The sequence below is a fragment of the Anthonomus grandis genome, chromosome 17 (genome assembly GCF_022605725.1).
Source record: "Anthonomus grandis grandis chromosome 17, icAntGran1.3, whole genome shotgun sequence".
In the NCBI taxonomy this organism is placed as follows: domain Eukaryota; kingdom Metazoa; phylum Arthropoda; class Insecta; order Coleoptera; family Curculionidae; genus Anthonomus; species Anthonomus grandis.
The window spans coordinates 9,406,186-9,694,543 of NC_065562.1; the positions used below are offsets into that span (position 1 = coordinate 9,406,186).

Genomic DNA, 288,358 nt, shown 5'->3' on the forward strand with positions numbered 1-288,358 from the left:
TTATGGAAGTATTCCAAAGGTTACTTTTATTAATTGAATTTTCCAAAAATCCAGGGTTTACGTAACATTAAAACAAAATAAATAAGCTTACCTGGTATTCTAGGTTCCATATAATCCCCATAGAAGCTAACAACTGAGCATGGCATGTTGGGTAATGCTTGATCCGAAATCAGCATAGTCCCTTTGTATACTTTCAGTCTACTTTTAGTCTCCTTGTCCAGTTTTAAATCGGTAATTACCAAATGAAAATCGCCAGATCCAGATACGTCTGTTAGGATGGCGTTTCTTGGCAAGGTAAATAGGTCGGCTCCTCGGTCTGTATGAGCTTCTAGCCATCTTGAAGCAGTTAATTCGCTAAAAAATAATATTAGCTTGTAACTTAACAAAATGTATAGAAAAATTAAACTTACGTTCTACTCATATTATGGTTGAATAATAAAAACTTAAACAGCTGTAGTGAGTTTGTATTTAACGTTGTATGCCGCGTAGCAACGCAGTTTTTTGATCGATGTTACGGCATAGCTTAACCGGTCAACAATAATATATTATACAGTGCTTTTCTTTAATGTCCCCCCCCTCTTTATTTTTTGAACGGATCAATTAAAAAAAATTGAAACTTAAGGTAATGCAGTTGATGAATGAATACTATAATATATATTAAAATAAAATTGACAGATGAAATCTTCAAGATAGCTGCTAGGCGCCATCTTGGAAAAAAAAATTAAATGAAAAGGGTAGTTTTGTGGCACATCATTTTGAAGCTCCTGACGAGTACCTTATAATTCTACAATATAAATTCAATATCTTTACCTATTACAAAATGGTGGTACATATGTATTAGTTTTTGTATTATGAAGTAGAAATGGCAATAGTGAACGAACAGTTTAGGCTACTCTGCAATCACCCTTGATCATTCAATAAGTTCCATGGTACCACTTAAATCGCCCTTAATCTGCCATAACCATTTCGTCTTGGTGTTAAATGTACGGGTGTTTAAATTTTGATGTTGATAGATCTTGAATTAGTGTTCTCAGTTATGATGTTCTTATAAGTGTTGGAGCTTAAAATTTCATAATTTCAAATGTAATCAATTTTTTCTTAAGAGATAATCATAAATTAAGTAAAAGAAATTATAGAAATAGAAAGATAGAAGTGAGAGAAAAAGAGAAGTGAACTCTGCCTAGTGAAATCCTGGAAATAAAAAATATCATGATGTGGTGAAAAAAATATTACTAGGAGTCATTCTCTTACCAGGTGTTCGGCTTCTTAAAGCTTAATAATACCACATAATCTCAGTGGATGAAAATAGAATTGAGCGCAACTAATACAGCTAATATCTGACTTTTCCAAAGGCAATGACTTCCTGACATAATGCCTTTTCACTTTAAGAAATGCAGCTTCTATTTCGGGTCATTTCTGGTACGCTCATCTCGCGGACATTTAAAAGTTAAAACACCATATGACTTTATAAAATATTTTTACAAGAAAGTTAATTAATAATGAGTTGCTTATAAAATTTTTCACTAGATTTTGGTTAATGTATTTATTTGATAACATACACAGCACATGACTCACGTGGAATATAATGACTCTCAAGCTGTAATCTCTGCTGGAGTCAAACGCAGATTTAATATAATTTTTCTACAAAGAAAACATAATAAGAGCGACATTTACAACTTTCGATGCTCATGTCACAAAAAAGTATTTTTATATTCACAGCAAAGGTACTAATTATTACCAATCATGCATAAATAAATGACTTTCTTTTTTGCACCTGCTTAATAAATCAAGAGGCATACAACCATCAAAGGTACCAACAGATATGACTCATAATGGTAAACGAACTCTTTTCTAAGAATAATGAATTGATCAGTTCCAGTGCGGTAGATAATAACGAAGCAAGAAAATAAATGTTCAACCTAACAAAACCTTATGAATGAACTGTAAGGAAGGAGATACAAAAACGGATTAATCGTAAAAAGCCTGAGCTATGTAGTACCTGATTCACTATCATGGTTATTTTTCAGAGTATCCGGTCCACGTGCTCGTTCGATTTCTTCGGGTTGGCGTCTTTAATGATGGCTCTTTTTTACCTGACCGATAGTATGGGCAACATTTAGTATTTTAGATTTTTTCTGTATTTCAAGGGAGCAGGAATGTATATGATTCGTAATATTGCTGACATATTATTTTTATGCTGTAAGATCATTTAATAAATTTCTAATAGAAACAGTTCTTGAATTTGCCACAGTATTTTCTGGGCCAATAACATCCATAAAATTAGTATTTGCATTCTTCTTCGAATATCTATATATTATCACAATTAGTTATTAATTACTGCAAACAGTTCTCTTCTACAATGCGTTTTTGTATTTAACTGGGATATTGTACTTCTTCATAAGCTAACATATTTTGGTTCTTCAAAAGATTTAGTTGCTTTAGTAAATCTTATTTACGAGGTCGTAAACAATTTGTGAAATATGAAGGCTTTAAATCTCATAAATATGAAGTACGCTCAATAGTTCCGCAAGGATCTAACTTAGTTCGCTTTAATTTTTATGTATTAATGATCTTGCCCTGCAGTAAACTCTTATACTCATGTATGGAGTGCCATTTTCTAGAAAACTACTCCTGAATAACTTTAATTAAAGAGCAAATAATGCTGTGTTAACTGACGTGGAAGAACAATTGATCTGGGGATTGCTTATGATGCCAAATTAAGTTGTGCTAAGCATGTAGTGAAAATTGTTTCTGAATCTGCTTTTATTTTAGCTTTTATTTATCGACAACTTGAAAATGTTAATATTTTAAATCTACTTTTTAATACGCTCAAAATTAGAGTATGGGATTCCCGTTTGGTGCCTAATCGATAACGATCGATCAGGTAATCGATGACACCTAATTGTTTATGAAGTATCTCTGGTTTAGAGAAGGTGTTTTTCCGACATGAGGTTTGGATAATCAATTACACTTAAACAAATTTAATATTATACTCTTCACTTTCTGATGCCAAGAATAAACTCTAGGCATTTTAGGTTATTTTACGCAAATTTGGCTAGGACTAATATTTTATTTAAATTCTCTATTGATATAATGTGTCAGAATTATAATAATAATAATTTATATGAACAGTGAAATATTTTTGTTGACAGTATAGAATGTATAAAATTAGATAAGTCTTGGAGGGTTTTTCTGGTATATAGTCTGTTTTTAAAACATAGAGTGTTATATATCTTATTTTATCTTTATATGCAATTGGCTTTTTTTATATCATAATTTACAACTGTATGTACAATCTTCGACTTGCATCACTAAATTCTCATCTAACCCTCTGATCTAAGCAGCAAATACTTTATAAAACAGTCGTGAAAGTTATATAAAACAATAAATCTTTACACTGTATCCTTTTTCATATTGAGAATTTTTCCTCATAACAGATGAATCTTTCATAAAAAAATAGATAGTCTTTTCAATATTATTTTTCCTGTCACCAAGATTAAAGCAAAGAAACAAATAAATAAATCGCCATATGATTACCACAGGCCTGCAAACATCGTGCAAAAACTTACGTTACCTACATAGAGTTAGAGCATTTACAGGTAGACTAAAGTTTCACAACTACTTTAGTAAATCTCTATATCCCATCTGATCAGACAGTGTAAGGAGATCCACCATTTAAAAGGCAGAAAAAGCTCCATTAATATCTCTAAAGAATGTTAGAGACAATTCGTTATTATAATATAACTCTTATTGTAAGATCGCAAAAACTCTTAAAACTACATTAGATCCACTTGAATATGCCATCATTTTAAATTCCTTATTTGTTACACCAGCCGGCCCCGGCAGCGCGGTGGGTATATACCTGCCTAGCAGTCGTGTGGCCCTGGGTTCGAGTCCCAGACTTGGCATGGTCGTTTGTGATGTCCGATTTAGTTTAAGTACTAAAGAATTATATAGAGGTTTTTCGTGACTAAATGTGCTCAGCACAAGGTTAATAAATTAAACAAAAAAATATATATATATTTGTTACACCAACTGATAAAGTTGAATTTAAAAAAGCAATAGTTTCTATTAAAACAAGAACAATTCAGTTGAAAACTGGCGTTTCTTCAGAACATTTTCTAAAGCTGCTTTTGGTTTCTTTGGCTACATTGGTGCCTGCAATTAACAATTCACTATTTTTCTTCTTATGTATTCAGGCTGTTTGGGTAATGGATCTAACTATATGCCAAACTCTCTTTTCTCATTATGGAAATATTTGAAAAACTAGGAAAGGCATGCATGCTGTGCTTTCAAGGCTAATAGATTCTAAGCAATTCAAGGCAATTTGATTTCTAAAAGAAGCTCCTTTTTATTTAGCCCCATCTAAGTTCAAAGTGATTTTAACATTTTTGCCAATTACGAAATCAGTTTGTGGCATAATAGGGACCTTACCGTACTACGTCAGTCACTATTGGAAAATCTCATTTGTGAAAAAATCTAGCAGTGCCCTGTTGACAGTAAATCCAGATAGAAGCAAAAAAAAATCTTGCATTTAGATATGACCTGGAAGATATGTCTATAGGTCCACCTATATATTTCATAATATATTTCAACATAGTAACAAATTTCTTGAAATCATAATAAACGATCAACTAAAGTTTATATCACATGATAACATTCTTTCCAATAAGCTGTTAGGGTTTATGTCCAACAATTCGGTTCCATCTAACTTTAGGCCGATCTATATTCTCTGACCCTTATCGAAAATATTTGATGAACTAGTAAAAGCATGTGGCTTTATGAAAGCTAATAGGTTTTAAGCCAAACTCAATTTGGTTTCCAAGAGAAGCTAAGCGCAACGTATGCTATAATTGTTTGATGAGTTGTATATTCATATTAGTTGTAACAACTATTCTACAGGCTTATATACTGGAGATGTGTGTAGCGGCGTGTAACGTCTGGTCATGCGTAAATCGCATTAAATCTGCAGTGTCCTGACAGTAGAGGTCTCCAGATGCTGGTCGCCTTGTCTCGCCTATATACGATTCTCCACATTCATAGGATATTTAGTATATGCAGCACATGTATGAAACTTGTATGGTGAAAATCGAAATCGTATGTCGGCCATCTTGCTTGTACAATACAAATTGCGGCCATCTCCTCATTTCCTTTCGACAATTAAAAAATTGATTAAAATTTTCATGTAAGTATCCTTAATGTAAGAATGGCTCAGATACATAATACTAGTAATTAACATAGTAATAAATGATTTTTCAATTTCCTTCAGTCCCCATTACAAGAAAAACACGAAGAGAAATATGCAATGTAAATTTTATTAAGACTGACCTATACAATTTGTTCTAATCAGTTCTCTCTACCAAATTTTAATAATGCTGATACTGCTGGCTTTACACTATAATAGATATTTATTTAAAAATTAGTTTTGTCATTATTTTTCACACGAATCATTCAGAGAATTTATTTACAAGGTTTGCACTGCCTATTTTTCATTTTATTTCTTGCCATTATATCATACTACTTCCTATGTTCAGTGAGACAAGACATAGGGACTAACAGAGCTGAGCACCCAAAATGGATCAGTGTGAATGATTTTGTTTTAATTTTCTGTAGGCATTTGTCTTTGAATTAAGTTCTTTTTTTCAATATGTTGTTAGTATTATCGGAGACCAACAAATATTTACTATATATGTGATATATGCCATACTATAAGTTGTTTTCATTTTTAAAGAGTTTATTTAATATTGCAGATAGTTATATTGTTTTTTTAGATAATACTCTGTTATAGAATTTTTAATTAGTTTTTAGAATGTTTAATTTTTCTTTAAGAAACAGAAAGAAATATATATTAAACTAAGATAATTCATTCAGCAGTGAAATTTAGATTTTTTTTTACAAAGAAGAATATTATAAATTTTTAAAAAATATTTAATTTAGGTGTAGTTATATTTTATGTATGTATTTTTTTGCTCTTTATGTCTGACATGTTTTGTTTTTAAATAATTTTTAGTAAGATATGAGTAGATTATGTATTGTTTTAACTTGTGTAGTTTTAGTACATGGATGTTAGTACTTATGTCATTAGTCTTAAATATTATCCAAAAAGATTATCTTAATTGTCTGCTAGGTGAACTATATACTTTATAAAATGTTCTTTTTTTTTTGGGTCACAATGTTGAAAACTAGAATCTGCACTGTAGAAATTTGAATTTGTCTGAAAATTGAAATTGTCTGCCTTTTATTTGCATGTATAGTTTTGTACTACAGTTATAAATATTTTGTCCTCTATATGTCTATATTATTATCCTAATTGTAATGTCACAGATGTAAATAGCTGCGTGCGGAGCTATTTACATCTGTGGTAATAAGGTCTTTACATGTATGATAAGAAAATAACACAAAAATCTTCACAATATTTTGTAATCTGTTTGGGTTGACATAGTTTAATGCTAACAAAATACTTTTAAACAGTTTTAGATTAATTCTAATTTCTATAATATCTGGTATAATGAATTATTGTATATTATGTATATATATTTTATTTTTTATTTTATACTCTTAAGTAATTATTTTGCAGGAAAATTAAATAATAAATGTATTAAATAAAAACATTGTTTTACTTCCATTTTGAAATTGACAAACTGTCAAGTTAGTTACAATAATTTCCGTTGCCAAGCGAGAGGACGTTAGCAGATTTGTCAGAAGAATTTCGATTAGTATGTATTCAACCACCACTTCTATATATATTTGTGTTCTGTAATACGCAGCACTTGATGCCCAGTAGGCATTCTGGCTTTGTCTTCGATACTAAATATCGTATACTTGTCTTCGAAGTGAAGGCAGTCTTGATGTTAAATTTTCTGGTAATTCTCCTGATTTCTTCCGAAGTTCCCTTGATGTACGAAATTGTTGTAAATCCTATCAGATTTTTCAGTTGCTGTGGCTATTTCCTAGTTAACTGCGCTGTTTTTCTAATAGTTGTTTTTATTAGTTTGCTAATGTATTGTTTTGAGGAACCCAAGAAGTGTTTATTCTTTTTATAAGTCAATTGACTAACCCTACTCGGTTTAGTCACACTGGAGATAACTCGAGTTTATTAGATCTAATTATAACAAGTAAAACATTCATCCCTGAAAGTTGTGAGGTGGTACCATTTCAGAAAGTGTATCTGATCACTGTTTAACTTTTGCATGCTTTAATTTGATTTCAAACAAGCCATTTCAAAAATTTGTTTCTTTTAGAAATTATAACGATATTACAGTGGGTGACTTTGAGAGGGACACTCGAGCACTAAATTGGGATATTATTTATTATATAACTAATATTAATAATAAATTAAACATTTTTAATTCGTTTATCATGTTTTTACTTTCTAATCTCTTTCTACAAAGTCTGGAAGGGATTTTTGGAAATCTGCTGAAAAGTTAAATCTGACCAAAGCTAAAAATACCAATGACATTTTTCAGCTATTTCCAGATCCATCTGCAATAAATAATTGTTTTGTAAATTCTAATTCAAGTACATATACTACCTCAGATGAAAAGGTTAATTTTTATAAACAAAATAGGCATCAATCATTTACCGAGGAGTTAAGGTTTGGTCTGATAGACGAAGAAGCATTAATCCAAATTTTAAATTCTATTAGCACTAATGCCACAGGCGAAGACGAGATATCAATAAGAGATATTAAATTATGCTTTCCTTATTGTAAATATGCTTTAATAAATATTGTTAATACTTGTATTCTAGAAAATAGTTATGCGGACTTATGGAAAAAATCTATTATTTTACCATTACCAAAAGTTTCAAATCCAGGAGACTTTAAAGATCTTCGACCCTTAAGTATTTTGCCGGCTATATCAAAAATTTTGGAAAAGCACATTTATCAACAGATTGTTTCATTTGTCGAATCTAAAAAAATAATTTCGCCTAGCCAATCTGGATTTAGAAAAAATTTTAGCACTAGTACCTGCCTAATTAACTTGGTGAATGATGTAAGGCTTGATCAGGATCGGAAAGAAATCACGTGCCTCTGCCTATTAGACTTCAGTAAGGCCTTTGACACACTGTGTCACCGTGTAATTGTGTTGTTGGCTAAGCTTCACCATTTTGGTTTTTCTCAGGAAGCTGTAAAATTCTTTGAATCTTATCTAGTCGGGCGTGTTCAGAGTACACTTCTTTATAATGGGCCCAACAAAATTAAATCTGATTACATACCGGTGACAACGGGCGTCCCACAGGGGTCGATATTAGAGCCATTATTGTTTTCATTATACGTTGCAGATATGAACAAAGAGGTTATAAATTCCAAAATACAACAGTTTGCTGATGATTCCCAACTATACATTTCATTTAATCAAGATCTATTGCAGCATTTTCAGAAAAATCTTAATGATGACCTAAAAAAAATTCGAAGTTTTGCAAATAATCGTAATCTTAGGCTAAATGCTGCAAAATTATGTGTAATATTGTTGAGAGAGAACAAAGCCAGAATAGCAAATATTAATCATCATTTAAATATTATGATAGATAATGAAAGGTTGCCTGTTGTCACAGAAGTCAAGAATTTAGGTGTTTACCTTGACACAAGATTAACTTTCGAAACGCATATAAAAAAGAAACTTTGCATTGCCTATTTAAGATTGAAGAAAATATATCAAGTAAACAGATTTTTACCCTTAACAACAAAATACTATTTATGTAACTCTCTTGTTTTATCTTTGTTGGATTATGGTGACATCATTTATCACAGCTCTTTGACTAACAGAATTTCTAAATCTATTCAGAAGTTGCAAAATGCGTGTTTGCGATTTTCATATAATATTTTGTATAGAGATCATATTACTCCACACTTAAATAAACACTCAATATTATCTATGGCTAATCGACGTATGCTACATTTAACCAATTTTATTTATAGAGTTTTAAAATCCAAGCAACCGCCATATTTATATCAACTTTTCATATCTAGAGATCACTATCACCAAACTCGCTATACTGGCAATTTTCTTGTACCGCAACACCGTTCTGCAAATTTCAAAAAATCCTTTGCTTTTGTTGCACCTCAAATATGGAACAATATTCCAGTTGAAAAAAAAACTTTAGCAATATCTACATTTTCAAAACATATTAAAAATAAACTTTTGCAAGAGCAACGTACAATTTAATGAAAATGTGAGAAAATGTTGAAATTATCTGACTATTTGTGGCTAGATCTGTGCGTTCTCTGTCAGTCCAATTTATAAATAATAATGAATTATTAGTGCTATTCTCCTAGTGACCTATGGGGGGTTCTTGTGCTTGACCGGATACCAAAATTATTGTCATAAACTGAAAATTATTAACTATTATTGTTAAGTATAAATAGTGATTTTTTTTTCTTTAGGTTTTAGTTTTTTATAGGTTTTGGTTTTTGGGGCGCTCTACACATTTCTGAAAATAAGTTCCAGACTTCAACCGAGATTATTGTTATATTTCAAAATGAAGTGTAATTTATTTTGGGATAAATAAAAAGTTTTTGACTTTGAATTTGAATTTGAATTTTAATTGAATGTGGATTCAAATAAAACTCAGGTTTTAGGCTTTCATATTGTCGCTGCCTATATTATGGGTTATTATGGGCTATATCATGGGTTCCTATACTCAAATGGATTCTACTGTTGCACTGAACAACGCCTAGAAGTTTGATCCCATAGTTCTAAAACACCCTGTATATGAAGCAATTGTATGTCCATATAAATGAAGATGACTTATCTTTCTCTATCTCCTAAAAGGTAGCAGCAGTCATGATATTCTGATACCACAACTACATTTTTATGACATCAAAGCAGTTTCCTTATTTTGGATTGAATTATTCCTAAATAATCGTCTCCAAAGGATTTAGTATGGATCGAAGGCCTCTAGATTCTATGGTGTAAATTGGTGTGTGAGTCAGGACTCAGTTTTACTTTAAACTACATAAATGGTACCCGCAATATCCGAATTAAAGGTGATTTTACCATTTTCCCTAATGACACAATCAGTTTGTAATATAATATAGGCACCACTGCCTTACCTGGGTCTTAGCAGAAAAAAAAGTTGGTTGCAATTAAATCCTGATGAAAGCAAAACTCTTGCATTTAAATGTGACTTGGAGCTCCATATGTTCCTTTCTATGCAGATCAACCTAGCAGCTAATTTCTTGCTCTGATAATAGAAGATCAATTAATCAGTTTATACCTTATACCACATTTGCCAACGAGCTCTTATTAGGATATTGTACTGTTAGGGTATGTGTCCAAGAACTCCGTTCCGTAACTGTCAAAACTATATAATTATAATTTGATGGAGTCTTAATTTCCTTATAGAATAATATTGACAAGAGCTAACGATTGACAATAACAACTAAGAGTCAATAACTATTTGAATTTAATAGAATTTCAGGCATTAATAATAAAAATATTTCGGGAGAAAAAGAATATTTAAAAGCGTGGTCAAGATCAAAAGTGGTAAAACTATTCAATGAATCAAATAATTTAGGATTTTTTTTCACTGAGTATTTTTTTCTTTAATAGTTTCTCAGTATTTCATAACCTGGGTCAGGACTTGGTAAAACAACCGCATAACATTTATGTGTTAATGACCTACAAGTGGTCATAATTAAGACAAACAGCTTGATTTAAGTACGTAATTGTCGTAACTACTACTTATTAGACTCATGGTAATTTTATTGCTTAGTTAAAAAGTTATATATTCCGAGTGAATATGAAAGAAAGAGCAAAATTATTATTAAAACACATTAAAGGCTAAATAGATTTTTCTTTATTATTTTTACATATAAATTTTTAATTATTTTACATAACAATTTAATATTTCTACATATGCTGAGACCATTTATTTATACACTATAGATAAGTTTGACATGTATTCCTCATAAAAATAAATTTATTTCGGGATCATTGACATCATAGTTGCTATTTTAGACGTGTTCATAAATATGAAGTGTTCTCTATAAGGATGATATACTTATTAATTTATTCGAGTTACTGTTAAAGATGTATGTGGAATAGAATAAGAAACAAAAAGAATTAGGTAATAAACAGAGAAGAACAGGAGGAACGGGATCAGAAACAAGACTTGTTAGTTGTCTTGTTCAAGATGAAGTTGTCTTAAAGAAAGAAAATCAAGAGCGAAACTGAATTTATTATAATAAATAAAAGTTACTGTTGAATTACTTCTTAATATTTATAATGTATTTTTTTATGTTCACGTTGTAACGGTTGATTTTTGCTTAAACTATTTTATATATTAATCTAATTCTTTAAAAACAAAGTTTCTTAACTATTTAATCAAACAATTAAAAATTATCGAACTGTATATTACTATTTAATTCACAGCCATCCTGTATAAATAATATTCGTTTGAAAAGAATCCTTGTCTGGCATTCTTTGTACGCGTTATTCGTTTTTTTTTGGGTACATTTTTTATTGGGTTTTTCGCTCACGGTAAACCGCCGAGCATCGGGCATTTTCTGCCAAGATCCACTTCTGTGCAACTAGTACAGACTAAAATCGCTGTTTTGTGGCAATTTAATGCTTTAGTAATTTTTGCGTTCCTTTGTGGATTAATAGCTACAAAATTAGCAAATTAAATGAATTATATCTCTGTAGGAGTTCTTTTGAAATTCATAAGCAGACTTTGCTCAGGATAAATGGTTTTGGTCTTATAGTAGCATAGAAAATCTTTTGGTAAGTTTCTGAGAAGACTTTATTCCAGCTTAATTGGTTTTTTTGGGTGACTATAATAGGTTTAAATTTCTTTTTAGCTTAAATAAATCAATTTATATTGAAGGACTCGAAAGCTAGAACAATTTTATTAATTCTGTTGCTTTCCCACTGCTGAATTCTGATGTGTAAAAAAAAGGTATATAAAAGCCACAAAATTCCACCATAGGGTGAAAAGAAAGACACAAAGCAGTTCTATTCTTCCTCGTTGGTCTCCGGTTTCAAGATTGGATGAAAGTTAGTTTGGTATGATGAAGTTCCAGATATGTCCAGTTGTTTGATGGTGTCCTCGATTCCTTGAATCTGTTGTGGTGTCCTAGGCTCCCAGATAAGTCGTTTTTTTGTATATTTGGTGCAGCCTGAATGCTGAAAACAAAAGATTAATATATATATTTTTTTTGTAATTTAAATTAAGGCTAAATAGAAAACTTACCTATTTTTACTTACCGTGTCTAAAGTGTAATTTTTGCAAGTATTTATTTTATTCAAAAGTATTGCTTAAAATATTACTTATCGACACAAAAGGTGTGATAACACAGTTTTTTAATTTTTTTATATCGGCAGAAGTATAAACCAAATTGTGATCACAATAAGGTGGGTTTGTCTTCGTTGTATTTTCTTTATAAGTTTTATTAAGTGATACCATGGTATAATAGCTCGTTTTTTTTTGTAGTGTTGATGTTTTCATAACCTTACGGTTCTTCCCCCAATTAAAGTTATATAATTATAACAACCTAAATTTGAATTAAATTTACCGGTCATTTGAACATAAATTTTAATGCTTTTATTTGACCCTAATTTCCAGAGGCAGAGCTTTTACAAGACTTATAATTTGTAGATACTTGGCTCTTTATTTTATGCAGTAGTTTTTAGTCAGTATTGTGTGGCCCTTTACTTAAATTCTATAGGGGTGTTTTAAGGGTAATTTGGTCACTGGCGCCCCTGAGCTTTATTTTATTTACTTCCTTTGTTTTAAAGAACTTGCACGACCACTTTCCGCGAGATAGGCTAGCCCGGCACTCTTTTCTTGTCCATCCTTTTATATTGCATTTTATGTTGACCTATGGTAAAAAAAAAATATGGGTGGCAACGTATCAGTAAAGTATATAGATTCAAGTTAGACTGTGGTATCAGTATGGAATGTTAAGTTTTGATATGTTTGTATATTTAGGGAATTTTTGTGCGTAAAAAATTTGACTCGACAAGATAAATAGGGAATAAATAAAAATATAAATAAATCCTAAAGAAAATCCGTATATTATGGGTCACTCTGTATATTTGGACTTTAGGACTTTTTGGATATTGAGTTTAAGAATAACGTTGGCTATAATTTAATTTATGCTATTATTACTTTCATTAATAGAACATTTTCTTGATGCTACGTATACAGGATGCAGAACGTTAGACAATGGATATGGACGTTTTTGGTATACAAAATCTACGTATTATCAGAGAAAAACAAACCACCAGGTGGTTTGTTTTTCTCTGGTATTATATACGTCAGTTTGAAGCATTATAATTACATACCCACAGATATATTAAATGCGTAATTTACACCTATATTTGTGTCCATTCTACGTCTCATGTAGGTACCCTACTCTTCTTCTTTTATTGATCTGTTTTTTTTTTCAATATACAAAATGTTTTAAAAAAATATTAAAATGTTAAATGTTATTATACGTATAGTGATTGTGAAAAAATTGTGTATGTTTTACTTTACGTAAATACATACATAATAATTCTATGTGCCGTAACTAAAAAAATAACATTATTTGTTGTTTAATAGAGCCGTCTAAAGTTTTTTTAAACAAGATTGAAATCGTAAATTATTTCTTGATTTTTAACTATTTTACAGAAAATAATTTCTAAGGCTTATGAAAATTATTTTTTGATATAAAACGTTTTAGACAAACAACGAAACGAATTGATATTTCGTTTCGACTCTTAGGAGGTTATCCTTAGGAGCTGTAAATCAGATCATATGAATTAGTTGTCAGCGTAAATTGAGAAGAGAAACAAAATGTAAATAAATAAATATAAAACACATTGTTGTTTAAATTTGCTTGCAGAAAGTATAATATCCCTATTTGCAATTACATTGCATATTCCTTAAATATATTTGGTTATTTTTTTCTTTTCTTATTTAATGCAGACAATTAATTTATATGATCTGATTTATATCTCCTGGGGATGACCTTATATAGGTCGAGACGTCAACTAAATTTAAGCACGTTTCTCTAGGAATGTTTTATTGAATATTAAATTATGAATTCATTCATCAGTGCAATTACATAATAAAATGGTCCTAGAAAAAAACCGTTTTATTTTTTTGGCTGCTTTTTAAATTAGAGTAGTCATAATAGGTGAGTAAAAACTAAAAAACTGAAGACATAAAATAAAATAATACAAGAACAGTCAAATAACTAAAGTTAAAAACAAATAAGTAAAATTTTAAATTAATATAATGAAGTATCAAATTAAAAATAGGTAAAACAGTTTTTAACTTAAATGCAGGATTGATGAATTCAAGTTGTTTAAAACTGAGAACTGAAAGTTATTGGATAACTAGCTCAAGCCGAAATTATTTCGTATAATATTAACTGGAAGATAAAATCTAAATATCAAAATATATTACATATAAGTTATAAATTACAATACAATAATACCTCAAAACTTCATATTTATAACTATAACTAATAAGTACAATAAACAATATTTTGCCCAATGATTAAAGCTAAATAAATACCTATATACCTACTAATTTTTTGTTTTGAGGAGAGTGATCAAGCCTAAATTGATAATCAATTTCACTCTCTGTTTACTAAATGACGCGAATGGCAAGATGGACAAAGTTGGCCAGACGACAGAGGAGCCAACAGAGAAACGAAAAAGTGAACATTAAATAATGTAATATTAAAAAGAACAAACATATAAAACATGTTGAGATTCAAATAAAAAAAATACAAATGTTGTTTGGTTTTGCAGAATGAATAATTTTATTGGTGTTTTAGTCTTGGAATCACCTTTCATAACCAGCTTTTTAATAGAAAATGGTAGCATATTATATACTTTAGGCAGAAAACATGTAACAAATCTACAGCAAAATGAATTACTATCTTGGGTGTGCAAAGATTTTCTTTTAAATTCATTCTTGTGGAGTAACTATGTGAAACGAGGAAAAAACTCTTATTTATTTTAGGAAAACACAAAAAACAAGATAATATATACAAATTTCTAATGTTAAGGACATTTAACTCTTCATACAATAATAATGTAGAGTATCTACGAGGTTTCTTCGATAAAATTTTTAAAATACTATTTTGACAAGTGGATAGATCTTTCAGATTTGCATCATATAAGCCTCCCCAAACAACAATACCAAAGTTTGGCGTAAATAAAATATTCATTATTTCTAGACATTTTCGCTAACTATTTGCTTACACATTTACCGATTTCATTTTTTTGGTACCGTTGAATAGAAAATTTTACGCTCCTTACTATGATGTATCACACGATGGGGGTTCCTATTTGACATATTAGAGTGAGGTTAGCTGGAGGTGAGGAGGTGATTGACAGAACTTCAGTAAATGCATAATTAAACGTCCCCCTGTATATCTAATTTGACGTGTTTTTTTTTATTAAGAAAGTTATTAAGGGTGGATCGTTTTGAAACGAAAGCACTGTATATACCACATCACCGAAATCGAACAAAGATAAAACAAGGCATTCACAAAGTAAATATTTTTGTTTTGTGGTCAAGTTCCGCTTAAATTTAAAAAGGGTTTTCAGGCGTAAATAGACTGCTTAATTTTGTTTTTTACATGGGGTTCAAAAGAGCGACAATTGTCAAATATGATACCCAGATTTTTTGCCTCTGGGACAATTGGAACTGGAGTGTTATTTATATGAATATTTATCCGATTTTCAAAATTTCGCCTTAAATTATTATTCAAACACATCAAAAGAATTTTAGATTTTTCAGCATTTAATTTGTGATTTTTTGCTTAGTTTTCTAGATTCATTAAATCAAACTGGAACTTCTGCTGAAATGAATTATTATTCATATCTTCAATAGAAACAGGAATATACAGTTGTGAGTCGTTAGCAGACTGCTGTAATGTGGAATGTTTTATAGCTTTATACAACTAAGCATGTTGACGTGCTAAAATTCTTTCTAAATCCTGACTGGCAATCGGGAATTAAATTATAAGCTTCAACAAAATTAGAAATCTGGCTATAAATATGTTTTTCAAACACTTTGGACACTGCAGGCAATATACTGATTGGTCTTAAATCCTTGTATTCTTTAGGTACTACAATTTTTGCAATAGATTTGATTATTGCTTTTTTCCATAAATTTGGATATTTTTGCTTAAGTATGCACTCATTAATTATATGTAATAACGGATTTAAGCAAAATCGAAAACAATGTTTAATGTCCTTAATTGAGATATTATCAATTCGCACTGCATTAGATTTTATTGAAATTATTTTAGTTAAATAAAAAAGGACAAAACGGTTTTTCCTTGATTTTTTTAGTTTTAGTAGGTTTAAAATATGATAAGATACTCAATAAAGATGTCCACATTTAAAGTTAAATGAATGTAGATCCTGTATATTAGAGAAAAAGGCAACAACATTGCAACGCCACTCATCGCATTGTTGATTCCACCGACACAAGTAATCTTTACCAGTCACGTCGTCTAGAAATATTTACATTAATATTTATTATTAATAGATTGTGCTTAAAGTTATAAACAATATTACCGTTTATAAACGCTTTATGCGTTTTTTTAACGTACTTCATTAGAGTAAAGGTACTTATCTTACAAAAAGCATTTTTATGGAAGTTAAATATTTTATAATTATTATAGATTTCTTAATAAGTTTTTATTATTCTACGTTTATGACGACGGTGGTTCCTTGATATGATGTTATGACAATATCGGTATTTATTTGTGAAAAGATCGGCTTAATTCGCCCTTTTCCCATGATGCGGCACAAACGGCACAAGTTTTTACTATTGTGACAGTTCACAAAAACACTGAAAGGTTGAGTCACCTTTTTTCTCTTTCAACCAAAAACTAAAAAAAGACAAAACTTCACAAATGCCGAATTTAAACACAAAAGCCATTTGTTAAGATGACATTTCGCAACACATCAGCTTTTGTCTGCGGTGTTGCCACTTCAAATTTTTTAGAAGCGGTTTTAGGAATAAGAATGTTAATAATTTTTTTTGCTTTGAAGATGTTATTTTTGCGTTTAAAATAACATATGTCTATTCTACTTTTTATTTTTAATCCAAAACCTAATACCAATAAGTTAAATTAACATTATTATATGTGTTGATATAGGGGAGACCGAGGATACAATGGACACCAGGATAGAATGGACATGTTTAAAACTCCCGCTTAATATGTATTTGAAGCGCCCTCATATGGTAAATTAATGCAATAACTACCGAACAATCGTTTGGCATTCGCAAGGTAGCTAGCATTGAGTGTGGTTATTTTTATCGATATTTTCCTGTTTCAGCCAGTCTGTTTGTAACTTTTACGGTAAGTAATGTAACCATTTATTATTTTCTGTGCAACACTTTTTAATATCTAATTATTTTAGTGGTGATGTGCATTATAGAATATGGTTATAAGAAACAAATAATTGAAATTGCTTGTTTAGTTTTCTAGGAAAAAGAATAATTTTACTATAGGGTCAATGGGGGATACAATGGACGGATGTCCATAGTATCCCCTATTGTCTATTGTATCCCCAGAATGTTTTTATTTTTTTATTTATTTTTTTATTTCAGATGGTGAGAGAGTATAAAAAGAAAACCGACAGGGATTTCCCTGAAGGAGATCTAAGAAGAGCTGTAGAGGATGTCTTAAATAATATTGGTAGCTTGCGAAAAGTTTCGGAGAGGTATAATGTTACTAAGTCTCGTTTAGCTATTTATGTGAAAAGGGCTAGAGAACAGGGGATAGAAAATATATCTTTAAAACCAAATTTTAAACATCGTTTTATCATAAATTTTTTCTCCAGAAATGGAACAAGCATTAGCTGAATATTTACTCAAATGTTCATCTATGTTCTATGGATTAACTCCAAAAAAAACAAGACAACTAGCATTTCAGTTTGCGTCTCGAAATAAGCTTTTAATCCCGGATTCTTGGGCAACACAAGCAATGGCTGGCGAGGAGTGGTTTGCCGGTTTTTTGAGGAGAAATCCACAACTCTCAATTCGAAAACCGGAAGCAACATCCCTTGCTCGTATGACGGCGTTTAACAAAACAGTTGTTGGGGAATTCTTTGGCAAGCTCAAAACTGTTTGCAGCCGGCATAACTATGAGGCAAGCCAAATTTTTAATTTAGACGAAACAGGGGTTACTACAGTACCGCCTATTGAAAAAGTTGTAGGAAAAAAGGGAGAAAAGCAAATAGGGCAAGTAACATCTAGAGAACGCGGTGAACTAGTAACCCAAGTTGGAATAATTTGTGCAAATGGAAATGCATTACCACCAGTATGGATTTTTCCCAGAATACGTTTTGACGAGCACCGCATGATGTCTGGAGCTATGCAAGGATCTATGGGTCTTGTGAATAAATCTGGCTGGATGACAACAGATAATTTTATTAAAGTTCTTCAGTTTTTCCAACGAAATATCAGATGTAGTATCCCCTAGAAAAAGAAGAATTATTGGCAAGAAAGAAGCCTCCTCCAAAAAGGGTTAAGGAGATTAAGAGAAAAGTTCTAGTAGAAAGTGACTCTAGTGATGAAGAGATAAATGAAGAACTAACAAAAGATTCCTCCTCAGAGTGGGAGGAAGAAGAAGAGACAGTTCAGGATACCCACGATGTAGAAAAAGGCGGTTTCATTGTTGTCAAAGTTCCGGGAAAAACACCATTTTCTGGAAGAAATTATGTTGCTCGGGTAGGACGAAAACTTTTCGGACTTCAGGTTCGGTTTTTTAAAAGAATGATTCCATCAAATTGCTTCAAAATTACAGAATAAGAATCTTCTTTTGTAACATTCGGAGTAGTAATAGCTGTGCTTCCAGAAGGTATTGAAGACAGGCGTCCTCGTTTCAAAGACTCGATTTATTTCAACGCAGATTTGACAGAACTTAGTTTAACTTAAATAAAAGTTGAAAATTTGTTGCTTCCTAAATAAATATTTACTCTAAGACTTTTTGTCTTTATTAGTAAATGAATGTCCAAAATATCCCTATATCATGTCCATTATTACCCCAGAGCAGGGGACATTGGACAAATGACCAAAAATTTTTGATCCCGGTTTAAAAATATTTTTCAATTTATTTGGATAATGCTATGTAGTAATATATTATGACAAAAGTTTGTTTATTACATTAATAAAACCTTATGGATAGAGATTTCTTCGAAAAAAGCTAGAACTTTGTTATTTCTTATGGACGCCATATTAGATTTATACGTCATTAACTAGCACGTAAAAAGACCTTTTCAACCATGTATGAAAAACCTTTGCAACCCTATCTCGATATGCCGAAAAACATAAATTTATTAAAAAAAAATATATACTTAGTTCACTGTGAAAACAAAGGCTGATAATCAATTATTTTGTTTTTTTTTTAATTCAAACAAGAAAGATTTCATTAATATGAAAATTAAATTGAAAAAAAAATGAAACAACAATTATTTCTAACTTACAACGATAAATGACAATAAACAAGTAACAATCAACAATTAACCAAAATAAAATTAGTTAATAAAGTGTTCAAAAAGACCTCCATTTTTGTTAATACACAATGTACACCTCTTAATCATAGCCAAATAAGCATTTTTGACTATTTGACGTGGCATTTCTTGACTTGCTTGTCGAACGGCTGCTTCAAGTTCTTCCACTGTAGTATGATTCATGTAATACAATTTTTTTTAGATATCCCCATGCACAGAAATTAAGCGGCAGATGAGCGTGCAGGCCACGCAATAGGACCTCGATTTCCTATCCAATCATTTCCATATTATTCATTTAGGTAATTAGAAATAATTACAGAATTGTGTGCAGGGGCGCCATTTTGTTGGAGCCACATTTTGGCTCTGTCATGAAGAGGCAATTCTTCTAAACTGGGATCTACCTTATTTTCAATAATTTCTAAGTATATTGGTCCTGTTAGGTTGTAATTAAAAATATTAAATAAAACTTGTTCATTTGAAATACTTATCGAAACATTAAATCCCCATCTTGTTTGATGGTGAACTTTGAGGTTTTTAAATGGATTTTCTTCGGCCAAATAAATATTATTATGTCTATTAAAGACACCACAATTTGTAAGCTTGCTTTCATCTAACCACAACACTTTTAAAGGAAATCTAGGAGATTCCTGGCATTTTCTGAGGAACCAGTTGAAAAATACTGTTGAAATAATTAATGTGCTCATGATATCGGTGGTATTTAAATTTTTTGAGAACTCTTTGGGTGGTAGCTTTAGATTCTTACACATTAGCTTCGATTTGCCCAAGCTATGTGTGCGGATTTCCAGGACACTTTGTGGTACTAAATTTTCTAAATTTTCATCGCTAGTTCTTTTTCTGTTGGGATTGTTAAATGAACCATTTCAATAAATTATCTCGCAATCTACTGAAAGTCACTAAACCTAGTTGTCATTTTTCTAAAAAGCGCTCATTGTATGTGCTTATTCTCTGTTTGTAAATCTCTCCATCTTAAACTTATTATTGAGTAAAGAGAGTTTATCACAACAACGAAATTGTTTACGTATTTTAAAACACTTGATTAACAAAAATTTTAATAAAATAAACCAAAAAATAATTATTCAAAATGTCAAACTTATTACAATGATCAATAACTTTAAAAATATCACAATTGTTTTAAAAGTTTAAAAATGTTGACAGAGCGACGGCATTGGCATTGGCCATGACAATAATCCCAACATTTGATTTCACAGCCATCAACTAAGTGAAAAAATGTTTTTTTGTTGTTATACATGGTTGAAAAGGTCTTTTTACGTGCTATTTAATGACATATAAGTACAGTATGGCGTCTATAAGAAATTAAAAGTTGACTATGGTTGCGAAAAACTTAAAATGTCTAGAAAAATATCGTTAACGTATGTCGATTGGTCATAGTAGATCACCCAAAACTACCAAATTTTATTAAAATCAGATTCAAAATGGCGACGATATTTCAGGTTTTCTAAAAATGATATTGCAGGTTTTCTTTTTTGTAGATATCGTAGATCTTAATATCGCATCTGATTGGGCTTGCAACAGCACAACCTTTTCCCTATTTAACAGAAACTATATCTCTTACCGTTTACGAAATCCCCATGTATATCATGGGACACCCTATATAGCTGAAAATTTCCTCTTAAGAAGATGCGTGTAAACTTGACAATAGAGAATCGATGAATACGTTTGTAAACAAAACACCCCCTTGCTCCCGTGCACATGTTGAACTCAAACAAAGTTGTTGTTTACTAGTTCTAGCCTTTCAATGTTCTAAGTAATTAACTCAAATTACTGACATTCTCGTTGGCTGTAACTCTCCAATCAAACTAATTAAAGAGAAGACTAATTGCCAGCAGGGCCCTTTTGCCTCCACTTTTACAAATTAATATTCGAAAAACGCCCAGTCTACATAACGCGACCCAAAGCGGCATCAATCTCCGAAAGGAATGCACGTCTCGTCTGCCAAGTGCCGAAGAAAAACGAGCGCTCCGCGGTTCTCCCGACCGCCGAGGTACTATTTTCAGTACCATGCGCGTAAAAGTACGAAACTAACACACCACACTGCCACCTCGCCTTTGTAGACTTAGTTTGGCAATAATAATTTTCGGGTTTTTGGGTGTAAATAACGCGTGTTTACCGATTAAGTTGATAAGTACCGTGCAGTACCGCTTGTCGACACGATGTTTTGATAACCGAATTTGGTTGTCGATTAGTGCGTGCGGTGTAATGGTAGTGTTTTTTCTTAATTAATAATAATGTGACAATGACTTTGGTTAAGTGCATGGACCTTTCGTAGTAAAAGGATTATTATCTATGTTGACACGTTTAAAAGGTTTGTCTAATAATGAATACATTATATTTATTTATTTAATATATTTTGCAAGAATGATCTGATGGTTAGTAAATGTAGTCTGTTTCAAACTAATTTTATTTTTATTTTTTTGTAGAGAAACAGTACCCCTGATCCCTACTAACTTTATTATCAGTATATAACGAAAAATATAAATACATATTTAAAATATTTCAACAAGAAAAAAAATCTATTTAAAGGGTGCCTAAATTTAAGAAAATTTGTATGCGCCTGATATCTATAATAAGTCCACATTATAAATAAATAATTAGTATGTACATATACTTCTTTTTCAAATTTTATAATTAAAATATACCTACAACTATTAATATTTGCATAGCTGCTAAGAAAAAATAAACCAAAATATATTTATAATATCGAGAAAATCACCTACCATATTCTACAAAAAATAGAAAAACAAAAGTTTCAATTTACAAACATTGCACACTACCTACACCCATAGTATCAAGAAGTTGTTAGTAATAATAAAAGATATATTATATATTATATATTTATTTTTATATATATAATTTTTTACCAAAAAACTTTCGTTTGTAGAGATTTTCAACCATCTAAAATCGGTTTAGATATTTATTATTAATTACATTAAAAAGTTTCATTCGAATCCTTTGGGTGTTTTGGAAGTGATAGTCGTTTTTTCGAATTTTGTCGAATTTTGGGAGTTAGAGCCTTTTTCATTTCTTTAACATTTGATTTTTTAAATAATTTTCACAAGAAAACCTTAGTTTGTAGACGTGTGAGATTATCGCAAGTCGATTTAGGTATTAATTGTTAATATCTGGATAAAAAATTATTGAAATCCCTTGGGAATTTCAAGAGATACGAGCATTTATAGTCTAAGAGCTGGCTACGTTGGTCGTTGGGTCACTCGGTAAACGTGAAATTTTATTATATACAGGCTCGGTTGTTACTGACATAGCAAGGGGCAGACCGTCAGAACTCGCCCTGGACGGAATAAGTGAGAGTAGGTGGTTTTTTTTATGAAAATTTTTTGATTAGGTATAAAGCTGATAATTTGCACTAGTATAGGAGACGATATTAGAAAATAGGAAACAAATTGTCAGAAGTCTACGCGGAAGATAAACGGTCGTCAGAAATCGGTAATATTGCAAAAATGTTCGCAACAATTTTGTCACTATACTCTATTTCAGAGGTGTGTAGAGCAATAAAACCTCATTAGGTATGCAAAAGTGGTACCTGGTGATCCACCAATATTTTATGCCACTACCTTAGTTGGGTATTAGTTTCAATGTGAAATTCTTTCTTTTCGTTGATTGCAGGTAGTGCCACCCGGTTTTGGGTCAATTTATGAGTTTTGCCCATTGTTACCCACTGATAAACATTGAAAACGGTTCGCCAAAGGCGTGCAACTGGGACTTGTTTTTTACCTTATAATTAATGTACTTGAATGCTATTTTATTTTAGAAAGTTACTTTTGTTTAAATGGAATAATATATTTTTTTCACAAATTTATTGAACATAATATGTAGAGTAAAACAGTTGAAAATGTCACTTTTGGATCTGGCACTTTTTGAACAGTGTATAACAATTTTAAATTATAATAGATTGTAGTCTTCTTCGTCATCTGACGAACTGTCATCACCTCTTGACATTATAATTAAAGGACCGACTGTCTGATCGATAAGGTTGTCAAGATCCCACATTTTGTCCTCTTGCTTAATTACATGCTGGACTGCTTTTCGCCAATTCTCTGGTGTCGCTTCCGTAATGGCTTGATCAAACAGTAGCTTAACATCTTTCATTTTAAAAGTCGTGTTTTGTCTTGCTACAAATCCTTTTACCTGCGCCCATATCAGTTCTATAGGATTTAGTTCGCAATGATATGGCGGTAAGCGCAGTACAGTTATATTATATTTTTCGGCTATATCTTCCACGGCGTATTTCATGAAACGAGTTTTGTGTAAGTTTGCTATTGCCAGCAGTTCTTTTTTTATCAAATTTGCTTCAAACGCAATACCTTTTGCAGTCAGCCAATCGATAATTTCTTGCTTTCTCCAACTTGAAGTTGGCGTCTTCTCTATTCGCCGTGAATGATAGCTTGCGTTATCCATAACCACCACCGAATTAGCCGGAAGAAATTTTATCATTTCACCAAAATAGTCCTCGAAAACGTCTGAGTTCATGTCTTCATGGTAATCTCCTGTGCGAGTCGACTCAAAGGTTAGCACACCTTCTTTTAAAAATCCCTCTTCGCTTCCAATATGTGTGATTATAAGTCTTTTTCCTTTTCCCGAAGGTACTTTAATACCCGTAGACAGGCCTTCTATGAAAGCTTGGCGAGCACTGGTTATATTTTTGTCTTGCCACATTTTTTGGACTATATAGCCTTCGTTAATCCACGTCTCATCAAGATAAAAAACTTTCTTTTGCTCCCTGCAGTACTGCTTGATACTTCTCAAGTATTGTCGTCTCCAACAAACAATTTCGTCGCTCTCCAGTAAAAGTGCTTTGCGGTTATGCTTTTCCCAGGCAAAATCCATATTTTTTAAAGTTTTCCATAAAAGTTTTCTACTTATCAACGGAATACTGTCATCTCGGCCAAGTTCCATTAAAATTTTGTCTAGGGTGGGTATTTCCTTTTTAAAATAAAAAGAGTGAACTTTTCTTCGAATTATACATTCAGCATTTTCATCAAGGACTTTTGTAGGTCGTCCTGGCTTTTGCTTGGGAGATTCCACTTGACCTGCTACTTTTCTTTCCCGCAACAATTTGAAAATGGTGGACTTTCCAATTCCACTCATTCGAGAACATTTTTCAACAATTTCTTGCACAGTAAAACTAGGGTAATCGTGTTTTATGCAATCATGTACATTTAAAATAATAACTTTTTCACTCAGCGATAGTGGAGAATTTTTAGTACATCTTTTCGTTGGACTGAATACCTCCATTTTTTAGATATTGGGATAATAATATTGTGATTACACTACAGCGTAGCAGTGACTACTAACGTTTAAAATATGATTTAAAAGTATTTATAGTCTGTATATATTACCTGACCCCATTTTTGCATGTTACAAAGCGTTAAAAGATAGGTACCTATACAAAAGGATTAAAAGTATTTATTTAGTATTTAATCTCTTTCAAAATAAAGGCATTTAATCCGTGAAAATTAAATTCATAAATATTATAAGTACCTGCGCCTATGAACTACCACGAAATGTAGCCAAACAGAACGGAATTCCCCAGTTTATTGCTCTATACACTTCTGAAATAGAGTATAGGTACACTTCTGACATTTCGCATACTTATTTTATAATTCAAATTGAAATTACCTGCAAGTCGTCAGAAGTCCAGGTGGAAGAATAACGGAGATATTATTAATAATATGAGGGTCGGCGCTCCACTCCCATCTTCATAATATCTCGTATTTTAATTTTTTTGACATCAGGTTCACTTCTGACAATTTGAGAACATATTACACAAAATTACCTTCCGACTGTTCACTATCAGTGAGAATATCTTTGACTGATGGTGGCAATTGTTGTCCTTCAAACTAATTTAACTCATAATTGGATCCATCCAAAGTCCATCCGCAAATTCCGGCTTCCAATTCATATGGATCAAACAAAGTCGCGTTCGTCCATATGTTGGAGATAAAATATCCCATCTCCGATATGAAAAAATTCATATGGGAGTTGATTAACTTTCTCGCATGATTTAATACCGTACATGTTACACACAAACGATTCAATGACGGAAAAAGTGTTCTCTTTATTGGCGCCTGTATTTCCTATATTAGCGAATGCATTTTGATAGTCTATTGATTTAGAGAACGTTTTATAAGGACGTTGTTTACCTTTTCTGTAGAATGCGGGATTATAACCGCATCCTGTCAAAGCGTGAAATCCCGGTAGTGCTCTGCACAAGTCTGATCCAAAGGATTCATGTAGTGCATTAATATCAATAATGTAACGTTTATCGGAAATACCTCATTCGATCCATACTTTAGATTTAATTTTATGAAAGTTACCTAATAAAATTACGAGAATATCTGGGTCGGAACACAATGTAATTGATTTAAGGAGTATATTTGAGGTTTATTTAAAATTACTCTTAAGATATAATTCTGAGCTACTTTTAACTCATTTAGGTGGGAGTCATACATTCCACCTCACACAATAATGTCATATGTCAGAAGAGGATCCACTAGTGCCTTATAAATCATATGAATTAATTTAAAGTTTAAAATGCTGCGTAAAATATAGAACTTATGAATGAGGAATCTTATTTTTTTATTGAGATAAAGCACATGCTGATCCCACTTCAGATGCCTGTCGATAACACTGTATGTATTTAATTTTCAAAATTTTGTTTGTGAAAAGTATGACCTACATATATGTATTTAATTTTTGCAGTTAATATACCACTTTAAGAATAATTATTGTTTAGGTATATTATTATATCTTTAGTTGTGTTTTTCTTGTCCAATACAATTGATTTATTGTCATTTATTTAGCTAAAGCATCAGAGCTCTCAGAAAAATGTAAGTACCGATAATCGGTGACTGTCATCTGCCTTTATTAAGACTTATTATGTCTATTCATATCGTATTACTATTCATATTATGTATATCGTATTATTATCTGATACACTGTTTTTACTATTTATTTATAAACTGTATATATTCTGATTTAATTAATTACCAATATAGATTTTTTTTTCTTTTTTAGAAATAGAGATACTTTTGAAAGCAAACTCTAAGAAAAATAAAACATATAATAACAAAAAAATGTGACTAAACATTCTTTATTTTTAATTTTTTGCTCTTCAATATTTATTGCTTTTTACCTGTAGCTGAACTAAAGCTAATTAAGCAACTAATCAATTAACAGTTTAAATATCTGAAAAATATTTATTTCAATAATTTATAAGTTAATCCACAAGAGTTTGTTTATATATTTATATAAAATATATAGTTTTTATCGGTTTACAAGATCAATCTTTATTTAAAGTTGTATTTATAAAATATTTGTTTTATTATTCTTTTCAATCTAATGACATTTTAAAAGTGAGAAAAAAATTATAAAAAATGCCATAATATTTGTTACACAGTAGTTTGTTTCTCAATTCTTTTATGTACAAATAAATGTTCTCAATTGACAGTGAGTAATATTTAAATCTTTTTTTGCTCTGCATGGTATTTTTTCGGTTTAGTTGATATAATTTTAATATTTAGTAACCAGTCTCGATTTTACCAATTTTAACTTAATTTCTACCCTTGACTTGTATCATGTAGTGTTGTTCTCTGCTTCTTTTTTCATTCTCTTTATCAGTGAATACACAAGTGGATCTGATGATGCCTAGTATGGGTGAAACACGTGTAATCCTCTGACTTTAATTTAATAAATTTGACAACTGTGACTGAGTGTTTATTTCATTACTATTTAATGTAAGCCGGTCTCTTTGAGAAAAGATGGACTATTTCTTGGAATGGTATTTTTTATATTTATTACAAAAGAATCTTGACCTGAATTTATCTTTAAAAAAAGAATAAGAAATTAAGTCTTCTGAAAATAGTTTTTTTAATAGTTCAGTCATTAAAGCCAAGTCTCAATATATCTAGTAAAAAAAACGTATTTCATTCACTAGCTCTCCTAGATCTCGTCTTTAATTAGGCCTGTTAAGTAGTTAAATTGGATTGGTTAATTTAAATTTCTAGTAACAACTTTTTCTGAATATACTTGTTAGTAAGAGTGGAAAATTCTGCTTGCAATTTAAGGCGATCTTTAATTAAAGCAACCAAGATTGAAATTTTTGAATCATAAGCATAATTTTTGACTAACTAAGCCTATGATACTTGTTTAATTCGTATATAAAAAGATGAGGTTCTAACACTGAATCTTAGAAGCACCCACAAAGTTGCAAATATTTTTTGAGAAAACCGTTAACTTCAACAAACTGATTGCGTAAATTAAATATTCTAAACGATTAATAAGACGATTAAAAAAACCAAAGTATTTTAGGACCTGTACTAAAATTCTATGATATAGCTTATCAAAGGCTTTGGTATAAATAAAATCATATTCTAAAATAATATCCTAAGTGGTTCCAACAAGGTTTGTCTTGGTTAAACTTGCTTTCATCGAGCAATGTTGGTAGATCTTTCGAAAGCATTTGATACTATGGTTTTCAAGATACAGATATCATAATGCTTTTCTTATAGAATCATTCAAACAGATGTAATTGATTGTATAATAATAAACATTTATGTCGAGTTTTATCTCTGATGTTTTATAAGCTTTCATATAAGTAAATTTACTATTCCTTTGAAGCTAATGTCCATTTACAGGCTATGCTTTCAATTCCCCTTTTCTTTTAGAACACTAAAGATAGTTTTAGATAGGATCAACAACCGGGAAATAGTTTACAATGTAACCTTTTTTTATATTTATCCATTAATTTTATCACAAAGTTACTTATCTAAAACAGTCATACTATAATAAGTAAAAAACAATTTTAAGCTACCATATTTTTTTTAGTGGTCAACCAGTAGTAATCATCTACTTTTTTACATTTCCTTTTCCTATAAGTATTAGGAGTAACGACGTTATTATAAAAGCCTGATATTAGTTCAAAAGCATGAAATACTACGCAAAAAAAAATGAGAGAGGTGAATGACTATCTGCGGCTTCAGGTACAGTTAAACAAACGTTTTCGATATAAAAATAACATCAATAATGATATTTGCAATAAAAAGTTTCATTAGCCAAGGCAGACCCGTTAACCTTCAATAGTCGTTCCTTTGTACGCATATTAAACAGGGACCTATGACAAATTTTGTGGCTTAACAAGAAATGAAAAAAATCCCAGGAACATTACCCAATCGTCGTATATTCGTCTTGCAAAATTGTAGGCATTTTATGTGTCGATGGTTTTCATGAATGCAAAACAACGATATAATTCGCTTACCTTCGTTTTGAAATTTATTTTATGAAGTAAATGCCTGACTATGAAAAGTAGGACATTCGAGTACTGATAATTTGTTTAACCACTTATAGTTAATATTCACAAGCACAAGTGTTCATTTTTTATTATTTATACGTGGAGTAGGTCAAAAAAGTTTTCAGGCACTTGCTTTATTTTAATTTATATATTTACTTTAAAGAAAATACAATAATTTTCTTTACTGAACAAGCAATCCTCAGGTAATTCCCTAATTTATATAGAAAAGGTAAAAGTACTGAATTAACTGCTAATAAATTCTTCCTAACAGTCACTTCCAAATCCCTCATCAATCATTGGCATCGTAGATATCTAAGTATATAAAATATAATCTCACTGAAAGGAATAAACTAAACTCTGTTTAAAAATTCATTAAAGGTGTAAAATAAATGACCACTCAACAGACTCCTAAATGCTCTGCCTTATGTTTTATAGTAACGCATATTTTGGGTTCCCTTATTACGTGCCCGCAGTACTCCTTTGAATTCTTTATTCGGATATTTTTATTATACAACGATAGCACCATCCGTTGACAGGCATCAAGTTTATCCATTTCGGGCTTTTTTCCAAGCCTCAGCTCTATAAAGTAGAGTCAAAAATATGTCGCACCTTAACATTCGTATTCTTAGTTTTAAATTGATATTCTTGCTACATAGAAATTTTTGTCTCTATTCGGGATCTTATTTCAATTGACTGATCCAACGTTTCCATTATCCAGCTACCCAGATATTTATTTATATTTTCTTATTTTTTCTATAGGTATATTGTATAAGGTTACCTTGGATATTTTCTCGTTTGGTTATAACTAGAAACTTTGTTTTTTTAAGATTTGGAATAACATGCATCATTTAATCTTTGTAAAAGTGTTGTAGAAGATCTTTAAGACTATCTGCGATTACAATAGTATCAGCAGCGAATCGCATATTCTTTAAAACTAGACCGTTAATGGTAACGCCTTCTTGTCTGTTACTTAACGCCTCACGGAAACCCGCTGTACAAATTAAACAATAATAGTGACAGCACACATCCCTGACGCACTCCCCACCAAATCTTTACTACTTCCGAGAATCTATAATCTACTCTAATTTCTGCTGTTTGTTTTCAGTAAAATTTGGTAATAATTCGGAGTAACAACCTCCTCAATACTCAATACTCAAATATTTATTTCCATAGACTCAAACAAATAAGTATCGGATAATGTCAAAAAACAAAACTATAAGACCTAAACATACAATTTTTCAAAGGCCTTATTAAACGAAAAAACAATAAAAAATCTACAATTAACTAAAGACTAAGAATATAAGAAAACTACAGCTTTTAACAAACAAATAAATACGAATTATGGGAGTAAGGATGAGACGCTGCAATTTAAATATTCTGTTACCGTATAAAAGGAATTTTTAATCAAAATTTTTTTCAATGAAGCTTTGAAATTATTAACCTTCTCAATGTTTTTATTTCAATGGGAAAATTATTGTATAATTTAATTGATAAAACTACTAGGAGGTTTGCCACTTTGGTTAATCTATGTTTGGGTAAATCCAAATTTAAGTTAACCCTGAGTTCATAGTGGGTTCCTCTAGATAAATAATAGTCAGACAGGTTACGCTTTATGTGCATGACCGAGTTGAAAATAAATAGCAGGGCATAATTTTCAAGTCTCGAAAGAGTGTTCTACAAGCAAATATATAAGGCTTAAATAAAAATAGTTTTAATTATTTTCTTCTGGGCCGTAAGAACTTCGCGACTTCTAGAATAGTTACCCCAACACATTATGCCATATGACAAACATGACTGGACATAACCATAGTAATAAAGAAGTATTAGGCCAATATCGATTTTATTACGTCAGACTTAACAACTTAAGACTTAGTCAATATTAACTGCTAGATCACATAGGCATAAATTGATCATTTCTTTAAAACCATATCTTTATGATCAAGTAAGATGTTCATCGATTAATATTCCTAAGTACTTGACAACCTTATTTTGTTCTATGGTTTTGTTATGCATTTTAACAAGTAAGCTTTTATTCAAATCAGTAAGACTAAAAAATATCATTTCATTTTTTGACTCATTAAGCACTAGGCCGTTCCTGCTACTGATACTTATCATTCGGTCAACTACCGTGGTTGAACCTCTAGATAGTTCTTCTAAGTCACCACTCGACGTTGATATAACAACATCATCTGCAAACGCAGCTTTATAGTTGCCAGGTAATTCGTCCAAAATGCTATCCAAAAATATAAGAAATAACAGCGGCCCCAAAATGCTACCCTGTGGGGCACCACTAACAACTGGTAGGGACTCAGACAGAACTGAAACATTTCCATTCTTTAATATCGTTTTTTGATCTACCGGTCAGATAGGATTTAATCCATTTATGGGCAAAACCACGCATACCACAGTCAATAAATTTATCCAACATTAGGTTGTTATTTATTATATTAAACGCCATTTTTAAATAAAAAAATAGGCCTACACATTTATTGTTTAATTCCAAATAAGACAAAACATATGAGTATAGGGACAAAATTGCATCTTGTGTAGAGCGAACCAAAACTCCTAAAACCAAACTGGTATTTACTAAAAAAAATTTCTTTGAGTAGAAAAGACTTCAACCCTTTAGAGGCACATTTTTCAATCCCTAAAAAAAACGGATAAAGACTATAACGGTAGAGAAGGAGGAGATGAAGTATGTACATCGGAACGGCAGATCTGGCGCGGAAATAGCAACCTTGCTTTTAAGGCTAATATAGAAGCAAATGATGTAGGGCAGCAGCTACTATCAATACCAATGTAAAGCGTAAAGAGGATAATTCTAGACCGGTTTATCATTGGAAATCCATAAGTGTGACTGTAGCAGTTTGAACAACACCTCATTAAATAATTTCCTTGTTAAATCATTATGGTTAAGAAAACTCAACAAACAAGGCCCTCAGTTCCCGGCAGACCTTAGATAGCCAGAGGGTGCTAAGAATCTCCGGGCTAACCATGACAATTTCAACATGGAATATTAAAGGCCTTCAAACACCTGGCAAACTAGAATATATCAAAGCCGAGGTGAACTGACACGAAATAAACATATTAGGTATTAGCGATGTTCAACGATGTGGTGCTAAAAAGATTCCAAGTAAAAACGGAATTCTGTTCTGTTCTGGTAGTAACGACACATCGCATTGTGATGGAGTCTTTTGGATACACCTTCCAGTATATCCATAACTAATTCCTTAATTTGATTCAAGTATATGCTCCAACAGTCGAGAAAGCCGAAGACAAAATAGAAACCTTTTATAGTGATATAGAGGTAGCATTAAAACACACAAAAAAACATAAGGAAGTCAAAAAGTGTGCTGGCTGTTTTGGTTTGGGGGGCAAGAAACAAAAGAGGTGATAGGCTAGTAGAGTTTTGCCAAAACAAAAAGCTAATAATAACAAACACTTTTTTCAAACTATCAAAACGTAGGTTATGGACTTGGAAATCTCCAGCAGATACAGACGACAATATAGTCAACCTGATTGACTATATTTTAATAAATGAACGATATAGAAACTCTATAAAAACCTATCCAGGAGCTAACATCAACTCTGACCATAAACCTGTAGTATCCAATATAAAAGTAACACTAAAGAAACTTAAACGATCATCTTTAAAAAATTAAGCTATCTTGCAAAAGGTTCAACGCGATGTAAATATAAACCTTAAAAGTCTCTCAAGTTGTCAAGATGCTTCTCAAATAAATAAAACATGTAATAAAAATAAACAGAAAATCGTTACGGTGGGTTGGGACAATTTAAAGGTTGAACGCAAATAAAACAAACTCGAATGACGGACGAAATAATAAATCTCATGGATAAGAGGCGTGAAAACAACAATAGTGCTGTCAAATATAAAGAAATTAATCAAATAATCAAGAAAAAGATCAAAAGAAGATTGGCTACACAGGGATTGTAAGGAAATTGAAGAATATGAGAGAAAATTTGATAGTTTTAATTTACAAAAAGAGACTACACATCATAAAAATTCTATAGTAATAAAAGATAGAGGCGGTAATCTGATCTTGGACTTAAAACAACACCTGGTTCTATGGTCAGAATATGAAAAAGAACTTTTTAATAAATAAATAATGATCGAAGTAATGTTGGCCATGAAATAATAGGTTGCTGTGAGTGAAATTATACATTTTTTTAGGGATGATTTATCAGTATTTACCCTTATTGTATAAGTCGTTTGAATAACCCGACGTATTTCATAAATATAGAATTAATTTCTTTTGATAAAAGAACAAACTAGTTTTGATACGTTCAACAATGACACCGTAAAAATATACTGTTGCTGTTGCTGATATTGCGTTACTAACATTATTCCGGTTTCATAATTATAGAAATTTGAATATGCTTACAGTCCAAACATCTAAATCAAACCACTCTTTAGTCTACATAAACCTACGTCTACTTCTACTATTAGAGCATTCCCTACAGACAGGTCTAGGTCCTTTCAAATTGGAGTTAAAAGGTACTTTTTTTAATTTTTGCAGGGTTCATAAATTATTATTTCAACGATTATGATTTTATGAAATACATTAGGATCTCAATCATGCCATGTAATTATTGTTCAATCATTAGCAAACCACATGACTTTACCCCTAATTTGTAGGTGTTCCGTATCGTTAATATAAAGAATCTTAATTGGGGTTTTGAACTACGCATGTGAGACGTTTATCCTGTTTCAATTGACGTTGGTGATTATGTAATATTGATTTTCGAAGCAATTATAAACTACACTATTAAGATCATTATCCTGTTGAACAACAATTTTAATTATTTTTGCTTAGGGCAATTATCTTTACTAGAGTAAAATTAATAAAAAATCTACTACTGATGACAATCTACGAGGTACAACTTAATTACTTCATTGTGCATGTTTGATCTATTAAAAGCCATTTAATTTATATTTCCTACAAAATTTCATCTAGCATGAAGGAAAAGACGAGCATCATATCAACTTTAGCTTCCACGATCTTACTGCGCTTGCGGTCATACAATTTCAGACTAAAAAATTTTCATCTGCATTTACTATAACACAAAGATTTTGAGAATACATACATGCTCTTAATTTGCTCCATATAAGACTAGTATCACCGGCCAGGTATTCACTACTATATATTTAAAGAATAAATTAAGTTTTTTTGTAAAAATTCTTCACTTTTGGACCCGAGAATTTTCAGTAAGCTAAAACAGAATAAAATAAAAATGTATATAAAAGTTTTTATAACAGACACACCTTATGCCTTTCACTGTACTATCGGCAACGCCTTGAGTGACAAATTGTATGCGATCTTGATGATTATTGGCATCATTTACTATATTAGAACTACTTGCAGGTCAAATAGCCATTTACCAAATTCTTCAAAACCATTTATCTTTAAGACTGTTGCTGGACTTACTTATTTCAGAATGAAAAGTTGTTTTACGATCACTTTTTTTCTAATATTTTTTTTAAATAAAGATTCCGATCTTGCTATAAATTCTCAGCAGAATTTAGTTCTGGTGGCTAAGGTAAAGGTTTAAATATAAATAAAAGCCGGCAAATTCAAGTTCGTGAACCTTACAGGAAACGTGGTTTCGCCTGCGAATGCCAAATATTAGTCGAATGCCTTTGCAGTCTACCCCTATCCTGATAATCAAGACTCCAGCCACAAACCACATCACAGTAATTAGACTGTGAAAGAACCAACGAATCACATAAAAGCTGTTTAATATCCACACTTAAAATAGTGCCTGTGCAAATACATGAATTTAAAAGCAAGATATGCTTTTTTAAGAATATAAAGTTAATATAAGGTTTCTGTTTATCATTATCCTGTTGAAACTGCGTTACCTTTAATTTTTAATATTTCATGGCTCAAAGGCAATTGTGTTCAGTATCTTTAATAAACTCGTAATTTTCCAGTCTTATTGCATTCATACAACTATATACTAAAAAATTTCCACTTTATGATTCCTCGAAAGAAAGGTTTAGTGAATTCATATATTGTACTAAAGGTGGTGAGTGTAAACAGAGCTCTCTGTCCATTATGACAAAATAGAGCTCGTATCTCTTCCTTACTTTCAGAAGAAGGAAGCTTGTGAAGCTCAGACCTCTAGTGATGTACTAGAAATTCCTGCAACGTCTGCAAAGCAAGACATCAGGGACTTTGTTTTGGATTGGGGGTTTATCTCAACAGCAAGGTCAGGTGCTGAGTGCTATAAAGTTCTCTCCTGTGGCAACTTCGAAGGAGAGTGGGCAGGAACTGACATACTACACCGCTGTAATTAGACCTAGAGTAACATATGGATCGCTGGTCTGGTGGACGGCGCGCGACGGTTAAAAAATTGCATAAAGAGCAGTAGTAGTAACGGTGAAAAGACAGTATCCGGCGAATAGACCTAAAAGTCCCATCCCTCCAAAAAATAATGAGAAACTAGCTAAGCTGCAGAGGCTGCCTGTTTCGGGTTAATAGGTATAATGAGCCGCGATTAATGTTTTTCTAGGACTGCCGGAGCTTCCACTGTAGATTGAGAAAAGAGATGAAAATCTGAGAGGATGAAAGACAGCGTGGTATAATATAATTAGCTAAAAAAGCAGGACATACATCCATCGCTAAAATAGTGGATTAAGAACTGCCCATTTTTTCATTTTAGAATGAAAAGTCAAACAACGCAGTATGACTAGGTGGCATTTATAATATTGACCTCCAAGTACTTGCAAATATGGTACACAGACGGTTGCAGAAAAGCTCACACGAGGCTATCAAGAGCCGAAACTCTGAAGCGATACCGATCGAAGAAAGGTTGAGAAGTTACACAACAGACTTTCAGGACGAAATGTTTGCCATTATAGAGTAGTTTCAAGATGCCTTAGAGATCAACCAAGCAAACAGAACCAGTTTCAAGCTGATGCAGGAGTGCAACAATGGTCTGAACAAGTTCGATAAAAGGAAGTCAGTTCGATTAAATTGGATTCTGGCATATAGTCGAGTGGAGGAAAACGAGCAAGCGGACCAGTTCGCGAGGCAAGGAACTTCTCTTCCCCCGATCAGTGCGGAACCTGACATCTGCACGTACATCTCTTAGATGGGGCTCCCATCCTGCTGTTCCCTAGCTGTAGTACAGTGTAAGAAACCGCTTATCATTTTATAGGACAATGGAAATATCAGTTCATAGGGCTGCGGAGTGGAACTATGGGATCTTCACATCTATCACCAAAGGAAATTAATAACCTGGACTAAGAATCCTTGCTTTCTTTTCTTAGGAAGGCAGGTTGCCTGGGTAGGGGACAGTGACGACGAGTGTTACCAGAATTTGCGGAAAAAGATTTTTAGGCTTATCTGCTGCTCTTTGGGCCGCCCAAGAAATTACTGCCCCGTCACATTAAATTGGTATGTGATATAAAAGGGTTGAATTTAGTTTTCTAAAAAAAATCACCAAATCAATTATAATTTAATAGACTGGAATAAGAACTGTAAAATTCTTATTTTTTTTCTTAAACTATTTTTTTTTTGTTCTAAATGTTTTACTTTTGTCGAAAGAACTTAAAGGGGGTATGACTCCTTGCCCAGTTTTAAGTATAAAGCACAAATTTTTTAATATAAAAAGGACCTTTTATTCAGATTTCCAGGAATCTTCTACAAATGAGGACACCTTGGGTTCTGTTGAGGCCTGCAAATATTACAACTATAAAAAATAAATTTAACATTAAATATAGTTAAATTAAAAGAAAAAAGAAAATATATTAAGCAATAATAGATACACACTGAGAAAAGGATATGGTAAAGGAAGGAGAGGGCCAGGGATGTGGTATATTTATATAATTTTGGTAAAAAAATCTCTTTTTTTTCTCATAAAATCTCTTAATTTTATTATCGAGGGGGAACAATTTTTATGCAGAAATCACTTCGCCTCTTTCAACCCCCTACCCCCCAGAACCTCCCTCTCAAAAATCTTAAATGGCAATAGGGGTTGAGTGATACCTCGTTTGAAAGAACTTTTTATTCTCTACATTTTGGCACCTTATTTTTTAAATTTGAGTGCTGCTTTGCCAAGTTAGGGTTATTTAAACATTGTTAAACTACTTATTATTAAACATTATTCCTGTAAGTGTTTTAAATACGTTGAAGCTATGATTTCTATTGGAACGTATTTGACCATAAAGCGAACCGGTGCATTTCTCACTGAAAGTGTTTATCAATACGACAAATTCTTTTGGTCATGAAAGATAAACATTTAATTTTTTTTCTTTTTTGTTTATTTTCGTTTGCAATGGAATTCGTCTCAATACAGTTCGATGATATGATCCGAAATTTAAAATAGTATTTAGTGAACTTTCCTACCAGTCAATGTCACTAGGTATTTAAATCAGTTAAAATTTATTTCGATAATTTGTGTGTTATTGTTAGTTACTATGGTATACACGCTTAGGCAAAGAATTGAAATGATTTTTATTTATGGCGAGCAAGGAAGATGCGCAAGAAGAACGGCAGAAGTTTTTAATAATAGAAATCCTAATTGTAATATAAGTCACATATACATTTTGGACGTAGTAGCTAAATTTAATGAAACGGGTTCAGGTGGAAACAAAAAAAGGGCAAGTCGGCGTGTTTTAAACGAAGATGCTCAAGTAGAGATTTTGGGAACATTCGTTGCAGAAACCACCAATTCTCTCCGTACAGTAGCACGTCTAACTGGAATGTCACATGAAACTGTACGACGAGCATTACAGTTACATAAATATCATCCGTACAAGATGCAAATTTTACAGGAACTTCATGAGGACGATTTTGATAGGAGAATAGAGTTTTGCGAAATTATGTCTAACTTAATAAACACTCGTGCAATTGTGGTAAGCAACATTTGCTTCAGTGATGAATGTACCTTTTTCCTAAACGGCCATGTCAATAGACAGAATTGTCGATACTGGAGTGAGGACAATCCCCACATTTTCAGAGAGGGTGCTACACAGCGGCAACAAAAAATTAATGTTTGGGCCGGTATTCTTGGAAATGCTGTTATAGGACCGTTGTTTATTGAACAAAACTTAACTGGAGAGCTCTACTTACACCTACTTGAAGATGTAATTGATCCTTTGATAACAACTAAACTGGAAAATCAAGTTGGTAACATTTTGCAAGAAAACGAACTACACTTTCAGCAAGATGGAGCTACGCCGCATTATTTTCGGCCAGTGCGGGAGTGGTTGAATAACAGATTCCCTAACCAATGGATTGGTAGAAGGGGACCGATAGAATGGCCTGCTAGGTCACCAGACTTAACGCCCTTAGATTTTTTTTTATGGGGGCACATAAAATCGGTTGTTTACAAAACTCAGCCTGATGATATCGAAGATTTAAAAAGAAGAATTACAGAGGCAAGTAGGGCTATTCCAGAAGAGGTATTTCAGAATGTTCGGGAAGAATTTGAGAATAGACTTTATTTTTGTTTGGAGAATAATGGAGAACACTTTGAACACCTCTTAAAGTAGATGTGTTAATAAAATAAATTTTAGGCGTGCTTTTGTAAAGACCATAATTGTAACGGCTATGCAAATGTTTAGTAAAAATAATATTAACCTAAATAACATGTTTTAATGTAATATTAACCTAAATAACATGTTTCAATGCAAATCATAGCTTTAACGTAATTAAAACACTTACAGGAATAATGTTTAATAATAAGCTTAGAACATTGAAAGGCCTTTCAATGTTCTAAGATAATAAGTAATTTAACAATGTTTAAATAACCCTAACTTGGCAACGCAGCACTCAAATTTAAAAAATAAGGTGCCAAAATGTAGAGAATAAAAAGTTCTTTCAAATGAGGTATCACTCAACCCCTATTGCCATTTAAGATTTTTAAGAGGGAGGTTCTGGGGGGTAGGGGGTTGAAAGAGGCGAAGTAATTTCTGCATAAAAATTGTTCCCCCTCGATAATAAAATCGACGTGTCCTAGCGATTTTATAAAAACCTAACCCGTTTCGAGATAATAGGGGTGGGAAGTTTTCAAATTGACACCCTGTATATATATATATATATGATATATGATATGATATAGATGTGCTATGGAGTACGAAAACGACCTTTTAAAATATTTTTTGTTGTGGAATTGTTAATAAATTTGTACGCCTAATGTTAATGTTAGTGTAAGCTAACTTTTTTTAACAAATAAGGAGGAGACTGAGATTTAAGGATTTTGTAAAAAAAAACAAAGAGTAATATGTTCATATCTCTATATTCCAAATACAAGGCTCAAATATGAATTCTAAAATTGATATTCTATCTAAATTCGGATAAATATACTGACCGGCCTCAATTCCATTAGATTCTTTAAATGAAAAATAAAATTGAGTGTGATCCACATAACAATGGCGTTTGCGGTGTAAAATTTTTTTTGCCAGTAGCGAGGTGTAAATAGTAATAAATAGTGGCCCTAAAATGGTACCCTGGGGCATTTTAGAGCTAATAGTAAAGGCTTGAGAAAAAATCCATTTACCGATATTCTTTGTTTACGATTTGATAAAAAAGATGTAACCAATCACAGCGCAGAATCATCAAATCCCATAATACAGTAGAACTGTCACAAAGCTAATAAAATGTTATGTTTAACCATGTCAAATGCCTTTGTGAAATCCAAAAGGCTATTTATATAAGGTTATTTATCTTAAAACGCACATAGTAAGGAATGATATATAGGAAAACAATTTAGTTTCCGCCTGAGATCCACTGTATTGGCAATTGAATATCTTACAAGGATTGGACGAAAGCTTGGAGTATTCAACCTATTTGGACCTCACAAAGACTTTTGATTGTATATCTTTTGATATTCTTCTAAGGAAGCTATCCCATTACAACTTCGTTTAAGATAGTACAAGCTTCGTTTTCTTCCATTGTAAGAGAGTTCAGCATGATTTGTGTAATAGCAACTTCCTTATCCAATCTTACAAGCATAAGGTTCTGTCTTATGACTCTTGCTGTTTATTATCTTAGTAAGTGACTTACTTTATTAATCTAGTGTCTCTAATAGACATAAATTATTTTTATTTGCAACTTTATATGTTGTGAAGACAATTAAGAGTCGCTGTGCTGAGGTACAGGACTTAACCTTCATAATATACAAAGAAGATGAAAATTCGGGTCACTTGTCCAGAAATAATTGTTAGACTGGGTGGCCTAACTGCTATCAAGTTAAATACCATATTAATTCATCTATTTTAGAACCCTAGCTTTTCACAAGAAAACTCTTATTTTTCATTGAAAGTGCACAAAAGCCTCCTGCCACTTATTGTAGGAAAATCTTCCTCAATCTTTCCAATTTAAATTTCTACATTAACTCGTTGTCTAGTTCTAGATTCTTCTTCAGTAGCCAAATATGGATCTATTATATTTTTGAGTTTCTGCAAAATAAAGGTATTATTTTAAAAACTTTCTGATCTAGATGTTAGGTGAATTATCTAATCTGTAATGTTCTGTATTGATTTTTAATATATTGTACATAAATTGCTTCTATTTTTTTATGTTCATATAATTTTCTATTGCTATGTCCAGTGATAGTATTCCTAGCCTCTATTCTAATTTCTTATCCCTTGCCGCTGATAACACACTGCTTTCTTTCAAGAGATTTATACATGTTTAGATATCACATATTGCAACAAATCCATTTTTGCTATTTAATTATCTTTTGTGTTAATTATCACATATAGATATCACATATTGCAACAAATCCATTTTTGCTATTTAATTATCTTTTGTGTTAATTATCGCTAAACTAATAAACAATTCAGTTAAGCAACCAGGAAATACAAAAATTATGTAAGTAACATCACCAATTAAAAGGAAAGTATTACATACCATAATATTTTTACAGCCGATGTGAAATAGAGTATTTATTTCTATAATTATTACAACGAGTACTTATCATTGATTTTATTCGAAACAAATTAGTATGTGATTTTTACGGCTATAAACGACGTTGCTTACCATATTTACCGGATATCCTTTCCTTTGGGGACATATCATTCGCATTTTATAATATAATACTCTTATGAGGCTTGAATCGATTATGTAATATTAATGTTACTAAATCACTGTATTTAAATATTCCATACGTGGATAAGTTCCCCCCAATTCAAGGTTCTCAATAACCCTGAATGGTTAAAACCATTGTCACCGTACTAGCCTACTGACTGCGCCAAATTTTACATATAGATTAACACAACTTGTTGTCAAAATATGTATTATCTTCACTAAGTTAACAGGAATAATGGAACTTACTTTTTTCAATACTAAGTATCTGTGGGAATGTAGTCATATAACTCCTGTTTTCTCAAGACAATTTGAGCGAAGAGCTTTTAGTTTTGTATAAAAAAGTTTAAGTTCTAATTTTTTTGTTACAGTAATAATTAACAAAAATTAAAATAAGCGTAAATAATCTTAAAATGATATTATTTTTCTATTACCGCAACATATTTCCCATGCTTTGCCAACGCATCTTGTATCCTATTAATGGATGCAGGCAAAAATGATTTACGACCTCATGCAAAAAATGCTGGCTTTTCGAGGAGAACAAAAGAGTGATCCGACTTTGCTATAAGTACTTGCATCAGCTCTATTAAATTAACATCCTCATTAAAGAATTTTCAGTTGTCACATCAAGTAAAATTGACGATTCATTTAACCCTCTAGATGACCTGTATTATTATGATTCAACCATATATTGTGATCAAAATTTAATATTCTTATATAGTAGTACGATATATATATTACTAGTTGTTAGATCGGGAACTCACTAGTGGTTACTTATTTAGTGGTTAACTTATCATTATGATTTGGCAAATAAATGACTTTATATCATTTGGAATTTCAAGATTACAGCAATCACGTGACTTAAAATAAACTTGGAAACGCATCAGCTGATATATCACTAACATTATTTTATGATTCATTCATATAATATCTTTTTGAATTTAGGAATTAAATTTAGTCCATAACAAATCCGGTAGAATGACAAGTACAAACCGATTCAGCTTAATTTTAAACTCGTTTTTGTACTTAAAGAAGACACGCGGTAAAGTTAAATCAAAGAATGTATGTTAATCAATTCCAATCTCCTTGGTAATGCCAACAAATTTAAATTAAGACCTGCATAAACATTCAAGCAATTAAGCATGCATTACCAGTTCTTAGTGAAAAATTAGAATAGCAATTTCTACCGCTTACCAACTATTTTTTTATGTTAAAATATAACTGTTTCAGGACATTTTACAAAGCAACTTGCAGTCTAATTTTCAGTCACATACGGTTTACGGTCTTGACAGTTCACAAGTGTTTTATATTGTTTTTTTTATTCTCTTTTGCCTTCTTTCGTTTATTTTGTGATTTTAAGATGATTAAGTACTACTACGGGGAACACTTCGGGATGCATCGCAAACCTCGACAATTTTACTATTTTGGAGAAAAGGTGATTTTTTTTTATTAATTTGATTTTATATATTTGAACAATGGGGGTGTCGATAACAGTTGAGGTATCTGAAGAGTTAATTGCTTTTACACTATTGATTGCTGTGTTATCTGTGATTTTATTTTTGGTAAGTTGACGGTATAATTAAAATACAATTTCAAAGAGATTTTTGTCTAAGCTTATCGCCAGATGTTAAGTTTCTTACGCATTTTAATGTGCCATCATCAGTTCAAAGACCCTAAATAAATGCACTTAGGCTTTTAACCCATTTAACTAATGCACTTCTAAAGAATATTATGTAAAGGTTCCAAAACTTATTACCGTAATGTCGTGAGTCTCATATTTAATGAGTCACTTATGATATTTGATATGGTCAAAACTGATAAGTTTGTTTTTCTTAAATAATCATTATGTACGTTATAAGTAATATTTGATAAACATTGACTGACTCGCCTTCTTATAAAATGTATTATTATGACTTTGATAAAATTGCTGTGTGCTTAAGATCAATAAACTCAAAAATAACTGGACAGAGACCTCATTTTTCGCCATCATCATGGTTAATTTGCATTCAGTCAATGGAACAACAATCGATCTCATTTTAAGCATATTTATTGAACATACTTTGTTGTTTATGTGCTAATTGGTAAAAGTTATGGATGAAAAGGTTTCAGTGTTAAATAAAAATAATATTTATATATGCTATGTATTTTAAATGTCTTTGTTCAATTATAACAAGTTTGTATATCTGATTTATTTACTAATATTATTATAGCCATAAATTTTAGAGGAGAAAATCCACTGATTCGAATCTTGAATAGGAAAATGTTTATATTCAAATGCAATAAAAAACAAAAACATTTAAACTTAATACTGCAGAAAAAGATAAACATTGCACAGTTTGTAAATCGGTGAGTTTAAATAAGTAAAGGGTGTTTTTTTAGAGGCGGAGATTTTTCATTTGGCAACACGGTTTTTTATGACAGCCGACCTGACAGTTCTGGGTTATTTTTAGATTAGTTTGGTTTGGCAATTCATCATGAACAGACTCACGCCGGAGCAACGTTTCCAAATTGTTCAAATTTATTTTGAAAGACATGGTTCTATTCGAGAAACACATCGGGCATTACGTGAGTTTTATGGTGCTCATAATCGTCCTTCAGAGAGATTAATTCGAGAAACTGTTGATCGTTTTCGCAATACTTTTACTCTAGTCAACAATATACGCATCCCGTAAGACGCTGCGCACGCAACAAGCTGCTGTGCAGCATAGTGTTGATAATGATCCAAATGTGTCAATTCGTCGTCGTTCTCAACAAGTCAACTTATGTCCATCCACTTTATGGAAAATTTTGAGCAAAGATCTCGGATTGCGAGTATATAAAATTCAACTTGTCCAGGAGTTGAAACCCCAGGATAATCTTTTGGGCCGTACATTAGCTGAATAGGCAGAAGGAAAGATTGCTGTTGATCCACGATTTCATATGAAAATTTTGTTCAGTGATGAAGCACACTTTTGGTTAAATGGCTATGTAAACAAGCAGAATTGCCGAATTTGGGGGGATGAGAATCCACGAGCTATTGGCAAAAAACCGTTACATTCAGAAAAACTAACCGTTTGGTGCGCTTTATGGGCCGGTGGAATCATTGGTCCTTATGTCTTCAGAAATGTTGATGGTCAGAACGTTACAGTAAACGGTGAGCGATACAGAAACATGATAACCAACTTTTTTGTGCCTCAATTGGAAGCCGTTGCAGGCGTTGCAGAAATGTGGTTTCAGCAGGACGGTGTCACGTGCCATACAGCTCGCCAAACAATTAATTTACTGCAAGAGACATTCGAGCAACGAATAATTTCAAGAAATGGACTTGTAAACTGGCCAGTTCGTTCGTGCGACTTGACGCCATTAGATTATTTTCTTTGGGGCTATGTTAAGTCGCATGTCTATGCTGATAAACCCGAAACACTTGAGCACTTGGAAGCCAACATACAACGCGTGATTGCCGAAATACAGCCTGCAGTACTGGAAAGAGTGTGTGAAAATTGGACCTCTAGATTACGCCATGTACGCGGCAGCCGTGGGGGTCACATGCCCGAAATCATTTTTAAATATTAATTAAAAAAAAAATTCTTTAACATTTTTAAACAAGCAAATTTGTTCATATCAATAAAATATTTTGTTTTTAATTTCAATTTAAAGTTCTCCGCCTCTAAAAAAACACCCTTTATTAGTTCTAGGGTGACTTAAATAAAACATCTTTCTTTATCTGCTATTTCTAACATTTACAGAGAACGGCAGCATTGAAAGAATTTCAGGGGAGTCATTTTTGTTGGTTAAAATATTAAAGAGATTTATAAGACCAGTTCTAATTACCAAATTATACAAGCATATTTCAACTTTAGTAATACCAGACTGTCGAACAACTTCAGACAACACTCCAAATTAAAATCCTAGTAGATCTATAATGAATCCCATTGTTTTGTGTGCCTCATTGACCATATCGCCAATTTGGTCCGTAAAAGCCAGATTGCAGTCAACCACAATATCCAAATCCCTTTCATTTGGAAATAAAAAAAATCCATACAATAAATATTGTAACAATATTCTACAATATCACGATTCAGCATTATAGATATAGTGGAATATTTTTTGTTATTGAAGAAGAATGCATTTTTACTACAACATTATTAAAGATTTTCTGCAGACATGACCAGTTCTCCACAGACCCAATCCTCATGTAAATCAGCAAAAAGCAAAGCTTCAGAATTACCCCTTGTAGTGCACAGGTTATTAGTGGTAATCAAAAATAATAAAGGTCCCAAATTGGAGTGCTGGGAGACTCCACATGTACTATTGTAGATATCAGATTTGGCACCCTTGAGTTCAACAAATTGTTGCCTATTTGACAAATATGATTGCAATAAATAAATTAAGTTAATAGTGATGTTGTTTTCATCAAGAGATTTTATAATACTGCTGTGCTTTCCTTTATCAAATGCCTTCTGCATATTAGTATAAACAACATCTACTTGTTTCTTTTCATTTAGGGCATTGTCAACAAACTGACAAAACCTTATAAAATTGGTCAATGTAGACATCAATGTAGACTGTAGGTAAAAATCCATGTTGATGCTCAGATATGTTAAACTTGACTTCATCATAAAGTCTATTAAATAAGGCCAATTTAAAAATTGAAAATCGTAACTAGACGATAATTTGTTGCACCTTTTTTTAAATATTTGTATTAATTTGCTTCAACGTCAAACTTTTGGATATATTGAAGATTATAGACTAAGATTAAAAATATGAATAGGAGGTTTTACCAATGTTATTGCGGCTTTTAATAAACATAGCCAGATCAGATCATAGCATTTTAATAACATCTAAGATTTCCTTCTTATCAAATAATTTATTGCAAAAGTAATATTTAAATGGAGACTACTTACTTAATGGACAAATCAGAAACGAACACACAACTAAGATACTACGCAAATATGTTTGAAATATTTTCAGTTCCAGATACAGAGTTATTATTGGAAAAAATTTTAAACAGGTATATCTAAATTATCCTTCTGGTTACAAATATAGGACTAGAATACTTACAGGATCTGTATTTATCCTAAATTCTACATTACGTGGATACACCAATGCCCATATAAACATAATATACTAATGCAACTAATGCCAATTTTATATTAATTTAAACATTTTGCATAAGATTAACAAACCCAAAAAACACCAAAAACTTATATTTGTTAAAGAAGACTTAAGATATGATTTTTTTTCGTTAAACAACATAATAACTTAAACTGGAAATCCCTCCCCAATTTGGGTGGAAATAGGAATACATTGCACAAAAATATCATTAACAATATCATAAAATTTCGCCACAGATTCTTTGACATCACATCAATTATACACATAATCCTAGATAGTATTTTTAAATACTATGTACATTTGCTCAAAATCAGGTTTTTTAAAATTGAATTTAGCATTTTTTACCTGTTTGCACACTTCTATTTCATAATAATTAAGGCCACAGTATAAAGAACAAGTTCTAGTTTATGTTCGGTGTTAAGGCTGACCACAACTGACAGCACGGTATGATATAACATATCAACAGGCAACAATGGAGCATTATAAATTTCTACTCTAGAGCCTTGTAAATGGGGGCTTATTATAACCAAAGAAATAAAAAAACATTATGTACAGTGTGAATTTAGTTAAAATTTGTATAAGCTCAAAAACAAATAATTCACTAAAAAATTATTAAACTAAATATAGGCGTACCGTACAATATGGAGTATTGCGATACAAGACAATTTGATTAACTATGCACTCAAACGCAATAACAGTAATTAAAATATAGGATACTCTGGTACCTAGTGCAGACACTTATTGTTGAAATGATTATGGGAATATTCTCGAAACTTTTATCGCCACTACATCTTAATTTCTAGTTCAGGGCTGCATTCTACGGTTTCTGCATTGTATTTTGCTTGGATATGGTTGTATTTGTGATAATTAGTCTATATTGATCTGCTCAATATTTTGTAAGAATTTAAATTTTTCATAATTAGGTAAAATGCTGAAATCCAGTATATTGGCAAGAACTATACACAAATAAGGTTGCTAGAGAGCAGAACAATAATAAAGAACACTACATCTTAAGCAATAGCAGTAATATTGGGATATGAAATGGTAAAAAACGTTATCTGTTAAATAATGTTGCTATCATTTAGACTCAATACTCAAATATTTATTTCTATAGACTCATATAAATAAGTATTGGATAATGTCAAAAAATAAAACTATAAGACCTAAATATACAACTTTTAAAAGGTCTTAAAAAAACCAATAAAAAATCTACAATTAACTAAAAACTAAGAATATAAGAAAACAGTACAATATTACAGCTTTTAACAAACAAACAAATACCAATTATAGAAGTCGATATGAGACGCTGCAATTTAAATACTCTGTTACCGTATAAAAGGAATTTTTAATTATAATCCTTTTTAATAAAGCTTTAAATGGGCTATTTGCCACTTTGGTTAATTTATGTTTGGGTAAGTCCAAATTTAACCCTGAGTTTATAGTGGGTACCGCTAAACAAAGAATAGTCAGATAGGTTACGCTTTATATGCATAACCGAGTTGAAAATAAATAGTCTGGAAAGAGAATTCTACAAGAAAATGTATAAGGTTTAAATAAAATAGTTCTAATTATTTTTTCATGGGCTGTAAAAACTTCACCACTTCTAGAATAGTTACCCCAATACATTATGCCATATGACAAACATGACTGGACATAACCATAATAATAAATAAATATCAGGCCAACATTGATTTTTTTACGCAACTACCAGATCACATAGGCATAAATTGATTTCTTTAAACCCATATCTACATGATAGGACCAACTAAGATGTCCATCGATTAATATTCCCAAGAACTTTACAACTAGTTTTGTTCTGCATTTTAACAAGGAAGCTTTTATTCAAATCGGTGAGACTAAAAAAGATCATTTTAGTTTTTGACTCATTAAGCTCATAATTTATGCTCTTTAGGTATTAGGAACAATGGCGCATTATTTGAAAGAAAAAACAGCGTAAGCTCTACATAAGCCAGATCATTTTGCAAAAAGTAAAAATAAAACGTACTTTTCTTGTATCAAAATATATAATACGATTCCTAACAACATTAAATCTGCTGAAATCTGAGGGCAAATTAGAAGCTTGTTTAACTTGAAATGTTTTAACTGTGACCATTCTAGTTTTAAAATTTGATTAATTGCTGATCGTATCCAGTAAAGGTAATAATCTTTATTTTCCTGCACTGATGCCAGTACTGCAAAATCAAGAACTAGTAGTGTTAAGTTTATCTGGTAGCTCTTAGTAATGAATCTTTAGCCGTATAGTTTATATATGCCATCAGTGATGTGCTGACAGTTTTCGATGCTTGTCATCCATATCTCAATCTGTCGATCTGAACTGAAAATTGACGATATACATATAGTAGTTTCTTTTTGCCATAAAACCTTAAATCATTATTATTAATCCCTAGGTTCCTGGGATTAGCTTTCTACTAGTTAATCAATGGTTCGACGCATTTCTCTTAAGATGATCTTGGCTGATCTCCTTGTTATACGTTTTATGTAGTAGTTGCCCAAATCTTCACTATAGTTTCTTTTGCTAGAAAGAATGATGTCTTTGAAATTTTGCATTTAGTCATATGCTTCAAATATCATCTTCACATATTGCTCGGAAGAATTAGGATGTTTGCGAGCGAACTCTCTAACTCGATAGAAAGAAAATTTCTTTCTATTATAGAAAAAAAGTCTAAACCCTACTCTCTATCTCAACTGGCTTCGATGAGGTAGAGTTCGGGTTGCCGTCGGCAACCTTCGGAATAGAAATATAGAAAGAGGTTGTATGGTCTTGCTATTACTTTAATCTCTTTTTAGTACATTGAAAAAAAGATGTATTTATCTTTGTTGTGGAGATGTTTTTGTAGCGGATTTGAAAATCAACGAATTCTCATATTCTCATATTAGACCATTAAGCCCCATTGTGCAAGGACCAACATTTTTAAGAGGTGATAAAGGGAATAGGGTCGGCTTGAAAGTGATTCTGAATGAAATTTACTAATTAAATAAAGAATAGTATTTTATTAGAAAATGTTAAACCATAAAAGTCCACAAAAAAATAATTTACTTAAATCACTTGGTTACAACAAATAATTAGGGTTTTATTGCGGTCAAAACATGAACGGTATATCTTTGAGTGAATTATAATTTGTTAACTACTTTTTTCAGGTTTAAAACGATCATTAAGTTTATAAGGTCAATAGTTTATCCACGCTTATTTACGCCCCGAAATTGGGAAATTCCCAGTGACTCCACAGAAGGGAATAAAATGGGTTTTATTACTTTCACAAATTTTGGAAATACTATATATATAATCCTTTTATCCTTAATTCAATCGTTTGTTCTTTCTCTTCCATTTCTAAGGCAAAATCTAAGAAATTAATAATAATATGGTCTATATTTTAAGACAAATATTAAAATATAAATTTAGTAGTGAATATATTTTAATTAAAAAGAAAAGAAAATATAGTAGGCTATTATAAATACACACTGCGAAAGAGATAAGATAAAATTAGGAGGATCCATCATAAAATTCGCAGTCTTATTGATACCTAAAATTACTTCAAAAATCTATAAGAAAACTTTTCCCTTATTGGCATCCCTTATGGATATAGGATGAAAACAGAAACAATAACAAAGCATACTTATAACTTAAAAGATCGATAATGTCGAATGACATTTCAGTAATTGACATGTGGGCTGTGAAAAATCCCATTAGCTATAAAAATGGGCTAATGTTTGTAGATTGGGTAGTATAAGAATGTCTAAAGCCGAACGATGGCGAGTGAAATAGAGAAAAGTTTTCTATATTTTTTCTTGTCTATTTCTATGTTTATCGAGTTAGAGAGTACCGCTGCTGGCTTTTTTAAAAAGTTACATAGTTGGACATCTATATCTGGCTTCTTTCTTTCTGCTGTCTTAGTAATGTTCTCCTCTCGGTCGCACTAAGAAGGTGGTGTTTATTTGCCTTCTTTGAGAGAGTCCAATAACATTTTCATTACATGTTTTTAATATAGTAGTAAGCATTGAAAATTCCTCGAACTTTAGCAGCTTTTCTAGTCTTAAATATATAAGATATCCAAAGACTAAGCTCTACTAAAATTGCTAAGATCCTCTTCTCCTGTTAAATTGCGAGAAACCGTCTTTTGCATCCACCTTACATATTACTTTTATGCCAGGGTTTCTTACTCCATCTTCAAGGACCTTTCTGGCTATTATTCTTAAGATTTTCATGTCTGCTATCTGCTTGTCTGCTACCTGCTTAAAGTGACTTACCTCTGACTATCAATCTCTATAGTTTATCTTCTCTTGCTAGGAAGAGTGATAGCTCTGAACCTCTTGCTGCGTCAATTTCGTTGTGTGCAGTTATTAACTTCACACATAGATCATTAGAATTCGGATGTCTCAGCTTTTCTAAATCTACTGGTACCGGTATATCTGCTCACTTCCTCTAGGTCGTGCCACTGAAAGATTAGCGTTTATTTGTCTTAGCACTATTAAATAATACCGAAAGTATATATGAGACTCGCACATTTTTAAGTAATGCTTTAAGTTTTTTCTGTAAAGTTCGAATTTTAAGAACGTCCAGTATTTATTTTATAAACTCGTTAGTTCTTTCATTCTTTATTATTCATTGTCTGATTCTTTGTGCCTGTTTTATTTCATTTCTATTTCCATTGTGTAGCCATGATCTAGCCTTTGTGTAATTCAAAGTCACTCCCTTTTATTTAATTATTGCAGTAACAATAAGACACAGAACATTCCTTGACTATATTCCGCATTCAATTTGTTCTAGTTGATTTAGCATGGGTTGCAATAGTTATTTGTCATACATGTATAATAAGTGGTTAATTCTTGCTACTTCATTGTTTATAAGATTCACTAATTCATTCGGCAGTGGGTTCATATCAAGGCAGAACCAGAACGGCAGAGTCATTGCTGCATATGGATCCTGTAAATTTTGATTTTCTTAATGAGTCATTCATGAGGAACAGAGTCAAATAATTTTTGTAGTCTACATAGACAGCATGGAGGTTGTTTTTATTACTATACGCCTTGTTACATACTTGCTGTTTTACTGCATTAGTAATTTATAGTAGTCAGGCATGTAATTGGCTTAGATCAGGGGTACTGTCATGGTCATTTAGCAGAAAGAACTTAAGAAAAGCACTTTTTGTGGATACAGACTAATTCAATAGAACAGTTGATTGATAATGCAATTGCCACAGTGGTTTTATCCAGTAATTTGGCACATGGCTTTCGGCCACCAGCAACACAAGGATGTAGTGACATCAGACTTTTCCATTTTGTTTCTTTCTTTTCTTCTTACACCTTTTTTACCCATCCGGTCTCCAATAAATTGAGCACCTTTAAGACTCGTTATACAGCGTGTCTTAAAGGTGCGGGGGATGAAAAAAGTTACATTTGAAAATAATTTTGACTTACACAGGGTTGTTCACAAAAGGCGTGGCAGTAGAAATTTATGTTTTTTTAAATGGAAGATTTTATATATTATTTGGTTTTTGAGATTCTTCGTTTAATTCTAAGAAATTTGATGTCATGCATGGTATACTTAGTCAAGTAGTTTTTGAATTAGAGACAGTTGAATTTTTTTTTCAACTTTAAGAGGATACAGAGCCATAACTACTTGTCATAGGATAAAATGATTTTTACATTCCTGTCTTAACTTTTTAAGATGTATTTAATCAAGGAAAAAATACTACTGTCACTTGTCTCTTTTTCCTTAAAATATCAAACAAATTTGATGGTTAACGTATATAAAAATGTATGCCATGAGATAGATCTTAAAAAGTTAAAATAGGAATGTGAAAATCAATTTATCCTATAACGAATAGTTATGGATCTATAGCTCCTTGAAGTTGGAAAAAATCGATTTTTAACTGTCTCTAATTCAAAAACTACTTGATTAAAGTATAGCATGTAATACATCAAATTGCTTAAATTTTCGCCTTTAAAATATTTAGACTTAACTTCTTACAAGCTTTTATCAATGATAGATCATGCTATTAAGTAGTTCATGCCTATCTGCGCAGTTCCACAGAATTGTCACACCATTAGCAAACAATGCAGCGAGATGCGAATACTAGCAAAATCGTAATAATAACACCAACAATAATAACCATTTGTGATAGTAACCTCTGAAACCATAGACTTTCGGTCTTTCGCAACAGTAGTCTGTGATCAATACAAATAAATGATTTTATTAAATCACAGAACACTGCCTCTGACATCATTCATTCTTTGTGAATGTCACTGCAAAAATCAGAAATTGCATCAGTCTTTTAATAGTTTCTGCCAGAGTTGGCAATAAAAGCAGTGGTCAGTATATGCAGAGCTATCTCCACGTTTATATAAAGAAAAGATATTTGCAACCTGTAAACTGTTTTGGAGAAATTTCAGTTTCAAAAGATTTAATAATAGATTCAGTAAAAGCTCTTAGAGCCTCCATCGCATGTGGGATTTACCTTGTTACCTATTTTGTACCTCAAATGTTGGTGACATGGGATGCTTTTCATCTGCGACCATATATATTCGAGAACACTATAATAAAAGATGTTAAGTTCATTAGTCTCTTTTCTCTATTTATTCTTATAGGTTTTCTTAGCATCTCTGAAAATATTATGAAGTCATGATCTGCAAGAACCAATCATAGTCCCTAACAGTAAAAAGCTTTCGTACCCAATCTTCTACTTCTCTCTCTCTCTTTTTGATTTATTAAAAAGGAGCACCTCACTGCTTCAGGTACTGAATTAACACTATTAATAACTTCACATTTAGCTTATTTACTACTGTAATTTGAAATAACATAATTTAATAGATTCGTAGAGTGGGATGTTGGACATGTGGGAGAGCTTATGCAATTTCAAACCATAAATTAGTCCAAAAGCGTTTATATTTAAGAGTCTATCGTATCAAGTGCATTACGATTAAAGTCTCCAAACCTACTAGGTAAAAAATTGAGGCTTAGATGGCCTAGGCGCAATACCTCGGATCAACATTTTAACAACTTTTCAGGAGAGACAAAAATCTTTATTTTTTTCTTATTGCAAGACACTCCTATGCAATTTTTATTTACCTAGCTAAAATCATATTTGTTAGACAACTTTATTTACAAAAATATTTTACATTAGTTTTTTTTAGCTACGCGGTTTGATACGTGATATTGCTTATTGAATCACATGTTGATAAGTGCTATTTACCCAAAAATACAATAACAGTAAAATGCAACAGATTTTGTAAATATCGAACTTAATCGGAAAAGTCAATTTTATATCCTATGGTGCTATCAGGATAATAATGTAGTTCTCTTAGATTATTGACAGTGGGATCATTGGTACACAGCCCTAGTCTTATGCTTCTGTACCGCATGAGATTTTTATTAGCGCAGTTTTTAAATATTTCATGTGTCAACATTTCTGCAATTAAGTGTCTGCAATAAACTGGGGTCGACTTTTTTCTTGCTTCGGCTTTTGGTAATGTAATCATATGGTAATGAAATTTCTTGATTTTTTAGTTTTCTCTCTATCAGGCTATGGACAGCATCGCACTCCATTTGGGTGTGCCCGGATTCCAGATATTCATACCACATTTCGATTCTGGTAGCCACACCCATCACTACAAAATATCACTGGCAAATCGTCTTGACAATACTTTTCCAAATGATTAATAATAATTGTAGTAAATATGGAAGAATATAAATCCCCCTCAACTTCACTCAACTGTTTTCGTTCTTCTTCAGACATTGAGCCCCAAAATCTAGTTTTGTATTTTAAACACTTCGACGATGTACACCTAGCGCTGCTCTTTGATTGTTATGAAAAATTTGACTTTTGTTATTTCTAGTATACCCTACGAATTCTTCTTCAGCCATCCCCTTCATTTTGGTTTTTTTCTTTTGACCATTCGTCCTGATTAGATTTTCATATATGGCAGTATCGCTTTCATCGTTATGTCGTTCATTCAAACCTGGCTCTTGTTCTTCTGTGTCTGAACTAAGGTTTTCTTTATTAAAAATACACCCAGAATTGCGCGGGACATCTTCTTCATAAGGAACAAAATCTGCATCATCTCCTTTATTTGTGCGATTGTAATTTTTAGGTAATTCCTCATTTATTATAGTTTTTTCTTTTCCATCAGGCTTTTCAAAAATGATTTCTATGTTGTTTTATTTAGAATAAGACTAAACATTCTCTAAAACCTGTAGCTTCTGATAACTCAGTTCACCAATATTTTCCGGCAAAATATCATCAATATTTTCTTTATTTTCGAAGAGAAAAACTGCTTTGCAGTGCCTGTTGAAGTATGTCATTATCTCTAATTGTATTTGTTTCTTATGTAATGCATTCTGTTAATAAATCTGATGAAGATTCTTGATTATTAAAATTGTCTGTATCATTTTTGAGAGGTTGTGTGTTTTCGCGTGCTAACAGAACCAAACGTTTACCCCTGGATGTCATGGTGGAAAACTAAAAAAAAAAATTCTATTAGAAGTTTTTTAACCCTAAGGGTCCTTGGTCTTGGTCCGACTAGGTCAGATCAGCTATATTATCGCATAAATAATGTAAAATTACTTTAAATAATTTACAATTGCCATTTGAAATACAACGTAACAAAAATTTATATAAAATTGTAATGCCCTGTAGTAAAAAAAGCAACTACGAGCTATTTCCACTAGGTTACCGACTCGCGTTGATACCTGTTATTGCGGACACCGATTTCCCGCGTTTATTTTGCAAGTAGTGCGTTAAGCTTTTGATAGATAGCGCACAATGTTCCACCTAATATCAGGAACATAATAACTCGATTTAGCCAAAATTGATGATACGAGGTACGGAGCTTTCAAATACCATTGCACAGTTCATCTGCAGCTCCACTACAATTTTACATAAAGGAAATGGGTTAAAAATATATTTCTATTTATATTCTTTCCTTTGTTTAGTTTCTGTTTTTTTTTAAATTTTAATTAAATTGGTACTTTAAATTTGAATTTATGTATAGTGCGGGCAGCCAAACGAGTTGTTCTGCATATAGCTCTTCTGACGAACCAGTTGTGCTCCACTAAAGGTTGTCAGAGGCCAATAGCCTTGGAAAGATAATGCGGCTCTCTAGCCTGAGATATTTTATGATACTGGGCAAACTGTGAGTATTGCCTTGATATTTACATCAAACGCAGCTGATCACTGGGCACTCCCAATGATGTGATCTACAGTTTCTTACTCCTTCCATCACTAATGGCAGGTTATTGCAATACCTTGAATGTGGAGGCAACATCTTAAGTTCCAGTATCCAGTTCCAAGATACATAACTTTAATCTCATTCCAAGTGTTTCCCTCCATAAGAATGCTATTACGCGGGTTTTTAGTCACGCGACAGCTTATTTAGCTATATATTGATCGGAGTTTGCTTCCTTGTTATCAACATTTCTTGATTAATTACCTTCACTAGTTTGTCTAAGACTTTTATGCACTTCTGGACAAGCTAGCAGCTGTCCGTATTTTAAAAAAACGAACATTCAAGCTTGAAACACAGTAGCGTGCTCCTCAGTGAGTAGACCTTATTCATATACCAATAAGGCATCCAACCGCAGAAGCATACAGAGACTCTGTCGTTCGTTCTGGAACTATCAGGACTATTGGAGCCCTGCCATCCTTTGTAAAAAGATATTTAAATCATATTGCCAGCAGTTAAGATATATTTCATCATATAAGATGTCCATTAAAAAATGTGGTCTGTAATATATGTTCGTATTTTTAAAAATTTGTTAGTTTGTACCTACAACTTTGCTACAGAACGTTTTGCTCTACCTCATCTGGTTTAAGCGCTAGCTACATATGTCTTAAGGATGCACCCTATAGGTACATATATAATGCATATTCTATTTCAATTTTTTCAACAGCGAAAACTGATTTAAAATCCACACTGTTATTTGCTCATTTCGGTCTACGTGAGTTCAGTCGTATAGTCGTAGATAATTTGCAACAATAACAATAAACTGATAAAATTCTGATAAGTACTTGGATTTAGTTACTGCTTGTCATATGGGTCACGAAGCCCTTATAGTCAACTGTCATTGGTGCCATATACTATACTATATACTATATAGTCACTCCCCATCTGTAGAAGAGAACATTCCTATCGAAAGCTGGCCAAATGAAATTGTGTGTCCAAAATATAAAATTCTGGGTCTTAGTGATTCAGTTTTTGTTCTTCTAACCGATCTTCAGGTTGAGCTAGTTTTTCAGTCGGACTTTGCTCCACCAGTTGGTTGCTCACCTTACGCTCACCAATGCTCCCATTTAGTGTTTGTTAGTTGTTGCTATGTTCCAATAAGGTGATTTCTGGGATAACTGTATACTGACACGCAGCGCGGTCATTTACCTCTAGATCTAAATAGTTTGCACAGAATTCGTAGCATGAAGTTCAGAAATCATTTTAAGAGTGCCAAATTTCCAAATAAATAATATAGATGCGTAATAATTTATTGACAGATGTTTCCACTTTTGGCGCTACCATGAACGTCCTGTTTGAGTATTGATGTTTCTGGACATTCCATCCGTGGCTTCATTCTTATTGAGCTCTGCATGAACAATAGCAAGAGCCAAATATGCAATAAAACCTTGTGAGAATAAACCCCTGTGAATGATAGAACAAAATTATGGTCAATATTTAGAAACAAGGTCAACCTGTCTAAATTACGAAAGTCTTGATAATAAACTAAATAGCTTTTTAACATTTACCAACAAAATTGCGCACCTGCTATTAAAGAAGAAAAACCGGATATCAGGTGGCTTAATTTGGTGAAACGAAATATTAACTGATAAGCTCCAGATGGAATAACAACAAACTCGAGTATGTATATGGTTTTATTGTGTCACGGGTTCCGAATGTTAATAGCAATTTGTTTATAATTTTTTCAATTATTTATTAACGTATTGTTGTCCGCAAGGCCATGTGTTTTCTATATACGTGAGCAGTGTGGTAAACTAAAATACCACGTTCGGTTTTACCATTGTCTTTCGATTCATTGTTTTGTTCTTTATCGTGATTTGTATTTATAATCATATTTATTATTATGCTGTTTAATGGTACCACTTAAAAGAGAAAAACTAAATTTCCTTCATGCTTTTTACCGTCAACATTCAAATAATTGCAATAAAGAACTTAACTTACAATATAAGTTTATCGAAGCAAGGTTTGTATCAAAGGAAGAGAAATCTCGCAATGTCAGTTACCTAAGATCAACAATAAAATCAGTCAGTATTGTAAGTAATTATACAGTAAGATCAAAAGGTTTAAAAGATAAGATCAAAGGATCAATAAGGTTTATGGACTCACTTTTTGATTCCTTTCAATATGGTTTTTTAATCAAGAGAAGCAGCTGTTCTCTATTCAGTTCAAATAGTCAGAACAAAGTTTTCCACCAGGTTTTTCTGGAATCACATTTTGTAACCTCAGAAAGGCATTTGATTCTATTTGATGTATATTATAATACTTGATCACTTAAGTCTAGGACTCATTCATATATAGAAAATAGGTGTATGTTATGATGATTTCTTATCAGACTGATATGGTTTACATTATTGTACCACAGAATTCTGAAGTGGCCTCTGCATTGTCCATAGTTGTCAACTCGTGTTCCTAAAGCACTAGCAAGGCTGTATCATCAACATGCTGATGATACTGCTTTAGTTATAGCAATTATCTGTATATTGACATAAATAAAGTATAGTCAACAGAATTACCACGGTTTTATATCAATTAAGCAACAGTTATCCTCCATTTAGTTTAAACATTTATAATAGACTTTAGGGACAGCGACCTTGTTTGGGCCATATTTTGCACCATCAGCAAGGCATTTGATTACGTATCTCATAACATCCTTTGGACGAAATATGGAGAATATGATATTGATGACTTAAGCCTCCCATTCAGTCATATCTTGAACATAGATGCGTATGTTTCGATGATTTCTTATCACTGATACCGTTTACATTGGTGTACCAGAGATCTTCCTACTAGTATTACTGGCATTATCAAGCACAGAAGTATTACCCATATACAGAATATGAGCATATAAATTACTCAGCTGTAAATAATGTCTAACTTGTCTCTTTTACCAATCACCTTATATGCTTTTTTTAAGAATTATATAAGAAGGATTATTGTTGAACTTTTAAAGAAGAAGCCATGTTGTTTATATGATATTTGATTTCTTAGCTTGGAAATAGATTATTCTAGACCTTACCTGAAAGTTGGATATTATAGAGGTGAGTATAGAGATAGTCTCCAGGTTGAGTTGAATTTTCCCTGTCGACTGGAAAAATTTTAGCAATTCTTCAAGGCTTCACAAAAGGTCACTAGTACCATTGCGATTTTTATAATTTAAATTTTTTTCAGATGTTCTTTTACTTTCACTAATTTTGAATTATTCATCAAAAGCTTGTTTTAAGTTAGTATGGGTCATAAATATTAGTTTAAAGTAGGATAGTTAACATTTGTATACATTAAAACTTGTCGGCACCATCGAGAAACAAAACGGCACACCCATAAATGTTAATGTCTTCTATGTAAATACTGAAGACCAAAGACATTAAAACCAAACAGTCAATTGGGAATCGTAGTTCGTGGCAACATAAACACCTGGTAATTTTGTTATTGTTATTAGTATTATTATTTGAATTTGAATTTAGGCAATTTTTTCCTGTTTCAATATTGAAGCTAAATGGCTAATAGGAATCTACAACAATTTAAAAAAAGTAGCTAATAAAAAAGGTTTTAATATTGAAAAGTCGCTAAACAGAGTCAAAAATCAAAAGTCAAGAAACACATCCAACAACCAATTTGAAGTATTAGAAATGGTCTCCTCGAACCTCTTGATGAAAGAACATCCTCTTGGAGAATTCCTCTCTATCATTCCTAAGAGTTTCAGAAGTTATTCTTTAATGCAACCACGTTAATGATACGTTGTCCAAGTTAACTAGTAACTTAATACGTGACGCAGCTCTCTAAAAAGGGTTATTAATTCCGGTGAGCGAGCTGGCCATTCCGTCAGACCTGTTACTTCCAAATGTTATTTAACGTTTTGGAATAATATGGCGGAGCAATATCATCATCAATAACAAGAGTAACGTCCTCAGGTGTATCTCAGTATTAACGATAGCAATGCAGTCGATCCAATGTTCTGCTGAGGCTTTTGCAATGTTGTACAGAGGCTTTTGTTTGTGTTTATTAAAGAATATTTGGTACGAGCCGAACGTTAGAACCGCCGTTTTTAGGTTTCAAAAGGCTTTAAAAAAACATCACTCAGTCCAATGTTTTTATTTAAAAATATATTAAGAATCCACTATCCTTATCCAAGGACAATTGTTCTTTGGCAACATATCATAATATATTTTCGTTCGATAATTATGATATTTAAATGTGGGTACCACGTCCCTCTAGGAAGATAATGTATCTTCGCATCGGTAGTAGAAGGTTTCTTAGAGATGAGTCCTATCCACATTATTGTATGGTAGATGTTGATGATCTTCTAGAAGAGTGAGTAAAAGTGAAGCTATACAGAGAGTTGCCTATCTTGGGTAATGACCAGCATGCAAATTTTAATGAAATATTCTTGCATAATATTCTGAACCGCCCAGCGCTTGGCGTTATCTCTAAAAGGACTTAAGAATCGGATATGCCTACTTGTAATGAGAACTGGTATATGAGCTGGATATCAAATCATACCAGAATGATCTTTTTTTTAAAATGAGAAATGATACTATAGTTTAAATAAATAATAGTATAGCGTTTTTCCCGTCCATTAGGTCTGAATTAAAACAATCAAAAATAGTCAACTAATTTTTTAACACAGTCACATTACGAAACATGATCACTTACTACTACTCGCAATATTTACTTTCACCGTATTTATTTATAACGATTTATATTTTTATTTCTCGCGCCAATATTCCCAACTTTACTTCAGTAAACTACTACCATAGGCGATGCGGTTCTTTATATACTCGGCAGAACGCTATTCCAGAAGATTCTCGCCAACCTTCGAGGCGTCGTGCAGTGTGCCACTTGTATCATTCCAGAACTCGGTGTTTACAATATCGTTACAATAGATATGAAGGAATCGTTTATGATCACTCTCGATGGGAAAATCAGATATATAAGATATGACTATCTTATCTAAGTTAAGTTTTAGTAAAAGATCTATTCTACGAGGTCTGGCTATTAAATAACGAGACTGGTTACGAAAAAGGGTTTTATTATAAAAATTATTATACATTCGAATGCTCCGTTTCAATATACTCACCTCCCCTCGCCACACATCTTTCCATACGTTTTTTCCATCGAAGCAGTGCTGGAAGTCTTCTTTGGTAAGGGCCTTTAGGAGCTCTGCCGTTTTTTGCTTTACTGCTTCCGCCGACTCAAATCGGGTCCCTTTCAAAGCAGATTTTATCTTCGGAAACACAAAATAGTCACACGGGGCCAAATCTGGCGAATACGGCGCGTGTTCGAGCACTGGAGTGCGCTTACCGGCCAAATACTGCTTCACAGATAGCGCGTTATGGGCAGGTGCGTTGTCCTGGTTCTCGGGCCGTTTCTTACGAACTCGTTCTCGCAGTATTGCTAAAACTGACAAATAGTAAGTCTGGTTGACAGTCTGAACCTCTGGAACTTACTGAGTCATCACGATACCGTTAATGTCGAAAAAAACGATTAACATTGCCTTGAATTTTGATTTGGATATCCTTGCTTTTTTTATTCTGGGCGATTTAGGCGTCTTGAGTCAGGTTTTTTGGCACCAACTTCGCACAGACTTTTGTCATGTGTAATTCCCTGTGAAAAATTTTTCTAACCGTTTCTTTATCGGCGTTTACAGCATCGGCAATCAACCGGGTGCTCAATCGACGATCTGCACGCACAATTTGGTTGGTTTTGGTCACTGTTTCTGGAGTTGAAACAGTGACAGGGCGACCTGAGCGCTGGTCTTCAGTGCTCTCTCGGCCCTCACTAAAGCGCTTACACCACTCAAAAACACGCGCATGAGAGAGATAATTATCCCCATAGGCCTCTTGCAACAAATTATAGCACTCAGTCGGAGTTTTTTTCAATTTAACGAAAAATTTAAGATTGATGCGTTGCTCTTGTTTTTCGTTGAGAAAAAACACGTTCGTTTCAAACCGCTACTGCACGAATACTATAATAGTGACGAAAACGTGTTTTGGTACGTGCATAGACAAGATATCTAGATACCGAACGCGCTACTTGTTTTTTTTTCCCACCCGTCTAGGGCGCCCTCTAGGCACGCAGTCTCGTTATTTAATAGCCAGACCTCGTATCAATGAACATATTTAGATATAGTGTCAGCTATATCATAGTAATGTTCACACACGTGTCGGGGTATAACAAGTAAAAGGCAAATAAAACGCCGACCTTAATAAATATAGATCTTAAGAATAATTCAGCGACTTCGAATCTCTATGAATGAATTACGCCTGTTTACAAAAAGGGGCAAACAACATATGCTCTAATTATCAATTTATTTTAGTCACTGTCGTATTTAGTAGATTACATTAGATGGAAAACTGCTCCAACAAATAGTCTACATCAATAATGGTTCGTTCGAAATCAAAGGACAAGGACGATTTAGAGCAGGATGTTTTGACAACATCTTACCAATTACCGCTGAAGCATACGAGAAGGTACCAGAAGCCATTAAGCAACTCTACTCAGGAGTGGACAATCTTTATCGGAACTACTCAATGGCCCTACGACAGGAATGTTATCTGTCACTAACGCTCTTTAAATTCTACCTTAATCAGGTCCTCGTCAGATGACGTAGAAAATGTTGCAAAATGGGAATCTTTCTGTCAAACGACTATACACAATATTTTGTAGATAATAAAGTTTTAGTAGCTCGTACAAAAGATATGGCTAGAAAGAAGATAAAAATAGAAATGAGGATTACAAGAAGCAAAACCAAATATAAGTACTTTAGAGAGGAACCAAAGGGAGAACTTTTTGTTGATAATAACAGGACTATAGAAGGCTGTAAAGAGCTAATATTAAAAGGTAAAAAAGCAATCGGAGCTCTTAATCTTATCTTGTAGTCTGAAAATATTACATCTAGCATTAAATTACTGATTGATAGTATTATAGTGGAATGTATTATATTATATGGATGCAAAATGTGGCAAATTTTAGCAGCAAAAGCACAAACTCTTTGTTACTAAAATAGATTTTTGGCAAAGATCAGCTACTTGCACAACTAGTGTATGTTAGAAATACCAGAATTTGTGATATTTATTGAAACGATGAAGTAAAGATTAAAATGATCCAGAGAGATGGAAAATGGGAACCGAAGGGCTTTTAAAGACGATATATACGAACCTGCTTTTGGTATTCCCACAACTTCAATAGGGGACTACTTAAACATAAACATAGACAAACAATGTCATATCAACTTGTACTTATTATTATAACTAGCTTTCGTGCTCTCGTTTCTAGTACGTATAAAGGTTTTAGAAGGAAATGAGATGATAAAGAATATGTTAAGTGAAAAAAATATTACGCGACATTCCAGTCAAATATGCCACAGCATGAGAGTTGAGATCTCCATCGACGTTAGGTATTCATGAGTGAAATTCTAAAATTAGTAATTGTAGGCAAAATACCAGGAAGCTACTATATGAAATTCAATGTCCTGCACAGTATTATTAAAAGGGTGGGCAGACGGCTTCTTTTATCATCTTTAAGTGTAATATGTTTAAATTGAAGAACTGAAAACTTGCAACACAGGAGGAGGTTAAGTTCACCATTAAGGAGTTAGGCTATCTATTCTTCAGAAATTAACTAATTTCTTCAGGTCTTTCAACATTATCAATTTCTATTCAGTAAATCCCTAAACATGGAAATATTATCTTAATATGGAAAATCTGGTATGGTTTTATTCGTAAGTCTCCATTTCCATCTTTTTAGATTCATATTAACATAAGGGTAGTAGAGCTAAGGCAAAGTTATTTCAAAAATACATATCATAAGTATCGTTAAAGAATTTAAGCTAATAAAAAACTGCAAAGTTGGATTCATATATAGTTTTATATCAGTGATTTATTTCCTTATTATCCTAACTTCAGATAGCTGCTATTTGTTATATTATGCTATTTATTATTAGCTATCTGTTTAGTAGCTTTATACCATTTAATTTACACGATATTGAATATCCTACGATTAGCTGTAACCTTCCATACGTATAAATTAAAAAAAAATTAAAACTAAAAACAATCTTTACTAGAGCTTTTAAAATATGGGAAATAAAATAAAACATAGTAATTCATACTTTTTCTTAAAAACGATTACGATATCTTATTTCAAAGAAAGTTAACTTTAGAATTGGAGAGAATGGTGTCTCTGATTGCTGGTATAAGGATCCGGTAGACGATCTTACACTTTCCTCGTAATATCTGGATTACTAAGATTACAATCATATTAAGATCACTAACTTTTATATACAAAATACTATTGATATCTTTTAAAGCTCTTCTGGTATGCATCTTTCTTTCTATTCAATTTCTTTGAACTATTCTATCGTTCTCTTTAAGCTCTTACATCTTCAATTGAGATCTTAGGATGACAGGCTTTTACCTTTCCAAGACTGACTCTACATTTCAAACTTTTGTAATGTTTTTAATATCATTTCGATTCTTGCTTTTTCTTCTCCTCTCTATATAAGCTATTCTCGCTTCAGTCCAAACAAATTTTAATTCAAATATTCATATAAATCATCTCGTAATCAGTTATTACCTATGAAAGAATCCAATACAGATATGAAAGAAATACTAGATCCGGCATCTAGCATTCTAAAGTTCCCACAATGTTTTGTTGCAAATCTACATTCAAATACCGATAACTCATAAGCCTCATTATTGACTAGCATATTTACATCTTTAAATAACATCCATTCTTACTTAGACCTGCAATTAAATGCAACTGAATATTCATAAATTTAAGACTGAACGTGCAGGCATGTGGCTTTTCTCTCAGCTGCAACGGATATAGAGCGCACATTATACAAAAATACATATGTGAACAACGTGCCTTTTGTGTATATTACGCAGGTTGTTAAGTGAGGTCAACGTGACCATAACAGACTTAAATTTCGCACGTGAAGTAACATACAGTAAATTTCAAAGAGAAAAAATGTCAATTCCAGTACCGGAGCTGTCGCGATAGTACTTTCCAATTTTCTCCGGTAGTTTTTAATTGAAATCTATATCACTGGGCGCGGTGGACAATTATTATCGTATTTGATTTTATCACATATCTTTCGGAATGTGTTTTAAAATTATGATTTATTCATGCACTTTCTTTAAAGCGGTTGTTTACAGCCGTGTGTATGTTTTATTGCATATTTGTCTCAAAGTATTAATTAAAATAATCACGTTTTTCGCACACAATAATGTTAACCTGAGGTACCTTAATTAAAAGTCACGCCAAGAATGTGGTTTCTCGGCTGCGACCTTTAGCAGCAGAAAACAATTTAACATGCAATGCAAATTACCGTACCTAACAGTACTTCTTCCATGTTCTCGCACACAAATTGGTTGTTTTGGAAAAATAATAAACAATTTCGCTTCTGTCCTTCTTTTCTCGTGTTATCACAATCTGTGTGTTGTTGTTTAATTGCCATTTGGTCTTTGTGGCTTGGGCTTTGATTTGATAAGTTTCCACGTTCGTGATTTTTAAAGCGTTTGATTTTTTTTTTATTTTATTAAATTTAAGGCATTTTTCCAATACAGCATCATAATTCCAAATAAATCAAATAATTTTATTAAAATATTAATGTAAGAAAAGGTGTTTATTAACTTGGTTCACGAGTCTACATTCAGCTAAAAATGAAGATGGAAGTGGTAGCTATAGTTTTCTTGCACATTTGATTGAATTTGGGTATTTCATTTCTATTTCCTCACAAAGCCATGTCATCGCTCCTTTTATATTCAATAAAGTTTTAACTGACTCATCATTTTGCAATTCTGCGAGTTCTTTTTATGCGAGTTACTGCATATTTGATATATCAGACAAATTCCCCCACATTAGCTGCATCATCCATGTTGGTAAATCAACTTGCTTTAAATCAGAAAATGTTTTCTTTTAAGTCAGCCAATAGAATATTTAGATGTTTGACATATACAGCGGTATCAGTTATTTCATATAATATGTCTCTGACGTAACTTAATATAGGTAATGAAACCAAATATCTTCGCTTTTGCATCGATAAGATTTAAGATTAACTTGTTCCTTTGAAGTTACTTATTTAATATATTTAGTTTTTCTAAGATATCGGCTAAATAACTCGCAAATGCTTACCATCGAATATTAAAAGATACTTCATCTTAGCTTTGTCTCATATAGTCTCTATTTTATTCTTCACAAAATAGCTTGAGATGTTCACATTTAGCACCAGTTATAATAACATTAACAAACTTTATAACTGAATGTAATATTAGAACAGGTGAAATGTTTTTAGCGACCAAGTTTTCCCTATGAATAATACAATACATAAGAATAATTTTTGAATTCGCATCTTTCATTAATTTTAATTACCATTTTTTCTTGCCCATTATATTAAGAGCACCATCAGTAGCACAAGATAATAAAAACTCATAGTACGATTCATGGATACCAGGATAATAAAACATAGGGAAACAATTAAATCAGATATAAAAGGAGACCATAGCATCAATTGATATTATGGTCCGATTTGATCCCTAAATCTGGCTCACTGATAACATAAATCTTTCTTTTCAAAAAGGCTTATGTCATCATAGAAGCTTCAAGGGGTCAAAATGTCACTTGGCTTTAAATTTTAAAAAATATAAAATGAATGTCTGAAGGTAGTTTCTTTTATTATTTTGATTCGTTTTCTTTAAATTATGTTATAGCAAAGACTATCACATGTTTTAGTCGACTATAAAACTGTGTAGCTCTACCCAAATTCATTATACTATTAATATGATCACATTCTAATCTGCAAACATTGAAATTCTTATTCTATTACAGATATAGATTTAGTCAGTTGTACGCTGTAATTATTGATTATCGGAAAATTCAAAATAAAACAAAACCACGTATTCAGCCTAAAAAGGAATATACCTGGCCAATAAGAATCTATCTGGCGCTTTCGGCTATAGCCCATTATAGTACTAGCGGTACGCCAAAAGATACTGCATTTTTTGATACCAAGGTGCCACTTGGCACAGATGTTCCTTAGAACCACTTAGACGATTTGGCCCGAAGAACACTCGAGATTTTCCGTGTGGGTAGATTTTAGGGGAGTGGGGGTAATAAGGTTCGGTAGTAGATTGTATCGGATTATCGGAAATATTCAATAAATTTACCCTTTATTTGAGCAATCCCCCATACATTTTTGGCATGCAGGGGAACATGGCAGTCCCTGTCGCCGGCAGCTGCACCGAAGTGTCACGCAGCCTGCCACATCTATCTAAAGCACGAACTGCCTTCCAAACCTGTGGCAACTTGGACCACAAAACCTTCCAATGATTGACCTCAAGTTCAAAAGTCCATCCCCATCCTTCAGGACTTGTGCAATTTTCCTTTACAAGATTTGCACAGCCCAAGATGTTACCAGCGACATACGCTGCTCTCTTTATGTGCTCCTCCAATGCAGCGCGTGTTGGAGGAATTGAAGCTAGATGTTTACCGTCTGAAGCAAACATTGCTTTCTCACCTCATTTATACCTGGACGTGAATCCGGAAAAATAAATGTTTAATTTACTGTGTACTATTTTCCCAGTACATTCAAAGATAAAGTAGTCTTACCTCATTTGATTCCGATGTGCATACGCTATACAATTTTATGGTAAAAAAGTCCGCATATACGATCGGACTAATTTCGGTTTGTGGGTTGGAAATCTCCTTAAAGGCATTAGTGAAAGATTCGTCCCATGCTGCCCATGCAGAACGCTTGCCCTTGCCATAAAAAAAGGACGTGAAATCACTACCCGAAAAAGCGTGGAAACCTCGCAGTGCCGCAGATTTGTCGTCTCCAAGAGTCTGCGAAATTTGGTAAACACTAATATAGCGTTGCTTAGATCCTACTCCATATTGCAGCCACAGATGCTTTAAACCTTTCTGACTGAGCTTAGGAAAGAAAGATACTAGAAGTACAAGAACATCTGTATCAGAATTTCGAACAATTATATTATGTAGTCCCGCATTCTCGATGGCGTTCTGCAATAATAAGTGGGTAATACCCTTTTTTTCTTACCTCTTTAGCTTATATTTTATTGTGAAACTTTTTTGATAATGGAATGAACTCACTTGCAAATGTAGTGTGTGTTGCAAGTGTGTCACTTGCAACACTATTCTTCCGTCAGCCTCTTCCATATTCAAGCAAGAAACTCCGTTGAGAGTTGTCAAGTCGGAATGTGATGCCACAATTGTGGAGTCAACATTCGTCACAAGCTGAATGTCTTTAAATTTAATGAGACGCCTCAAAAATCGAAATAGATCTTCCTTATTAGTATCGTTACGTAAATAGTCTGTCCAGTCAGAAGGCAGTTTATCTATGAAGAGATAAAAAATTTGAACCCTATTTTTTAGAAAACCTTAAGGCCGGATTTTTTTATGTGAAGTTTGTTTATTTACCCTTTTCGGGAAGATTTACACAGCGCACTCCAATACCACGAGCAGAACGGGTGGCATGTTTTAGGCTATTCTGTAGGTACAAGTCCTATGCAATATCCACGCGTCTCACACCATGATTGGCAATAAATGAAGATTGAATGTAGGCCTCAATCTCAATAAGAGGAATCGCGCAGGGGTCACGAAGCACTGTCAATGTTTTTAAAGGGTATCACAATATTATTGTTTAATACTTTTTCGGCCGTTTCGCGGGAAATTTTACCAGGGTTTGACTTCACGTGATAAAATTTAGCATTTTGCATTGGTTATAATGCATGAGTTATCTAGCTGAAAATCGCTTATGGTACATAGCGTCCATTTTCGATAACCGTAGGTTATTTTCAATACCATAAATGAATTTCCTGACCCCAAAAACATAAGTCTAGACACCTTACACGACCCGGTTTACTTTAAAGATAAAATTCAATGAAAAGTCGGACATTTTTTAAAAATGGCGGCTTTTGATAGACTGCCAGCATCTGTATGGCATTTTTGTTACTACCATTAAATTCCTTCGGTTCAAATAATATGAAATTGACACCCAGATCTCGCCTCTAGGGTAAATTAAATTTTTTGATTTTTTTTTTAATTTCAACCCCCCACCCCTTCTAAAATCTACCCACATGGAAAATTTCGAGTGTTCTTCGGTCCAAATCTTTTAAATGGTTCAAAAGAACACCTGTACCAAGTGGCACCTTGGTATTATAAAATGCAGTATTTTGCAAGAATTGCCGTTATACCGCTAGCACTATTATCAGGGCTATGACTTTCTCAAAAGGGCGACTATAATCAAACAGAAATGAAGAAAAACTACAGACAATGGTTACACAAATGCTCTCGTTTAAAACGAGATGAAATACAGTAAAGCTCATCTACAACAAGTGTACCAAGGCCATTAGGAGCGAAAAACCATGAAGATCTCCAACAATTTGAGGCCGAAATTGCTAGATAAGTAAATCTGGCTTGACCTACTGCTCTTACGGTTTTTCGACAACAAATCTGTATCAATTATTTCATTGACGGAGTTCGATATTCAGATACTAACTAGATACTCACTTCGAAACTTCACTAGTACCAAATTTACTTACTATTTAAGTCAGTGAATGGGAATGCCCGAGTTGTTAAGTTATCTCAGAATATGACCATACTAGCTAATTCAGAGGTGGTGGTTAATACCACAACTGGACGAAAAGTTGGAGAAACTGTTTTGATTGAACCCATGGAAAACTGTAAAGTATATGGTCAAGGAATTCTTCCAGCAAAAAATTATCTGAATTTACTGTTTTGGTTCGAATAGTAAATTTGAAATGATATGCAGCAACACCTGAAATTAATGATTCGTCATTCAAGCAGAGCTTTTCTTGTATAATATGTAAATATATAATATATATATGTTTACATAAGCTTTTTGCAGAATCCCATAATAATTTAAACATAAAGCTGAGCAATACATTGAGACGTCTATTTAAAATAAATTAAAATGTATTTTTCTTGCGCGATAATGACCTGGGATGTACTGATTTGACAGCATTTAACATTGAAGATAATGATCCAATTAAAGCAGCATCCCGAAGAACTCCGATAGCCAAACAAGGTAAAGTTTTCTCAATGCTCCAAGAAATGAGGACAGAAGGAGTTAAAAAACACTCCCAAAGTTCTTGGACATCTCCAGTTGTACAATTAAAGAAAAAGAACGGATCTCTCCTAACTGACCCCCAAAAAATAGCAGACTCCTTAGCTCAATTTTTATAATTCATATACTAGCACATCCCAACTGAAGATAACTGAAATCAACTACTCACATTGTGATACTATTAACATCACATCTTTCATAGAAAATGAAGTACTAAATGCTTTAAAATCAGTTAAGCCCAAAGCTATAGTTGGTCCCGATAAAATACCTGCATTTCTAATATTTGACTGTGTGTATGCTTTTTATAAACCACTAACAATATTGATTAATCTTGCCCTCAAAACTGTAGAATTTCCTCTGCTCTGGAAAAAATCTAAAATTATTCCTGTTCATAAAAAAAATTATAAAAATCTTATCGATAACTATTGGCCAGTTACACTTATTAACAACATCTCAAAAGTTTTTGAGCGGGTCCTTCATTCAGCTTTATACTTTCCTTTTTCTTATTACTATCACGGAATTTATATCAGAATCTATAAATGATAATTCTCAAGTTGATGTAGTCTATACAGATTTCTCGAAAGCTTTCGACCGTCTTGACCATTCCATTCTTATATCAAATCTTTTTAACCAATTTGGGTTTTCAGCTCGTTTAATTTCTCTTATCTCTTCTTATCTCACTAAACGTCCTCAACATGTTGAATGCTTTGGACACAGCTCAACTGAAATAGTCGCTCCTTCAGGCGTACCACAAGGCCCCATATTGGGACCTCTACTTTTCAACTTATTTATTAGTACCATTTCTAAGGACCTAGAAGTAAACAGTTTTAACAGTTAACAAGTTAGTTTAAATTAGATATATATTAAAACTTCCATCCCAAATTCAAATTTTGTATTTATCAGCAATAAAATAATATATATATAAATCAACATGATATTACGGTGATTATTTTTCTATCTCTCAACTTATTACTTCCAAAACAGCACTATTACTTTACTTTATTATTATTAAAAAATAATTGTAATAACCTTTTACAGAATAATATTTTTGGTATAGGTATAAGTTGCTAAGTTCCATATGCGCCTAGGTAAAAACACCAGTATGATAGATAATCAATTATTATTCTTTCTATCATATTCACACAATATTTCTACTGCTAAAATTAAATGCTTATAAAGGCTCCGTACTGGGACCTCTACTTTTTAACTCATTTATTAATACCATTTCTAAGGACCTAGAAGTAAACAGCAGTGTACTGTGATGATAAGAAATTATCATGTAGAATTCTATTATTAATGTAGAATTTCATTAAACTCCAAGCAGCCACTAACTCAGTGAATGAATGGTGCAATAATAATAACTTGCCTCTAAATGACTCTAAATGCTGTGTGGTCTCCTACTCCTTAAAAAAGAACTGTATTACTTACCAATACAAAATTGATAATGTAATATTACCAAGATTAATTCCCTTCAAAGACTTTGGAGTCATTTTTAATAGCTTGCTTTCATTTAGTTTTCATATCGAAGATATCATAAAAGGACGTTATAAAATGCTGAGTTTTGTTATCGGGAACTCTCCATTCTTTGAGAATATCTCTAGCATTAAACTCCTGTACTTTACCTACTACAGTTGTGGCCAAAAAAATAAGAGTGCATATCAAATTTCAAATAAAACTGAATTAGCTTCGCTACATGTTTTTTCTTCCGGCATTTAATCTGTTTACTTAATAAAATTGATAAATAAACCAAGAAATCCCTTATCTTTTAAAATCAAGTTTTCTTCATTATTGTTTGAAAATCTTGTGGACAAGAAGCACTGGAGGAAAGTGGACTAAGGAATGTGGACAAATAAGAGTATTTCTTTCTTGTAACTATTTGGTCTCTGTTTATTCAGATAAAATATTTGTTTGTGATATTTTTCATAAATACAAGTCAGTTTCAACACTATCGTTGGTTAATATGGGTCGCACAAAGCATTGTAGCCCCGAAGAAAGGCGTCTAATTTTGCAATTGAGGAGTCAAAACAAATCCTATGCATTTATTGCAAATGTGCTTAAAAGATCACCTTGTGAAATCTCCTTATTTTGTTTTTTTAAGACTCAGAGAGTTTTAAATTTTAGTTTTAAAAAAATAAAACGGAAAATTTTCTGAAAATCGAGGCCGTCCAAGAAAAACCACACGGAAGACTGATAAGCTTATTGTACGCGATGTCATGAAACAACCTTTTTCCACATCTAGCTCTACAGGGTGTTTCAGAACTATGAGATCAAACTTCTGGGGGTTGTTCAGTGCAACAGTAGAATCCATTTGAGTATAGGAACCCATATCCGGAAATGTGTCACTACGCCACTGCGGCCCTAAGACGCGTTTAAATTTAGAAAAAAATATTATTTACCTAAATAGAATCTGATGCATTTTTTTTTTGTATATGATATAATCACAACAATTGTTCAAAATGTCTTACTCCAACCTCAATACACCGATTTAAACGCCGCACATGATTTCGGCGGACTACACTAAAAATTTGATCCTCGTTTTAAATGATTTCAAATGCTGCTGTTATTCGTCCAATTAAGTCTAGCTCTGATTCTACTGGAGTTTCGTAGACTAAAGACTTTACATGTCCCCACAAGAAAAAATCGAGCGACGTTAAATCGGGTGACCTAGGACGCCAAGAAACTGCTCCACCTCTGGCAATCCAACGGTGCCCAAACCGCTGAGCCAAATACTCGCGTACTTGTACAGCAAAGTGAGCCGGCGCTCCATCATGCTGAAACCACATTTGCTGTCTAACGTTTAGTGGAACATTTTCAAGGAGTTCTGGGAGAGCTTCCTCCAAGAAACGCAGATAAATAGGCCCTGTTAACCGTTCCGGTAGAAGGTATGGCTTAGTTAAATAATCATCAACAATGCCTGCCCATACGTTGACAGTCCAACGATTCTGATGTTTTCTTGGAAAAATTGCATAAGGATTTTCTTCGTCCCAAACATGGCTATTCCTACTATTAAAAATACCGTCTCTTGTGAAAGAGGCTTCATCGGTCCACAAAACATATCGTAAAAAATTTGGTTGTGCAATGATGTGATCCAGAAGCCATCGACAAAATTGAACTCTAGGATGATAATCGGCTGCAGTCATACCTTGAACTTTCTGGAAGTGGTAAGGATGAAGTTGTTGCTCGTGTAGTACCCGCCAGACAGAAGCGTTACTCGTATTCATATTCTTAGCGACGTCACGTGTGCTATTTGATGGTTCGTCGGCAACTTGCTGAAGCACCTCTTCTTCAAATTCGACCGTTCTTACGGTTCGAGCAACACCAGTATCTGCATCTTGGTCTTAAACATTCCTATCTCAGCGAGCCGCCGATGAACCGCAATAAACTTTTTGATTCCAGGATGCTGTCGTTCGGAATAACGTTTATGATACAACCGCGATGCTGCTCGTGCATTGCAGTTTGTTGCTCCGTATGCCAAATGCATATCCGCCAATTCTTGATTAGTAAAGTTTTCCATTAGCAATAAATGTTTAAAAATTGTAAGCTATAAAATGTTTAAACATGACATTGAGAATTGACATTGACGTTGATTTTAAACAATTGTTGTTATGGTATCATGTACAAAAGGTAAAAATAAATGCAGCAGATCCTATTTAGGTAATTAATGTTTTTCATAAATTTTAACGCGTCTTAGGGCCATAGTGGCGTAGTGACGCTTTTTTGGACATGGGTTCCTATACTCAAATGGATTCTTCTGTTGCACTGAACAACCCCCAGAAGTTTGATCCCATAGTTCTGAAACACCCTGTATAAAACGAAACTTAAGCCTAAATATTAGCACTAGGACGATAAGAAGACATTTGCAAGACCAAAAATTATATGGTCGAGTGGCCAGAAAAGTTCAATTTCTAAGAAAAATTAATATAAAACAAAGACTTTTCAAAGGAATTTATTAAGAATAATTTTAATGGACATTTTCAAAGAAATTGGTGCAACATTCTTTTTAGTGATGAGATGAAGATCAACTTATTCAGATCAGATAGAAGATGATTCGTTAGGAGAAAGAATGAAGTATATAATCCTAGAAACACAATAGGCACAGTTAATTACGGAGGTGAAAATATCAAACTGTGAGGCTGTTTTTCCATATTTTGGATTAAGGAGACCATGACAAAAGAAATTTATTTGGATATCTTGGATAGAGTCATGCTAGCATATGCCGAAGAAAACATGCCTATAAGGTGGGTGTATCAATAAGATAACGACCCTAAACATACGGCACGGATTGTTAAACCATGGTTTAAACAAAATAGGGTTTCGGTTCTGGAATGGCTATCACAATCGCTTGACCTTAACCCTATTGAAACCCTTTGGAAGGAGCTGAACCGAGTAATTTGTAAAAAAACAACAAATAAGCAAGATTTATGGAAGTTCAGGAAGCTTGGTATTCTATCCCAGTTGAAACATGCCAAAAGTTGATCGATTCGATGTCACGAAGATGTGCAGCCGTCCTCAAAAATAAATATTATTCTACTGACTCGCTTATCTAATGCTGTCGTTTGTTTACCGGTACATTGTAATTTTAATTTTTTATGGCCATTTTCAAAAAATACTCTTATTTTTTGTCCATCATAAAACGTGTAAAAAATAAATTATTTATTTGTAATTACAAATTAAACTGGCAAAGAATAACGTGTATTTATTTTTTTATCACTGATGGCATATGTTATGTACAAATATGAAATCTTTATTGTTTTTTTCTCTATGTGGCACAATATATTATTAGGAATATTCAAATAAATCTAGGCACTCTTATTTTTTTGGCCTCCACTGTATGTTCGTTCAATTTTGGAATATTCTTCTCAAGTCTGGTCGCCATATTATCAGAACCATATTCAAGAGCTTGAACATATACATTTCTAAAATTCCTTTGGTTTAAATGCGAAAGAACGTACCCGGAAATCGGCTTCTCACATAATCGTTTGCTTGAAAGATTTCAGGTAAAATCCTTACAGGAAAGAAGGGATTCGGCAGATTCGACAGTTCTTACATAAATTAATTAATGGCGTAATTGACTCGCCAGAGATCTTGCAACTTTTAAATTTACACACTCCTTGGCTATCAGCTCGCAGTTCTCAAACTTTTTATCTTTCAATACCTCGAACCAACATTACAAAATTTTCGCCTATACGTAAAGCTTGCAATACATACAACTCTATACAGAATCAATGCGATATATTTAACTGTAGCCTAGCTGAAATTTAAAAAATTCGCTTAATTTAGATAATCTTGTTTTCAAGATGATTTCATGTGTATATACATCGTTTCCACTCTATTATTGGAGTTTCTCTGTTGAGGGATGTAAATAAATAAACAAATAGATATTGGCCTATTGTTTATTGAAAAAAAGCGATGTTACAGTTTATTTTCTTTAGATACATAAAGAATAAGAAAATAAAATAAATCCACAATGTTAGCGAAAGCATAGCTCGATTATAGAACTTTAAGAGGCAATTTCTAAGTTATTCTGGTGCTAAAGTTAATAAAATAAACAGTTATCATTTCAGTATTAATTCTATTTTTGATATCAATAATTTTTTCAACCCTTATGATGAAACTTAAATTATTATTCATAATATTAATTTTTTTAATTGTTTTGATTTCACTAACGTCAGAAATCATATTCTGGCCAATAAGATCCTAGCTCATTCTCCAATATCCCTATTAAAACCATTTCTGGCGCGAAAATCTTGGACCTCTAGGAGTCTTGAAGAACAAGTCTTTGAAGAAGGTTGAGTGCTTGGTATTTTCGCCGGTTTTACTCCAATGAAAAGTTGAAAACTCACCTTTTTGGGTATTTTAGTTTGTGGATACGAAATACCATAGTGCGGGATTATAAGTGGTGAAGTTATATCCCAACTTTCTCAAGGTTCTTTGTTTTGCAGTTTTGTGTTCCCGAGAAAAGGTCAATTCCATTGTCCAAGTCCTAATATTTTAATTTGGCATCTTGGTTTATGATACTCTACGTATTACACATGTAATTTTATATAGGTATACTCAAGCATACAGTTAAAGTTTAACCATCAATACTTATATCTACTTACTGTGTTGGCGATTCCTCAATCTGGGCATTCTTCCACTTTCAGGCTTTTTTTTTTGTTGGTATGGTTTTCATCCACTACTATAAGAAGTAGAAATCTCCACTCATTTACTCCAATAACGTCCACAACATCTACATTGACATCTTCTGTCAAACCGATGTACCCCAGGTCCTTCATCTCAATCATGTAGCCCTCTTGAAGTCAGGTTTGATCAATATTTGTAATGTATAGTGAACCATGCAGTCAGTAAACCACCTAACCAGTAAACCAAAGTCCTATCAACATTTATTAGCCTTACTGTAGTATATTATACTAAATACTAACCTCAAAATTATATTTTTATCACTCTCATTATTAGATTTTCACTACTGTTGTTTTGAATAATTTCATAATAACTAGGTGTATATCAGTTATTTTATTGAAATAGACCATATAGATCTCCTTGTAAGCTGGATAAATAGGCCTATTTCGAAAGTATACTCACGCGAACTTTTAGCCCCAAATAACAGAATATGAGACTTTACCAGAGACAACCAAAGAGACGCGCAACTGTGCGCTAATAAAATATCCGATTATTTTCCATCTTTGTCTCTCTTCGTGAAAGGTGAACGTAGATAGCGCAGATAGCGTTTGCCGCCATAATTCAAACATCGGCTATTAAGCATTTAATGATTTTTTTTAATTAAAATCAGCCGTTATGTCTCAGAAGTCAGAACATCATAATTATGTTCTGAGACAGAACGGCTGATTTTAATTAAAATAATGCAATTTGATAACATATAAATTGGGGAACTAAATAAATTAAATATAATTCTGAAACGTTTTGTATTGTATTCTTAGTATATGGTATAACTATAATATGTGCATGCATTTTCTTAATTATTTTTATAATTTATAATTTAAGACGGTAACAGTAACATGCATATACATAAATGCAATTAAAATATAGAAAGATTTTAATTATCACAGTACTATAATAATATTCCAAAAAATATATCTTTTAGTGTAACACTTAAAATTTAAAAAAATTAATGTTTTGCTGAACATGCTAATATTGTTAGCGAAACAGGTATCCAGAATAAATGAAATTGATTTGATAAAGTGGTAAAACTGTTTTTCTACTAATTAGTAAAGAATAGACAAGTCTGTTCTATTCTATAATAATGAATATACTGTTAAATTTGTATGTGTATGAAATACATATACACATGTTTCATTATTTATCATGCAGTATTTTTTTAATCAATATAAATTAATTAAAAGAATAAAACAGAAAGATTACAGCTAAATTTAAAATAGCAGCAAATAGTCAGCACAGATAGTCCGAACAAATGCTATTCTTGTAATTATTTTAAGTTATATTATAAAAATTAAATTCATTTGAAAATTTATTTATGATTTTTTTTGCAAATCTCCTAATTTTTCGTTTTGAACCTCCATGGAATACCTATTTTAACTACAGCCTAAACAATTACGTTAATAAACATATTTCTGTTCCTAACACAAGTCAAAGCACTAAAATCTGTATCCTACAAAAAACTACAACTACTAACTACTGTAACCAAGTTCACCTAAATCCGGTAGGTAATAAAATACGTAAAATTTAAGCACTCGTCCAAAATCTCAACTAATGATGTAAAACAAAACAAAATTAATCAGCAACAACAACTATGCAGCCATATTAAAATTCACGTATTCATACTTCATGTTGGGCAAGGGTTGCACTGTTGCCGTACTTAATTATAATTTTAGAAATACTAGAGAATTGGATACAAGCTATCCTGTATTTTTGCATTCATTTAGACAGAGATGGAAGAATGTTTCCTCTTGACTGCTCTGATAATTAAATACATTTAGCATTGCGAAAGATTAGTATTCTGGCGCCACCTTAGCTCACCTTTTATAAGGGAAGAAAGAGACAACGAAATACAATACATACAGATTAAAGAGAGCAACAACAATAAAATATATATTTCTATCTAGTTGCACGTCTTTTTGGTTGTCTTCTTGATTTTACCATTGATCTACAGACACTATGTTTAGGAAGAGCAACATAACTTGTTTTTAGAGTAATAAGTTTGATTATTAACTTTTCTTTTAATATAGATTCACTTGAATGTATCTCAGAAGTAAAGCTTTTCTTTTATGTTAATTTTGATTTTTGACAGATAACCTAACTTTCTAAGTTAGACAAGAGACTTTTGGTGTAAGCCCATGAGTTTTAAGGTGCTCTCACACTAAAGCTGTAATTTAATAGCCAAAGTAAAGGGTTAATATTTATTTTATTGTTAATTTATCTCTTTCAGGTACAGTATTAATTACACCATTTGTACATAATATTAAAGGTCAATATAATTATTTGTATTTATAAATCTCCCCGTCTGTTCTTCCTTGTGAGATTTTCTTTCAGGTTTATAGGTATAGGGCTTTTGGTAATTTCTTGTTTTCTTGGTCATCGGGATTTTCTTATCCATCTGGGATAAAGCAGGTGGCGCTTATATTTTATTAAACTCTTGTTGAATTCACGTACCTAGTCCTAGTGCTAGTCGGCTTCTCTTTGAGAAGATCCCCTAAGCTGTCACCTCTATATGAAATTCTTCCTCCTCTCTTCCTCCTTCCATTGGTTCCCTTCTACCCATTTTCTAACCCTCACTCCCCATACTTTTACCCTCCTTTTTCCCTTTTTTCTTCCTGTTATTACCCATCCGTCCTTGAAATTTCGTTTAGTCTATCCAAGCAAATACTTATAAATAATTTATTATTAACCAATTATTTTTTTTATATATATAACAGCGACGAAAATATTATTTTAACTTGGAGCGAAAATATCACGTCTACTCGCTACAGTACATGAGTGCGGAATGAGATAGTTCATATGGTCAAGGACCAGACTAAAATTTGGAAGAGAAGCAAGGTAGTTAATTTAATATAATATTTAAAATGTTTAATTCCGTCCGAAGGAACCCAAGGTATCATAACGTGCTAATAAAAGAGCAAAGTGAAAGAGAAAGGAAGAGACTGTACGTAGCGGACCATATCGATCTAATTGACCAAAGCATGCCAATAGAACAAAAAAATATCAAATTTTAGTAATTTTAACCGCGCATAGAAAAAATAATTGCTGAGTGAAATGAATGCTTCGCCCTATCATACGTATATTCTACCAAATTATTTAATAAGCTCTGATAACATCGAAATTAATTCATGATGAAACTCTAAGATGATTTCCTTTTATGACAGATTTCTCTGATTTGATAACATGGATAACATTTAGTTTCTATAATTGGAATCCAAGGATTCCTTCATATCTTTAAATGATCACAATACACAATACTTCTACTACAACTACACCTATTATAGCTAAAATAGAAAAAAATTCTACTGGTGTAAACCCTCTCATATTTAATTGCCCCCATTGATAAGATAATAACCTAATAAAGTAATTTATTTTTTTCAGATAAGGATGGAGACCAAATTATCTACAAACTGGCATCAGCGTCCCCTGGCGCTCAGTCCCAGCCCGATAATATTCGACATACCGACTTATCAGAAAGTTGATATTTACCCTAGTGATTCGAACGAGTCATTTTTACACTCACAAAAGCTGAGGGCGAGCATATTTGAGTCCAAAAAAGCTTTTTTAAGCCACTCACTCAACGATGATAAAGAAGAAGATGCGCAGATGGAAGAGAAGTCCCTTATAGGGAGCCATTTGGAAAACAGACGCCCGCCATGTAAAAAGATTAGTTTTAAAATAAAAAAACAATCGTCTCTTTATAAAAGGAATTTGACAGTGCCTAGAGTGAGTAACGTGCCAAAAAATACTGTTGCTGAACTAACAAAGAAGTTCAACGAAATGGTGGAGAGCAGGAACGTGTATGAGGAGCAACTGATACAAATGCGGTTGCAAAGGGGTGATAGTGTGTGTAGTGATAAGAAAGTGAAAGTGTCCAGAAAACCCAGTGTTAAAACGAAACCCACGTCCGAAAGTAAGACTTTAGTGATAATAAAAACCACCAGGAAAAATAGTGTTAAGAGACAAAATAGTCAAAAAGACTCACCAAACAGACCGACAACGTTAAATTTAACAAATATTCCCAAAGCCATCATCGAAACGTCCCCTAATGGAACCTCTGTCAAAGCTGCCATAGAGATTTTCGAAAAAAAAACCACAGTTGCTCAAGTGAAAAGTCCTAATAAACCAACCATTCCAGAAAAATCTGCTGCAGTACTTAACTTATCAAGAAAAACTGCCACACTACCTACATCCTACAAGCATATTTCTAGGAGTCCCGAAAAAAAGACTGTTATAACAAAACCGGCAGCAGTAGAATTCAGTGAGGAGGACGTGCCAGTGATCAACATCCCAGCAGTACTGCCACAAAGACGTTGTGATTCTATGTACGAAACCCTAAACTTAAAAAAAGTACAACCAGATAGTAAATCAAAATCTGTAGATAACATTACTAGTGAAGTTAAGCAAATATCAGCGGTCCCAAATGTGTCGTTTCTCTGGAGAGATAAGTCTCCTTCATCGTCTTCCAGTAGATCCTCAATAAATACTTTAGAAAAACCGAAATTGCCTCCTGATTTGCCTCCAAAACCTAATACCAGAGCCAGACCAGTTAAGAAAAAAATGCCTCTACCAGAAGAGGTAGACTACGAGGAAATAAGCCAAGTAAGAGAAGAAACACTTAAAAGTCTAGAGGAAATAACACCTATCGAAGAAAAAGCCCTAAATGAATATGACCACTTAATTAGAGAAGAAAAAGTTTACGAAGAGCTGAGCACTATGGTAACTAAAATTGACGATGGGTATGAACCGATTGAAAGTGGGGAAGTTATTTATGAAACCCTCCCGGTTCCGCCCAGTATTCCTTTGAGGAGATCAAGGCAAGAGCCGCTGCCTCCCAGGCCTCCATCTTCGGTTAGGATCGAGGAAGGGATTTACAACTGCTATGAGTCAATCTATTCCAAGAAAGACGGACTATACGAAAGTATTTATGGTAAGTGATAAGATATTTTATCTGTTATTGTTAGTGAAATAATATTTAATTTGATATGCAAGGGTTTTCATTTGATAACACGGAAATTATATTCTTGAAGTACGTAATTACGGTATTTGAAAAAAAAGGGTTTACCGGATTTATATGTCATTAGGATTTCATTAGTTTTAATTTAGATTTATAATTGTTTACGATAAGTAGCAGCGCAAACGATACGAATCGATTATTGGTTGTAATTATTAGTTATTGGTTCGGAAATTAACATTTGCTAAATACGATAACAATAACATTACCATTTGCATTTTGTTATGTATACAGTGCATCCCAAAAGTTATGTCTAAATTCATTTAAAATTCAGGGGTGTGAAAAAAAACGCTTGGATCCGTCGATTTTTATTTGAAGTTGCGCATTTTTGTACGTGATATTTGTATATACAGGGTTACTCAAAAATAAATTACGACCATCAACTTAATTTTTTGATTAATGAAAGCACATTTTTTTATTTCATTTTTGAATTTTGCGTGGAATTTTACGTATGTTTCATGCATCATGTCCTATACCTAAAGTCAACAGTTGTCGAAAAAAAGATGACCAAACATTATTATTGAAGTTCACCTTATCTCTGAGAATTTTTATACAGAGCAAAATTCCATTCATTCGTGTATTTTTATTGTTAGCTGGTAACCTTGTATTTTCATAGAAACTGTATGACAGTTGTACGCCAAACAGATATTGTCAAGTGTGAAGTGTACGAGCAAAGTTGCGGTTTTCACAATGGTAAAGTTAACGGAACGAGAAAAATAGAAATTCTGTGCATGGTTGGGTTTGGTGATAGAACACGTACTCAAAGAGAATCTGCTCAATTATTCAATGAAATCCATCCTGATCGTCCTCCGATATTCCAAAAGGTGGTGAGTAGAATAGAGGCTAAATTTAGAGAATTCGGTCATTTTAGAGATCTGCCAAAATCTGGTCGTCCTGCTCGAGATGAAAATGAACAACTTGACGTTTTGCTTTCTTTGGAAGAAAATCCATGCCACTCCTCTGGGGCAAAATTACACTGGCGAAATCTATAGTTCACCGAATAGTTAGAAAGCACAAATATCAGCCCTACAAAGTTATTCCTGTGCAAGAGTTATTTGATGATGATTTTGATAGGCGAAATGAGTTTTGTGAACGCTTACAAAACATGTGCAATCGAAATAATAATTTAGTAACAAATATTATTTTTTCCGATGAAGCCACGTTCTGTTTGAATGGTAGTGTGAACAGACAAAATTGTCGATATTGGGCAACAGAAAATCCGCATTGGATGATGGAGGTAAACCCCCCATTAACCCAGTACCCTCAAAAACTAAATGTGTGGTGTGGAATAGTGCGCGGAAGAGTAATAGGTGCCTTTTTCTTTGAACAGAATTTAACGGGACAAGTGTGTCTCGATTTTCTCTAATTTAAATTAGTTCCAGCATTACTAGCTTTATTTCCAAATCCATTGTATCCAGACTATCCTGACGAAGAACTAATTTTCCAGCAAGATGGCGCTCCTTCGCACTATGCTGCCACTGTGCGTACAATTTTGGATGAAACCTTTCCCAATTGGTGGATAGGAAGCAGAGGACCCATGGAATGGCCTGCTAGGTCGCCTGACCTAACACCAATAGACTTTTTTTTATGAGGATACCTCAAGTCAAAGGTATTTGTTAATAGGCCAAATAATCTAGACGACTTGAAAGAGAGAATTCGCAGAGAAGTGCGCGTCATAACTCCGGAAATGATTGAAAATGTGCAACGAGACTTTATTGATCGCCTTGGATATTGTCAAGCCGTGAATGGCAATTATTTTGAACATTTAACTTAATTTTTGTTCTTTTTTTATTTGTTACATTAATCGTCTTTTTTTCGATAACTGTTGACTTTAGGTATAGGACATGATGCATGAAATATACGTAGAGTTCCACGCGAAATTCAAAGATGAAATAAAAAAAGGTGCTTTCATTTGAAAAAATTAAGTTGATGGTCGTAATTTATTTTTCAGCAACCCTGTATACACAAACTTCACGTACAAAAATGCGCAACTTGAAATAAAAATCGACGGGTCCAAGCGTTTTTTTTTTTCGAACACACCCCTGAATTTTAAATGAATTTAGACATAACTTTTGGGATGCACTGTATACATATATGCTTCATGATTCCTATTCAATTGCATATGAATTTTTTCTTATTCATTTTCAAATTCAAATCCAAAACGGTTTTTTGCCAATATCAAAAATGGCAAAACAAATGTACATCCGATATAAATGAAATTAGCAAAAAAATAAAAGTACCTCTGCAAAGGGCATTTTTAAGTGATATATACTTTATAAAAAAAGGAATAAAAAAGCAAACAAAATAAACAAAAGGCAAAAAAAACCTGACGTAATTTCTTTCAATTCATTTTGATTTAGGAGAGCTTGAATTAAAAAGAAAACAATTTATTTACATTTATTACGACGACTGAATCAAGGAAGCGCAGGAGAGGAACCACACCCAGTATATATAAATATACAGGGTGATTGACGAGCAATAGTACGTTAGCCGTATATATAAAACAAAAGGTAGCATTTTTCTGAAAATTTGGTAACCATGGAAACAAACAATGCTCTATCGGTCTAAAATATTTTCAACACTGCTTTGATTTTTTAAACGGAACACCCTATATATTTTTAAATATTTAGATTCTCTAGTTTATTGTGATTCTTCTTTAATTATACTTTCCTATACCTATCTCTAGCGATTTTTGAGAAAAAAAAATTGCGTGTTTTTTTATTAAAAACCAAAGGATAACTAATTGTATATTTTTTAGCTATTTAAGTTCCTAAAAAGCTCAAAATTTAAACATCACTTCAATAGAACATAGGCGCTTACTTAAATTATCTTAGGAATACGTGAAAAAATTTTCAAAAGTTTATTTCAACTGGTTTTGGAAATAAAGGCATTTCTAAAAAAAAAATCGATTTTTACGCTGGGTCCACTTAAATTATTCTAGGAATATGTGAAAATTTGCTGTCGATGGTATTCTGGGCATTCTCCTATACAGCCATATCGCAAATGCTTTCAGATTTTTCCTGGTGGCTTCGACAAGTGTCCAGGATTCTACGGCATACAACAGACATAGCATCGTAAGCCTTACTTTTGTTTCAAGAAATGTGTTGTGATTTTTGAAGATCGCACTCATTTTGTGAAATACCGTCCTTGCTTTTCCTATACGACATTTCTTGTGGACTGTCCCATTGTTCATTTATGATGGTTGTAAGGTAGCAATATTGTTTAATATGTTCAATTCCGGTTTCGTCAATATATACGTGATTTCCATTTATATTTCTTTTGCTGATGATCACTTGTATCCTTTTTTTTACATTGATATTAAGACCATATTATTGACGGTACCGCGTGATATGGTCTATTAACCTTTGCAATACTTCCAAGCTATATGCTATCATCATGGTATCGTGGGTGTATCGGATATTATTCAGTCTGACTTCGTTCAAAAAGATACCTTCTTATATTCCGTTAAGGAATTTGTTGACATTTTTTTCGAATTTAAAGTTGAATATCAAAGACGAGAGGATGTATACATCACAGTTGAGGTCTTTGCATCTCTGCATTAAGACTTAAACTTCAAAAAGTGCCTCTCTGGTTCCAACTGTAATAAAATTACAAAAACCAAATTAGTTTTTAAATATCTGTTATTCGTTTTTATTGTTAATTCTTCTGTAGATGATTTTAAGAAACAATTTTAGCATATCCGACTCATCCGACTTGGTCCGGTAATCCTGGTACTTCTTTGCTCCAGGTTTTTTGCGCAACGCTATAAATTCTGATTGCAGCCATTTTATGGCGATATTTCCAGTTATAGATTCTGTTGAAGATGTCGATAATTCAAAGTGTTCCTTCATCATCCAACAGTTTCAGAAATTTAGCCTCTATGTTATCTGGTCCATTGCTTTTTTTTGTTTTTCATTTGTTTTATTGCTCTTTCTACCTCGTGGATTATATTATCTATTAATATTATCTAGTTCACAGCATATTCCCTGTGGGGTCTCTCAAGGATCGCTTGTAAATCCACTATTATACGCGGTATACGCTATATAAAACAATAATAAACTAATAAAAACATGTAACGTTAAGTACAACGCAGATAATACGCAACAATATTACTCGTTTTTAAAAATCAAGCTCCTGACTCGCTTCATTTAGATTAGCTTCACTGAATTTAGAAAACTTCTGATATTTCCCTAAAGTATTCTCTTTATCTAAATCCATGCAAGTGTTTTTTGGTAATATTTAATTATAAAAATTATATGCAATAAATAAAAAATCAAGTTAATGTTTGGGTGCGTGACGTGTCGTCATAAATAAAGGAAAACGTAAAAAATCTTGGTCTTATCTTTGACAGTCAAAATGCGATTTGACTAGCACGTATCACATGGTATCCAGAAAGCTTATCTTAGATTTAAATTATTATATAACAATTGATACATTCTATCGCATGCATTAAATAAAATTATGTAATTGTCTCATTCTTTCTGTATTTAAAAGTTCTTTACAAAGAGTGCAAAACTCCTATTTGTCTACGAAATTTGTAAATACGAAAGAATTTCTTATAAAATTGTTGTAATATGTACTATGAATCTTTTTATAATAGATTATTATTTGCGGTACAGTACGGCTCTTAATTGTCCTCCCCCTCTTATCTTTTGAATGCGTTTATATAAAAATTTGAAATTTGGCACACATCATTATCAACCTAAATACTACTTTTTGGTCTTTTTAAAAAACTTCAAAATGGCGGCCGGATGCCCAGAAATGTTAAAGAATATTTGACTAATACTTAACGTAATCGGTGAATTGGTCGTCAAGGTCCTACCCAGTGGCCAGCCAGGTCACCCGAACTTACACCTCTGGACTTTTTTTTAAGGGGCTACTTTAAACAAAAAGTCTACGTCACCCAGCCAGAATCTATCTTCGATCTACGTCAAAGAATGATGCATGCCGCAATATTGATGTTGCCGTTTCCAAAATGTTCGTGAAGAGTTCTCCAATAGTTTATTTTACTGCCTTGAAGTTAATGGTGCACATTTTCAACATCTTTTGTAGTGAAATAGTAACATTTCTGTGTTATCTACCTAAAGTTTAATTATTTTGACTGAAAATAGAAATGCAAAAAATAAGATTTTGAAAGGCTGCCATTTTGCTACGCTTATTTTTTAAAATGGCGTCCCGCCGCCATTTTGAAGTTTTGCAAAATGAGCTAGGAACCAAACAGTAGTATTTAGGTTGCTAATGATGTGCGCCAAATTTCAAATTTATATATAAACGCATTTAAAAGATAAGAGGGGGGGACCAATTAAGAGCCGCACCGTGTATACACCTATAGGTATATATTTACAATAAAATTATTTGTGCAATTTGCATGTACCCACCTAATAATATAAATAATAAATTTAAGCGATTGATAACACCTCGTATACATCGAACATCATTGATCATCATGTATGGGCGATATTTTTTTTTATAATATTTAAAGGCTTTACAGCTCTATTCTCGGTTGTTTCAAAATTTTAGTCATGAATCTCTAAACATAAAATCTGACAGAAAGGTACAATAGACCCTAAGCCTTGGTATTTATTCATTTCTATAAAGCATTCGACACGATCAAAATAATATCAATAATAGCCGCACTGCAGCAGTTTAGAACAGATATACAAGGCTTATGTAATACATATACAGTAACACCACCTATAAAACTTCACGATTCAACATGCAAAATTAAAGTGGGTTCTCGAATACGCAATGATGCTTGGTGAGAAAAGAGGCATTAATATCGATGGTGAAAGATTAATGCACCTTAGATTCACAGATGATATCCTTCTTGTCACACATAATAATTTCGGAGATTTAAAACACATGCTAGAAATAGAACAGGTCTCATCAAAAGTCGGTCTTCGAATAAATGCAAGTAAACCCCAAATAATAACTAATCTAGTACTTGCACAGACTATCAGAGTTGACGACTCTGAGATAAAAGAGACGCAAATGTACAAATACCTTGGGCACGAAATATAAATTCGAGAGAACAATCAAACGCACATGTTACAGCTTAGAATAGGTTTCGGTTGGGTGGATTTTGGAAAGCAAGATATTCAAGGATTAAATACGCATATGTCTGAACAGAAAAGTGTGCAATAATGCATGTTACGGGTAATAAAATATGGAACAGAAACTCTGACATTAATAAAAAATGCAGCAGAGAAGCTGAGAATAGGCCAAAGAGCCAAGCTTGCATCACTTAAAGAACTCTGCAATATGAAAGAGCTGTAAATGAAAGAACAATAATACCATCAGAAAATGAACTAAAATCAAAGAAAGAAAGAAAATGTGCTATATTACGTAAGAATAATCTTGTGTATAAGCATCCTACAAGCTAAAAAAACAAAACAAAAATACAATTTCAAAAATTGACAAAACAATGAACAAAATTAAACACAAGAAGACAAAACTTTTTGAACATACTTGAATTAACGATAACTAAATAAAACAATCAATTACTAAATAAAAGTAAACTTGTTGACAAAACTAGAGAAGAAAAAAGGAAAAAAAAACTTTCCAACATGTCCAAGGTTAAAACCTATCATTAAAAAAGTCATCCAGGTTTTAATATGCCTTAGCCAATAAAAGCGACTTTCATTCTCTTTTCAATTTCTTAACATCCGATATATGTCTAACACATAGAGGAACATGATTGTAAATTTTTTTACTTATGTAAATTCATGAGTTTTTGGTAAGGGAAGACGTAGGAATAGGTAGGGGAACATCATTTACACGACGAGTCAAATGGCCAGTGTCAGAGGGTAGTTTGGGAATTTTGTGAATAAGAGCAGCTGTTTCTAAAATAAAGAGTGAAAAAAGAGTTAGGATTTTTTCAGAAATGAAGAGAGGTTTGCAAGAATCTCTTAACTTAGCAGAACACAGGTATCTAACTGCTTTTTTTTGAATAACAAGACAATGTTAAGTAGCCCCTTATTGGTTAAATCCCAAAAAGGCAAGCCATACCGAATATGAGATTCAATAAGTGAAAAGTACACTGAACGTTCAACCACTCCTCCCGGCTCTTGTTTTGCCATTCTTACTGCAAAACATCCAGAAGATAATTTCCCAGCTAAATGTAAAATATGATCTTCAAGCCGAAGGCGACCATCAATGGTAATTCCTAGGAACTTGCAGCACTCTTTATTCTGCAAGAGGGAATTTTCGTCAAACATCAGACCCTGAACATCGCACTTAAACCCCATAATAGACGTCTTTCTTACATTAAACACGAGCCTGTTGGAAGCACACCACCCTGATAAAATCTGAAGGTCTTCAAGGATACAAGTCTTAATATAATCAGAATTTTTATGGCTCCATAGTATGGTGGTATCATCAGCAAACTGAACCACCTTGCCCTGCAGTTTCAATGAACTCAAGTCATCCACATACAGTAAAAATAACAGTGGTCCCAACACTGAACCCTGGGGAACGCCGCATTTTAGGGATCTAGAAGCAGACAATTGTAACCTTCTGAGTACGATTTGATAGATAGGACTCAAGCCATCGCAACTCTACGCCTCTAAAACCATATTTATCGAGCTTAGATAACAGTATTCCATGATCCACACAGTCAAATGCTTTGGATAGATCACAAAACACTGGCGCCGATGACTCTCCAGAATTCAAGGACACATAGACGTTCTTCAAAAAGCTAAAAACAGCATCATGAGTCCCTTAACCGGCTTGAAATCCAAACTGATTTGCAGACAAAATGCCATTATGATGTAAAAAGGACAAATACTGCTTTTTGCAAGTTTTTCAACTATCTTAGAGAGAGTAGACAAAATAGAAATGGGACGGAAATTACAAGGCTGATCCAAATCTCCACCCTTATGAAAAGGGATAACCACTGCCTCTTTTAAACATGAAGGAAAAATGCCATTATGTAAAGAATTGTTTATGGCAGAAACTAAAGCATTTAAGGCTGAATCAGGCAAAAAGAGTAACAACCTCGAAGATATCCCATCAGCTCCAGATGATTTATGGTTTTTTAGGCGTTTGATTTCATTTTTTACTTTGGTAAGTTCGACAGGATGAAAGAAAAATGAATGCTCAACCGACACTTGTTGAAGATAGTGTAAGGGATCAATGTTACTACGAATGCCCTTGAGCAAGATATTAGGTATATCACAATAATAGTCGTTTAAAATGTCAGGTCTTAACTCCGGTTCAGATACTTTTCTATGGCAATGTCTAAAATCACTAATAATCGACCAACACTCTCTTTGCCTATTTGATGACATATTTAAGCGATTCCTATAATAATTAGATTTTGCTGCTTTAATTGTCTTTCTGTACAGACTACGGTATTTCTGATGATATACCAGGATATTTTCATTTGTGGTATATTTGCACAACTTAGTCAAAAAACGGAGGTTTTTAGCAGAAATTCTAAGGCCTCTTGTAACCCATGGTTTTCGTTTCTTAGTTTTAAGCCTCATTTTAGGAAAGCACTGATTGATTTTATCACACAGAACTTAGAAAAATAAAGTAAGTGGGTCAGAAGCCGTTTCAAGTGCATTCCAATTTACCGAAGCTGTAGCAGCAGAAAAAGCATTGGAATTTCTCCTGCTGAAAATTCTTCCCATATAATGATATGAAGATGATACAGTATTATATGGCATTTTAGCAAGAACAGCTTCATGGTCGGAAATACCAGATGGGAGTATTGTGCATAAAACGTCATCAAGACGTAGTTAATCACATAAGTAAAAAGAAATGGAGATGGACAGGTTATATAGCGAGAATATCAAATGACCGTTGGACTAAAAGAACATTAGAATAGATAAGAAGAAGACAACAAATTGTAATAGATGATGTAAAGAGAATTGCTGCAAATTTGATAATTACGGTCCAAAACCGAAAGACATTTAGAGGAAATCTATGTCCAGTAGTGGACAGTGACGGATATAAGATGATGAGATGATTACATAATCTTAAATTACGTTACAATTTTTGTTCAAAATTCCGAATTATTATTTTGAAATTTTATCTCATCATCTCTCAACATGTTTTTTCATAATTTCATCTAACATTTTTCAGATTTATCACTTTAAAGTAAAAAAAAAATTATTAGGTATTTTAAATTTCAAAATATTGTATCGAACGTTTAAAATATTGTCTTACCATTTTATTATTTTGTACTAATGCTTTAAAATTGTCAATTTTTAGATTTGGATACCTCAATATTTTTAAATTTAATATCACTATATCAAAATTTTGAGACAAAGTTTAAGTCCCTATTTTCTTAAAAGGTTCTTCCTAAATTTTGATTTACTATTTTTAAATTTTATCTCTTTAAATGAAATTTCGTTTAATACCTTAAAATGTTAAATTATTATTTCGAAATTTCTAAATCAATAATTTAAATTTCATCTTGTCATCTCAAAACTTTGAAGTTTTAAGTAAAAATTTTCAAATAATAATTCGAAATTTTGGCGTAAAATTTTAGATAATAAAATGAAATTCTAATTTTAATTTTTAAATCATTTTGAAATAATAGTTTGGTATAATAACACTCAAAATTTACCTCGCAAAAATTCAAGCTATTTTTTTTTAATTTTAAGAAAAAGTTTATCGAAAATTTTGACATAGAAAAACAATAAAAATTTTCAATTCATACTTTGAAATTTTAAAATCTCAAAAAAAAAACTTGTAGTGGCTAAATTTACATGCTTATAAAACAATAACAATATAAAAATATAGTGGAATTAAATCCAGTGATCTAAGCGGCCACTCGTTATTATTTCTCAACTCACTTACCAGAAAATATTTTTAAATCCTTTAAATTAAGATGATTACCGTGTATATTAGTACGGCAAAGTTTAAAATCTATGTACCAATGGATGTAACTAATACAAATATACCTAGAATATTACTGGTTACTGTAACTCCTTTCTAATACAAATTAAGAACGTTCTATAAATGTAAAATTTTTTGTGGTTAAATTTGACTTAAACACATATTCAACACATATAACAACCGATGAAAGTTTATCTTAGGTCCGTCATAAAATAAATCATGCTTTTAATGGCTATAAATAAAAGTTAAGAAATTTATAGCATAAAAAGAGAATAACAAATCTTTACTGCTATAATAATTATACTTAATCTGTATCTGCCGTTAGAACCCAACGTGATTGGCAATCAACCTATAATTTATACAAGATTTATATTTAGATGCGTGTAATGTTAAAATGCTATTAGAAAATTCAACAACAAAAACATTTTGCCTCTGAAAATTTTAGTTCTGAAGAAGGTTTTTATAATAAGTCTGGTTATATTAAGCATTTTTCCAATGTTGCAAAGATAAAATAAAGATAATCTCACCGGCATTTTTCTATTTTTTTTCTATTACAGGTCTTCAACTAAGTATTATGCAAGCTATTAGCTATATTTTGTTTTAAATGTAGAGAGATAAAAAGTTAATAATGCACATCTAGAAATATAATTTTGTAGATGAGAATGGTTCTAAAATAATTCTAACGATGCTTATTCTATTAAGTTTAGCTGCAAATGAGATCAGAAAAAAATAAAAATGATGATGATAAAAATGATTATGGGAAAAATTATTTTCTACACTATATAAAATAATTTTCACATATGTATTTGGGAAAACTCTGTATAATAAAAGAATATATACATATACTATATACCAAGTTTACGATAATTGTTTTAAGTAGTGTATTATATATCAGAAATGAACAGAAATAAAGAAATGTCCAATAATCGAAATTATCATTAGGAAAATATTTATTATGTTATATATTTACGGTATACCAACTGGGTTCTTTTTTTTAATTAATTATATAATGTTTATTAATTGATCAAACAAGAATTAGGCTTAATTAAAAATTACTCACGAAAGTTTACCGTACTTTTTTGTAACAGGGAATTCTGATGATTATCAGAAACATTGTTGATAGTGATAAGTTACATAAAATATGCATATATCGAGGATAATCGTATAATAAAATAGATGTATCGCATAATCCCAGAAATTTCATAAATTCCAAAAAGAAATTCGACATACCAACTGTTGTTAAATTTAGATGTAAGACAGGTCACAGGTATTTTGTGAAAATTAGCTTAGAGGTTTTCACATTTTTCTGTTAAGCCAGAAACATGCAGTGAAAGAAATTTCATTTAATTTTTCTTGAACACAAAGTATCATACGAAAAATATTCAAGAGATCTACAAATTGTATTTTTGGTGTCAAAAACAAAAATAAAGATTTCGAAAATTCAGTGAAGTAAACTTTTTTTTGTTAAATGATCTCCTCTGGGACCCTGTTACATAATTTAATTCAATTTGTTCTAAATAAACTTCTTTTTAATTAAACTTTTGTTGAGCCAATATAAAATTAATTAAATATTCGTTTATATTTAAAACAAAATTACATAAAATGAAAACAGCTACAAATAATAAAAATTGTATTACAAGGTTTGCAATTAACTGGCAGTGGCGAGTATAAAGTCTACAGGTTTGTAAAAATCACGAAAAGGTTAAAAAAAAGTTGTAATTTTATTTTTTTGTCTATTTTTTTATTTATTTTTCTTAATAAATTGGAGTTAAATGCTTTTATAAAAAAATTAGTATAAACGTATTTGCTTCAAATAAAAAAATGGAATACTCTTTATTCCATTTTTTTATTATAGATGGTATCTGCGAAAGGTTAAAAAATCTCGAAACCAAATATAGACCAATACAGATAGATATAGACCAATATAGATATAGATAGATATAGACAAATATAGACCAATACAGATAGATGATGGAAGGGTATATTGCATTTTCTAAAAGGTTTAAATAAATTTTGCTAGTCAATCTTTTTTCTTTTTTGATGATCTATTATAAAAAATGTAAGAATTTTAAAATGATGTAGGTACCACACTAAAAGTATTCATTTAAAATCCCAAAGTTTGGCGTAAATAAAATAATCATTATTTCTAGACATTTTCGCTAACTATTTGCTTACACATTTACCGATTTCATTTTTTGTACCGTTTTGGTACCGTTGAATAGAGAATTTTACGCTGCTTACTATGATGTATCACACGATGGGGGTTCCCATTTGACATATTAAAGTGAGGTTAGCTGGAGGTGAGGAGGTGATTGACAGAACTTCAATAAACGCATAATTAAACGTCCCCCTGTATATCTAATTTGACGTGTTATTACATCTAATTTTTTTTTTTTTTTTAAGAAAGTTATTAAGGGTGGATCGTTTTGAAATTAAAGCACTGTATAATCTTCCTGCATTCAAATCAATACATCTTGCCAATCCGTGCATTAAATTCATATCAGAATATTCAACAAACATATACTCCATGATGTTTATATTTGACGTGACATTTTATTATGACAAACATTAGAAACCATAGCAACACTACTCAGATATTATTCAAAGCAAGTTGGTTATTAAGTTATAGAAATGTTTTATCATGATACACATAATGCATTATACATTTTAAAAACAAATATCTCGAAAAGTATTAACTTAAGACACTGGATAGAAGTGCACCTTTATAGTTATGGAAATACGAAAAAATTAGATTTGTCGTGTCAGGTGTTGCATACAGGGTAGCACAAAAAAGTCACGATAAGTTATTTACCGAAAAAGTGGCGCCATCTAGAAGTTTGGCCATAAAAAATAACGGACCCTTGTTTCTCATACTAGAAAACCTTCCTATACCGAGTTTTATGCCAAAATTTGAAATACTTCTTAAAAAATAAAGAAAAAAAGGAATTAAAGTTGTAACTTTGACACCCTGTATCTCGCAAACTATCAACATTTGAACTAAGGTATATTGGTATATTTGAGTCAATTATTTGACATATTTTGGTCTGTAGTATCTCCAGTTTCGAAATTTGGCAACCTTTTACAGATACTTGCATATATTTTATTCTTATTCGGACACATTAATTATTATTGTCACTTGCGCGTTTTTTGCAATACATATTTTCAGTACAGGTTACTTCAAGTAGAAATTATGACATAAATATTATTTTTTTAAATGGAATACCCTGTATATCATGGCATTTTGCAGTTCTACTATATATTCTGAACACTTCTTGTATAGCATACCATGTGCCTAAAGTCAGCGGTTCATCAAATTTGAAGTAATAAACTAATCAAACATACGACATTAAAAAATAAAAATCTATATAATATTTATTGCAACTGACGTTCAATTTGTTGTCAATTTACTTCAATGCATTTTTGAAGTTGATAAATAATTTCCAATTGCAGATTTTCAAGAACTTGCAGATCGATTAGTCTAATTTCTTATCGAATTCTTTACCTTAAATCATCCAACATTATTTGGTCTATAAACTTTGGACTTCAAATAGCTCCATAAGAAAAAATCTAGTGGGGTTATACCCGGTGACCTTGGTGGCCACTCAATCGGTCCTCTTCGTCCAATCCATCTGTTAGGAAAAGTTGCATCAAGATTCGGAAATAATAAGGTCAATTTACTTTCAGAAAAAACAAAAAAAATTAATGTTGGCAACATAGTTTCTGCTTGACACACCCTGTAACCAAAATTTTGAAAGTATGAAGCCATTAGCATCAAGGATCTATCAGAGAAGCACGATTTCTCCACTTTTCGCACCAAAATTCCATCAGTAGAGATTACAAGCTGTTGTTAATTCAAAATTGCATGTGACACGTGTTGAGAAGAAAGGCAGAGGTCTTCTCAAACAGGTGTGATAATATTGATTTACGAAAAATTCTTTCAAAAATCTCAGACTGATTTTCTCTATCACTTTGGAAACTACGTTTAACATGCTTATCGGTGTACTAAGACCAAGCTCAGTTATATTGTATACTAATAAATCGATAATCAATTAGTTTATTTCTCCTATCATGTTTAAAAATAGGGGTAACGATGGATTTTTTAGACTATCTGGAAAACATCTTAACCTGAAAGAGAGATTTAATAGAAACTTCAGAGAAACAATCAAACTTAAAGTACAGAATAAAATATCTTTGCCCTGCCTTTAGAGAATGTAAGTATTTTATTCCTTTTAAACTTATCAATCAAATATGCTTTGGAAAAAAAATGTGTAGACAAAGCTATACATAAAAAGCAAAACACACAAATATAGAAACCAAAATACAAGTACTAAATAAATATATACAAAACTGGGTACAAAAGACATAAATGTACCTGGTCAAATTTCTTATACTATCGGTAAAAAGTAAGAAAATAGGAAAGTAAATAAACATAGTAACAAGAAAGTAAAATAAAAAAAGTTAAGAAAGTTAAGAAACAGTCAAAAACATTAATACAATGTTTAAAAAGTCATAAGAAAAATTTATAAAAATTTAGCAATATAAAATATTGCTATTCTACATCGTAAAAAATTTAATAATTAGCCAGTGCGGCATAATACTCAAAAATTAATATGAAAAAAAAATCATCTACTGCATATAAAGCTCTCTTCAGTAAATATCATTTCAAAGCATTGCGAAATCGAGGAAAAGATATCAATGATTTAATTTTCAAAGGCAGATGATTGAGCATTTTTTTAGCTCCGTAAAGAATAGAGCTTTTTATTAATTCTGACCTTGGGATTGGCACATAAAGATCATGCTCTGCGTTTCGAAGTGGATAATTGCAAGATGGTCTATTAGGAATTTCTGAGATATGCTTGCGAACCAAGCAAATAGATTCAAGAATGAATAAAGATGAAAGAGTTAATATTTTAAATCTTTTAAACATTTCTTGGCAGTGAGCCAGACTATCAAGTCTTAGTAAATAGCGAACCGCTTTTATTTGTAGTTTAAAAATGCGCTCAAACTGAGCCACACACCAGTGTGACTCAGTTTGAGCGTTATGTTAAAAATGCGCTCAAACTGAGTCACACACAGCATGTGCCCCAGAATGGAAGGGCGTAACGAAGATGGGAATCAAAAAGGGCATAATACACTGTCTTGATGACGAAAGATTTAATTCCCTGGAAACTGCTCTTATGGCAAAACAAGCTGAACTTAATTTTTTAGATAAAACATCGATATGTAATTCCCTCTCCAAAGAGCTGTCAACAATAAGTCCCAAAAATTTTACAGCTTCAACAACGTCCAAGCTGGTATTGCTAAGTACAAAGGGTTGGATAGTACCTTTATAAGATAAGACTTTAGTTTTTGAGATGTTTAAGCAAAGAAGATTCGAATCGCACCACGATTTAATGTTGATAAGGTCTTTAGCAATAGTTGCATGAAGTGCCGCAACATCCGGATTGCTCCATGTAAAGCTAGTATCATCGGCAAAGAGACAGATTTTGCCGCTAATGTTAAGATAGGCCATATCATTATAAACAACAGAAACAGAATTGGGCCCAGAACTGAACCTTGAGGTACCCCACATTCTATTGGTCTGCTAGAAGACATGGTCGTATGAACCTTTACAAGCTGACGTCTGTAGCTAAGATAGAACTTAAACCATTCGAGAGGCGTTCCTCTGAACCCATAGTGCTGTAATTTGTTGATCAAGATAGTATGGTTTACACAATCAAAAGCCTTGGAGAAATCACAGAAAACAGTTGTTGTTGAATGATGATTGTTTATACTGCAGTAAACACTGTTAAAAAGGGAGAACATAGCACTATTAGTGCATTTATTACTCAAGAAGCCAAATGGATGGGGAGTTAGTATTTTATATTTAAACAGGAATGATAATAGCCTCTTTTTAACCAATCTTTCTTGATCTTCGAAAACGTTGGAAGGAGAGTGATTGAACGATAATTTGAAGCTTGCTCTTTATCTCCTCCTTTATGCAAGGGAATAATTATTGCAGTCTTAAGGCAGTTAGGAAAGACCCCATTTTGAAATGATTTGTTAATTAGATTTCTCAGATGGTTTAAGGTGTTATCAGGCAGATTTGAGAACATTTTTAAGATAGACTAAGACCATCTGTACCAGATGATAATTTGTTTCTTATTTCATATATTGTACTTTGAAGCTCTGTTATTAGTACAGGGGTAAAAAAGAAACTATGTGAGTTTTCATTAGAGAAATATGAAAGTGGATCATGGGAAGGTGTTATAGTAGTCCTTAGGTTTTTAGCCACGTTTACAAAGTAATCGTTAAGATTCTCAGGTGAAGAGGGGATAGTACTAGTCGAAGACAATGGCCCCTTATGGGTCAGACTAATAGTGAATCAAGGGGGATGACACCTAATAGGCTTAAAGTCCCTTATCCTAAATTTAGACACAGAAGCATCCAAACAACCATACATGCATAAATAGAAGGCATCCAAACCCTTATTAAATTCATCATATGTTTATTAACACTAGACCAGTCACACGCTTTTAACATATTATGAAGTGATAGAAAATGACTTTTTGCAAAATTTTATTTATATTCATTTCAAAATGTTTTACCTCTATGTTCTTTAAGCCTTGGAAAATAAATGCTGGATGGTATATGTCCTCATTTAAGAAGGGATTATTTGACTTTAATATTTTGGTATTAAGATTTGAAACAACCAGATCTGAAGTCTTGCCCATAAAAGTATTAATTGAATTTAGTGGCTTCAGATCAAATAAATTTAAAATTGCTATATCTTTATCACATGTAAGCAAATATTACTCGTAACATTCTGGAAACGCATATTAAACATTACTTTAAATGCTCTAAAATCCAGTAACAAAATTGAATGTTAATTAAATATGATAAATTAATTGCAATTCCTGGAAGATATAAGAAATTATTGCAAAATCCGGAAAACGTAAAAAACTATTTCTAACTTCTGGAAGACATAAAAAAATCTACTACCAAAGATTTATTTAATAGAAGAAGTACAAACCACCCACTGATAATTTTCCGTTTTTTTTAACTTCTCTCATCTTGTCTGTCCTACTGGCTGGTAACCCCTTCTATTTTAAACTATTCAAAGCAGAATCACCTCTTGAAGTTTGGCCCTGTTTAACCTAACACCCTGTTTACTGTTATGCTGGAAATACATATGTGATCCTTTTTGTAGGTTCTCAGCTAACGGCCAGCAGTAACGGTTCTAACAGAGACAGCATTATATCCTCAGAACTAAAAAGTAACAGCCTCTATGGACAAGCAGTGCCAAATTGGCATGACTACGACAACGCTGAGAATGTCTATTACAGACCACCCAGTGATCTAAGCGACAGGACGTCAGCTACTGACCGCAGTGATGACTGGGAAGATGTTATGACTGATATTGAAGTTACTAACACATTTATTTTGTAAGTATTTCTACAAGCTTGGACAGTATCTTGATATGTTGGTGAATGGTGAATGAGTTTATTATAATGGTTGAGTTCGGGTGAAGGTGCTGGAATATTGTCTTAATAATTGAATCTAAATAAATGATTGTTTTAGGGTTCGAGAAAAGGCAAAAAGCAAAAAATCAGGGTGGTCGCAGCATTTTAGGGACAGGGCGGCCAAATCGCTGGAAGAAGCTAACGAGGATACTGGTGAGTGTATTTTTTGCAATAACTGATTTTCTTTCTTCTCTTTTTCTCCTTAATGCCCATGTATTTTTTCGCGAGTTGATTTTAGTTTTTGGAGACTATTTAATATATTATTGCTACATATGAAAATATAAATAAAACTAAATAAAATATAATTACATTACTTTTAGATGCTAGATATAGCTAAAAGATGAAACATCTTTCAAGCTGCAAATATGTTATTCTGACATTTAAAAAATATTTGAAAAAATATACTAATGCGGGGTCTAAAATGTAAAATAAATAAAAAAGTATTGTTTATGTAATCATATATTTTTACGGTCTGTTTTTAAAAGTGGTAGTAATTGATCAGTAGTAAAATCTAGTTTTTTAAATTCCGTTGACTTTATTTTAACTTTAGCATGACTTTTCGGCTAGAAAGTATGTCCAATATCAACTGTAAGACTAACAAAATGTATGTTGAGCATTAACAAGGGAATATAGAATGTAGGAAGCTCAGCTCATTTTGTTGAAGCTTTAATGTTTTAAGGGAAAATCACTTAACGTCAGGGAAAAACTCAAACAGGATGCAACACTTGCAGAACGCACTGAACTTCTACTGGAGGGAATGATGAACCTTTTGGAGGCTTATCTTTGTAACTCCTACTAGTTTAATTCAAAGATAGGTTTTACGCATAGGACAAAAGACTTCTACTAGGCTCGTCGTCATCTGCAGTAGCAGGAAATATATACACGAAGTATGGTTCGAGGAGAATGCTAGAGAAAATCTTGGATATATCAATAATAATTTTTTTTGGACAAAAGCAATACAGACCTAGCACACATTTTGAAGCACAATATTAACATTGAGTAAAGCATTAAGTTCACGATGGAGTTTGAAACTTCTCAAATGTTGTTGTAAAAAAAATAATAGACACCTAAGGAGATCAATCTGTCGTAAACTAACACACACAAGATAATACATACATTACAACTCTAATCAGCCTGGTTTAACAAAGGTGGGAATCATTTAAAATCTGTATATGAGGACAGCCACAATATGCAAAAACAATTTTGACCTCAACAGGGAAATTGAAAACATCACAAAAGATTTACAACAGAATAAGTATCCCAGCAAACTAATAAAGATAAGATATGAAGCTCGCAACTGTAGGGGAACTTCGAAGAAAATTTTCCAGAGAATTGCCAGATCAAGACTGTCTTCACTTGGAAGGCGACCATACGAGGTTTAGTATCAAATACTAAGCCAGAATGCCTACTGGACACCAGGAACTGCGTAAACCAAATCCCCTGCGAATATGAAGAGTCATATGTATAAAGGCTAGACAAAGCGAACCATACTGGAAGTCAGGAGAAAAAAACATTAACAGTGGACCCGAACAGCAGAGGTTTTCAGATCAGGATCATTGAACAAACAGAATTTTGTTGAAGACATTCATCTTCAATAAAAGATTTTGTTAAAAGTATTGATTTGGGGGGACAACATTAGAAGAAAAGCAACTTTCTAAAAGCAATTTACATCACATAAACCCAAGGAATCTTCAGCCAAGCCAGTGTTGACATTTTTAACATCTGGAGACCTTCACTGTCAGGACTGCAAGACCTAATGCGCTTCATACACGACCAGGCTTCACCCACCTCGATTATATTATATGCCTACAAAATAGGTTCTGTTGTCAGCAAGTTCTGTTGTTAACCCAATATAATAGATAATATTTGACATTTTTCTTTTAAGAATAAGTTATTTTTTTTGAAAACACTTAAAAATAAAACAACTACATTTACGTATTTCTATTTTTCTTTAGGCTTTCTCAAAACATCTAAATTACATTTTATAATGTTCTAATTAAAAATTGCATCTTGGCATTTTATTTTATTAATATTTTACTTAAATAGATCCTTAAAAGAGCCTTGAAAATTCTTTTGCAATATTATTAAACTAATTACTATTACAGTTCGTTTAGCAAAAATTATTCAAATTTAAAAAAAACATAATTTTAAATTGTGGTTTTATTTAACCCTAGCCGTCCCAAAATAATAATATTTTTTTGGATCCCAGAACCGGGTCAAAATTGACCCTTTTTTTTTGTATAATTTTTATTTGAATCATAATAAAAGATGTACGAAAAATAATAACAAACTAAATATTTACTTTTATGTGTTTAAAAAAATCACATTAGTCCTTATTCTCCATCCTTGTCTTTTAAACCATAGGAGCATACTACTGTTTTACAAATTTTAATTTCTGAGTGTGTGGGACAAACAAATTTTTGACACTTGTCACATTTTGTGGAATATTTGTTATCATTTCCCCGGCACTGAAAACATCTACTTCTTTTTGCGCCCGCGTGGGGATTGGACTGCTCCTTTTTTATTGGAACTCCCGTAGTTTCAATAGCTTGACATGTAGCTGCGGAAAACCCTCTATCATCCTCATGAATTTTTTCTGCTCGCCGAACAATATTATCATGGGTCAACATGTTACCTAGTTCTTCTAAAAAAAGTTTCCTTCTTCTTTTTAAGTTACCATTAGAACTTTTTCAGTCTGGGTTTTTTGTAATCCAAATGACAAAGGCATTATATGAAGCGACATCAAGCCAATTAAAAAATAAACGTAGAGGCCATCTTTTGGAAGAGTACTCACGTACAATTTTATCCAAGCAATCGACGCCACTTTTTGTCTCATTATAGAATGTTATTATATCTAGATCTAGAAGGTTTAAATTTCAAATCCTCCCCCGCAATGTCATGTTGGTGATGCATTGAAGATAGCAGTACCACAATTTTTTTTTTCATGAAGGGTTTCGTAACGTAGGATACTAAAGTAAGATTTCGTGTGAAAAGAAACTGTGAAGAATACGTTGCTCTTTCGCGAATATCAAATCATAGACAAAAGATCTTCTGCTAAAGTGATGTCGGTGAAAAAACTATCAGTGGTTATATTTCGATACCAGTGGCTTGCTAAAGTTTTAACAACTCGTGGTCCTTGATTCTTTTCTACTATTCCATTTATTTTTCCTAAATACACTTCAAAATTTCAGAAATAAAAATTTTCTTCATACTTTTATACCATATTTGCGTTTACTTGGTATGTAAACTTTAAATGAGAAACGACCCCGGAAAGTTACCAATTGCTCATCGATAGTTCCAAAACCTGAAGGATTGTAAGATTTCCTACAATTCTCAGAAAATACCTCAGTGATCTCACGAATCGAAGCAAGTTTATCCTCCTTTCTTCTCTCAGCCCTTGTAGATAGATCATCGAAAAGAAGGTGACGTAAAATGTCAGTGAACCGATTTCTGGACATAGTAGCCTGATAAATAGGCCTGGTGACTGCATTGTTTGTAGTCGACCATAAACTACGTACAGGGTGGGCCAATTTAGACGTTTTCTTATGGGAAGTCATGTCCCTGTTAGAGATCAAAAAATTTTGACCTCCATTCTCCGGGCTCAAATTTTAAAAGAAGTTTATTGAAGCAAATGAAATTTTGCTATGGCAAACAGTTTGGGCGCTAGAGGGCGTTTCTGAAATTTGGTCATTTTCGTTTTTCGGCTATGGCTGTTGTGTTTTTAAAGATAAATGATTTCTGTAAAGACTTTCTTATAGCACTTTTAAGCGCTTAACATGCTCATGATATTTAAATTTATACAGGGTGCTTCATTATTAATTTTTTTTTTTTTAATGGAATGCATATTATTTTTTTGCATTTTCTTGTAGCCCTTAAAATTCCCTTTTCAAATATATATAACACTAATAATCTAAATTTAATAGTTTACGATATATAAATAAATTTCTTAAATATTAAAAACACGTAGGTAATGACCCGCCATTTTAATCGCGTAAACGGAAGAGTAGGCGTGTTTAAAACTGCTATACGTGAGGCTTAATATTTACATAAACAAACTTGTTTTTATAATCTATGTTTTCCTTTGTATTTATATTTTGATATTAGAATCCAAAAACGTATCAATTTTTCAAAAAATTCCATATGATTAGATGTTTTATCAAATATAATGAGAATTTAAGGGCCTGCGATATCAACGTCCTTATTAAAAATAAGTGCAGTTATTTAAGACACTCAAAGATTAAAAAAGGACGTTATAGGTTCTGTATTTTTTATTTGTGATACTTTAGTAAGCGCTTTTAAAAATCAAAAGTAAATTAAACAATAGCTCCTGTTTTATTAAATATTAATTATATTAATGGACAAATACAGTTATAAAAACAAAATAATACTGTAAAAAAATAAAAAAAAATAAAAGTATTTATTTATTTATTTATTTTAAACTTAGAATATGAACTAACAAACAAAAAGTAAAAACCAGATTTTATTTTTTTATTGATATTTTAACTAAAACTGCAACTCTATATATTACGTACTTATAACAAGTGTTCAAACTGAGCTCCTTCCTGATCAATGCACTAGCGGCTACGTTTTTCAACATTATCAACAGCGTTTCTTAATTCAATATTTGTTATTGTTGCAAATGCATTATGTAAAGCTTCTTTCAACATTACTCTTGAAGTAATTGGCTGTTGGTATACCAAGTCTTTTATTCTTCCCCAAAGATAAAAATCTAAGGGTGTTAAGTCAGGGGATCTAGACGGCCAACGTATTGGACCTTGATTTCCTATCCACTGCTCACCAAACTGCTCATTTAAATAATTACTGACCACTCTAGAATTGTGCGGTGGCGCACCATCCTGCTGGAAAAATATAGGATGCCTCTGCTGCGCTAGAGGCAATTCCTCTAGGAAGCGCTCAACTTGCGTTTGCAGAATTTGTAAATATCGCTCTGAATTTAACTGTCCATCATAAATATAGGGACCAATAAATCTACCACGAAATATGCCTACCCATACACTAAAACTGTAACGGCCTTGATTTCTTACAGCCACCGTTGCGTGAGGATTTGCTCGAGCCCAGGTATACCTATTATACCTATTAAAAATGCCTGCACTACTAATCGATGCTTCATCCAAATACAATTGTAGCCAAATGTTGTATCTTGACCACACTTTTGCAAATACCACCGACAGAATTCCAATCTTCTATCACGATCCGCAGGAAAGAGATGATGAACTTTTCGGGTTTGATAAGCTTTATACCTATATTTTTTTTAAATCCGTCTTGCAGAGGTCCTTGGCACACCAGTTTCTACTTCCAATTTCCGGGTGGATAGATTAGAGTTATTTTCAATTGCGCCCAAAACTGTTATATCCAACAGTTCTTGATCGTCATTTATATTATTATTAGCATTTCTTCGCGGTTTAGCAAAAGAACCAAAATTAATAAGGTTTCTTTTTAATTTCTCAAACAGCGTACTATGTGGCTGCCCCCGTTCTGGATACCGTCGTTGATATAAATTACAGGCCTCTCTTGCATTTTCATTACATTCAATAAAACATTTAATCATATCGAATTTTTCATAGTTTTGATACATTGTGATTATCACATAAAAGAAATACAAAGTAAAACAGATTATGAAAATAAGCTTGTTTATGTCAAAATGACGTATTACTCAAAGCAGTTTGACAACCGCCTACTCAACCCTTTACGCAATTGTTTCACCCGCAATTGTGTCACCCGCCTATTCTGTTTTTTAGGCGTTTTAAATGGCACGGCATTATAATTTATTGATACTTAAGAAATCTATTTATATCTCCTAAACTAATGAATTTAGATTATAAGTGTTATATATATTTGAAAAGGGAATTTTAAGGGCTACAAGAAAATGCAAAAAAATAATATGCATTCCATTAAAAAAAAAAAAAAAATTTAATAATGAAGCACCCTGTATAAATTTAAATATCATGAGCATGTTAAGCGCTTAAAAGTGCTATAAGAAAGTCTTTACAGAAATCATTTATCTTTAAAAACACAGCAGCCATAGCCGAAAAACAAAAATGACCAAATTTCAGAAACGCCCTCTAGCGGCCAAACTGTTTGCCATAGCAAAATTTCATTTACTTCAATAAACTTCTTTTAAAATTTGAGCCCAAAGAATGGAGGTCAAAATTTTTTTATCTCTAACAGGGACATGACTTCCCATAAGAAAACGTCTAAATTGGCCCACCCTGTACACTTTCTCTTGATTCTCGAAATCTACCGGTAAGAATAAGGATTCCAGGGCAAGCGAGAAATTCTGTAGTGTCTACCTCAATCCATGATTCCATCTTGACTTGATGACTTTCATTATAGGTGTTTATAAAGACTTTAGCTTTTTTATTTGTGTATTTTATCATAATATCTAATAAATCATTAGAAAAGAACAGCTTAAAACAGTCAATGATAGAATTTATATCTTTGCTTATATCTGTGAGACCATTATTTTCTTGCAAGATATTGCATGTTGTGGATTTTCCTGTTTTATGTGCAACAGTATACCAAGTGCGATTATCAACTTCGTACGACTGTTTATTGCTCACTGTTTCGTCTTCTAATGGATCAGGTAAATGTATTTGTTCTTCTAACTCTTGAAATGAAAGATTGCCGTCATGTATCCGGCTCTTCATCCGAGGTTTCCTCATCATCTGACAAATCACTAAATGCCTGTTCCAAAGGTATTTCGGTTTCGCACTCGTCATCTGAAGAATGCATCAATATTTCGTAGAGTTCCTTGTCGGATAAACCCTTATTTTTAGACCACATGGCACTTTACTATTTATTATTGAAAAATAAAATAACCCTCTCACAGTAACGTTCGACAGTAAACTGAACAACAAAGCAATAAATTGGACATATACGCAACTTATCTTGTTTAGATCTGTAAAAAATGGAGTTTTAGCATATACCTATTTATCTCAAAACCCGGTCGTCGCGGCGAGGGTTAAAAAACTTAGGTTTTCCTTTTTAAGCAAAAATTATATATATTAATGTTTCTTTAATCTTTGCCAATGTTACATAAAAAAATTATAAATTTTACATTAGATATTTTTCTTTATTTGATTTTCCTTAATTAAAAATTGTCCAAACATTTCATTTTAATAATATTTTAATTAAAAAACTCTTTAGGTTGTTTATTTAATGTTTTTGTTTACTATACTAAAACTTCAAAAAAAAAAATTAAGCTATAAGATAAAAAAAATGAAAATATGAAATGAACTGTTTAATAATAATGTATTAACTGAGATAAGATTAATTACAAATTAAAACACAAACTTTGAATATGAGAAAAAAGTACATTAATTTTCTTAAATTTTCTTTAAGTTAAAAATTTTTTTCTCTTTAATCTAAGTATTTCAGTTAAAATTTATTTTAACATTTATTAATATTCATATTTTATTTAATTATTTAATTTTAATCTTCAAAGGTTCTTCATAAAATGTTCCCATCGAAATTTTAAAGAATTATTAAAAACTTTTATATCTATTTTGCAAAAACTGTTTGAAGTGAATTGAAAAAAAAAACTTATTTTCAAGATTTTAATCAAAATATGAATTTTAAATTTAAAGAAACACACCATAATTCCCTTTAATTTCCATTACCGTATATTTCTCCTCCTATTTATATATTCTAAATTATATTTATTTAGAATATATAAATAAAATAATTAATATAATTATTTAATAACTAAAATATATTTTAACATATGATGTTATTAAATAACTATTCAATTTCAAAAATTTTTAATCTTGCAAAGGGTCATATTAAAAAATGTCAAGAGTCTCGAAAAGAGAATTTTAAAAATTAATAAAAGAAAGACTTTCTTAAATTAAATTAAAGAAAAAAACAATTTTTATCTATCTATTTGATTTTTTTTTCTAATTTTTTTAAATTAGATACTATTCTCGCATTTGAGTAACTTTTTAATTAGTTCTTGTTTTATTTAAGTTACACTCTTCAATTTAAATTTTATTTTAATTATTGCAACTTTTTATAAAAACAATATAAAATTATGGTCAATATTAAAATATAATTAAACGTTTCAAAAAACTTTATTCTAAGCCAGTATTCCTGTAACATGTACAAGTCTATAAATGTCATAAAAACTTGTTATATTTTTTTAAAAGATAACGTCTTTCACCATTTTTAAATTTGATCCTTTTTTAACAATTTGTTTTTTCCATTTTTAAGACTAAACCTCAAATACCCATAAAGTCATTTATATATACGGAAATATTAAAAGAATAATTAGACATGGCTTAAATAGTTTGAGAGTTCATTGATCTGCAACAATAAAATAACAATGGTAGCAAATTTACATTATATTTCTTTCAAAATAAAAGAAGTGTAAAATAAATTGTGAGGATTAAATCTCCTGAAACTCAGAAAAATTCAAGTGCCTTTATGTAGCAAATTTAAATATCCGTAAGAATATACGGATCATTACCTTTGAAGGTCATCTAGACGTTAATGCTGGTAAAATTAGATCTTTCCGCATTAAATCGACATGGTGATAGGCATTTTAGTGTGAAACGGCATGAAAGAGTATTAAAAGACTTCATCATGATCGCCAAACGATACTTAAAAGTATCGGGGATCTCACTGTTTTCCTATGTCTCTTGCATTCATTACATAGATAGAAAGTTTAGACAAACATATAGTGCGTTTGTAGATTTTACTAATATTTTTCTCTTTCTGACATAATTATTGTTATTTCAATCATTTCCTAAAAATACATAAGAGTCCATAATCACCAACAAAGATGAATAATAAAAAGGGTTAAAATGGTAAAAAAGTTATGAGGTCAGCACAAGGTAATACCATTCATTGATACTAAATGATCACTTGGAGAATCCTAAGAAACAGACGAAGAGTCTACTGAAAAAAGAGTGAGGAACCATTGGGCATAGTCACTATATCACTTCTAGAATCTAGAATACCTAACCGTACAGTTTTGAATGAAGATAACAGAGTCGACAAGTTGGTCAATCAAGCAAAGAAGTAAGATAAAATATTATTTCAATTTAATGCTGTCATAAATATATGAACTTTTATACTTTATATAAGAAATAGCTTTTAAGTTGTCACTAAAAATACATTTGCAATCGACTTTTACAAAATAAATGTATTCCAATATAGTTTTTGATATAGGAATATTTATTCTTGCCCTTGTTTCTCAATAGGTACCTAAAGCGCTATCTAAAAGATATTTTTCCTAACGTAAATTAAGATCTCTGAATGTATAAAGGATTATTGAAAGTGTTCCACTTTCATTTTTATGCCGTGGCCCCATGGATAACAATTCAAACAAATAACACAATAAACATTTCTTCTCAAATTGATTATTTAAAAGAGGAAACAAGAGGACTTGAGCACCTAAGACGATTAAGAATTTAAGTACATATAGAAGTAATTATTCATTATTTCAAAGCTCTGACCTCATTTGAAGCTGAGTCTATGCACAATTGCCACAACATGCCAAATGAAGTCTATTTGAGCTTTAGTGATAGAGAGGTGGCCTCCTGTTGTATTGTATGACCTGCCTTTAACTCTGCCACATAAAACAGTAATGTGGAAGCTTCTTAATGAGTTCAAGATTAATGTGGAGTAGAGTATTTTTATCAATAGTATTTAAGAAAGTTCATCTTGCTAACTGTAAGTCTAAGAAGTTGAGCGAGTGTGGTCACGGTTCAGTCCTTGCTTAGATGAAATATTATTAAATAGTGATAGAGCGGTCGTGCACTTCTATGGCACAATAGGGATCTGTATATTATTAAACGGTAGACCAGGATATTGTCTGTGTTAAGTTAGGTACAGCAATTTGCTCGCTGTTATGTATGTTATAATATTAATTTCAGTCCGCAGGATGTTACAGCTTTTAAATTGATTAAAAAAATTACTCATTAAAAATTGGTCACTTGATATAAAACTGCACTCTTAAATACTGCATTTTATTAACTCCAAAACTCTCTTACTCCTTAAACCTCTAAAAAGGTTTAAGCACCCTTTAGTTTTTTGGCTTCCAGAAAGTCTACAGTGATTTCTCCCGTACTGTACTGTAGAATACTACCTCTGTTGCGTTGGTAATCATTGCACATCAAGTGAATCTTTGTGAAGATACTGAGGTGAACATTACTTTTCTTATTCGATGAAGTCTTTGTTCCAACAGGTTGGTCTCCTTGTCGAATTCATAAAATTGATTAAATCAATTCTTTATGGTTCCTTATATCATCAAACGGTTCTAAGATCCTATAAATTCCATACAAAAACCTCGTAGAAGCAAATTTGGAGAATAGAAAGAGATCATATGATAACTTTGGTAATTTGATATTGAACTTAATGTTATTTGTGTTCTTTTTTGAGAAATTCCTTAACTCCACAAAGTTTGCAATTTTTAATGTTTTGTTTTTTTTTAGGATTGATGATTTTCTTTCTTGAGTAAAAGATTAAAGTCTCATCTTTTTACATCTTTAGCTTCCTTCTAAAAATTCTATCCATTTGATAATGATCCTGCTCTAGGGTCGTGTATCCAAGATATTGGGATTAGGCTTCCTGATCAAAATGGTCTCATGGTAAATAGTATCAAATTCTTTCATTAAGTCCAAAAACATTTCTATGATTTCTGACAGGTAGGACATCCGAAATTCTATCAATAAACTAATAATATGCTCTTAGAGTTGCACATTCCAACATAATCAAGAGCATTTTTTTGCTAAATAATAATCAGATATTGGCAATGGTACAAGCTGAGATTCTCTGATAAAGTTTCTATGAATCCTCTGGATTAATGCAGATTGGCCACATTTAAAATGAACGATGTGCGTGAAGAGAACTCTTTTGCAATATAAACAGAGCCTAAAAGAGATGGCTACTTTATAAATTCCAGAAGTAGGTACCATAACGAAGACTTGAAATAAGTGATCAATAGCCTCTTTTGGCAAATTCTTCATCCAGCTCCTGAAGTACTCAAGGCATTACAACTAGATAACTCGCTTCAAGATTCCTTTAGTTAAAAATTTGAGATCTCTATCAATAAACGACCTGAAGAACTTTCAAGTCGCTTAAACCTGATTGTAGATTAACTTTCAGCTGGTCAACTCTCGATCGAATGTTGTCCTAGTAACGAAGGTGACACCACTAGGGTGTAACACATCGCTCTGGAGACATCAAAGGGCTGTGTATTGTGAGCGTCTATTGTTCCCGATGTCAATGATATTAAAAATATCGAAATATTAAGTAACTTTATGGTGTTGCCCAAGGACACTACAATGCTATGATGCAACAAATCCATATCTTCATGGCACAATATACTTTTATATGTACTTCTTGACTTCTTGAAAACTGGTGTAAAAGCAATAAGCTCAAACTAAATGTGAGAAAGTACTCTGGCTTGTGAACCTCAAATCTAGGATTAATGAAAAAATAACTTGTAGCTGATAAGCCAGGAGTGTCTGCCTCAGTTCGTTCTAAGTCACCCACTAAAAATCTGGAAGCCTTGTGGTTGGAGACACTGGCATTGTTTGAAAAGAACATCTTACAGGAACTTCAAGCTCTTAAACTTAAGGATATTAAGAATATTGAAACCCAAATTTCCGATGATAAACAGGCAGATTTGTTTAGTAATTTAATCATAAATGGAATTCCTGAGACCCAAACAGAAAATATGCCGGAAAAAATATGCGATTTGGTCAAACACCATCTAAAATTTGACCTGTCAACCAGTGACTTTTGACTATTGTTATCGCCTAGGCCGGCCGGAACCCGGAAAAGTGAGGCCAGTTGCTGTGCAATTTTTAAACCGTTGGGCTCGCGATAATATTTTTAAAACCAAAAAAAACCTCAAAGGCAGTGATAAGTGAACACCTTATTAACCAAAATCTTCAGTTATTTATAAAAGTTCGTTTAAGCGTTGGTGTAAATAATGCTGTTGGTGTTAATAAATGCTGGACCTTCAATAGAAAGGTATTATGTACAATAATCAAAAAAACAAATACATTCCATGCTGGAGTTAAATGAAATGCTAAACAGAAGTATATGAAAAGGTATTTCTTAATAAAAATATTGTAATTATAAGTACTTAGGGATCTTAGTGTATGGGTTATTTATTTGTATTAATGCTTATTTCTTCTACAGGTTGTACTCATTTGTTAATGAAATTTGTTCTTTTTTTCCAAATCGGTATTTTGTTAATACTTTTTTTTCCGCTAATAATTTTTTGTTTTTATTTTCGGGCAGTAGGGAGTTAGGGACGATACGTTTGAAATAAATTAAATCTCAGTCCGCTATAAAACAATTTTTGCTTTTAAATTTATAATCTTTTTTTTTATTAGCTAATTAAATCTACCAAATAGTATTAAGCATATTTAAGTAGAAAACTATTGTTTGCATAAGGGGGAAAACAACTTTTCTTACCTATTTTATCTTGTTCTGTGCTATTTCTTAAATTATTATTGCTTTGCAACCAAAAGCACACAAGGATAAGACCACTGACAATATAAGACCACTGACAATTGCTCATATTAACATTAGGGCTTTGCATGTCCACTTTAATGAACTTAGGCAGTTAATCTTAAATTCAAATTATATTATTGGATTAACTGAGACCTGGCTTAAAAAGTCTTTTGAAATTCCTGGATAAAGGCTTTTAAGGTGTGATAGGGATGGTCGGGGCGGAGGTGTCGGCGCTTATGTAAGAAATGAATTTATTTTTTTGTTAATAAACTTTCCACTTGCCATAGAGTAGCTTTGGTTTAAACTATCGATTGAAGCAAAAAATATTGTTATAGGGGTTGTGTATAATAGGCCACCAACTTTTTCATGCATGGAGTTTTTAAATAATTTCGAAAATACTCTGATAAATCTTATTCCAGTACATGATAATATTTATTGTGTTGGGGATTTTAATATAAATCTACTTAACTATGAAAATTCGGATGTAATTAAAATTAATGAGTTATTTAAGGCATTGGGTTTGTCTCAGGTTATTGAGGGACCAACACGCATAACATTCTCCTCTGATACATTAATTTACTATGCCCTGACAACGAACAAAGATTCTGTAATAGCTAGTGGAACAACGTCCTGTGAAGGAAGTGATCATGAAGTTATTTATATAAAGATTGTGTTTTATTCAAACAAAAATATGCATGTTTTTAAGACAACACGCTGTTTCAAAAGTATAAATCTGCGACAGTTTGAGTCGGATCTTCGATCTATGCCCTGGAACAATATCATCATTTAATAGATGTTGATCAAAAAAATTCTTTTATAACCGATAACATAGTTGCCTTGTTTAATTTACATGTACCACCTATAAAATTTTGCATTAGCAAGCCGTACGCTCCATGGTTGACTGACGCTGTAAGGGCTATGATGCAGGATAGAGATAGAATGCTAGCAAAATACAAAAAAAATAAAAGTATTGATGACTGGAATAGTTATAAACTCCTAAGAAATATGACCACTCTTGCAATACTTAATCAAAAAAAAATCATATTTTAACTTACAGTTAACTGCTACAAAAGATGTTTGTTCCTCAATAAAATTACTTAACCTAAAAAATAAACAAAATAGAAATAATATTCCGAAAAATCTTGAAAATGTTGAAAAAATTAATCAGTTTTTTATTAACTCTGTTCCAAAAATTCATTTTAATAAAAATACTCTATATTATTATAAAAGTGTTAAAAATAACTTTTTTCAAACGAGTTTTAGGTTTTTGGCCGTGTCGGAGTATGATATTGTAAAAGTTATTAATAACATTAAAACTACTGTCACGGGCATTGATGAAATGAATATACTTACCATCTGAATATGCCTGCCTGTTCTATTACTTTATATTGTCCATGTCATAAACTTCTGTCTCGAAAATTCTGTTTTTCCTTTAATGTGGAAAAAAGCGAAAGTTAGCCCTTTACCCAGGACGTTAAATCCTCTTACATTAAGCGATTTGAGACTAATAAGCATTCTTCCAACGCTATCAAAAATATTAGAAAAAGTAATGGAAATGCAGCTTCAGAAATATGTTAAAGACAACTCAATTTTACCAGTGACACAATCAGGGCTTAGATCGAACCACAGCTGTTGTACGGCATTGGGCTCTATAACTGATGATATTTTATCAGCATTTGATTCTAATAAACTAACATTACTGATAATGCTTGACTATAGCAAGGCCTTTGATCCTCTCAGACATGATCTTTTAATAAATATTGTTTCATTTGTTGATTTAGGGGAGGAGGCATGCGCGTTGATTGCTAATTATCTTAGAGATAGGTATCAAGCTGTTTCTTATAATGGGGTAGATTCTGGTTTTCTAGAGATTTCTTCTGGTGTGCCTCAGGGCTCCATCCTTGGGCCAATCCTTTTTTCAATTTATGTATCAAACATGGGAAAAATATTCATATCATCTAAGCAGCACTATTATGCTGATGATACTCAAATATATCTCTCATTTGAACCAGGGTTCTTAAGCGGTGGCTGCCATTAATTATGACCTTGCTAATATTTACGAGTTTTCTAAAAATCATTGCTTACAATTAAATTCTATGAAATCAGCATTTATACTGTCCATGCTTAAGAACTGCTGAAGAGAGTAGAAGTCAGAAACTCCAAAATGCGTGCCTTAGATTAATATATAGCATAAGGAAGCGCAACCTCATAAAACATAGGAAGGAAACCAGGTGGAAAACATTTTGAGCTAATATTCTTTAAAAAATGCATTTTTAAGAAATTACTGCAGGAACAATAAAGCATAATTTAGTGGGTGTTTCGTTTTTTTTTACTTTTTTTTCTCTATTCCGATTATGGTAACAGAAACAATTAATGCAATAGACTATATATTATGATATACATACATATAACAGACTGTATCTTTTGCTTTGTAATGTGTTTTGTTTGTGGGGTTGAATTTGTTTCTTTTTCCTTGTGTAGGCATATATGCTGTCAGATTTTCTTTTTTTTTGCTGGTTAATGTACTCTTTATAATTTATAGCGTTTATATTATTCCTATTTTGAAACTTAGTATAGTATAGATAATTAGGTTAGATGGAAGAACAGGCATTTAGATATCTGAATCTTTGTGCACTGAATCTCGCCTTTAAACTATTAACTTTGTAATGGTATTTTTTTTCCTAAATAAAAAGACTCTTATTATTATTACTACTGTAATGACAAACACACAGTAATGAGCCACCTCAAAAATCACAAATTTAAGCTTTTGCAGTAGTATCGTGTGATCAACGCAATCAAATTCTTTAGACCGATTACAGAAGACAGCAGTTGCAGTATCTCCTCATTCAACTGAACAAATATTGATTCTTAGCTTGGGAATACCAATAATCCTTAAAAAATTATCTTCAAGATCAAGTTATTAATACAAAGTAGTTATTATTTAAAAAATAACAAAACCTTCAACTATTTCGCGGTTATTGGCAACAGTCAAGAAAGTTAACGATCGTCATCCGCGTCTAGTCGTGGGTTTGGAATGATATCAGCCTCGACAACGAAGGCAACTGCCACTTCCAATTTAAATGAAAATCCGGTAATCACCTTTGCCTGTTACATTGCTCCTCGTCCAACGATATCTCCTCGTAATCTAACAATTAAGCAATAGTTTAATTCGCAAGAATGCACACTAAAAATTCTTTTGTTAGATATCTGCGTAAAACCACGGAAATTTTCTCGTTCACAATGGTATAATTAAAAATTTTATTGGTGTACGTTATCGGCGTTTAAAGGTATGGAAGGCCTAAACAATGTGTCTGAATAAAATTCCGATTTTGTGTGGAAACCATTTGGGTTCTCATAAGTGAATTGAATTTATGATAAGTAGAGGAGTAGAATTATTGGCGACTTACTGTATAAATTTATTAACGAGGTCAATGAACTGAGTTTATATGCCTTTAATTTAACATAATTTAACTTTATCATAATATCCTTTTAAAAAGCGAATGTTAAAATCAAATTTATGATATGGACTGAAACCATTGCAAAAATTTTCCCCTAGAGGCATACTGAGCCAACTAAATCAGCAAAATACACTCTAAGCTATGCAATCAAAGGCAGAAAGATTTCAGAAAACCGTAAAAGCATAATGTACCACATTCAGGCTGATATACTACCTTTCAAGCATCTGAAAAATAACATAGCTTTTAACTGTAGAGCCTTGAAAGCAAAACTGAGATGTGTTAAGTATATCATGGTATTTAAGGAACTACTGAAGATGCTGTCTTGGGGATGCCAAAAGAGAAATTGGTCTGTGGTCTGAAGGCACATCAGTTAAAAGTTTAATAAGAATAGCTTATTTCAGTATAGATATGAAATTTCCTTCTTTAAAGAAATCATTAATTGCCTCAGCTAGGTTGTCATCACATTCATTTTGACAAGTACTTAAAGTTCTTCTACATTAGTAGATTTAATCTCAAAGATCTATAAGATACACCAATAAATATATAAGAATGTCAAGCCTACAGGCAATACAGAAGAAGATAAAATAAGTATTTTATTGATCATGTCTTTAAGGTTAAAAATAATTGTACATCTACTAAAGTTTTCTAGTTACTATTTAAAGATCCTCGACTGAGACTCTCCCCTCGAAGAAACTTTTAACAACTAACTAACTAACAACAACTAACAGCTCATAAAAGCTCTGTGGGGGTGATGATAAGAAGTATGAAAATGTTTTTTCAATCACATAACTGATTAACTTCACTACGCTACTATCTGTGTTCTCCAAAGTATTTAAAAAGGCTCATCAGGACTCATCCTTAATTTACTTTTTGCCAATGAGATCCATATAAATCGGTTTATAGATTACAGATCACTTCAGCAATTATTTAGGCTTAAGTCCATGAAATGTTACCTAATAAAGCAAATAAATGCATAGAGGAAACCACTATATGGAGCTAAGATTGGAGTTTCATAGTCAGATAATGATCAACATATCATTTCATCATGGTCACTTTCACATGGAATTAAATCAGTCGTGATCCTATTCATAGCAAAGGAAGGTAATAGAGGAAACATTAAATATAGGCCTATTGGGTCCCCACCTGCATAATTCAAGTGTATGAAGAGGCCTTTTAGCTTAAGGCCTTTAACTTCGTCACTTTCTTAAAATATTTAGCCCAAGACGGTGTAAATCAAAAACAGATGTAAATGTGTCATTCTTCCTGGAAGTTCTTGATAACTTATAATATAGGCATATTTTTTGTTCTTACTAAAGCTTATGACAGTCTAAATCACGTAATTCTTTCGTACAAGCTTGTACCTTTACCTGCGGAATTACTCCATAGCTCATAAATGGATTAATATAAAATCCATTTCCGGAGAATAAGGAGGAAAAGACTCTGTCCAAGTGGTTGCAAGTAGATAGAAGAACTTTACGCATTTCTTGCCACTTATTAATGACTTATCACTATTTGTTCACGGGATCTATAAAACTCTACTGTTTACAGGATACTTCAGTAATTGTGACGTAATAAAATAGATAAACGAAACTACTGGGTATCTGCTAACGAAATGGATTCTGATATAAATAGAGGTAGCTTTCCAATAACCAGTGTAAAATTAACTGATCCTTAGCTAGTTTTTCCAAAATTAAAACATTTGTCGACAGAAGTAAAGAGCGCTGACTCGTCTGCCTTTCAAATTCTCTGTAATATAGAGAGAATGATGATTAAAATTTCCTCTTATCTTCCTTAATATTCCCAGTAACAAATTTTCAAACTTGCGGACAGAAGTGAAATGCATTAACACCGAAGTTTCTGAAAAAAAGTCAAAAAAATATTGACAGCACACCTTTTTTGAAGACTAAAATAGATATTCTTAGAATCATAGTTCTATTTCTAATAGTATTAGTAATCTCTTCTTGTAATTGGCAGACTATTTTGCTGCTCTTTGAGGGCTATGCTAATATCATTCTTTTTGAAAAGCTGCTTTAGTTAAAGTTTCAAACTAAGATTAAGGGCATTTCATAAAGATAATCAGAAAACTGGATTGTGTATTTACAGTTTCTCTTTCAACAGAACTTTTTCTCTTTTTTTATTTTTTCTTCTGTTTCTCCTATCGATCAACATCAAGTTATTTGCCTAAGCGAAATTGATGTATTGAAACTCTTTGAGAACTGCATCAATATATAAAATTTCACTAGTTTAAGACCAGTTTAAAGACCTGCGGGCATCATTGCTGCAATTTCTTCTTTAAATGATGACTGTACTCGAAATCGATGTTCTCACCTTAGATAATTAGTTATGATTTTACAGTACTTATTGTACAGATAGTTGATTTTAAAATTCCAAGATTGCAGACTATTATTTGAGATTCTTTTAGCCAATATTCAGCGTCGAATTGGTAAGAACCAAGGTTACTTTTTTGGTTGACAACTTTGACAGGAAAGTGTGACATATTGTTCCCCCACTACTTAAAAATTCTGATCTAAGCAAATAGTCGCTGAAATAAATTAATCATTGGCAATTAAAGAGTTGTTGTTTGGTTTTTTTCTTTTCTGTTTGACTAAAAAATGAATGTGTTTTATTGGATTCAATAAATTTCAATAAATTCAATAATGCCACGTTAATTTACATCGGTGAAGTTACATAAATAAACATTTTATTACCGAAATTAACAAAATATATAACAATAATAAATTAAACTTTTCTTTAATAAGTAACGCACCTTTATTAATACTTTCCCATGTAATAACTGAAAAGAATATAAAATAGTATAATATATGTATATTTAATAAATATGTGATCAACATAATATAATATAACATGTTTAACATATGTACCATCAAGCAAATTGCTTTCCGTTTTCAGGTCCATAACCTTAACTACCATTTCTTCTCCTTGATAATTTAAAGCTATCTAATCTTTTCAATTTGCAAAAGGCACACACCATAACGTAATCCTTATTAAATTTTTAACAATATAAACATAGCCTTCTTCTGGACTATATAACTGAAAGAGTAATTCAAGTTCAAAGTCGAGTAATAATTGGTAAATACCAAACGCCAAACACCTAATTCCTGATGTCGCGTTTTTCCCTACCTTGGTAAAAACCAGAATCGCAGAAACGCCACTGAAATTGGTAAGTACCAACTAAGAATCATTCCTTGCTGAAAATCGGCTATGTTTAGGTCCGATACGTCATCCAGATCTGTATCTGTCTTCTATTAGTTGCATATCATGGAATAATCACGGTGAATTCGTCTCTTTTGTCGAAAGCTTAACGTCGTCAGTCATACCAGTTAGTGTCATTAATTAAATAAAGTTGTTCTCTATATGGCTTTATTGGTATTTAGCTTGACAAGTTCGGAAGATTAAGATATTATCTAACCGCTTCTTCAATAAGCTTTTGCCTGCCGAAAACTTCCGTGACCTGGTAAATATGATGGCTTGATTCTTGTCGAAATTGACTTTGATTAATCAATCCAAGCCCAGGTGCATCTAGGGTCCTGGTCTTTTTGAAAAAAATACCATTGATTCTTGGCAATCTAAGGCTAGAGGTATACCAGAGGATTCAATTAAATCTTTAATTTTTAGGTGATAGTGTTAATACAAGAAATAGTGAGTATTGCTTTGGTTGTTTAAAACAAATTTTTCGATTATTAACTTTATTTTAATCATCCAATACGACTTCGGAACAATTGGAATCCTAACAAGAACTATTGTAATTTTATCAGTTTTTCGATTTGGATTGACATAGCATACAAGAAAGTATTAGATAACACAATAACTGCATTACTTCTAGATCATATTAACATAATGGTGATAATGTGATATCCCTGGTCTGTTTTAAAAAAAGTCGTGATGTTGACTGATTGATGTTGTCAACATCACGACGATGATGTTGACTGCTTTGATTGTTTAAAATAAATTCTTATATATACTAAAAGTCAAATTACTTTATTTTAATCAGACAAGAGAATCGAATATCAAAAATACAATTTTAGGAGTTAGATTACAGTTTAATCCAAAGACATTTGAGGTGATGTTGTGATAAAGTTTTTATCTTCTGCAAACTATGCATTAAAGAAAAAGGAAGAAGAGTAAGAGATTCCATGGATAAGTGGTTATCAACAAAACTCCTATACTTAAAAAAATGTATACCAGTGATATTTGATGCTGTTTCTTCTTCTTCAATCTTAGTGTTACTTATTTTTGATTTTCATCCTCTTTTTATTGAAACTTTGTGGATTTAAAAATGACTGTCTTTTTTTACATATCATAAGTTTGAAGTATGTTCCACCTCTGCTCTTTATTTGATCTGAAATGCCTTTTCTTTAATTAAAAGCTTTTTTACGAATATTCTTACTTATTATTTCGTGAAATTATTCTAAAAAATAACAAACATTTTCTAAGGAAATTTGCCTTTAACTTAAACAGTCCAAAACAATCCTAATTATTCAGCTGCCCTTTTCATTTTCATTTGCTTTATATTTGTCTTGGTAAGCCACTTGCTGTTTGCCTAATTATGGACATTGTACTGTTTGCTTCCAGTTCAAGGCCATGTTAAGGTAATCAACGGATGAGCCAATCCCTTAGTTTTGCATTCTAACTATGGCCTCTAATTCTAAATACTATTTTTCAACCATCTTTCTCACGTGCGTTATATCCTACAAAGCTCTATTTTGTTCTTGATTTTCCTTGTAGGGTTGAAATACCTCTCACATCTTCCTCCATTCTTTCTAAATTATAGTCATTTATAATTTATTAAAGATGTTAGAAGTGTATTAAGTAAAGGAAATCTTTTTTAACAAAATAATTTAGTTTAATTTATTTTAGCAGGCCATTCTATAGGCCCGCTTCGCCCTATTTATTTATCTGGAAACTCGTCGTCTGAAATATATTTCCAGCAAGACCGCGCTCCTCCTCACTATGTTCTTCCCGTTCGGCAATGGCTAGACGACGAGTTTCCAGATAAATGGATAGGGCGAAGGGGGCCTATAGAATGGCCTGCTAGATCTCCTGATATAACGCCGTTAGACTTTTTTCTATGGGGTCATTTGAAATCTATTGTGTTTACTCCCCAACCTGAAAGTTTGGATGAACTTCGTCAACGCCTCATCGACAGCTGCCATGATATCCCACATGTTTTTGAAAATGTCCGTCAGGAATTTGAACATCGCCTATATCATTGTTTGGCCAAAAACGGGCAACATTTTGAACACTTATTGAAATAAAAACTGATGTTTTTGTTTTCTATCTGAACAAATTAAGATAAACAAAGATTTTTCTAATTTTCTCAAAAACGATTCGACCGATTTAAAAAAATCAAACGTCAAAATAAAAGACTTCGAAAGACCTTTTAAACAAGCTATTTTCTATTACCCCTTGCCATTTAAAATTTTTAAGGGGATGACCCTGGGGAGCAGAGGGTGAAAGGGGATGAAGTAATTTTAGGTTAGAAAGTTGTCCCCCTTGACAAACCTTTTGACGTATTTCGGGTTTTAACAGTGGTTTTCGATAAATCCGTTGTGGGAAGTTTTCAAATGAACACCCTGTATATATTTTATATGAAATTACCTCTGAAATGTTATTTTCTGATTTTTCATCACTTTCTCTTTCTGTGTCTTTACATATATCATCAGAAATATCCAAATAACAAGTAGATCAAGATTTTGCTGAATTTTTTATAATTTTGTAAAGCCAACTTCTATAATGTATGCAAATATGATAATAGAATGATAACATAATAATATATTCTGTAAATTCGTTAGTATTCCCCATTGGACTTACTGACTGACAGTATTGGCCATAAGAATTTGAAATATTTCTGATTCGTTATCGTTAATTGTAAAATCTTATTAACTAAACTATTGCGTACTGCAGACCAATGATAAGTAATGGTAATATACGCATAAATCAACTAGCCAGTTTCTAGTTGGAATCAAAAATGCGCTGGACAAAATACTTAAAACAAAATCTTTTAATTCTTAAAAAATATACAATTTTCAAATTTCTTATCTTAAATGTTATATCAATTAATATTTAGTATGATAACCTCTTGCAATAACTACTGCTTGCATTCAATTAAATGCTGTATTATTGTCCTGTCCATACTGGCCCAGCCTTCAAGAAGTTTTTGAAATAACTCGTCAGCATTTTTGACCATTCCAGAGTTGCGATCCAGAAGTTCCCATAAATTCTCAATCGGATTTAAATCCGGACTTTGGGCTGGCCACATTCATAATGTAATTTTTCCTTGCCCCAACCATGCCTTTACTAACTTTGAAGTGTACTTAAGTTTGTTGTCCTGTTGAAATAAAAATTAACTGGCATTGATTGAAATATGTAGGACTCCATTACATCCCGTAAAATATCGCGATACATTGCCATGAACTGGACCCATTTTCCTATCACTTGATGAAAAGGCCCCGTACCATACCAAGAAAAGCACCCCCACACCATCACGTTACCACCTCCATGCTTAATTGTTGGTCGAATATACTTCTTACTCAATCTTTGGCCCTTCGGTCTTGGAACATGTACTATTCCATCACTAGAAAATAGATCATATTTGGATTCGTCGCTGAACAGTACCTTCTTCCAATCCTGCATTGTCCAGTAAAGGTGATCTACTTCATTCAAATTGTAATCGTAGATTCACGTTCTTCTTCTGCAGTAAGGGTTCTTTTGCAGGTCTGTAGCTCTTAAGGCCACTAGAACATAGTCTTCTTCGTACTGTCCTTATTGAGATATCGGAAGGCTCACTTTCATTTAGTGTTATGCAGTGGCGTATCCAGGGGAAGAAATGGGGGCAATTGCCCCTCCCCCAGAAAAGCTAGGGAGAAAAAATATAAAAAACATATATTGAGTTCTGCTAATAACGCAACATATTTAAGTAGTACAATACAAAACGAAATAATAAATGCATGTAACACAAATATTTTACAAAAAATAATAGCAGAAGTAAAATCTGCAAAATAATATGCAATCTTGGCAGATGAGACAACTGATATTGCCAAAATAGAGCAGTTTGTTCTTTGCGTTCGGTACGTATGCGATAATTTATCTATTAAAGAGTCCTTTCTTCAATTTATTCCGGTAACTTCAACCACTGGGCATAATTTAACAAAAACAATTATCGAAAATTTGACAAACTGGGGTTTAGATTTAAATAATCTTAAAGGCCAGGGTTACGATGGGGCAGCGGCAATGAGTGGTCAGTTCTCTGCGGTACAGGCTATTATAAGAAATAAATATCCTATAGCTTTATATGTTCATTGGGTCTCACACTCCCTTAACCTTGCTATATCCGATGCATGTTCTGTCCAGGCTGTACGAAATTGCATGGGTGTTATTGAAAATGCTTACAATTTTTTTAATACTCCCAAACGTCAAAATATTTTAACTAAAAAAGTAAATGAAATGCCGGATAATGAGAGATCAAGACGAGACAGATTAAAACAACTTTGTGCTACTAGATGGGTTCAAAGACAAGATTCAGTAAACGTAATGAGAGAGCTTTTAAATTCTGTGGTATTGGCTTTAGAAGAAATAGCTGAGTGGCCAGACAAAGAAACGTCTACTTGTAGCAATTTGTTACTAAACACCTTAAGTACATCAGAATTCCTCATTACTCTTTATGTAATTGAACATGTTTTTGCATTTACCACTCCGTTATCAAAGTTGCTGCAATCAGTTAATATTGATTTAGGCAAAGCAATATTACTGGCTGAAGATTGCTTAAAAGAACTTAAAGATTTAAGTCATAAAGCAGATAATAGTTTTGCAACTATTTTTGCAGAGGCAAAAAAAATATAAACAATTTATTTGGTTTAGAAATAACAAAACCACGCATAACTAGCAGACAAAAAAATAGGGTAAATTTTCAACTAACACAACTGAAGAATATTTCAGAATATCAATATTTATTCCGTTTTTAGATTGCGTCTTATTACAATTAGAAGAGAGATTTGTTAAACATAAAGATATATTACAATCATTTAACTGTCTGATTCCATCAGTAAATAAGAAACTTGATGATCAACTTCAAAGTCTTAAGTATTTGGTAAATTTTTATAAAAATGATTTAGAAAATTGTTCATTTACTATGGTTTCTGCTGAACTCAAACTTTGGTATAGAAATTTTGAAGCCTGTGCACCAGAAAAATATCCGAGCTCCGCTCTCGATGCCCTAGTAATGTGTGATTAGGATATATTTTCCAATATATTTATACTGTTAAAGATTTTTTGTACTTACCCCTGAAAGAAAATTTTCTACACTTAAATTGTTAATGACTTACTTACGAAATACAATAAGTGAAGACAGATTAAATGGTTTAACTCTTCTGTATGTATATCCAGAAATCTAAGTTAGTGCCGAGGAAGTACTTAACGAAGGGCAGCTTAAATCGAGGAAACTTGATATTGTTATTTAGTTTTATTTGGCTTTTTTTGGTGTTTTATATAAATGCCTAATTGAGTTTTGATCTTGTTTAGTTTTTTTAGGAGTCAATTTGTTTTTGTTACTCTATAATAATTTTTTGTTTGCTTTGTGCCTGTTTTACTATCCATATATTATATTAGTATCTTTTATTTTTCTTTATTTTTTTAGCTTTTAAATTAATAATAGCATTTCAAAAACATGGTAATTATTTCTCCCTTCCTAATGAATAATATCATATCTCCGATAATAGGCCAAAAAAATTAACTAACATACACATATACATATGTAAGTAAATTGTATATTAAATGGTGATAAACCATGTTGCCTCTCCCCCCAGAAATGAATCCTGGATACGCCACTGGTGTTATGTAAATTTTGAAGATCAAGAAAAAAATGGGTCATTATGAGCAATATTTAAAATTCACTTATCCACCCGGGCAGTATAGTAGCATTAGGCCTTCAAGAGCTTTTTCCTGGCATCATATGACCAAATATTGTGTATCTTTTAATGATTCATGAGACGGTGTTATTTGGAACTTTCAATCTTGTAGAAATATTTCACTGCTTAATTTTTTTTTGCCATTTTAATACAAATATATCGGTATTCGTTATAAACTTAACTGACCTGAACACTGGCTATTCAAAAACTGCATAAAAAACACATTAGTTTAAATAGAGAGTTCCAAGCATTTTGACCAGGATATAAATTGAAAATATTTCGTATTGTCCAAACAAAGATGAGCCAAAAATATATTATGTGCCATTTTTAAGATGCATTGTAATTCAAAATACATTTACAATAGTAGTAATATTTACAAAATTGAAACGTTCCAATCATTAGCTCCTCTCCTTAGCTCATTGACGATTTTAGGTCAGTTCTCCGTCTTCCGCTCAAAATAATAAATTTGTTTCTAACTACCTTCTAGAATCTCTATTTCATATTAAAAATATAGATCGCTTCACTGTAGATCTTTGGGTTATTGATTTTTGTTTCACATGCCGCGTAGTGAGTGTTTAAGTTTGACATCCATATGAGATAAGCCTTAATAACTCTTACTATCTTTGCGACACTACACATTTAGGTTTGGCAATCGGATGATTTGATTATTCTGATTGTTTCTAGTTAATCCTCTCTAGACTAAAGACATTGTCTTTGATAGAACTTTTTTTCTGCAAATTATATTTAATCCTATTTTTTGAGCCTATTCTTAATAATATGGTCATAGCTTGTAATTCCTTAAATATATTTATATTTATGTTATAGCTGATTAGTCTAGTGATTTAAATGAATTCTCCAAGTCCAGCGTAAAGAGTTTTGAGAATACCACATTGCCTTTTACACAAATGCCTTCTTATAGTCAATAAAATGAAAAAAACAGATTGAGACGACTATATCACTTGTGATATCAACTGAACCATACTTTCTTATATAGTTCTTGTGAACTTTTTTAAATAGTTTCATCTAGTATACAGAACTCATCAGAGTCAGAAGACTAAAACATTTTTAATCTGTTCATAGAATATCAGTGGCAAACATTGCAATAACATTTGAAATAATAAAATCATTCTCTCAAGGATCAGAGTATCTGTGCTATCCGAAAACCTTTAAGTACACTGTAATTTATAATAAAGATACTTCTTCTGTTACATCATATAACCTTAAGTTATTTTCCTTATAACAACAACAACAAGTGAAAGTCCAAAACTAGTTCTGCTAATCAGTCTTTTAAGTCCATTAATATTCAAATAATGTTATCAATAAATTATCTAATGACTAATCAAGTATCATCATCACGTACAATTAATGATACCATGCCCTGCCAAACAGGTACCAGCAGGGTTATACAACAATATCGATCGGTACCACCGGCAACGCCGCCGTCTAACTTTCCTTGCATGGTACCAGATGCGAGAATCACTAAATGACCTTACAACGAGCAAGAAAAGGACAGACAGAGCCTTTTGTTTAAAATTAATTTTAAGTGAGAAACTTTTTATTCAGTACTCTTTTAAAAACGGCGCGTACGTACGTGTTTTGGCGATAGTTTCTTTGATGCCAAAGTGATTGTTGATATTACTAATAACAATTAAATTATTTAATAGAAAATAACAAACATTCTTTATGCGGCCGTTAAAGAGTGAAAGTTTTCGGATCCTGATGATGATCACGGTCGTACTCGTAGTTTTTACAAAATCGTGTCGAGTTTCGTCGGCGGCGGTGATATGTGATAATTAGTAATCGAAAATCAACTAGTTTTGTGGTTTGTGATCAAGTAATAATTAATTCATTATTTTAAATTCGGATTATTGTGCCACTTGTGGTTGTGCGGTGACTCACCTTATATGCTTCAGGCACTTTGATAGTCATCAGCTAGGGATATCCTCTTTGAGCCTTAAAGTTGTTTTCTTTGTTTCTTTCTTAGACTCATTTAAAATTTAAATTAATTTTAAATGAATCATAAAAAGTTGTTTTAAATTTTCATTAATTTAAGGAGAATATTTTAAATAAAGTTTTTAACTTGTACAGTATGTAAACAGTTAATAGACACAGGACTAATAACATTAAAAAATACAAAGAAGTAGTAGATGAGAATTTGATCTATCCCGACTTCTCTGAAGGGTCTGGTATGTCTAGTGCTGGAATCCTCAGCATGTCTAGTTTCTGAGTTATTTTAACAGCTTATAGAACTCATCATAAGGAGTTTATCGTTAATCTAAAAGCATAAAAATAAAGTTTGAGGTAGATTATTATTATTTATTTTTTTTTGAGTTATTATATGATAAGCTATAGTTCTTTGAGAAAAAGCATATACAGAATAAAATGCTGATCCTCAAGGGTGTTTATCTCTAGGTGGTTTGAAGAAGAAAAGTTCAAATAAAGCTATGTCCTAAACTCCTTAACTTTTGAGTTACAGAGTGTTAAAGTATTGTGGTGGCCAATTTCAACAGCTAACCTAATCGGTAAGGCAACGTCTGGAAAATACCATATTTACTAAAAAACAAAAAGTTACTTAAAAATTTTGAAAAAATATAGAATTTTAGCAAATTCTTTTAAAAGAAAAAAAATGATTTTCAATGTCTGGAACACACAACTGGAATATATAACAAAATTACTATAAAAATTTGAAAAACATGAAATAATATTTTAAACGCAAAAAATTAATTAAAGGTTCTGAAATACATGAAATACTACCAGTGCCAGTAAAGAATTAAAAAATTATAAAATTATTTCAAATTTTTCGAAAACATTAACAATTTATGTTAAATGGCATGAAAAATTCCATGGTTGTGAAAAACATCAAAAATTACTTAAAAATTCTAACAAACGTAAAAAATTATGTTAAAATAATAAATATGTAAATAAATTAAGGAAATGCTTTGAATCCTAAAAAACATAACAAGTAATTCCAAGAGCCTGGAAAATAAAATATTTTTAAAAATTATGAAAAACTTAAGGAAAGAAAAAACGATGCCTGAAATAAAGTAAAAAAATTACGTATATTGACAAAAGAACAAAAAAAATCATTAAACATCTGGAAAATATGACTCCATAGCTCTGTAAAAAGTTTTGTCGTTAAAATTCCTACAAAAAATACTATAAACATGTTGCAGGTAAAAAAAAACATTAAAATAAAAATTATTTACAAATATCCGTAGGTTGGAAGATTTATTAAAGAAACGCTTTTTATCATCACTCTTTCCTGCATTTTTGAACCAAACTTTGTTTGTTTGGGTTTTCCAGAGATATAAAGGCATCTCCAGGATCTGTGTAGTAGAGGGATGGTAATAAAGGAGATTCCCTCATCATTTTTTGGTAGATTGTTGTTCTGATTAATTCACTCACTTCGCTGTTATCCGTACTCTCTGCACTATAAGTTCTGTAGCTGGAAATCATTTCAGTGCTTTTCTTATTACAAAAATGTCATTTATTCAGAAACTCTTCTCATGAGAAAGACAACAGATCTGTTTTCCGACCACAAAGTTTGTCTGCGTTTTTCAAATAAATCTATGAGCAGCACCAGGACCTTTTTTTCCAAGTGGCAAAGTTCTTGTGAAGCAAATTATGCTCTGATTTTTTGATAAAATTTAGAAAAGTAGTCATTATTTGCTACTTGGCCTACAACTATATGCCCTGGACGCCTCTTGTGTAAGTGAAATAAATATGTGCATAAATGAAAATTATATTAACCGCAAAGAAAAGAAAGGAGCTCCCTCGACAATATGTAAAAGTTTATATATTATTTATGTTTCAAAAATAATATTGGTCCAGGGACCAATATATACAGGTATAGACCGTTGGATTTTTACTCACTTTCATCTTTCACTCAACATAGTTCACTCCATTCACTTATACTTTCTGTCTTTTGTTCGTTAGGTAGGTAAAAATCATTTTAATACTCCGGTTGCTTCTTTTATTTTCCCGATTTTATTAAATGCTAATTGTGGACGACATAATTTGAAAGCCTTGCTTAGGTCACATGAAGTATTTCGCAGGGCAGCGTCTCTCAAATGTAGTTAAGGTGGTATTGCAGTTCTTTTTAAAGCCAAATTCATGGCATTTGGTTCTATAGTATGTTATCATATAAATACTTTTGATTTTATAGGTAAAAGTGATATTGGTCTGTAATTAGGCTGATCTGAACAATTTAAAGACAAGTACTACTACAGCTAGCTTTGTTAAGTTAGAAAAATAGAATTTTTGAGACACTGGTTGAAGTTTTATTAATAGGTTACAATAATGCATTTTTATTTTTTTCTAAGATTGCTCTACATATGACGAATTGAAATACAATTACAATTTACAATTTTTCATAATTTTGATTTGCTTTTACTTACTATACAAAAAATGCAGGTCATCGCAACCATTCTAAATAACATCATCAAGGTTGGAGTTATATGTTAAATTATTCATGTCGCACCTACGTTTCAGCATCCAAAAAAAGAAATGTCGGAGTAAACCTGTCTCCTGTCTCTTCTTGTTTAACTGAAATACCACGAGAGTAAAAAAATACATTTTTAATTGTTATTTGTACCTAAGTAACGCTTGTGCCTAGGCTTAGAAAATTATTTTTTTCTTATAATATTCAAGGTGATCCACCTAAAAGTTCCATTGACCAATATTTAATGGTGTACCAATAAGTTATTGAGAATCGAAAATTTGGTAATTTTGCAATTACATTTAATTGAATAATTCAAAATTCGCTTATTAAAATTTTTTGAAACTTTGCACGAGGGTTTGCCAGATTGGTCTCTTCAAAAAGTTATCTTAAATTTTTTCTGTAAAATGTATAAGGAAGCCAATAATTGACCCCCTTAAAATTTATAATGGAATTCCTATGTTCCGCTCGGCGACGCACACGCGGTATAGTTTGATTTAAGCTTTTTCTTCCGTTCTATCAGTCAAGATGATGGCGGCTCCTACATGTTTGATTAAATATCAAAAAGTATTTTTTCGTTATAGCTATTCAGTTGTTTATGGACATCCTAATCTTATAGAACTAGACTTCCATTGGTTAGAATAATTTAGAGTAATTCTTAAAAAGAATCATTTCTACGTAACATGCGAATCCTGCCATACAAGGAAATAATTATTTTGATGCCCGTTTTTCTAATAAATATAAGCTGACCCTTCCCGCTCAGGTTACCAAAATTCTCCTCTACTAGAAACTCACCACTAACCCTCACCTTTCGCACTTACTAACAAGTCGTTTCCTTTGTTGGACCACAGTTCCAGCATAGGTGCAGGTACCCGTTAACTCTTCAATTATCTACAATGACTCGAATTAAATTCGCTATAGTGCTGATACAGTAGCTAGACGAGTCTGACAACAGATATTTGGCTTGTTTGCACTTGTCGTTCCTTGTCGAATTTACCTTAGTTTTCTCTCAGACTCATTTTTCTAGGTCTGAAGGGATTTGCCTCTTATACCACTAAAATTCTGAAACTTTACTAGAAGATCAAATATGTGTTTGATGCCATTCAATAAAGGTATAGTTTTATTGATTACTACCACTAATATTGTAGAACAATCCTTGTACACTCCCGTTTTCTTCCTCGAGTTATGTTTCTTCTGTTTTCGTAAATGCACATTTCACCTTATTCTGAAGTAGGAAAAACTTCACCCCAAATCTATTGATACATACATATATTATTAGAGGGTTGCATACAGAGTTTATATTATCTTCAACTTTGGCAATGCCACTTTGGCCTTGTATGCCAACCTTAATTGTATATTGCTTAGTAATTTTTGCTTTTAACCTCAATTTAATTTCATTTTCTGGAAAATGTGAATTGCTTCTAATAATCTCCTCTACCTTTTTTCCATTAGATAATTTTGGTTTCACTTTAATGGATATTATAACCAAGCACGTTCTGCTATCCCTATAATTTAGAGGCTTGCTCATTTCCATTCAATTTCCGATGCTGCTTCATTCTTAATTCCAAGAACATTATTTCACTTGCAGAAGATATGATAAATGTCTTTCATCCTACACCACTAATTGGTATCCTACACCCCCGATTTAAATGCAGTCTTCATCTCCATCATGTTATTTCCTTGCAATACATAATTATGCTTTCTCAGTGTTCCTCTTATATACGGGATCGTGAAAAATCCTGCAGATTTGTATGACTGTCATTGTTAGTCCTTACTTTGGCAGATGTCTCTTTTTTGTAAATTTTTCTTTTGTATTCATAACACAAGTAATCATCATAGATTGAATACCTTTAATAAAAAACATCTTTCATTAAGTAAGCAGATGCGCGATGAACGAGTTTGGTTTACAAGATAAACTGTATTTGTAGGTAACTTATTACAGATGGAAATTGTTGAATGTTCATAAAAAATCCGCACTTCCCAATTCAGTTTATCAGCTGTGTATATTATTAATGAGGTTTAAAGAAATTATTCTTTTCTTCCAATCTTTGAACTTGACTGAAGATAATTGTATCGTGTCTGTTGATTGCTTGTTCTCTTTCTTTTCTGAAATACCCAAATTACACCAGTTTTTGTTTTGGCTGTTTAGAATATTCTACCTATTTTCAATCAGGAGACCTGTCCTTTGTTCTTCTCTAAAAGAGGTGCAATTGTCCAACACCTGAGTTTAGAGGAATTGTTATTGACTAGCAATATATGTATATTGGAGGTATATGACATTGAGAGATTTTTTTTTCTCTTTTGGGACCTCTTGATTCTTTGGACTGCCATAGCATTCTGCAGCGGAAGCTTCATCATTATGGATTTCGGGAAGTTTCATCTTCTTGGTTTGCTTCCTATCTGCAAGATCGGCAACAACGAGTGCTTGTAGGATCTAAGTACTCTGATTACCATCCTATCATCTTGGGAATTCCTCAGGGTTCAGTTTTGGGGCCTATACTTTTTCTCCTATACATAAATGATCTTACTAATCTTAATGTACGGGGGAAATTTACTCTATTTGCCGATGATACCACACTTCTTTGGCACAGCCCAGACACAGATACTCTGCGAACTACATTGGCAACTGATCTTCAGGCAGTAAATCTCTGGTTTGAATCAAACTTGCTGTCACTAAATCCTCAAAAAACCAAATTATTGTGTTTTAAGTGTGCTCTAGACCACGTGCCTTTTTCTAATTCAGTAGTTCAGTAGTTTGATAATACAACATTTTTGGGTATATTCATTGATAGAGAACTCAGATTTGAAGAGCATATCCTCGGTACTTGCAAAAAGGGGTCTGCAGGTTGTTTTGCAGTCAGAGTGGCTACCCTGGAGTTTGGAAGATCTGTATATTTTTCATTAATTGAATCCCACCTTAGGTATGTCATTTGCTTCTAGGGTAATGCAGCTGCCTACCTTCTACAAATGCTGCTTGTTTTACAGAAGCGTGCTGTACGTTACATCTGTGGGGCTAAACCAACAGATTCCTGTCGCCCATTATTTGTTAGGCTGGGCATACACACTGTCTTCTCCCTCTACATTCAGGAAGTGGCCTGCTTACTTTTTGCAAATCGCTTTAAACTAAAAAATCTATTTTCTACGAGGGAATCAAAATTTTCAATCGTTTACCAGGTGGAATCAGGGAGGCAACATGTATTGACACTTTTAAACGTAAATTGAAAATACTTTTGACCGAAAAATGTCACTATTCACTGGATGAATACTACGTCGACACATTCTAAGTGTAAGTTTACAGTATTTGAATTTTATTTGATTTGTTTGTATGGTTAGAATTCTTTGCTGTCTTATAATTGAGGGCATATTTATGGAATTTAATTTACTTTTTATGTATTTTTTTTCTGCTGTTCTTATGTATTGTTTTCTGATGTTTATTTTGGAACTCGAGTGTATATGGGGTGTAGTGGTTAAGTTTAGTGGTAGTAATTTAAGGTAGCTTTGTTTAGAACAATTTTTCTTTGTTAATAACAATAAAGCATGTTTTTTTTTCAATCTTAGTATTGACTGCTTAGTGTTTATTCTTGTATTAGTATTTATTTATTCTATTTAGTGTTATTCTTAGCACTTTATTTCACTAGCTGATAGAAATAATGATGATTACTATAGAAGGTCTCATGACGACTCCAAAAAGGAGATCTACATAGAAAAACAATCCAGATACAATCGGCCCAGTTACAGAATTATAGAAAAAAAAACAGAATACAAGAAGGTAGTTTATAAATATGTAAAACCACAGGAAAAGAAGGTTCAAGTTAATACTAAAGCGATCAAAAAAAAAGAATAAGATGATAATGTTGTGTACAAGTATTCTTTTTCCTTCTCTAGAAGAGTCTGCTTCTTCCTTCTTTATGAGTCTTGTCTGTTGGTTCGATCTGTACTATTCATTCGAAAGATTTTCCTACTTTCATTCGTATTTGATTTGAGGCATAGTCATTAGTCATATATGTTTCTCGCACCATACATCAGGACTGATTACTAGAATGAATAAGGTGGATATAGGATCTGGTCTGTTTTTGAAGGTGGTAGACAATGGTACAGTGAAAACATCTTGTCGAACTTGCATTGTCTTATTTATTTAATGTAACACGACGTTTCGTACACTTGATAACGGTTGGAGATACTTACCAAGTACTTACAATACTACCTTCGGTAAGTTGGTAAGATACTTACCAACTTACCCCAGGACAGAACCCTGGGGCACTCCAGACAAAATGTGAGCCTGATTAGAATAAGAATTATTTGTAAATATTGACTGAAATCTATTATTCAAATAAGACTCAATTAACTGTATAGACTCCATTGAAAAGCCATAATATTTAAGGTTAGCTAGTAAAAGGGCATGATTTATTGTATCGAACGCCTTAGAGAAATCTAAAAGCACCAGAACAGCAATCTGTTGCTTATCAATAGCGTCCATTATATCATCCAGTACGTTTAGTAGAGCTACAGAGGTACCAAAGTTCTCCCTAAAGCCACATTGCGTAGCCAGAATAATGTCATTATCAATAAAATAACAAACCATCTGATGGTAAAGTACCTTTTCAAATATTTTTGAAAGTACTGGAAGTATACTTATAACGCGCAAGTCGTTATAATTTTCTGGGCTAGCAACTTTTGATAAGGGTTTACCAATTGAAATTTTCCATTGATCGGGGAAATAGTGAGCTTCTATACAACAATTTATTATGTGGCATATGTATTTATCAATAAAGAGGCTACAATACCTTAACATTTTTGGTGAAATCTGATCCACACCAGTCGCATTAGACTTAATACTATTTAAAATTCTATTTACATCTTCAACAGTTGCAAGATTAAGTGTGAAATGCAGGCTATTATCAAATACACCATTATTATAACACTGAACTTGTTCATCACAATTCGCAGAATTTTGAAGAAATTGAGAAAAAAAGATATTAATTTGATTTGGATCAGACAGGTGTTCCGGAATATTGGTATTATTTTTATCTCTACAAATGTTAAACTTTTTTAATGACGACCAAAGCTGACGTTTATTTTTTTCGTTACTCAACAGATTAAGGTGCTTCTTTTTTTCTCTTCTAATTGTAGCCAGAGTATGATTTCTCAGAAATTTATAATTCTCCCAATCTTGTATATCCCTTGTTGCCTTGAATTTCCTTAATGCCTCATTGCGTTGTTTTTGGAAAAGAAGTACCTCAGATGTTAGCCAAGGAGCTTTAGGTTTAGTAATTCTTGCTTTTTTAAAAGGAGCATGTTTATTAAAAAGTGTTTGAATTAAATTATTAAAAATTACTAGCTTACTATCGATATTATTTTGATATAAAATGCTATCCCATGGTAGGAAATATAAATCCTGCAAAAAAAGTTGGTTATTAAAATTTTTAAAGCACCTGTACTCAATTAGTTTAGGAACTATAAGTACCCTGTTTAAATTTAGTTCACAGAAAACCAAGTTGTGATCTGAGACGTTGTCTGCGCAAATGACCCCTTTATTATGTATCAGAGACACATTAGACACAAATATTGCATCAAGAAGAGTGCTGCAAGTAGATGAGACTCTGGTTGGGTCTTCAATTATTTGAGTGAGATTATAATTTTCAAATAATGATGTAAGGGGATTATTAAAATTTAAAAGATTAATATTTAAATCTCCTAAACAGAAAACTTCGTCAACACACGGGTATATAAAAGAAAATATTTTATCAAAATCAGAAATTAGGCTATTAAAGTTAAGAGTAGGGGGCTTATAAAAACCACCAAAAGCATAATTTTTATTTTTGATTTTTACTTTTAAGAAAAGAAGTTCCAATTGAGCATTAATATTAAAGTCAAATGAAATAATATTAATCACATGCTAACCCGACCACTATTTTCCGATGATATTAAAATATTCCGGTCCACCTGAAAGCCATGATAAGTTTTTAATAACGTCTCTTGTTAATTGGTTTGTTTTTAATGAGTCGTCAACCGGATATTGAAACATTGGATATTTTTCGAATAATCCTTTTGGATCGGTCGTTTTCAAGTTGCTAATTTGAACAATAAATATAACCCTAAACCCAGTTTTCTCAGCAACTGCCACAGTTGGAAAAGAAATTTAAAAAACCACAACTGCCTGGAATAAATTCCAAAATTGCATTGCTTGAAACGAAAATAGGGAACTAGGGTATCGTAACTTCTACATTCTTCCTGGCCATTCGAAGTAAATTAAAAAATGTCCTCAAATGTCTAGGAATTGGATTAAATTTTTAATTTTTTCCATGAAGTTGAATAAGAAATTTAAAAAATCATCAACTGCCTGCACTAAATTAAAAAATACTATTGCTTGAAAAAAAAATAGGGAACTAGGATATCGTAACTTTTAAATTCTTCCTGGTCGTTAAAAGTTAATATACTGACAAAAAAACCATATAAATAAGGGTCGCACTCTTCATCCCTCTGAATGGGAGCCAAATAAAAATTTCATTTCTTGAAATATGTAAACTTGTATCACCTAAACTCATTTTTCTATCACGTTTATGTCCTTCACATGCATATATCTTATTTTAAAGGTGATTAAATTTATCAGCTTTTAAAACCAATTTTTCTAAGAAATTACTCAAAATAGTAAACTAAAAATTTTGATTTTAATGAAAAATGTAGTCACATTTTTTGCACTTTTTTAGTTGTTATGCTTAAATCAGGCCTTTAACGTATTTTTTTTTTCTATACTTATACCTACAAGTAACATTTCATTGGGTAGTAGGCCAAGAGGTATTTTTACGATAGGGAGAGGTAAGTGCAATGAATAATTACGCAATATGCGAAATAGGAAAACAGTATTTAATTTAAAAAAGACTTTTATTAAAAAACTAAATTCAAAAAATTTGCTTAAAGTGGCCACCATTGTTCTGATGGCAAGCTATTGTCCTATCCAACCTGCTGAGTAGCTCTCATAGGGGAGACTGGCCTAAAATGACATACCACTTTATTTTTGCTTATTAATTTATTATTCTTTTAATGTAAACATACGAAATCATTAGTAATTTATAATACTAAAGGTTAAATAAGAATATGACCTAATTTTTTTTTAATAAATGAATAATCCTGGCGAAAAAAATATAAAAAGAATTACATACTTGGGTAAAATGACATAAGAAACTTACATAGGTACATAAGGTCATTACAAGTTAAAACTCACAAAGTTCACATACATATTGTTTGCTTCTTTTAGAATTACCAGCACACTCACAATGTGCCCAATTCGAGCACGATTGACATCTAACCCATGTTTCCTTGGACTTGGACATAGAGTACAAACTGTTACAATATAGGCAGGGTGGATCATCTTCGTCATCTTCATCTTGAAACGGCTCTTCATTATCAGAGTTTTCGTCCATTGGGACAAAGTGTTCGGATACTACTATGGCAGCCTTACGTGTTATGCGGTTTTTACTTTCTTTGGCAACTTCTTTGATTTGAATAACTTCTTTTAAACTTTCAGGCCTTTCAACTAAATGAGTTACATTTTTTTTGGTTCGTTTCGCGGCTTTGCGAAATTCAGCAGCTTGTTTTTCCACTTCTCTAGCTTTAAGTGCCTCTAATATTGGGTTACTCGTAAGCACTTTGGTTCCTTCTGCCTTCCGCTTTCTTGGGTTTGCTTGTATCCCAGATGAACTTGGAAGAGGGGAAATGTCTTGTGGGCGAATAAATGAAATATTGTTTATATTCAATGAATGGTTAGCCACTTGAGTATCACCATCTTGATATCTATCTGTGACCATTGCAGCGTTAAACAGATAATCAGGAAATATATCTGGGTTTAGCGGCCATATTCCTGTTTTCATAAATCCACTTACAGCACTTTGATTTGTAGCTGCTTTTCCATATGCTGCAGTAAATAACCCGCCAATCTGATATGAAGAAACAGTTCGGCCTGGATGACATTTTAGCCATTTTGTAACTTCTTGATCATAAAATGTTTTTAATGGCCCAAAAAAGCACACATCTAAAGGTTGCAGCCGGTGGGTGCAATACATATCATTTCTATTCCATTTTCTTTAGCAAATCTTGTAACATCTAGAGTTTTATGGCTAGCATGACCATCAACCAGAAGTAACACTTTATTTGCTTTTGAAGGATTAAAATATTCTCTAAAATGTTGCATCAATTTTATAAAAATCTCGCCCGTCACCCAGCCTGTCTCCTGAGCTATTCCCAATGCACCTAAGGGAGCCTCGTCGGTCACTTCCTTTTTCCAGTTTTTTTCTGGGAATAATTAATGATGGGGGAATATAGGCTCCTGCTGCGCTCATGCAAACCACAGCTGTAATATGCTGCCCCCTTTCAGCACTTGAAATTAAGCCAACTTGTTTTCGACCTTTGGTAGCAAGTATTCGGCTAGGTTTTTTGATAGTAGACATACCAGATTCGTCTACATTCCAAATGCGCGTGGGGTTGATATGCTCTTTTTCAATTGTCTCTTGAAAAGTTCTAAAAAAATTAGCAATTTGCGGTTTATTGAAGGATTGTGCTCTAGCGGCCGAAGTAGCTTCAGGCTTTCTAAGAGATATATCGGGTTTTCTAGACCTAAATCCACGTAGCCAATCCCAACCAGCCATTTTAGTAGTTGAGTTGAACCTGTGTGCAATTCCATTTCTTCCTGCCAGTTGATACGCCAAGGAACGAACTTCATCGCATGATAAACCAAACAAACAAGATTCCAATAATTTGATATGTTGAACTAGGTCCCTCTCCAACTCTACGGAAAACGTGGTTTCGTATCGGCCTAGACCCTTATCAGTAGCTTTGACTCTTTTATTTTTGTCCGATGCTCGTCTTCTTAGCGTAGCCTGGGGTACGCCAAATGTTTTTGATGATTTGAGCCAGCCCATTTCTCCATTTTGTACTGCCGCAATAGCTTTTTGCACCTGTAACGAATCCCAAGACTGACGCGTAGTTTTTCTTAAGTAATTTCCAACCATACTAAAAAAAATAAGAAGAAACAATTCATTTTGAGAAACTGTAAAAAAATAAGGGCAAAATGACATACTATGTCATTTTAGTCATATAGGTCCTATGTCATTTTACCCAACTTGCACCACATGTTTATTTATAAAAATGTTATTTATCAAAAAAAATGTTAAAATGTTGTTATTTTACCAAAAAAATAAGATTAATACATACCTGTCATTAGGTTAGAGCGTAAAAAATTAAACTTTAAATACTTTAGTTAGTAATCTTCTGTTTTAAAACACAAATATTTTGTAGACTTGAAAAAATACAAAGCACGCCCTATGAACGTTAACGCCAAACTAATCTCGATATTTTTAATACGCGTAATATAAAGGCATGCCGAGACACTGTTGACATAAAGTTATTCCGAAAAATACTGTTGCCAAGTTGGAGATTTTGTACCTATGTTGTTTTACCTTAGTATGTCATTTTAGGCCAGCCTCCCCTAATCATTTCTCAATTAGAGCTGTTCTCTGGTTACTTGAATTTCCTGGTAAACTTTCTGTTTCATTGTATAAAACCGACACACCGTTATATAGTTCTAGTCCTTAGAACATTGAAAGGCTAGAATTAGCATTGCCGGGGAACTATGGGCAGTTTGTTTGATGCAACATCTCTGATGCAATGATGTCAAATGCTTAGCAATCCAAATGGCAAAAAAAACACTTTATAATATCATAAAAAATTGGCACGTCTTTTTACATGCGCAAAACAATCCTATTTCTCTTAATAAATAAAATATGAAGCTTTGTCATAAAATATGATAAGTTACAACATTCAAAGTTAAATGAATGTGGATAACGTATATTAGAGAAAAAAAGACAACAAGATCGCAACGCCGCTCGAGCGCATTGTTGATTCCACCGACGCGATACAAGTAATCTTTACCAGTGACGTCGTCAAAAAATATATACATAATAAATATTTCTTATTAATAAATTATGCTTTAAATTATAAAGAATATTCCCGTTTATGAACTCTTTATGCGTTTTTTTTAACTTACTTCATTAGAGTAAAGGTACTTATTTAATAAAAAATATTTTTATGGAAATTAAATATTTTATAATTATTATAGATGTCTTAATAAGTTTTTATTGTTCTACGTTTATGACGACGGTTATCCCTTGATATAATGACAATATCGGTATTTACGTGTGAAATGATTGGTTTCAATAGCTTTTTCCCCATGGTGCGTCACAAACAACGCTTTTGCCTGTGGTGTTGCCATTTCAAATTTTTTAGAAGTGGTTTTAGGAATAAAAATGTTAATAATTAATTTTTTGCTTTGAAGATGTTATTTTTGCGCTTAGAATAACATATATCTATTTCTACTTTTTATTTTTAATCCAAAATCTAACATCAATAAGTTAAATTAACTATATTATATGTGTTGATATATAGCTGAAAATTTCCTGTTTTGAAAATGCGTGTAAACTTGACAACAGAGACTTGATAAATGTATGGTAAACAAAACACCTCCCTTGCCCCTGTGCATATGTTAAACTCACACAAAGTTGTTGTTTATTAATTCTAGCCTTTCAATGTTCTAAGTCCTGGTCAGTGCCACCATGAATTTTCTATTAATATTTCGGCAGGTTTATTGAATGATTAGTTGATTAGGTCTATTATCTTAACCGATTATTTAAATGGTGAGAGATTTTTGGAATTTCTTCAAATTGATTTTTTGGAAGAAGTTCCGTTGGTGTTCAGACAGCCTCGGCAGCAGCGAACTTTTTATATCCAAATGGATGGAGCACCAGCTCATTTTTCCCGACTAGTAAGGACTCCCTTCTTCATACTAATTATATGCCATGGATTGGACGTAGTGGTACAATCGCCTGGCCACCTCGTTCTCCCGATTTAACTCCTCCGGATTTCTTGTTTTGGGGCGCTATGAAACAAAAAGTTTACCAGCAGAAACTAGGGAAGAGCTACTTAAAAGAATTATGGCTACAGCTGAGGAGATATAAGAACTATCGAGAAATAATTATGAGAGCTACTCAGCAAGTTGGATTGAGGGCAATAGCTTAACCATCAGAATAATGGTGGTCACTTTGAGCGAATTTTATGAATTTAATTTTGAATAAAAACTTTTTTGAATTAAATGTTGTTTTCCTATTTTACATAATATGTACTTATTCTTCGCATTTACTTCTCCCTATCTTAAAAATGCCTCTCTCCCTTACTACATAATAAAATCTTACCTGTATAGGTATAGGGATTTTATTTTTGTTAATTTTTATCTGCTTTTGCCAGGCCATTTCCGTAAACTATTAGCGTAAGTGGCGGTAATAATTCTATGTTTATTTGTTAGCATAGCTTATTGTGTACAAACTAGAAAAAAAAAAAAGATGTACAGGGTGATTTTCAACCTATGCGCATAAACTTGGAAAATGATAGCTGATGAGTAATAATGAAAAAAAAATGTAGTAAAATATTTTTAGTTTTGGAGATATCCATATTTTTTTAAATAAAAAATGTGTATTTTTTAACGTGTTTAATTTAAACTAATTTAAAGCAACTGTTCGAAGTTGTTTCCATTATTTTCGATACAGACTTAAGCTCGTCGAATCCATGAAGACGTACATGCACGGGCCAAACCAGGCTGTGGCGAATTGCGTCACTAGCAGCGTTTATGCGATGTCATAGCTCTTGCTCAGTATCAACTTCGTTTACATACACCATTGTTTTCATATGACCCCACAGTCACACCACAAGTCAGGCGAGCGAGGGGGCCACCCAACTGGACCATCACGGCCTATCCATCGTCCGGGAAACACACGATGTAAATGTTGTCGCACTGGTCGTGAAAAATGTGGTGGAGCACCATCATGAAGAAACCACGTGTTCTGCCTAACGTTGAGATTCACATTTTCAAGGAGCACTGCTAAATTGTTACGCAAAAATTCTAAATACCGAGCACCAGTCAAACGATTTTCCAGAACAAAAGGTCCGATGAGCATACCGTTCAGAATTCCAGCCCATACATTTACAGAAAAACGTTGTTGAAAGTATGTTCTCCGTGTAATATGCGGATTTTCCAAAGCCCAGTAATGAGTGTTATGAAAGTTGAAAATTCCATTGCGCGTAAAATTTTCCTCATCCGTAACTAAAATTTTCATGGTAAAGTTTGGGCTTAACTGCTGGTGATATAACAACCACTCACAAAAGTGTACTCGAAGCGGCAAATCTCTTGGAAGTAGGGCTTGTACCCTCTGCACATGAAACGGGTACAGCAACTCGTGTCTTAAAATTTGCCAACTTGTAGATTGCGATATTCCAAATCGCGCTGCAATTGTCCTAGTGCTAATTCCAGGTTGTTCTTCGATAACTTCTAAAATATCCTCCTCCAGATTTAAAATGTGCCTAGGTCTAATAGCTCCTCCATCTTGTCCAGGCCGCGGCCGCAAATTGCCAGTTTCTCTACCCCGCTGAATAACACGTAAGAAAGCCCCACGTCTCGGGTGATATCTTCGGGGAAATCTTTGGGCATACAGATCAGCTACTGCCACTGCATTCTGATGCGTTTCTCCGTAAACCAAAACCATGTCGACAAGTTCTTCGTTTGTAAAAATGTGCGCCATTACATTTGACGCTTTTATTTTGTTCGTTTGAAAATAAGATTAGATCAAGGATCAAGTGATAATAAGATCTAAAATGATCACAGCCACCAACAAACCAAGTACTGCTAAAGATTCCAAACAACAAATTCCAATCATTATGACTTGTTTACTATCAGTTATTAATAAACAAAATAAGTTCGTCTGATACACGTTCTGTTGACATTTGTTTAACTTTATTTCGGAAACCAAAAATATCTTACTACATTTTTTCTCATTATTAGTCATTATTGATTTTCATCTACCATTTCCCAAATTTATGCGTATAGGTTGAAAATCACCCTGTATTAATAAGGCCCTGGTTTTTAAGTTAAAGCATAACAAAAAGTCCACAAAATTTTGCCATATTTTTCATCAAAATTAAAGTTTTTCGTCTATTATTTTGAGTAAGTTCTTAGTACAATTGGTTTTAGAAGCTAGTAAATTTAATCACCTTTAAAATAAGACCACTTTTATGCATGTGGATCGCATAAAACTGATATAAAATAAGTTTCAGTAAACTCGTAAAAAACACCGAATTATCAAGAAATAAAATTTTAATATGGCTCCTATTCAGAGAGATGAACCCCTATTTATACGTGTTTTTGTCGATAAAATTGAATGTAAAACACTTGGGAAAAGTATCGGAAATCGAACCCCTAGCGCACTGTATTGGATATTCAACCGAAAAAATGACCCTAATGTAAGCAATATTTTTAATTAATTCCATTAAACAAAATGTATTTTAAACAGCTATCAGACTTCCTTGTTCCCTCGAACCACCAATTAAACCAGCCGGATGTTTTCAAAATTAAATAATTACCCGCTTCAATTTAGCAAAACCGAAAGTTAAAACATAAATTAATATGTTATGCTCCAATTTATGTTCTGCATTTTTGTTCTCTTATAAATTAACAGTTCAGTGCCTTCCACACATGGAAGCTTCAAAGATTTTTCTTCAATTATAACGAAAATTAGTTAAATTAAACCAAGGCGTTGGTTCACATTACTGCGTAAATACCGACAATAAACTCTCTAATTTGACCCAACGTTCTTCTATTCTTCAGTGGTTTGTTATTTTATTCTACTACAAGATGACCTTGGCGTAAATAAGTTGTTATGTCATAAGTTTTTTTGTGTAATTTGTTACAATGGTTTATGTCTTGCTAAGTGACCCGTCTTACACCTACGGATCAAAGAGAAATCTTTGTTTTTTAATTGTTATAAATAAAGCGCGTGAAGGTACGTTTAGCAGGTTAATTGTTCTTATGCAAAAATATAGCAAAGGAAACAACAACAAACAAATAAAATTACAAAATCGAATAAAACTGTTATATAAAATGCCAATATAATGATTCGATATATGTTCTTTTTCAAACTTGTCACCTGGACTTGCTGTTGCGAGTTTATACATCTATATTATCGCACTTAAGAGCCCAAATATTATTATTAAAATTTAAACAAAGTAATTGACCTCTGGATCCAGAGTCTTTCTACTCATTTTTTGTCAGAGGCTGCTCCATCTATAGAGGACTTGCATTTTTCTTTTAATTTGCAGTGGTTCAACCACTGAAGTAGTACAGAATCACATTTTAGGTTGTAAGCCTTTATTGCTGCTTTTAATAATTACCAGCATGGCCTAGTTATTTTGTATTGCATTGTTATCTCAATACAAGTTTCAAGTTAACTGGGCGTCCAGGTTATTTCTCTAACTATTTGGCTGTATTACTAACTTAGCTGTCAATAGCAAAAAGACCAAAGATCTTAATGAAAAACTTTCAATTTGACGCCCTAAAATAGTAAATAGTTGGCTTTTTATATAATAATTTTATTTGCCTTATTCTATAAAGTTCTACAACATAAGCACTAAGCCTCAAACCAGGAAAACAACTAAAAATAATAAAAACGGATATAACCAAAAAATGAATAATAATGTATGCAAATGAACCGGACCGTCACAGACGGTCAATATCCTCTTGCTCCATACGCAAGTCAAAGCGTCATGTGTCGCAGTTTTTCGCACCTGCTACGCCTCCTGTACCTCCACCGCGATCCGCTCCCTCCACCTATAGAAAACCTCGCAGGAAGGAGGTGGGAGACACTGTTTATGTCTCGTCCACCTCCAAAGTGCTTTTGGAGTACGTCGATATCAATGCCAAAGAGTTATTGGGAAAACTGGATAGTGAGAGTGTAAAGGAGGTAAAGGAGGAGGAGGAGGACGATGGAGAAAAGGAGAAGGAAATTAGGGAGAAGAAAGATGTTGCAAAAATTAGAAATAAGATATTTGAAGAGAGTTTGGAAAGTCAGGAGATATCATTTTATATAGGTATAAAGGAAGAATAAGAGAGAGATCTTAGGCTAGTTGGACAAGTTTTTAATAAATGTTTTTTGTTACAGGTGAAGAAAGTGATCACCACTATGAAAGTCTTTATGCAGGCAAAGATGAAGAGGAATTGGATTATGACTCTTTTGAAAGTGATACGGAGTCTGACGCATCTTTTGATAGGAACAAAAACATGGTATGCGTTCACTTGTAAACCTCGTTAAAAAGTTTACCATTTATTTTTTTAAATTTCAGAGTGGTGGAATAGAAAACACCCAACTTCCAGAATTGCCAAACAACCAGAGCTTTATAAAATCCGCTGAGAAAAACATGAAAAAATTCAGAATGAACATTACTAGATCTCTTACTCGCATGAAGAAGCACATTTCAAAGACTGATGCAGAGACACCAAACGGTAAGCCTATTTTTATGTAAGATTGTCAAAATTACAAAATTTGATTTTCAGATCCTAATAAAAAAAGAAAATCTGACTCCAAACTTAAACAACGAAGCCCCGGCAACGAACCTATTGTAGAAGCCAAGAATCAAGACGTTAAAACCTCACCTGAACCTAACAAGTCCTCAAACAACGAATCTCAATCACCAGAAGACAATAAAACCCTTACTCGAACTAAAAGCGGAGGGTTTCTCACCAAATTCCGAAGAAGCATGTCTTTATCAGCAGAATCCGCTTTGGAATTAACTTCCAATTTGAATGGAGCGAGCAAAACTAAGAGCACGTTTTATTTGACTGAACCAATCGATATTGATGCCACCGAAGGATCTGAGAAGTCACTTTCACCGGCCAGGCATAGTAAGTCACCTGTGATGAGACCAAGAAGTCCTCCACCACCCGCTCCTGTTGGACAACCTGGTAAGTGTCATTCTGATCTAATAAACGAGTGCATTAATACTAGTTTTTTAAATAGAAATAAAAAAATCAGAGAGAAAAGACAATAAGGCTTCCTCTTGGTATGCAGATTCGGGGGTGTTCAAAAACAACGATCAGTCCAAGCGGCCAAGCACCTATTGGTATGCGGAAGTGGGTCTGTATCAAGGGCAAAATAGCTCTAGCCCTAGCACTAGCTCAGCTGAAAATAGTGGAAGTAATTTGAGTGCTCCAATTAAAGGTAAGTAACTACAGATCCGCCCGACTCAGATCTTAGGTGCGAAACTCAATGCATTAACTTGCAATAAGAAACACATAATAAAAAGAGAACGATAGTATATTTATTTTTCCTCTAGCTATTAACGGGAGAGACCAGTCCTCTATATATAATAATATACAGGAATATCACATTTTTTTCTTGGGTACCGAATAATACACACACATTAGCGTGCGACAGTGTGTTCATAGGTAAAGGTGAAGAACGAACGACAATGTTTCTCCTATTTCCCACTTGCACTTGCTGCTTAGATGGCAAAAGAGGGGAAACATGCCGCTTATCTCAGTCGTCTCTACGTTCAACGTAAATCAAACTGTAATTACTAGAGTGTAGAAGTGAGAGTAGCTATCGTTCTCTTAAGTTATGATTAAAAACTATGTTGCTATCAAAAATTTTCTATTACAGCCTTCGAAATACCAAGACCTTCTCTGAAACCATCAGACTTTATTAACCAAGATGACAGGGAGCATCTGAACAATGTGAAAAACGATAGTGCATACTACACTGGAAGCTTTAACAGTTTAGGCAGTTTGGAAACAAAGAACGATGACTCGTTAAAGCAGGAGCTTCAGCTGAGACTTCAAGATGAGCCCTTGTATCAGTTTTATGATGCTGCTGTTTTGGAGTCAATAAGTTACGGTAATACCTCAGATTTCGACTCGGATAACTACGAAGATATTCATGAAAAAGAGGTAACAAGTAATGTGATAAAAATTAGACCATCAGCTATGGAACTAGTCACTCCTCAAAGGAATTCAATTTGTATCACGAAAACTCTTTGGTGTGAAATACCGGAGGTGATTAATTCTTCGGTGTTAAGCACTTTAAGTGCTCATCAAAAGAAACTGCAAGAGGCCAAGTTTGAGATTTTAACCTCGGAGGCTTCGTATTTAAATTCTTTGATTGTCTTAATAAATCACTTTGTAAAAAGTTTTGATGCCAGTAATTTATTGTCCAGGGAACAGCGCGATGTGCTTTTTGGGCATGTAGAGGAAGGTATTACTTCTCTTTCTTCAACAAAAAAATAATAATTTCTGTTTATTAGTTTGTAGTTCGTCTGAAAAACTGCTTCATGACTTAGAGAAATGTTGGCAAGATAACATTTTACTGCACGGAATCTGTGATATCGTACAAAAGCATGCTGAAGAGAACTTCAACGCCTACATCCCCTATTGTGAAAACCAGATTGTTATCGATGAAATTCTTAAGAATCTTAAGTGAGCCTCTTCGAGCAACAAAATAGGAATTTAATGATAAACTTATATATTTTTTTTTAGAGAACGTTTGGGTTTCACTGAATTCCTGAAACACTTGGAACTAAATGAAGCCTGCCAATCTTTGTCTCTGTATTCATTCCTGATGCTACCAATGCAACGAATTACTCGATGGCCTCTCCTGGTTGATGCTGTGCTAAAGCGTTTGTCTCAGCAGGACTCTGAATATTATGCTTGTCAGTCTGCCTTGGCAACTCTTAACAAGGTTAGCACAAATCCCTTTTATTTTTCATACATTTGATTTTCATGAGTTTTACTCACCTTGTCTTTTATTTAGATTGTCAGCCAATGCAACGAAGCAGCCAGGCAAAAAGAACGAGAAATTGAAATGATGCGAATAGCTAAACAACTGGATTTCCCACAATCCATCCCAAAAATTGCAATAATCACTCCAGAAAGGTATCTCATCAGATGTGGCTCTTTGGTTCATATGCAATCCAGAAATGAAGATACCAAGTTGACTTTTGGGAAGAGGTTCAGTAAAACCAACGTGTTCCTGTTTTTATTTAACGATCTGTTTGTGGTGGCAAAGGAAAAGGGTGAGAAAAACTATTTGGTGCAACATTACTGTCCAAGGGGCCTGGTCGAATTGAGCTCTTCGGATGTTATGCTCTCTGTGCCGGCAAAGGAGGCACATTCAAAGAATTTAATCTTTTTAACTGTACTGGAGAATCAGGATGGAAAGATGATTGAATATGTAAGTATAAGCTTAAAACGAGTCTGTTATACAATTACAAATCAACAGAGCTTAGAGGAAGCACCACAAAAAAGTTTAGAGGAAAGAAAGGGGCATGTAGAAATATAAGAATCATCATGTAGATCGTTTTACATATACATTGATGTATATCTTCTTGCGTAATCCTGGTTCTAAATGTGAGCTTAAAAAATACCTCGAAATTGCAGTACGTCTTTCCCTCTTTGTTTGTACATGATTTACTACACGCTGTATATTATTATCTACAGCATATCTGCTGCTTTTGCTTCTTCAAGGCTAAGCATTCAAAAAGCATCACGTCATCAAGATGTTGTGCTTCCCGAGGATGTTATAATTTATTATCAAAACGTTCCGAAATATTTGAATTTTTGCTTAACTGATCACAATCAAACAATATTTTATGTCAAAATTAGTGTTCTTTCTCCTTTTTTATGTTTTTTATTAACAAGTCTTGCTGAATTAGTCGACGATCTTCCTTACAGGTGATAGGAGAACGCATATCACTTTTATCTTTTCTGCCTTTTCTTTAAGATTTGCCGAGTTTATTAGAATTATGAATGTTATGACAGATCGTTCAATTTTTTGAGGAAGAACTCGGAAAGATATTCAGTACCTGCGGAACCAATTTTTTGTGAATATTAATATTTATGATTTGTGTTTCTGATATCTTAATTCATGATTCAAATCATAAATGCTAGATGACGCTACGAGATAAAAGTGAAAACGCGACACATTATTTCTTTGAATGATTTTAGGTCGTTCGTACCGTTTTTTTAGATAGCGCCACAGGTACTCATTCAGAAACAAGTGTGAAAATGAATTTTCTTGCATTAATTAAGAAATATAGCAATACCTTCCTCAAAAAAGGATGTCGAAATTTATATATTTCATAATAGTAACATCCCTTAACTGGTATTGTGTTTTCTAATTACGTAAGTGATATTGTGGGGTCGCGACCGACCCCAAACTTATATAACCATGAATAATCTATTTTTTATGAGCATTTAAACTCCCAAATATCATTAAAAAATTTCTTTATTTCAGAAGAATACATTATACCAAAATTAAAAAAGATTTAGAAAATGCAAACAAAAAATATGTACTCTTCATTAAATAATAATTATACTAAAATGACATTTGTCTTTGCAAGTTGTCGCGTTTTTTCTTTTACTCTATTTAAAGGAATAAAAAGACAGTCATTTTAGTACTACAGAATGCTTTTTGCAGACTGCTTTGGAACAAGTAAAACATTTTGTCTGATATTTTCCGTCCTTGGAGCGTGGACCAAAGGAACACCTTATTCTTTTTGCAGGATTTAAAGCTAAAGCTTGCTTTTCAATTAGAACAGGTAAAACTTTGGCAATCGTCGCTTTTAGTTCCGTTGATATGTTACGAAAACTCTGTCTCTGTGTTAAGTAGATGTTATTATCTAGATAACCCAGTTTAAAAATAACATAAGAATTTACCCTCGATACCCTTTCTTATGGTATTCCAGATTCACTAACCGTATTATCGTGGTGCATGATTGAAAGCAGTATCACGGATTTATTTTTCTTAAAAACCAAAGATACCAGTGTTGTGTCTCTAGTAACTCCCAAAAACTGAAGAATTTACTTTTTCTTTTGCTGAAGGTATATATATATCCCTTTTATTTTTGCGCATACGAGGTCTGGCTATTAAATAACGAGACTGGCTACAAAGAAGGGTTTTATTATAAAAATTGTTAAACATTCGAATGCTCCCCTTCAGTATACTCCCCTCCCCTCGCCACACATCTTTCCATACGTTTTTTCCATTGATCGAAGCAGTGCTGGAAGTCTTCTTTGGTGAGGGCCTTTAGGAGCTCTGCCGTTTTTTGCTTTACCGCTTCCATCGACTCAAATCGGGTCCCTTTCCAAGCAGATTTTATCTTCGGAAACAAAAAATAGTCGCACGGGGTCAAATCTGGTGAATACGGCGCGTGTTTGAGCACTAGAGTGCGCTTACCGGCCAAATACTGCTTCACAGATAGCGCGTTATGGGCAGGTGCGTTGTCCTGGTGCAAAATCCACGAGTTGTTTTTCCACAACTATGGCCGTTTCTTACGAACTCGTTCTCGCAGTGTTGTCAAAACTGACAAATAGTAAGTCTCGTTGACAGTCTGACCCTCTGGAACCCATTCAGTCATCACGATACCGTTAATGTCGAAAAAAACGATCAACATTGCCTTGAATTTTGATTTGGACATCCTTGCTTTTTTTATTCTGGGCGATTCAGGCGTCTTCCAATGCATCGATTACCGCTTGGTTTCAACATCGTATTCAAAAATCCACGTTTCGTCGCAAGTAATAATGTTTTTTATCAGTCCGGTATCCTTTTCTAACCTTTCAAGGAAATCTAAGCAGACCTGTTGACGCAAGAGCTTTTGGTCAGGAGTCAGGTTTTTTGGCACCAACTTCGCACAGACTTTTGTCATGTGTAATTCCCCGTGTAAAATTTTTCTAACCGTTTTTTTATCGGCGTTTACAGCCTCAGCAATCATCCGGGTGCTCATTCGACGATCTGCACGCACAATTTGGTTGATTTTGGTCACTGTTTCCAGAGTTGAAACAGTGACAGGGCGACCTAAGCACTGGTCATCTTCAGTGCTCTCTCGGCCCTCACTAAAGCGCTTACACCACTCAAAAACACGCGCACGAGAGAGAGAATTTTCCCCTATAGGCCTCTTGCAACAATTTATAGCTCTCAGTCGGAGTTTTTTTCCATTTAACGAGAAATTTAAGATTGATGCGTTGCTCTTGTTTTCCGTCACACATGGTTTTCGGCACGAGAAAAAAACACGTTCGTTTCAAACCGCTACTGCACGAATACTATAATAGTAACGAAAAAGTGTTTTGGTACGTGCATAGACAAGATATCTAGATACCCAACGCACTACTCGTTTTTTTCCCCACCCGTCTAGGGCGCCCTCTAGGCACGCAGTCTCGTTATTTAATAGTCAGACCTCGTAGTTCCCACAAATGTCAATTTTCTAGCTTTTAGCTCATCAACTAATTCATTAGAAGTGAATTAGTTATCACCAGTGATGTTTCTATTCGTATTTTCAATAGGCCCAACAAGTTCCAATACAGCCAAAGTAGGAACACTTAACTTTTTTGATAGGCCTATGTTTATTTTTACCCGTATATTAAAAAATCATTGAGCAAATAGTGCATTTTAGGATCGCAAAGACACATAATATTAAAAGCATATTTTGCGGGCTTTGATTTCATTTTTTGATGTACATAAGGAATTTACATTTTCTCTAAGAGCTACTAGCATTTCGTCCACAGTTGCGTATTCGAAACGGGAATAGTTAGTACTACAGTTTTTAATAATTTTGTCAAAAATATCGGAAATAGCTGCTGAATTAATTCTTGCGGAGGCTCTAGTTTCTGCGCTGTCAAATCTTAAGGCAGTCAAAAGAAATAAAAATCGTTTAGGTGAGATTGTCGCACGAAATAATATGCTACCTTTTCCATTTTTATCCCATAAAGATGCTGGATCTTCCCTTCCAGATTTAAACGCTCCACATAAAATCAGCAATCCAAGAAATGCTGGTAGTTCTGACATGCTCAAATGATTTACAAAGAAAGGGTCACTACGATATCTAGCACTTAGTTCTCTTATTTTTACACTAGTGTATTCCAAGATAATATCTAAAATGCGGTCTGTAAAAAACAACCGCCAAGCATCATAACGAGTAGACAGATTGGCCGATCTTGCTAGTCCTTTTAGGCCTGGCAGCTGAGTAATAATATTATGACCTGGAGATCTTGGTCCATTTTTTTCCCCATTTATACCGGTTTTTCCATAAAAATAGCTAGTTGAAGAACAGACCGAAGAGGGTTAGAGCCCACGATACCTCCCCACTGACCCCAACAGCGTTTATTTTCACGAGACGGCGAGCTACATGTACGACAAAGCGCCTGTCTGCAGAGACCCGATCCAATGTTCTCAGATATAGCTTGACAAGATGTTGGCGGAAAATTTGAATTTCTTTTTTTTGTTTCTGATGTTTTCGTAGTGTAATATTTTATCAAATGAGAAACTCTGTATGACTGCGACAGTTATGTATTAAATCTAAAATAAAACGAAATTATATTATAATTATTATTAAATAAAAACCTCTATAAAAACTGAGTAATAGATTAAAAACTGTTGGTGTATTTGTACCTCACCAAACTGTTATTTTGAAAAATTAATTATATAATAATGGTTTCTATAAGGGCGTTTTAATATTTCGTTTCATTCACTACTCAGGTGTAACTCCATGGATTAGCTGAATAATTATTGTTCTGTACGACAGTTCTTGGATTAAGGAATATATTTTACATCAAAAACATGTCCATAATAATATTCTTTAAAATATTGTGGAACAAAGTGACCTGATTCCGTTTTTTCCAAAACTATTTGATTCGTATAGTTTATGTTTAATTTTACTCTACCTTGAACTTTCTCATTCCTCTTTCGAGATTCATGCGGTATTATTCTTAAATTGCCTATTAAAGAATAGGGTTAATAAGATAATTATTATTGAAAATGTAGAGATTGGTGTTCTTTTATATAAAAAAAACTTTTCGACCTCCCTGTATTGTATTTTTAAAGTTTTCTGGAGATTTGATGTAGTTCCTACAACTTATGTAGTAAAACTTTTATGACTTATATCATAACGCTCTCTGAATTTAAGGAAAGATCCTGATAATACTTACCCTAGTGTAAATTGTCCAAAAAATTGTCAGAAATTTCTGGTTTGTAATTTTTATTACAAACATCCTCTTTCAGTTTTTAAAAAACTATTGTGACAAGCAGTTAATCTATATTTGTATTATCAATAAATCAGGCTTTTACATAAACCATGTTTCAGTGGTACAATTTATAATGTGGTACAAAAATGCAGCAGACTCTACCTCCCATATATTGTAGATATCAATTTTTTTTATACCAGTTCACGCTTTCTACAAAAAATCAGTTGCTTAAATACAAACATTGATACTTAAATATAATAATAGAGCTAAATACTACGTAACTAAATTAATTGAAGAGGCTTTACTTTCATCTTGGTGTGAAGTCTTGATTTTCTTCATCATTGTGCACTTCGTCTCTATGTCTGTTGGAATTTGTCTGAGTCGAAAACAGTTTTTCGCAAATCGCATAAGCACTGATATTGTTATTGTATGCAAAATGCAAAATAGTGCCAAACCACAAAACATACTTCCAAAATGAACCAAAACATAAAATATAAATATGATACTGACCAGTAGTACTGAAAAGCTAAAAGTGGCAACGCCGGATTGGGTCCCTGCAGACAGGCGCATCTCATGAACGAGCGTCAGGTACCAACCAAATGTCGCCAATTTACGAAGCTACTAAAGCACGTAAGGCAATGCCAAAATTTAAACAAATTGTCTAAATATGTGTGCCAACAGGCAGGACCTGAAGGGATACAAAAAGTATTATTATTTGTAATAACATCTTAATATCGATGGTGTAGCACGCAAATGTGGTAAGTACAAAAATGTTAATTTGCAGGAACTTCATTTTTAAAGTTTGACTATTCGTGTTATTAGATTCCTAATTAGCACATATTTTGTTTTTACGTTTTTAAGTAAAATTATGGTGTTTTCAATTAAAACATTCAACGTTTTTTTTTGTTTAAATTTATAATTAGGCTTGAAAAAATTTAATTAAAATCGACTGCATGCACTTAATTTATATATTTGTTTCAATTAGTTTAGCAGAATTACCTGTTTGCGGAATTCCATTTACAAAAGAAGCATAATCATCCGGTATTATTTTACGTTTTAATAGAGAAATTAAATCAGATTTCTTTTTTTGAGACAGTGGAAGTCTAGAACTATACTTTGATTTTAATTCTACACATTTCCAGGTTTTCTTTTTTCCAGGCTTGCCTTTTTGAGTTATATCAATTTCTAGAAATTGTTCGTCGGAAAGGGCATATTTATAGAATATGGTAGATGGTTTTTCCTTTTGGAACCGAAATCATTTTACATGCAGCTAGTTGACTTTTTCATTATTGGTATTATGTGTGGTATTTGCAATAATATCGGACACCAATTGTTGTAGATCAAAAAAGTCATTAAACTCTAACATATTGATATTGTATGGACGAGGCTTAATCCTTGCCATTGAAATTAAAAGAGCCCATTCACGGGTTGAATAGACTTTTTTGGGTTTCTGTGCCTTTTCTATAGTGGCGTGCATCGAATCAGCCTTAAGGTAGGAATGCCCAGACTCCATAAATTTTAGATCAATTATTTTAAGGTTCTGGAGTTTGTTTACTGCGTAAAGCATTGCTGCAGCCATATTTTTGTTACGATTTTGGCCGCCAGCAGTATCGGAAAGTGATGCTACATAAGTTACTGATTTCGGTAAATTAAAAAGGTATTTAAGAAGGCAAGTTCCTATCTCTGCGCTTCCCCTATTTCCATGAGTCTCATCCCAAATGAAACAATGGCCATCAGAATTAGATCCATCAAAAATGGTAAAGTTGTATACATTGAGTTTGTGTTTGTAGAAAATTTGGTTGTCTCCGGCATGTGGAACAGAAAGAATAGCTTGCAAGTCAAATGTAATGGCCTTAAATGATTTACCTTTTTCTTGTAATGCCTTTTTTTTGTCTGCAGCTTTCATGTCCAAGGCTTCCTTTTCGCGTTTTTTTCTTCGGATGTATTGTTGGGTGGAATGGTATCTCTTCTTCTATCATACCCAGTAAACACACCAGAACTGCTCATGTGCTCGGCACAAGTTTCTATGATTCTGTGCGACATGGCAAAAGTTGCGCAAAATAACTTTAAACACACTATGTTTTTTACCAAATTCGTCTTTCAAAAAATAATGTCGTGATCATTTCCTGTTTTTTGTTTTTGGACTATTATTTTTCTTGCAGTAGCAACATTTTCGATGTGAGAGGCAAGATACATTTTTTGACGGACATAGTCTGCTAGTTGATAATATTCCAAACATAAAGTGTGTCTGTGTGCTTCGGAAATATTATCTTGGCATTTAAAACGGCAGTTTGTGCAATCCACTTTCTTCGGTTTTTTTCACGGCAATCTATCTACCACTACGATTGACGTAAGTTTTACCGCTTAGTCTTCTTCTTTCCTGTTCTTATTTATTGAAAATTTCCAAGGCTTTCTATTGGCCTTACGGCATTTTTTTCGTTTTTTCGGTAAATAAGAATTAGTCGGTAAAACGTCGTTGGATGTTAATAACACTTCCTGTTTTCTTCGTTTTGGCGAAAAGTGTTCTTCATCAATATCCGAATCTTCATCCTCCTCAGAAGGTTCATAACTTGAAGTATCTTGAAACGGGTCACTGTCATGATCTATGTCATCATTTTCATATAAAAATGAATCTTCTGAAGAGTCAACGTATTCTTCTGATGAAGCCGATAATATTCGTGTTTTTCCTAAAATAAAAAACATACATTATTATGCGAGTATAAAACTTGTATTCCTTAAACTTAATAAAGAAGATGATTAAAGTATTATTTGCCAACCTTTAAAAGCATTTGACGTTCCTGGTAGATTTTGGCTAAGATTTAATAACGGATTTGTATCAGGAAGATGAAAATCCTCTTTTGCTAAGTCTAAATCATTCGTAGCAGGTTGAAAGTTTATTTTGTCAATATTCTTGGTTGCTGGAACGACTATAATATCCACAGGTTGTGATATTAAAATACCAGATAAGATATTTATCGATGTACTTGCTTCTCTTTCTAACAAAATACCAAATAGTATACAAAAAAAATAACTAAATGTATTAGCATACAAAGGCACTTCTTAAAAAGTAAAAGCGACGATTAAGTAAAAAATACTGACCACCTTGGCTATTATTATCAGCAATTAATGCTAAATTAACAATTTTTTTTGCCCTTGATGACATACTAGTTTTTAATACACTCGCAGGATAAAACTGATAAAATCAAATGTCGTACTTGGGGACAATCGCTCTTTTACTCTGCCAAAACAAAACAACAACAAAATTTGAGGTTAGAAACGGGGTAAGTACGGCATTTGGAGATTCAGAGCATCATCTATTTACACGCATAAAGTGTATTACAGATACAGTAAACTGTAGTTTTCAAGTACTTGTCACAAATGCTAGATGGCGTTAGAGGTTTTAAAAATTAATTTAGCACTTAGCACATTTGGGCATAAAAAAATATCATTTTAAACTTTGGGATGGTGTAGCTAACTCAATTTGACAGAAAAATGCACTTACCAAATTTGCGTGCTACACCATCGATATATGTTTAAGTTAGCTCATAAAAAAAATTAATTATTCTTCTATTATTTCTTAGCTCCTCTCTTGCAACTCTGAAAGCGACAAGGAACGCTGGATAAAGGCCCTTACGCCCCCGAGATCAGAAGATCCTGATGAAACCGTTTATGGATATTGGGATTGCCCTCAAGTATCCGCTGTTCACAATTACGTCGCTTGCCAACCCGACGAGTTGGCCCTTACGAAGGGTGACGTAATCAATGTTTTAAGGAAAATGACTGATGGTAAGTATTCATCTCTGTTTATTCATCTCTGTTGACACATCCTCAATAAAATGTATTTTATGATTTTAGGATGGTTTCATGGAGAACGTATTCGGGATGGGCAAACAGGGTGGTTCCCAGCTAATTACACCGTTGAAATAGCAAACAGTCACGTGAGAGCGCGTAATTTAAAACAGCGTTATAGGCTTCTGGCATTTTCTGATAAATATGTAAAATCGAAGATCAGTTAGTTGAATAAGAGACATTTTTAAATACATCATTTACAAAGAATACTAGCTATAAGTATACCCTTACTAGTATTATACTCCTAAGAGTATTTTTTAGTAAATTAATGTTAGACTGAGCGTGATATGTATCTGTAATAAATCAATTATTTTAAGTTATTTTGGATGAAATTAAATTTTATGATACCCTTTTAATTATTTTGTTGGGCAATTGAAATTTTATACAATTTTGTAAGTTTTTCTGTGTAAATGCAGTATGTTGTTGTGTATAATTTATTTAGGTGTAGTTTATTATAATATTGTCTTTGTAATATTATTTTTTGTATATAAACAATCATGTATAATATCTTATAGGTCTATTCATTTTATCCCATGAATAATTTTAAAAAAATTGCTCGAGTATATTAAAGTTGGAACAAAAATTTGTGATGTTTGTCGGGATTAAAGAGTTTACTCTAGGAAAAAGTCCCTTACAATTATGAATTCTTATAAATTAAAAATGCGTAACTAAACTTTCAGCACCTGCGATGCTGATAGCATAGATATAGATAGCATGTATTAAGGTAATATCACAAGATTATTTCGATAGAAATTTTTATGGAATGTTTAGCATCGAGATTTTCTTAATAAGACCAAGAATAGTTATCTGAACACATAATTTAACATTAGAAAAATCTGACGTAAGCTTTACTTTTTTAACGGACGTTTTTGTACTAGAGTATTATCAATTTAAAATATTGTCTCACGTTTCCTTCCATAAATCTAAAGCTCTTTCTGAGATTAGGGGTAAAAAAATTAATTTTGGGATAAGAATTCGGATAGTGAGGGCAGTTTTTGTTTTAAGTTAATTTTTGCTATTTTTCGGAAAATATTTGTAGAATGATAAGAATATTCTTAAGTTCAGGTTTTATATTTTTAAAACGGTTTTAGTCAAATAAAAAAGTATTTCTAACCTAATGGTGTCAAATAAGAATATTTCATATTTCTTGTACCTGAAAATATTCTAAGTTGGAGGCAATTTTTGTCAATCAAGGTGCATCAAACCAAATTTTAAGTATTAAATTTGTTATTTAAATTTTTATTCATTACAGTCATAATAGCTAGATGTATCTTATTCTATTTTACCAAAATAGATCTTCATTAAGGCAAAATTGAGGCTTTAAGTATAACAACTTGACTGTGAGTTAAAAAAGTGTAGTATCACAGATCTAAGAACACAACACACGCGGAAATCTAAAGGGTGTTAATTAAAGTCATGCAGATAATTTAGCGCTAGTTTTCTCGTGCTTAACGTTTTTTTCTTATATGTCCAGTAATAATTAGGGTGTTACATTTTCTAGAATTGGCTACAATTTCATCTTTCAGAACTTTTTTTTGTGCCTGCCTAAATTTTGTCATGAAGTTTGAACTTTCTGTTCATTTGTTTAGCTTTCTCTCTTGCTCTTCTTTCTCTTACTATTCTCGTATCTGTCACAGTTTTCGATTAACTTCCAATTTGCAATTTATTTCCGAAACTTTAAGTGGTACGACAACCTTGCGGATGGTCTCATTGGATAGAGAAAAACGAGAAAATAAATAAACTGTGGATTTATGTCGATAGAACGTATAGTTTTCTCGTCAAAGTTTAGGATTTTTAATTTTTCGGGTACTTCATGGAATATTTTAACCAAAAATTTATTTTTTGAAAATCGAATTAACTATACCAGTGGCATGATCTTATTCCATAGATCACGAAAACATCGTGTTATGATGGGATCTGTAGGAATTAAAAATTACTTTTAAAATTCAAAAAATGCCATTTCTGACAATTTTTTGACCCAAAAAATGGCTTCAAATTTTAAATATCTTGGAAACATTCAAATCAGCTTTGTCGAACAAAAAAAAATACTTGTTATAAAATGTCAGAATGACAATAAATAGCCTGAGGCTATTCCGCAGTCGCTATTTCGCCTATCCTTAATATCCATTAACCTATTTTGCAAATTATTCGAAAACGCTGACAGATAAGACACCAGAAAGTTAAATAAAGAATATGAGAGTTTACATTTTATGCCAGAATTCATACAGGGTGCTCCAAAAAAGGTTCTGAAAAATGTAACACAAATGTATAGTCGATTCAATAAAACACCCTGTATACTGTGACCAAATATTTTAACACTTTATTGTAGAAACTCGAAAAAATAATTGATGTACCATATTTGAAACAATTTAAAACACTACCCTAAATACGAGAAAAAAATTAAAATTTTGTCACTCGATCTGAAAACTATGCCTTTTAGACCACGCATATCTTTGCATTTTTTCCTATTTTTTTTAAGTACTATCACCCCTTGAAATATGACATCAATTAAGACTAAGTATAATCTAAAAAAAATAGAAGTCTGCAATATATGAGAAACTTTTTAAAGAAAAAGGAAACGTTAGAAAAAAAATCGATATATTTTTTTTCAACCGATTCATCCAGTCTCGTGTAACTTAAAGAAATAGAAGCACAGTTTCAATCAAATATTCTTGTAATTGTTGGTTTACCCAATGACCAACTTAATGGCTGTCATTTATAAATTTCAAAGTGTCAAACTCTCAAATTCAGAATTTTTCATCTAATTTTGAAATAAGTTGTATTGCTAAAAAGCTCTTTAAAAGATTCTATATCTATTATGCACTCTAGGGGCAAGTCGTAGGTTAAATATATTTTGTGCGTTTTTATGTTTGCGAGTTATTATGAAATTAAATTTTTCAAATAAATAAACCCTTTGTAGAAAGTGGTCTATCTAATTAAAGGCAATTTTATTAAAAGATAAATTACAAATTAATTTATAAAACTCTTAAACATATTTGAATATTACAAAATTATTTTTGAAATTTAATTAAGGTTTAAAAAAAAGTTGATTTTTTTTTAGCACAAAAAACCATTATCATTCGCTTATATCGATATTGTACCAAAGCTGGCTCACCTTATAAAAATGTTGTCTTAGCAGTGATTTTAAACTTTGCAGTTATATTAAGGGTCAACAGACAAATAAGGTATCACACGATCACCCTTTCCAATTAAAATTTTAGGGGTGGTATTATTCCTTCTTGGGGGTTGCAAGTATGGCAATAACTTTACAATATTAAGTGTTCCCACCAAAAATAAAATTTGCATATCCAGAATTTAAAAAAAAAGTTTAGGCTTTAATAGCCTTGGTTTTGTTTTGACCCTTTGCATGTATGTATTCGAAAAAATATTAGTAGGTACAGTTTTTTACACTATGATGTTGCTGCACATATACATATGTATGTGCGATTTTAGTTGAGGATTGTTATGTTGCTTTACATCTATTAAATATAAGTATTTCGATATAAATAAATTTATTTATGTATTTGTTTATAACAACAATAACAAAACTGTATTAAGGCTATGAATTTTGTCCTGATATCCCTATAAAGCGCAACACTGCACATCAAAGCAAAAGTATTACATAAAAAAAGTATTGTCGTTTTCTAAATTATTTATCTTTGTTAATAGTTAAAACTCTATGTATGTTGTAAGTAGATAATATACTAATAAATTATTTTCATTTTTTTTTAAATTTTAATCTACATAATGCATTAATTTTAATATGCGAAGTGCGAATCTAGCGGCTGAATAACATGTTAACTAATATTCCAGATATTCGTAACAACATGACAACGCCGAACAATAATCTTAGCGCAAATTCTCTTCAACACAATTACAATTTACAAGTTACAATTCTCATTTTTTAAATCATAGCTATATTAAAAATTTGTCAAAGTTAATATTCAGGAAACGCAATTTAACAGAAAGTCACTGCCCGAAACTTATACCCACAACGTGATGTGGATTTTACGAATTCTCCACATTGCGTTACGGATATATTTGATGTACCCAAAACGCGTTGTGTGTAAATTTCAAAAATCCACGACGCGAAATTACGATTATTATCGAAGACACGCGACGGTTTCGTGTTATGGGTAATAATAAATACCCACAACCCGAAAATTAATAACCTTGCTTATTTTTATTGGCAGCAGTTGTTTATTTATTTGTCCTTTGTTTTAAGTAAAAATTCGATAAAAATGAATGAATCAATCGAAAATCTTAAAAAAGAATTCGAAGATAGTTTAAATAAACTTTATATAGAATCAAACATTAGGTCTACACATGTGAAGTTAAAGAAGCACATGAATTGCGCACATTGGGCAAACCACTTTCATCAAAACTTTATCGAAGGTTGAATCGATATGAATTGCTAACTATTGGAGAGAAGGAAAAGTTGATAGCCAGAAGATTCACTAACGAAGAAGATATTAAACTTTATGTTCATCGGGAACAATTATTCGATATTGTGCATGCAGCTCATATTAATACAGGACATAAAAGAGAAAAAGGTAGGTTAATTTTTTTAATATTTAAAACCATTAACATTTAAAAGAGATTATTACAAGCTTTTATTTAACTTGCCGTGTTAGGATGTTTGTCTGTGTGTGTCGGGGTACGGAGTACAAATCTTAAAAGCTGAATTAAAACCACTTCCTACACATCTCGTGAGAGTCATTATTCTTTTAGTGGATTTAAATATAAAATAATTCTTAAAAATATTTTTTTTTTAATAATTTTTAATTTTTAGTAATGGAGCATGAATTAAAAAAAGAAATACACAAACATCACTCGAAACATTTTAAAATTGTATCTTAGTAAATTTACATAAGTCATGTCAGTTGAACAAAAAGATTCCAAAGAAGGGTTCAGTTGTGAAACCTATTATTTCCAAATACATGAACTGTAGATGTCAGGTAATTTTAATTCACTTTAATATTCATTAAAAAGCAATACCTAATTGTAATTATTATATTGTAGGTTGACCTGATTGTCATGCAAACAGAGCCAGATGGCCCATATAATTTTATTTTTAACTATCAAGATCATTTAACAAAATTTTTATTTTTCAGACCACTGAAGAACAAAACCGCACACGAAGTAGCTGAACACTTGGTTGATATTTTCTGTCTTGTGGGTTCACCAAATATTTTGCAAGTGATAACGGCCGTGAGTTTGTCAACTCGGTGATTACAAAACTTACCACTCTCTGGCCTGGTCTTATAATAGTTCATGGCCGACAGACAATAGTTCATAGAATAGTTCAAGACACTCACAGAGCCAAGGCTCGGTAGAGAGAGCTAATCAAGATGTTCGCGATATGCTGATTACCTGGGTAAGCGATAATAACACAAAATGGTCAGAAGGGTTGAAATTCATACAGTCACAGAAAAACCGATCTTTTCATAGAGGAATTGGCAGAAGTCCTTAATAGGCTATGTTTGGCAGTAGACAGGTTAATGGTTTAGGGATGCCGACTTTCCACGAGACGTTATTAATAAATTGAAAAGTGAAGAAGACTTAATAAATAGTTATATAGTATCAAAAAGAAACAAAATCACAACAATGATAATAATAATTTAACAAATAGAGAAAATGTCGAAAATCAAAATAACAAGGCCGACAAGAAAAATCAAGACAATGAAAATGAATCTAATGAAATGGTGGACAACAACAATGGCAATAATGGTGAATATAGTATGGCAGAAGACGAAGCTGAAAATAGCTTTAATTATCAGATAACACAAAGAGGTAAAAGAATTTTTCAAAGAGAGAAATCACATAAAATAATGAAACTTGATAATGAAAAACAACGAAAATGCTGTGTGAGTTAAATAAAAGATATACTCCTTTAGAAATTGGTACAAATGTTTTGATCCGAGAATTAGATGTTGACAGAGGCCGCCTAACTCCAAGAAATGTGTTAGCCATTGTTTCTGAAATTAATAATGATGGCTTGTATAAACTGAGTACTGAGAATGGGCCGCTGGACAGATTATTTTCAAGAAATGAACTCCTCAAGCAGATTCGCAGTTCATGTCGCAATCAAATGATAATAATATCATGAAAATACCCTTGCGAACTGCAGCAAATATGTCATCTAAAGGTTCCGGTCTAGGTTTTCCCAAATGCAATTGTAAAAGATTTTGTGGTGATAATAAATGTTCCTGCAAACAACGAGACAAAAAGTGTAACTCAAAATGTCATGGATCACTAACGTGCAAGAATAAAATAATAATAAAAATTAGTTTTATAAAAAATGTGTATTTCATAAATACATCTTAAAAACGTGCCAGTATTTTTATTTTACATATTTTTTGATTGATTTCTTCACATTACTTACGAACTTACATATTTTTCGTCTTATGGATATTCTTTACCCATAACACAAAAACTGTCGCGTTGTCTTCGATGATAATCGTGATTTCGCGTCGTGGATTTTTGAAATTTACACACAACGCGTTTTGGGTATATAAAATATATCCGTAACGCGATGTGGAAAATTCGTAAAATCCACATCGCGTTGTGGGTCTAAATTTCAGGGCAGTGACCGTTTTCGCCAATTGCGTACAACACATACACCAATTCTATGAAGGTGTCACTTATTATACCATGTGTCTCGTTCGAAGTCTTATATGTCCTTATTGTCGTTATATGTTATATATTGTTCTTAATGTCTTTGGCGATTTTTATATCTATGGAAGATTTCATAAATACGTTGTCCCTGTTCAACTATCGTATTTCTGTCCAGTGAATTTGGTATTTGCTCTTAGCCTAGATTCATATTTCTCTTTGTGTGGTATTCTTTGGCTCCCACAATGCAGGCTCTGTTCTATTAAAGGGACTAGAAGATCCTGTTCAAGCAATTAATTGGCTATCTACTTTCCTGGTATAAAGCTGTGTACACGGTCTTTAACTGCTTAGGGTAAAAACTTCTATCTTTATACATTTTATGTCTTTACTTAATAAACACTGCAGAATATAATATGAGCCTATGAGGCCTGACTAAAACTTATCAAGCTTGGTTGTCCTGAAAAAAGTTTATTCAATAAGGTGGTCCTTAAAAATAAGAACTGGGCTTAGTTATATTTACTTCTTTTTTTGTCTGAGACTTGTAAAACGTCAGTTTGAAATGACAGAATGCCTTTGAGAAATCGATATCATTATTAGGTATTTCGTAAAGTTCATTTATAAGGGTTTCAACCTACACAATAATTAAAAAATTACTTGGCGAATTTTTCGTCAAGTATTCTTATTAAAAGGGTCTTTTGTTTTGGATTTTTGCTTTGGAACTTTAGAAGTTTCTTCTAAGACAGCCAAAGTAAAAATTTAAAAATGTGATTTGACCAGTAAAAAGTTCAGCCACATTCCAAATACCATTAAAGATTATCTGAACAAAAACCTTCGCTACTACGAAGTAGACAATGCCACCACAAAAATTGTTGGTACCTCTACAAAAGTATTCTGATATAATGCAAAAAGAATTGAATATAATCAACCAACAAGTCTGAGTAGACCTTGAGTTATAAATAACAGACAAGGTGATGCAGAAAATATCCAGTTTTTGAAACAATAAAGGCTAACAAGTCCCTGAAAACACATTTTCAGACATCCGTCTGAATTTATTTTCCTTCTGATTTTTTTTCCTCATTTACTCATTCAGTAATAAGCATCAGTAATTAAAATTAGTTTAGAGTTTAGGGTTCCGTTAAAAATTTAGTTTTTTAAAGGTGATGCATCATTTTACAAGCATATTGAAATTTTAAATAACTTAAATTGTTGTCTACATAAATAAATTAAATTTAAATTCACTACCAACGTTAAAATCGGGTTCCAATTTCCATCGTGTGTTACTGTCTTCCGATTGCGAATGGCGTTCATGCCTTCATGCGTTAGCAGCCATTTTTCCCGTTTGGTTTTGTGTTCTTATTTTGTTGTTTGCTTCCAGGATCGCGATACTGCTATGATTTACCCATAATTGTAGATCAGATTATTGTGCTTATAAAGTGAGTGCGGTAAGTACTCGATTTACTGATTTTGTACGTCTTTTTGTTTGGTTCTGATCTAATTTAAACTTTTTATAGTTTTAAATTTATTTTATTTTAAGGGTATCATAGGATTTGTTCCTGAGTAGACTTACCCAAAATAGTAACTGTAAAATTTATTTCTTCTCATATTATTGTAATATTGTAAACTTCTATTATTATTAATAATGTATTATTTTGTTTTTCTTTTTTTGTAGAATGTAGTTTGTATAATATTGTACCCTTTTTTATTCCTAATTGGTATTTTTTCTGAAATTCAATAAATAAGATACTCTTAATTGTAGCATTCTAACTATAATAAGAACAAATTTTTAATTTTAAATATAGTAGTATTCATATTTTCTGTAGTTTTTGTGTATTATTTCTACCATACTGATTTTTTTGGAAAAATATAGAGCATATATTGACGTCTTCGATACCTCCTCTTATATCATTAACCACACTAGGACAATGGTCTTCTAGAGTCATCCCCAAGACGTTATATTGCAGACGTCTTGAGATGACCAAATAAAGACATCTTCCGGACAAAAATTTCTTTCTGGGATATTATAGCCATACTTTAAATTATTGCTCAAATTAATAAAATGCATAAATCTGTAAATGTAAATCAGTTTAGTCCTATGGTTGGAAGGTGTGACACTCAAAACGAGATAGTTTTTCACAATCTTCTTAAAAGTTTTAATCTTCTCCTGAAGATGCCAACATCGTTAGAGAAATACATGTCGAGAGTAAAGAGTTTTGGCACAGATGTAAATAGCTCCGTACGTGCGGAGCTATTTACATCTGTGGTTTTGGTTAGTGGTAACACTGTCTCGTAATTTGTTAATCAGTTTGTTTTTCACTATTTTTAACCTTGTGGAATGTCTTCATTTGAGGCTGCACTCTCTTTTATAACTTATTCGAAGCAATTCATAGAAACATTTGTTGGGAAAGTTTATTGAGCGTGCCACAAGGTTCTTACGAGAAAATCATAAGCCTTACATTGAAGATCAGCACTTTAAATACATTTGGTAGAAAGGTCTGACTCTACAATAATCCTAAGAAATATCTTTTATGACACTCTTTTGCAAAACAAACAATAACCTTTTAGAATTTCCCCGAAAACAAACCCCATAATACTGCAAATGAGTAACGATTAATGCAAAATTGACGGCATCGTTAAATATATTTTGGTTTTTCTTAAAGTAAATTATAATAAAGTATATCACATTTCTATCTGGTTCGATGCTGGTTAAACCTTAACCAACTAAAATCATTGCTGGTGTCAAGCCTCAAAAGAATTTTTTTAAACATCAAATACCTAAATGAAATGAATTAACACACCTCATTTAGGTTACATTTAAAATATTTTTCTTCTAAATATTCAAAGATGAAGAATTGGACACTAATGGCTCGTAACATCCTTAAGAGATCCTAATTTATCATTTCCTCTGCGAACATTTATATCCTATGGTAGGCTACAGAAAAAGTAATCATCAGCAAAGGAAGTGTATGGAAGGAAGTGTCCTTTGTTGTGCGTGACTATCAGTGGTAAGTTATTTACATAAAGAGAAGTTGGAGCAGGATCCTGTCCCTGTGGCACACTACCTATGAGATACGTAACTTACGAACTAATAGCCAACTAGTTCAAAATCGTAAAGCCACAGGCCTTAAGCGTTTGTAAAAGATAGTCAAAAGCTTTAGGTAAATCACATAATAATACTACGTTAATTTTTCTCTATCACTAATAAAAAACATTGAATCTATATATAATGAAAACAAGAGATCATACTTTTAAGTTAGGATTTACTGACCAAATTTTCCATGTTTGTCTACATATGAATCGTATTAACATTCATAAAATACGCCATTTATTTCGACGAACTGTTCATTCTTGGCAATTTGTCTGCTACACTCGAGTTCTTTCTTACCTTGTCTAAGAAGTTGACAGAAGACATGACAGATGTTAGTGTCACATCATTGGTAATTAATGTCAGTGTCAGCTGGTTATGTGCTTCAGTTTGTTTACAAGAGGGAAAATGTTTATTAAACTTTAAACAATAGGAACTTGTGTTTATATATTGAATTAAAGGCTAAATAATATGGCAAATGTTACTCAGATTAGTTTGGAATCTTTACTGAGTAAATATGATAATTATCCAATATCATAGGGATTTTATTAAAAAACATATTCATTCTTTAGTTAGGTACACAAAATCCCCAACTTCGGCCCCAGATACAGTAGCCTTAAACGCGTTTTTTGCCCTTATTAACAAAGAAAGGGATGGGCCGGCCCTGGGCGTTAAAGTTATTGCTAGCCAATTACCTATTGGGACAGAACAAGAAGTCCTATCAACTTTGAATGTTTTAGATACATGTATGTCAAAGTGTGGAGTAATATTTCAAGGAGAGGTCGGAAAATTTAGGTAAGCAGTATAAAAAATGGCTTCACAAATAACCAGCTACTTTTAGGTTCTTAAATGAAATGATTAAGTTGGTATCACCAAAATACCTTGGCCAGAGAACACCTTTATCTGTAAAACAAAAGGTTTTACAGCTATTATATGTTTGGACTCTTGATTATCCTAAAGAGCAAAAAATTAAGGAGGCATTTGACATGTTGAGAAAACAAGGGGTTATAAGAGAGATCCCTAATCCCAATATACCACAGGAAGCTCTTGGTTATGAATCAAAGAAGAAGGCCTCAAACTCAGTATTCCAGGATGAGGAAAAATCCAATATACTAAAAAAATTATTGCAAAGTAAAGATCCTGAGGATATCCAAGCTGCAAACTGGTTAATCAAGAGCATGGTCAAAGAGGTATGTCATAACATCTTAGGGTATGTACAGGTATGATAGGGGAAATCATTGGCAATATTATAAAAACCTGAAAAACTGATACAGGGTTTCTATAATGGAAGCAAAGAGAGTATTGAATGACCAGGCAATTAGAACATCAAAAAACCCAACAAAATCAATGTGGAAAATCATAAACACAAAATGTGCAATTGAATCTAAAGATCTGAATTGTACCATAAGCCCTGAGCAGTTTAATACATTCTTTGCAACCATTGCAGAGAACATTTTAAAAGATCTTCCATCGAGCAATTCTGACCCGACCCCCTTTAGATCGAGATCTGCTCGATCTAGCAGATCTCTCTAGATCAAGCTCTGGTTCTGGAAATTTGAAAATCAAGAAAGTGAGCTTTATTGACGTTAGGGAAATTATTAATGGTTTGAAACTCAAAAGAAGCTGTGATATATATGGTCTCAGTGTACATATGTTATTATCAAGTAAAAACCAAATTATCTGTCTATTAACTAAGTTAATTAACATGTGCATACGTGAGAACACCTTTCCATCTTGCCTTAAACAAGCTGTAGTTTCACCAATTTGTAAAAAGGGAGACAAAAACGCTGTAAACACCTACAGGCCTATTTCCTTGCTTCCAATTTTGTCTAAAATTTTGACCTATTAAATAACATCATAAAAGGATATGAAGACCGCCTTTACCTCTCTGCCTTATTCTGTAATCTTAGCAAGGCATTCGATTGTATGTCTCGCTCTTTATTGTTAAAAAAAAGTTAAATACTATAATTATGATGAAAACACCATAAATCTTTTATCGAGCTACTTGCAGGATTGCTGGCAGATGGTAAAGGTTAATGGTAAATTTTCTAATCAAGCCAGGGTAAGTGTGGGAGTTCCTTAGGGGTCTGTGCTGGGCCCAGTTCTCTTCCTGATCTTTATTAATGATCTTCCCCTTAAAAAGGCAAATATGGGGATTTGTAATCTTTGCTGATGATACCACTGCCTTTGCATTTGGTAAGTCTGAGGCCAAACCCCCTTGCAAAACTGTCTGAGGCTTAAGAGTGGGCGGAGGAATGGTTTTTAGCAAATGGGCTCTTGTTGAACCAGGAGAAGACACAAAATATGACCTTCACATTAAGAAACACCTCTGGCATTGATGAAACATCCTGTGTTAAATTCCTTGGTATTCTTCTTGATCCAACATTAAAATGGGAAGTGCATGTAGAGAGTGTTTGTAAGAGGCTTGGCGCAGTGTTTTTCTCTTGCTTAATCTGTGTGGGTGTGTTTCTGCTGATACCCTGAAAACCGCCTACTTTGGCATCTTCCACAGCGTTATGGCTTATGGTGTGCTTGATCCTCACAGAGGGTTTCATGCACAGAGCGACGCTCGCAAATAGAAACATCGTATCTCGAAAAAACACGTTTTGAGAAAAATGGGTTTAAAGTTTCAGATTTTGTTTTATGATTTGTAAAGCAACCACTACGGATTAAGCATTAAAATTTGAAGACGGTGTAAATATGTTATTAAGGCACCTTTTCAAAGAAAAAAATTGTTGGAAAATCAGGTTTTCTTTTTTAAATTTAAGTTTAAAATAGTTACAATGTTATTATCTGACCACATTTCGGTATTTAATATCGTATCTTGAGATAAGATAAAACTATCGAGCGTTTGTTAAAAAATTATTATCGTATCTAAAGACACGATGTAACTATCGAGCATTTAATAAAATGTTATTATCTTATTTAAAGATACGATATTAGAATGTTTATAATAAAGGACTGCCTAAAAGACCTAAAAATTAAAAAAAATCACACAAATAAGTGGAGATACAGATATACAGAGCCAACAAATGTCAACAAAGGAAAATCTCAATTGACGAGTCCGAGCGTTTTTCAAAACAACAATTATTATTGCCTAATTTTTATTGAATTTATGCGTGACTTTACGCCCTCACTGTATACAGGGTTACTGGTAATTCGATACATTCCTTTGGAGATGTGATAGGGGAGGGGGTAAGAAGTAAATTGAACCCTAATATGTATTTTGCAAAAGTTGATAGTTTTCGACATATTTTTTCTGTTTTTCTTCAAAATGTAGACCTTTGTGGTTTAAAAGGCAGTTGCCAGAAAATCCGCTGTATATTTTTTTAACTTTTTAGGCAAAATACATGCTCAACACAATAGTGTTACGTTTGTAATGGCAAAAGTCCCGCAAATAGTTGTAACCATAGGTAAATTCTCGATGCAAAGTGTAATTTTTTTTTCTTAAATAAAATACTACACTTTCTAGTGGATTTATTATGGTTTTGTATTTTTATTATAAATTGTAAAGTAACGCATTTATCAGTTTTTACTTTCACAAATCTTGTTCAAAATGAGAGCCTCTATTGCGAATACAGGCTCGGCAGCGCCTTCTCATTTCAGTCTTTGTTGTTCTAGTTGTTATGGTATTCCTGATCTGCTGAGCAGCATTGGTTATTCTTTGGATAAGATCTTCCCGGGTAATTATTGGGGTTGCATAAACCAGTGCTTTCATTTGACCCCATATGCTATAATCAAGCGGGGTTAAGTCAGGGCTTCGTGCTGGCCAAGCTATTGGACCTGACCTACCAATCCAACAATTCGGGAAACGTTCATCCAGGAACTGCCGAACTGACCGCCGAAAATGAGCTGGACAGCCGTCATGTTGAAATATCATTCGTCTTCTAACGGCGAGAGGAATATCGTCAAAAAGGTCTTGTAGGTCATGTCGTAAAAAATTTTCATAAATATCCCCGTTTAAATGGTCTGGGAAAAAATGTGGTCCTATTACATCCCGGCCAATAAGTCCCATCCACACATTTACAGAAAACTTTCTTTGAAAACTGGTTTCTCTTGTTAAACGGGGATTTTCTTCGGCCCAAAAATGAAGGTTATGAAAATTTGTAATGCCCTTATGACTAAACTTTGACTCGTCCGTCCACAAAATGTCGGTTAAAAAAGTTCTATTGTCTGCATCAGAATTTATAATAAATCTGCAGAATTCTACCCTTCTTATCGGGTCCCCTTCTTCCAATCCTTGGACAGGCGTATAATGGTAAGGATGGCTTCCCATTTGCCGAATCGTGGACCAAACTTTCCATTGCGATGATCCTGTTTGATGCGCTACGGCATTAGTGGATGTGGTTGGATCGTCTTCAAAATGTCTTAATATTTCCTCCTCATCTTCTGCTCGATATACGCGAGGAGCGCCAGCGTCACTTCTTCTTGGTTTTACGGATCCAGTTTCAGCGATAGCTCGGTAGGTCGAAGCGAAAACACGGATATTTGGAATGCGGCGGTTCGGAAAGCGACGTTGGTATTCTCGGCGAGACTCCGCGGCATTACCATTGCAAAACCCATAAACAAACATAATATCTGCATATTCAGCGTTAGTAAACGTGGCCATAGCGCAGAAACCTATAGAATACCTTCTTTGAAAACACGAGAAAAATAAACTCGAAACTCGTAATTTAACTACTTTCCACAACAATTATTGCTGTCAGACTATCTACACATCAAATTTTTAACAATAAAATTAAAAAAACAAATTGTTGCTATAGTACTTAAATACCATAGAAGTAAATACCACTTGGCATTTTTCAAGTGCGTTCTTACTATTAATAATAAAAATACAAAATTCTGTTAAAATTTTTGGTAGCATTTATAGCCTATGAGTTAGCTTAGATAATAAGAAAGTTTTACGTAAATTTTGAAGAATGTAGCATAATTTTTTTTCAAAAAATATCCACTAGAAAGTGTAGTATTTTATTTAAGAAAAAAAATTACACTTTGCATCGAGAATTTACCTATGGTTACAACTATTTGCGGGACTTTTGCCATTACAAACGTAACACTATTGTGTTAAGCATGTATTTTGCCTAAAAAGTTAAAAAAATATACAGCGGATTTTCTGGAAACTGCCTTTTAAACCACTAAGGTCTACATTTTGAAGAAAAACAGAAAAATTAAATATGTCGAAAACTATCAACTTTTGCATAATACATATTAGGGTTCAATTTACTTCTTACCCCCTCCCCTATCACATCTCCAAAGGAATGTATCGAATTACCAGTAACCCTGTATAGATACAGATATATAATATACCAAAACTATTGCAAATAAATAAAGAAAACAAAACTGATAAAGAGACAAAATATTTATTTAAGAAAATACAAATAAATAAATGAACATAAAAATCTACTTTTCGACAGAAGTGGAATAAATTTTCAGTCAGAATCTTCATTTTCCTCATTATCTCCATGGGGAAGGTTTTGGTAAAAATTATGATATAAATCGGGGATCCCATTCCTGCATAGGAATTGTAAGTGATCGAACTTTTTATTGGAGATTTTAAGTGGGCCTTCATAAGCCTTGCCTAATCCCTTGTTTTGGCAACTTAACTTTAGTTTCATACTCTCACTAATGGTTTTCTTCTTTAAATCTAGCAAGCAATGGTTATTCTCATCGACAAAATCATATTTAATTTTTATTTGTAAAGGGTCGTCATGTATTCGTCATAATATTTCAATTTCTTTTATATCATTCCATCTTATAGTTTTTCCATTTTGATCTTTTTTTCAGTTTCTTTCGGGTGTTACTAGTCCCTTTAAGTCATAAACCATATCTTGACTGACTTCTATAACATTATATGGTTCACCTGTAACTTTTGCCATTTTTATAAGCATAGTTCACTGCTCTGGTATGTAAATTACTTTACCCTTTTTCTGTCGCTCTATAAGAGCATGGACACTGTCTCCCTCGTTCTGCGTATGGCTTTTTTCCAGGAAACGGTGTGTAATATTTACGCTATATTTTTCCGCTGCCTACACATACATGGCATAAACAAACCGATTCCTGTTTTGACCAGCGCAATTATCTGTGTAAAACACAAAAGTATCGACGCCATTCTGTTTTCGATTTACATTGAAAATCCAACACAAAACTTCCAATTTCATTAGCTCCTCGTTTTGCAATTGTCTCGTGCCAGAGATAGCAATGCCCTTTAATATTTCCAACGTCAAAAATCGTTAAATTATACGTATTATATTTTAATTTGTAATAAAAAATGCTGACATCTTTGTGTGGGGTAACTAAAATTTGTTGTAAATCATAACAGGCGACGTTAATTAATGATTTATCATCTTTTGCCTGCTCCTTGTCCTTTTCCTTTAATTTTCTTACGGCGTCTTTGTTGGCTTGGTGTCTTCTTTTTTCTTGTTCAAGTTCTTCTCTTTTGCTGTCATCTGCCAGTAAAAACTTATCGCAAACCTCGCACTGGTATTTTTTTTTGGTAAAAAAAACCCTATAATAAACTCATGCTCAAAGACATACCGATACTGTCTGCAAGTAGCAATCGGACTAATATTTTTTCCTAGGCCCATTCTAAGTACAGTCTATACATCTGTGCTATGGACTGTATATCAACTTGTAGGTATTTAGGATTTGACTCCTTACGTATATAATGTGACTCGGTTGTGGGAAGACACTCAATGTGCTGCCTTATAAATTTCCTGGTAGCTTCAACTTTTGGATCTGTACTTGTGACTCTGCCTCTGCCATCTGAACTTCCTATTCCAATCGTGTTTCTATCTAACTTAAGCATTACAGTTCTTATCCAGATGTCAGTAATACTGAGCGTGTTTAAAAAAAAAGTTTTGCATACTTTAATGATGAGTTCATCCACTGTAAAATAGTACTCCATTGTAAATTGACGTCTTGAATTTGTATTCACTGTTTCTGCCTTCTTTTGCATTTTTTTAACGTGCTTTGATAAAAAGTCCATGTGTTTATCATGATTTCCTAGTTTCCAGAATTTATAAAAAATGTTTTTTCGCTGATCTTCTGAAATCTTCTGGTAACATTCCATTTGATATTTTTTCTTTACACAACTTTCTTTGATTTTTCTAGCCTTAACAATTTTTTTGGTAGCGTAAGACGTATATTCTTGACCTGTATTTCTTCTTTTTTTAGCTATTTTAACTTTCCAATTATTCTCATTTCTAAACTTTTTTCTAACAGGTGATATATTTTTTTCAGCATCAGTTTGAAGTTGTTCAGTGACATTACTTTCTATAGTTACAGATAAATTCACTTCCTTTAAAACAGTCGTTTCCATTGAAGTTGTTTCTTCATTAGCATCATCTTTAAGCTGCAATAAAAATATTTTCATATTCATACCTTTGCAATTTTTATACCTCATAATTTTAGTACCTCAGTATGGATAGCCAGAATATCCCCATCAGTATTTTCTAAATACTGTACATTTGCAGAAGTAGTCGTCTCTTCATGCACAGGTAATCCATCTTGAGTAGTACCAAATAATAATACAGCAGGATCTACTTCATCAAAACCGGGATCAAAATCATTTCCATCAAAAATTGGGGAGCGTGCTAATGCTTGTTCTAAGCTCGTATTGGGGCAGTGGTTTTCAGTATCACTACTGTTTTCTTCTAAAAGGTATATAAAAAAATCAAAATAAGAAATATAAAAAAAAATCTGGTATGCATTAGACATAACTATTGTTTGATGGTGGTAATATTTTTAGTTGATTGGAGTTTTAATTAATATTTTTACTATTATTATACAGAGAGAGCGGAAAGTCACGCATAAATTCAATAAGAATTAGGCAATTGTTTTTTTTTTTTGAAAAACGCTCGGACACGTCAATGGACATTTTCATTTGTTGACATTTTGACATACTTTATTTGTTTTTTTATTGACAGATGATAAAAATATGATATCAGTCATATTTTTTTTAATGCAAACATAATAATATGGCTTGTGACATATCATTTGAAAGGTCTTCTTTCATAGAGTATGTTCCTTCCCAAAGTTTGAAGTCATTCCAATAATTTAATTTTTTTTTAATTTTCAAGAGATCAAATCTTTATCATGTGTAAATAAAAAAACAAACGAAGTATGTCAAAATTTCAACAAATGAAAACGTCAACTGACGTATCCGAGCGTTTTTCAAAAAAAAAAATTATTGAATTTATGCGTGACTTTACACCCTCACTGTATACAGCAATTAACAAATTAGAATTTTTAAAGTTGCAAAACATAATGAGCATTTATCACTTACCCTGTGCAAGCTTCACTAAAAACCTTCCACGTGAGCACATTTTTTTAAAAATATTAGTCGAATAATTTACCGGCATTTAAGATAAATAACACACAAAAACAATACACATGTCCTCGCCTTGTCTGTTAAATAATAATTTGATCCTAACTCCCGTGTACTAACATCGTAACTCAACTCGAATGAATTCAGAAGCGCACGCGGGCAGAGTTGCCGGATTTGTAACATCGTATCTCAAGTTACGATAAAACTGCATTCGCTAAAATAAAAATAATGGACATCTTAAGTATACTTACGATAAAATTAATGAATTAGAATGTGTGTATTATTATTGTATGTATACATACGATGAACTGTTTTTATTAGATTTGCTGCAGTCTTCTTGTAACTCTAGATACGATGAAAATAAATTCTTTATTAGCCATTTATAGATTTTGTAACTTAAGTTACGATTTTATTAACGCCAGTTTTCTTGCGCAGCAGATACGATAAAACTTTTTTTTTTAAATTCCTGTTTTTTTTTCAAAAATTTTAATTTTTTATTATTTTAAAGGAAAGGGAAGAAAATTTCATACTAGAAAGTAGTCTTAACTCAATTTCGTCAAAAATCAAGTTACGATTTTCTTATTTGCGAGCGTCGACTGAGGGTTTAGAAGGGCCATTAGGATTCTGTGTAGTATGGGTTTTAAAGAGGACTACCGAAACTCTTTCCCTCAGTTAGGAATATTGACACTCCCTTGTCTATATATCTTAGAAAACCTTCTTTACATCGAGAAAAAAGGAAATATAGTTACTCATCAGGACATACATACACATGACACCAGAAACAAGGCTAGCTGTGTTCCTATGTTTTGGCATTTGGGAAAGTGTCAGAGTAGGCGTGACTTTATTGGTGTTAAGTTGCTTAACAAGCTGCCTAGTTCTGTAAGCGAAAAAAAATGTAAAATAATTTAAATGCCACATCAAAAGGTTTCTATTGAAAAATCCTTTTTATAGTGTACAAGAATTTCTTGATTACCAATTTTAATCGTCCGCCATAGCATCTCAATGCTTTCTCTATTAGGGTTTAAAAATGTATTAAATATTTGTATTTTAATGATTTTAATGTTAATGTTTTTTTTTAATTGTAATTTTAGTGTATTGTTTCATATTTTAATTGATTATGTGTAGTGTAGTATCTACTATTAATGTTTTATATTTAGCTGTAACATTTTTTGATTTATATATTTTGACGAGTGTAAACATTTTTTTTGTAGTGACACAATAAACCATTTGATATGATTTGACTAGTTTTTAATAACCTTAAAATAAATCTTAATTCTAATTACTAAAATTTTATTCAAAACTGATTTTAGGAGGAAAAACTTGCTGATATGAAAAGCAAAACTATTGTAGAACTTGAGCCAATCAAAAACAATATTAAGCTACTTAATGAGATGATAGAATCATACAAAGAATGTGACACAACAAGAAATGAGCTAGATTTAATGAATGAGTTGCATGGAAATTTGGTCAGGTATAAGCCAACTTTAAAAAATTTGACATGCTCTCAGGATAATTTGCCAATAGATGTAATTGGTAAGGTACTTCTTATTATTTGATACTTTTTTTTTAACGTTTAACTTTGACATATCTTTTGTCAATTTAAAACAATTCAATACAGAGTTTTAGCTCTGTGCAAATAATTTTGTAAAACCAAGTAATATTAATAATTGTATTGTACAGTGGAGGATAAATAATGATGACCTTGAATTCTACCTTGGAGGAGGGGAAGGAAGGGTTTATTTTCAAGGGCATTTAAAAATCTAACCCTTAAACAGTTGCAAAAAGCCAAGCTGTTGTTTAACACATTTGCTTTTAAGCTTTTTTGAGAAAATCCCTAGTAACATGTTGGGTTACTAAACATGAAAATGTTAACTTATTTAAGATATAAACATACTGGCCTAAATATTGAGTAATAAAAATAAAATTTAATAAAACTTTTAAAGAAACTATAAATAAGAAAACAAAAATTAAATTAAAAATATTGTAAATATCAGTTGTTATCACCTTTACCACTTTACTATGATTTAAATGACTTTCACAAATAAAGCAAAACTATTTAAAATCTATAGTATGACCAACATCTGCATTAAGAGAAACATTAAATTGAGTAATATAACTATCTAATCTATTTACAGTGTTTTTACTTTACATTTGTTGCTGATGAAAATTTGTTCAGAATACACTTTTAATAATAATCTAATTTCATCAGAGCCGGTATTAAAAACAATGGACGAAGTAACTGAATGCCTCAACAAATATAGTGAAGTCATACTAAAAATAAAATCAAATAAAAGCAACTTGGCCTCATTATTAGAATTGGACCAACAGGCAGTAGGATCAACTTCGTTGATACAAATGGATTCGAAAAATGACCCGACCAGTCCAAACACTTCATCTTTGGATGTACTCTGTGATGTATTTTCAAACCTCGATGATCCCACTGAGAGTTCTGATATATTGCTACCTGTTCAGGCAATTTCAAAAAGTCAAAATGGTAAGTTAAATGTTGCCGTTTTTTGTTTTGTTTAATGATACAACTAACCAAGACTCTTGAGAGCTTTAGTTAGTGGTAAAACGGCTTTGCGATTTATTTGTTTAGTGATTGGTTTAAAAGATTCCAGGCAAGAGGACAAACAACAAAAAATGAAAGCCTTGGAAGATCTGGATGTGTTAAGTGAGCATTTGCTTAAAGAAAATTTGCCGTCTTCAAATTATAGGTAAGTTTGCCTTTACCGGATTTAATGATTTTATTTATTAAACTCATAGAAAAATATCTTGTGATCATTTACGCGTTAATATACTAAAAATAAATAACTCTTAAACGAAAAAACAGTGGTGTACTAAGAGTAAACCTCTAAGTGGCTTTATGCAGATGTTTGAAGATTTATAGCACTATCTAAACAGGCTAGAGTCTGTAATTATTATAATTATATTGAGTATCGCTATCTGGCTTTTGGTGGACGAAAAAGTAATACATCTCTGAGGATTTAAAATTAAGCATTGATCCTTAGATGCTTTTAGAAGGTGATCAAGATCTTCTGAGAGAGTCGCATTAGCTTCTTAAAGATTTATTAGATTTTCAGGAATAAATGACTAGTGGATTTAAGTGTCATCTGCTTAGAAGTGTGAATAATTAAATTAAAATGAAAATTCTGATGTTGTGGTGTGCATAAAAAAGCAATTTGGCTGCACCACTTATAACTACAAAAATCGAGGACCTTGGTGCAAGAAGGTGATAAATCGCAATTTTTTGAAATTCAGTTATAAGTCTCATGAACTTCCACCAAGAATATAATATGGTTTCGAGCAATTTTAAACAAAATATACACATTTAAAAAAATCTGACTGGTTTTGCAAAATTTTAAAAGAAAAAATAAAAAAAACTTAGGAAAATGAAGAAAATCAGAAATTCTTTGATTAGACTTTCAACAGAATTTCCCCCACCCAAAGTACCATCTACAGATGCCGTCAGCTTACGGCAGCTGTGGGTCTAACTTTTGTATATATTCCATACAAAAAAAAACATCCCATTTTGATATGTTTGATTAAACTGTTTAAAAAAAGGGAGCCAATGAGGTCATAAGTTTTTTAGACCATTATATTACAAGCATACAAACAAGTCGCAATGTTACCAAATTTTATATATTTTCAGATAATTGTTGTGCTCAAAATAATAACAATCTCTAAATAAATGTGCTCAAAATAAATGTAATGATATGTGATACATTAGTTACTTACGGTTAGTTAGTTAGAGAGTCTATTATACATATATTCGCTGAGTCTGGACACAGCTTTCTGCCACGTGACAAATCATTTGGTATTATTGAGAAAAAAAGCACTTAATAGAACACATTTACTTACCCCACCAATACAAAAAACTAGTTGAAACCTCTGCTGTAAGATTTACTGTCATTACTGTACTTCAGGACGTGATTTACAATTTTTTTACTTTTGTAAAGTTTTTTTTTCTTACAGTTCCAAAAAATGCTAATGAAGTAAAATGAAATTTCTAACTATGTCTACTATGCCCTCGCGCACTCGCATCTTATTATTCATGGAATACTGGCTTGGAGACTATCCATCAATACTACTTTTTGACAAATCTGAAATTTTTGATATTACAAAGCTTTACTTTCAAAAAATTCTGCTTAAAAAAATACCAATTCAAATCACAAAACACGCATATTGCACTAGCATTATAAGGCCAACCTAGTGTGGCTTAATCCTAGAGTTAAAAAAACTGTAGGTCAACATTGTATTATTTTAGAAGTTTTAGAAAATTCTATTAGTTTTTTATTTATTTAGTAAGTATTTAATTTTTGCATTTTGTTTGTTATACTTACAACTCAATTATTGCATGAGGATGTACATTCTCCCCGCACGAGGTTCCTCTTATGGGTGTAAGTTTCCGGGTTTATTTTTGAATTGGGTTACAGTATGTTTAGTCTTGTATGTTAAGTCTACGTTTTTTCATCTTTGGGTATACCTAATATACTTAAACTAAGTCGTAAGATTTAAGATTTTTATTGTAAAAAAAAACTATTTAATAATAAAAATAATAATCACTTTTAAGTCTCTGGGAAAAAATTACTAGATTCTATTTCGAAGTTACCTGTGTTGTCTCTTAGATACATTAAATGTTTTAGTTCTTCTGTTAACCAGGGTGCTTTTTTCTTTGAAATCATTGCTTTTTCAACAAGACATGTTTACCAAAAATTATCTCTAAAGATCTGTTATATGGAAAATAAAAATAAGGGTTTAAAAATTGTAAGACGTATTTCATATTTAATGATGAATCAAAATGAACGAAGTGGGTTCCTTAATTAATTCATTTAGCTTATACAGGGTGTTCATTTGAAAACTCACCACGGATTTATCGAAAACCACTGTTTAAAAAAAAATCGCCGAAATACGTCAAGAGGGACAACTTTCTAACCTAAAATTACTTCACCCCCTTTCACCCCCTGCCCCCCAGAATCATATGCTTAAAAATTTTAAATGGCAAGGGGTATCGAGTAATAGCTTGTTTAAAAGGTCTTTCGAAGTAATATATAAAATAAAATAAAATACAATAACTTTTTTAAAAATAATAGAGAATTATATAAAAACATCAATTAATCAAATATTCAAAAAACAACCGCCCATTAACAGCTAAACAATATTCTAGTCGATCATAAAATTCATTTCTAACGTTACTAAGTTGATATTGGGAAATTTTATTACATTCTAACGAACTAGCGTTTTGTAACTGGTTTAGATTCTTAAATTTTACACTTTTTAAATGACCCCACAAAAAGAAGTCATTCGGTGAAAGATCAGGTGACCTGGCTGGCCAAAGTATCCGGTACCGTGGACCAATAATATTGCCGTTAAAGGAATTTCCAAGCACTCTCTAACCATACGGGTATTATGGGCCGGGCAACCATCCATTTGGTACCAGATCATTTGATCTTCCTGAACAACTTCCAAAGCGGGTCCAATTTTTTTATTTTGACGTTTGATTTTTTTAAATAGGTCGATTCGTTTTCGAGAAAATTAGAAAAATCTTTGTTTATCTTAATTTGTTCAGATAGAAAACAAAAACATGAAAATGTCAGTTTTTATTTCAATAAGTGTTCAAAATGTTGCCCGTAAGGGTTTGCCAAATCTACAATTCTTTTATAATTTAAAACGGAAACTACCAACATAAACAGCAATTCCGAAGATTAGACGTGGAAAAAACTAAATAACAACCTCAATTTTTTTCCGCATTCAGATAACACAGACATCCTGGACGAACTGTATTTATTGTTATACCTGCTTAGTTATTTATAGTTGCTAAGCAAAATAAAGAATTTATTTTGCCGTCAGTTACTTTTGTGATAGTCTTGGAATATTGAAAATTTATTTGTTGAATTGAAGATTTTACTTCTAAAATGGTTTACACACTAGCCGAAAGAGTGGAAATTATTCTAATTTATGCTGCCCAAAATCAATGTCCTCGGCAAACTGCCGTCACGTTTAACGCCAGACATCCGGAGAAGATAACTTCGCATAGGTATGTTTTGGACCTTGTTACTAAGTTTACTGAAACTGGATCTGTTGCAAATAAAAAGCGTGATCATCGGCGAATTTTGGATAAAGCCGCTCAAGTTGAAGTTTTGGGTCATTTTAGAATAAATCCCAATATTTTATTACGCAAAATTGTTGCTGCCACCGGTATTTCATTAGGCTTTGTTCACACAGTTACCAAACTTCATAAATTTCATCCATTCAAAATGAAAATATTGCAAGAGTTAACCGAAGACGATTTTGATAGGCGAGTTGAGTTTTGTGAAAAAATGACTGAAGCGATTAATGATAATACTATTAATGTAAAGAATATCTACTTCAGCGATGAATGCACATTTTATCTAAATGGATTTGTTAATAAGCATAACTGTAGATATTGGAGCAATGAAAATCCTCAGGCATTTGTAGAAGGGCATACCCAGTACCCTCAAAAAATTAATGTATGGGCAGGCATTTTAGAAAATAAAGTGATTGGGCCATTATGTATTAACGGATATTTAAATGGAGACATTTATTTGGATATGTTGGAAAATACCATCAATCCGCTTATCACTGAATCCATTGAAAACCAAATTGATGATGATGGAAACCCTATACTTGATGAGGCTGAAATGTATTTTCAACAAGACGGCGCTCCTCCTCACTATGTTCTTCCCGTTCGGCCATGGCTAGACGACAAGTTTCCAGATAAATGGATAGGGCGAAGGGGGCCTATAGAATGGCCTGCTAGATCTCCTGATATAACGCCGTTAGACTTTTTTCTATGAGGTCATTTGAAATATATTGTGTTTATTCCCCAACCTGAAAGTTTGGATGAACTTCGTCAACGCATCATCGACAGCTGCCATGATATCCCACAACATATTTTTAAAAATGTCCGTCAGAAATTTGAACATCGCCTATATCATTGTTTGGCCAAAAACGGGCAACATTTTGAACACTTATTGAAATAAAAACTGATATTTTCATGTTTTTGTTTTCTATCTGAACAAATCAAGATAAACAAAGATTTTTCTAATTTTCTCGAAAACGAATCGACCGATTTAAAAAATCAAACGTCAAAAAAAAGACTTCGAAAGACCTTTTAAACAAGCTATTACTTGATACCCCTTGCCATTTAAAATTACCATACCAAAGGGGATGACCCTGGGGGGCAGAGGGTAAAAGGGGGTGAAGTAATTTTAGGTTAGAAAGTTGTCCCCCTTGACAAACCTTTTGACGGATTTCGGCGTTTTTTTTTAAACAGTGGTTTTCGATTCTAGTCGGGGTGAGAAGTTTTTAAATGAACACCCTGTATAAGTATGCAAATCTGATTTCTGGAAATTTCTGGCAATAATTATAATCCATAGTTAAAACGTCTAAGTCACACAGGCACAAAAAATGATAACTATAGTTAGAAGAATAGTAAAATATAAATATGATACATATTTTAACATAAGTTGACATAAATCCTATTATTTTTACCTAAAGAATTTATTGTTTTTGTATGTTCCATTACTTTTGGGGCACCTTGTGTTGGGAAATCACCTCACGCAAGAACACCCTTTTTTTCATCAATATGAATTTGTTCTTATTTGGTTTTAAGGACAGTTTTAAGGACATCATCGATCTCTAAAAGGTTCCCAGAGGTCATAAAGCACTCAGTTTCAAGTGGTAACTTTTAAATGCCTTAGATATAAACGATAAATTCAAACTGTCAAGCTTTAAGGTCTTTTTTCACATATCTTTTTGATGAAATATGCATTTAATGAGCACTTTTAAACCCACAGTAGATGTCACAATCCAGAAACACTATCTCCAAGAAGTAGTTTGTGTCAAGTAGCGAATGGTAGTCGCGGTCGCAGTGAGAAATTACTCACGAAATTTTCTCTATTATCCATAATTCACATGACGGGTTTTTTTCTTTCTCTCTCGCTCTCTCTCTTCGCACCCTGTCACGGTTTAGGTTCATAATCCCTTATAAACTAAAAACGGGTGTCTAGCTTTACACTCTTAGTGAAGGTCTGTAAAAGCCCTTATACTCTGAACCCAGTTAAAACCTACAGTATAAATGTGTTTAGTTCGGTCGTCGTGTGTTGATGCAATACATAAAAGTACTTAACCCATGGTGATTGGAATATAAGAACCATCGTTCCTAGATAGTATACGTAAAGACGTTCTATAGTGTAAGAAAAACACCCGGTAGGTTGATTAAAATTATATTTATTTAAATTGATACAAAACAGAATCTTATCTTTAAGTTACTTTCACGGTCTTTTCTTGACTGCCTAAAAAACTATCCTAACCTACCATGCCTATTCAAAAAGCTCAACGGGATATTACTGTAATATGATATCTGTAATATGTTTGTTTGTAAACATACTCTTATAATTAGTCGGTCCACTTGTGAAGGGTATTTTCTTAGGCATGAACATTCAATTCAACATAAATTCAATAATTATAACACTCGGCCATCCTGACAAATAGGTCTGTCCTCAGACCCTATACATACTTAATTAAAATAATTATTCATATTATATGTGTCAATGAAATTACCCTAAATACTTATCAAGTTCCCTAGTACACAAATACTTTTCTTATATTTTATTTGCAATAATGAATCCTTCAACTAGAAATAAAACGCATGGAAATATATATATTTTTGTTTTCTTTTACTCTAATAATTATGTCTAATAATGTAACCTGTATTATCAAAACCTAAAAAAAAAAGAAAACAAATAAGTCATATAATTATGATTACTTAAGAGTTTCTTCTTTAGTAATCAGGATATGCAACTTTTGCCATAATTAAACACTTTTTTAACCATAACCAAATACAACTTTTACTATGATAATGATACTAGTTTGGCCATAAGAAATGCAACTTTTGCCATAAGAAACGCTACTTTTACAATAACAGTGCAACTTTTGCAATAACAGGGCAACTTTTGCCATACGAAATGCAACTTTTGCTATAACTTATACTTATAACTTAAAATCTATTAACTTGACCTATTTTATAAATTTCGACAGAACCAATTTTCATGTTGGCTAGATATCCATTTTTTGAGACGATCTGCCGCAACAACCGTATGATTTCTTCTACTTGAGCATTCGATATTTGTTTCAAAAAATACACATTTAATTATCTTAAGGGAAAGTTTGTGTTTACGAAGTTGAATTAAAACTTTTTGCAAGCGTTCCAGGCCCTGTTCAATTGTATGTGATGGTATAATAATGTCATCGATATATGGATAGGCAAATTTGTTGCGTAATGGTCCCAACGTTTTATTTATCAAACATTGAAAGACTGCCGGAGCATTGGTTAAGCCAAAAGGCATGCGCAAAAAATCGTAGTGTCCGTCCGGAGTAACAAAGGCTGTTTTTGTTCTATTGAGTTGGCAGCCGTTGGAACTTAGTAACACCCAGATGGTAAGTCTAACGTGGAAAAAAAATTCTTTACCCCCTAATTTATCGATTTGGTCTTCAATATGCGGAATTATTCTGTGATTTTTACAGTAATTGCATTAAGTTGACGGTAATCCATGCACATTTTGGCCGAACCATCCTTTTTCTTAACTAACGTAATGGGGCTTGCATAGGGAGAAGAGGATTCCCGAGTAATATTATTTTCAAGTAGTTCCTCAATAATACCTCGTTCAATTTTTCTTTCTATATCAGGCATACGATATGGATATCGAACAACTGGTGTGTCAGATATACACTTAATTTCCATTTCAACAGTATTAGTTTTCCCTACATTTTTTATCGAGGATGATATACAATTGGAAAATGTGCTTAATAGATTAAAACATTGTTCTTTAAATTCCACGATAATTTACCCAAACGAATTAAATAAATATCAAAAGAACTATCATAAATATCGATTAAGTTTATAAAGCATTTCTCAGGTGCAGTTAAATTCTGAAACGACAATTGATTTTTCCGTTTTATCATAATTGCGCGTTCCTGATTAATGAAGTCTCGCCCCACTAATAAGCAGCGCTTACTGGTGCTGAAACACCCTGTATAGTAATATAAATTTCACAGAATAACTTACTATTAACAGATGTCCCATAAAGCTGTTCAAAGTTATACTTTTTAAATCCTTACTAAAAAGATCCATTCCTTGGGCCACCGAATACTTAGGCACTTGACTTTTTGCCATGCTCTTATTTGATAAAGTGCGCAACAACATTAACTGCTCAAAAGTTTCTAAATTTCGCCGTTTTTAAATGAACATTCATTTTCCATAAGACCTAATCTTTTACAATATCTACATTCTAGATTAAATTAGCACCTTTGATACTACCACGGGCCATATCACCCATCATATTTAGATAAGCATATAAAATATTCACATCGTCATGTCGTACGGCTCTAATGATGCGAGCGATATTTTCATGGGCGAAGTTAGAGCCTCAAAAATGGGGGGGCTAAAGCCCCCATCCAGGGGCAGAGTTACACGAAGAGGTGAGGGGGTGGCCATCAAAGAAAAGTCCGCCGGAGGTAACAAATTTTTTGGTGGGCACCTTCATTTTCACTTATAAGTCGTTAAAATTATTAAAAAAAAAGAATAGGCTTAAACAGCTTCTATTCTAATTTGCTGTACTATATACATAATATCATAAATTTCTTTTACTTTTATTTTCATATTAGGTTTCATCCAAGGAACACGTTTCCAAATTTTATTGCAATATCCATAATGTATGAACTATTCTGTATATGTATTGGAGTATATTGAATACACAGCAAAAGTCAAAAGTCGCTAGTTTTTTAAAAAAATTTAAACTTTCAAGAAAAATTTCAAAGTTCAAAATAATATCATTTTAATATCTAATTGTCGGACTTAATTAATTTAGACAAAGTTAAACACGACGTTTCGGTTGGTAAGTATCTCCAACCATTATTATATTAAAATCTTATAACGGTTGGAGATACTTACCAACCAAAACGTCGCGTTTAACTTTGTTTAAATTAATGACAATGCAAATCCGACAATTAGATATTACTTCTCCATTGTCTGCCACCTTCAAAACCAATATCATTTTAATAAAACGCAATAATTCTTCAAAAATAGTAAAAGCAAAATTTATTAAAAATGTCCTTAAATGAAATGAAATCCAATAAAATTATCTTATAACTACTCTAATAAAACTTTTCGATTTCCTTTTTTTAAAAACTCTTTTAAAATTTCATCTGGCGACAATGACTTTGTTAGACCACTTTCAATACTAAGAGTGGTTAGTGCTAAAGAATTAAATCGATCCTGACCCATCGTTGACCTAAACCAATTTTTAATTCTTCTCATTGAGAAAGAGCGTTCGCAGGACGCTAAAGAAATTGGCAAAACTAATGCTATTTGCATAAGGGTATATGCATTTGGAAAAGTCTCTTTTCTTAATACATCTTTAATATCAGAAATGGTAATGTTGTGGCTCTGGCTTTTATTTATGCAATTCCCAATAACGGTCATTTCAGCTTTTAATAGCTCCCTATCGATTAAAAAGGTATCTCAGATTTAGCTAATTTCTGACTTTCGAAAGAAAATCTTATTTTTAGATGATTTATTATATTGTCGAGAGACCTATAATAAATTGAAATTAGCCAAAACTTTTGTGCCTCATTTTTTATCAAAGGTGAATTTAAGAACGTTTCTTCGTGTACTGCGGAAGTGGAAGCTTCAACCACATATTCTTTAAGTCTTATACTTTTTGTTTTTTTACGTTTTAAACAATTTTTTTGGGGGGGCTAATTTCATTTTAAAGGGGGCTAAGCCCCCCCAAGCCCCCCCCCTAACTTCGCCCATGGATATTTTCATCCTTTATTCCACCTATGACAGCGTCAATCAGATAAACGTCAGGAATTTCCAAATTTAGGGCTCTTAATTTCGACAGTTTTTGAATACAATAATCACCTAGCTTTTGACCTGGCCTAGCCTCATAATTTACCGCTTCCCTTAATAAATTTAAAATTGGAACAAACTTACAGAACTGGTTGTTTAGCGTTGACTTCATTTTCTTCTAAGACGAACCGTATTTGATATTCTCGTCATACCAGTGCCTAGCGTTACCCCTTAAACGTCCAGAGATGATTCTTATGATTGTATCATCATCCCACTGGTATTTTTTCGCCACACAATCCACTTTTTCACATCACGACTCTGATCAAATATCGGAACTAATAGCTCATCTCCTGCCCGAATTGTTGTTTGACGCCGTAAATTAATCAGTTTGTCTTTAATTGCATCGAATTTTCGGTTCGATACATATCGTGAGTCCCTCGACTTAAACAATATCGATCGATTCGAACCGGAGGAACTATCACTTCTCGTAGAAACATTACGTTTTCGTTTCGTCACTTTTCGGGCACGACACGGCGAAACCGGGTAATCGGTTTTCTTTTTACTTTTCTTGCTTCGAACTTTCGCACTTAACTTACTAGACTTAGATTTCCCCATTTTACTATCAAAACGGCCCGGCGCACAGGGGTTTTAAATATCCCACCGCTGCTTTGTAAAAAAAACACCCGGTAGGTTGGTTAAAATTATATTTATTTAAATTGGTACAAAACAGAATCTTAGCTACGCTAAATCTTAGTTACTTTTACGGTCTTTTCATGACTACCTAAAAAACTACCTACCATGCCTATTCCAAAGGCTCAACGGGATATTACTGTTATATGATATCTACAAACAAACATACTCTTATTTATTGGTTCTTAGAATTAGTCGATCCACTTGTGAAGGGTGTTTTGCTTAGGCATGAACATATAAATTCAATAATTATAACAATAGTTTATGCCTGTTATATAGTTTATTATTTTTTACCTGTCATACTGAACATCAAAGGCAACATTTCTCAGGCGGCTTGAAGGACTACCCTGTATAAACACTACATAGCGATAAAATCTGTTTATTTTTAATCTATTACGCATTTCATGTTATTTAAATCAGATAACTTTAACTGTCGTTTATGCTATTATGCCTATTACCACTGATAAGGTTTTCCTTTTATGGATAATTTATTTGTGTATACGTACATTTGTTTAGGTGAGAAAAACAAAGTTGTCATAAAAATGCAAATGTTGCAATATTTCATTAAGTATTTTTAAAATTTATCTTAAATTTTCAGACATCATGACAAAATTCCCCTGAACCTCCTCACAAAAATCAACGAAATAAAAAAATCCCAACCGCCTCCGGCACCCGCCAAACCATGCCCGAGACTTGAGACAACGTGCTTTCTCGAGTCTAACTCGAGCACCGGTTCCAGTGTGACGTCATCCAGCGACACTATTGACAGTAATGACATTCCCGATGACTGTCTGGTGGACATTACTTTGGACAAAAAGGACGGAGATGGTGACGCCTGTGCGGACGAAAAGAAAATCGAAATAGGGAGGCAAGGGACGTGTCATATTAAGCTGAAAGATATAGACATCAGATTGGAGGATATTAAGCCCAGTTCGAGAAAGAGTGTTGTGGCATTGGAGGATAAGAATGGCCTTAGTGTGTTATTACATAAGGCGTTAGGAAATCCGCAGCCTTTGGTGACGGTTTATGTCGTGACGACGATTAGTAAGAACGAGTTGCCATTGTCTGGGTATTTGTTTCAGGCTGTTGTTCCACAGGTAAGAGTCTATAGTCTTTCCACCATTTTCTTGATGTTGTGTCTATATTATTGTCATATAATAACATATCTGTCCCATTGATATAACCCATACAACATTGGTTTTTCTTAGTAGGCATTGGACAAAATATTTCTCTGACATGTCATCTAGTTCCCTGTTGTTTTTTAGGGTTGCAAGCATCGACTTCTTCAACCCTCTGCCACTGCATTACCCCCGTTTAACCCTTTTCTACCTCCATCTGCGATAACCCAGATTCTCTTAATAGCAAACCCGGAAAATAAAGAAAATATTTTGCTGAAATTCATTTTAAGTTACGTTATGGATGATGATATGGTTACTGAAATGGGGGAGGTTAAAGAGTTGCCTCTAGATGTCGCTTCTAATCCGTAGAGTTCCTTTAAAAAAAAATGTGAACCAAAGATCGCTAGGTTAGTTGGATATGTGATGATCTCTTATGTATGTCTAAGTGTTTATTTTTAAATACGGTATAGTAACTTAAATCTTATTCTTCCTAGCAGCAAGTAGTATACTTAAAAAAAATCAAAAAAATTGGCTTACAATTTTTACCAAAGATGTTTGTTTTAATTAATTTATTTTTTTGTAATGAAGCAATTTGAGTGGAAAATAGTTTGAGATTGAAAGACTTTTTGCGTATATAACGCGTTTTTTTTGTGATTACGTTTGTTTTTATCTGTGATTGTTATTAGTTCCTTTTTTATTATTGTTTTTATTTATATTTATTAAAATTATGTCTCTTTTTTAATGCTACTTTTTAGAATTTTATTGTAAATTATAGGGCAATTATATGTGTATCTGTAATAAAGAATTATACAGAGTTTAACGGTTTTCTTTGTAATGATTTTGTCCTACAGGTTTATGGATTATTATTACCAATTGGAAGTTCTGTACTTTAAGGGCTAATTTTGATGGAATTAAATGTAGAGGTCGTTTTATCTCGAAAAGTTAAGCATTTAGATTAAAAAGGTGGGATATGATTCATGACCTCGGAGATCTGGAGACAGTGACCAAATACAGGGAAAAATAGACAATTGGCGAATTTGGGTTTAATTGTTTTAGGAGTTAATGGATGTTTGTGTAATATTTAGTACTGGATAGGTAGCGCGATTAAATGAGAAGACAGAGGTTTATCTATATTTTTATCTTATAGTGTAACTTATTTATTTTAAGTTAGATACATGAACGAGCTTGATACACACAGCTGCTAAGACACTGTCGGGTGTTATTTATATTGCAACTTACAGTACAGTGCGAGGTGGCCAAGCATCATAAGATATGATTCCGTAACAGTTTGGAACAGCTTTTATTATTTTTCTTATGAGAGATTTAATTCTATAAATTTAAGTTTTTATACAGGCTAAGATTAAAAAGTTACGGCCAACATTTTGAAGGATCAAAGCTTTGAATAGTTCCGACCCTGAAATTACAAATAAATATAATACATGTGTCTTATCTTTTGTAGTTTTAGAATATACAATACAATAAATTCTCAAATTGTCTTCCATTCTCTCGTAAGCATACTTCTCAATGTTGGCGAACAGATCTCAGTGTAACGGCCTTGCATTAAATGCCAAAACATCTGCCGAAGCTCATCTATTCTGTTTCATGTTGACGTCGATGAATATTGTTTTTAAGAAATCCCTATCAAAAAATCCAAATGACTTAAATCCAGTGAGCCAGGAGGTTACTGGGTTGTGCCGTTGGTATTGATCCATTTCTAGGGGAAATTGTAAATTAAATACACAGGCCGGCAAACGTCCTTTTAAAAAACTTTTATTTTCTACATTTGTTAATTCTTCAAACGCAAAATTAGGGGGGCCAGATTGTCTGAAAAAATTTTGGCTATGGGGGGGGGGGGGATTTTGACGAACTCTCGAAGGGCTAGCAGTCGAGATAGACATCGGCGTAGGTGGATCTAGGGGTTTATTTTGTCTAGGGGCAAATACATTTATGGTATTTGTAGAGTTTCAGGAACTATTGTTAAATTGTGAGGTATTGGGTTTGGGTTGTATAGATTGATTCATATGTTTTGGAGTTTGATCTGGGAATCTCATGGGAGGAATTCTAGGGTTGAGGATCCTGACTATTGTTTGTGGGGGATTGAAATGCATTATTTTGAGACTGTCTAAAATTATGAGAAGGGTTGTTAAAATTTGTAAAATTTATTTGTGATTGAACCATATTATAATTTAAGACATATTTTAGGGCGTCGTCTAACGTCGTAGGTCTTTGCATCATAAGCATAGTTTGTAGAGTTTGAGGCGAATTTGCAGTCAATATAAGAACAGATTTATTTTGAACTTGATCATTTAAAATGAATTTTGGATTTTGATCCGGCACTTCGCATTGAATTTTAGCAAAGATTCTTTGGACTATAGTTTTTAATCTTTCTACAAAATCCATAATGTTTTCATTTTAATTGATTTTCAAATATTGCAATTGTTGCAACAGCACATGATAAGTTATTGGGTCACCAAACTTTCGCCGTAAAGCATCTTTTATTTCTTGCCATGATGTTAAATCTGGTCTTCTCAATAAAAAATCACGGGCCTCGTCTATTAATTTACTTTTAATAGCGGCTAAAACTACTTTGTTCAGATCATTATTATCACTTTGGTATAAACTATAAAATTCGTCAATAGAAATTAAGAAACTTTCTAACTGGTTTTGAGATCCTGAGAAAGGTGGCAAGAGAGATGGTATGGAAGCGAATGTTTTCCATGTTTAAATATTGAAAATTTGTCTCTTTTTGAGATTCTTCTACGTTTAAATTTAAATTACAAAAAAGATTTTTTAAGCTATCAGAAGTGTTCGTAATCCATAAAGTTGCACTACCGAGATTTCTGGATTGGCCTCAGGAAATGTCGACTCGAAGATCCAGGTCTCGGGAAATGGCAGAAAGGTAAGGCCTCGGCAACACGGCGATGGTCTCGGTCTTCAGTCACTGTCACTAGCAGCACGGCAGGATTTTTGGCTCCTCCAAATTTCTCTGAACACCGGAGATTTTCGTAGGTCCTTGTGAAAGCTCTGCTTTTCCGTCTATTTTCCACGAGCACTTCACTTCGTACTCACGGAGACACTTAAGACACTAAAGCAATTTTCACTTGTACTTGATATAGGACACCAAGATTTAAATATCACTTCTATTCAACGGTAAACGATAAAGAATAGAGCTGCCCTATCCTGTTCGCAGCGCCAATTAAATACACAAGCCGGCAAACTTCCTTTTAAAAAAACTTTCATTTTATACAAAAGGGTTACACACTGTATAAGTGATTAATTAAAACTTAACTTTAAATTGAACGATTAGCTGAACAGCAACTAGCTTTGACACGGATCTAATGTCAATTATTAATAATACTTTTTCTATTTATATAGGGAATTATGGTGTCTCAGCACTAATCAGCAGTATTAGTATGGTTTGTGGATATTACTCGCTACTCTACAACTGGGGCGTTATGCACTGGGCATTCATTCTGCTGTAAATATGAATGCCGTAATCAGAATATAACAGGTATCAGAATTTAAATTTTCTTCTAAGGTTATTATAGTAGAAGGTCCCAGGTGCTATATAGTCCCTTATCACTAGAAGGAGAGGGAATTTCTGTACAGCCTGCGACACCATTAAGTATGCGGGAGGTTTGATCATATATAATTCGATTCAGTAAAAGATCTTAATGACACAGACTTTTAGTGCTATCAATAGCTATCTAAAAATCTCAAACCGCCCAGGTGGACTTATCTTGATCCTAATATCCTGGTACACTACTTTGCAAGTAAACCATGCAAGTGTAGAAATTGTTACTGCGGGAGATTTTAAGACTATGTCAACCAGTTGGCATTGTGGATGTTATAGGGCTGATGATGAAGGGCGCCAACCAGAGGACGTGGCGATTAGTCGCGCAGCTTAGTAATGCAGCTTATACGAGAGCCAACCAGAATCCCTGATAGACAGACTTTGCTAGCTTCCTGGAACTGTCTCTCAGACCAGACTCGTACATGCACCACTAGGAACATCATCAGATCACAAAAATAATAACCACAGGATATGAACTAGAAATAAAACCTCAGGCCGTATAGAGTTTGGCATTATAGATTAGCTAACTGGAGAAATTTAAAACAGTTCCTCTCTTTCTTTTTTTAGAATGATATCCTTATATTCCAAACACCTTGAAAGACTCTTCAAACAACAAACCGTGGTTCGATAAAAGTTGCACCAAGGCAATCAACAACAAAAATGCTGCTTATCCCAAATGACGTCTAGACCCAAGCACTGCAAATCGTGTCAACTTTGTTGTCCTGAGGAATGCGTAAAAGCAGACGATCCATAACTGAAAAGAAAAATATAATAAGATAGTGAAGAATAAACTTCTCAATTGCACAAGTAGATTAAGATCTTTCTAGTCTGTAGCAAAAGCAGTTGGTCAAGATTTTTGTAGATCCAATATTCCACCATTGACTAGAAAAGATGGTTCCTTTGTAATAACCGTTATGGAAGAGGCAAACAAAAAGAGGCTAACAAAACATCATCGACTTCTTTCAGCATAGAAATCTTGAAAAAGTTGTCAAAGGCTTGAATACCAACAATGCCATCGGCTTTAAGGAAATACCGCAAATGGTGTTAAACAAGTATGCGGTCGTGCTGACACCACCGTTGTGTTTTCTCTTTCATGCAAGAGAGTATAGTTTTTAGAGTCAGTATAGTTTTAGAAAACACAGGTCTACTGGCGATCTGTTGGCCTATGTCGAGTATATTTACACCGAGGCTATAGAGAAATATAATGAATGTCATTCAATGATTTTAATATTTGAAAGGCATTTAATAGGGTTTGGCATGAGAACCTCATAAACAGATTGTATTCTTATAGTTTATCATCAACTCTATAGTTGCTTGTCTTGGAAAGTTCCTCCAGAACCTTCGAACATTAAAAAGCCTTGCAATGTTCTAAGTCCAGAACCAAACTATCCAAGTTGTCATCGACAAACCCACTTCGTAGAGATTAAACATAACACTGGTTGTCCTCAGGGATGCATCTTGTCCCCTACCTGTTATCTATTTATGTTATATATCAATGGCCTTCTCGGCAAAACTTCTAATCCAATTTACAGCTTTGCTAATGACAGTACATTGGTGTCTTCCTTCAAGTATCCCAACCAGATGACTTCAGCCGACACCCAGTGCCACAGGCGTCGTCACGTAACCACTATTAATGCCGAATATTCTCACATATCGTGGTCTGCACCTAAACATACTTTGAATCTTGATTCTATCCACAAGAGGGTCATACGTCTTATATAGAAGCAGATTCAGAGATAATCAGAAGATTGGACAATTTGGCGCATAGAAGGAAGGTGGCGGATAAAATAGTTTCTTCCGAAACTATTTTATACGCAGCTCTACTTGATAGGCAGCTGCGACTCCTGATTATCGAGTGCATCTGCATCATATCAGGACTCCTTTTTATGGTGCAAATCGGTGGTATCTCATGGCCTTGAATGGTATAACAAAGTTCAGGGATGGAAGGTTCAACACAGTCTCAAGATGAGTATTTGCAGTAAAGGATCTTATGGGGCAGACCCTTGGTGCTATTGAAAGCCTTTCTATAAGCCCCAGGTTGACTTCTTGAACCTGATGGCCGGACCAGATCTGCGTGGTCATACCAGAAGAATTTGGAATCAAGTGTGATACCTAGAAGTCATAATGTCCTAGAGTATTTCAGCTGCATGCCTCTTAGAGATACAATAGGTGATAAAGTTATGTCTCTATAAAAAGTAGGAGCTCGGCTTTCTTGGGTTAATCTTTATCACCTCTGAGAGGCTTACTAGACACCACAGAAATGGATACAGTACTCTTCGCTGTGAGCAGCCCCTAGCCGCTAGCGTCTTAATAACCTCAGTGCTAAGTTCAGCAGATACATATCTCTTTGAGAGCATAGTCTCCATATAACCAGACAGAGTAGAGCCATGACTTTAAGTATCACCAACCCTCCTGTCTGCGGCCCAACTGAACCGTTTCTTTCTTAGCACTGCTGGGGAGGTGATCTTTGCTCTTTCGACAGCATCCGAATGGTTCTCCGATTATCTAGTACAGTTTCTACAGTTTCTTGGGAAGGATCTACATTTCACCATTGAAATTATCACTTTTACTGATATGAGTAGCATTATTGATGCTACAAAAAACATCAAAAGTAAAGCCATCTTTGACTTGAACAAAAAAATATTATAATTTATTCACTAATCAATATTCTTAACTCATGCATTGCTGCAAATATTTATCCAAAAATTCTGAAGGTTGGTAAGATGATTCCTGTATACAAGAACAAAAGCTCGAAGAATGAACAGGCTATACTGCATGCCTATGTCAATACTTCTTATTTCCTAGACCTATTTTGAATCGCTTTGAAATGCTTAATATTCTAGCTAAAAACTTAAATCTACCTAATAAGGATCTTAAGGTATTTACAACGTTTTGTACATGAATATTCGACTTAAGTTGTTCATCTATGGTAATTCCTAAATATTTTATACTGGGTACTGCTATAGGTACTGCTGAAATATAAGTTATCTTATCATTTAATTGAATGTTTAACCTATCATAATTTGGAAGGCCATCTCTGTATGATGAAAAACGCATAAATTTAGTTTTATCATAATTTACACTTAATTTTTTGCTCGAAAACCAATTAAAAACAAAAAAAAACCTTATCATCCGCAAAGCTTATAATATCTGCTGAAAAATTTGTTTCCCATAAAGGGTTTAAGTAAATTATAAAAGACAAAGGTCCTAGTATAGTGCCCTGAGGTATACCGCACTTTACAATTCTTGTTTCTCTAAAAATATATCCTATGGCAACCGTTTGGGTGCGATCAGAAAAATAATTCGAAAATAATTTATGTGGTATACCCCCTATTCCAATATTATCCAAGTCCTCCAATAGTTTATGGTGGTCAACTGTATTGAATGCCTTAGCCAGATCCAGGAAGACACATAGACAAGAATTACAACCATCGAGAGACTTTTTTAGTTAAATTGCCTCTTGCGTCTTGGGTACTAATGCCCTCGCGAAAACCAAATTGTTTGTTTGATATCAAGTCCTATTTTTTAAGGTAGGTAGACAATCTTAATTCAACTTTAATTCATCTTTCGTAAACTTTTGCTGTACTATTTATTAGAGAAATAGGCCGATAATTAGATGCTAGTTCCTTATCTCCTTTTTTAAAAATCGGTTTTATTACAGCTGTTTTCAGTTCCGTCGGTATGGTACCCGTCTTAAAACTAAGAATAAAAATATGTGTTAGAGGTTCGGATATTAACATTTTTATTTCTTTAAGAGTCTCAGCTTTTATTTGAGCATACCCAGGAGCTTTATTTGGTTTTAATAGAGTTATTTCTTTTTCAATTTCTGTCTTATTTGTTTCCCCAAGAAACAATGAATTAGCCATTTTTTTTAGTTTGTTATGGCTTAGTTGAACTAATAGACGGAGAGGCAGAGCCAAAAAAAGTCTCTGAATTTATTAAGCCTGGTTTTCTGTCAGGTGATTGTAACCATAATTTTCAATAAAATGCTCTGGTCAGTCAAGCGGATGTTAGAACATGTGCCTCAGGTGCGCGGTCAAACATGTCGTGATCACCGACATAATAAAATCGATTTCTTAAGGCTGAAACTTTATGAACTTTTGTTTTTTTTATATGTACATCAAAATTATGATAGTCAGTCAACGTCCTATAGGGACAGAGCTGGTCAGTCACCTGTGATGTGCGTAACGAGATTTATAAGGGTGCAATCCGTGTATTAAGCTTGAAATTTTTTTAGCAACTACTACTGACTATATTATTAATAAATAAAATGGTCAGTCAACCTTTCCATAGAACAACGCCCGTCAGTCAGTGGATAAGAAATAATTTTTTTTCGCTCTCTGTAGATTTTACACGTGGCAACTCTTTTGTAATAATTATAAAAAAAAGATAATTGTTAAAAATAAAACTAATTATAAGTTTCTGTAAGTGAAATATCTACACATAAACCCCGCAATATTTTTACTTTTTAAAACAAAATTAAGATAATTATTAGCATTATTAAGTTTATTTGCTTAAATAAGTGATAATGTTTCCAAAAAGAGTAATGAGCTTATACGTCACATCATAAAACAATATTTGCAAATTACATCAAAATCGTATGTTATCACGGTTAAGAAAGTCAATATTTGTTGGGGGTCTTTTTATTAGCGGGATTCGCGATAAGGTGAGATTATTTTATTATTTATGTAAGATGATAAACATGTGGAATAGGTCACAGTTCCTTATTTTTATATAGCTGGAAGATTAAATTTTTTTCCTTGAGTTCTGAAAATAAATTATAGTTTTATAAATTATATGAGAGTTTTTATACTTGCTCATTTATAGACCTACAAAAAAGTTTGGTATTTAGAGTTGAATAATAAGTAAACTCTTTTTGCACCGTTACACAAGTCCTTGGAGTTAGGTCTGGCGATCTAGCAGACCAAATATTCCCTTTCTTTCGTATCCACTGATGGGAAAAGTTTTAACGACACGTAGTGTAGAGAACCATTTTGCTGGAACATTCGTTTTTCATCAGTATATTATAGGCCCCATGGCTACGAAAATCAATAATGATGCTGGAATTAGGAAAATTTGTGTTAATTTCAAATCAGGCTTCTGCTACTGGAATTTACTGCCTTATAAAGTTTCTGCAGCTGGAAATGTTAAAATATTAGGTCTGCAAAATGTTTCCCTGCAAAGTCTGTTTAATAACCAACATCTTATTACTTTTATTTGAAGCTACCCTTTGCCCCATATAATGATTCCATATGTTATGAGTTGAGTTTTAAGTGCATTGTATTATAAAGTGTATCGACAGAAATACAGCTCACCATATTCCTAAATAAAACGCCAAACTTCTTTCATATCTCGGTAGTTTCATATTTAAACGTACTTCTAAAAACTCGACACTGGTTTCGTATTGTTTTATTTCACTATCACAAGAAAAAACAATATTTAAATCATTTTTAATGTCACTATAAACAATATTTAATTAATTTTTGTCACTACTGATTTTATTCATCATTTGTCAAATTTAGTTCCTGGTCAAATCTTACAGTTCATTCATATATCTAATCTGATCAATTCATGTCTCGGGTATGAAAGTTAATATATTAACGTGCAACAACAAGTCATCAGTCGAAAAGTGAACCATGGTGGTTCGTCTACTTCCCCTCTATAATAAGTAGGGTTAGAACCAAATTTAACATGAAGAACGCGGATATGAGAAAAAGGACTCATGGCAATGTAGAGTAAGGGCGACAAATATGGAATAGGTCAGTAATATGGTATTAGTAATAGTTGTAAACCAGAAAAAGTAGCAAGCGCCCTCTATTAATTATTGCACGTTGAAAGTGTCGAAGTGCATTCATCTAAGGTTTTTTTTCGATCGGTCCGTCTCTAGTTTCTTTTGTTGGCTCACCATGGACAGTCGTTTTGTTTTGCGTCATCATAAAAGTTTTGCAGATCTTGCTGTTTCCATGTGTTAGCGATAAAATACTTATTTTTTATTCAAACTCTTGTGCATTTGTGACAGTTCAAACACCATAGTTTACAATAGTTTTTAGGTAAGTTTGTTTTTTAACATAGAAATATTTTTTTAAAATATTATAAGATTAGGTTATGAGGGTCACTAATATGGAATTTTTTGAGCCACAAATATGGAATAGTATTCCATATTAGTATCCCATTAGGAATACTAAAATAGTGATATTTTGTTGCTATAAAAGCATTTCTAAATTTGCTTTTATACTAAATAATACATAATATATCAATAACAATTATTGTAACTAAAAAGGCAAAAAAAGTAATAAACAGAAGAGAGGCCGTTGTAAACCTATTAAATCTTTCATATCGTGCTTGTACTCTGCGTTAGAAACCTCAATTTTTATATGATCAAATAGAACTATGTGATTTTTTTTTATTTCAGTATGGCGTCAAAAGGTATTCGAAAAAGAAAATGTTACGAAAAAAATGATATAATACAAGCAATTTGTGCTGTTAAGGAACAGAAAATAAGGTACCTGCAGGCAGTCAAAACTTACAATATTCCCAGTAACCCTTTTTAGACACTGTCAGAAAAACGAAGATCCAGATATCTCTGCTGAAACAAAACTAGGTCGACCAACAGTGCTTACAAAAGAACTAGAAGATGAACTTATAACGTACTTATTTCATATGGAAAGTAAGTATATTGGTTTAACCAGAAACGACATAAGGAATATGGCATATCAGCTTGCTGTTAAAAATAATCTGCCAAATCCTTTTGGCAAAGAAACAGTTGGAATAGGCTGGCTTAACCTGTTTATGAGACGGCACTCAGATACAATATCATTTAGAAGACCTACAGGCACATCTTTTGCTAGAGCCAAGGGCTTTTCCAAAGAAAAAGTTCAGTCATTTTTTACTATCTTAACGAATGAGTATGAAAAACATAACTATTCAGCAGACCGCGTTTTTAACATTGATGAGAGTGGTCTCTCTATAGTGCCTTTAAAGATACCAGAAGTAATTGCACGTTAAGGTAAATGACAAATTGGTAGCATGACTTCATCATATGTATCTGGCATTTATATTTGCGATTTCTGCCAATAGATTTAGTATTTAGTTTAGTTTTCTAAGTATTCCATATTTGTGACCCTATTTTTAAAAAAGGGAAATATTAATACTTTAGTTTTTTTATTACGATTTTTGAAACGTTTTTATTTTTTACAAATACAAGTTATAATAGCTTAATATAACATGTTTTTTAATTAGTTTTAATATTTTTGTGTTAAAAAAATAAAAAAGTTCTTATAATTTTGCAGTTTTAAAAAAAGTTCTCCATATTTGTCGCCCTTACTCTACGAATGGGATATCTACAAAATGCGTCTATACAAAACTACCAAGGACGGCAAATGATTTTTCCTGCTTTACCACATGTAACAATTTGATATTTTAGGGTGAAGTCGAATAGTAAGTACATGGTTTAAATTCAGGGTGTCAAGATGCTTTATTTGAGGCTTATTTGTCAATCAAGATCTTATGGTAAACACAATCTAAAAGCGTGCTAAGCTAAGAACTGCTGTAGTTTCCCCTCTCAAAATTGCCCATGACTATCGTTATTAGCTTAAGAATTTTTATAGATGTGTCTTTTAGAAAATTCTCCTATAGCCTATCAAAGTTTTTTAAGTTTTCTTGTCACCAGTATACGCCGTAAAAAGATAAATTCTTTAGTTTAATACCTACAACCTCTACGGCTGCATCATATTTAAGCTTGAAACATAGACCGACTTCTTAAAACTCAACACTGCTTCCGTCTTATCTAGAATCTATCCCATTTGAACATCACAAAGAAAATACAAAATTTGATTACTTTTTCATATATCATTTGCCAAATTCAGGCCAATCAAAATTGTTAATTCATTTATATATAGGGGAGTTCGGGGTAGGTTGTAACATTTTTTGCTTTATCGTCATTTATACGAAAACTATTTATATAACATATGCATTTTTTGGTCATTATATTAAACAAACCTTTCTGAAGGTTAAAAGAGTTTTTAATTTAGACGTAATATAATTCTTTTATAGATATATTTAAAATAAGTGAGCCGAATTTTGTTACAGTTTACCCCACTCCAAGGGTAAGTTGTACCATCGCTGGGGTAAGTAGTAGTAGCAATATATTCTACCTTGAAAAATAGGTATGATTATGATTTTAAAGCAAAAATTTATCAAAAGCTTGCTTAATTGGTAAGATATAAATAAAAATACACTTCAATACAAACATATTTATTTTAAATGGTAAAGCGTGCAAAGGTAGGTATTGATATCTAATTTAAGAAAACCTCAAAGAAAACATAAAATAATTTCACAACCGTAATATTAAAAAATTAAATAATAACTTCTTAATAGTTAAGAGAAAACATAACTGAAATAATCATTTAGATATTGCAAAAGTGAAACTTGCTTATTAAAAATGTTGTGAGTCAGTCTTTATCTGAATCACAATGATGACATATGTAAATTGCATTCTCAGGAGTACATTCTTCATGTGCCCACTGTTTACAAGTTATACATTGTGTCTTCCTCCAGGTCTCCTTCTGAAAAAACTTTCGCAGCAAACAATACAAATGGTATCGACTTTACTCAAGCCTCAAAATGATAACATCGGCAACATGGCTTTCAGATCCGTTTTAATTTCAGTTCTCATGGGACTTAATGGGGATCGTTTGAATTCCTCTTTTAAATTTGAGTTTTTAAGTGAAATTACGGAAAAAAAAGTGAATGTAGTTATTATTAAGAACTTACTAAATCTTAGTAACATCTGCCTGCCAGTGTCGGTGTGTTATATACTATGAAAACAGTGATCACCTTAAATTTTCCATCTTCTCTCTCAAGTGAAAGGTTTGAGGGATGACTTGGAGCATTATCAATCACTGATAAAACGTTTTCAGTGTCTCCAATTTCTTTCAAGGCAGTTGAAGCAATGTTTTTTTAAATTTCTTTAACTGCTCGAAGAAGATATAAAATTTCCCTTTTAGGAATGTCTGTAGGAAGAACATGAAATTTGGGATATCCTTTTAGAAGGGTGAATTAGGCAGTTAAAAAACTATACTATTAAGATTTTTAAAATTAAAAAAAACTTTAATCAGTAAAATGTGTTCTTTTAATTATTGTTTTTTTAATTAAAGAAAAGACACTTTAAATTTTTTTTACAAATTTATTTGTCTTCCTGGAAAAAAAGCAAAATTAAAATTTTATTTTTAGATTTATTTCTTCCAACGCTCTCAGGACTGCCTGGAACTTGACAAAAATAATTAAAAAATGCCTAAACGAAATAAAAAATTGCTTAATTTTGTTTTTAGTAGGAAAGTTAAAGAATTTGCATAAAATGTTATCTTAAAATAAGACTAGTATAGAATCAGTTATGGCCACAATATTGACCACTCTATATATATATTTGCTTACTTTTATGTTAACGTTGCTTTGTCTTATATTTCACTGTATTTGCTAGTTTAAGTCTATATAATATCATGTAACGGCCTTATGCCTTAATCTTCGTTGTACCATACTTGCTGCTTGTACTTATTGTCAAATAAATACTGTTTTTTAAAACGTGCTTCGCACGATAAGAAACATAACTGGCGCAGTCGGTAGGATTGGAGTAGTTTGTGTGATCCAGTTTTCACGTCATCGGGACGCCGTGGTCACTGCAATCGTGAGTTTCAACTCTTCAGCTCCAAACGAACGTCGAAGCTGTAAATCAACCCTGAAGTGGTCTACCACGGGAAGAAGAACAGTCGAGACACCATTTGGCAATCAAGGCACAGAGAAGAGGTGGCTGACACGGAGATTCACCTTGAGTAGGAAAAGGTTGACATCTCTCCGTCGAGGGGTAAGTGCCCAATCCTCTCAGATCCTTTCCCTTTCTCCGGTTGAGCAAGTGGAAAGTAGTTTTAAGTTTATATTTTATTTATTTAATTGTCTAAAATACAAAGTGTATGACAATTTATGATTTTTGAATTTGAAAAATCTATTTTTGATTTATTTAATTGTCTTGAATACAAAGTGTATGACAATTTATGATTTTTAATTTGAAAGATTTAATATTAAAATAATAATATTATCAGATTTTATATATCTAGTCTTTTATTAGTTTTAGTATAAGATACTTTTATTCCGTTAAAAGTATAAAAAATACTTTTATTCCGTTAAAAGTATAAAAATACTTTTATTCAGTTAAAAGTATAAATTAATAACTAGCACAAATCAGTTTTAACAGGCGCGAAACTTTAAAATTGATGAGTGAACCACACATTATAGACGTATTAGCAGCTAGGTTGGCTGAAACTTTAAATTTAGAAACTATTCAAGAAGAGTCAACACCAATAACGAATAATTCTAGCACAATGCCGAACATCACTGTAAATTACAACCTTTTAAAAATGTATGTAGACACCATTCTACCATACAATGCTGATATTAATACTTTAAACAGCCTTATCAGTGCTGATTTTCTTTTTGAAACTTACAGTAATGATAGTGATCCTATTTTAAAGCATTATTTATTAAGGACCATAAGAATGAAGCTCATAGAACGTGCTCAAATTTTAGTAGGTAGTCGCATGGAATTAACAGATTGGTTATCCATTAAGAATGCACTAATTACTTGCTTTAGCGATAAAAGAAATTTAGAATGCTTAGAACAAGATCTTTTTGTGGCTTCGCCCATACGAAATGAACATCCACTCGAATTTGCTAAAAGATTACAAGTTATCTTTAAGGAGTAACTTAGCTCAAAAAATTAATAACTTTGAATCACGCGAAATGGATGTAGCTGCAAAATTAATACATTTAGGTCAATATGATACCATTTGCTTAAGAACATTCATTAGAGGTTTAGCAAACCCTTTGCAAAGTATTATAAGACTGAAAAACCCTGACTGTATTGAAACAGCCATGACCATGATCACCGAAGAAGAAAACTTTCAATATACACAGAATTTATATAAACCTTATTCACAACAATTCTCACAAATACAAAATCAACCACAACATAAACATAATCAAAATCAAAATAATCATTCAAATCAATTAACAAACTCGCATAAACAACAAAACCATTCTTATAATCAACAACAATATTATAGATAAAATAACCCTCAAAATTTCCAACAAAATTCTTCTTCAACATTTCCTAGAGGCCCTGTATCTATTCAACTAAGATACATACCTCAAAGACCCCTTCCAACAAACGAACAAGTATTTGGAAAACCCAAGAACGTGTTTAAACCAACAGGCCAAGTTCCAAAAAATAAACCTGAGCCCATGTCAACTCGTACAAGTTATACGATACCCAGAGACCCTTCTAATAGAAACTTTAGGTCTCAAGAAATCTTCCAAATAGATAACTCAAATCATGAAGACTTCCAAAATCATGAATATGACGATCCTCAATACGATCCATCAGATTATCAGTCAGATTACCCTCATGAAAATACTACTTGTCTAGGTTATAATGACCCAATTGAAAATTGCGATTTAGAAAAAAATCAAATATCTTGTGAAAATGAAAATTTTCATACAACCCCGATTTTCGATCCTCAAAAATGACCTATGAAATAAATACTCAAACAACCAATAATAGTTTACCTTATATAGAAATAAAAAATCCCCCTATGAAATTACTAATTGATACTGGATGTGATCCTTCCATTTTAAGACCCTCAATTGCTGAAAAATATTTCCCAGACAGAATTTATCAATTTTCCTCAAAATTAAAAACAGGTGTAGGAGAAAAAGAAACTCTCTTCAAAGCAGATTTACCAGCATTTAACGAATTCAAAACAAATGAACCAATTTCATTTATTTTGTATGATTTTCATGAATTTTATGATGGAATTTTAGGATTAAAAGAATTAACTCGATTTCATCTCAATATCGACCTGACTACTAAACAACTCATTAATCTAACTCGAAACCTTATATTACCCTTTAAATATCGTGAACCTGAGTCAAGTTTCAAGATAACGGTAAATGCACACGAAATCCTTAGTGCAAAAATTCCTGTTACCACACAAGAATTTGTCGATGTTGTCATTCCTGAAGGTACTCTTGATAATTTATACGTGCCCGAAACGATATGTACCGCAGAAAACGGTTTTGCCCGCGTAGACATTTACAATAATACCGATGAAAACATATCCGTTGACTTAGACAAACCTTTTAATTGTTATCTTTTTCCCGAAATTATAATGGAAAATTACGACTTTTTACATATAAATGAGCTTATCAATCAAAAAGAAAAATCGCATTTTTCTAATAATTTTTATAGAAAGAATTTCGACATAAAATCTCAAATAAGACACGCTCATCTAAATGACGAAGAAAGAAGAGAATTATTTAAATTAATTCGAGAATTCGTTGATATTTTTCATAAAGAAAATAAAAAATTAACTTTTACAAATAAGATTAAACATGAAATAAGGACAACCGATGAAATTCCCGTACACTCCAAATCTTATCGCTACCCGTTCATCCATAAAGAAGAAGTTCAAAGACAGATAAACAAGATGCTCAATGATGGAATAATCAGACCAAGTCAAAGTCCCTGGAGCAGTCCAATATGGATAGTTAGCAAAAAGCAAGACGCTAGTGGAAAACAGAAATGGAGAATAGTCAATGACTATAGAGGAATAAATTCCAAAACCATCGACGATAGATATCCGATTCCTAATATAACAGATATATTAGACAACTTAGGAAGATGTTCATATTTTTCAACGATAGATCTTTCTTCAGGATTTCATCAAATTGAAATGGCACCTAACTCGATAGAAAAGACAGCATTCACTGTAGAGAATGGACACTACGAGTATGTGAGAATGCCATTCGGATTGAAGAACGCACCCGCAACTTTCCAAAGGATAATGGATTATATACTATGAGGCCTTAAATTCTGCCTAGTATATATGGACGATATAATAATATTTTCTGCAAATCTGGAAGAACACATAAAAAAATTGAGAACAGTTTTTGAAAGGCTAAGAAATGCCATGTTAAAAATACAACTTGATAAATCGGAATTTCTTAGAACTGAAGTAGAGTTCTTAGGACATGTTATTACCAAAGAAGGAGTGAAGCCAAATCCAAAAAAGATCGAAGCCATACAAAAATTCCCGATTCCTAAAACAGCTAAAGAAATAAAATCATTTCTCGGACTATTAGGATATTATCGAAGATTTATTAACGGATTTGCGAAGCTGACGAAACCTTTTACACAATGCTTAAAAAAAGGCGTAACAATTAAACTAACACCTGACTATATAGAAGCATTTGAAACTTGTAAAAATCTTTTGTGTAATAATCCAATTCTGCAATATCCAAATTTTGAGAAACTATTTATCTTAACAACCGACGCATCTAACATAGCTATTGGAGCAGTTTTAAGCCAAGGTAAAGTAGGACAAGATTTACCCATCGCCTATGCTTCAAGAACTTTAAACCCAGCAGAAACAAATTATTCAACTATTGAAAAGGAATTATTAGCCATTGTTTGGGCTACAAAACACTTTAGACCTTACTTGTTTGGAAGAAAATTTACAATAATCACTGATCATAAACCCCTGCAGTATTTATTCAGTTTAAAAGAACCAAATTCCAGATTAGTAAGATGGAGATTAAAACTTGAAGAGTACGATTACGAAATACAATATAAAAAAGGATTCATAAATACCAACGCCGATGCCTTATCTAGAATAGAAATCCATATGATGGAGAATGATTCAACAATTGGCAGCCCTGGAGATATTTCTAACGACATAGATCAATACCTTTCTAACGAAAATGTTACATTAGAAGAGTTAGACCAACTAACTGAAGTATTTGATTCATCTTTAACACAACCTAATCCTCCAGAAAAAGAAAGTAAAATTAAAATTTTACAAAATATCCAAATAAGACCCCCTGGTCCATTAACAAGTGGATAAACCACACACTCTGCAACAGAAGCCCCAATACTAAATATACCTTTTACAGAAAATTGTTTTAACACCTATACAAATCAAATCTTAATAACTCACGGCTTAAAAAAAAAAATATCATGCTTTTAAAACTACTCATTTTGGAAATAAAAATCGATATCATTTAACCTTAACTGAAAACTATGAAAATGAAATAATTTACTTCTTTAAAGAATACATAAACCCCAAAGTTGTACATTGTTTATTTATTAAACAAGCTGAAATCAATAATCTAGAAAATAAAATAGCTACTATTTTATCGAATACATTCAGACACGATTCTTATAAATTAGTGATATCTAACACCTTTTTAAATGATATAGTCGATACTCAACATCAAAGAAGCTTAATAGAAAACCACCATGAAAAATCATGTCATAAAGGTATTAATGAATGCCTAATGTCTCTAGAGAAAATGTATTATTGGCCTAACATGAAAAATGATCTAACTGAATATATTAATAATTGTGACATTTGTCAACAGGCAAAATACGATCGCCATCCCTTAAAATTAAAGTTTTCATTAACCCCAACTCCAAAAGAACCTTAAGAATCAATCCACATAGATACTTTTCAGATATCTAATATTAAATTCTTAACAGTTGATCGAAAAAAATAAATCGATGTATTTTCACGATATGCACAGGCATACCCACTAGAGCCTACCAATAATGCAATAACTGTTTTAGATAATCTATCGATATTTATTAGTCATCATGGAATACCCTAACTAATCACTTGTGACAATGGTACTGAGTTTAAAACATCCCTTATGATAGATTTTTGTAAGCTCCATAATATCAAAATCCACTATACCACACCAGGCAACTCTAATAGTAATAGCCCTGTAGAACGTTTACATTCGACCCTTATTGATTCCATTCGAGTCTTAAAGTTAAAACACCCAAATGCGACAACAAAACAACTCATGCTTTATGCCATTATGGGATACAATTGTTTTGTACACAGCGTAATAAAGCAAAAACACTTTGACATAATAAACGGACGTTTAAATGCTTTAGATCCCTTTGATTTTACAGACGAAATTATTATCAATAAATATGTTAACGATCGAAAAGAAAGATTAAAAATAATTTATGAACAAATTTATAATCAGTCAGTCAATACAAAAACCAGATTAAATGAAAAGCAAAATAAAAATCGTGAAATACCACCCGAACTAAACCCTGGAAAGAAAATATATATAACGGACAAAACAGCCTTAAGAACCAAGGACAAACCCCGTAAAAGAATTGAATATGTAAAACAAGATATAGGTAACAAAATAATAACACAAAAAGAGAAAGTCATTCATAAAGCTTTAATTCAAAAGCCTAAAACCTTTCCTAAAAAAGGCTTTCTTCTCCCCAGGAAAAATGAACCTCCTGACGAGCCTCGCCATCATCCTACAGATGACAGCAGCGATAGCGAATGACCGTAACCTTTTAATAAATCCTATCGAAACTCCACTACTCCCATTTCACTTAGGAAATGCCAGAGTTATAGAAAATAAACATACCTTTATACATTATATGGAATTAAAACCTCTACAATTAGAATTAGAAAACATAGAAAACGCTTTTAGAATTTTAGAAGCTTCATGCAATAAAACTAACATAATTAACTCTCTGCTTATGCACCATATTAACACTATTGACCTGCTTACTCATGCTAAATATTTCATTAACGAAGTTAGAATTAAGCTTAACAATATTAAACCTCACAATAGAGCTAAACGTGGCTTAATTAACATATTAGGAAAAGCATCGAAATGGCTTTTTGGTACCTTAGATGCAGATGATGGAGAAAGATATGAACAAGCAATAAATGAGCTTAAACTTTCTTAAAAACTCTTATAAAAAGGAGCTTAACTTGCAAATATCATTAACAAAACACTTAATTAATAATTACAATAGCACTATCACTATTCTAAGCAAAAATCAAAACTCTTTGAACAAACATGTTGCTTTATTCGAAAAACATATCAATAAAACTATTAATGATCTCTCAATTTTATTAAAACTTCAAAATACCATAAATCAATTAATAATAAATTGCCAAAGTTTCATAACATTTTTAGACAACCTAGAAGACGCAATAATGTTTGCAAAGCTCAATATGCTTCATAGTGCAGTAATTTCAGCTAGCGAATTAGAACAGATAATTTCTAATTTAATAACTCTTTATGGTGAAGAAAAAGTTATAAAATTTATAGATCTAAATTATTACTATGAAATTGCCGGATTACAAGTAAATTTCTCAAAAGACAAGATCATATTTGCCATACATTTTTCTTTATTTATAAAAGAAAACAAAAAAAAACAATTCAATTATTGTTCCGGAATTACCTTACCTTATACTTGGGCCATACTCGCACCAATATCAAGAAGAAGCCTGTCCTGTCGTCCAAGATCAATACGTTTGCCAGAACAATTTAGGACCACCAAAAGCTGATTGCTCAACAGCTCTGATCCAGAAAGCTGAGAACTCATCTTGCAAGCTCCTCAAAGTCAATGTATCTACCCCTATTAAACAAACTATTACCAATGAGTTTGTATTGATAATCCCAACTTCCTCAAAAGTAAAAATCCAAATGCTCTGTGATTCAAGAAGAATTTTCTTCGCAACTAGACCTAGTTTGGTCCAGATACCATACAAATGTGGAATCGAAATCCTCGGATCCCATATTTGGAATGAAGAAACAATCCTGGATTATGTACCCTTCCAGTTACCAGAAATATCATTTACCAACATCGAATTCCAATTACCCATGGAAACGATCCAGCTCGACTCTATCGATCCGATCTTAATAAAAGCACTTCAAGACCAGGCAAGAGTTATCAAAACCCTTCCAGAAGAAGATGACCAAATCCATTCAGCCACATGGAGTTTTGCCACAACTCTTGGAGTCATACTGATCCTGTGCTGCATAGCTTTTGCAGTATACGAATTATTCTTCAAGAAAAGAACAGTTCCAGAAGATCCAGAACAGAAAGAAGACGCCACCAAGAATGTTGAAACAAACATGACATCCCTGTTGTTTCAATCTTAGGAGGGAGGAGTTATGGCCACAATATTGACCACTCTATATATATATTTGCTTACTTTTATGTTAACGTTGCTTTGTATTATATTTCACTGTATTTGCTAGTTTAAGTCTATATAATATCATGTAACGGCCTTATGCCTTAATCTTCGTTGTACCATACTTGCTGCTTGTACTTATTGTCAAATAAAAACTATTTTTTAAAACGTGCTTCGCACGATAAGAAACATAACTAATCTATAGACACTCTTTTTATTTTTTGTAGTCTTACGTATTATTGTTATATTAATAAATTAAAAGTAATTATGCTCTTATGACTTAAAATTAAACGCGTGCCTACTGCAATTTTCTGTTGCTCGATATTATTAAAATAATTTCATCATGCAGTCATTAGTCTTTTATACATAAAGTTCTGAAAACACAATTAAAACTTCTATAAAATGCCATTCGTATTACATACAGGTCTGAATAATATTTAAAAACTGGCTTTTAATAGTATGTAAATTATTATAAATATTTATAATTTATTAACTATTATATTGACTACTCATTGATAATGCAAGAATCATTGAATTAACTATTTAATACTGGCCTACATTAATTTGTTATGGGTAGCTTGCTCTCTCGCAGGTATTGCTTGAGCAAAAATCATCACCAACATTTACCCACGAACCTCACACATACATACATACATAAATGTCATAAAATTAATTATACGATCGAAAATGAAATAAGTCTAAGCACGTTCATACATCATACAGGTTTGGCCAACTTAGGTCTTGCGTGCATATTACTGATTACTGATTTATTTGGTCATTTGATATATTACATATACAATAGAATAAGACAAGTCAGGAGAAAGAAACTGATAATCCTAATTAAGTTATTTAAAAGATTAAAACTATTATTAAAAAAAACCTAATTATACACATATAAATTTTAGAAACTATAATAACCACAAAAGTACCAACAAACAGTACAAACAAAGTAGGTGACTAGGCAGGAGTGACTTTCAGCATGTTGCTAAATTCGTTGATATCATAGACGACAGAACTTATAATAAGCCGTTTTGGTCTATTTTTAAATATATTGAAGTTATTAACGAATGTTTTAACGAAGCAGGAAGTTGATTAAATAAGCTAATTCCTTCAGCAGCATTGAGTCTATTAACATATAATGATAAATATCAGTCATAAATTAAAAAGAGAACGTTAGTGTTTATTCTATTCCCTTTTTAGTTAATAGAATTCGACCTATATTAAACTTGGAAAAGGCGTAAAAATGAGAGAGGATTAATGGAAATGTGGTGAGAGAAAGATACTTGCAATACAAGTGTAAATATTCAAGCATTGCCAACTGCATTTATGCAAGTCACATTTAGATAAAATTTTTCAAATTTCGAAATCTTTATTACATATTGTAAAGCAGCGAAAAAGAAAAGTAATAAAAAATATTTGCTGACATTGGTTATCAAGAGGATTGTAGGGAAGCATTTTGCAGGTGTCCGAGTGTATATTCTTCCAGGTAGTTAAAAAGATTGAAGGAAATGCTACCTACATCTCCTGGAAGAAGACAAACGTGAATATATCTCTCTAAAAAATGTTTGGAAGGATAAAATTATATCTTTCTTAACTGTCCGGTAAGAGCTAGTAGGAGAAAAACAACTTTATTAAATTAATACTTAAGAAATACTAAGATAAAGATATCTATAAGTCTTGAAATGGGGTTTTATGAGTTTAATTGGTCCAATTATAGAAGAAAAATATCATGTTTTCCATCCTATTCTAATTTGTAAAGTAGAACAAGGATAAATAAGTGAGAATTCAACTTTTCCTCTTATTTCTATATCATAGTTTCATTTTATTAATTGTGTCTGGATCGTCTGGAAATAGGATTTTTTGGGTTTAATTGATCCAAATATAGAAGAAAAATCTCACTTTGTTCTCATCCTCCTCTAATCTGTAAGCTGAGACAAGAATATATAAATGAGAATTCAACTTTTCCTATTATTTCTATATCATGGTTTGATTTTATTAATAGTGTCTGGATCGTCTGGAAATAAAGTTTTTTGAGTTTAATTGGTCTAATTATAGAAGAAAAATATCACGTTATTCCCATCCTCCTCTAATTTGTGAACTGGGACAAGGATAAATAAATGAGCATTCAACTTTTCCTCTTATTTCTTATATCATGGTTTGATTTTATAAATAGTGTCTGGATCGTCTGGAAATAAAGTTGAGTGGTTTTGTGCCATGAGGTACAGAAGCTGTGCCACACTATTTTTTTCAAAAATTAAGAAATTTATTATAGTTATAATAATTTTGTACATTTTTATGTTATATATAAATATTATTATATTGAATTTAGAAGGGAACTAATTTTGGCACAGCAGGTGCATATTTTTTATTTCTATGGTAGCAGTTAACGTGTTAAGGTTTTTTTAAGGACTGCCTGGAAGGAAACAAAAAGAAAATTCTTCAAAGATTGTCTCGAAGAAGAAGTAAATAAAAGAAGTTTTTCTAGGCAGTCGAAAATAACTTTTTTTGTAACGGGTATTCTAGTTTTCTTTTTTGAATGCTATTTTTTTAACATCACTTATAAATATTTTTTCTTTCTTAGCATTTCTTTGTTTGGAAAGTGAGCCGTCCATGGTATTTTGAACATTCTCCTAGCATCTTAAGTGCTTTACTTTCGTTTCAAGAGATATGTTGTGACTTTTGAAGATGGCACTCATTTTGTTAAATACCGTCCTTACTTTTGCTATACGACATTTTATTTCTTGTACATTGTCTTATTGTTCATTTATAATTGTTCCAAGGTAGCAATATTGTTAAACACGTTTAATTCGAGTTCCGTCGACATATATGTTTATGTTATTATCCTGTTTTAAGGAAACTAAACTAATTAAACTGAAAATATAAGATAAAAATAAAAATATTTTTTCTAGGCATTTAAAGGAATAGACAAGAGACTTTAACTGCTTAAGGTAGCCTTTTGATCGTCGCGGCCAGTGCGACCGACGCGATTGATGCGGCAATGCGACCTGTCGTATGGGCACCCCTTTAATCTATTTATATAGATCTCTTTTCAAAGCATCCGACCGCGACAAATGCGACAGAGACAATCAACGCGGCAGTACGACCCGACTGCTCTAGGCGCAGTCCGGTCGCATTGTTCGTAGAGGACGCACGCATTTTGAAAGAACAAAACTATTTTGTGTTTCGAAATGGCCCCGTTTTCGAACGAAGATGATTGAAAAATTAATTGAATATGTCGTTAAGAATCGACTAATTTATGATTGCAGTCTCTCTGCATATAGAGATAATATTTGGAAATGACTTGCAGCAGAAATAAACAAAACAGGTAGGTGTCATTTATATTTATTATTAATCAAGTATACGAGTATAATACAGTTTACTTTACTCTTTTCGATTTATTCTTTCGTCCTGCCATAATACTTGTCCTTGAGTTATGTAATATTCGCTAAACTTGTTTCTCACAAAAAAAACCAGCTGTATTCGCAAATCCGCCCGCACGTGCTAATAGAATAAAATTTTCAGTCGGTAAATCTGTTTCGATATTTTAAGTGTAGTAAGGTTGATTACTCTTTTCTAGATAAGCATGTCGTAAAATGTTGTGGAGGCAACAAGCATTCATGACAATATTATCACATGTTTCAGGGACAACAGCTATTGGCGTATAAAATATTCTGAAGATTAGGATTCTGGCTTAGTAACGCGAATGAATTTTCTGTAACTCTTCTAGCGCGGCATAATCTGTAGTTAAATATGGCTTTAGGTCTACTTTGTTTAGCGTCATTCTTGCAAAATGGTTTCATAAGATACGTATCCAGTCCAAATGCCTCATCCGCGACTAAAATATTTGGAAGTACAATATTACTTTTAGGAAGTTTGTTGGCGTCCGGTACATTAAAGTTGCTAGAGGCGATTTTTTTTGTTATCGCACTTTTGTTAAATATCCCACTATCCTCCTCTTTCCATAGGAACCTACGTCTACAGCAATAAATTTGTAGTTTACATCCACGATTGCTAATAGGACCAAAGAGAAATATTCTTTATAATTATGATACAAAGATCCGGTGTTTGCTGGGCATCTCAAACGGATATGCTTCCCATCCATGGCACCAAAACAATTTGGGAAGTGCCATTTTGTAAAAAAATCCGCTATAATGCGATTAAAATCCGTCACACTCGGTACAGGCATAAAGTTTCACAGTTTTTCGATGTGGCATGCGGAAATGCGGTAAGCAAATGCTAATGATTCGAAAGATTCTCCCGTAGCCAGAAACCTGAAAATAAAAACAAAAGCCTATTTTTATTATAGCAATTTTTTAAATGGTAAGTTTATAATTTTGATTACACTTTTGTTTCAGATGAAGAGTGCAAAAAACGATGGCGCAAGATTAGAGATAGCTAGTTTCGGTATAAGCGAAAAAATAAGTTGCCGACAGGGTCATGAGCAGAACAAAAGGTATCTAAATGGATACTGTTTAATCGTCTTTTATTTCTTGACAAAGTTTCGCTTGAGAGATTAAGTACTACTAATATAAATGAAGGCGAGACAAAAAAAATGACAGATAACGTGGATGAGGTTGAACAAACAAATTCTCAGTTATCATCGCAAAATGCTGAAAATGTGGGAATTATAGCTGCAGCAGCAACGACTCGCACAAGTTCAGCCGATGCAGTTTCCCTCTCAACTACAGGTACGCGTCGACTTAATCGCAAAAAAAGAAAGCCGGACTCAAGTAAGGACGAGATTATAGAGCTACTAAAGAAAAGAGAGGAACAAAGACAAGAAACTTTTCGAGAAATATTTCAACAGTCGTAAGCATCAACCGACGGTCCCTTCATTCATTTTGTGAACACATTAAATCGGTGCTTGAATCATTGTCGCCTTCTCTACAGGTAGAAGCCAAAAGGGATATTTATAATACCGTCAGTAAGTACGAATTACTAGCAGTCCAAAGTAAGGTACAGCATAACAATCATTACGATTATCTTGGATCAAGTAGCACGCATTCATCTACTAGCACTCCGTTTTGACGGGAGAGTCCTCTATCAGTACACACAGATATGTCAAATTCTAATCCTTTTAACTCTCCACCGATGCAGTCCGCATTACCGCCCCAAACTAGCACCCATTGTCCGCAAGGAGCTGAAGATAAAGCTGATGATGAAATAGATTTTGAATCAGTCCTTTTAAAGTTGTAAATTACAATAGCGTTTAGACTTAAATTGTAAAAACTTACCTTAATGTGATAAAAAGTTTTTCTTCTGGATTTATGGATTTTCTTACAGTGCGAGGTTTTAAGTCCTCACTGGCCAAACTAAGTACGAAATTAAATTGGTCATAATTTAGTCTGCAGTATTTTCGAAATATCTCCTCGTCATTTTGTAAATGCCTTTCAATGAGAATATTGAACGAACCTTCACGAGTACGTGATTTATACAGTTCCTTAACGGGTTTTCTTTTTTTTTCAACAACAAGTGATGTAGAATTAAATCGTCATCATCTTCTTCCTCTTCCAGTAATAACTTGCAATACTTCAACGTAGAATTCATTGTAATATATATAAACATCAAAAAAGTCGCAAACAAACTGATGCTTTTAAACAACTTTATGCAGGTCGTGGCTGCGCAAAGTCGCAGTCGTGGAAAAGGTGGTACAGATGCGACAGATCGCATTGGTCGCCAGTCGCAGCAGCACCCTGTCGCTGCCGCAATCATTGAAAGGCGATCTTTAGAAGGAAACAAAAATAAACATATTTTCTTCTGAACTGCCTGGAAGTAGAAGGAACTAAGATTTTTCCTTGTAGTTTAAAAAACAAAAAAAAACTTTAGATGCCTTAAGGTCCCTTGAGGGAGACCAACATAAAGATATTGCTTTGGACTTTCTGGAAAGAGATTAAAAAAAAGATATTTTTCAAAGGATTGTCTGAAAGCAAATGAAAACGAATACATTTATTCCGTTCAATTCAAAAAATTTCAAAAAAACTCAACTGGAGTCTTCTTTCAGAAAGTCCTAAAAGAAATAGTAATTTTTGTCTCCCATCGAAGAAGACAAAAATTTTATAATTTTTTTCCAGGTAGCTGAAGAAATATTTTAACTTGCAAAGTAAATCAAAAAATTTAAAGAAATTAAAAAAGTCAATTGTCTGTAAAGAGAAACAAATGTGGTATTTATTCCAGGTAGTTAACGAATTCAACAAGATAATAGATTTAACAAAGAAAGAATTTTTAAAATCAGAAAAGGAAATCATAAAGAAATCTTGGATGATCAGTGAAATTTTAAACCCAATGGAACAGAGAAGAACATATAAAAGTGAATATTAAGAAAACGACGAGAGGATCCAAAGAAAGAAAAGCAGCAAAGAAATGAGCCAGACATGACAGCTTTAACTTACACAAAAAAAGAGGTAATTGGAACCTTTAAAAAGCGACAAGTTATGAAGATCATAGACACATATGGGAAAATTATCGTTGACAAACATGATCTGAAAAACAGGTGGAAGTCATACTTAGAAAAGTATCACGTACTGACTATAGGAAAAAGCTACAGGCCTACCCTTAAATCCACTAAAATAAATGACAAACAAAAAAGCAGCATAGAGACTGAATTTTTAAAGCTGTTCGATTATGTAGAAATAGCCTGGATTACCGATATCTTTAACAATCAATAACTCTTAAAATATCCCTGAAAAATGGCTACAATCAGAATTCATAGCGTTGCCTAAAGCAAAGAAGTGCGAGGAGTATCGGACCATCAGTCTGATGAGTCATATGCTAAAATTGTTTCATCATCTATAGAAGAAATTATAACAAATGCGATATTCAGATATCCGAAAACAAATTTTGTTTTATAAATGCAGTCAAAGCCAGAGTGTCTCTTTGGAGTTCAAGTCCTAATCCAGAGATGCCGAGACGTCAACTGTGATGTATACATCTGTCTACTCAAATATAAAAAATCATATAAAATGATCAATATCCTGAAAGAGACCGGCTTGGACCATAATATTATTAGATTAAAATTTCAACCTTCTTAAGACTTGATGAAGATAGAACGAAACAGGTGAAAATACAACTTGATGGAGTCAGACAGAGATGTGTTCTCGATTTTGATATTCAACAATATCAGATCAACATCTGGAAAAATTTTCAACGAAGTTCTTAACGGAATAGAAGAAAGTATCTTTTTGAACACCGACGATACCATGGTGACAGCAGATAGCTTAGAGGCACTGCAACCGTTAATGAACCATATCGCGCAGTACAGTCAACATTGTGGTCTTAATATCAATGTAAAGCAAATGAAAACAAATGATCGTTAGCAGAAGAGATAAAAATGGAGATTACCTATATGTCGATGGAACTTATTAAATGTGAATAATAATATTTTACCTTGGAACCATTATAAATGAACAATGGGACAACGCACACGAAATAAAATGTCGTATAGGAAAAAAGGATGGTATTTAACAAAAGAAGTGTCATCTTCAAAAGTCACTACATATTATCTCTTGAAATAAAAGTAAGATTTACAAGTGCTTCAAGAAAAATTCACCTTCAGCGAATTCTCACTAAAAATTTACAGTTGCATGCCTGCAAAGTTTGACTGACTCAACAACTTCTGCCAGCAGACCATGAACAGCGAAAAGCACCAACCCAACCTAACCCAACCTGACTGCAATAGCTGATTTTGCAAACAGAATCATTTTCAGTAATGAGGCCCATTTTCACATCGGTGGCTTCGTTAATAGGCAAAACTGTTGCATTTAGGGCTTAAAAAGTCTACGAATGGTTCACCAGAAAGCAATGTATTCACAACGTGTCACTTTTAAGGTATGTATTATGGTCTGGAGCAATAATTGGACCGTTTTTCTTTGAAAACGAAGAGGGTAATACAGTAACGGTAAATGGCGAACGTTATCGTGTCAAGATAAATAAATAAATAAATGACGCCTATATTTAAGTATTTCTTTGTAAAAATCTACTGCACATCTAATAAATAACTCTTGTACTTAGACCTTAAATAACCAGTATTGCATACCTTAAATTGAAGAGGTAAATTAATATACAAGTTAACACAGTTATAACTGAAGCTCTTTTTAAAGAAAGAAGTTCTATGTTGTGGAATTGTTAAATAATTTTTATCTCGTAAAGAGCGATTATGCACAGCCTTCCCATAAATTAGTTTTTTAAACAAATATATTAGTTGTTGACACATATTTAGTTTTCTAAAAAATAGAGTCAAGTTAAAATTATACCAGTTATCACACTTAAGCCAACCCAACTCTTTTATATTTTCTGAGCCTTGATCAAATTTTCGTAATTTATAAACAAATCTGCAGCATGTATTCTGAACGTATTGTATCCGTTTTATATTTACAACATATAAGAATGGATAATATACTAAGAAACAAAACGAATAAATAGACATAATAAATGACTCACACAATTTTTTTCTGGTTTTAAAATTTAAAAGGTGTGTGCTTGCATATAAAGGCTTCATTCTGAAATAATCTATTTTTAGTAAAGATTTTAAATGTTGTTCAAAATTAAGCTGTACATCCATATACAAACCCAAATTTCTACCGCAGTTAGCAAATGTCAACCGAGTATTTTTAATCTGAATATTAACTTGATTCATGAGTATTGCCCGTTTCTTTTCAGAACAAAACAGTAACATTGTTTTTACAGTAACATAGTTTTTGCAGGATTAATTGTCAGATTATGTTCTGTTGAGTATTGCAAAATATTAGATAAATTTGAATTTAAAATCTCAGCAGCACCATCAGGATAGTCTGGATTAAACTGAAATAATAATTAATTAAAATATTCAATGATCTGAACATGAACCACTTCCAGAACCTTTGATATTACAGGAAGTAGACTAACAGGCCTCAAATCTGGAAAACTAACAGGATTATGTTGTTTAGGCAGCGGGGCAACAAGAGATTCTTTCCAGCAATTTGGGAAATGAGCATGTTCGAGACAACTATAGACAATATGAGTTATATGCAATATTATTACGTGCAAACACAGTTTCACCATCTAAAGTATGTTATCCCATCAATACCCGCAAAATTTGACCCAATATTATTCATTTTAATGAAATAGAGAATAAAAGCGCATGAAATATTAACTCAAAGAGAAAAATTATGTAGTGATATGAAAAAAATATTACTACTAGCATAAAAAGATAGATAGCTAAAAATAAATACTACTTACAAAAAAACACAACATAGGTATAACCATAACTTATAAATCCATAATATCCGTTATTTTAAAATTAATTAAAGACAAATAAAAACACAACTAAAATGCAATTGCCAATATCGAACAGTCTTTTATAATTAACCACTAAAATATCCAATAAAAAAACCTTTTCTATACACCCAAAAATAAATATAATAATTATTAAATTACTATAGCATGCGACCGCACCAAATGCCAAATGCAGATTCATCAAAACAAAACTGAAGATGTATTGCGGCCGACCAGATCAAGCGTATTCATAAACAATAACTCTCAACAGCATAATCAAATAGCTGGTCGACTTCGATAGACAAAAGTTCGAATGATTTCCCGCGAGTAAATTTCGCAGACGTAATAGGCTGAATACTGATGCGGCCGGATCTCTGTCACCTGCTTGATGCGTATTTGGTTCGATTAGATGCGCCAAATTTCGGAAGACAAATATCAATGTGTCTTCTTGGGGCTCGTATACATTAATTGGGTGTCAGCCCTGCATTCGGATTAATCATGTTTAGATACTATACAATAATAGTAAGGAGAGCGACTACGTTCTGTGTTAATTTTTTTTTTTTAATTTTAATTCAACAATTACATGAAATAATTACGTGATAAATTAATGACAAATAACTGGATAATTTTGGATAGACAGTGTCTACCCTGTCTACTCGTACGCTTCGCCACTGGATTCAAGTGTCCAAAGCTAAGCACATGTTTCTTTATTTGCTTAAATACCAGCTTGTATAAAGTTTTGAAATTTTAATTAGATAACACAGTTTCTTGTGCATCATTTGGACCTATTGATCTTGACGACATGTGGTTTTAGCAGGATGGTGCCACATGTCATATCGGACAAGAAACATTGACGATCTTGCACGCTCCTGATCGTATCATTTCCCGACTTGCTGACCAGAATTGGCCTCCACGCTCTTGTGATTTAAGGCCTTTAGACTTGTGGCTGTGGGGCTATCTAAAGTCACCGGTTTATGCCAATAAGCCTGCAGCCATCGAAGCATTGAAAGCCGAAATTAGACACTACATCAATTAAATACTACCACATGCATACAATAACGTTATTGAAAATTTCGTCAAAAGAGTACGTTTACGCCTGCAAAGGCGTAGCGGCATTTACAAGATATTTTGTTTCATACATAATTCCCAAAAATATATGTTCTAAATCAATAAATATTTCAACACTTAAACAAAATTAAATATAAACTGTGATTTTTGAAAATCCATTTTTTTGCTTCAGAAGGTCTATGGTGTCAGATATTGAGATAAGTTTCGACTTCATCGCTTCATTAAAGCAAGATTTCTCAACTCTTTGAATATAGCATTAATATCCTTTTTAAAAGGTATTATTAGCTTTGATAAAAAAATAGTAACCTTTAAACAAACCACGTCTGAAATAATTGATAAAAAAATTAATAAGGCAGTACAGTTTTGAAAATAATTACCAAAAACAGTTAACCAATTATATCTAAAAAATATTAATTAGATCTTTAATTATACAAAATGCTTTTTGGACCCAGTTAATTCTCCGACACACCCTAGAAACGGAAACGACCTTGACTAATCATATCTCATAACATTCACAAGTGGTGCATGTTTACCAGCATGACAATAACTAATAGCACATTTTATTACTTACAAGCTTAACATCTAATCCCAGAAAAGTCTTTTCGTGAAATCTCGAAAAACAACAAATATTCGATAACTTATATATATATAAACCTTTTGTCTTTTAACATAAGTTAAGACATCGCTCTGTTATCTGTTGAATATTTGGGAAATCGCTTAAGTAATTTTTTATTTTTTGAAACTAGCGATAACCCCCTGGATTTTTACTGGTTCTCTATGCAGTTTCATGCATATAGCAAAACGGGATTTTAGTGTAAAATAAATTTGGTGAATGCAACATGAAGTTTGTGAATATTTTTCAAAATACAGGCACGCAGATTTTGGCTGCGGCAACAGGTAAACCCAATTTTCTTAGTTAGCTGATGTAATTTTTTTGTATTAACCAATCTGTTGTTAAGCCAGAAATAATCACTTGGATTTTTATCAATCTGCGGCAAATTGTATAAATATTTTAACAAACATGTCACTTCCTTTATTCTCGTTTCAGTCTGGGTATACGGGATAACAAAAATGCTTATAAATTTGTTACAGTTAGATATTAGGCAATTTTTTGCTGTTTTTACAGGTATACACATTTTTACGTGATAGAAATCTCTTAAAAAGCACAAGAAAATGATAAATATTTAAAGAATCTGCATTTTGAAATTTATTTCTTGTGTAGGTACCTTAGTGGCTGCCTCAGATGGAATGTCTTTTGGATGGACCTCACCCATGGTGCCTTACCTTCTAAGTAATGAAACTCACATACAAACTACAGAAGAACAGGTAAATTATACAAATAATAAATATATACAAAATGCTTTTAAAAGTGCTTTCCTAGATAAACAAATGCGAGATTATATTCATTAGTGGCAATTTTTAAAATTTGTTTTAAAGCTACAATAGATGCATGTGCTGCAACATAATTTAGTTTAGCAAGATGATGTAAGAATACTGCGAATGAAAAAAATTAGTTGTTAGTTGATTAGTGCAAAACAAATTTCAAGAAAATAATGTGATAGATAGTTAGTGGTTAATGTAGGACGAATTATTTTAAAAAATTGCAGCAGATCAAGTTTTTTATAAACAATAATTGAAAAATAGGGTTTAATTCATTGCAATTTAAAATGTTTTGGTTGTCATAAAAAAATCTGTTGATTCTATTAATAATATATGCTTTTGCTGTTTATATTAGTAGCATTTAGTTTTTTTGCATTAAATTTAAGAAAGTGCAGGGTTATAAACTACACATTTAAATGTTAGAATGTTGTTGATCGTAGAACGTTATTATTAGGTAAAACATTAACGTATAATAATAAGTTAACGAAAGTTATTATTATATTAGACTCTAATCTTTACCCATCTATCTCGCAGTTGTACATTAGAAGTTACAGGTGTTAACAAGTTTCGCTGGTTAACGCCTGAAGCTCTTGAAGGTGTCAACCAACTTCGGATCATTGTATTTCATGAGCCATTGATACTACTGCAATAATTTCACTTTGACTCTAATGAATTTGACTCTCATTGTAGAACAACTATCAACAAAGTAAGGAGTAATTTTTACTTTGACTCGAGATGGAGACACAAATTTACAGAATACTATAAATAATATACGAAGTTATCAATACTATAAATAATATTCTGTAAATCTGTGATGGAGATATAAGCTGAAACCTATTACGGAACAATAAAACAAGATATATTCAGAGCAAATTGTTTATTATTAACTTAGCAGACGCCTTTCGGCGTATCATCAGTGCTTACTGAAAGTGAGTTGAATGTGATTTTTTTATTTTTAAAAAAAGAAAATACTAAATTTAAGCATAAGAATATTAATATAAGGCTATCTTAGCTTTTTATGTTCCCAAGATATAAAATCTTCATTTAAATTTATTTAAATTAAATACACATATCGTTATTTATAACATGTGAATAATCTATTTTTTTGTATCCAATTGAATCAAATTGTTAATATAAATATTTAGAATAGTGATATCAGTAGTTCAGTTTAAATCTAAAGCGTCTTTAGAAACAAATATAAGATATGGTTGGATTGAAATGTTTAAAATAAAAAAAAAACAACTCAAAGCAAAATTACGACTTATTTACAATAAAATGCCGTATTTCAAATCTAAACCTACAACTTCTAAGAATATGATATACTCAAATTAAGTATTTTAATTTTGATTCAATAATCACAAATCATCTGTATAAGTAGGTTTTGTTTTATGTTTAATTATACAAGGTGTCTACTATAAAAAACGCCAAACTAAATAGAGGTGATTAAACAAGTCATTTGCAACAAAAAGTCATATCAACTTTTTTCGAAAAGTTGTTGGTTCTTCTGGTATTTAACATTTTGTGATTTTATCAAATTTCTTTGTTTTTTTTTTCATATAAACAAGAATATCTCCGTTATTCTTACCATCACATAAAATGTAGATATACCATCTGAAATAGAATTGAATTTGCTATAAGATAGGTATATTTCAGTTTTTGACTAATTTTTTATACCGGGTGTTATCAGAAGTTAAATGTAACATTTGGGAAATGTGCAAAATTAATGGTATCTTCTTCGTTGTCATTTTTCTAAAATTTGGTAAATAGGGACATGTTTTTTTTTCCGCAAAAACTGGAGTGTATACGTATATAAAGTGGATATCGCATGCTATGTGGGTTACGAGAGGGACACAATTGTAGACACATCTAAAATAGGAAACACAACAACATTTAGATTTCAAATTTGGCGCGAAGCTCACTATTCGAGTCGTGCCGACGTTGGGCGAACTCGGTTTCCCTCGAAATGTTACTCCTGTTTGTGCTCTTCTTGCATTAGTTGGCTGATCCAATTTGATGTATTTGGTGGTTTTATGTTGAATTTCGGCACTGAAAATTTTGAATGCAAATCATCGAGGTAAGTTAGATATTTCATTTGGACATTTACGCCTAAATGTCTGTCGACAAATTTTATAATCACTAAAATAATTCAGTGTTTACATTTCCCCCTAATAAATTTGTTCTTGGGGGAAATGTATACACTCTTTTGGGTAATTGTAAACATGATAAAATTAGTGTCTCGCCGATAATTTATGTAAAATGAGTAATTTCTTTGTCTTGTTGCAGTGTAAAGTTGCCTCGTACTTACGTACTCGTACGAAAAAAGAAGCACCTTCTTATACAACTGAAGATGTTGCGAATGCCTTTGCAGATGTCCAAAATAAAAATAAAACGTATTGTCAAGCAGAAACGTTCTATGGTGTTCCCAGATCAGTTATTTACCAAAGGATAGGAGGAAGAAAGACTCCATTAAATGTGACAAAGGGTGGACGTTCCCAAGTTTTATCCTCAGATATCGAAAATGAAATAGTGAAATGTTTATTGGCACGTACAGCGATGGGTCTACCATGTGACAAAGCAGAACTTAGACAACTGGTTGGAGAGTATGTTAATGCAAAAGGTTGAAGAACACCATTTAAAAATGGAGTACCGGGAGAAGACTGGTACTACTCATTCATGAGAAGACATACAGATTCCGGTTTCTTAAGAGACAGACAACCGGAACATTTGCAAAAACTGCGGAAGGATGCTAGAAAACCTGAGATTGTCTACCATTTTTTTGATGACCTGAAAAGAATCATTAATGAAAACAATTTAGATGATAAAGGAAGTTTTATTTTTAATGCTGACGAGTCAGGTTTTAATAATGATCCCTATCGTATTAGGGCAATTGGAGAGAAAGGAAAGGCCCTGTGCCGGATATCAATTCAAGGGAGCTGGAGTTCAAGCTCGTTGGACTTCCAATAGCGCCTATCCAGGAACTCTATATATGCGGCCTCCACTAATGGATGGATGGAGGAGCCGCAATTTTTCCAGTGGTTTACGACAGGGTTTATACCTCACATTAAAGATTTACGAACTTCCCAAAACCTTCTAGATCAAGCAGCTCTACTGTTGTATGATGGTCACAGCAGTCATATGAGCGTCAGAATTATTGAAGAGGCAATGCACAATAATATTATTTTGATAAAGTTTCCAAGCCATCTTACGGATAAGCTTCAGCCTTTGGACAAGTGTGTCTTAGGACCCTTAAAGGTGAACTGGAATAAACAATTGGTGAGGTTTGTTAAGGACGAATGGGACGAGGGTGTGGACGGCTAACTAAGGAAAAACAACCGAATTACTTGGCATTACTTGGCAAGAGTCTATGGTTTCTAGCAATATTATATCTGGATTTAAAAATACTGGCGTATATCCAGTTGATTGAAACAAATTCCCACAAAATGAATTTACACCAGAAGACTTGGCCAAATACGAAGCTGCCCTCAAAGCTCCGAAATCTGTAACATCCGATGCTATTATTATCCAACCAGTATCCTCTAAATCAACTGTTGTTGCAATTTCTGAACCAAACCCACTTCTACCCACGGTCGACGATCAAATGCCTTCAACTTCATCATGTTGTAGTCAACATCATTCAGTGTCGTCAGCTGAAAGCCGACAGCAGCCTTCTACATCGTCAACTGACTACCAAAAATTATTAGTGGCATCTACCCATAGTCAACAACCATCGACGTCATCGTCTATCAGTAAATCGACAGAAATTACCAATATTTTCTTGCCACTCAGCCGCCGTGAAGATATTATTGAAGAGAAAAAACAAGTCATACCGAGATTAAAGCAACAAAGATATGGAGAGGTACTAACAACCAACCAAGTCTTGGAAAGACTAAGAGAAGCAGAAGAGAAAAAGAAAAATAAAGGAAAAAAAGGCTAATCCGAAAACGGACAACAAAAAAGTTAAAGCCGAAATTGAAAAAAATGAGAAGTGAACCAGTTGCAGATTCGGAAAGTTCTGATGGAGAAATAAGTCTAAGTGATACTGATGATGAAATAGATTGGGCAGAACCGGAAAAACCATATAGATAAAGAGCTTAAAACAGTCGAGATTTCAGACTTGTCCACAGGGAAATTTATTCTTGTGCAGTTCAAAGGTGGAAAGAGAAACACTACTCTTCTTAAATATGTGTGTTTAATTAAAGCTGTGGATGAAAAATTAACGGAAATCAAAGTGACTGGTCTTAAATCCTAGCATGCATCAAAAATGCTTTTCTACATTGTTTATGAGCAAAACTATTTTTTTTATACCTATAATATTATTATAATTATATACTTAGAATAAATTTCTTTTATTAGCGTTCTAAAAATTGTTTAGTTTTAGTTAAAACAGAACTGTTGGAAAATATTTACTTTTATCTCGACTTTTCATTTATATTGCAAGCAAAACCTTTAAGGTCACATTATTTTGGGGTAAATGTAAACACGACTTATATAAAAAAATATTTTGCTACACAGCGACTTTATATAGTTCGTTTATATTTGTCCCAGGTTTTTTTCTGGTAGAGTAAATGTGTCAAGAGATGCTTGTTTACAATTACCCCTAAAGAGTAGGGGTAAATGTAAACGGACAAGCATGACCCTAATAAACATCAAATCACCTTCATACTTAGAACCCCCTAAGAGGTGGCACCAACCCTAAAATCTTAAATAGGCAGTGGTATGTCGTTAGAAGAGATCTTTCGATTTTCTTTAGAATGATACTTATACCGATGAAATTTGGATGCGTAGTGGCAAAACTATGTATAAAGCTCCGCACTGCGCACAGCTGCGGAGCTATATACATCTGCGGGCAAAACCCTTGGATGAAGACCGTAGGTCATAACAACTCCCATCGTAGAGGCCTGTTAGTTTACATCGCAGTATTATAGCCGACTGTTATAATAAAAAACATAATAATAAAATGTTAGTGACAGGTGTTTTTTGTGCATTTTCGAAACCTATGTTTATATTTTTTAAATTTTCGAAAAAAAAATTAATCGGTCAGTTAAGTCTTAATTGTCGGTGCTTGAATAAGTTTTATGGAAACTAAAGCAGGGGCTGGGGAAGTCAATATTCCTCTTAACGCATAAGTTGATAATTAAAAAGCACAAGTAGCGACTATCATGACATGAACTCCGTAAATTATAGGAAGTGGGTCATGGAGAATCTGATTCCAAATTTAAAACCAACAACTGTGGTTGTAATCGATAAAGCCGTATACCACAGTAAATCAATAAAAACAGCGTTTTGTCAAATAAAGTGAAAATGCAAGAATATTTAGAAGAATTGCATACGAAGACTCTACGTTAAAGCCACAAGTATATAATTTACTTAAGTTTTAAGCACTATAGTATAAACGTTATGAAATAGCTGAACTCTTTAAGGCAAAAAGTCATGACATAACGATTACCACGAACCATATCATCTAGATCTAAACCCAATTGAGTTAGCTTGGGCTAAATTAGCCCAAAGGGATATGTAGCAAACAAAAAACGTAAACTTTATTAAAGTTGTGACATACTGTGATGACTTTTTTATAGAATTTTTACCCCACAAATGAAAATGTCGTTGTGAGCATAAAAAAAGAACAAGAATATATTTCAAAAAAATCATTAGTTAATATTGTTGAAGATCAGCTTCTTATTAATGTTGATGGAAGTGAAAGCGAATCAGAAAGTGATACAGATTTTGAACAAAATATAGTGAATTGCTTGAATAGACGAATTATATGAGGCGGATTATGGACCACAAACCACGAAAACCGTCGAAGATGACAAAACCTATCTCAATTTGTAAATTTAACTTTAAAATAAGGTAAGGTGAAGCAACTGCGAACGAAAAACTTTATAGTTAAGTTTTATTTTACTACGAAAATTGTCTCATTTAAATTAAGATGATTTTTAACTTTTGTCGTATAATTGTAATTATTAACCAATCAATTGATACTATTAAGATAACAAAAATACAATATCTACCAAATTTGTATGTACATATTTTTTTACAAGTACATGTTACGCACTTGCCCCACTGATCTGCGGCAAGAGCAGAATGTGCCTTTAATTTTGCTAATAATATTAATACGGGGCTAGTGCAGAAATCCTACACATATGTAATTTTTTTTCCATACGCTTAACTTTACCTAAATATTTTTTAGAAAATGTTACGAAATTTATTTAGAAGGGTCAAAATAATTTCAAATATTTTTAGAGAAAAATTATTTATTTAATGTAAAAAACATGAGTAAAATTAATGCATCGTGTTATTGTTTAACAAAAGTAATCAAATAATCAAAAAAAAAATACTTATGCTATGATTCAAATACTTCAGGAGCTGTCTCAAAAATATACTTTTCGTAATCGACCGTTATTGTTATTTTTGGAACAGGTAGTTTTTTTTCTATGTCCGACAGTAGTATGGTGCAGACATTGTTGGGCTTCAAAATAAAATTACAAACATACAAAAATTAAAATACAAACATATTTGAAAATGTTCTTTTTTCCAGGAAAATTTACTACACAAAATCCCCAATTTGTATTTTGGTATATACAAGTTCGTCAGGAGGTTCGTTTTTATCAAACTCATCCAAATTACTATTGCTTAGCTCGTCAAATTCAACAATTCTATTTTTGCATGTAAGTTCGTCAGTAGATTCGTTTTTATCAAACTCATCCAAATCACTTTTGCTTAGCTCATCAAATACAACAATTCTATTTTCGCTTGAATCACTGTGCCAAGAACTGTTGTCATCTTCAGAACTACTTTCAGTTTTTCTTTTATTATTTTTTTTATGTTTTTTAGTTTTATTTTATGGTTTGCTTTTTTTGGTGTTTTTGAACTTAAAATGTTGTCAACATCCTCTCTTGTTATTACCTCTGCCCCTAAGCATACACGTTTTCTTTTCTTCGAATCGAAGTTATGTTCACGTTTGGTTGACCTCAATAACAACTCTTCAAATGAAAGATCCGGTATCTTGTGTGTTTCTTGAGATGTTGGTATATTTGACGAGCTTAAAGTTGGCTCTTCTTCATAGGTGATTGAATTTTTATGATTTTTTGCTGATGTGCTAGGCATAGTTAGGTCAGGATCTTCAGATCTAACCACGTTACGAGTTTTTGCCAACGCTGGAAAACTATTGGATCAAATGAATCTTGCTGAATAATATTCCTATTTACCGGAACTATCCCGCTTTAGTAAAACCACTCACTAATATTTCGGGCCTGGTTTCTTCCCATATTTCCCCTATCATCTTTGAAAACATACTTTTCGTTACAGCAGCCCCCACATTTTTTCTCTGCCATTCAACAAGTTTAGTATCCCAACGGGTCTTAAGTGATTTAAATACACACAAATCTAAGGGCTGGAGTAGGTGACTGGTGTGAGGTGGAAGTTTAAGTATCGTAATATGGTTTTCAATAGCTATATTTATGACATCTGGTCCAACATGACTAGCCGTGTCCGTCATAAATTACTAATACTGGTCGTTCTGGACCAATAACCTTTAGAAAACTGTTTTTCAAATAGTTTTTAAATACAGTTGTCTCCATCCATCCTTTAGGAGTAGCAGCGTAAGTAGTATCTAAAAACTCCGTACCCCGTGGAGCAGTCCACTGCTCCCAAACATGTTTACCTTTAAAGATAATAAGTGGAGGCGCTTTTTCACCACTTGCGCTGCAGCACATTAGAACAGTTGTATTTTGTTTTTCAGGCCCACTAATGGTTCTTGTCGATGGAGCTCCCCTCTGTCCGACAATTTTTGTTTTTGAAGGATCTGTACAAAAACTGCTTTCATCCAAGTTCCAAACCTGTGATGGGCGCTCTTGCAAACCAAGCTTATTTATTGTTTTTTCAAGTAAATCAAAATAGTCGTAGATTAGGAATGCGTCAAGAGTTTTTTTTCTGGCAAATTCAACACTCTGGGGTTTTTTAATAGAGAGGTTATGCCTACGCTTGAAATTAAAAAAAACAGTCTTCTCCTGATTTACCATCTTTAAACTGTGTTTTAATGTTATTTTCTTTAACGAAATCTGCTACAAGCTGCAACACTTCTTTCCTAGATAGGCCGAAACCCCATTTTTCCATGGTGCGAAGACCATTTGCAAGTTTTTCTTCTTCATGTTGAGGAATGTCTTGAGTTCTTCCATAGCTGGAATTTTTCGTCCTCTTCTGCCTTTAAGATGATCATGAAGAGTACTTCTTGGAATTTTGTACACTTTGGTAGCTCGGTATAAAAATCAAAGATCAAAAAAAACTGTTAAAAAAGTAATTATTTAAAAAAATATTATGTTGAATATAAACTATTGTACCTAACATACTTACTTACCAGAAATAATATAATAATATTAACGGATTCGGTAAATTTAAATGGATTAATTTTCGCCCGTGACCTTGCTCGAGAAGTTGCAAAACATATGTGACACTCGCACACCTATAACATCAGTGAAACAGAATAAATCAGCTCGCTGTTGTTTAAGATTCGCGTCACAAGTATTAAAGATATCAAATAATAGATGGCAGCACATCTTTCAAAAGTAATAGGTTTTTAGGGTCAACTTCTGCACTTGCCCCGGTATCGCACTTGCCCCACCTTACCTTATTATACGGATTTTTAAATATTATTTCATCCTTTATCTATGAAATAAATAAAGGGAGGGCCATCTATTGGTCCAATTTTTACAGCCTGTCGTTAGTGGCGATGTCAACTTTAGCACCATATGTTGTTGATATACAACATATGGTGTTATAGGTTAGTTCTAACCTTCCGCTGAACAAATATGAATCGGTTTTCTTTAGAACAACAAGCTTTGAAATACTAAATACTTATTTTGAATGTCGGTCTCTCATGAGTGACACAGTGCGAAAATTGCGTACAAAATTTGGAAGAAATGAAGCGCCCATCGCGCGTGCTGTTGGAAAATTGATGCGTAAAGCTCGTGAAACTGGGATGCTGGTCGATGCCAGACGTGTGCCGCATACACGTCCGGTACGTACAGCTAAAGCAATCGCTGCAGTGACCGAAAGTGCTTGTCAAAACCCCAGAACATCGACCCGGCGCAGAACTCAACAAGTGGCCATTTCACGAACCACTTAGAGTTTACGTACAAAATCCAACTCATTCAGGAATTAAAACCGAATGACCTTGCACAACGTTTACGCTGCGCAGAGTGGGCTTTCAATGAGTTGAAGGATGACCCAAATTTCGCACGAAAAATCGTCTTTTCTGACGAAGCGCATTTTTATCTCGGCGGCTACGTTAACAAACAAAATTGCAGAATTTGGAGAACTGACAATCCACACGTCGTCGTACAGAAGCCAATGCATCCAGCCTGAGTCACTGTGTAATGTGGATTTTGGAGTAGTGGCGTGATTGGTCCTTTCTTTTTCGAAAATGCGGAAGGTCGCGCCGTGACAGTCGATGGTGAACGTTATCGCAACATGATAACTGACTTCTTGCAGCAAGAATTGGAAGATATCGGTCTCGACGAATTATAGTTTCAACAAGATGGCGCAACTTGTCATACTGCCGGGCGTAGCATCAACCTTCTGCGCACAAGATTCAACGACCATATGATTAGCCTTTTCGGCGATGTCCATTGGTCTGCTCGCAACTGTGATTTGACGCCGCTAGACTTTTTTTTGTGGGGTGCCTTGAAGAGTGCAGTTTATGCCAACAATCCCCAAACAATTGATCACTTGAAACAGAATATTCGTGCCACAATTGCCCAAATTGACCAGGAAACAGTGGACAAAGTGCTTGAAAATTGGTGTTCCAGGATGACCTACAGCCGAGCCAGCCGTGGCCAACATTTGAATGAAATCATTATCCATAGTTAATCGCAAGAAACACTGTATCAAATAAAGTGAAATTCTATTTTCTGTTTATCGTTTTCTGTCCCCGTTGTACATTGACTCATTCAATCTTTCATCTGCGCATCTCATCGGCTACTTGGATATGGTTGAGTAGTAGTATGATGTCATTAAAGCTAGTACTTTTTAAGATTTTGGCATTTAAGTAGAACATTGTTTTTAACCCTCGTAAGCTATAAATGAAAAGCTTCAAAATAAAAAGTTTTGATGGAATAACCTTGTATATTAGTTAAAACAAGGAATTTTTTAGGCAGAATGGTTAGAAACAACGTCTCTAGTTGGTGCTTTCTGCGGACTTCCTTTTACGATATACTTCGTAGACAAAATAGGAAGGAAAAAATCCTTACTTTTAGCTGCTGTTGTAGTGCTATTGAACTGGTTGGCCATTGGACTGGGTGATAGGATTGAATATATTTTTGTAGCCCGGTAAGTTATCTAGTATTTTAAGTTATTACTTTACCAAAAATTATTAAATATAAGGGTTATAACTATTTTTTCATAAAACTAATAGAACGAGTTCTCTTATCCTTAATGTACATTAATGAAAAAAGAAACTGGAGTTTAAATTACCTAAAAAAATTGGAAAACTAATGTTATATTACTACTAGAAGTTATCTAGTTAAACTGCAATTAAAGCCTCCAGGCATTCCATTATCATTTTTTAATTTCTTTAAATATTCCATTAATGCTTACTATATTCATAATGCAAGATGGTAGTTTAACTGTGGTATCATAATATCTCAGCAATAGATAATTTAGAAGCTTCGGGTTAGGTTTTGGTGACAAGATTTCTCAAAAGATATTGATGGAGAAGTTTCTAGCTCTGTCTCTAAGGGACGAAATTGTTATGGCCACGAAAAATAGATGTTTTTGTATAAAGGCCTCAATTCTATTGATAAAGGTATTTCTAACTTTGATTTTGCTTAACCGAATTGGATGAACTTAATTTCATTTAAGACATGGAGGTTTGTTAGTTAAAAGGAAATAATCGCTACGTCACATTGATTTCCTGTCTCGGTTATTGTTTCCTAACTTATTTCTTACGATTTTTCTCTTCAAATTTACTTGGAATGATATAATTGTTATATCATAATCAGAAAGAGGCATGAATTTAAAAAAAATTTAAATGATTCAATAGGATTTATTAATTTCTTTCCAAGTTATAACGAAAAGAATAATAGTGTACCTCAAACTTACTATACGATAATAAATTTTATGTGGATGGATAGTTAAACCTCCTAGCAGAGTTATTAAAAATTTCCAGTAATTTCTTCTGATCACTTTTATCTACAAACCCCCTTGGATTATTCAATGTTGAGTAACCTTGCTAACCCTATCGAAGACCCTGGATACATTGATTATTAGAGAATATTAGAAAATAAAGAAATATTTTTGATACATAAAAATCATATAAGGAGAAGATGTATCACATTTGTAAATGGATGCCACTCTTTCAAAGATGAAAAAAGAAAAAATAATTAAGATCTTTTAAAAAATTAATAAGGTAGGTGAATACGATATGCGCTTATTTTGGTTATTTTAAGAAACTTGGCGACACACACCATATCCATTTTTTGTTGTTATCCTAACGTCATATTAATGATGAATGAATGAATGAATGAACAATTTAATGAACAGTTGCGATAAAAGAGTTATGATAAACTGACATGCTTTGTGTTATATTAGAGAATAATAAAATGTGTATTGAACTAAAAAGGGATAGATTTAAGGTAAGAGCTTAGACAAAAATATCCTAACCTAAATTGACTGCATGTGTAGCAATATGCTTACCATGTAATGCTGGCAATAATGCCGGTAAATTACTTATTGGTATAAATTATTACAGATATGACTAGTAAGACAAGAAACCAAGGCATTCAGAGTAAATGGAGCAGGGAGGACTTAAAAAATGCAGTTGAAACTTTGCAGGAAGGTCGAATGTCTCGTCAAGGTGCTTCAAAGACATTTTCAATACCAAGAAGAACTCTGTCTCGGTATGTTGATAAAAACCAAATTAATAAAGCAGTAATAAGGCGGAGACCAGTACTAACTGTAAATCAGAGAAGTAAACTGACTGGAAGAATTATCAGTTTGGCGGATGTTGGCTCCATTAACATCTAGGACAGTCCGACGGTGTGTTTTTTTAAATTTTTGTATCGTGAATGGTATACAAAATAAATTTTCCACCATGTCTCGAATGGCTGCTCGGTATTGGCTTGATGGATTTTTAAAACGAAATCCTAACATAAGGCGAAGAAAAGCTCAAAGTATGATAAATTTAGCTCAAAGTATGATAACAGTTTTATCGCTAATGACCATTTTAAAAATTTAAAAAAAATTCTTTTGGAACTGGATCTTATGGAAAACCCAGAAATGTTTAATGTCGATGAAAAAGGCTGTAGGCTAAGCTTACATCATCAGCAAAGTGTGCTGGCAAAAAAAGAAGCGAAACGTGTACACCTTGCAGCTCCAGAACGCGGAGAAAACGTTACAATTGTTTCTTGTAGTAATGCTTCTGATAATTTCATTCCGCCTACAATTCTGTTTAAGGAAAAAAGAATAAAACCTAAATGGAAGGACATCTTACCACCAGGATCACTTATCCTTATGACGCCGAAAGGTAGTATGAACATTAACATATTTTGCACTTAAATTAAGCATATGGCTAAGTATAAACCAATAAGCAGCAGAAGAACATGACATTGAACTTTATTGCCTACCAAATAACACTACACACGAGCTACAACCTATGGACAATTCGGTCTTTTGAATAATAATATTTAATATTAAAATTTGTACTCCAGTGCTGGACAAAATCTAAAGATAGAATCATCATAAAACAGTGATTTGGTCAATTTTTTGGGGTTGTCTGGGATAAAAGCGTCAACAATCAAAGATCCGAAAAAAACAGAGAAATATCATTAGCTCTTTGTGTAGTGACAGCTCAGATGAAGAAAACACATCTTCATTTCTGAATATCTCTGATTCAGATACAGATTTATGTTCATCAGAAACTCTTCTGAATACATCAATATCCGAAATGTTGGAAAGACTGATGTAGCACAAATCAGAATTCAGAAAAATTAGACCAATATTGAGTAAGTAATTAAATTTAAGTATCTGGGATGTATGTTGAACCAAAATTGGGATCCAGATCAAAAGATTAAATGTAGAATACAACAAGCAAGAGCAACCTTCCTTAAAGTCAAAAAATTCCTCAAAAATAAAAATCTTAACTTCAAAGTACGATACAGAACAATAACATGTTACGTTTGGTCAGTTCATTTATAGAATATATAGGCCTGGACATTAAAAGATCCTCCAATTTATTTACAAGATCCATAAATAAATTGGAGGCATTCGACATGTGGTGCCTGAGAATAAGCCTGAGAATATCATGGGTAGATCATATAAGAAAAAACAAGTTCTTCTAAGGGCATTATTAGATCTCGAGTTTTTCGAAGTAATAGTAAGTAGAAAAATATTATAATATTTGCCGATGAAGCCATGTTCTGTTTGAATGGTTGTGTGTACAGACAAAATTGTCGATATTGGGCAACAAAATCCGCATTGGATGATGTAGGTAACACCCAATACCCTCAAAAACTAAATGTGTTATGTGGAATAGTGCGCGGAAGAGTAATAGGTCAATTTTTCTTTGATCAGACTTTAACAGGACAAGTGTATCTCGATTTTCTCCAATTTAAATTAGTTCCAGCATTACTAGCTTTATTTGCAAATTCATTGGACCCAGACTATCCTGAGGGTGAACTAATTTTCCAGCAAAATGCCACTGTGCGTACATTTTTCGATGTAACCTTTCTCAATCTGTTGATAGGAAAAAAAAAACCCATCGAATGGCCTGCTAGATTGCCTGACCTAACACCAATGGACTTTTTTTTGTGGGGATACCTCAAGTCGAAGGTATTTGTTAATAAGCCAAATAATCTAGACGAGTAAAAAAAAATTCGCAGAGAAGAGCACGCCGCGCCGTAACTCTGGAAATGATTGAAAACGTGCACTAAGAGTGTATTGATCGCCTTGGATATTGTGAAGACATGAATAGCAACAATTTTGAACATTTAATTTAATTTGTGTTCTTTTTTTATTTGTTACATTAATGGTGTTTTTTTCGATAACTGTTGCCTTTCAGTATAGGACATAATGCAAGAAACATATTATGTAGAATTCCTCGTGAAATATGAAGGTGAGGGTGAATAATGAATATTCTGTTTCGAAAAATATTATTTTTGGTATCCCACAAGGGTCGATTCTAGGCCCATTATTATTTATTATATATACTTCAGATTTACCCGGTCTTGTTGAAGATTTTGAAATACAATGTGACACTCAATACATACATTATTCTGACTCTGATAATTTTAATAACGTGGCTGATACTATTAACGCTCATCTGAACGTAATAAATTAATTTTCGAAAGAGCATAACCTTGTCATTAATCCTAATAAAACAAAAATGGTTTTGTTTTCAAACCGAGGATCACATAAAAATATAATGGGAACTGTTCACATTCAATTGGATAACGAAACTATTTTGGTCTCTGATACTGTGAAGGTTCTGGGACTTAAAATATAATTTTTTTTAAGATTTAAGAAATATGTTAATACTCTTCTGCAGAGGTGTTATTAACGCATGCGTATGCCGTTATGCCAATAAACACATTTTAAATTTTAAAACTAGGAAAAAATTCGTAGTGGCTCTTGTTTGATCTATTTTAAATTACTGCCTTATAGTTTATTATCCTTGCTTAGACCAAATAAATCGTTACCGCCTGCAACGCGTGCAGAATACTTACTGTAGAGTTATTTTTAACCTTGGAAAGTTTGATCATGTATCAGACTCTATATTTCAGTTGAGGTGGTTTTAAAGGTAGCGTTTTACCTATTTAAATTCTTCACTTCTACTTTTCTTTATCAATTATATGTTAGTAAAAGTTCTGAATATCTTTTTGAAAAGTTACTAGTTTTTTTTTTCTGGTTTTCTCCGTTTAAACTGTGATTACAACACTACGATGATTGATCGTAGATTATCGGAGGCCACTATATCTTTAATATGTATTGACGAAAACCCCCCAATTTGTATCCCTGATGATGGACATGTTCTATGTCCGAAACATGTAGGATTAATAATTTTTAAATAAATTTAGTGGAGAATGACCGAAGCATTTTTAGTTACCCATTTAAAAAAAAAAAAAAGTTGATGGTCAAAATGTATGTTTTGAGCAACCGTGTATATACAAACTTCACGTATAAAAAAGCGCAACTTAAAATGAAAATCAACGGGTCCGAACGTTTTTGCAAAAAACCCATCGCTTAATTTTAAATCAATTTAGACCCAACTTGTAGGACGCACTGTATACGTAAATGAATAAGAAAGTAATATTTTTCTAAGCATCGTACTCTAAGCACGCATCTTTTAGGTACCAGAGAGTAGAAATTAGAAAGTAGAGAGTATAAATTAATACGTATTTTTTAATTTAGATTTTCACTGTTCTTTTAGATTTTTCGCCGGTATGGCAGGCGACATGTCATTCGTGGCAGCCCCAATGTACATAGCAGAAATAGCCGACTCCAAAATCAGAGGATTCCTATCGTCAATCATTTACATTATGATGCTTCTAGGATTAATTTTGGTTTATATCCTGGGCCCATATGCCCCCTTTTATGCTATACCTGTTGCTGGAGCAATATTAGCAAGCGTACAGTTGCTAATTTTCACTTTCCAGCCTGAGAGCCCTTATTATTTGATCTATAAAAACAAGTAAGTTATAAAAAGGGTTTTAAACAAATATATTTGCAAGGACTTTTCAGGCCTGAAAAAGCAAAGGAATCTTTGAGGAGGCTCAGGGCACCAGGGGCAGACTTGGATAAGGAAATGAAGGAGATTTCAGCTGGGATTGAACGGCAGAAAAAGGAAAAGGGAAGGCCGCAGGATTTGTTTTTGGTCCGCAGCAACCGCAAGGCTATTTTCATTATGGCTGTTTTAAATGTTGGTTAGTATATAAATTCTGAAATGATTTTATGGTTTGTTATCTCATATTTGAGCCTGGTCAAAAAATGTAATTCATTGCTTTTAATCGGTAAAAATTTACTAGATTAAAAAGCAACATTCAAAAGCCTTAAACTTCTTTTTGGTTTACTAAAGAACCATAGCCGTTTTTGGAGCGGTTTTTAAAAAAAGTTTTTTTTTCTTACAGGCAGCTGCCAGTTTATCAAAAAATTATTTTATACGTTTTACACTAACATAAATAAAATTTAAAGTTCAATTAACATTTTAAAAATAAAAATATCTGAATATATAACTGTGTGATGCTATAAAGATCTCCTGGTAATGCAATAGACAGCCGGGTGTATTAAAAGAATTCTTTCATCTTTGAGTAATTTAGTGGCTACAAAAGTGAAGGTCCATCTCCGATCACCTTTTACAAGATTAACCTACTTAGATACCGGTAAAGGCGTTGGCTTTGTACCAAGGTTGTTTACACACTCATAGTTGCAACGACATAGGCAGATCAACGCTCTATCTTTTTACAAAAAAAAACGAAAAAACGTCCGCTGCAAGCGTACCATTGTCATGTTTTGATAGGGGTCTAAAATAGTCCGCGAGCTTAATTAAAGACTACATATTGTGGTTAGACAACAAGCTTCGCAAATACATTTACAACTTCTAACAATAACTTTAAAATAACGCAAACGGATATTTATTAGCACCAAATTTGCTAAATTTGCTAGGTTAAGGATATACCAACGCCTCATGAATGAGAGATCATATTTGATATCACAAAGTAAGGAAATTTTATTGACAGGTTGTAGGGCATTCTGTGAGTGGGTTTGGGACTATTATGAGCACATTTACTCTCCTACGAGAGGGAGAGAAAAGTAGGCTGGGTTCTGGTGTATATCCTGGGAAGAATGTATACAATAAGAACAAAAAAATTAAATTATGATACAACATAAAAACTCTACATTTGGTACCCTAGTTGTAATATTTGACATATCCAGTAGCTTAGTGGTGAGTTTTTTATGCTGGTCAGTGGTGATGCCAAGCAGGACTTATATTTTTCGATAAGCCTGTTGATTCTGACCTCCGATTATGATGGTAGACTTTAGATAAATTTGGAAAAAGCTCGGAAATATGATACCTACATATTTTTACAGAACAAATTCTCATAAAGTAAAAAAAAATTCAAAAGTAGAAACAAATATCCATACACATCCAATATACAGGCTGGCCAATATATTTCTTGGGTTCTGAAATATCTGTGGTCGAACCGTAGTTAGTAGAGAGGGAAGTTGTTCGCTATTGTTCCTTGCTATGAACTCTAGTTGTACAGAAACGCTATTGTTCTCTTCTTAACTTGAAGCCCGATTTCGTATTGCAAGTTAATACATCGATTTCCACACCCAAGACCTGAGTTGGCCAGACGTATATTAATATTAGACGCGTATTGCTATTGTCTAACTATTTGCACTTTATCTAATTTCGAAGGGTACTACTTACAATAAAATTATATTCCAGATTTTTAATTACCAGAGTTTATTTATTTAACGCATGTATTCAAAGAAGATTGAGTTATTATAGGAGTTGCCCTGCCTTGTTTCTATACAATTTTATGAATAGACTACAGGGAGATCATTTGGTTTGTTAAATTAAATAAACCAGTTAATTTGATTAGTATTCAGGACAGCTGGCCAACGCAATTATATAAGTCTTTTGATAGTACAGCGTAGATGTGATAGTCAATGATGATAGATGCAAAATTGTTCGAACATAATGCAAAGAAGCATTTCACATAAAGAAAAATTAATAGTAAATATAATACTGAATAATATTTTCACCAAGAAATTTCATATATTTTATCGATGCTTGTTTCCACTTGGATTCAATTTGTATCTATTTCCTTAGTTGCTTTTTGGAGCAGTTTCATTCCACTTGAAACTACAAAAGTTTAACACTAAAAAAGACAGAAAACCAATTGTTGACTTAAAAAAGCGTCTATAAGAAATACGTGTTTCTTGCATTAGAATTATTTATTTATGGATAATAATATTTTTAATGATGATGATAAAATTAAATCTAATTCTACTTAGGTTCTTTATTCCTAATGCCAGCAACAAACTGTTAATAGAAAGAAATCAATTTCTAAAATTCTAATAAACTCTTCTACTCGTAGGTATTAAAAATCTACTAAATTTGTACATTTACTTTTGCATGTTCTGTAAGTTCTTTATAAAGCTATTAAGTTGTTTTGGATTGATTTTTTCCCTTCTCGTTTCTAATTGTCTAACACTTGTAAAACACGTATTTTCCTTTTCTCAAAACTGGTAAAGGTAATTCACCTCACTGTTACATGCAGTAAAAAAAATTGTAATCTTAATGAGAGACTGCCTAAATTTCATTTCTGATTTTCAGTTTTAATTTAGAAGCTAGGTGCACAAATAAACAATTTTTTTCTTTCGTTGATAAGATCTACTTAAATATAAATAAAAGTTATTTAGAATTTGTGACTTCCTCAAAGCTTCTGATTGTCTGATTCATCGATTATGAAAGCTAGAAAAACTAAAGACTTGTAGAATTAGAAGTTTTTTTTTAGATTGGTTTACTATGGCCAGTTTGTCACTAGACCGTTTGATCATGTATCAAACGTCAAGTGTTACATGAATCTCACTGAAAAGTAAGAATCATTGAAACAGTAATTAAAGAAACTATTTAAATTTGGTATAATTCAATATGACGCCTATAAAAAAAAAAGTTAATGATGGTTGCCAAAAAACAAAACGCCATAAAAAAAAGATAAATTATTTTTAAATTTTCTTTTGTTTTTTGTGCAGAAACAGAAATATTTGGAATTTATTTGAAAAAATGTTAATCAGAAGACACATCAAATTATGCAAAATTATCATATTTTAACGGATATTGTATCATTTAGGGTTTCCGAGATCCCAATAGTTACCAATTAAAATTTTCATGTAATGGACATTTTATAATTAGATGACGAGACCGCTTTATTAATTGCATAAAAATTACAATTTTATTAAAAACGTCAATTAAGTAAAGTAATTAAAACGTCTATCGTCACGTTTACACCATCGATTCTAGTACTGCTCTTTGAGGGATGCTGGTTTCTAGTACGTTTCCATTACTTTTATATTATTTTGTTCCTGTTTTCTGTCTGTAAATGCTAAATCTCTTACTTAAGAGATCAAACATTTGACGATTTTCATTTATCTTAACTAACTCAAAACATTACTCCTTTTTTACAGGTCAACACATGGCTTGCATCAGCGTAATGTACATGAACCTCCACCCCATCCTCAACGCAGCTGGCTCCATCTACCTAGACAACAACATAACTGCCATAGTATTCGCAATTATAATGCTTCTAGCCTCCCTTTTCTCCTCTTGTACCATAGATAAATTCGGTAGAAAGAAAATCCTTATTGTATCAAGCACATTATCCACCATCTGCCTATTGGCACTTTCAGTATATTTCCATTTGCAATATTTAGGCTATGACGTGACTGGAGTAAGTTGGATCCCTATTGCGTCTGTTTTGGTATATGCTGCAGCATTTAAGTATGGATTGGGGTTGGTGCCGATAGTTATTACAGCAGAAATCTTTCCCGCTAAAATGAAGGCCATCGGTATGACTGTGGCTGACGTGATGTTTGTTATTGGTGGAATACTATCGATCCAGTGCTATCAGATTTTGCATGAGTTTGGCATGCATGTTCCGTTTTATTTATTTAGTTTATGTGCTCTGTTGGTCAGTCTTTATTGCGGACTGTGCATTCCTGAAACCAAAGGAAAGAGCTTGGAGGAGATACAGTTAATGCTTAAAGGAGAAAAAGTTATTAGTAAGGAGGTGAAGGTTGCCGATGCTGAAAAGGAAAATAGAATCTGTTGATTGCAAGAAAGGAGAGGTTTATGGCTACTAAGTTTTGTATCGTGTCCACCCTAGGGTCGAATGCGCAGATATTTAATTCCATTTGGATAATTTTGATGAACGGTTGTATTTTAATCTGGTAATGCAATATTGCAGATTTGTAAAATTCTAAATAAACTGTTTGAATGATGATTTTTTGAAGTTTTTTTTGACAATTGTAAAAGTATAAAAACGATAATAATAAGGAGGAAACTAGAAGTAAAGTAAATAAAAACACAACAAAATATAAAGAATCTTAAGATATCGTTTGAAATGTTATATATGATAGTACCCTGATGAAACTAAATTGAAGGAAATACATCCAAATTCGTAAGAAGGATCAGGAGCTTCTTAAGACTATTGACAATGATACAATTAAACTTTTGGTAATTTTAGTTGAGTGACAAATTTAATTATGCGATTTTCAAATGGCACCATTGTTAAGGCAGATGATCGTGGAATTTATCAATAAAAAAATTCAAAATTCAAATCTTTATGATCCAAAATTGACACAATACAGTGTTTTACAGTGTGAATTCATCCATGTTCAAAGAAGCTAAAATTTCAAATAGTACATACCTAAATCTACACTATCACTAAACCTAGTTTACATACTCAAAAACATGATTAAGTATAAAAAACAGTAACAGAAATAAATATATACGTTACAGCTAGTGTGTGCGTACAGTCTGCCATTCCAAAACTTCTGGACAGTCTTATTTATGACCAAATTAATTTTTATTGCAAAGAACTTCTGTTAAGTAACCAGCATGGCTTCAGCAAGTTCGCTATTACAAACTTGTTGTTGTATCAGGGTGCTCTGTTAAATGCTTTGGAGAGCGGTGAACAAGTGGATCTAATATATACAGACTTTTCCAAGGCATTTAACAGTGTCAACCATAGTTTATTACTAGAAAAATTGAGACTTTTTGGATTTTCAGATTGTTTGGTGGCCTGGTTTGCGAGTTTTCTTTCTGACGAATTTCAGCAGGTACAAATTGGTGATAAGCTAAGTTACACCTTATCAGTGTGACCTCTGGGGTTCCATAGGGTGGTCATTGTTCTCCCCTGTTGTTCAATATTTTCATTTATGATATTTTGGTTTGGTTTGAAAATAGTAATTTTTTGTTATTTGCCGATGATTTAAAGTTCAGAACAAGACATGGGTCTCTTGCAAGTTGATCTGAATAGATTGTGTGAATGGTGTGTTGGTGATAGTTTGGCTTTGAATGTGGGTGAATGCAGTTACATTAGTTTCTACTAAAGAAACAAACAGGTAATGTCCTCCTATACTATTGATAATGTTCATCTTATAGGTACACTGAAGTAGTAAAGGATCTTGGTATCTTTTTTGATGAACAATTTAATTTTAATACCCATGTGCATACTATTATAACTAAAGCATCTAAGGTCCTTGGTTTTGTCGTGCGCAATTGTAAAGACCTGTCGGTTAAAACTTGCAAAAGGTTGTACATATCACTTGTTGTCTCTTTGTTGGAGTATGGATCAATAATTTGGTCTCCTCTTTACATGAATAATTGTATGGCACTGGAGAGAGTTCAAAATAAATTTCTACGATTCTGCCTTTATAAACTTCACATTCCAGTTCCTAATGACCATTTTTATGATGAAGCAATGAACTTGTTGAATATGCGAAGTTTACTTAAGAGACGCACTGAGAATGATTTAATGTTATTTTGAGAATGATTTAATTGTATTTATAAACTTTTGAATCGTCTTGTGATTTATCTTGAACTACTTAATAAAATTTCATTTAACATTCCACACCGTAATCTGAGGGTAAATCGATCGTTTTCTTTGCCTCATCATCGTACCAACTATGCTATGCTATCTCCTGTCGAAAGAACCTTGAGGCTAGTAAATTCTACTGGAATTGAACTTTTGGGAATTTCCTTATTGCATTTTAGGAGTCTTATTAAAAGTTTGTAGGTTTTTGTTTTTTGAAATAATTTTGCTCCATGATTAATAATTTGAAGTACATTTGATCATTGTCATTGATAATAATATATTTTCTTTTTTCTTAGCTAGTTTTGCATTGTTAATTGTTCAGATTTTGAGAGATTATTATTACTACTTGTAAAACAGTTTATATATCCTTGGTATTAAGATTAAGTCTGATAATTATTGTTAATTAGTAATTAGTGGTTAGGTAGTCTCGTATATAAAAATATAATATATTTTTTGTAATGGTGTTAAATAAATAAATACATTATGCTGAAAGGTAAGTCTTAATATCATAGTAACACTTCAACACTAAAAAAGCTTTCAATTTCTTGTTAAATATTGCCAAACTATTGCAATTTTTTATGTCATTTGATAATTCATTAAATACTTTTGAACATATTTTCAGGATAAAATTTTATGAAAGAGTTAATACAGTAGGCAACAAAGATAAATAATTTCTTAGTCTAGTTGGATAATTATGAAAAAAACCATTAGTCACAAATAAATGAAGATTTTTAAAAACAAATGAACACAGTTGAAATATATACATACACGGAAAAGTTAAAATCTCAAAGTGATTAAAAAGTTATCTGCAGGAAGGTTTAGGGGGTAGGGGAGACCCAGGACAATTGAAACAATTTTCAAATATGTATCTTCAAAAAAGAAAATCATATTGACAGCAAGAAAATTTTTTACAAGTACATTTATTAGTTCCTTGTATATTTTAAATCAGGTTATTTTACTTATTAAATAATGCCTGTGAGATATTAAAGGAAACATATAGCCTTGTTTTAAACAGCATAATAATTATCCTAATGACGAAATAAAGATAAATTAGCAAAGTAAAATATTTATTCTGACATGCAGTTATGACAGATATACAAATCTTCTTGACGAGTACATTCTACATGTGACCATTGGTGGCAATCAATGCATTGCACCCATTTTTCCCCTGAACGGCTAGTTCTATACGATTCCAAACATACTAGACAAAACAGTCTTCATTGTCACTGCTGCTATCGTCCTGACTATTCTGTTGACGAGTTTTTTTTGGACACTGGTGTTTTTGATGTATTTTTTGGATCACCAATTTTTTTTCACTTTCTTCTTTTTTTTTGCTTCAAATTCTTGTTGAATAGCATCTTTTTCTGGTGTGTCCGTATAAATGGTGGATTTTCTACTTTTGCGTTTCCCTGTAGTTTTCCGAGGAAGAGCTTGTGGTAACGGCCTTGTTAGCTCAGGTGAAAACACATCCAAAGAGAGGTTAGAGGCTGACTGGACACTTGTAGATGCAACTGGAGGCGGGGTGCTTGGTGGATCTAACGAAAGTTCCGCTCGTTGACGCTCTTGGAGAGTTAGAATTTACTAATTTTGGAAAAGAATCAATGCTGCTTAAATCTTTATTCTCTTTTGAACCTACTGCCTGGACTTCTTGGGGGATATTTAACTGCAAATTTTCGGGAGCAGGTCTGTCAGTTACATATGATGGAGCAAAATCTAAAGCCGTAAAAATATCTTGATTAAACGGCCATATGTACACTGGAATCCAGCAACAATATTATATTGTGTTAAAACCATAGAGAGACTCTGTTTAACGATGCTGGGGATGACATAAGTTGTCATCGTTTTGCCTGGGTTGTTTCTCATCCAAGAATCGCAAGTTGAATTTACAGCTTTTTTAAATGGACCATAAATCGATCGATCCAAAGGTTGTAGTTTATGTGAACAGTGTGGGGGAAATGAGAGGACAACAATGCCGTTTTCTTTGCGAAAGTCCAAGCATGGTATGCTTACATGAGATTGATAGTTATCTATTAAAAGCAAAACTTTATTTTCAATTAAACTGTTGGTATGTTTTTGAAAGTGTCTTAAGTATAGCAAGAATTCATCTTCTTGCATCCATCCACTAGCATTTCTGCTCCAATGCACCAACCGTCACGAACGAAATGATCCTGATATCTTAATCTTGGAAAGATAAAGATTGGTGGGATGCTATTTCCAATAATTGGATAGTAATGGATGAACGGTAAATGCAATTAAAACCGCTATTGCCATTGTAACCAAAGTGCCACGTTCTCCTGATGTAAGTGCTTCTACCTGTTTGCGTCCCTTTTCTGTTACGATTTTAGCAGGTTTTTGTACCGTCGTAACACCGGTTTCGTCTATATTATAAATGTCCTTCGCTTGGAATTTATATCTCTCTATTACCGTGGCAAGATTGTCAAAGAAAAGTTGTACATTTGTTGAGTTAAAACTGGTCGCTCTTGCAAGGCTTGTAGCCTGGGGACAACGGATTGATAGTTCAGGATTAGGTTTCATAAACCCGGAAAACCAATCTTCTCCTGCCAATGAGTTTTTAGTCCACGTATTCGGCATATTCAATGAATATTTTACGGCTATTTGGTAGGCCAGTTTACGTTTTTCTTTTGGCGATAGACCGTAAAATATTTGAGAAGCCTTTATTAAGTATTTAACAATGGATTTTTCCTGCTCAACGTTAAATACTCGTCGTACGCACCTATATCCCATTGTTATAGTTTCAGTGTACATTTGTTCAATAGATTCTTTCTTTTTCTTAATAAATCTGCATAATGTAACATGATTCAGTTCAAACAAATCTGCCGCAGACCTTACGGATGCTCCATTTTCAATAACCTCCCTATACGCATTTTCCTAAACTAAGTTGGATTTGGTACCTCTATTTGTTTTCCTGATCCTTTCTTAATACCAAAAGCCTTCTATAAATTATGTTTCAACCGTCTTCGTAAAATTTTTTACATCTTGTTTCAATTGTCTCCTTCAGGTTTTTTTTTTGGTAAAATATTATTTTTCTTTAAACTCTTTAATTAAAAACTTACAAGTTTAGGCTGCTAAACCTAAATAAAAGCATAAAAAAATTAATTAAAAACAAAAAAGTGATGTACTTACACTTAAATTTCTTGTTTCCACACTTTTTAGATGAAACGTAAAAATTACTTTGTTGACATAAAATAAGAGAGCCGAGCGCAAACACACCCACTTTGCTCAATTGCTAGTTTCACATTGTCGAGCAGAAATGTGGAATTAGTCAAACGTTGTGAGGCTGCGTACACGAGTTTTTACTTTCGCGTCTAAAAAACATGGCGACTGTTTCAACCGTCCCCTGTGACTTTAGGTGAGGATTACTTTCTTTCATAAATTTTAACGAAATTCTAAAAAAAGTACAAGAAAAATCACAGATCTAACGCAACTATCTTAGATTCTTAACTAAATGTAACTTTCTATTTTGTATTTTTGTAAACATATGCTCTCAAAAATTTTAATTGCTTTCTTTCTCTACAATTGGCACAACTGAAATTTGTCAGAGTGACCAACATCGAAAGAACACAATCCCGCAAAATGGCGGCCCCCTATTAGTGGTCTTTTACTTTTCATTGAATTGGCAGTCCAGGTATATTTATTAAGTTCGTGCCAATAAATACACGACACGCATACGCTGAAAAACCTCAGAACTGGATCCCATAGAGAATCCTAGAGTGGATTATGGCATAGTATACACAAACTAACTCGTTTTTATCCATTAAGGACCTAATATTTCTTATGGCAGGCATAAAGGCTACCTAATTTTAATGCCAAATTATTGCAATGTGCCTCCCATGAAAAAGTGCCTTTCAAGCCAAAAAACTTTAATTGTTTATTGACCTTGCGAGAAACTACCATTATTGCATAAATGCATGTGAAGATCAAGATTTAATTGACCCCGATAAGTGCAAAAAACAATATAATTTATTTTCTTGGTATTAAGGAAAAGTTCAGTTAGAGTAAACCAGTTATTGTGTGCATATTTTCTGTACTTTGTTGTCGAACAAGGGCTGATTTATCATCCGCGTCCATAGCAACGTGACTATACAGTAAATCTGTAGGCAATGAATTTACAAATATAAGAAATAACACGGGCCCGAGCATCGAACCTTGAGGTACTCCCAAATCAGTGTGAAGATTGTTTGAATAATATGAACCTAATTTATTCCTTATTTCCACGTATTTTGTTTGATATGCTAAAAAGGAGGCGAACCAATTTAAGATGGCACCTGTAATGCCGTATGACTCCATCTTGCACAACAAAGCATCATGGCTGACACAGTCAAACGCCCTGCTTAGGTCGCAAAAGATCCTCACAGGGCATTCACCTGCCTCAAGTGCATCCATAACCTCAGATAAAAACGACAAAATGGCAGACGAGGTAGATCTACCCAACAGAAAACCATGTAGTCTTTCCGAAAATATTTTGTTTTTTATTAGATAAGCTTAATTAAAGCATATCAAGCATTGCATATTTAAGTATTTTGGAGAAACAGGAAGGTAAAGCTATTGACCTATAATTCTCAACCAAATTAGAATCCCCTTTTTTAAAAACAGGAATAACCTTAAAAACTTTCAATGAGGTTGGAAATATTTCTTTTTCGAATGACATATGTTAATTGTCTGATGCAAGCCTCTATGGTATTTTTAAATACAGATAACAAAATTTCATCAGGTCCTCCAGACTTTATTTTGCATTTTATTTATTATAATATTTAGGACTTCGCCCTTACTGAAAGGCACAATGCTCATACTTTGCGAAAAACATGCAAAAGAAGTATTCTGAATATTAGATGAAATACCTCTATTTTAATAAAATATTATTTCAAATGCTTTTTAAAGATGATTCTCAAGAAAACCAATCAAGATAATGTTCACGGAATTCTCGTAATAAAACAATACATCTATAAATGAAGAGAGTGAAAAAATATAGGTATCTGGGCAGCGCGATCACTGACAAAGAGATAAAATTACGCATAGAGATAGCAAGGACAGCATTCCTTAAGTTCAATAATTTTTTTTTAAGTATTTTTTTATATCATCAACTTTTGTATTTTCTGTCAATCTGGAAACGAAGAGCCATGAGAGGCCTTGGTTTTGCAGCTTTCAGAGATAAATTATCTTCTTTAGTTCCTTCTACACATTCGTTTGAGCCCATTCCTATTGCTAAATTTTTGGCTGTAGGCACTACGGTTTTTTTTTAATGGTAAACACAAGCACAAGAGGAAAGTCCTATGTCACTCTTGGAGTGGTGCTTGCGCGAAGATATTTGTGGGCATTTATCTTGAATCGCTGTAGGTTGTATGCGTCGGGAAATATGTGAGGTGGAAGCCCGTTCCACAAAGAAGATGTTCTCCAGATGAATGAGTCCCGATACAGCGACGTCTTTGGGGTAGGCAGGTGGACTCGATGTTGATGAGCCGCAACTGCTAGACGCGTCCTTCTTGCCGGAACAGCCCTGGGTGGAATCAGGCCTGCCAGCTCAGAGGAGCACTTACCGTGATAATAACGGTAGAATAAACAGAGATCAGCCACCTTTCTCCTGTGCTCCAGACTATCCAGACTCTTTGTCAGTTCTGGTTTTTCGATAAGACGAATAGCTCTCTTCTGTATAGAATCCAGCAGCTTTAAACTATGCTTGGGTGCAGAGCTCCAGACATGCGAGCAATACTCGAGGGAAGGGCGTATTTGAGCCTTATAAAGAGTCATCAGCTGTTCTGGTGTATACAGTTTTTTCGTTTTGAAAAGCACTCCGAGTTTTTTGGAAGCCGCCCTGGCGACCTCGGCAACGTGGTCATGCCAAGACACACTGTTGGTGACCTCGACTCCTAGAAGATGTAAAGATGATTTCATTGGCAATGTTTTCCCTGCCATAACCAGCTCCGGGCCACCAAGGTTAAGTCTTCATCGTAAATACTGCAGCTTGCGTTTTTTTTAGCGTTAAAATTGACCACATTGTTATCGCCCCACTACAAGATTGCTCTAATATCGTTGTTGGTTGAAGCTACTTGTTGCTGCCTAAGATTCTGAGAACTTGCGGTTGTCGTTGGTTTGGCGGACTTAAATGTGGAAATAAGTGTGCTATCGTCCGCAAAGCTATAGATTGGATTGACAGTGGTTCCTAGCAAATCGCTGATATATACCAAGAAAAGGGTGGGGGATAGAATGCATCCTTGAGGGACTCCTGCGTTAATGTTAAATTTGTCGGAGAGGTATCCATCGACGGCTACTTGGATTGGTCGTTGTTTAAGAAAACTTTTGATCCAATTCAATAATGAGTTTTGTATGCCGATTGAGGAGAGCTTGGTTAGTAGTCCCTCATGCCACACTCTGTCAAATGCCTTGGAAATGTCAAGAGCGACTGAGCGGGACTCGCCGTGCTTCTCCATGGCCTTCGTCCACAAGTGTGTGATGTAGGCCAGAAGATCGCCGGTGGATCTAAGCTTTCGGAAGCCGTATTGATGATCGCTGATTAGTCCAGATGATTCCAGATATCTTAACAGTTGTTGGTTGACTGCTTTCTCCAAAATCTTCGATATTACTGGAACTAGTGCAATCGGGCGGTAATTGGAGGGTATCGTCTTCTTACCCTTTTTGGGTACAGCTTGCACTCGAGCAGTTTTCCAGCTTGTTGGAAATTGGCCCTGCTTATATGATGCCGTGAACAGTCTACATAAGGGAGGAGTCAATTCGTCTGCACAACGTTTTAGTATTAGGGCTAAAATTCCATCGGGTCCAGTAGCTTTGTTGGTGTCTACGCTTTTAAGAATTTTATTTATAATTCGTTGGGAAAACGAAATTTCTCCCATCGATGAATTCATCTTTGGCAAATATGGCGGTGTTTTGCCTTACGAGTGCAGAGTAGAATTGGACGCGAAGAGTTTACCCAGTAAGTTGGCATTTTCCCTTGCTGTTACCGCGATAGAACCATCATCTGCTGTTAGAAGTGGCAAGGCCGACTTAGCAAATCCTTGACTAACGGCTTTCGATACCGACCAGAAAGATCTTGTTCCATTTGGGCAGTTTCTTCCATTCCTGCCAAGATCGTCTCTGTAATTTGGTTTGCACATTCTGAGATGTTATTGGTTCTAAAGCAGACTTCTTTCCAAGGAAATGAGCGATAAAATTCCCGAAGATGGTTCCACTCTGCTGATTTATAGTGCCATACCTTCCGCGGCATCGAAGGATCCTGCGTTTTAACCTCCAACTGGCAAGAGACTGTTTTGGTGTGGGTGCCGAAGACACTGCAAGTTACAACAAGATAGATGCTGAGCAAAATACAAAGACTTGCTAGTCTATATAGGTATAACAGGGGCATAAAAATGACGCCCACAGCATCCATAGAGGCTCTACTGGACATGCTTCCGCATCATTTAATTGTTTAAAGGAAAGCGACATTTAATTCGATTTGAATATTAAATAATCCGGATAATATGTGATCATATTCGTGGAGTTCCTCAAATAGTTATGTCGAAGCTGCTATTGAATTTCCTACTGGAACTAACAAAGCTGGAAAATCCTAACAATGTATCGGGATCTAGCGGTATACCATAAAATTAGAAAGGGGATGAACTTGCTAGAAAAGGAGCTAGTCTTTGGTTGGATTAAAGCCTGCATTGAGTGCCCCAAAGCGTACCACATCGGAAGCGAGTATTTAATTACATAATTCCTGTAATGAAATACATGCGTAATGAATTAGTGGTTCGATTTATATTCTTCCTTTGTTACACTGGTTTCTTCCGGACTAGCTGTTATTGCTCTTGCCGGTCTTCTCACTTGCAACTGTGTGCTATGGTACTTTTCGCTCCTATACTACTTTTCTCTGTAGCATCTGGGTGCTGAGGTTGGATTAAAGGATTTTTAACTTGTTTCAGGATCGGGGTAACGAAAAGAGTAATTAGGCTTTAGGGAAAGGTTGCCAGTTATCTTTGGGCGGAGCCAGAGCCCGAGCCCCACTCCTCGCAGAGAAAACGAAGCCTAAGTGAGTCGGGCGGAGGACTGAACGATCTCAGTCCTTTGGTTTCAACTTAGATACTAAAAGAACTGTTTTAGTCATATTTGAATTCGGCGGCTAATATAACATTACGCCTTTCCATGGCCGGTTTTCTCTTGGTCTTAGGAGAAATTCTCCTATTAAGGAGTTGTCTACACTTCTGACTTTTTCCTTGAACTTTGAATGTTTTTTAATTATGTATTCTTGAATTGTATCAAGTTTGCAGTTAGAGTGCAGATCAACATTCCTTACGAAGAAGGGTGCATTAATGAACACCCTCAAACACTTATTCTGAAACACCTGAAGCTTTCTGATGTTCGTCTTCGTGGTATTCCAGAAAATGTTTGAGGCGTAAAGCAGTTTAGGACGTAGAACCTGTTTATAGACCATTAGTTTATTAGTCAAAAATAGCTTACTGCTCCTGCAGAGAAAGAAGTAAAGCGCATGAATGGTTCCATTGCATGAATTAATTTGCTTTATAATGTGCGTTTTAAAGTTATTTTTTTTTGTCGAAATATACTCTTAGGTACTTTATCTTATCTTTCCAGGGGACCAGCGCAGCGTGCCCGAAATTGCCAAATTTGGGATGTTGCGGTCATGCTTTTTTGTTATTAGAATGGCCTCTGTTTTTTACTATTTAATTTGATTTTTCAGTTATTTGCCCACTCTATAATTTTATCTAGATGACTCTGCATGTACGCTGATATCTAGACTAAATTTTTACAGCTCGCAAAGACACAAGTGTCGTCCGCGAATAATACGACTTGCGAATAGTGTGTGCTTTTTGGAATGTTCGCTTGGTATGTGTTGAATAAAATTGGTGCGAGCGGGGATCCTTGGGGAACTCCCGCTCTCATCCTGTTATAGGAGGTGATAGTTCCATTTATTTTAACGGTATATTCCCTGTCTTTCAGGAAATTTTTAATAAATTTAGTGAACCTTGCGGACTCCCCAAATTTCTGCAACTTATAGATCAAACCGTCATGCCACACTCTATCGAAGGCCTTTTTGATGTCGAGCGTGATCATGGCAGTAGATCCCTTCGCATTAAATGAATCCACCATCCACCAGACTCTGTTGTATCCGTGCAAGCTGCAACTCAGTTGATAACCCTCTTGTAAATCCGCACTATAGAGGAATCTATTTCCTCAACAGAGCTTGGAGTTGGGATTCGATGATTTTCTGCAAGTATATTTTTAAACATTTCCCAGTTCGTGATAAGTTTTCCAGGATAGGGATCTTGCATAGAGGTTTGAGCTACAGTGATCAGGATTGGGGTATGATCAGAGGAACTAAGGGAGTCCATATTTTCAACCACAATGTTATGGCTTAAGTTTTTTGTGACAGCTATATCTAGAATATCAGGAGTGGTATGGTGATAGTGTGTAGGGTCTTTTGGTGCTACTACCTGTATGGTATTTTCACTTATGTATCTTTCCAGTGTGCGCCCCCAGCTGCTGTCTCTGCTCTGCATCCCCAGCTTCTATTTTTTGCATTCCAATCCCCCGCCGCTATGAGAGGGGTGTCTTCTCTAAGAAAAAAAGGCTAATGTTTCTGTTGTTAAGTATTGAGATGGTGGCTTATATACTGAGATGATGAGAACCTTTTTGTTTCCTAAGAATACTTTAATTGCTGTGTTTTCTATTGCCGGGTCTGTATTACGTTGCGGTGCTTCTTGGTGAGTAATGTTTCTTACATTTTTTCTTTTGATTAGTATTGCCGTGCCCCCGCCCACTACGTTTGGCCTGTCGTTTCTATAAACTTTGTAGTTCTGTATTTTGAGTTTAGTGTGCGGTCTTAGGAAGGTTTCTTGAATAAGAGCTACGTCAATGTTGTTATTGTTTAAGAACTCATAAAGTTCGATACGTTTTGGGTAAAGCGACTGCGCGTTCCAACTGACAATATTTTGGCCGAATCCCTTAGTCTACGAGTTTGCACCTAGGAGCAATTTTATCGCTGGATTACTATCTAGGACGTTAAGCTTATTGAGGAGGTTACCAATTTCTTGATTTAGTTCGTTTTCGGGGAGACTCAATAAATAGAAAAGTGGGTTATTCCCTGCCCTATCGATGTTTGCTGATGCAAATTTATCGATTTATATCCATGGACAAACATCTATGAGATGTCTCATACATGTTTTCAGAAAGAAAACTTCTATAAAAGTTAACAAGATTTGTAATTAATAATTAAAACACTTAGATACTATCTAAATAGTAGAATGTGAGGTAACATGTACAAGTGCAAAACTTTCAATAATGTCTTACTTAATACTATAATTTAACACACCTTATCTTTGTCAGATTGTCTTAGAGAGGAATATCTACTCAATATACCACTTTACATTTTATAACTTATCGTATAAACTAATGAATAATAAATGCGCAATTAATTTAGAAACTACACTACTTGCTTAACATTTAGAAATCAAGATCAGGCAAAAATTGTTGTTGTGCCACAGAAGAAAGTTCCATATCAATCGGTTTCGTGTCGTCATACAAAGATGGTGCTTCGCATAATATAGAGACTGTTCCTACTAAGGAGGTGATGATGAATATCCAGAGGAACATTCGGTCCAGGACCATGGCTACGAAGCCCCAATCTTGATCTTCCTATAAAATAAATGTCATCAATCATTTGTTTGCCAGCTACTATGGAACAAACTCATGTAGAATTTAGATATCTATTTACTTAATAGGTATGGCGACCTCTAATTCTTTTGTGTAAAGATAAGAACTGGTAGGTATAGATACAAGTACTTTTAGAAACTCTTAATCTCGAAATAGGATCTCTAAATATAATCAGGAGCAAACTTAGTAAAGACACGGCTTTCTCAACTGCACTGCCGCTCGAGTAAAAAATTAAGATGATATATATTCTCTATAAGGTAAGTATTTTTTTTTTCCTTCTAAAATTTTTAGTATATGGACAAAAGGTATTGTCATATGGGGTAACAATAGTTGACTTAATACATACGACTAACAAATTAACATTGGAGACAGAGACTGATTCAACCCTGTCAATTGGGTAATATATAAAAACGTCGTAAATTCATACTGGATAAGATCTTAGAACAAGCAGGCATATGAACACTATCAAAGAACTTCATCTCTATAAAGTAAAGATTAAAGATTAAGAACATTGAGCTGGAAAAATTGGTAGAGGCTTACAACAGAGCGATTTTGTAAAGAAGTGCATCAACAACATTATCCAAGGCCAAAGATCAGGAGAAATGAGAATCACTAATAAACACCAAAAAAATCTAGAAGAAATATCACAGTTTCATATATCCGAAAGAAAAAAGTTCAAAAGATTAGGCGCATTGCAAGAAAATACATTAGAACTGCCTTCAATTCTGAAAATGCAATTAGAGGTGTAGTATCAAATATCAAGCCTGATAGATAGAAAGAGCCAACTGCATATATCAGATCTCTGTGAGCGTCATGACTTCTATATAGGGGGAGGGGGCTAAAATGATCCCTGCGGGTTGAAATGATCCGCAATTTAAAAGTTCCCATTTTATGCAAAATAAGCGTAATATTGGCAACAGTGTTCTAGGCGAAGAGGTTATAAATAGACCACAATCAGAATTGCGCTTCAGTTCGAATCCAACAATAATTGCTACGTGAACTTGTGTTTTTTACATTTATAATATAAGGTAAGGTATTTGTTTTGTTTTATTTATTTTTTTAACAATGTGACTGATCCATCTTCTTCTTACATTGTTTTGTTGAGGAAGGGATGCTGAGTTGATTTGTGGTTTTTGTTTTCAATTAATATATGTCAATTAATTCTCATTTAACAAATGGTACTGCATGTCACTTTGGGGTAAAACGATCCTCTAAGCGTGGGGCAAAGCGATCCCGTTTTAAAAAGAGGATCATTTTACCCCCTAGTTCTTACCAAATTGTTGTAAATCCTAATTTTTATTTACAAACTCATTTTACGTCGTATTGTTACAGGATGCCACGAACATATAAGCGAATAACCAATAGGCAAAATTGGGATGCTGAACACATGAAAAATGTCATAGCAAAAGTTAAGCAAGGAATGCCTGTGAAAACCGCTGCTCGAATCTTTAACGTACCAAGAATGTCGCTTAAACGGCGTGTAAAGGACAAAAATAAGGTAGCAAAGCTAGAGATAAAGTCACTTGGGAGCTGCCAGCCTGTATTTTCGCCGGAACAAGAGCAAGAGTTAGTAACTTATATCCTAGATTTTGAAAGCAGGATGTATGGACTCACAACTCGTGATTTGCGACAACTAGCTTATCAACTTGCTGAAAAGAACAAAATTCCCCACATGTTTTCTCATGTAGAAAAAGCTGCTGGTAAAGATTGGTTGTAAAATTTTATGCTCAGAAAAATGTCAAATAAATTTTAATGAAAATGAGAATGAAAAGAAGTCTTACGAGCAGAAGATTCATGAATTATTGATTGAACTAAAATAAAAGGATAGGCATATAGAAAGAATGAGAAGAACAGTTTGGTGTTTGAAGATGAAGTGTCAGAGGCCGAAAAGAAGTTTTCTTCCTCCCTAGATAATCTACACAAACTTAATGATGAACTTAAAATTGAATTAACAAATTTAAAAACTAAAGAATGTGAGTCACTGTCACTATTAAAAGTATGTGAAGAGGAAAAAATAAATTTCAATATAGAAATCAATGAGTTAAATACCTTAAATAAAAATTTAATTGTAACAATAAAAACATTAAAAAATGAATCTGCAACCTATAAGATGCAAATAAATATGTTACAAATGGAAGTTAATGATTTAACTAAGATGAATAAGAATATGATCCAGTCGATAAAGGTGTTGGAAGTTGAAAAAGATACTTGCTATTCCGATATTTGTGCATTAAAGGAACAGCAAAACATATCTAAATTCATTAATATAAATTATCCAACACAGTTGCCATGTAGGCCAAATTCACCCGTTGATAATCGACCTAGGCTTCTTTTTGTGGGTGGAAACTATAGTAGAGTGTTCCTGAAGAAATTGCGTCTGAAGTTTGAAGCTAACTACAAAGTCCAGTGTTTCCTGAAGCCAGGAAGTACAAACAATGAACTGATTTATACTGCATCATCTATCGTTAAGGAATTTACAGAAAATGATATGTTGATTTTAATGTTAAATGGTATTTGCTCATCATTCGATATTTTAAAAAAATTTATACATTTACACAGCAATAGTTTAGTGATGACAAGCCCTTACATGTATCCAAACCATAATGTAATTTATAATAGCAATAATGCTCTCTATAGAATATTTCACGCAAATAATATTAATCTAAATAGAATTTTAGAGTCTAATCATGCCAGCAACTTTGGATCAGATTTGGCATCATTACTGTATACCCATATTTTAAAACATTTCAAAAGTAGCATTTCATCAAAAAATGTGTCCACAATAAAACCAAGTAATCAATCTGGACTTCTAGATACTGACTGTGATAGGGATTCTTTTTTATAGATAAATACACAGAAGATGAAGCTCATTCACATTCTATAAATAACATTGAAAATAAGCATGCGAAAAGTTTCAGTAGTTTTATTTTAAATATACAGTCTCTAAGAAATAAAATGGACGAGCTTCATCTTTTACTTGATTCGTGTGATTTTCCTGATATTGTATTACTAACTGAGCACTGGTTAAAGCCTAACGAATGTTTCTTAATATCTGATTATATTCCTATATCAATTTTTTGTCGGCAACACTCCATACATGGAGGAACAGCTATTTTAGTTAAACAAACAATTGAAGCTTTTTTCTGTAAAATTAATAAGTATGATAGCTTTCTGTTGGAGAAGGTTTTTGAATTCTCCCTTTGTTTTTGTAAGCGATTTAATTTATAAGTTCTTTGTGTTTATAGACCACCCACAGGAGATATTGGTATGTTCCTGGACAAACTTGATTCTCTATTATCCCAATTGTCTCTACACTCCATAGTTATATTGGCTGGTGACTTTAATATTAACTTCACTGATGTAAGCTTGCCATCATATCATACATCCCTTTTAAGTATATTGGAATCTTATGACTTGAAGATGCATGTTCTTTCACCCACACGTATAACATCCTCATCTGCAACTACTATTGATTATTTGTGTACAAATTTAAATGATGTGTCATGTAGAGTACTCTCATCTGGTATTTCTGACCATGAAGCCATTCTCGCTAGGATTCCATGCAACACTGTACTTCCTTTATCTCATTATATAGGAAGAATTTTCAGCAGAGCAAATTTTAATGCTTTTTCTTCTACTACAGCTTTGGTTAATTGGAATGCAGTTGAAATGGCTCCTGAGCCGTTTACTTTGTTATTTCATGTGCTATGTGACAAGATCAATCAGTGTTTTCCTAAAAAGAGGCTTAAAATGAAAAATAGAAAACCATGGGTCACAGCAGGCCTCAGAACTTCAGCTAAAAACCTCCGTTTTTTGGCTAAGCTGTGCAAGTTTACAACTAATGCAAACATTATTCTTTATCATTAGAAATATCGTAGTCTATATAGAAAGACGATAAAAGCAGCTAAGGTTAAATATTATAGTGACCGCTTGAATATGTCCTCAAATAGGCAGAGAGAATGTTGGTCAATTATAAATGACTTCAGGCATTCTCACAAGAAAGTTTCAGAACCAGAAGTAAGGCCAAATAGTTTAAATGATTATTACTGTAATATTCCTCATTTATTGCTCAAGGATGTGAATACTAATATTGATCCTTTGCATTATATTCAACAAGTGTCAGTTCAAAATTCTTTTTTTTTTATCCTGTTAGCCTTACTGATGTTAGAGATGTAAATAAAAGCTTAAAAAAACATAAATCAGCTGGAGCTGATGGAATATCATCAAAATTACTACTCCTTTTGCCTGACTTAGCATTGAATGCCTTAGCTTCTGCCATAAACAATTCCTTTCATAATGGCATCTTTCCAGCATGTTTGAAGGAGGCAGTGGTTATCCCTCTTTATAAGGGTGGAGATGTGAGTGAGCCTTGTAATTTCCGTCCAATTTCTATATTATCTACCCTCTCCAAGATAGTTGAAAAACTTGCAAAAATCAGAATTTTATCTTTTTTGCAACATAATTGCATTTTATCTGCAAATCAGTTTGGATTTCAAACGGGAAAAGGGACTCATGACGCTGTTTTCGGCTTATCCTTATTATCCTCTGGATGCTTTGCAGTAAGAATGGCGGGGCATGAGCTGGGAGGGGTAGTTGCACGTTCAGTGTACTTTTCTCTTATTGAGTCCCACCTTCGTTATGGCTTGCCTTTTTGGGGTTTAAGCAACAAAGGATTATTAAACATAATTTTTGTGATTCAAAAAAAGGCAGTTAGATACCTATGTTCCGCTGGGTTAAGAGATTCTTGTAAACCTTTCTTTATATCTCAAAAAATCCTAACTCTTTTTTCTCTTTTTATCTTAGAAACAGCTACTCTCATATACAGCTACATTCATAAATGTCCTAAACCTTCCTCTAGCACTGGTCATATGACTCGCCAGGTTAACGATTTTCCCTTACCAATCCCTACATCCTCCCTCACCAAGAACTCATTTATATACCTTAGCAAAAAAGTTTACAACCATGTTCCTCTATGTATCAGACAAATTTTAGAAGTTAGGAGATTCAAAAAGGAATTAAAATCACTTTTATTATCCAGGGCATATTAGAGCCTTGACGATTTTTTAATGATACCTTTTAACCTGTGCTCTGACATCATTTTAGTGTTTTAGTTTTGTTTCCTGTTAAATAATTTAATTTACTTCTTCTAAATTCTGTTTTATTGACAGCTTTACTTATTTTTTAATGAAATTTATCAAAAAGATGCTTCTTTCTTTCTTTCGGTTTGTGTATCAGCTGCTGGAAGTTTTGTCCCACCGATGCTTATTTTTAGTAGAAAGCGAATGACGGCCGAACTAACAGATGGAGCTCCTCCGGGTACCATTTTTGCGTGTAATGAAAGTGGTTGGATGCGTACCGAAGTTTTTAAGCAGTGGTTTACTCACTTCGTATCTTTCGTCAAGTCGAGTAAGGAGGCGCTAGTGTTATTTATATTAGATGGACATTTATCGCACACAAGAAATCTCGATGTTATTTTAAGTGCCAGAGAAAACTTTGTAACCATCTTGTGTTTACCTCCACACTGTACTCACAAGCTGCAGTCGTTAAACGTTGCTGTTATGGGTCCCCTTAGTGTTTATTTAGACCAAGCATTGGAAAAATGGTTAAACCATCATCCTGGTAGAACCGTGACGGTGTTTCAAATAAGTTAAATATTTTGCGAAGGCTACTTAAAGGCTTGCATACCATCAAATGGGATAAACGGATTTCGTAAAACTGGCATATTTCCATTTGACTCAGAGGTTTTTTCAGATGTTGACTTTTTGGCCGCTGAAGTAACCGATCAAATACCTATAGTGAGACTGATGAAACTGTAGAAGATGTGGCACCAGGTTTCAATCCATGTAACCCATTGACAGATATATCCAATATAGCTTCTGATAATGATGCTAGTGATTCAAACGATCCGTACTTGAATCCTGAGCCTGGGCCCAGCTCAAAACGAGATGAACAAATAAATTCATCTCTTTCAGTGACACCACAAGAATGTCAACCATTTCCAAAAATTCAAGGCAAGAGAAACACAAGAAAGAGAAAGTCTTGTCGAAGTGCAGTCTTGACCAGCACGCCATACAAAACTGCGCTTGACAAAAGTATAAAGAAAAAGGAAGTAAAAGAAAACACAATTAAAACAAAAAAGAGAAATGACAAGAAGACACTAAAGCAGAAGACGCCGAAAAATGGAAATAAAATAAAAGAAAGCCTTTCCAACTCTTCGAATTCTGAAGACGAGACAAATCCAACTTGTCTTTACTGCTGTGAAGAATATTTTACATCAGTTGATGGTTGGATTCAATGCAAAAAGTGTTTAGAATGGGCTCACGAATTGTGTGCGGGTGTTGAAGAAGATGAGGATGAATTTATTTGCGAACATTGCTCTGATGTTCCTTTAGCACTAGCAAAAGTTCAGAGAAAGCTTAGGTTTTAAATGCAGTTTATCTCGGTATTATACTGTCAGAGTATTTTTTTTTAAGTGTTTTGTAGAAGGGATCGTTTTACCCCCAAAACGCGGGTAAAATGGTCCCTTTGCGACTTTTATGATTTTGTTAAATTTTTATAAAGTAATTTTTTTTTTTGTTAAAAGTGTGGTTTTATTAAGAGAAATTACTCTTTTATAGGCCCATTCTATCAGTTTTTTCATAAGTTTAAAGAAAATATTTTCCCATTTTAAAGTATCTTTTTCTTAGGGGGATCATTTCTCCCCTAGGTGAGATAAATTGGCCTTATCTCCAAGGTTAGGAGAAATGAACAATGAAAGTAGATGAAGACAGGGATGGCTACAAATTAGAGATAACCGACTATGATTGATTCAATGGCCACAATATCTATTAGTATGAAACCAACAGTCTTATCAAGAAACAGCACTGACAACAAAGAGAAAAAAAATCCAGAAGCTTAATGAAAATGATAACACTTTGCACAATGAAAAAATGTGAAAGTTTAATCAATTTCTACTGAAAGATGTGATTAATGATAAAGCCATAATATTTTGTTTAAATGGCATGGTAAACAGACAAAATGTTGAAAGGCAGAATGACAACAAATATTGAGAAGAAAAATTTAATAAATTCAAAAATCTCCAACATCCAAGAATTGGTCATCAAATATAAAAATTGTAACCAACTGACCTGACCAATATTAGATCTGATTAAATATTATCAGAATAGCACATGAGATAATATGGTAGATCATTCTTTATTGGGCTTGATCAAATTAATATTGAGAATAATATTCTCAATATTAATTTGATCTTCTTCGTAAAATGATTTCTCACATAACCGACAATTTAAAGTCAGGTTTCCCATAGAATGTATGTATATATCTTAGATAAATAAGTATTTTGCTCACTCTATAGAAAGTTTTTAGAAGCACTTTTACAATCAAATATGGCATCATAGATATAACGCTCAGAATCAGTCTGGATTTTTTTTTGGGATATTCATATTAACAGCACTGGCACGACTTATTCATAACTTATTAAGATCCTTGAATTACAGCAACGCCTCAATTCTCGTATTACTAGATTATACAAAGGTTTTTGATCTCATGAATAATTATTAAATACCTTTTCTTCAGAATCGCCTTCCCTCTAAGCAGCTAAAATTCGTGAATTATTATATAATACAATATTTCATAATAATTAAATAAGAAGGAAGAATTCCATGCCTGCTATGTCACCAGACTAAATTCCATGAGATTTATTGGAGGCGTATCTAAAAGTACCAAATTAGAAGACTTAGAAGAACCACTTATCTATGATCTTAGGATACAGCAAATTTTAGTAGAAAAGAAATTAGCAAGTCAAACTAAGAGGTGATTGAGCTCTTACTTAATTATCAAAGTCTTAAAACTGATAATGACCTCATATTTATCTCTGTACATCCTCGGGTATAAGAGCTACCTCCATAGATAACTCATTAGCATAGATTATCATCTAATACCTTTGCTAAATGAAATTCCAAATAAAAATCAAGATCGTGACGGTTTAATAAAAATGAAAAAACTTTTAAAAATCAAACTTGTCAAAAGGCAGGAGAAAAGAAAATATAATTTAACTTTACTCAGAAAATCATGTATCGATTAAATCTATAACTAAGTTCTTCTAGAACTTACTTAAATAAAGTGCCAAATGATCAATATATAGTGTCAACATTTGTGTACATTAGGATCTTACATGTAGTATAGATGCCGCCCTCTAGGGGCTTTCAATAAAAGTTTGTTACTGTAATTTTAGCAGTAACAGCTGGCGAGCAATATTTGAGTAACGCGTGAGTGCTAACAGTGATCCATTCAGTTTTTTTCGCGGAAGTACATTTTTTTTGTCTTTGAAGACACGTACACATTTGTGTACACTGTGAATCAGAGAAGTAAAATTAAAAGGTAAATTTAATAGGACTTTTTTCTTTTTTATATGAGTAAATAGTTAAATATTATAGTTTATAATGAGCCGAAATCGCCCGCTAACAGATAAAGAACTATTAGATTTAATAGAAGTCGGATTATCAGACATTGAAGGACTCAGTGACGGCGAATTCAATGAAGATGATGGCTTCGATTTTGATCCTGAACTAGTATATTATATAATGTGCGTAGCATATAAGCTTTTTATCTTGTAGAATTACAAACATTGAGTGATAAGGAGGAAGAGGCTGAACCTGTTCCCAGCACACCTGTAACTCAACAACGTGAAGAGACTGAGCAGGTAGAACAAGCAGAACCTAAACCTGTTCCCAACATAATGGCAAAAACTCGACAAAAGTCGAAGAAATACAATATAGAAGACTATTTGGAAAACAATGGTCTTTCAAAGAAAAAAGATATATTCTGGCGAAAAAATGTGCAGTATATTACTCCACCGATAGAGTGGCACGTTAGAGAAGAAGAACCAGTAGTTCAGCTAGAAAGCCCAGCGTTTTTTTTCTGTAATTATTTTGCAGATATTTTCCAACCCATGATGGAATATACAAATTTTTACGCTCTTCAGCAACAAACCCGCTTTGATCCTACGACGGTTGAAGAACTAAAAACGTTTGTAAAAATACATATCATCATAAGTAATCTACGTTAGCCAAGAATTAAGTTATACTGGAAGCATAAATTACAAACTCCACTGATTTCCAATAATATGACTGTTAACAGGTCTTATAAATTGCGACAACATATTCACTTCGTTAATATTCACGAAAAACCAGACAACAGTGACAGATTTTGGAAGGTGCGTCCATTATATGATGCAATTAGGAGAAGATGCCTTTCCCTTCCATTGGAATCAAAATTGTGTGTGGACGAGCAAATGGTGCCGTTCAAAGGCAGTTTGAACGTCAAGCAATACGTCAGAAACAAACCCAAACCATGGGGAATTAAGATTTTTAAGATGTGGCAGCAGTGGCATCTTGTATGATTTTATAATATATCAAGGATCTACTATTGAACTTGACCCACAGCAACTTGATGTATTTGGTTCGGGTGCTGTAGTGGTACTAAAATTATCTGAACGAATCTCACACCCTAGGGTACAGCTATATTTTGACAACTATTTTTCAAATTATAACTTACTTCAGTACCTTAGAAATAGGCAAATATATACAACGTGCACAGCAAGAGCTGAAAGATTTAAAAATCCGCCATTTTCGTCCGATAAGGATATGAAAATAAAAGGTCGAGGTTGTTCCGAAGAAATTATTAGCGGGGATGGAGAAGTCATAATGACAAAATGGTACGACAACCGGCCAGTTGTAATGGCATCAAATTATATGGGAGTTGGTGATAAAGACCAGTGCCGGCGATGGGATAAAAAAGGGAAGGACTATATTTACGTTTTAAGACCTCAAGTAATAAATAAGTACAACTCTAACATGGGGGGTGTTGACAAGATGGATTTCCTTATTACCTTGTATCGGACATTTATTAGGTCTAAAAAGTGGACTCTGAGAATGTTTGCTCATGCCATAGATATGGCATGCGTAAACGGCTGGTTGGAATATGAAGAAAAGGCTGCTAACTTGGGTGCGGCTAAGAATGATGTCCTAGATTTTCTTCACTTTAGAGCCTATGTTGCTGAGGTTTTAATCTTGGCAGGAAAAATATCTACTAGGAAGAAGAAGGGGACCAGCAGCTGATAGTCCGGGTCCTTCAACGCCCAAACCGTTAAAAGTAAGACCAGAAATTAGACCAGTGGCCGAAGTTCGTTTGGACGGACTAGACCATTTGCCATCCATTGATGAAAAAGACTTTGTATCTAGGTGTAAAGTACCAGGCTGTAAAGGACGCAAAGAATTTTATGGCAAAAATGTAACGTTCACATGTACCTTACAAAAAAAAGCAACTGTTTTGCAATATATCATACAAAGTTTTTTTTTTGTTTTAATTTATCTTTTATACCATTGACTACCAATGTACACAAATGTGTACATAAAAAAAAAAACTAAAAACTTTCAAAAATTCTTTTCAAAAATTTTCAAAAAAATTTAAGAGTTGATTTACAAAAAAAAAATTTTTTAAAAATGAAATTTTATGAGCGAAAGGGTTAATCTGAAATAATGTTCTCATTAAGAAGAACGCTGCATTAAAATTATTTAATATATAATTTCAGACCAACGACATACTTTTTCTTAGATGGTAAAGGGACACAAAGTTAACGGTCTCAGTGTATGTTTATTTTATAATATAAACTTAAGACACGTGTTTCTCCCTGAGGCATCATCAGATCTAAAAGTAGAAGGCAACCCCAGTATGAGAGAACAGCAATGCATCGACACAAATTATTTAAATGAATTGCAATATTACTTTGATAATTGACTTTGTGTGTCCCTTCATCCTCTGAAATGTTACTAAGAAGTCTCTTTGAGAAAAATAGACTACTTTTTGAATCAACGACATACTTACTGCATTAAACTGATCCTGTCTCGTAATATGATGCTGAATAAACATCACATTATGAATCGCCTTCTCAAGTTCAAAAGGATATTTTTTCCTCGCTCCCGAATCACTCTCATCCAATCCAGAAAAAACAGACGGGAGACCGTTGTAACCCATCCTAGCGCCCAACGAACCAGCGAACCCTCTTAGCCTGGAACGAAAGTAACTATAAAAATTAACTGGGGTCACACTAAGGCTCTATGTGGATCTAAATCTATAGTGTAGCATTTATCAGTATTTACAGCATGCGAATCTACCTGCTGGTTGCAGTAGTGGAGTGCAACCCGTTGCATCCTCTTATACCTCGGTGTCTGCTAGAGCTGGATGAGCTGGAGCTAGAACTAGGACTTAAAGCTTCTAGTTCTCTGGCGGTTTTACCTTGAAGTCGAATAGAGGGAATTTTTCGGGCGGCAAGTTCTGTGAGTAAATCTTTTGGTACTCGCATAAGAAGCAGTTTTGGTACTGATTTTATAAAGAAGCTTCTAACCCATGGCGCCATCTTATGTGTACTTGGTTTACGGTAGTGAACGTTTAGTATTATTATTGTAATCACTACTGAGAAACCCACCATCACCATTGTGAATAGAATGTATTTTCCTGAAATTGAAAAATTCGTTGAGCCTAAGTATTTATTGAAGATAAAAGAGTTTTACCTAATAAAGGGAGAGCCAAGGAGGTTGACGGTATAATTTCTGATATAAGCAAGAAAAACATGGTTTGCGAGAGTAGAATATTGATGCACAAAGCAATTTTTTCTCCAGAGTCTGCTGGTAAATAAAACACCAGCACCGATAGATAGGAGATTCCCACGCAAGGTACTATAAGGTTAACTGTATAGAATAACGTCTTCCTACGCAGGGTGATGTTAAAGAATATATCTACAAATTAACAACATTAAACGCGTTAAACAACCCAACATTAGAAATACCTGGATATGGTTCTGGACAGCAGGGATAATACTTCTCATGCCGTTCAGCTGGAACAGCCAGAATATCCCACTCCACACTAGGATAATATTCCCGAAGATCTATACCCACTGCCACAATATCTTCGCCCGGTTTTTGGTTTATATGTTGCAAATCGATTTGACTTCCATAGGTCCAACTCCCGAACTTCATAAAGCAGGTTTGCTGATCAAACGGGAAGTACCGGACGTCAATTTCGCAGGAAGACTTGAATATGGCCGGAGGAGTCCATTGGATGTTTCCGTCGTATCTGAGCACTGCCTTGGTCATTGTGGTTATGACGTATTCGCCATCAGCACTGAAGAATAAAATATTGGTTAAATGAAGCACTACCTACCTAATTTTTAGTGTGGGTTTATTCAGAGTTGTTAACATTGGTGACTTTATTATTTTACTATTATTATTTTCTAAATCAGTACCAATCTATCTTAACCTGATTGGTACTAATGGAGCAACCATTTTAAAAGGATGAAGCTGAAAAGTTGCCTTAATGGTGGAAGTATCGGAAAACCTCATAAAATATTACCTTAAATAAACTATAGAAAAAATAATGTTTCAAACATCCCTTAAATTCATTCATTTAAATATACGTAGTATTCACCAGAATTTTGATGAATTGCGGTGTCTGTTGGATCAGGTCTCTGTGGATTTTGATCTTATTGTTTTAAGTGAAACACACTATATTAAAAATTTAAACTTTTTTCATATTGACCACTACAATACAATTTATAATAAAGGCCAAGTCAATAAATGTGATGGATGTATTTATTAAAAGTTAGTTATCTTGTAATCACAAGTTAGTACAAGTCGGGCCTATAAAAATAATTTAAATTGAATTAGAGAGATATGACAATGGAAAAATTTTAATAGGCTGTATGTACCGACTACCAAGCACAGATAAATCATTTTTTAATCAAGAATTGTATCAGTATCTTCAGAGTAAGAAATACTATCAAATACACGTTTTAACAGGGGATTTAAACATAAACCTTTTTTCCAATGGATATCTAAATGAAGAACATTTTGTTTTTTTGTATTCCTATCTTACATTAATCAAATTACAAGACCTATATCGAGAACATGTATCGACCATTATTTTGTTAAATTGCGCAAAAACTTTTTTTTTTAAATGTCAAATCTTATATACTTAATTATGATGTCACTGATCACTACCCAATAGTGTTGATATTGGAGTACAATAAATCAGTAAAAACTCAAATACCAGATAATAGAATTAGAAAATTAGATTTAGAGCAAGAAACATGTTTTTTTTCCCTTGTAATAGCGATGTTAATATTTACTTCTCTCGTTTTTTACAGATCATTTTATTAATAAATTAAAATGTTACATAGAAAAAAAATACGCATACAATAAAACGAACAAGGAAAAATTGTGGTAAGCATGTTTGGGTTAATAAGAAGTTACTTAAGGCTATAAATAATATTAACGATCTTTTCAAAAAATGTATACAACAACCAACTAATGAATAGCTAAAAACAGATTACAAAAGGTGCAATAATTTGGTTAATCGCGACGTAAAAAAAAGCCATGAAGAATGCTAGGTTTCTAGTACATGAGCGGCCAGAAACAAAGCCATGTTGATCGTTGGCCAGCATGAACTTAACCTTGGGAAAAATTAATTTATAAAGAGCCAACTCGAATAACTTTGCACTTGAAATTGCACAGAATGGATATAGGGCGGTAATTCTCTATTGTTCCAGCATCACCCTTTTTAAAGAGAGGGCAAACTTTGGCTTGCTTCCAGATATCGGGAAAAATATTTGTGTTAAGGATCAGATTAAAAATGTGGAGCAGAGGGTCTGTAAGTGCAACAGAGCAGTCCTTAGCTAAAAAACTAGGAATTAGATCTGGGCCAGAGGTCATTTTGCTTTTGAGACACTTGTTCGCCATTATAATGTCGGTAGCCGCGAGCGCGACGACGTCTATGTAAGTTAAGGGAGGTCCAGAGATGACAGAATGATCGCTGGGAAGTAAGTTTGTGTATACACTCCTGAAATAATCTCTAAAAGCGGACACAATGCTGTCAGGCGTATTGTATGATTGGTTAGAAAACTTTATTGAGCCGGGGATTTGAGACTGATTACGTTTGCTTCGAATAAAAGACCAAAATTCACTCGGATCGGAGGTTATTTTGTTCTCAATACTATTATGGATTTTGTAGTATAAGTATTTTGTAGGCTTGTGCAGTTAGAGCTTTAATTGTCTTGTGTAGAGATCTAAATATCTCTAGATGATGATTAGACTTGGAAATCTTAAAATCACGAAATGCTCTGTCCTTTTTATAAATATTACGAATTATGTCCCCCGAAAACCAGGGAGGGAAACGTCTATTGTAAACAAATAAGTTAAGAATTTTCATCTCACCGTCAAAAATATAACCTCAAATACCGATGTCCGTTTTAACGTACAGTAGGAAAATTATTATTATTCGATGATTCGGTATTATTCGATTTTTTTCCTTATATTTGCAGTTATTGGAAGCGGCCCTTGAAACTTCATGAACTCATGGCAGAAATTGAAAACCTTGATGACGATGAGTTGATTCCTGATGCTATTGCCGTTCTACCGCCAGTTAACGCAAATGAATGTAACACTGATGAAGATTCCGGCGACGAAAATGAAGTGGATATAAACAACCTCCCTGGAAGTCAGCTGATGACTGAAGTTGAGGTAATATTTGAAAACAAGGGATCTAACCAAACTACAGTTGAGAGTGATTTTGATAGCGATGATGACCTACCTTTGTCTACCTTTCTTACGAAAAAACGACCAAAATTATCGACCTCAAAATCAAATTACTCTTGGAAAAAAGGTGACATCAACCAAGATTTCTTTATCTCCTTTAGAACTATTTTTTCAGTTTATAGATGACGAAATTATTGACTTGGTTGTAAAATATTCCAATATGTATGCTATTCAGCATAATCGCCAAGGTGATATACATTCCAGTGAAATAAAATGTTTCGTTGGTGTTTTACTGCTCTCTGGATACAACTCATTTCCTCGACGGTCAATGTATTGGGAAAATAACAGTGACGAAGGAAATAAGTTAATCTATTCGGCGATTTCTCGAGATCGCTTTAGTTTTATAATGCAGAATTTGCACCTGAATGATAACAACAACGAAACTGAGGCCTTTGTTTTCTACTCTGAATGAGAAATTTCAGTCATTTGCACCCCCTGAAGAGTGCCATAGCGTGGACGAGTCGATGGTACCCTATTACGGCGGTCATTGATCAAAACAGTTCATCCGAGGAAAGCCCATTCGTTGGGGTTATAAGGTATGGGTGGGAACAACTAAAAAGGGGTACATTAAATGGTTTGAGCCGTATCAAGGGTCCCCAACTATTATTTCTGAAAAATATCGTCCTCTTGGCTTAGGGGCTAGTGTTGTACTTCAGTTTGCTGATATTATTCAGTCTCAATGTGAAAAAGCTCCTTTCCATATCTTTTGTGACAATTTTTTTACGTCATTACGTCTGTTGGCTGAGCTGACCTCCAGGGGGCTCAAATGTACATACAGAATCTCTGCGCGAAAACAGACTGATCAGATTGCCCTCTTGAAAAATCCAGTATGTTCAAGAAAAAATCCTGTGGAAGTTTTGATTATCTTTTAGAGGAGAACCAAAATTATATTGTATGTAAATGGAATGACAATAGTGTTGTTTGCAACAATCGCCTCAAATGTAGCATCTCCTTTTCGACACAGCAAGTCAAACGCTTCTCTCAGAAAGAAAAGAAAATGATACATGTTGAGCAGCCATGTTTGATCAAAAAATACAACGAAAACATGGGCGGTGTTGATAGGGCTGACCAAAATATAAGCCTTTACCGCGTAGGAATCAAAGAAAAGAAGTGGTATTTTTGCTTGTTTTCACATGCTTTGGATTTGGCAGAAGAAAACGCATGGCAACTTCATAAACATTCTGGCGGGAAAATGGACCATTTGCAGTTTAGGAGGTGTATTGCTGCGGGATTATTAGAAACATATAAGAAAGAAATAAAACGGGGGCCATCTAAACCAGGCAAATACCTGCATTATGAGTCCAGATATGATCGGATGGATCATCTTGTGAATTATCAGGAAAAGCAAACCCGCTGCGCATTTTGCTATAAACAAGCAGCATTCAGATGCCAGAAGTGTGATGTTGTACTTCATCCAAAAATGTGTTTTTTAAGTTACCATACTAAAAACTAATCTATTATTATTGGTTAAAAAAAATCTCGTTTCTAAATAAAGTTTTATAAGTTTATAAGAATAATTGAGTTTTAGTACCTTATATTGCTACCGTATGTTTAAACCGACGGCTTTTACAGAAAAACCTAAAAGCGGAACTAAAAAATTTTACTAGAAAAATATGTTTATTTTAACCCAATAAGTAGTTTTACAAAAGTATATAACAAAAAACAAACGTTAAGAGTTTCCGGGGTATCTGGGATAAACAATAATTTTTTGAAAAAATACATGTTGTGAGACCGTGACTTTGTGTTTTTCTTTGTTTTTCGTCAATTCTTTTGTAAAATGAAAAATAAATACCGTAATAGAAAAATTCCTATTAGATTATTTAAAACTTATTTTGAAACCTATATTATATATTATTATTGCACAATTTTTTCAAATCGTTAATAATAACTGTGACAACAAAATAAATTTTTATGACACAAACGTTTTTAGTGCAGCTAACCACTTTTCATTTGAGTTAACCGATGCTGCGGAAGTTAATAAAATATTACATAATTTAAAAAAGAATAGCTCGGGAGATGACGATATTTCTCTTAGAATGCTTAAATATTGTAGCCCGTACATTGATATTTTCCTGGTTCATATAATTAATTGTTGTTTTGAGCAAAATTATTTTCCACTTGCATGGAAAAGTGCCATTGGAATCCCACTAGCAAAAATTTCAAATCCTAATGATTTTTCCGATTTGCGTATCATAAGTATTTTACCTACAGCGTCTAAAATTGTTGAAAAAAATATGTATAAACAAATTTATGACTATTTCCTATCTAAACATTTATTGCCAAAAATGTGGATTTAGGGCAGGATTAAGTGCATCTACAGCGCTTACTAAAGTAACAAATGACATTTTTGAAAATTCGGATCGCAGTAATGTCACAGTGCTAGCCCTGCTTGATTATTCCAAAGCATTTGATACAATTAACCATAAACTTTTAATATCTAAGCTAAAATACTTTGGGTTTTCTGCCGACTCAGTATTCTTAATAAAATCATATTTATCTAATAGATATCAAAAAGTTCGGTACCATAATGAGTCTTCTAGCAAGCTGGATATTTTATCTGGTGTTCCACAAGGGTCTATTTTGGGACCCTTGCTTTTCATAATTTACACTGCTGATATTTTATTGTCCTTAAAAAACTGTCATTTAATGGCTTATGCTGATGACACGCAGCTTTACATTTCTTTTCATCCCAATGAGCTTAACGCTGCATCTGCTTACTTAAATGAAGACTTAGAATTGCTAAGTAAGATCTCGTTTGAACATAACCTTAACTTAAATTTAAAAAAATCAAACCTTATGGTCTTTGGTAACAAGAACGCGGTAGAAATAGTCAAATCAAATATGAATATTTGCGTAAATAACAACAAACTGCCCTTTGTAGAGGTAGCCCGTAATCTTGGTATTATTATTGATTCCCAATTACGTTTTAGTTCTCATGTGGAGATGTTAAGACGTAAGGCTTTCTCGAGGCTAAAGATTCTTTTTACAAATAGACACTTTTAAATTTTAAACTTAGAAAAATGTTAACCGAATCTCTTGTTCTTTCAAATTTTAATTATTGTGATTTTATCTATTTTCCATGCCTTGACTCGCTTTACAAAAATATGCTTCAAGTAATGCAAAATGCTTGCGCTCGTCTAATTTTTGATCTTAAAAAACGCGATCACATCTCTCAAAAAATAATCGATTTAAAATGGTTAAGAATGGATAATATTTGGAAACATCACTTAAGTAATTTTACATATAAACTTTTATCTAATCAAGATCGAAATTTTAATATCTTGCGTACCATTTTTAAAACAAGACGTTCTGCTCACTCTGTCAATATAAGATATAAGTTAAAGTTTTCAATGCCACAATTTCGAACTGCTCTCTATACTAGATCTTTTTCTTATAATGCAATTAGCTTGATTAACTCACTTCCTGACGAATTTCGACTTTTCAATTTTAATAAATTTAAATTTAAAGTAAAAAATTATCTTTTAGATACACAAAATCGTCCAGTGAATTTATGATCTGATTTATTTTTGTTTTTTTTTTTTGTATCTTTAAGACGCTTCTCGCTGCTGCTTCATAGATTGTTCAGAACTGTATATGGGTCTACCCTCACATTGATACTGGAAGTGGTGTATTGAATGGCTCTGTTATGTTTTTGTTTGTAATATGGCTAACAGTTTAGGGATTGATTCTCTTTTTTTCTTCTCTTACTTTTAGTAAGCATAGGTACATGCACATGGTTAAGTAGAATAGCATTTATTTGCTAGACTTCGCCATTCCTGTACTATTTAAATTACATTATTTTGTATATTATTATTTGTTAAAAAAAAAAATTTGTAACTTTGTTTGACTTATTAAAGACCTTATTTATTTATTTATTTATTATGATTATTTTCCATAGAATAAAGATTAAAAAGAAAATGGTAATCGTACCTACTTATGTTATGCATGTTAAAACATTTAATTGGTTTACTCTTTCCTTTTGAATTACTATTTGCGAACTTCCTGTATAACTTAAAATACTTGCACATACTTACTTGTTGTACAAAAGAATATCTGGTAACCATATATGCTCAGAAGGTACATAAAGCTCCGTAACTCCTCCATACTCTTGCGGGTCCCACATAAACTTATAATCATGCCACTCCTACAATCGAATTATCAACACAAAATGCCAAATTTTCAAAATCAAGATACTCACATGCTCCAACCACACGTTAGTAGTTAAAATCTGATCTTTTAAATTCTAAAAAGAGGCATTTTAGATAAAACTGTTAATTTACTTGTACTTATAACTTGCCAATTCGATGAGCTGGGATAATCTCAGTCCCAGTTTAACTAGAATGTTTGTCGAGTGATTTCTAACAGGCCTAATTAACCTGTTATAATTACTCAACAAGTCATCGTATAACCGTTTAGCATCTGGGTTGGCAGAGGTGTGGCTTATACAAAATATAACGCCAATAAAACCTAATGTTAGCACAGTTAACACTGAAAATGGTTTTGTTGTGTTAGTTAACATTTTGACACAGCTTATATAAAGCATCCAAAATTGTTATTGTCACAAAAACTTTTTAATAAACATTTAAATTCTTAGATGTATTAACTTCTATAAGGAGTGAAAAATATCCCGAACCAACTTCTTTAGGACAGCCATAAAGGTTATCGTCCTGTTTTGTGGAGAGATCGATGCCGATCCCGTAAGGGATGCTGCGCAAACCGGGATGTGTAAACAATGTATTTAGAAGGAAACGGCATGAAGAAGAAAAGAGTTAAAAACATGTTGCCATTTTTAATTTTTTTCCTGTTTTCTTTCAATGTGTTTATTATATCGTTTTCGGATAGTGCGGGATGATTCACGCAAATGTAAATGTAAATTTTTCTTATAGGAAGTTTGATTAAGTATGGAGAGGTACTATATTTTAGCAATGAATTGTTCATGAGCATTGGGAAAAAATCCGTTATTAACAATGGCAAAGGAAATTGCCAAAAATAAATAAATCTCTTACTCTGTCGTTAGGCTGGGTTTCCTAATATAAGCTTTTTGGTTTCTAATTTATAGCTTAGTAAATTGAAATAAAGAAAGAAAGAAAGAAAATGTGCTATATTACGTAAGAATAATCTTGTATACAAGCATCCTACAAGCTAAAAAAACAAAACACAAATACAATTTCAAAAATTGACAAAACAATGAACAAAATTAAACACAAGAAGACAAAACTTTTTGAACATACTTAAATTAAAGATAACTAAATAAAAAAATCAATTACTAAATAAAGGTAAACTTGTTGACAAAACTAGAGAAAAAAAAAAGGAAAAAAAGAAAACTTTCCAACATGTCCAAGGTTAAAACCTATCATTAAAAAAGTCATCCAGGTTATAATATGCCTTAGCCAATAAAAGCGACTTTAATTCTCTTTTAAATTTCTTAACATCCGATATATGTCTAACACACAGAGGAACATGATTGTAAATTTTTTATGTTTAAATTAATTTTGGTAAGGGAAGACGTAGGAATAGGTAGGGGAACATCATTTACACGACGAGTCAAATGGCCAGTATCAGAGGGTAGTTTGGGAATTTTGTGAATAAGAGCAGCTGTTTCTAAGATAAAGAGTTAGGATTTTTTCAGAAATGAAGAGGGGTTTGCAAGAATCTCTTAACTTAGCAGAACACAGGTATCTAACTGCTTTTTTTGAATAACAAAGATAATGTTAAGTAGCCCCTTATTGGTTAAACCCCAAAAAGGCAAGCCATACCGAATATGAGATTCAATAAGTGAAAAGTACACTGAACGTGCAACCACCCCTCCCAGCTCTTGTTTTGCCATTCTTACTGCGAAACATCCAGAAGATAATTTCCCAGCTAAATGTAAAATATGATCTTCAAACCGAAGGCGACCATCAATGGTAATTCCTAGGAACTTGCAGCACTCTTTATTCTGCAAGAGGGAATTTTCGTCAAACATCAGACCCTGAACATCGCACTTAAACCCCATAATAGACGTCTTTCTTACATTAAACACGAGCCTGTTGGAAGCACACCACCCTGATAAAATCTGAAGGTCTTCAAGGATACAAGTCTTAATATAGTCAGAATTTTTATGGCTCCATAGTATGGTGGTATCATCAGCAAACTGAACCACCTTGCCCTGCAGTTTCAATGAACTCAAGTCATCCACATACAGTAAAAATAACAGTGGTCCCAACACTGAACCCTGGGGAACGCCACATTTTAGGGATCTAGAAGCAGACAAACGCCCAGACACTGAAACCTTCTGAGTACGATTTGATAGATAGGACTCAAGCCATCGCAACGCTACGCCTCTAAAACCATATTTATCGAGCTTAGATAACTGTATTCCATGATCCACACAGTCAAATGCTTTGGATAGATCACAAAACACTGCCGCCGATGACTCTCCAGAATTCAAGGACACATAGGCGCTCTCCAAAAAGCTAAAAACAGCATCATGAGTCCCTTTACCGGCTTGAAATCCAAACTGATTTGCAGACAAAATGCCATTATGATGTAAAAAGGAGAAAATTCTGCTATTTGCAAGTTTTTCAACTATCTTAGAGAGGGTAGACAAAATAGAAATGGGACGAAAATTACAAGGCTGATCCAAATCTCCAGAGTAACAACCTCGAAGATATCCCATCAGCTCCAGATGATTTATGGTTTTTTAGGCGTTTGATTTCATTTTTTACTTCGGTAAGTTCGACAGGATGAAAGAAAAATGAATGCTCAACCGACACTTGTTGAAGATAGTGTAAGGGATCAATGTTACGGCACGAATGCCCTTGAGCAAGATATTAGGTATATCACAATAATAGTCGTTTAAAATGTCAGGTCTTAACTCCGGTTCCGATACTTTTCTATGGCAATGTCTAAAATCATTAATAATCGACCAACACTCTCTTTGCCTATTTGATGACATATTTAAGCGATCCCTATAATAATTAGATTTTGCTGCTTTAATTGTCTTTCTGTACAGACTACGGTATTTCTGATGATATACAAGGATATTTTCATTTGTGGTATATTTGCACAATTTAGTCAAAAAACGGAGGTTTTTAGCAAAAATTCTAAAGCCTCTTGTAACCCATGGTTTTCGTTTCTTAGTTTTAAGCCTCATTTTAGGAAAGCACTGATTGATCTTATCACACAGAACTTGAAAAAATAAAGTCAGTGGGTCAGAAGCCGTTTCAAGTGCATTCCAATTTACCGAAGCTGTAGCAGCAGAAAAAGCATTGAAATTTCTCCTGCTGAAAATTCTTCCCATATAATGAGATGAAGATGATACAGTATTATATGGTATTTTAGCAAGAATAGCTTCATGGTCGGAAATACCAGATGGGAGTACTGTGCATAAAACGTCATCAAAATTTGTACAGAAATAGTCAATTGTAGTTGCAGATGAAGAAGTTATTCGTGTGGGAGAAAGAACGTGCATTTTCAAGTCGTAAGAATTTAAAATACTTAAAAGAGAAGTACGTGGAAAAGTTTCATCAGTATAGTTGATATTAAAGTCACCAGCCAATATAACCTTAGAGTGTAGGGACAACAGGGATAAAATAGAATCAAGTTTGTCCAGAGACATAGCAATATCTCCTGTAGGTGGCCTATAAACACAAAGAATATATAAATTAAAACGCTTACAAAAAGAAAGAGAGAATTCAAAAACATTCTCTAACAGAAGATTATCATACTTATCAATATTACAAAAAATCGTTTCAATTGTTTGCCTAGCCAAGATCATGGTTCCTCCATGTATAGATTGTTGACGACAAAAATTTGATATAGGAAGATAATCAGATATTAAAAAACATTCACTAGGCCTCAACCAGTGCTCAGTCAGAAGTACAATATCAGGAATATTACATGTGTCCAGCAAAAGATGAAGCTCATCCATCTTGTTTCTTAGGGATTGTATATTAAGAATAAAGATACTTAAGTTTTTCGAAGAGCTAATTTCAATTTTACTAGTAGAATATGAACATGAATGAGATTCAACTTTCGTGGACATGTCTATAAAAAAGAAGAATCCAATTCACCATCAGTAACTAGTTCAGACTCATTAATTTGATGATTCAAAGACAATTTATTTGATGAAATATTAATTTTAAAATACTTGAAAATATGTGCATGTAATAATGATGCCAAGTCTGAACCAAAGTTACTGGCGTGATTAGACTCCAAAATCCTACACAGATTAACATTATTCTCATGAAAAGCACGATAAAGGGCCTTATTACTATTATAGATAACATTATGGTTTAAATAAGTATAAGGGCTTGTCATCACTAAAGTGTTTGTATCAACATGATTTTGAATTAAATTTTTTAAAACATCAGATGAAGAACAAATTCCATTTAACATTACTATTAAAAAATCTTCTTTCGTAAAGTCCTTAACTAAATTTGATGCTGTCCTAATCACCTCACTGCTTGAACTGCCCGGCTTCAGGAAACACTGGACCTTGTAGTAAGCTTCAAACTTTAAACGTAAATGTTTTAGGAACACTCTGCTACAATTTACACCAACAAAGAGAAGCCGAGGTCGACTATCGTCAGGTGTATTTGGCCTAGTTGGTAGCTGTGTTGGAGAATTAATAACAACAGATTTGGATATCTGTAACTGTTCCTTCAATGCACAAATGTCGGAATAACAGGTATCTTTTTCAACCTCCAACACCTTTACGGAGTCTAACATCTTCTTATTTAAATTAGTTAAGTCGTTTACGTCTTTTTGTAGCAAGTTTATTTCAGTCTTATAGGTTGAAGACTAATTTTCTAATGTTTTTATCGTTACTATTAAATTTTTATTTAGGATATTTAGCTCGCTTATTTGTGAATTGAACTTAAGACTTGCCCTTTCGCTCACTTCCAGTAATGCCAACAATTCACCTTTAATTTTTAAGTTTTCCAATTCAACTTTAAGCTCTTCATTCCGTTTATGCAGATTTTCCAGGGATGAGGAAAACTTCTTTTCGGCCTCCGACACTTCATCTTCAAAAACCATGCTGTTTCTTCTCATTTTCTCTATATGTCTATCCTTCTTTTTCAATTCTGTCAACAAATCATAAATGTTTTGCTCATTAATTTTTCCTTCCTGATCTCTTTCATTAAAATTATCTTGACATCTTTGTGAGCATAAAATCCTGCAGCCTCCCAGTTTTATGGCATCAGAATTTCTTTCCAGACAACTTGGCTGGAATATTGAAATACAAGACATGCAGCAATAATTTGGAAAATCCCTCTTCTGACAACATTTGAAACTGCGGTTCATTTTAGATTATAAGGCAATGTTATTAAATTGAAATAAATATTAAAACAGGAACTGCAAGTAAACAGTAACTTGAACTTAAACCCAAAGCAGGAAACAAACGTACAACAAAACACACAATTGCACGTCCTACGGTTAATGCTCAATTATTTCAAGTTAAGGTCAATGGTAGCCAGATAATTTAAATTTAGTCAAAACAGGAACTGATTGTAAAACAAAAACATTTACTGACGCAGGAACTTAATTAGTATTTTTGGAAACACTTATACCGCGAAAATATAGCACGTTAATGTAAACACGCAACACTAGATCAAAACAATTTAAATTAAATCAAAACAAATCAAAACAAAACAAAACTGAGCACCGGCGCCTCCTACGAGTATAGACGTTTACTCTGTACGACTGCTAAACCGATACTGAACCGAAACTGAAGAGCTTTTGTTTCTCTACTTTTTTGTCTGTAAGCTCTTTTTTTTTTAATCTTTTCTCCTTTTTTCTTCAAAATGTTGTGAGGGCTTGTAAGTCCTGATTTTCTCTAAAAATTCATATTTAAATTCAAATTCAAAATAAATTTATTTTTATAAAATTACAAACATAATTATCAATTAACAAATAAATAAATCATTATGATAAATAGGACCATGCCTCGATTATGAAACCGTTAGCACAGGTCGAAACCTATATACTGCCGTCCTAAGCCAAAAAAGACGCATCTCAAGATTTTAAGTTTTTGAGTTATTGCGATTTATCGATTTTTCGGTTTTCAGCACTCATATTTATTGAATTTTTGATTTTTTTTTTAGTTGTTTGTAGTCATGTGTTTGAGTAATAAATAACTTTGAAGTTTTATTTGTTTAGAAAGAGATTTTTAGTTAAAAATGAGATGCGTCTATTGCGCTTAGGATTTTAGTACAAATTTTAGATACGTTAAGAAGGATATTGCATTTTTCTAATATTATTATTAAATATTTGCTAATATTACAAAAGAAATGGACAGCTTTCTTACGTACTTTTTAAACAAAGGTTTATTGAAAGTGAATAAGTTTAACATATCAGCTTACAAAAAAATACTAACATTTTAGTTTGAGTCATCGTCTTGGGAAACTGGAAGGTCTTTCCAAAACTGAAGCCTGTTCTTCATTATTGCACCGAGGTTTTTTATTATTAACTCTTTCTTTTTAGATGAAATTCCAAGGACTTTTTGTTGCTTTGTTGGTGGTGGCAGTATTTTATTTTTTGTAATTTTGGCAGTAAGAAAATCAAGTGCAATTTTTGGACCATCGAAGTCATCTTAGTATGTCATAATATGGAAACTCCTTTGGACAGATACTTGGACTATTTCATTTAGATATGGCCGGGGGTTAATTCTACTAAGTTTATATTGCGAGGTATAATCCTCCCAAAGAAAAAAATGCTGTAACTCCATTGGCAGAACTTCAGTTTGCCGTGCGGATTGTTTTACGGCTTGAACAAAATCTGCAAAATCGTATAGTTTGTTGCCCATCTTTTTCATTGACAATTCAACTTTGTGATGAAACGAATCTGCGGCCATAAATGTTTGGCCGGGCTCGAAATATTTTATAATAATTTCATTAGCATTAATTTCATGAGAATTAACAATGTAGAGCAAAAATGAAAATAATGACCAATTTTTATTTTGCGCGGAGCAATTATCAAGCCATAATGTTATTTTCACAGCGTCTCTCTTCACAAGGAAAAACTAGTAAAATGTGGTTATTAATTCATCTTTACTGCGTTTAAACAAGGCGTCATGCCAAACGGTGGCAAACGTTTTGTCATTCTTTTTTTTGCCAATTGGTACAAAGCTCCTATTGTAAGCTGTTAGTCTTAAGCTGCTTGGCAGCATAATAACTTTTTTAAGGTCTGCGCAGTATATAATCTTACCTGGTTCTTCTGGTTGACTACCATCATCTCTGTAATTTTTACGCGACTTTGTTGCTCTGTCTATATGTTTTTTCCAACTGTTACAATTATCACAGGTTTCGTCAAGATTATCTTTTGTGTGCCCTTTATCATGTAGAGAAAATTATTCACAACTTTCACATTCTTCGTGTCCAAGATTTGCTAGCGAAATATTCATTTTCTTAGCTACTACATGGTACTTTTCATAAGAAATTTGTATATTGGGATATTTAATTAGAAAATCCTGATGCATTGCCGCAAAAGTAAAGTCACTAGGAAGGTAAAGACGTTGGGGTGCATGCTCTCTCCGATAGTGTGAGATAGTTGGGTTGTAAGAATTAATATGATTACGAATCACTTTATCGTCTATTTTATTGTGAGTTGCTTCGTGCATCTTAAGTCAGCCACAGGTACTACAGAATTATTAGCATTACGCAATGCTGTATGGATAACTTTGTCACTTTGTTTATTAAAGCCGAGAGTTGTCAAAAAAAAAACCTTGCATACATTTTCAGATGTTCCTTTTTTATTTTTAAGCGTATTATTTCTTTGATAACCGAGATTACGTTTTGAAGTAGTTCTCTGTTTCACAGGTTTTGATGAAACATGATGTAAAATAAAAGATTTTCTGTCTTTATTATTTGAAATTTTCCAAAATTCATTGTTCAAAAATTTTCTTCTTTCTTCTGATATCTTCAACAGACATTTTTTTAAACAATCTTTTCCACAACCTTCTGTAACGCTGTGCTTTTTCGCAAGTGATTCATGCTTAGCTTTTTATCTGGAACTTACGGATAATTCGAACTTCTTTCTTTTTCGAACAGTTCGCTTTTGAGTATATTGAATAACAGATGCGGTATTATTTACTTCAGTTGCGTCGGTATCTACAAAACCGTCAGAATCCATAACATACTCGTCTTGAATAGGTTCAGGCATCAATTACGGCTGCTTCCGTGATTTGATCACATAATTCAGTCACTGTTTCCAACTCAACATTTTCTACTTCTGACGTAAGGGGGCATAAGTCTGCTTCTTCGAGAGCCTCAAAGTGAACTGGCACAAAAGACCTAGAAATATCCAGAAGAACTTTCCGATTGTATGTGTATGGCAGGGGCGATTTCTGTTACACAATTCCCAGTGTTTATGTCGTTAATAATATTAAGTTCTTCACTACACTTACTTGCCGTGTCGCTACTATCATTTTTCGAATCAGGGTCAGTCGGATAATAATCTAAATCTTCCGAAGACGGTTTTTATTTTTTTTCTTGGGTTGGAATGCTTGTTTAGTTTCCTTGTTCAGCGTCAACATGACCATTTTTTTTCCTCGAAATCCTTGTGTTCTGTCCATTGAATCTAAAAGGGCAGGGCAGAATTAGTTTTAAGTATTTTTAATAATAAAAACTATTTCTGGATTTTTTAAAGATATACACCTTATTAAACGTAAATAGTAAAAAGACGAATAAACACAGACAAAAGTGCTGCTCAGCTAAAAACGGCCGCCGAAAATCCAATCTAATTGAATAAACAAAATTATAATAGGCCCTGTATTTAGTTAGTCTCAAAGCTTATCACCCCAATAAAACAAATTTGTTGAAACGATTACTACAATCCACATAAAAGTTAGGTTACAAACAGCTGATAATAGGTTGCTCGTGTGTCTTTAGCACCACTAACTCATTACAACACAGAAACTGCCATGTAAAAACATAACTAATTTGGACGCATCTAAATGCACACTGTACATTACGCGCTTAAGATTACCAAAAATCCTAAGCGAAAAAGGCGCATCTTTGAGAACCGTCATATTCGCTTGGGAAATTGAGATACGTCGAATCGGAGTAGGATTCTGTATTCTTTTTTAAATTGCGTTTGTGATTGAATTTTGTTACCAATTTTTAGGCCCTATGGAGTTAAAATGCGTCTTGTTCGCTTAGGAAATAGGTTAAACATTGTATTTGGGGTACTTAAGAACCATAATATAAAAATTGAAAAATTTTGAGATACGCCCTTTTGGCTTAGGACGGCAGTATAGCAAGGTGTAAAAAGAAAAATAAATAAACACAAAGAATATTAATAACTATTAACCTGACCAATCTAAGTACTTTTCTTAACACAATTTTATTTTTTTGTTCTTTTTTTAGCAGTAAAAGAAATACCAGAGGAAGATAGGTAGACGCGCAAGGGGTGCAAAGGAAAAGGTGACATGTAACAAATGCTATTTGTAAAGAAATTTCAGATGGAGGCGAGCGGATAATTAAATTGAGCTGCTGCTATTGAAATTTGGTTAACATGCCCAGGCAATTTATTCCAAAGTTGAGAGGCTACAAAACAAAAGATTTTTGAAAATTTATGTTTCTAAGCTGTGGTACTCTAAATAAATTTATAAATCTAGTCTTATACATATGAAGATGATTTTTAAAATTATTTACTAAATATAGAGGCTCTCCAGTTTTTAAAATGTTATAAATAAAAGTGTACATATAGCATTTTCTACGATTTTTCATATTCAAAATAAAATTGATATTTAAATAGGGAGAAATATGATTTTTAAGTGGTATTTTGAATGCAAAATGCATACAGTAGCTTTGGAGTTTTTGTATAGAGTAAGCAGTTGTTCAGTCAAGGAATCAGAATACAAAACATTACAGTAATCGAGCAAAAAGAGAACTAGTGAATTATATGAATAATATTTAATATTAGTTGGTAAATAGTTTTTTAAACCATATAGTTTTTGTAGGCGTATATATGCAATTTTAAGTTTATTTTTTATATGAGTTTGAAATGTAATACCACTGTCAAAATACACGACCAGATTTTTGACCTCATTGACTACTGGTAGGTGATCAGTAACTGTATTGAAAGATTTTGGCGTAAAAACGAAAGATATGGATGGGAATCATCCGCATATTGCTGTAATGTTAAGTGTTTTACACAAGATATCATGTCAGCAACATATAAAGAAAAGAGCAATGGGCCCAAAATGGAACCTTGCGGAACACCCGTAGATACAATATGGTAACTTGATTTTTCAGTGCAAAATTCCTTATTAAGAACTACGCAATGAGCTCGGCCAGCTAGATAAGACTTAAAAAAATTGACTGCATCACCAGAAAATCCAAAATAATGAAATTTTGCTAATAGCATTTCGTGACTTATAGTATCGAAGGCTCTACTAAAATCTAACAACCCAAGATATGTTAGTTGTTTTTTTTCTTCATTTTTTCTGATTTCATTAAGAAGGTTAAACCAAACTAAGCAAAACACGTGTAACCTACTGTTAGAATTAATAAATACTTTTGAGACCGAGACTGTGTGTAGTTCCCTTTAGATTTTTGAATCTAGGTCTCTTTGAGAAAATGGACGACTTCCAAATCCACATGCATCATATATTCCAAATGTGTGGGGGGGAAATAAAAAATAATTTATACGAGCGTCATCGTATATTATTTTCTATTGCAGAGATTTTCCCATTCGTGTTCGGTGTGAATTAAAGCAATCGAAAATACTCAACTAATTTATTTGCACACTTCATTACGGAAACACGATCTCTTACAACTACTAGAGATATATTCATTTTTACTGTATTTATTTAAATTTCTCGCCAATATTCCGAACTTTACTTCACTTAACTGACAACTGACAACTATCGGCGATGTGACTTCTTATATACTCGGCACAGCGCTGTTCTGGAAGATTCCCGCTAACCTTTAAGACGTCGTGCAGTTTACTACTTGTGTCATTCCGGCATGACGGAGAATCGGCTGGTTTCTCGGTGTTTACAATGTCGTTCCAATATTTTATGAAGTAAACGCACTTGTATTAATATGAGCGTTTACAATCACATAACCTAGTTTTATATACATAATTTTTCAGTTTATTTATCAGGTTTTGATAAAATAAAATATTGAATAAAATGTAAGAAAACTTCAAGGTACTTACAAAAAAAATATATCACTGAAAATCTATTTTAAGGTCTATTTTTATAGAAAAAAAAGTAGTAAACAAAAGAACAGTACCGGCTCTCCACATAACGTTTACCACTAAATGTTTACACTGATATTTTGGACCTGGGTAATCTGTCCTACCGCATCAAGGCTACCGACTTTACCTTATTTGAGAATGTACTGTTAGTTGGTAAGTTAATTTTAATTATATTATGCTATGATAAATATACTATCGCTAGGTTTAATTTTGAAAGTTGGCCATTAAATTAAATAAAATATCACTAGTGGATCACTTAATGTGTCATCTTTTCTAACAGGTTGTATGCGATCGATTAAATAGTCTCTAAAGACATCCAACACAAAACCCCTGATCCCATACCGTTACTTCAATTTGAAAAATCAGTGTCGAATGCCTTAGCCAAGTCCAAAAACTAAGCAATATATTTTTTGTTTTCATCAAGGGAATTAGTAATTGTGTTTGTATGAGCTTAAACTTTGTCTAAACCTATATTGGCTAGGTGGAGTATATTATTGGAATCTATAGAAAGCGGACCCAGCAGATCTAAAGGCATTTCAAGACCATCTCCTGCTCTATGTACTAAAGCGTATACATTCCTCCACAAATAAAAATACCATATCATAAAATGAACTCAATTAGAGCTTTATAAATCATCGTTATAAGCATTTGATTTATTATCTTTCTAAAAATGTAAAATTTATAAATTAGACATCTTCATCTCCGACATTTTCTTAAGTCGTGGCTTCATTTAAGATATGAATCAAATATTACCCTTAGATATTTTATGGAAGTTTTTTCTTTTAAAATTTATGTCATCACCATAGGCAATGAAGACAAATCTTTTTCACAACATCAAACAAATAATTGACATAAATACTAAGAAATATTAGTTCTAAAACAGTCCCCTATCGAACCTCATACTTTATCACTAGTGGATCATTTAATGCGTCATCTATCCTGACACGCTGTGTTCGATTGAATAAATAGTGTTTGAAGACATCCAAAACACAAGACCAGTTATCTCATACCCCTAAAGAACCATTAAAAACGCGACAGTGTTAAATTTAATGAAAACTGATGGAAATTACTAGTTTTTTTTTGTTAACTCGCACATAGCATCAGACGTGCTTAAATCTTGTTCAAACCCATATTGGTTAGGTGGAGTATATTATTGGAACCTAAAAAATGAAGCAAACAGATTTCATGATATTTTTCAAAATATTATTGCGATATTAGAAATTACATTCATGTACTTTGCTTAAAATTTATCAGGTTCTGATGAACAGTTATTCTTTAAATTACTTACAGTTTCACTTATATTAACAGGCGATAGTAGAATTTATTACTAGGTTAATGCGTGGAGTGGGTGGAGAGGGCAAGGGTAGTTTTGTTAAAAAATGGTTTTTGTCTTCTACAAAAAAAAGCATTTTTCAAAAACATTATCCTTGCACTCCCCACCCACCCCACACACTTTACCAGTAAGAAATTCTTGTGCAAAATCACTGTTTTTTAGAATATTCTAAAAAACAATGATAAATTATAGGGTTACAGAAAATAATTTTAAGATTCCTGAGGTTAGATTTCCTGCATAATAACACAATTTATTTAAATGTGATATAATTTTATATACAGGGTGTTCGAAAAATAGACTTCAATGGGTGATTCCTTGTAAAAAAATATGAGAAAAAGTGTCTATAAACATGGGTCCGGAAATGCACAGTTTTCAAGATACAGGGTGATAACTTTTTTAAAAATATTATTTTCTTATTAATATTAAAAAAATATTTACTCGATTCTTTTGAAATTTGGCAGTATTACTTCTTGTATTAAGCGGCTAATTTAGCCCTATTTAGATTAAAATTATAAGGTCCAGTGGCGTCCCGGGGGACATCTTAGCAAATTTTGTTGGCAAAAAAATGTACGTCACTGTCTTTTTTTCAACTTTAATATTTGTTGTTTAATTAAGCATTTAAAAGTACAACTTTTTTGCCTTATGTATTTTTTTCGTATCTCACTTCGTTTTCGACAAAAAAAATAAATACCGTTTTATTGCATGCCACTGGACAAAATTGATTTACCTATTAATTTTTGGTAAAAAAATCACAGGTGCCTTGGAAAACAAAAAAGTCATTTCTGCATGAAGGTTTGACATTGACAAGTTTTATTTCTCCTAGAAAAATAATTCATATTAATGAGAATTTAATATATAAAAAATGTATCACTCTGTATCTTGAAAACTGTGCATTTCCTGGCCCATGTTTATAGAAACTTTTTATCATATTTTTTTAAAAGAAATCTCCCATTGAAATATCTCCGTCTCTTTTTCGAACACCCTGTATACAGGGTGTTTCTTAACCTATACGCATAAACTTGGGAAATTATTGCTGACGGCAAATAATGACTAATAGTGAAAAAAAAAATTAGTAAAATAGTTTTAGTTACGGAGATAAACGACTTATTAATTAAAATTAAAAAAAAAAAACGTAAATTCTCCAAAATAAATGTTTATTTAACTATTATAGTAACTGTTCGAAGTTATTTCCATGACTTTCAATACATAATTGAGCACGCCTAATCCAAGAGTTGCAGACAGCAGGTAATCCAGGTTGTAGTCGAATTTCCTCGGCGGCAGCAAATATCCGATTTCTTAATTCTTGTTCATTGTCAACTTCGGTTACATACACCAGAGATTTTAGGTGGCCCCAAAAATAAAAGTCAAGCGGATTAAGGTCGGGTGATCGAGGAGGCCATCCAATTGGACCACCTCGGCCTATCCATCTTTCGGGGCACATTCGATCCAAATGCCGTCGCACTGGTTGCGCAAAATGTGGTGGAGCACCATCGTGAAGAAACCACAAATTCTGCCTAATATGAAGAGGGACTTCTTCAAGGAGTACCGGCAAATTTTGTCGCAAGAATTGTAAATAAAGAGCACCAGTTAGACGATTATCCAAAATGAAAGGGCCAATAAGTATTCAGTTTACAATTCCAGCCCACACATTAACTGAAAATCGTTGTTGAAAGTTTGTTCGCCGAATGGCATGCGGATTTTTAACTGCTCAAAAATGCGTGTTGCGGAAAATTGTGAATACCATTGCGTGTGAAAATTGCTTCATCCGTAGCTAAAATGTTCCTAGTAAAGTTTGGGTTTAACTGCTGCTGATGTAACAACCACTCGCAAAAGTTTACTTGAGGCGCATGATCCCTTGGAAGTAAAGCTTGTACCCTTTGGTCGTGAAATGGATACAGTAATTCATGCCTTAAAATTCGCCAAACTGTGACTGGTGATAATCCAAATTGCGTTGCAATTGTTCTAGTGCTTATGTCAGGATGCTCTTCGATGATATCTAAAATCAAATTTTCCAGATTTAAAATGCGCCTAGGTCTAATGGATCCACCATGTTGCCCTGGCCTCAGCCGCAAATTTCCAGTTTCTCTACCGCGCTAAACCACACGCAAAAGAGCTTCACGCGACGGATGATACGAGGAAACTACTATGAGGAAACCTTTGTGCGTAAAGATTAGCTGCCGCCATACTGTTTTGTCTTGATTCCCCGTATGCCAGTAACATGTCCATTAGTTCCTCATTTAAAAAATTATGCGGCATAATTTTAATAAAAAACGAAATACGACCACAACTGTATCAACTGATAGCAAAGTAGGTACTACTTAACATAATAAACATCATCCGGAAAGTTTACTTCTTAATTTGAAAAGAAAATTCCACCTGATAAAGTTATTACATTTTTGTGAAAAAAAAAGAATTATCTCAGAAATTAAAAATATTTTACTTAAATTTTTTTTCACTATTACTCATTATTTATCATTAGCAATAATTTCCCAAGTTTATGCGTATAGGTTAAGAAACACCCTGTATATTATATATAAATATTCAGTACTTAGTGATTTTGTAAAATTACTGGTAAAGTGTGTGGGGAGGGTGGGGGGTGTAAGGATAATGTTTTTTTGTTAAAGACAAAAAACATTTTTTAACAAAACTACCCTTGCCCCCCCACTTATCCCACTAAGTTTACCAGCAAAAAATTCTTCTGTAAAATCACTGTTTTTCAAATAAATATACATGAACAAGTGTTTTTGTATCAAATATTTACATATAATATACATAAAGTTATATCACATTTAAATAAAGTGTGTTAATATGCAGAAAATCGAACCTCAGGAATCCTATAATCAATATCGGTAATCCTATATCCTCCTGGGACCTAGCGTCCATTTAAATGGACATGCCAGTTTTATGTTTCCAGTTTCGTTAATTTATTATTTAAGCAGCTTAGACCTCGCATCCACTATGTTGGACACTTCGGTGCTGACGCCCAGTCCGATTCGGTTGACTTTAATTTGTGCACATGTGCTGGGAAACAGTTGTTTGTTTTCTGTTGTGATGGCGGCTGCACGTGGTTCTCGTTATGATGGTATGTAGCCTATTTTTTAACGTTTTGTAATGATTTTTGCGAAAGTTTTTATTTGCAAATGTTTAATAGACAAATTTAAATAACATTACAATAATACAAAAATTAAATAAGTTTTGTATTACCCTAAGTTATTTGCGTCCATTTAAATGGACATTGGGTCTATCTCATGCACATTTAAATTAACTCATAAAATTTATTTTAGGAATTTTTGGCAATCAAAGAGTGCTTCGGCCAGGGGAAAATGACGAAAAATTGGAGCAAATACTAAAAATCATTGGAAATGATGACTCTGACATTGAAACGTCTGATGATGAAAAAGAAATTCAAACTATGGATAATTTAATGGGGAGAGAAGAAAAAATAATTAATGAAGAACTAGTAAGCAGCAGTGAGGAGGAAGAAGAAGAAGATAGAATTCCTCTTAGTGTCCTGAGAGAAAACTTAAAAATGGCCAAGCAATCTGTGGATTCTTTAAAGCGAAAGTCTTGGAGAAGAGATGATACTTTTGCACCTCCAAATTTTGAAGGCCCCTCTAGTGAATGCAGCGCAGAGCACCGGTATGATTGGACTACAAAATGGTATTTAGCTATGTAGTTTGAAGATGAGTTATTCCAAAAAGTGTGTGATTGCACAAATGCAAGGTACGTTGAACTTAAAGGAGTATCTCTTAATTATAGATTTTTTGCTATAACAAGTAACCTTAAAATTGTCATTGATGGCAGCATCGCTGAAGAGGTACGCAGGTCTGACAAATTTTGAAAAGTACGTCCTATTATAAAAGCAGTATGGCAGGGGTATTTGCAGCTACCTAGAGAGAAAGTGGTTGCTGTAGATGAACAGATGATCCCATTTATAGGGACTTGAAAAATTTTGTTGTTGCTGCCCCTGATGGTCTTGTAGACTTTGAATCATATCAAGGAAAAGATACTTTTCCAAATGATTCTGTAAAACGACTTGGTGTTGGACCTTCTACTGTTGTTCGCCTTGGAAGAACATTATTTCCTGGAACACATGTACAGATGACTACTGCGATAGATATTTCACGACAATACCACTTCTCGAATATCTTCGTCAACAAGAGAAATATTGTACTGGAACCATTATGAAATCTCGTGTACCAGTGGCAGCAAATTTAAGTTCGGAAAAAATGATAGCCAAGAAGGTAGAGGCAGCTCGGAACAAATTGTAAGACAAGATGGCGAAATAGTAGTTGTACAATGGTATGATCTGAAATCTGTACTTTTGGCATCTACTGCTCTAGGAATTCAACCTAGCGATGAGTGTAAAAGGTAGTCTTAGAAAGACTCTAAATATATTCAGGTTAAAAGACCTTACGTTGTTGCTAAATACAACGATTGCATGGGAGGAATAGACTTGATAGACCGAATGATTAGCTATTATAGAATTCGAGCCAGATCAAAAAAATGGACTGTAAAGGTCATTTTCCATTTCTTTGATCAAGCAATGGCTAACTCATAGATTTTTTATCGAAGAGATAAAAAAATATTTAAAATCCCTCCACGCAAAATACAACAATATTTAGATTTTAAAATCGAAATTGCCACTCAACTTTTGACGAATACACCCAACCCACCAAGAAAACATCCGAGGTGTAGGTACTAGAAGAAATCCTGAGGGAAATATCTTTGTCGATTCACCGTCATCTTCATTAGGCACCGAAAGAAAACGAAAACAACACTTTCCAGAAATTGCCAGACTTAAAAAATTCGGTTAGATGTAAAAATGACTCTTGTGCCAAAAAAACCAAGTTTTTTTGTAATACATGCAACACATTTTTGTGCATTACTGGCAACAGAAACTGTTTCATGGAGTTCCATAGCAAATAAATTTAAGTCTACATTTATTTTCTGCGTTTTCATAGGTTTAGACTGAAATGTTATTGAAAAACAAATTATATATTAGGAATTTTTGTTTAGGTTAAGACCCAATGTCCATTTTAATGGACGTCATGTATCTGTCAAAGTAAGAAAAAAAATAAAAAAAATTATTAGTAAACAATGTTTATTTATGTATTTTTTATTATATTTAAAAGCCTCACAACCCTAACTTAACAAAAACATGTCCGGGTCCCAAGAGGATATTTCATCATTGTTTTTTTTTGGAACATTCTGAAAAACAGTGATTTTCAGAAAAACGTATTACTAGGTAAATATGTGGGGTGGGTGGGGCTGCAAGGGTATAAATAATTTTTATTTTCTACAAGAAAAAAGCATTTTTTAAAAACAATATCCTCACACCCCCCGCTCACCCTACACACTTTACCAGTAAAAAAATTCTTCTAAAAAATCACTGTTTTTACCAGAATTTTCTAAAAAATTAATATGAATTATAGGATTACAGAAATTGATTATACGATTTCTGAGGTTCAATTTCCTGCGTAATAACACAGTTTATTTAAATGTGATATAATTTTAAATAAATTATATATAAATATTTCATACAAAAAGACTTGTTTATGTATATTTAAAAAACAGTGATTTGTGGAAGAATTTCTTACTGGTAAAGTGTGTGGGGTGGATGGGGGGTGTAAAGATAATGTTTTTAAAAAATGCTTTTTTTTTAGAATCCACCCCATACATTTACCCAGTAATAAATTTTTCTGCAAAATTACTTTTTTTTTCATGTTTTTCAAATTAATATATATAAACCAGTGCTTGTGTACTAAATATTTATACATATTAATAAATATATATGTATAAAATTATATGACATTTAAATAAACTGTGTTATTACGCAGAAAATCGAACCTCAGGAATCGTATAATCAATATCTATAATCCTATAATTCATATTTATTTTTTTTTTAATTCTGGTATAAACAGTGATTTTGTAGTGTTATAGTAAGTTGTAATTACCTTAATCCATGGTTTAAGCTTTTTATTTTTTTGCCACACACATCTCGTGAGAGTTGATAATTTTAATATTGTCTTTGTTTATCCAACTATGTCAAAGCTCTTATTTCCATTGGTTTTTTTACTGGCTAATCTTGTATATATATTACTAATTTATCTTGTTTTACCAGTCACATTTATAAATCCATTGATGCCCAGTCTCAGGTTAATGTTATATATACCGATTTTCAAAAGTTTTTGAAGTTATTAAATGATTTTTCCGCAACATTTAATCTACTTTCGATTTGAAAAATTAAAGAACTCGCTTAAAAAATGTTCATTTGAAAGTAGAAAAACTGAATTTTTTTTATTACTAGTTTTCAGCTTAATAAATTTAAAAAAATCTAACGTATGGAAGTTTCTGACATGGTACAAACCGGGGTGTGTAACAATACATTTTATGTATCCCTGAAGAAACAAATTATCAAAAGAAACGGATTTTTTTCATTCCGTATCATTGACTCTTTCTCACCGTTGATCACACCTGAAAGTGACACAGCAAGAATATGGGGTCACCCCATTCTCAGGCCCAATTTTTAAAAAACGATTGATTGATTTTATAATCGTAATGATCGAAGTCAAACCCTTTTCTATTGTGCATCTCTGCATAAATTGGCAACTCATGATTATTCATATTTCAAAAATTATAATGTATTGAGACCCTTTGGACCCTCATTGATGTAGTTTTTAACTATTATTTTATATGAATTGCATACATTTGCAACTCATGTATATTCATATATTAAAAATTAACATGTATTGATGATCTTTGAAGGGTTAACCCCCTTATAAAGCTTTAATTAGTTTTTGCAATTTTTTTGATGATCATAAGCAGTTCCGCCACCCTGTCCCAATCTAGACCATGGAATTTAATTTTTTGATAAAATGTTTTAACATTTTCTTTAAACCGCTTGTCATTTCAGTTATGTTTGATGATTCAACTAAATAAAGTATCTTGTTGCTTATTTTTTAATATAGCATATGATTCTGT

The 288,358-nt window shown here is 32.9% G+C and overlaps 7 protein-coding genes across 9 annotated transcripts in view; 4 read left to right on the top strand and 3 right to left on the bottom strand.

The window, feature by feature from the left end:
• Positions 1 to 566, bottom strand: part of LOC126746548 (Bardet-Biedl syndrome 1 protein homolog) — an 18,519-nt gene extending 17,953 nt beyond the window's left edge. Inside the window, exons 1-2 of the mRNA XM_050454856.1 lie at positions 411 to 566; positions 92 to 354 (exon numbers count right to left, since the gene is read on the bottom strand). Coding sequence (XP_050310813.1) covers positions 92 to 354; positions 411 to 421 — 274 coding nt within the window. The 5' untranslated portion in view covers positions 422 to 566. The remainder of the gene's footprint in view (positions 1 to 91; positions 355 to 410) is intronic.
• A 41,578-nt stretch (positions 567 to 42,144) lies between these two features.
• On the top strand, positions 42,145 to 154,392 carry LOC126746543 (uncharacterized). The gene is made up of 14 exons (XM_050454851.1): positions 42,145 to 42,312; positions 78,868 to 80,416; positions 97,536 to 97,770; positions 97,907 to 98,001; positions 142,190 to 142,311; positions 142,371 to 142,530; positions 142,582 to 142,989; positions 143,045 to 143,245; positions 143,687 to 144,277; positions 144,327 to 144,498; positions 144,559 to 144,760; positions 144,833 to 145,252; positions 153,618 to 153,822; positions 153,892 to 154,392. The coding sequence occupies exons 1-14, from the start codon at positions 42,238 to 42,240 to the stop codon at positions 154,050 to 154,052; spliced, it is 4,596 nt and encodes a 1,531-aa protein (XP_050310808.1). The 5' UTR covers positions 42,145 to 42,237; the 3' UTR covers positions 154,053 to 154,392.
• Positions 154,393 to 163,951: 9,559 nt separating this feature from the next.
• LOC126746279 (ADP-ribosylation factor-binding protein GGA3) lies at positions 163,952 to 186,406 on the top strand. The gene is made up of 8 exons (XM_050454446.1): positions 163,952 to 164,093; positions 164,155 to 164,377; positions 164,424 to 164,772; positions 173,219 to 173,441; positions 174,118 to 174,402; positions 174,523 to 174,625; positions 185,072 to 185,570; positions 185,739 to 186,406. Exons 1-8 carry the CDS (start codon positions 164,054 to 164,056, stop codon positions 185,958 to 185,960), a joined length of 1,944 nt encoding a protein of 647 aa, XP_050310403.1. The 5' UTR covers positions 163,952 to 164,053; the 3' UTR covers positions 185,961 to 186,406.
• Positions 168,927 to 172,303, bottom strand: LOC126746280 (uncharacterized). Its single transcript, XM_050454447.1, has 3 exons — positions 171,867 to 172,303; positions 170,996 to 171,234; positions 168,927 to 170,933 (listed from the first exon to the last, which is right to left on the bottom strand). The coding sequence occupies exons 1-3, from the start codon at positions 171,940 to 171,942 to the stop codon at positions 170,157 to 170,159; spliced, it is 1,092 nt and encodes a 363-aa protein (XP_050310404.1). The 5' UTR covers positions 171,943 to 172,303; the 3' UTR covers positions 168,927 to 170,156.
• Positions 186,407 to 217,147: 30,741 nt separating the features above from the next.
• LOC126746153 (facilitated trehalose transporter Tret1-like) lies at positions 217,148 to 237,931 on the top strand. Of its 2 annotated transcripts, none has more exons than XM_050454280.1 (6): positions 217,148 to 217,448; positions 217,774 to 217,877; positions 228,082 to 228,257; positions 233,353 to 233,613; positions 233,664 to 233,845; positions 237,117 to 237,931. In XM_050454280.1, the coding sequence occupies exons 1-6, from the start codon at positions 217,391 to 217,393 to the stop codon at positions 237,758 to 237,760; spliced, it is 1,425 nt and encodes a 474-aa protein (XP_050310237.1). In that variant the 5' UTR covers positions 217,148 to 217,390; the 3' UTR covers positions 237,761 to 237,931. The 2 variants fall into 2 exon arrangements, with proteins under 2 accessions (XP_050310237.1, XP_050310238.1); XM_050454281.1 differs by lacking the exon at positions 217,148 to 217,448 and adding an exon at positions 217,576 to 217,677.
• An 11,811-nt stretch (positions 237,932 to 249,742) lies between these two features.
• On the bottom strand, positions 249,743 to 269,534 carry LOC126746060 (acetylcholine receptor subunit alpha-like 2). Of its 2 annotated transcripts, none has more exons than XM_050454157.1 (8): positions 269,150 to 269,534; positions 269,051 to 269,095; positions 268,887 to 268,996; positions 262,050 to 262,384; positions 261,775 to 261,999; positions 261,379 to 261,718; positions 261,089 to 261,287; positions 249,743 to 250,186 (listed from the first exon to the last, which is right to left on the bottom strand). In XM_050454157.1, the coding sequence occupies exons 1-8, from the start codon at positions 269,393 to 269,395 to the stop codon at positions 249,995 to 249,997; spliced, it is 1,692 nt and encodes a 563-aa protein (XP_050310114.1). In that variant the 5' UTR covers positions 269,396 to 269,534; the 3' UTR covers positions 249,743 to 249,994. The 2 variants fall into 2 exon arrangements, with proteins under 2 accessions (XP_050310114.1, XP_050310115.1); XM_050454158.1 differs by having other exon boundaries at positions 249,745 to 250,186; positions 261,089 to 261,272; positions 269,150 to 269,533.
• Positions 269,535 to 284,343: 14,809 nt separating this feature from the next.
• Positions 284,344 to 285,164, top strand: LOC126746061 (uncharacterized). Its single transcript, XM_050454159.1, has 2 exons — positions 284,344 to 284,456; positions 284,659 to 285,164. The coding sequence occupies exons 1-2, from the start codon at positions 284,426 to 284,428 to the stop codon at positions 285,048 to 285,050; spliced, it is 423 nt and encodes a 140-aa protein (XP_050310116.1). The 5' UTR covers positions 284,344 to 284,425; the 3' UTR covers positions 285,051 to 285,164.
• The last annotated feature ends 3,194 nt before the right edge of the window (positions 285,165 to 288,358 follow it).

Coding starts and splice junctions, on each gene's coding strand:
- LOC126746543 (XM_050454851.1), top strand. CDS start 42,238: ATGATTAAGTACTACTACGGGGAACACTTCGGGATGCATCGCAAACCT. Junction 80,417..97,535: donor ACTATACGAAAGTATTTATG/GTAAGTGATAAG, acceptor TCCTTTTTGTAG/GTTCTCAGCTAACGGCCAGC. Junction 143,246..143,686: donor TTTGAGTGCTCCAATTAAAG/GTAAGTAACTAC, acceptor TTTCTATTACAG/CCTTCGAAATACCAAGACCT.
- LOC126746279 (XM_050454446.1), top strand. CDS start 164,054: ATGGCAAATGTTACTCAGATTAGTTTGGAATCTTTACTGA. Junction 173,442..174,117: donor TTTGCCAATAGATGTAATTG/GTAAGGTACTTC, acceptor TAATTTCATCAG/AGCCGGTATTAAAAACAATG. Junction 174,403..174,522: donor AATTTCAAAAAGTCAAAATG/GTAAGTTAAATG, acceptor TTGGTTTAAAAG/ATTCCAGGCAAGAGGACAAA.
- LOC126746280 (XM_050454447.1), bottom strand. CDS start 171,942: ATGCCGGTAAATTATTCGACTAATATTTTTAAAAAAATGTGCTCACGT. Junction 171,235..171,866: donor TTTAGTGAAGCTTGCACAGG/GTAAGTGATAAA, acceptor TATACCTTTTAG/AAGAAAACAGTAGTGATACT. Junction 170,934..170,995: donor TTCTGGCTATCCATACTGAG/GTACTAAAATTA, acceptor TTTTTATTGCAG/CTTAAAGATGATGCTAATGA.
- LOC126746153 (XM_050454280.1), top strand. CDS start 217,391: ATGAAGTTTGTGAATATTTTTCAAAATACAGGCACGCAGATTTTGGCT. Junction 217,449..217,773: donor GATTTTGGCTGCGGCAACAG/GTAAACCCAATT, acceptor TTTCTTGTGTAG/GTACCTTAGTGGCTGCCTCA. Junction 217,878..228,081: donor TACAAACTACAGAAGAACAG/GTAAATTATACA, acceptor GGAATTTTTTAG/GCAGAATGGTTAGAAACAAC.
- LOC126746060 (XM_050454157.1), bottom strand. CDS start 269,395: ATGCTTTATATAAGCTGTGTCAAAATGTTAACTAACACAACAAAACCA. Junction 269,096..269,149: donor TATCCCAGCTCATCGAATTG/GCAAGTTATAAG, acceptor GCCTCTTTTTAG/AATTTAAAAGATCAGATTTT. Junction 262,385..268,886: donor GATATTCTTTTGTACAACAA/GTAAGTATGTGC, acceptor TTTATTCTTCAG/TGCTGATGGCGAATACGTCA.
- LOC126746061 (XM_050454159.1), top strand. CDS start 284,426: ATGGCGGCTGCACGTGGTTCTCGTTATGATG. Junction 284,457..284,658: donor ACGTGGTTCTCGTTATGATG/GTATGTAGCCTA, acceptor AATTTATTTTAG/GAATTTTTGGCAATCAAAGA.